At 42.8% G+C, this 271671-nt stretch overlaps 2 protein-coding genes across 7 annotated transcripts; both read right to left on the reverse strand.

Moving 5' to 3' along the window:
* Positions 1 to 41414: 41414 nt before the first annotated feature.
* ELOVL6 (ELOVL fatty acid elongase 6) lies at positions 41415 to 156491 on the reverse strand. 6 transcript variants are annotated; one of them, XM_006119277.4, is made up of 4 exons: positions 155916 to 156491; positions 78534 to 78642; positions 53907 to 54058; positions 41415 to 47699 (listed from the first exon to the last, which is right to left on the reverse strand). In XM_006119277.4, the coding sequence occupies exons 1-4, from the start codon at positions 155944 to 155946 to the stop codon at positions 47275 to 47277; spliced, it is 717 nt and encodes a 238-aa protein (XP_006119339.1). In that variant the 5' UTR covers positions 155947 to 156491; the 3' UTR covers positions 41415 to 47274. The 6 variants fall into 6 exon arrangements, with proteins under 6 accessions (XP_006119339.1, XP_006119338.1, XP_075785838.1 ...); XM_006119276.4 differs by having other exon boundaries at positions 78534 to 78665; positions 155916 to 156479; XM_075929723.1 differs by lacking the exon at positions 155916 to 156491 and adding an exon at positions 154339 to 154434 and having other exon boundaries at positions 78534 to 78665.
* Positions 156492 to 242327: 85836 nt separating this feature from the next.
* On the reverse strand, positions 242328 to 245591 carry LOC142829564 (endogenous retroviral envelope protein HEMO-like). The gene has a single exon (XM_075929727.1). It carries the CDS (start codon positions 245314 to 245316, stop codon positions 243661 to 243663), a length of 1656 nt encoding a protein of 551 aa, XP_075785842.1. The 5' UTR covers positions 245317 to 245591; the 3' UTR covers positions 242328 to 243660.
* Positions 245592 to 271671: the final 26080 nt, after the last annotated feature.

Here is a 271671-nt window from a genome sequence, read left to right on the forward strand (position 1 = left end):
AGAAAATTTGCATTGATGATTAATTTGCTATTGGTTAAAAAAGACAGAACATATGATATTAAGATGATATTTATCATTTGATGAAAGACCTATATTCCCCAGCATTCACTGTGAAATTTTGTACATTTTACAACATAGGATTTACCCTTCCACTTTGATCTGTTATTCTGTCTTAAACAGTACTAACAATGTAATATTGAAAGGGATAAGATCCTGTTGACAGAGCATGTCATTTTTGCCAGTATGTTCAAGTAGCCAGTGGCTAAGGAAATGTGGGAAAGTAGCCCCTATTTCTTCTTGCAGGCTGGTCATTAAACAAGAAGCATTACGAGGGGCCACAACCATAGAGTGCAGAAAAGGAGAGACCTCCACTAAACCAGCAGAAGGTGGTGTATTTTCCCAGCAAATGCCTGTGGCCAAAGACAAATTAGACAGTAGCTTCAGGGCGAGGTGAATAGCCTTAATGCAGTGAGTGATGCTGTGTCCAAATTTATCCTCATTGACAACTTAATTTTGATCTTGACTGTCTCCAATTTAGCTTCCTACACACTATGACCTGACGCGATCCCATTGCCAGTAGATTTGACCTCTGAATCACTCTGCTGACTCCAGCCTTGAGAGGTGAGGCCCCGTGTGAACTCACTGACCTCTCTGTGACCTTCATTGACCCCACACGAGCCCAATATACCCAGCATAGCTCTCTCTGAACATGTGTGACCCACCTGCCTCCAGCCTCAGCTGTGCTGTACCATGTGACTACAATGCCTTGTCTTGTGCCAACACTGAACACTCCATGACCCCATTCACCTCTGAATGTATCATCTTTGATGCCCTATATGACCTCCACACGGCTCTCCATGATGCAGTGTACCTTCACTATTACCAGACATGCTCACATTGACACATGGATGATGCTCTTTGTCTCCAGATTTACTTGTCCTCTCCTCAGTGAGACACACCGCATGCCCTTTTGCTGCACCCTGCATAATGTCCAATGTCTAAAGCCATGTACTTTGTGACATCTGCATGACTGTTTTGACCCTCACTGCTACCACAGTTAGCTTCATTGACCCGCAGTGTGTCCCCCGCCAGCACCCCACACTATTGCTCTGTGACCCTGTGTGACAATGTTGACTGAAGTCCCATCCTCATTGACATGTGCATAAGCCACCTACCTTGATATTTCATTCTGGCCCCCAATTACACAGAACAGTTAAATATTGATTTCTGCATAACCACCAACAATGTACAATCTGTAATTCCCTTATGACCATGATCACATGAAATATTTGCCCCTCTGTGATCTTAATTGGCTCCAATATTTTACCTCCCAAACTGGTATCCTTTGCATAAAGGACCGACAGATGACCTCATAATAGGTGACCTCTGTGACCCCATTGTGTGCGCCACTGATCTCAGTGACCCCCCCCCACCCTTTTTCCCCCCAAATTAAATGTAATTCACCTTACACGACCCCACAGCTTATTATAGGTGACCTCATGTGACCCCCACTACCTAACAAACTTCTACCCTTTGCATAGAGGACAGAGATTTCCTCCAAATTGAGTCTCATTCACCTCAAATGACCCCACGGCTTGTTAATCAAGACCTCACATGACCCCACTTCTTAGCACTCTGCACGCCCTGACCCCTCGCAGACCCTTGTTGCCGCCACATAAAGCTCATTCACCTCAGATGATGCCACAGCTCATTATAGGTGACCTCATGTGACCCCCATTGTGTGCGCCCCGGCTCTCAGTGACCCCTCTCTGACCCTTTTTCCCTCCAAATTGAATGTAATTCACCTTAGAAGACCCCACAGCTCATTATAGGTGACCTCATGTGACCCCACTACCTGCCAAACTTCTACCCTTTGCATAGAGGACAGAGATTTCCTTCAAATTGAGTCTCATTCACCTCAAATGACCCCCCGGCTTGTTAATCATGACCTCACATGACCCTGCTTCTTAGCATGCTGCACTCCCTGACCCCTCGCTGACCCTTGTTGCCTCCAAATTCAAGCTCATTCTCCTCAGATGACAACACAGCTCAGTATAGGTGACCCCCATTGTGTGCACCCCTGCTCTCAGTTACCCCCTCTCTGACCCTTATGCCCTCCAAATTGAATGTAATTCACCTTACATGACCCCACATCTCATTATAGGTGACCCCCACTACCTGCCAAACTACCACCCTTTGCGTAGCGGACAGAGATTTCCTCTAAATTGAGTCTCATTTACCCAAATGACCCCCCGGCTTGTTAATCATGACCTCACGTAATCCCACTTCTTAGCACTCTGCACTCCCTGACCCCTCGCTGACCCTTGTTGCCTCCAAATTCAAGATAATTCACCTCTGGTGACCCCACAGCTCATTATAGGTGACCTCATGTGACCCCCATTGTGTGCACCCCTGCTCTCAGTGACCCCGTCTCTGACCCTTATTCCCTCCAAATTGAATGTAATTCACCTTACATGACCCCACATCTCATTATAGGTGACCTCATGTGACCCCCCCTCTACCACCCTTTGCGTAGAGGACAGAGATTTCCTCTAAATTGAGTCTCATTCACCTCAAATGACCCCCGGCTTGTTAATCATGACCTCACGTGACCCCACTTCTTAGCACTCTGCACTCCCTGACCCCTCGCTGACCCTTGTTGCCTCCAAATAAAGCTCATTCACCTCAGATGATGCCACAGCTCATTATAGGTGACCTCATGTGACCCCCATTGTGTGCGCCCTGGCTCTCAGTGACCCCTCTCTGACCCTTTTTCCCTCCAAATTGAATGTAATTCACCTTAGACGACCCCACAGCTCATTATAGGTGACCTCATGTGACCCCACTACCTGCCAAACTTCTACCCTTTGCATAGAGGACAGAGATTTCCTTCAAATTGAGTCTCATTCACCTCAAATGACCCCACGGCTTGTTAATCATGACCTCACGTGACCCCACTTCTTAGCACTCTACACTCCCTGACCCCTCGCTGACCCTTGTTGCCTCCACTTAAAGCTCATTCACCTCAGATGACCCCACAGCTCATTATAGGTGACCTCATGTGACCCCACTACTTGCTAAACTTCTACCCTTTGCATAGAGGACAGAGGTTTCCTCCAAATTGAGTCTCATTCACCTCAAATGACCCCACGGCTTGTTAATCATGACCTCACGTGACCCCACTTCTTAGCACTCTGCACTCCCTGACCCCTCGCTGACCCTTGTTGACTCCAAATTCAAGATAATTCACCTCTGGTGACCCCACAGCTCATTATAGGTGACCCCCATTGTGTGCACCCCTGCTCTCAGTGACCCCCCCTCTGACCCTTATTTCCTCCAAATTGAATGTAATTCACCTTACACGACCCCACATCTCATTATAGGTGACCTCATGTGACCCCCCCACTACCACCCTTTGCGTAGAGGACAGAGATTTCCTTCAAATTGAGTCTCATTTACCTCAAATGACCCCGCGGCTTGTTAATCATGACCTCACATGACCCCGCTTCTTAGCACACTGCACTCCCTGACACCTCGCTGACCCTTGTTGCCTCCAAATTCAAGATAATTCACCTCTGGTGACCCCACAGCTCATTATAGGTGACCTCATGTGACACCCATTGTTTGCACCCCTGCTCTCAGTGACCCCTCTCTGAACTTTTTTCCCTCCAAATTGAATGTAATTCACCTTACATGACCCCACATCTCATTATAGGTGACCTCATGTGACCCCCACTACCTGCCAAACTACCACCCTTTGCGTAGAGGACAGAGATTTCCGCCAAATTGAGTCTCATTTACCTCAAATGACCCCACGGCTTGTTAATCATGACCTCACATGACCCCACTTCTTGGCACTCTGCACTCCCTGACCCCTCGCTGACCCTTGTTGCCTCCAAATTCAAGATAATTCACCTCTGGTGACCCCACAGCTCATTATAGGTGACCTCATGTGACCCCCATTGTGTGCACCCCTGCTCTCAGTGACCCCCCCGACCCTTATTTCCTCCAAATTGAATGTAATTCACCTTACACGACCCCACATCTCATTATAGGTGACCTCATGTGACCCCCCCCCACTACCACCCTTTGCGTAGAGGACAGAGATTTCCGCCAAATTGAGTCTCATTTACCTCAAATGACCCCACGGCTTGTTAATCATGACCTCACATGACCCCACTTCTTGGCACTCTGCACTCCCTGACCCCTCGCTGACCCTTGTTGCCTCCAAATTGAATGTAATTCACCTTAGACGACCCCACAGCTCATTATAGGTGACCTCATGTGACCCCACTACCTGCCAAACTTCTACCCTTTGCATAGAGGACAGAGATTTCCTTCAAATTGAGTGTCATTCACCTCAAATGACCCCACGGCTTGTTAATCATGACCTCACGTGACCCCACTTCTTAGCACTCTGCACTCCCTGACCCCTCGCTGACCCTTGTTGCCTCCAAATAAAGCTCATTCACCTCAGATGACGCCACAGCTCATTATAGGTGACCTCATGTGACACCCATTGTGTGCGCCCCGGTTCTCAGTGACCCCTCTCTGACCCTTTTTCCCTCCAAATTGAATGTAATTCACCTTAGAAGACCCCACAGCTCATTATAGGTGACCTCATGTGACCCCACTACCTGCCAAACTTCTACCCTTTGCATAGAGGACAGAGATTTCCTTCAAATTGAGTCTCATTCACCTCAAATGACCCCCCGGCTTGTTAATCATGACCTCACGTGACCCCACTTCTTAGCACTCTGCACTCCCTGACCCCTCGCTGACCCTTGTTGCCTCCAAATAAAGCTCATTCACCTCAGATGACACCACAGCTCATTATAGGTGACCTCATCTGACCCCCATTGTGTGCGCCCCGGTTCTCAGTGACCCCTGACCCTTTTTCCCTCCAAATTGAATGTAATTCACCTTAGAAGACCCCACAGCTCATTATAGGTGACCTCATGTGACCCCACTACCTGCCAAACTTCTACCCTTTGCATAGAGGACAGAGATTTCCTTCAAATTGAGTCTCATTCACCTCAAATGACCCCACGGCTTGTTAATCATGACCTCACATGACCCTGCTTCTTAGCATGCTGCACTCCCTGACCCCTCGCTGACCCTTGTTGCCTCCAAATTCAATTTCATTCTCCTCAGATGACAACACAGCTCAGTATAGGTGACCCCCATTGTATGCACCCCTGCTCTCAGTGACCCCCTCTCTGACCCTTATGCCCTCCAAATTGAATGTAAGTCACCTTACATGACCCCACTTCTCATTATAGGTGACCTCATGTGACCCCCCACTACCTGCCAAACTACCACCCTTTGCGTAGCGGACAGAGATTTCCTCTAAATTGAGTCTCATTTACCTCAAATGAACCCCCCGGCTTGTTAATCATGACCTCACATGATCCCACGTCTTAGCACTCTGCACTCCCTGACCCCTTGCTGACCTTTGTTGCCTCCAAATTCAAGATAATTCACCTCTGGTGACCCCACAGCTCATTATAGGTGACCTCATGTGACCCCCATTGTGTGCACCCCTGCTCTCAGTGACCCCGTCTCTGACCCTTATTCCCTCCAAATTGAATGTAATTCACCTTACACGACCCCACATCTCATTATAGGTGACCTCATGTGACCCCCCCCTCTACCACCCTTTGCGTAGAGGACAGAGATTTCCTCTAAATTGAGTCTCATTCACCTCAAATGACCCCACGGCTTGTTAATCATGACCTCACGTGACCCCACGTCTTAGCACTCTGCACTCCCTTCATCCTCGCTGACACTTTTTGCTTGTTATTCGTGACCTCATGTCACCCCACTGTGTGCAACTCTGCTCTCATTGACCCCTCGCTGACTCTTTCTGGATACATATTAAAGCTCATTCACTATAGATAACCCAATATGTTGGTATTTGTGACCTTATATGGCCCCAGTGCCTGCTATGCTGCTCTCGTTGACCTCTTTCTAACCTTTCTTTCTCAAGATTGCATCTCTTTCACCTTGGATGACCCCACAGCTTGCTTTTCATGACATCATGTCACTGCTCTTTTTTTACCCCTCCACCCACATTTCTTGTTATATGAGTCTCTTTCACCACACGTCCCCAGAATTTGATATACAGGAACCCATGTGACCCAACTCTGTAGGACCCTGCTATCATTATTCCTTCCCTTACCTCGGTTGCCTGCAAATTTAATCTGGTTAACCTCAGATGATCCCATGGCTTGTTACACATCACCTTTTGTGACACCATGTTGCCTTGAATCTTGCTTTCATTGACTCCTGCTTGACCTCTTTTTTCTCCATTTTGAATCGTATTCCCCTCAGATAACCCCACAGCTTATTGCATGCAACTCTCACTGCCTCGCAGGAGGCCAGTTTTTCAGGATGGGATTTAAGGTCTAAGTTCAATCTCTAATGGGAACACTTTACATATTAAGTTCTCAGGGCCATAAAATGTACATGTAAACATTCGCGTGCGGTTCTGTCCTCATTTGTACCATCGCATTGTGCATGTCTCTTGCCCAGTCTTAGTGTAATTGTAGTTTGCCGAGTTACATTAAGACTTTTGAGACTTGACTACATAGGGCCAGTACAGGTCTTTGTTGCTTCTTCAACAAAGAAAAGGCTGTCAGTTTCACAACCTTTCAAGGAATGAAAGTGAAATAGTGCTGGGGGAAACTTCAGTGAGAAAACATTATGTAAGGAGAATTCTTCCCAATCCCCTGCGCTAAGGACTTATCTGGCACCAGGTAGTAAGAATAAGAGGAAGGCTTCGTGTCTTATTCAAGGGTTGTATTCCAAGTCAATGACAGCTCATGCCCCAATTGTCATTCGTCTGATATAAGTGCTAGATCATGTTGGCTCCAGTGCTGAATGTCTTTTTTACGAACTAGGACTGGGTTCTTTACTCATTAGCTATGATCACCTTAAACACGGGCACTTCTGGTATCCAGCTTGACTTGCTTTCTAAATCTGAAGGAAATGGTGTAGATGTTTGTATAGTAAGACCAGCTCAATATTACATATTTTCACCAGCACTGCTGTGTTGGTTGGGGGTGTGGTTTGTGACTAACATAATTGTGCCATTAAAAGACCCAAGCATAGAGGTAATTGTACTGAAAAAACTGCTCTCGTCCTGTTAGAATTTATTCTGCTTGGGGTAAGGTGGGATAAGCTATTGCTGGCGTAAGATGCGTCCACACACAGAGGCTACATCTACACTGGCATGATTTTCCGAAAATGCTTTTAACGGAAAAGGTTTCTGTTAAAAGCATTTTCGGAAAAGCGTGTCTAGATTGGCAGGATGCTTTTCCGCAAAAGCACTTTTTGCGGAAAAGTGTCCGTGGCCAATCTAGATGCGGTTTTCCGCAAAAAAGCCCTGATTGCCATTTTTGCGATCAGAGCTTTTTTGCGGAAAACAGTACTGTGCTGTCTACACTGGCCCTTTTGCGCAAAAGTCTTTTGGAATAAGACTTTTGCCTGAACGAGAGCAGCATAGTATTTCCGGAAAAGCACTGACAATCTTAAATGAGATCGTCAGTGCTTTTCCGGAAATTCAAGCGGCCAGTGTAGACAGCTGGCAAGTTTTTCCGCAAAAGCCGATGATTTTCCGGAAAAACTTGCCAGTCTAGACACAGCCAGAGTGTTTTGTCAGTATAATATACCCAATCTACCTACATTGGCAAAGCAATCCTAGTATACTTGTTGCCTAAGTTTCCCTCTTTTCAGTGTCTTTCCCAGTTCCAATCCTACTGAATGGCGACAATTGGCAAGATCACTTCTGCTTAACACAGTCTCTGAAGACAAGCGTCTCACAATTTTGTGGCAGAAGAGAAAGAGTTCTTGTAACTTAAAAGAGAAAAATCCCACCTACATTTCAATGTAGCTCTCTCATTCAGGCTTTACTGTGTTAAAAATCCTAGTCTGTGTTTATTTGAATTCTCATCTATAGGACTTAATGTAACTGCTAAATTGGACAAAATCTATTATTCTCCCTTTGTATGGATGAGATAATTGAATCACAAACAGTTGAATAAGTTGGAATTAAAACTGTGGCTCCTGACTTCTAGGCCAAGTATCAATATGTGGAAATTGAAGTGAGGGCATGATATGGAACAAAGGCTGTATCTTACTACTGTGTCATTATAACTTTCTGTTGGGGTGGGGTGGGGGGACTACAGAACTGTTCATGTTAAATTAGGTCCATGTGGTGACTGTAAAGACAGATTGAGTGAGAATTATGGATAGCAACTGCCTTTATTTATCTAAAGGCTGAGGATTACCTTCCTGAAGAGTGAGAAAGTAGTTCAGTCTCAAATTTCATTCAAATGTGTCCTTTGTTTCAGCAAACCTTGGAACAGACAAATTGTAGCAAATATGTAATTTTGACATGAAAAACAGACCAATAGGACCTGCAATGAAACCACAAATTCAATTCAGCTCAGCTCAGGCCTCAAATGGGATGGAAACAATGTTCTTTTGCTATTTAAAATACCGGGGGGGGAGAGGGGGAAGGGGGGAGGGATAGATTCCCCCCCCTCCCCGAAAACTCCTTAACTCTTTCAGCTCTGAATAGTGTTGAAACTTTGTTTTTTACTAAAATGGATTGATTTAGTGAAATGTGCACTGATGCTACTTTATGAGGGTTACATGGGGGAGAGATAGCTCAGTGGTTTGAGCATCGGCCTGCTAAAGCCAGGGTTATGAGTTCAATCCTTGCGGAGGCCATTTGGGGCAAAAATTCAATCAGGGATGGTACTTGGTCCTGCTGTGAAGGCAGGGGCCTGGACTCAATGACCTTCAAGGTCCCTTCTAGTTCTAGGAGATAGAAACATTTTAATAATAATGAAGATTGCCTAAGTGCCTAGTTTGCACTAGTAGGAATAGGGGTGAGGCCTCAAGGAATGAATAATTAGTGTTGTGTTGAGTAGTTTTTGACTCTCTGGTTAACCCAGGAAATATAGTCCACTGGGTTGCATGCTGACTGAAGATTGGGGTTCCATTCCTAACACTTTCACTGATCTTCTCTGTGACCTGGAACAAATCACTACTGAACCATTGTTTCTCCTCAGTTTGTCTGTCATGCTTATTTAGATTGTAGGCTTGTTTGCACTACCCAGTACAAATGGGCCTGCCAGTTGTTTAGATCATGGGAACAATATTAATAACATCAGGTATATCATCCGGGTTACTGTCCAGTTAGATGACAGCTTTAAAATACATTGGATAAGGCCAGACTTAAGACAAGAAAAAAAGCAAGTAAGCGGTAATTAGCAAATTACATGTTTGTTTTCTTGTTTATCTCTAGGTTATCAACCAAATGAGGTTCCCAGTCTTTACTAGAACAGAGCCCAATCGCAAGCTCTTTGAAGTGATTCCATTCATATCAGTGGGCTTTACACTAGACTCTTAGAGCAGTACTTGTATTAGTAGCAATATTTTATAAAACATGAAATAGTATTTATTATTAACAACATAATAAGCAAAAGGCTAGGGCTTACCTCCCAGAAAGACAAGAGAAGTTCTGTCTCATAACGCCTTCTCAAGTCTCAGCTCACATAATTACTGCTTGTTTTGGCATGGGCTGGATGGGAAAATAGCGTCAGCCTGTATCTTTACAGGTATTTTTCATATACTACAAATTTGATTTATACTACTATAAGATACAACCTTAACATTTATGTATTACCACAGTATGCAGATTTCTCACACAGCTTCTAGCAAGATATGTACACAGATTCTTAAGAGAACAATACAGAATAAAATTGAAAAAAAAATGTGGAAAATTATAAATCCAAATGAGCATATGCATCCATTTATTAGGCAAGCCTGAAGCCTTTTTCACAATGTCATTGATTACAATCATGCTACTATATCTCAGTGAATACAGTCTGACATCATATGCTTGTAGTGGAATCATACAGGATCATCTTATTGCTATCAGCACTGGAAAGTGATAGAAACCAGAAGGCTGATGAAATTTCAGTTTTGTTCCTAAATTTATTTACATTGTCTTACTTGCACCGACAGCAGAGGTTTGCAATGTTCTGGATTTACTGAAGGTCTGACGGTGAGCTCACAGAAGTCAAAGTCAAATCTCACCTTCATTTCAGTGATGTCGGACCAAATCCTTTCACATTATAAAGTGCATTGCCTTTCTCTACCGGCATCCTCCAGCACTGGTTGAAAAAAAAAAAAAAAAACTGTTATAAAGATAAAGAAAACAGAATGTTAAGCAGTCTAATAAAACCGATTGCAATTTTGAAATATTACCGTCACAAGTAATGGATCTCCTTTGTATAGGAGGAAGATGCAAAAGGCTGCTATTTTCTGATTTCTATACAGACATTGAGGATAGGAGTAGGGTGGGGATTTTCCATTTTTATTATCTTGTGAACATCATTAGTCTCTTTGGTCAGACTGCTAGGCGCCTCCTGGAGCTTAACCTCAGATTAGCATCTGCTTCATTTTAGTGTCTGCCTCATAATGATATCAATAAACATAGCCTTCATACAGTAAAAATTGATAATTAAATCTGTGCTAGCTGACTCAACATCTCCTGTGCCCTGGGGAATAATTATGGATAATGAGGATTTAATGGATCAAAATATTTTATGTTTTACTGAATAATGAACACGATGACCTTGAAGGGTGATCGAGAGGTTAATCACTGATGGCTGTGGTTTATCGAGAGCTCATGCAGAGTGCAGACAGGATCAGGAAAAGCTCTCTCACATTATTCCAAACTTCAGGCCAAATTTAATGTGGGTGAAACTCTGTTGACTTCAATGCAGTTAGAGCTGCTTATACCAGGTCTGAATTTCACCCTTCCTCTTTGCATTACTGGCATCTGTAAAAGAATGGTCCAAATGAGAAACATGGGTTAGTAAGGTATCTCCCTGTATATGCATTTGTAATGAATAGGCTTTGTATACTACCCTAAGCAAGTCTGCTATAGGGTTTAGTTGCATGGACCATTTTAGGAGCAGCATAAAAAAGCAACTTTCCTGATGTCCTTGTAGTTTGTCTGTTTCTCTTATCTAATTCCTCAGTAAAGGGTGAAGCATAAGCAACGTTCTGGACAAACCTGTGAGACAAGCCACACAGGGCTTCTGAAGAGACAGGCACTTGCATATATTTACATGTGGGGCCCCTATTAAGAACTGTGAATATTTCAATAATGTTAGTAGCTTACCTTTATATAGCTTGGCTGTGTCTAGACTGGCAAGTTTTTCAGGAAAATCAGCAGCTTTTCCGGAAAAACTTGCCAGCTGTCTACACTGGCCGCTTGAATTTCCGGAAAAGCACTGATGATCTCATGTAAAATCATCAGTGCTTTTCCGGAAAAACTATGCTGCTCCTGTTTGGGCAAAAGTCTTTTTCCGAAAGACTTTTGCACAAAAGGGCCAGTGTAGACGGCACAGTACTGTTTTCTGCAAAAAAGCCCCGATAGCGAAAATGGCAATCGGGGCTTTTTTGTGGAAAAGCGTGTCTAGATTGGCCACGGATGCTTTTCCGCAAAAAGTGCTTTTGCGGAAAAGCGCCTGCCAATCTAGATGTGATATAATACCACAATACCATCTGCCCACTGGAAACAACATAAAATGGGAGCTCTTTTCAACATTACATACCAAACTCAATCCTGAAGAATTCCAAGTAGCCAAAAAGTGACTGCTGGGTATGCCTGCACCAATTGCTATAAAGAACTAACTTTAGATGAGAAAAGAGGTAAGAGGACAAAGTTTCATTTACTATGTGAGTTTCTTTTTGTCTTAGTGCAGCTGATGCCACTGTTGAAAATATGAAAGAATCATTGCTTCCAAAGATGGACTAAGGATAAGAATTTCTTCCTAGATCAGCTTTAGGCTATATGAGGCAACTGGATTTGTAGTTAAACCAGAACTAGGACTTGAGTTCAATTGATTATTCAGTGGCAGTGAAATCTTGTGAGGTGTGTGTGCAAGATAGTGTGAATCTCCCTAAATAAGATGCTCTTTTGATTTTTCAACTGGACTCAAATGACATGAGAAAATTTACCCTGTCTGTTTTGGATCCAATCAGGAATGAAAACCACTGGGGAACTTTCACATCTGAATCCTCTTCCCCTGCCCCCAAAACCTTGAAGTATGGAGGTATTGGATTTAGCTTGCCTTGAATTGCTTCTGAAAGAGTAGCTGAATGCACTTTGCTAATTATTCCTGTTTGGCTGGGTTACAGTCAAATTTACCAAGTTGAATTTAAAAAAAAATCCCTCCTCCTTCCAGGAGTGTCTCAGATCTGGTCCTCATAGTTATTCTCTTTCTGTATAATAAAAGACATTATTTTATCTATCAGTTAAATAGTCACTGATTGAAATCTTGACCTCACTGAAGTTGAGAGTTTTACCATTCACTTTAATCGGGTGTAATCCTAGCCATAGTATTTAGGTCGTTATTTTTAAAAACGTATTTTAAACTATTCTTAAAATTCTTTATAATAATCTGTGCAACATGAATTTGAGATTAATACTTATTTAAGTGTGTATTATTGATCCAGTTGGTCCCACTTGGACTTAGAGAAAAAAATAAATGTGTTCTGTGGGAAAAAAATATCAACATGAAATGGCCAGCTATATAGTTTCTGTTGGTTTAAAAACAGAAGCTAAAGCAAAGCTGTCAGAAGTAATTTATTTTAAAAATATTTGCATATGTATTTCTTTTGTATTGAGGGGAACTTTTTATTTCAAAGTGGGTTTTCTACATTTGGCCAAACAGTATTTTGTATAATTTGTGGCACTGAAATAGGCTAACAGTGTTTTAAAAAGGGGGATACACATTAATCTGAAGGAGAAGCATCGCTGTCACTTGGTGACATTTTACAGCAGAGTTTAACCATAATGCATTTGCAACTAGCTAGCAGCTAGAGCACAAAGTTGGTGTAGCAGAAGTTTAAATAAAGGAACATAGTCTTAACAACATCAATATGCATGTGCCATTCTTAAAGTGAAGGCCTGACTGGCAATTATTTTGAATAAGGTGTGTTGGGAAGAGTGATATGCTGCACTGATCATTAGTTTTATCATTGAAAAAGGGAACAAAGCAGGAGAGAAGACCAGAGCCTTTTGACAACTCTCTACCACTAGAGGGCACATCAACATTTTACAGTATTTAGTTTTAAAAAAAAATGGAGTTTTATTTTGCATCAGAAAATAGAACTTTGATTAGGAGTCAGGAAAACTAGTATAGCTGAATGACTGTATGGTCTGGCAGAACAAGTGCAGGGCTGGGAATATGGAGGGTCTGAGTTCTTAATCTTTGTCCTGCTATTGATTCACTTGGTGAAATCTTGGCCCTGTTCAAGTCATTGATGTGAGTGGGACCAAAACACCACAAACTGTGCTGCTCTGAGCATATCAGTTCACCATTCCGTCTAAGGTGCTTCATTGACTTTACATGGGTTCTAGAGACTACCCCCCTGGAGGTCCTTGTAGGATCAGGACTTCCATTTCCTGATCTGTTAACTGGGAGTAATAATGCTTACCTAGCCACAGCAATGTTGAGAGGGTTAATTGATTAACCTCTGTACCGTGCTTTGAATATATAAAGCATTGTAAAAATGCTAACAGCTCTCTTTAACCTAGCAGTGCTGTTTCCTTTAGCATGTTTGTAAAGATCCTCAGCTGGTCAGTGTTATTATTAATTAATTATTATTAATGAGACTCAAACCCTAAGATTGCATGTCCACTGCTGCCTTGGAAAAATTCCGTTAGATTAAAGTGAGAAATTGCTTTTACTAAAGTGGAAGTGCCAGTTCATATCCTCCAATAACTAATGCCCCTAGAAATTTCTGGAAACATCTAAACTCTTCCCAGACTCCTCCAGCTCACCACATAAGTTACCCTTTTAAAGGAACAGTAATTCTCAAAGGGCTATAATTGGCCTGCACTTCTCGAGTATAGAGATAGCACCTTCCATCTGAGCATGTTAAATGCTTTGTAGGCATTATTGACTGTAACCTTGCAGACCTCACCTGAGGTAAGTGTTTTTTCCGTCTTACAAATGGGTAATCTGAGGTACAGTGACATAGCACTCACCTGTTCGCAAGGAAAATAGCTAACAGGGAGTTTTGAGAGGGAGTTCTCCAGGTGAAGGAGAAGCAGATACAGGACTCTTGAGGGAAGTGTGTTTTGTTATTGGGACTTTCTTACTGTGTGCTGAGATTGTGTTTGTTTGGTGTGTGGTGGCGGTGGTTTTTTTTTCCCCTTTTTCTATCCCTGTTTGAGTGAGGCTTTAGAGAGGGAGTTCTCCAGGTAGAGGAGAAGCAGATACAGGAGTCTTGAGGGAAGTGGGTATTGTGTTTGGGGCTTTCTTGCTGTGTGCTGAGCTTATGCTTGTGAGTGAGGGTTGGTGTGTGTTCTTTTTTGTTTTTTGTTTATTTATTTATTTTTTCCCTGTGTTTGAGAGTGAGGCTTTCCCCCCCCCCCCCCTCCCTTGATGGAGTTTGTGCTGTGATTGGCAGGTGGAAACTGTTGGCTTCTAATTAAAGTTTGAATTCTAGAAGCCTCTGCTGATTGGCTGAGCCTTGGTAGGGGGAGGGGCTTTATAAGGCAGTGGGCAAGTGACCAAGGATCTTGCAAACAGGTGAGTGCTAACAGGGAGTTTTGAGAGGGAGTTGGGAAGGGCGGGAGGTTCTCTTGCCCTTCTTTTTAAATCCCTTTTCCAGGACAGCAGCGATGGTTGGTGATGGGTCTGCTGTTGTTACCTGCACAGCGTGTGCCATGTTTGTTTTCCTCCCAGAAGAAAGAACGGATTTCATCTGCACCAAGTGCAAGATGGTCGACATTTTGGAAGAAAAAATTAGAGGACTGGAGGCCCAAGTGTCAACCCTACGCTTGATCAAAGAGGATGAAGACTTCCTCGATAGAAGGCAGCATTTAATCCCGAAGCACGGCAGGCAGAAGAGCCAAAGAGGGCAGTACGTGACCAAGAAGAGAACTGGCAGCATGTAACTTCTAGAAGGGGAAAAAGTCCAGCACGGGAATCCCCCGATGCTATAGAGGTAAGCAATCACTTTCAAGCTCTCTCCACAGGCTCTGCAGTGCTGAAAGCTCTGGAAGGGACCTCACAAGGAAGAAACCTGAAGGGAACACCATCTACTGGAAGGCATGGGATGCGTAGTTCTACGGATGGGGGTTCCACGGCCACCACCCCCAAAAGGAAACGACGGGTGGTGGTGGTCGGGGACTCCCTCCTAAGAGGGACTGAGCCATCCCTCTGCTGTCCGGACCTGGAATCTCGAGAGGTGTACTGCTTACCGGGAGCTCGCATTCAGGATGTCACTGAGAGGCTTACCAAGCTGATCAAACCTTCGGATCGCTACCCCTTCCTGCTTCTCCACGTGGGAACTAATGATACGGCCAAGAATGATCTTGAGCGTGTTACTGCAGATTATGTAGCGCTAGGAAGAAGGATCCAAGAATTTGGAGCGCAAATGGTGTTCTCGTCCATCCTCCCTGTTGAAGGGAAAGGACTGGGCAGGGATCGTCGAATTGAGGACGTAAATGCGTGGTTGCGCAAATGGTGTCGCAGAGAGGGCTTTGGTTTCTTTGACCATGGGACTCTGTTCCGGGTGCAAGGATTGTTAGGAAGAGATGGGATCCACCTAACGAAGAGAGGAAGAAACATCTTCGCGGGCAGGCTTGCAAACCTAGTGAGGAGGGCTTTAAACTAGGTTCATCGGGGGACGGTGACCAAAACCCTGAGGGGAGTGGGAAAGTCGGATACCAGGAAGAAATGCAGAGAGGAAGGGGCAAGAAAGGAGAACCCATGTTTCGAATGGAGAAGATAGGATGATCAACTGGTTACCTGAAGTGTTTGTACACTAATGCGAGAAGCCTGGGCAACAAACAGGAAGAACTGGAGGCCCTGGCCCAGACCAAGAAATATGATTTAATTGGGATAACAGAGACTTGGTGGGATGACTCGCATGACTGGAGCGCTGTCATGGAAGGGTATAGACTGTTCAGGAACAACAGGTAGGGGAGAAAAGGAGGAGGAGTTGCACTATATGTAAGAGAGCACTACGATTGCTCTGAACTCCAGTATAAAGAGGGAGAAAAACCTGTTGAGAGTCTATGGGTTAAGTTTAAAGGAGCAAACAACAGCATTGATATTGTGGTTGGTGTTTGCTACAGGACACCAAATCAGGTGGGTGAGGTAGATGAGGCTTTCTTCGGACAACTGAGTGAAGCTTCCAGATCACAGGCCCTGGTTCTCGTGGGGGACTTTAATCACCCTGACATCTGCTGGGAAACCTATACGGCAGTACACAGGCAATCCAGGAAGTTTTTGGAGAATGTTGGGGATAACTTCTTGACACAGGTGCTGAAGGATCCGACCAGGGGCCGTGCGCAGCTTGACCTTCTGCTCACAAACAGGGAGGAACTAATAGGGGAAGTAGAGGTGGGTGACAACCTGGGAAGCAGTGATCATGAGATGGTAGATTTCAGGATCCTGACCAAAGGAAGAAAAGAGAATAGTAAAATACACACCTTGGACTTCAAAAAAGCAGATTTTGACTCCCTCCGAGATCTGATGGGCAGAATCCCCTGGGAGGTTAACATGAAGGGGAAAGGAGTCCAGGACAGCTGGCAGTATTTTAAAGAAGCCTTATTGAAGGCACAGAAAGAAACCATCCCGACGCGTATCAAGAGAGGCAAACATGGTAGGAGACCGGACTGGCTTACAGGGGAAATCCTTGGTGAACTTAAGCACAAAAAGGAAGCTTACAAAGAGTGGAAAGACCAGGGAGGAGTTTAAAGGTATAGCTCGAGAATGCCGGGGGGTTATCAGGAAGGCGAAAGCGCAAATGGAATTGCGACTGGCTAAGGATGTGAAGGATAACAAGAAAGGTTTCTACAGGCATGTTAACAAGAAGAAGGTGATCAGAGAGGGTATGCAGCCCCTAATGGATGAAGGAAGTAACCTTGTGACAGATGATGTGGGGAAAGCTGAAGTACTCAATGCTTTCTTTGCCTCTGTATTCACGGACAAGGTCGGCTCCTGAACTTCTGCACTAAGTGACGCAAGATGGGATGAAGATGGACAGCCCGTGGTGGGTAAAGAACAGGTTAGGAACTATTTAGAAAAGCTAAACGTACATAAATCCATGGGTCTGGACTTAGTGCATCCGAGGGTACTGAGGGAGTTGGCAAATGTCATTGTGGAGCCTTTGGCTATTATCTTTGAAAAGTCGTGGAGATCGGGAGAAATCCTGGATGACTGGAAAAAGGCAAATGTAGTGCCCATCTTCAAAAAAGGGAAGAAGGATGATCCAGGGAACTATAGGCCAGTCAGTCTTACCTCGGTTCCTGGAAAAATCATGGAAGGGATCCTTAAGGAATCCATATTGAGGCACTTGGATGAGAGGAAAGTAATTAGGAATAGTCAGCATGGATTCACAAAGGGCAAGTCGTGCCTGACCAATCTGATTAGCTTCTATGATGAGCTAACTGGCTCGGTGGACGTGGGGAAGTCAGTGGATGTTATATACCTTGACTTTAGCAAGGCTTTTGATATGGTCTCCCACAATATTCTTGCCAGCAAGTTAAGGGATTGTGGATTGGATAAATGGACGGTAAGATGGATAGAAAGATGGCTAGAAGGCCAGGCCCAGCGGGTAGTGATCAATGGCTCGATGTCAGAATGGTGGTCGGTTTCTAGAGGAGTGCCCCAAGGATCGGTTCTAGGACCGGTTTTGTTCAATATCTTTATTAATGATCTGGATGAGGGGATAGATTGCACCCTCAGCAAGTCTGCGGATGACACTAAGCTGGGGGCAGAGATAGATACGCTTAAGGGCAGAGATAGGGTACAGAATGACTTAGACAAATTGGAGGATTGGGCCACAAGAAATCTGATGAGGTTCAACAAGGACAAGTGTAGAGTCCTGCACTTGGGACGGAAGAATCCCAAGCATAGTTACAAGCTGGGGACCAACTGGTTAAGTAGTAGTTCTGCAGAAAAGGACCTGGGGGTTACAGTGGATGAGAAGCTAGATATGAGTCAACAGTGTGCCCTTGTAGCCAAGAAGGCTAATGGCATATTAGGTTGCATTAAGAGGAGCATTGCCAGCAGATCCAGAGATGTCATCATTCCCCTTTATTCGGCTTTGGTGAGGCCGCATCTGGAGTATTGTGTCCAGTTCTGGGCCCCCCACTACAAAAAGGATGTGGATGCATTGGAGAGGGTCCAGCGGAGGGCAACCAAAATGATTAGGGGGCTGGAGCATATGACTTATGAGGAGAGGCTGAGGGACTTGGGTCTGTTTAGTCTGCAGAAGCGAAGAGTGAGGGGGGATTTGATAGCAGCCTTCAACTTCCTGAAGGGAGGTTCCAAAGAGGATGGAGAGAGGCTGTTCTCAGTAGTGACAGATGGCAGAACAAGGAGCAATGGTCTCAAGTTGTGGTGGGAGAGGTCCAGGTTGGATATTAGGAAAAACTATTTCACTAGGAGGGTGGTGAAGCACTGGAATGGGTTACCTAGGGAAGTAGTGGAGTCTCTATCCCTAGAAGTGTTTAAGTCTCGGCTTGACAAAGCCCTGGCCGGGTTGATTTAGTTGGGATTGGTCCTGCGTAGAGCAGGGGGCTGGACTTGATGACCTTCTGAGGTCTCTTCCAGTTCTATGATTCTATGTGAACAGTCCGTCAGTTGGGGTGTGTCTAGACTACAGGGTTTTGTTGACAAAAGTGGACTTTTGTTGACAAAACTATACCTGAGTCTACACTTCCACCGAGAACACGGCAGTTTTGTCAACGGTGGTAAACCACATTCTATGAGAAATAATGCCTTTTTTCAACAGTTATGTCGAAAAAAGGTGCTATTGCATCCACACTGTGCTTTTTCAAAAGAAAGCGTCTAGACTCTGTCGAAAAAGCGGCTTGCTTTGTTGACAGAACTGGCTGTAGTCTACACACTCTTTTTCGACAGAGGCTTTGTGGACAAAAGCCTGTAGTCTAGACGTACCTTTGCAGAGCCAGAAAGAGAAGCCAGGGGACAGAGAGGCTACGTCTACACTCCAATGCTATTTCAGGATACCAGAGTATCCCGAAATAGCAATCCCACATCTTCACAGCAAGCCCGTTATTTCAGGCTCACTATTCTGGTGTCTCTGTAAACCTCATTCTATGAGGAGTAAAGGAGGTTTTGGAATAGTGCTTTATTTTGACAGCGCCAAGTGACTAAATAAGTTATTTTGAAATAGTATTGAAATAATATATGTAATTTGCATAGCTCCATGTAGACACACCCAGACTGACCCCAAACCTCCCAGCTTACACGAGTCCCCAGTAGGAATCCAGCTGGTTCTTTTAGCTCTGCAGCACCGGCTTTAGGGAGCAGCCTAAAGTTGTAGGGAGCATGTTGGGGTTTGGGAGTGGGTGGCACTGTACAGTCTAGCTCCACATGTTATTTTCAAATTAGATAGAGACAAGTGCTTTTGGACACTAGTCTGAACTGAACCTCTTCATATTTCACCCATCACTTCATCTAAATCCCTATGAAAACATTAATGGCAAAAAGGGCATATAAAATGGAAGATTTAAATGTAGTGACCATTTCTATGCTGTACGAAGAGGGAAAAGTTAAAGAAATAAAGATATAAACTTTCAGGAAACCCAATATTGTGTTTGAGGCAAATATACCGAGCTGGAAGATGGTCCCTTAGAGATCAGAGCCTGCTAGCACAGGAGCAGGTTAGGGCATCTAGATTCTAACCTGAGACAGGAAGAGAATTCAGGAAGTCATGGCCGTCACACCTCCCGCTGCATCCAGCTGAGACTTATTTCTTCGACAAAAGTCTCATAGCGAGTCAGTAATATTCCACATCTCAATTTCCTTATCTTTCTTCAAACATCCACAACTCCACAGAATCCCCAAGATGTGCATACGCCCAACCCGCACAGTCACGGGATCTTAATGTCATTCACCTTTGTCTATCCTCTCTCATCCTTCACTTGCATTGAATCTCAGATGTAGATGGGGAGTTCTTCTGTCTCTAGGTCTTCTGTGAAGTTCCTAGCATGGTCTGGGTGCTAAGAGAAGGGTAGAGGTTATTGCTGGTTGCGGTAGAAATGGCAGAAAGAGACATGGCAAAAGAAAGGGAAATTGTGCTACCCGAGTCCCTAAATAGAAGCCTGCTGAAACTGAGTTGATTCGGCAAGCTAACATCTTTCTGTCTTTCTTTTTTAGTCTTTCCTCTGCAAGTAGTTTGGAGGAAACTCAATCCTTTGTTACGTGATGCACAGGGAGAGACAAGGGACAATATCAGTGAGTAGTGCTCAGAAAGGAGATAGTAGGTTTTTTTTTTGAGAACTAGCCCGATAGCAGGGTTCAAAGGAAGTTTGCAGAGAGTTTAAAGAATTCTCTTGTGATCAAACTAAAAGAAAAATCATTTTCATACCACTGTTCCCCTCAAGACTTCTGCCTTTTTTGAAATCCCTGGTTCTGGGATTACTGCTTCATTATTTACTTGGGGAGGTACCTCTTCAACCTGGAAGGGATTGTTTTCAAGCACTAAGCAGCAGCCTGCTTCATTTAAGGTGGTGCAAGATCAGGCGCATTTTCAATTAGAGTGGGCTTTGATACTAGAAACCAATTTCCCTCTGTGCTCTCTCTTTCACTGTGACTAGGCAATAAAAACAGGAATGGGATTGACAACCAATTCCTCAAAACTGAAGGATTTTGGCTCCCAAACTAGGGAGTTATTTCTTTCCTGTGAGGCTGTCAGATAATACACCATTAAAAACACCTGCATTTGCCAAGAGTTGCCACATGGTGCTATTGGAGGCATCCCAGTTTCCTTTAACTTAAGATGGGAACTAACTCTACTGTCTCAAAGAGCACTGTTGGTAAATGCTGACTGTTTCAATGGCAGCCATTGTAGCGTTTGCCAGGTCCTGCCACATAAGAATGATGTGAATTGGCTCTAGTAAATTTAAACCAACAACAAAAATGTCTCCCAAAGCTGAAACGGAACCTTTTCCCATGTTTTAGAAGAACTTGAAAATGTAAAAATAAACATGTCCTTCAACAGCTCTGAAGGTGTTTGTGCTAGAACTTGGTACATTAGCTGAAACAATGTCAGGGCTGCTTTGACCTGACAGTCCATCCTTGGAAAGGAGATTTATAAAAAGGCCCTGATTCAATTTCCATTGACTTCAGTGGGTGATGGATGGGTTGGAGCTGGGGTTTCAAGCACAGCTTTACATACTCCACATGTTTATTCAAATTAGATAGAGATAAGTTTTCCAAGCACTAGTCTGAAAGGAATCTCCTCATATTTCACCCATCACTTCATGTAAATCCCTATGAAAACATTAATGGCAAAAAGGGCATATAAAATGGAAGATTTAAACGTAGTGACCATTTCTATGCTGTACGAAGAGGGAAAAGTTAAAAAAATAAAGATATAAACTTTCAGGAAACCCAATATTGTATTTGAGGCAAATATACCGAGGCCTCTCACTTTTGAAACAAAGTTTTTTCTTCTCTTCTGTGTGATTCTTTTTTAAAAGAATAATGTTTTAAAACCTAATTTTAATGTAAAAACGTATTTTAAAAGGGTTGATCATGTCACTGCGGCCAGTAGCAAACTCCCATTGACTAAAATGATGCAAAATCAGGTCCACAGATATGGGTTGGGATATGTAAATTTCATCATATAGATGCATAAATGATCGTGTGAAAAAAAAATTGCTGGTACCCAAGTAGAGCCCAGATTGAGAATCCTTAGTAAATTTGATCCTCAGTATCAGTCATCCTTTGTAGGGTCAGACCTGTGTACAAGTATTACTCTTACTTGTAATGAGCTTTCAGGGGCCAGACCCACTTCCTGAGATCAAATTGATCTGAGGAAGTGGGTCTGGCCCACGAAAGCTCATCACCTAATAAACCATCTTGTTAGTCTTTAAAGTGCTGCATAGTCCTGTCTTTTGTTTCAGCAAGATCAGACTAACATGGCTACATCTCTATTACTATTCTTACTTGTAAGGTGGCTATTGTTACTACTTGTACTATGACCATGTATTAAACCAAGAACTATCTATTCGCAGATCTAAAAGGGCAGGAAAAAAATGAAAAGAAAACTATAGTGTCTTGTAGTCCTCAGTGGCTCTCACAAAAGAGGATTTTAATGGCCCATATTCTATATACCCCTCCCCCTGATTTTCCAAAGGTGAGCAAATTCACTTGTTTAATTTAATCTGACTGTAGCAAGCCCTATGACAAGTCTGTGAACTGAATGAGGTAAGGATCCTGGGGGGGGGAGTGGTATGTGATCACCCAAGTGTCTACGATCACACTGTCCAGGAAGGAGAATGCTTCCTTTGGGAGCAAATACCAACCCTGATTCCTACCATAATAGGAGATGCTGCATTTTGAAGATGCTGTACTTTTGTTCTATTCAAAAAAAGAGTTCTGATCTTTGTAGTCTGAACATCTTCCACTATTGTCAGAAGCAAAGTAAGTAACATTTGTCATATGTTTATTTTACTTCCCCTCTCTGGGGAAAAAAGTACATGCATTGGAGTTTAAGCACCTCATAGGTGAAGCAGAAGGTGCTAATATTTGTAAGGATTTTTGTTCTATGGGGAATTCATTCAAGGGATTTAAATGGCCCTGAGAAAGCTCTGTCTCCAGGCCATATGAGGTTTACTTTTACTTTAAAAAATTCTGTAGTGCTAGAGGAGAAGTCTCCATAAGAAAGCTTAAGTTAAGCTTTGATACCCTGGGATTAGGCCATTGAGCACCTTGAAGAAAAGGATGGAGAGAGAGCCGGCACTTGATTCAGTATTCTATGAAACACCAATGTAGAGAACAGAAGACTGGATTGGTGGGTTGGTGATAACCCATGTTACTGAGTAGATGTGCTTCAGTGTTCTGTACCAGCAGGAGTTTCCCCAAGCACTGCTAGCACATGCCTGGGAGTTGAGAGCATTTCTATAGTCCAGCAGAGAGATGACAAAGGCATGAATAACTCCAGGGTGCATGAAAAATAGCATTCTTTTCCCATGTTACAGCTCTGTCTGGGGAAACAGTACATTCATAAACAAAAGAATGGTCTCCCAAAGCAAGTTGAAAGGTTAGTGTGGGAGATAAATGTCTGTACACAAAATGGAAAGAAAGCAGATCCAGAAATGGTTAGGTGGATGAGGTGGAGGTGAAGGTGAATGAGAAAGGGAGAAGAAGAGTAAACCCCTAGGATGAAGTTTAAAGCTAGTCAAAATGAGATTTTATTTTATATGAAAAAAAAATCTTTTAAATCCAAACTTGAACAATTTCAACCAGCTATAATATAATTATTTTAAAAGAACTTAGTAGTAACTGCTGCAAGTGCTCAGTGCCTATAAGAGGAAGAAAATCTTGCACATAGATTAAAAAACTTGAATTGTAACTCTTTTTGATGTGACAAATGTGTACAATTTATTGATGACGGAATTGAGAGCAAAGTTTGTTTTGTCAAATTCATCTTTCGAGCCAGCACTGTATTTCATTTTATTGCCTAAATGAGCCAGAAGAAGGGATTTTATATTATATTGTTATGGTTTTTGTGTGTCTCCTGTATTGTTGTTAGAGGTCTATAAATAAAAAATGAATGGAATCAGAGCAACCCCTTATATATTCAGGGTGGTTATCATAAATGTTATGGGAAATTTTGTAAGATATCAATCATGTTAGTTTTCTGTGTTCATAATTATGGCAAGTGCTGTAAGCTGATTAACTTCCACATCTGCCTTCAATAAAACAATATCTATATTTGAAATTAAATTCCAGTAGCTGTCAGGGGCCATTTCATAAAAAGGAAAAATAGTGACTGAATTGATTTCCCCCTACATAAATCAAATCATGTACAGCTGGATGTCCATATAGACAGTCTGTTATAGTGACCTGTTCACCAAGGAATTAAGAGCGAATTAACAAACCTTCCTATTGTCGCTGCCGGAGAAGGCGCATAAACCCACTGTCATTTGTTCATAAGGGTACAGTCCTTCCTAAGTCAATAAGTCTGTGGGAACTGATTTAAGTCCTATGTTCTGGATGTTGCGGAGTGGATATTACATAAATACTTCCCATGAATTAATACTAGAGTATTTGAATGAAGTTTTGGCAGGCAGGATCACACTCCTGTGTTCACTCTCCACAAGCATTCCAGAGAATATTTACTGTCACAAATGGCTGTAAAACCCAACTTCAGAAAATCACATGCCTAAGTATTTAACAAAACCAAGCTGTAAGTTTGTAACACACAGCTCTTTGTGCCAGTAGCTACTCACCAATCAAGGAACAGAACCAATCCCCTGTGTGACCAATCATAGCTAAAAAGTTTAAATTTAGAATAGCAAATGCTTATTCAGGACTTGAGTCTACAAACACATATGCACATGCTGGTTGAAGTCACTGGGACTATGCCAGTGTTTATGTTATAGTCACAGGCTACGGGCCTGTTACTATCACTTCATATAATAAAATAATTATTTTTAAAATGATAGAACTATGACTATACTTGAGGAAAGTGTGATCTGCTCACAAATGTACCACAAGCAGAAAAATCAGTTCACTTTTTTGTACATGCTATTGATTGGGAATTATTTGTTCAGCTTTTGATGTGGATGAAAAAATAAGATTTACATTGGTTGCAAATTGTGCAGCGCTGTGATGTTCAGAAGTCATGGCTGAAAGTGGGGGACTGAAAGGGAGCTGTTTCCATGCAGCTGAACTGAGATAATTTAGAATGGGATCCCTTGGACATAATCTTGTTCAGAACAAGTGCCCAGAGGGAATAAAAGCGTAGAATTTGCAGAGCATATAGAAAGACGAAAAAGACAAAAGAATAAAGTTAACGGCACAGCTTCAAACATAAAGATATAGCTATGGGGTTCAGGTCGAGTTTGAGTGAAAGGTTGAGTCACATCCCATTTTACCTGAACCATTTTGCTCATCGCTGATTTAAAGGAATTCCAACAAAGAGCTCGGTAAATGACCCATGGAATTGAATATGTTTCACTGTGATTTTTGTTTTCTGTCAAGGCTGGTCAGCTTTAAAAGCACACTTTGAAGCAGCTTTTAATGGTCTGCTTGTTTTTCAGAAGGGTTCTGAGAGCAGGCAGACAAGGAGAGAAATTGACTGGAACGTGAGAAAAAAGTACACTCATCTTCTTAAACCCATGTAAGGCTGTAATTCATTTGTGGTGCTGAGGGCCAGCTAAGAACTATCAATTTTAGGTACTCACAAGCTGCCATGGTATGAGGGTGCCTTCCAGTCTTCATTGTATTTATCCTCACAGCATTCCTCTGAGGTAAGGAAGTGTTGCTGTTTGCATTCTACAGAGGGGAACTGAGTCACTAAATGATTAAGTGACTTGCCAAAGGTCACACAAGAAGTCTGTAACTGGGTAGAGAATTGAACACAGGTTTAACAAGTCCCATCTGACTCACTAGCTCTTACGGTTATCTGTCATTATGAAGAAAATTCATGACTACTAGATACAAGCCCAGATTTCTTGCATGCAAAGACAGCCATGCTGACTAGAATCCACTTACAGCATTTAGTGCTAAAGTACAGTGAAAAGTTACTGTTCATATGACATGATAAATGGGCTAATGATGCTTCTCAGTGACTGATACCATAGTGTTGTATCTGCTAAGACTAACTCTTCTCTCTTTGTCATGTTTCTGTCCCAATTGTAGAATGTTTCAATGATACTGAAGTGTGTGCAACTTGAACTATTACATTTTTCCCCCCTTTTGGAGTTAAAAATTCACAATGAACCAGCTCCTCAAATTGTATAAATTGGAGATGCTCCCTTGAAGTCGGGGAGAAGTGCTGAATTGCATCAGCTGAAGATCCAGCTTCTTTGTTTCCATTTAGGAGATAATATGTTTGAGTTTAAGAATGGATATTGGCCGTCAAAAAATCATAACTGCATAAAACCTGACGTTCTATACATGTTAGAAACTAGAAATTGGGTTCTGTTTGAATATTAATTCTTCTCCCACACACAGCCACTTGGAAATTCAGCCAAAATGCTAACTGAATTCATGCCAATTTTTTTTGAGGTTCCAAAATGTCCTGTTGACTTTTCTTCATCTATCTTTACAATTTTTGTGTATTTCTGGTTCTGAGGATAGTTGAAAATAGTATAAGAAATGCTGACATGCCATGAGGGTTATTCCAATTGTATATTCATCCTATTAGTCTAATCCAGTGGCTAGTTTTTGTATGATTCGTAAATAATGGTTTCTAAAGTACCTCAGAAATGAAGAGGCCAGAACAAGACAGCATGGCATCGCTTTCATCTGAAATCTTGTTCTATGGGAGTTCCAGATTAGACCTGCAGGCTGGGCAGGTTTGGACAGCTTACATAATGTCTGGCCTGCAATCTGGGTGCTTATCAAAATAAATCTGAACTACATATATAGAAACCTTGCTAGGACACTCCTGTTCAGATAACAATCCCAACTCACTTTCATGGTATTTGCAACCTGGTTATTCATTTCCCCTGATCATTCATGTGAGTGTTTGTTGGTTTGCAAGAATGATGACAGAAAGGCCTGAGGCCAGGTCTACACTAGGGAGTAAAGTTGAACTAAGGTATGCAACTCCAGCTAAGTGAGTAGCATAGCTAGAATCAACATAACATTGGTTTGAATTTCCATGGCTTCCCCACTGTGAGAGGAAGGGGGAGGTTTTGATGTTCTGTCAGCTTCTTTTACTCGACAGGACCTGGTGGAATACTGGAGTTGACAGGAGCATGATCAGCGGTTGATTTAGTGGGTCCTTACTAGACCCACTAAATCAGCCCCTGGGAAATCAATCTCCTGGTAAGCAAAGACAAGGCCTAAGTCTTATGAAAACTCTAGAAAATGGCCTCAAGTTTGGCCCCAGCCTAATGGAAGGAAGAGAAAGAAATGTGTATATACAGAGAGGTTATACCTCCATGAGGTACTCAGACACTATGCTGATGGTATAATGTCAGAATTCACATGGAGTCTGTTCACTCAACTCTTTTGAAATCATCAAGTTTCCTCTACTCCTCTTCCCTTTGTGAAAGCTTCAGTTATCCAGTCAGGGAGCACAATCAAGCTTCCTATGAAGTAGGTGAGCAATCAGAAACAATGCCTCATGAGCAGTCATAGCAAACAATAGTTCATTTCAGCACTATTGAAATAACCACTTTACTCTTCTTGTGGGGACTGCAACTTTCCTGAATTTCAGAGTATTCAATCAATATCAGCTGAGTCTAGCAGCAAAGTTCCGTGTAAATGTGGTAAAGCCCAGCATTCATTGATTTTATTTTAAACATTAAGTGTTTTATTCAGTGTGTTTCAGTAGTGTGCTTCCCCCCACTCCTCTCAACAGTGTACTATAGTCTCAGGTGGAAATTTTTTTTTCAGCTGTAACACAATCTAGATTTCCCAAATTAGTAAATAAAACCAATGTCTCGTGTTCACAGCCAGCCATAACACAGTATTTCATTGTACAGTAACGAAAGTACCCAATCCTATATGCAGGCCAAAATGCATTAAGACTTGCCATTGAAAATCCATATAAAAATTAACCCATGTGAACAGTTTAAAAATATTTGTTGTTTCCTAGAAAGTTGCTGGTACTCTTCCATAATGTGCTATTGATCTTCTACATGCATCCATTTATAACTTAAAGTCTGACAATAATGCCTTTGATACTGAAATCTTATCATGCTATTAATACCCTTCAATGTATCTGCTATTAATACCCTTCAATGTATTAACTTTTTTGTCTTGGTCACTTTCCAAAATGTAACCATAATTTCCCCCCTCCTTTTCCACTTGAAAAACATGCTGGAATTTTAGAAAGTCTTAGTTCATGTGTGAACACAATTCATCTCTTTTCCATATGGTCTTATTTCACCTTCCAAAATGTCACACAAGTCATGTGCTGTCAACACAGGAAACTTTTAGGTTCATTCATACGCTTGGTTTGTGAAATGTAGAGGTAACTACAGCATGCAGCATGCTCTAAAAGGTCTGAAAGAAAACTGAAGCCTTCCTATGAAATTTAGTGAACTCAAAGATCACGCTTCTGGCCACAAATCATCATGCTCAAGACAGTCATAGGGGGCTAGTTTGATGACCACTGATGTCAATGGGGGGAGGGGTCCCATGGTAAAGGAAAGAGCAGGTGGGTTGCTTAATTTTTTGCTCATGATACCATCTATGTGTTTTGTCAGTCTCTAAGATGCTGCAAGACTATTTGTTGTTTAAGTTTTTCCAATTACAGAATAATTTGGCTACCGCTCAGAAGCTTAACTTGTAAGTATTGCACTGAAGGCTAGAACCACTTTCGGGAGACCCATCCGATCCTAACAATAGGTCTATTTGTGCTATATCTTATGAAGCATCTGGCAAGATTAGAATTTGAGAATAGTTATGGAGATAGTATTTCTCTGAAGTCCTCTGGACATCAGCTACTGTGATAGTAAAAATAGTACCTTAGCAATATTATTTAAAAACCAGTAGAGCATTAGTGAATCTTTCAGTTGTAGTGTGAAGCCTCAACTTCCCACCTTTCCTCTTAAACTCATTCCCACTTAGTGAAGTTTTCACTTACGCTAACTACAAGAACCTTCCTTCTTCCAGTTATTGAGCATCCTCTCTCTCTTTTTCTCCTTGCATCAAGAATGCTCACCAATTCTGCTAGTGGCTCCTTTTACTCATTCCTCCCTAGTCCCCCCTACTCAAACATTCGCCCATGTTCCTATCTCAACAGGTTGCTGCAGTCTCTATGGCTCTGACTTTCCTGCCTATCCCTGTTGCCTCCCCCATCCATTCAGTATGCAGCTGCCAAAATCATGTTCCTTGTCATTTGTCCTGTTTGTGTTAACACACACACCTTCAAATCCTTCCCCTGGTTTAATCTCACTCCCCCTCAAGTTTGGGCCACACATACTGGCCTTCCAGGGTCTGCAAACAACTGGAGCTGCTAGTATCCCTGACACAACCTTATTACCATTCCATTTATGCACTACTATGAGACAACTCATCCCACCTCCCTAAATTTTGCATCTTTCACCCTGGCAGCCTTACAGAGCATTAATTATGATTGTTATTATTAATAATACAACAGCTGAGTGGGAAATTCCAATTTGAGGGATGGATTCTGAAAGGTAATTAGTGCCCTCAGAAAGCTTATCATATACTAGCACCTTCCAGATCATGAAATCAATGGGAATTAGGTGATTAACCTGCTTATGCATTCTTGAAAAATCCCACTAGGTGCCTATCTACATCTTTAGACACCTTAATACCAGCTGGCCCTTAGGCAATTTTGAAAATTTTGCCCTATATTATAATGACTCTATTGGTGTTTAATTTATGAGAGCCAGGAAGCAGAGGGAGTTGATCCATAAAGCTCTGCTGCTTCCCAAGCAGACATACCCTGAGAATCTGTGAGTAACTTTAGTTTAATGCAGTAGGAAGACTAATTTAGTCAATCCTGGCTTTGCTGGTACAATAGGGGCAGGCAGCTGCATCTGTGAAAGTTTTCAAATAGGGCTTTAAAAAAGTTTGCCTTTAGCTCTCTTTTTCCACAAGGAAAAATACTCTACTCCATCCTGTGCAATTGCTTGCTTCAGAGGACATGTTCATGAAATGGCTGATGCGGTGTACAATATACAGAGTAGAAAAATTGGATACATGGCAGTCTCTTCCTTGTTTAGAAAGGTCTACCCTGAAATTTTTTTTACAAAACAAATAGAATCATCTTGTGTATCAAAATAGATATTTGAGGAAATTTTTAATCTCAACATTCAGATTTTCAATTACTTGAGAAAATAAGAATGGCCATACTGGGTCAGACCAAAGGTCTATCTAGCCCAGTATCCTGTCTGCTGATAGTGGCCAATGCCAGATGCCTGAGAGGGAGTGAACACTACAGGTAATCATCATGTGATCCCTCTCCTGTTATCCATTTCCAGACAAACAGAGGCTAAGGACACCATTCCTACCCATCCTGGCCAATAGCCATTGATGGAGCTAACTGCCATGAATTAATTTAGCACTTTTTTGAACCCTGTTCAAGTCTTAGTCTTCACAACATCCTCTGGCAAGGAGTTCCACAGGTTGACTGTGAGCTGAGTGAAGAAAAACTTCCTTTTATTTGGTTTAAACCTGCTACCTATTCATTTCATTTGGTGACCCCTAGTTCTTATATATGGGAACAAGTAAATAACTTTTCCTTATTCACTTTTTCTACACCAGTCATGATTTTATAGACTTCTATCATACCCCCGCACCCTTAGTCTCCTCTTTTCTAAGCTGAAAAGTGTCAGTCTTTTTAATCTCTCTTCATATGGGACATGCTCCAAACCCCTAATAATTTTTGTTGCCCTACTCCGAACCTTTTCCAATGCCATTAGGGTTACCATATTTGAACTTTCGAAAAAGCCTCCCTCCCACTCTTGAGAGGGAGGCTACGTCTAGACTGGCATGATTTTCCGCAAATGCTTTTAACGGAAAAGTTTTTCTGTTAAAAGCATTTGCGGAAAAGAGCGTCTACATTGGCACGGACGCTTTTCCGCAAAAGCACTTTTTGCGGAAAAGCATCCATGCCAATCTAGAGGTGGTTTTGCGCAAGAAAGCCCCGATCGCCATTTTTGCCATTGGGGCTTTTTTGTGCAAAACAGTTTTTAGCTGTCTACACTGGCCCTCTTGCGCAAAAGCATTTGCGTAATAGGGCTTTTGCCTGAACGGGAGCAGCATAGCATTTCCACAAAAACACTGACAATCTTACATGAGATCGTCAGTGTTCTTGCAGAAATTCAAGTGGCCAGTGTAGACAGCTGGCAAGTTTTTCCGAAAAACTTGCCAGTCTAGACGCAGCCGGAGTGTATCTGTATCAGTATCTACTAACTCACGTTGCATTATTGTGTTATATACTATATATAACTATATAGTACTCTGTTTTGCAAGTTCAAATATGGTAATCCTACCAATACATCTTTTTTGAAGATGAGGCAACCACATCTGTATGCAGTATTCAAGGTGTGGGTGTACCATGGTTTTATATAGAAGCAATAAAATATTCTCTGTATTTTTCTCTATCCCTTCTTTAATGATTCCTAGCATTTTATTTGCTTTTTTGACTGTCGCTGCACATTGAGTGGATGTTTTCAGAGAACTACCCACAATGACTCCAGGATCTCTCTCGAGTAGTTATATCTAAGTTAATCTCCATCATATTGTATGTATAGTTGGGATTATTTTTTCCCCAATGTGCATTACTTTACATTTATCAACATTAAATTGATTTTTTTCCCCTTAGTGAAATTTTGCAGATTTTTCTGCAAAGCCAGCTACGCCCAAAGTGACAACATTTCCTCACTGCTTATGTTGCCAATTCCTGGTCATCAGCTTGCTAGGTGCTGCTTCTTCCCTATCTACCGCCTCTCTCCCTCAAAGCAGCAACTTCCGGTCTATGGCTTGGCTCACTAAGGTGCTTCACCTTCCTGGAAAATCACAGCCCATCCAGAGCAGCTGCCTGGCTGACATCTCCAACACCAGGAACCAATAGACGAACCCTATAGCATACAGCAAAGGCATGAACCATCTTAACCTTTGCTACTGTTTCTCTGGGCTTCTTCCTGCATAACTGGTTCCCATCCTTGCTTATACACCCAGCTCTTAACTCCCTCCTCTCAGGAAATAACTTTAGCCTGCTTTTCTTGCAGCTCGTTGGTTTTTTACAGGCCCCTCCTGTTCCTGCCCAGCTCTACCTGCCTAATTAGTGGCCTCCTTATAGCCCACTCCCCGTTGGCTGCTTAATTGGTCAATTAGGCTCACGTGGCCTACTTTATACTGAGGTGCCAGTGTGAGAATACACTTCATCACGCCCTTACAATTTGCAAGGCCCTTAGTGAATATTTCATACCATTCTAATGTTAAGGGGTATGATACCAATTTGGCAAGAAATGCTCCTGCAAAAGTTTTTGCACTGACTCCACCCAGCATAACATAAGAACATAAGAATGGCCGTACTGGGTCAGACTAATGCCCATCTAGCCCAGTAGCCTGTCTGCCGACAATGGCCAACACCAAGTGCCCCGGAGGGGTGGACCGAAGACAATGATCAAGCGATTTGTCTCATGCAATCCATCTCCAGCCTCTGACAAACAGAGGCAAGGGACACCATTCCTACCCCCTGGCTAATAGCCTTTTATGGACCTAACCTCCATGAATTTATCTAGCTTCTCTTTAAACTCTGTTATAGTTCTAGCCTTCACAGCCTCCTCTGGCAAAGAGTTCCACAGGTTGACTATGGGCTGTGTGAAGAAGAACTTTCACTTATTAGATTTAAACCTGCTACCCAGTAATTTTATTTGGTGTCCTCTAGTCCTTATATTATGGGAACTAATAAATTACTTTTCTTTATTCACCCTTTCCATACCACTCATGATTTTATATACCTCTATCATATCCCCCCTTAGTCTTCTCTTTTCCAAACTGAAAAGTCCCAGTTGCTTTAGCCTCTCTTCATATCGGACCTGTTCCAAACCCCTAATCACCCCCTGCTAGTAACCCTAATCAGGAGAGGCCTGAGGCTGGCTGTGGCAGCTGACACTCCAGGTGGGTGGCGCAATTGGCACCCCACCCTGCACGGCCATAAATGGCTGTGACATCATCACAGGGTGCCCGGGCCAGCGGCGCTCTAGGCAACTGCCTACTTCGCCTAGCCTCACGGGCTGCCCCGACCCTAATCCACATCCTAAATCACAAGTGACTTGCTGTACCCAGAGTGGACCGGGGACTGTCTCCGCATAGCTGGGGCAGTGCAATACAGCTGTGAGTGCACTGCATGTGGCTCCCGAGACAAGAATGGCATAGCACTGTGAAAACATCTCCAAGGGTCTCACTGAAACACACACACACACACACACACACACACACACACACACACACACACACACACACACAGATATACACTAGGTCCTAAGATGATACAGTCCAGCTTTTTTTTTTCCCCCACGGAAACCTTTTTTGATAAGCTTAAAATGGATTTAAAAAGTAGCAAAAATGTCATCAAATGAGTGGTAAGTGGGGCCCTTTTGAACCCGGAAAAATGAACACACTTGGCTGGAGCAGAGGATGTATCCCACTGAAATTAGACAGAAATAGTTTATAAGGCCCATCTCTTAAAGAAACACCATTCAGAGGGGAGCAGTGTTACCCATCTGTATTTAGAAAGCAAGCTGCTCAGCACTAGCAATCAAACCCAATTTCCGGCACTGATTGTCTTTTATTGACAATCCCAGCTCATGAGAGTGGTGGTTGGCAGAGCCTCTTAGCACAGCCCGGTGATTTGAAAGAGCTTCTGCAATGTCCAGTAGGTCTGATCTGGCAGGGACTCGCCGACACAAGGAGACCTACTAGAGTTGGTGGGACTATTCAAGTGACTAATAAGTTCCATATTGGTGTCTGCATTTCTGCTGCTTTGATTAAATTATTTATATGCAACTCAGTCTTGTATTCATATATTTACTTTGTAGCTCACGTTTCCCCACCCAAAGACTAGAATGATTTATTTCAACAAAATCCTATTGAAATGTACGAGGCATTTGCACATTAAAATTTCATTTGCATATAACCCTAACAGGCACAAGACTCCTCCAGGACATGGTACAAGCTTCCCTTGGAAAAGCTTCTGCCCAGCCACAGCTGGCTACAGCTACCACATCCAGCATCTGCTCAGGTATTTGATAAATGGGATTGATCTTCCAGCACTGGTTCCTAGTAGACCTGTAGTACTGGGCAGCTGGATAAGCACTGTAATAGATGGAGATTGGTCCTGCTTTGGGCAGGGGGCTGGTCTTGATGATCTCCTGAGGTCTCTTCCAGCCCTATGATTCTATGTAACAGGAATGGTCAGCCAGAATGTGAGAGCAGGCACTGGGTGATAGGGATGAAGGGGGAGAAAGACCTGGGACTAGAAAAGAGCTACCAGTGAGAAGAAGGATTACAAACAAAACAAGTTAAAGAGTGTGTGTGAGAGAGAGAGAGAGAGAGAGAGAGAGAGGAATACGCAGAAAAATAAGCTGAAGAGTGTAGCTAGATCAAGACTTAGTGTGGGCATGGGAGCCATTACTCTGAGACATGGGCCTTTCCCTTCCCCTCCTGTGGAAATACCTGTGTAGGTTGGAAAGGGGAGAACTGTGGAGATGGGTGTCTTCTCACAGCAGCATCCTTCCACAACCTAAAGCGATTCCCCTGAGTGCAGTGGTGCTACTTTACATGGTGAGTCCCCTCTGTACAATGAAATCCCTGTGAAGGTGAATATGGACCAACTTCCTCACTGTAGCTGAGCTGCTAAGTGAACAGTTTCCATGGCTTGAGCCACAGATACTTTGAAAACTGATGGAGAAAGCTCAATAACATCTGCAGTTTGAACCATCTACCTGCTGGGCTAAGCATAGCACGGGCCAATTTTTCACATGAGGTTGTGTCAAAACTGACAGTTTGTCCAAAGTGAAATGTTTGGTGAAAATAGAAGATTTTTACAAAGTCAAAATAGTTAAAGATTTTTTTTAGTGAAACCATATTTGAGAAACCTAAAATAGATTTTAAAAGTAGCAGAAGTGTCACCAAAAATGTGAAAAATGGGGCCGTTTTGAACCCTGTAAAGTAAAAAGTTTGAAATCTGAAGTCAGCATAGTTTGTGAAAATTGATTCATTTTCCATGCAACATAAGATGGAGGTGGTATTCTGTCAATGTCTGGTTCCAACAGAACTCTGAGAATTCTCTCTCAATTCTGATTAATTTTTCATTCTTCCACATATTTTGCAGCAAAGGACAAGACAACCTTCTGGAAGAGAGTCAATATATCTAGTCTGTATGCAACAATCTATTTATCATGCTGAGCTATAACACACTGGGCATCTTATCAAAGGATGGATTAAATTCACTTTCAATAAGATGCTGCATTTAGACAGCAGGTGCAGTGCATTAGAAAAAAGAAACACAACTCAGCTGCTATGTAAAAAGCCATTGAGTGAGCTATGCTGAGTCATTCAGGAAATACAAACCAACCACCAATTCTTGTTCATTATATACCATATTGAATAGTTGCTAGGTGCATAGATTAATCTGAGCTAACTTTGCCAAGTCTTACTCTAATGTGTCCTTGGGGTTTGATAGGCTATTCAGGGGGGAGGGAGGAGAAATCCTGCAATGAATACAATAGTTAAAACACACATCTGTATTTCAGCAGGTGGAAAATGTATGTCATTCCTTTGTCAAAGAGGGAGAGAGATCTTTCAAGAGAAACTGTCGCAGGATGCACTACTCACCATTGCTCTGGCACATCTTCCTGGTCACGCTGTGGTTTCATGCCGGAGGCAGATATCCTCATCTGTGGTTCACACACCATCACTAGGACTCTGGTCTGCAGACCTCCTGCTCCAGGGCCTCCAGCATCTGCATCAGGATCACTCAGTGTTCTCCCTTGTAGAGTCCAGTCCAGTCCAGTCCAGTTCTAGGCAGTCTTCCCATTCACTGCCTCAGTTCTATGCCTCAGTACCTCAATGACTGGTAGAGGAACCCAATCTCCCCCTCTTCTCTGGGTTCCAGTCCAGGGACCCATAGCTCAGCACTTCCTCTCCCTGCCCTGACTGCTCCTTCCATTCTGGTTCCCCTTCTCTCACTGAGAGAACCAGCCCCAAGAGCCCTCTACCTTGGGTGAGGCTGCTGCCTGTTTTCCTGCAGCCTTTCCAACAGCCATGTCCTGCCTCACTGCTAGGATTGCTAGACTTTCTGCCCAGCTGAGCTTTCTTTACTCTACTGCCTCCAATCTTCAGCTCCCCTGTTTGCAGCCTAATTTAGCCCACCTGGCTCAGCTCTTCAGTGGGGAAGTTCACCCCATCAGATACATACAGTTCTATAAATGGGAAAGAAACCTTCCAAATCTTATCTAGAAAGCAGAGTGCAAGCTCTTTAGAAGAGGCTGCCCACTTACTACATATACAATGACAAGCGCAAATGAACCACAGCCTTGTGGAATCCTTTAAGAGCTAGTGCAACACATATGCATAATAATGATATACTTAACTGATATGCATTTAGTATATGAAGAGCATCAAGAATCCTGTACAAACCATGTCTAGGGACCCAGTGATTGTATCAAATGATGAGACTTTATATTTCCTCAGTAATACAAGCAGACTTCCAGAGCCCAATGTCTTAAGGTACAGAAACAGATATTTCAACAGCTGGCATTTCTCTGTTACCTACACAAACAGACAGACATATGATGGCACTAAGAAGAAAAGGATCTGCAGATGTTTACAGGTGCCACAATGATGGATGTTTAACATGAGGCTAAGAGTGTGAGAGGCTGCTGGGACTAAGAAAACCACAAAGAGCAATATCCATTAGAAAGAAAAAGAAACTGATTTAGTGTCTCCTTTGCCCTGTTATCTTATTCAGCTAACACAGGAGCATGGACTGGGAGGAGCTTTGGTATCACCCACCAACTCACTACTTAGTGCCGCTGAGTGAGCACGCAGGGGTCCAAAATACTACCTCAGAGCGGGGAAAGAGGAATTTTGCCTTCTGAAGCACAATACTTCCCAGGGTGGTGCAACATAAGAACTTCCCTTTTTCAAGGCATGGCCCAAATTGTTGCCTTGTATTAATGTAAGGGGTTATATTTTAGGACACATGTTTAAAAAACCTTAAATAAGCCTGTTCAAGTCTGTTACTTTAAATTGTAAGAGTAAAGTATTTGCAACGTTTTACATTTTTTTTTTAAAAAAAAGAAGCTCTATGGTACTGTAAATGGTGCTTAATTGCAACATTGCCACCTTCCCCAATTTACTGGCTCTGCAGTGGAAGTGACTGGCTTTGGAGTGACTGCTTACTGCTGCATCGGTATCTGCATCAGTGCACAGAACTGTGAGGGGAATTCTCACGCCCACGTACCAGCATGCTGTCCATCACCATTTAGTTCTTGGTGTTTCATTCACTGTTGTCTAATGATCTGTATGTAATCCTAGGAAAAGAAGAACGTTCCAGACGGAAAGTAGAAAACTGAACTAATTCAGTATTGCGTGCAGAGCTTGCTCCATTAACTCGCTCTTTCTAGTCACACAACAGTAAATGGACAACATGCCTAGAATAAGATTGAGAAAGTAAATCCCTACGGGGTCTTTTAAATTTTCTAATTTAAACCATACTTGAGGTCTAATAACTAGCTATATATAAGTACTTTGAGCTAAAAACCTGTATGGTACACAAGCTATGAACAAGAATGAAGCTTTACTTCACACACACTATATTTTTTGGGCTGCAGCTAGGGTTGCTACCTGTCCAGAGAGTATCCCTTTGTTCCACTAGATGTCTCAGGAAATCTGTAAGGGACTCAGTAAAAACTGACAGATGTTCAATTTTATGTGTTTAAAATAATCCCACTTATGCCTCAAAGATGACAATCCTAGATGGTGTCCAGAGTGGGTTTGAATTTGCCTGCCAACCGCTGGTCAGGTGACATGAAACCCTGATACAGGGGGCCTATGGACTGCTAGAAGGCCCAAGGAGACATGTTCATGAACCTCAGGGGCAAAAATCCTTTCAGGAGATTGAACATTTTATATTTTTGCTGAACTTTATTGCTTCAGAAGGGATGAGACCTAGCCAAGGGGGGAGATTTAAGTCATGAGAAAAGGCAGAGCATTGCAGGACCAGAATGGCCACTGACAGGGGTCACTAGATGTGGAGAACCTGCTATATTCTACAGGTGCCCACCTGCAGTGAATACACCCTTCTAAAATGTTAGTTACTGAAGAAAATGTATTTGATGCACACATTTCAGACTTGATTATTTAGGGTGAGAGGCCCTAAGCATGTATTAATCATATGGCTTAGGTTATTTGTCAAATACTGTAATTTTGAGAGTCGGTTTGGATTTATTGTGCAGAAAAACTGTGATCTTAGTATTTTTCAGCTGTGATTTTGGTAAATTATGACATTTTGATGGTGGTGTAGTAAGGTAAGGGATACTTTTCCACTCAGCATTATGCAGGATTATCACATTATTTTTAGTCCACAAAAATCTTATTGAATTAAGGTAGAGGGGAAAATGGGGGTTATAATTATACAATAAGTGTAATATTGTTTTATATTGTATAAAGACAGCTTGGACTAGATTCTGATCTCAGTTACATTGACATAATCCCATAACTCCATTAAATGTAGTAAAGCTACTTTGGATGTGTTCACTTTTTACTAACAGTCAGCATCCACAGTATGAAATAAGTAATAATATTTGGCCTTGCTGTAGAATAGAGTAGTTTTTACTGAATAAAGTCACTTATTTAATGTAACACTGTGGGTTTTCTTAAGACTTTGCCTAATTATCAGACTACTTAGTAGTTTTGCATAATACTGACATAATATGATATCATTACTATGCGATGTTAAGATGGTTGCTGATGCACCTGAGGGGACAAAAACCACATCCCAGTTGGGAAAATGTCCTGTGCTATTTGTACAATTAGTTAAGATTAATCATTAAACAAACAGACAAAAGCTAAGCTGTAAGGGATACATTTTCCATTTGCTATGCAGGGAATTCATTTCATCAGCAAGGATAGGAGCTGTATTTTGTATTGAATAGTCTGCATACCGCTTTGAAAATTGGCCCATAAATCTGATGAATTTACAAAAGCAAAGGTATGGCTCTATGGTTTGATTGTGGGATGATCTTGCTCCATCTTTAACTGTTGTTGGCCATTTCCAAACAAACAAATGCTTAGCGTGGGATTGGGGGAGGGAATGCAGAGGGTGCGCATGTTTGCATAAATTATGAAATAGCCTTTTCCGCAAAGGATTAAGCATCAAGTAGCTGCCTGAGAATTATATACAGCACTATTCATCTAGCGGCTTCATTTTTGCTTCATGTAGAGCCTTAGATGGCCCACATGCTCTCAGAAAAAGCACCCAAGGAGGGGGGAGGTCAGTATTTGGTTCTGCATTTGGCTTAAGTTTGGGTTTGACTTCAAGGCTCAATGAAGTCATGAGTTCAAAGTTATTGACACTGAAATCTCAGGGGTAATACTGGCCTCAGATGGTAAAAAACACAACAGGTTATCCACTCACCAAGTGGTTTTTCTCCATTTTTGGCAGAAAATCTGTGATCCAGAAATCAGATCTCACTGGTTTTGGGTCTGCCCTGGATCTAAAACGGTTGAGAATAAATATAGAGGTGGATTAAATTGTGAATCCACTCTGACTTCTCAAAGTCCAAGGGGCTTAAATAAGGGATTCTTGTTTTGGCCCATCTCTACTGTTGTTCCATTTCCTAAGGGCCTCCTACATACCAGATAGGCTCCAGTACTTGACCTCAGCAGTGTGTTAAGAACAGAATATAATCAACCCTCATCCCCATCTTTTAAGAGCACTCTGGAATACTTTTTTGTATTTAATCAATATAAAATTTAACACACCGCTGGCTTGCATTTTCATACATAGAACAAGATCTTTAGCAGTGCAAGTGACAAAAGCATTACTAAGAACATCTGTTTTCTTATTCCAGACTCTGTCACTGACCCGCTGGGTGACCTTGGACACATTGCTTCATTGTTTTATGTCTCAGTTTCCAGAGCTGTGGAATTGATGCTTACCTTCCATTGTAAGGTCCTTTGAAAATGCCGGCTGAGAAGCAGTACTTAAAAGCGAAGTATGACTATTCTCCAGCAAAATAATATGTGTATACACTAAAATTGTATTACAATTAGTTAAACTACATATTAATAGAGATGTAGCCGTGTTAGTCTAGTCTAGCTGAAACAAAAGACAGAAGTATGTAGCACTTTAAAGACTAACAAGATGGTTTATTAGGTGATGAGCTTTCATGGGCCAGACCCAATTCCTCAGATCAAATTGTGGAAGAAAATTGACATGACCATATATACCAAAGGGATATATATACCATATGGCTTTGGTTTAATAACAACATTTTAAAAAAAAGTATGTTTTTTTATATAGGGCTATGGAAGAATGTGTTTATGTTTCGGTAGTGGAGTTTGTCAGTGGTTTAACTGTGATTCGCTCTGGAAAGGCATGGGTCAAGCAACATTGTGTTTAATGTTAAAAAGTAGAGTTGCAAAATGGACCATTATATATAGCTTTTATGGAAACTCTTGTGTGCTAGGCCAGCAGTTTTCCTCTGAAGATGTGTGGGCTAAGAAGAATAAAATACAGGGTGAGGTGTGGGGACTAATAAAAATGTGGGAAGACCACTGGAACAGTCCATGTGGCTGAGTACATGGTTTGATGGTTAAAGAAGCCCATGTAAAGGGGCTTAAAGGGCACATAGAGCTTGGGAAGAACTCCTTACGAAAGGGGAGACATGCTCAGAAAACTTTAGTAGAAGTTACTGTGACTCTTTCAGTTTTATGGAAGCAAAGGAGCGTACAGTTTCTCAAAGGATTGTTTCCTTTGTTTGAGCATCCCTCCCTTTCACTCAGAGTACTTTTCATGCAGAGAACTGGCCTAGCCCAAATGGCGCCCCAGGCAAGGAATGTCTTTGATGCCCCCTGCCTCCATTTCTTAAGCTTTTGACTATAAAATACCAGAAACATTTTACTTCAATCACTGTTTTCCCTTTTGTTGCTACAGGTTGAACCTCTCTAGTCCAGCACCATTGGGACCTGACCACTGCTGAAACAAGAGAATTTGCCAAAGAAAGGGAGGTCAGTATTGTGTAGCAGCATTACCAACACTTCCACTGCTTACTGAGATCTTAGAAGACATTTAGGAGTAAATTAGAGTGAAATAACAGCACAGAACACTGAGAGCTAGGACTGGTGGCTGTAAACAAACTTTGTGGGACCGTGGGAAACTTGGCCAGTCACATGATAAGTGGATATCCAGTTAACTAAAATCATACTGGATTAAAATTCTTTAATTTTAATATTGCCGGATTAGAGAGTGCCAGACTAGAGAGTTTCAACCTGTAGCAACAAAAATAGCACCCTGAGGTCAACCCTCCAGAAGCCTGACATCCCACACTGTTGCCTGGGTCTCTTGCCCTTAAATCTGGCCTGGAGTGTAATATAAAAATTATGGATAGCGCTTTTTTGAAGTTAAAACTATGATCCTTTAAAAATCCGTTACCAATAAAAATTCCTTTTATGTGCATCTAAAATGTACACATATTCAGAAAGACTAAAGAGACGTGTGTGTGTACAAACATCATAGCAAGGAGCGGGGTATGAAGTGAAAGATACAATAGGAAGACTATAGTTTGATGGCCAAAGAATTGCCTCAGTGGCCCTATAACCACAAATGATAGAGTTATTACCCCAAGAGGTAATATAAGAAAATAAAACACAGAAAAATAATTTATTTGAACCAAAAGTTAACATTTTATTTTGAATATCAATATCCCCCAAAATAAAAATAAAATTCCTTTTATGTAGTGAAATATCCATTTGAAAATGGCAAAATAAAGATATTTCTCTTATTACGCTTTCCTAGTTATTGTACACATTTAATCTTATCTGAATAGCAATCTAGCTTGAGCTGTAATACTCCAAGAAGCCTGAAAGGTATAATGGATTTTGAGAAAGCAGAAAAGTTAATCCGAGCTGCAGGGCGGGTGGGTATGTTTTTAGGCAGATGGGCCGATTAAAAGCTGCTCAGATTAGGAAGAAGAAGGACTTCTCATTGTGTAAGAGGAATACTGCTGTGTCCAATAGGAACGACTGAAACACATCGACTGGGCTAAATGCAGCATTCCACTCAGATACTGAAGTTTTAGGAAAGGCCCATTACCTCCCAACCTGCAGAACTCACTGTCAAAGCTTATCTAAAGTGTGTTGGCTTAGCTGGTTATTTTGAAACCTCCACGGTGGTTTTGGCTTCCATATTAAAAGAACAACAAACAAACCCTGGACCAAGGCACTGATCCTGCAACTGGTTCCAGGTAGGCATAGGTCCAGTTGCAGGACTGGGATCTTTTTGTCTTTAAATGAACCTAAGATGTGCAGAAATAAAAAAACAGAAAATTATTGAAGATTTCTCCTCATAATTTCTACAGTTCATTTACGAAGGGTAATGTGGCTCAGGATTAATGACTTAAGTGTCTCTAGGGCCTGTGAGGTGTGGAGTAACCTCAACACCCATTGAACTTAGCAGGATTTGGATCTTTAATCACCTTGTTGGACTGGACTTTAAAGCCTGGAACCAAAATCTAGAGAAGTTCATGGATATCTTTCCATCCACTTCAGTGGGCTTCGAATCAGGCCCTGGAGGAGAAAGAGACATCACACCAATGTAGGAGTTCATCATCATCTGTTCAAATTACTTCCTCCATCAAAGCCAGTTTATTACTATACAGAAGGTATACCTGTATATAACTATATTAGACTATTATACGTGGTTCTGAAGTACAGGACAGATATATTAGACTATTATATGTGGTTCTGAAGTACAGGACAGAAAGCAAACAGCAAAACAGAAAGCAAACTTGTTTTGCTACATCACACTGTGCTAATATACTGTATCTGGCACCTGTTCAGAAAGGCTGCTGTTTTCATTGTCACAATCATTTGTGTCTTACATAGTCTGTTACATAAAACTGATCATCAAAAACCAAGAATTTCGCTCACTTGTTTGTCAACTAACACGTTTTCCCAAGAGTTCACTTTATAAGAGAGAAGAAACGTACTGAAATCAAATCATGAGGATTACCAGCTAAAAATAAACCACAGAACAATTCTGAAATTGTCAAAACACTTGAGAGGGACCAGGGAGCCATTGTACTATTAAATACTCCACAAAATGCATAGGGACAAACTATTTCACTGAAGCGTTTTCCACCAGCCGCAGTAGTATAAGCGGTATAGCATACAACGCCTTTACATTAGACTCATTTCTAGAAAAGGTGCTAATCCACATTCTAAACTCTCACATCTGATGTCTTAATTGTAACACTAACCTGCACTCTGATTAGTAAATAGTTTTTATCAGTAACTACAATCTCTTGGAAACAGGACAGGATTGCCTTGTAGTATCTCCCATAACATACACCCTAATCCATGATTTCATCTACTCAGGTTGCTTGTTGAGTGTATTCCATTGACATGACTATATCCTTATTTTGTACGTAAATATGGTTGTTAGTTTACTGTGGCATTCTGCTGGTGGACACCATGTAGTTCTCCTTTGCACCCAGATTAGAATCCTTATGTGCCATCTGAGAGATTGAACACAAAATCATTTGTGACTCTGTTGTACAAATGTTTGTACACATGGGTTATTTTCCCACAGACATAACTGAAAGAGAGTTCAAACTTAAACTACTTTCTGATATTTTATCAGCCAGCTGAAAATATTTTCTTTAAATAGTCACCACATAATATCACTGCTTAGCAAGATCCAAATTCTGCTCTTAGCTGCATGAGTGTAAATTTAGAGTAACTCCACTACCTCCAGTGAAATTATACTGGATTTATACCTATATAAATCAGAACAGAATTTGGCCCCAGAGGGCTGAATTTATAATTGGTTAAACTTCCTTGATTTCAGAAGTCGAAATGAATGCCATAAACTTGTCCTGACAACTGTCATGATTTTATCCTAGGTCTACAATACTTGGTGTTTTTCATACAATCTGAGCTCCCAGAATCATGTGACTGGAGTCATGTGACAATAAAATCTTAAGCTTTCATTGACAAAATATAAGCCTTCATGTTTGTAGAGCAGACGTTGAAACTGTGAGCCTATGAGGCTCAAAATGCTGAAGAGAAAAAAAAAAAAACCTAACACCTTTTAAATCACCATTTTTAGGGCCTGACTCATACATTTCAAACAGATTGGATTGGCAATACTGTATAAACGTCAGTAGAATTACACCAGGACTGAAACTGCGCCTGTATGTTATTGGGTTAAATGACAGGGGCTGGAATGGGATGTGTGTTTTTTTTTAAATAAAAATAGAAAAACAAAGATTTTTGTATTTGGACTAAATCTAATTTAAAGGAATTGAGAATATCACATTTGAATCCATTAAAACTTCATCAGTAAAAATTCTGTTGTACTGTACTGCAATTTAAATAGGGCATAAGTAAATGAGTCCATGGCATGGCATCAGATAAAGTAAATGACAGTTCAATTTTCAGTAAAGCTATCAATTTACTCAGACATGCTGCCAAATATGATTCCGATCCTGCACTCCATTAATAAGTAGGTCTTATGTAAACAGTCCCATTTATTTTCATGAAAACTTTACTCGCTAGCTGAGTTCCCATTGACTGAGGGGACTTCAGTATGTACTTGGATTACTAGCTCATGCTGAAGTCCTTGCTAACACATCCATGGTAGTCCTTTACTACTGTTATCCATGCTAACTTTAATCTACTTAACATAGATATGTCTACCCATGATATACTCGTAATTGTATTTGCTGTATAAATGTACTCCACGGTGGAGTGAAATTCTGATTTTGTCTAAGTCAATGGCAAAATTCCCAAGATTTCAATCTGGCTCTATATGTTTAAATGCAGTATCATTTGTTGACAGATTAAACACAATGCATAAATATTTTTGGAAAATACTGCAAAGAAATAATTGTTTAAAAAAAAAACTATTGCATTATTTTCCCTCTGTTAAACCACTGAGATCAACTCACAATACTTTACATACCTATGATCTAGCTTCTTATTTGTAATGTTTACTGAGCCTTTCCATAAACATAAAAGAAATTAAAATGAATGTATTTTCCTCATTACGCAGACGAAAGAAGTGGCATTATAAGGTAAATATGTTAGCTTCATTCAAGTCAGTGGCAAAACTCCCATTGTTTTCATTGGGGTCAGGATTTCACCCGTAATTTCAAAAGACATGTGGGTTTACTTCCATAACCTCATTTCAGTCTGCATAGAAAGTGATTAGAGACCACAGAAAGAATTGAACATTGGAATGGCACAATCATTGGCTTGTAACTGATGCTTCTGTTCTGACTGAATTTAAGTTTAATTTTGCCTTTTCCATCCTTAATTATTTTCCTTTTGTTCGGTTACTGCTACCTTTAAGCCAGGCTAAAAATTAAGTAGGAGAAAACAGCTCATTGTGGATTATCGTTCTCTACTTCCAAAGCTGTGAAATACCACCATTTGCACATTTAATTGGCTTTGTCTAATAATTCCAGTTATACAGTAGTTCTTTAAGTTAAGCTCACGTCATCTTCATTACTGAATATCACATTTTGCTGTTGGTTGTGTACCATAATATAAGGCCAGAACATCACTAATGCAAATAATACACATGTAAACTTGTTTTTCTGCTTGTTATGGTTATGGTTAGGCCCCCAAGGACTTTCTGATTCTTTTAAGAGCATTCACATAATACGGAATGTAACTTTATTTTTTGTTCTTCTTCACATAGAGACACTTAAAGCCCTTGTCATCTCTCATAGAATATTAAGCAGCTCTGTTTTATGAATGTCAGCACAATTAAAGCCAAAATAATAATAATAATAATAATACTTTGTACTGTACAATCTCAAATTAAAGCAAAAAAGATAATGACAATCTTTTGCATTAGCCAGAAAATGTGATTCTCTTCCACTGGACTTTCTTCTTGTTGACAAGTCACATAATGTGTGTATGGGTCTAGTTGTGTATATTCTATGCAGAACATATTCTGTTCATCTAGTTCTTCTAATTGTTTAGTTCAACTACCAAACTGATTACAATTTAGAATACTACATTAACACATTTAACATCAAGTTTACATACTTGCTTTTTTTAAATACTAGGAACTTGTACATATTTTATTTGGCTTTGTAAGGACTGAAAAATTACAGATAACGCAATCTACTTTTCTTTGAAAGAATATGGCTCTTATCAACTAACTGCCTTTCAGGTGCAGAGTGAAATATCTTTTCTCCTATCTGTAGCTGACTTGAGAACAGGATGTCTTCTTAAGTGGTCAGTAGGATGCTACAAAGCAGATTGTTCTCAATTAAGGATAATTCTCCCTGGACATTATAGTTAAGCTGTTGCAGCAAAATGATTTCATTAGAATAATATTTCTATAGAAGTCTCAAGAAAAACTATTCCAAGTAAGTTTTGTTGTAGTATCTCCACATGACCAGAGGAGGGCACTTTAAACTTCTTTGCACTGCTCATGAAGCAAATGCAGAAACACAGTGTTAGCCAATGTCACATACAGTCCTGCCGAATGCTATTACGGTTGCAGATACCTTTTTCTTAAGTTCACAAAAATATAAAATATGTGCTGTACCACAGGGCCCTATTCTGTAGATAGAGTGTCTGTCTCTAGCTGTCTAAATTTTCTTTTGATTCTTCCCCACTTTCATTTACTTCAGCTGCTGTAATACTGCTGATTAATTTGAGACTCACAGATAATTGTTAAAAAATATTAGGGGGTTCTCATCCTCCACACCCATTACTCTGTTGTTAGCTCCAGGCAATGTAACAGAGATTGATTTAACCCTCTGCCTTATTCTGCTGCAGAAATTCCTTGACTTTGATTGGAAAATGCACTTGGAAAAAGCACTCTCTGAGATATGATATGTATCTCATCAAATTTAAATCTTGAAAAATTACTGCTCCTCTCTGCCTGCTGAAAGCATAGATGTTGCATCCCAAATCTGCATGCACAGCATATCACAGAGTGGAGAAATCAATCTTTTATCAACTCCATTCACTAGTTCAATGACTTTCCATAACAAACATTCAAGATAACCATTCGTTTTTCACATTTGGGCTAAACAGGTCAACCCTTTAGGATAAAGTTTTTAATTTTGTAACTGTACTGGTATCATAGACACAAATAGTTTGTCTGCTCTCTGCTTTGTTTTGTTCAAATTGAATGCAGAAAAAAAGATTAGAAAGGATATAGAAATAATTTTTTTATAAAGGTCTTTCTTCCATCTTTGGGGAAGCACAAGGCTTATTTCTCCCCTGCAAAATGTTATTTTCCTTCCTTTTTCAGAGCTGACAGGTACAAGAAGGAAGATGTCTTTCCTCAGCAGTCGTCAGAGATGGAGTAGAATTCAGTGAGTCCTCACCATGATAGGATCATAAACTTACTGGTTTAAACCAACCTAGCTGTCCCTAAGCTGCCGAGGTTTAGCTGCACCATTCATGTTTCCTTGTGCCATTTTGTTTTGTTTGTTTTTCTTTTGTTTTTCTTGATGACCCTGAGCTATGGCTTCTGTCTTGTTTTATACCACTAATCAGCCTTCCTTGCTTTTCTGGTTTTGCCGATGTAGGCCTCAAAGAAGAAATGGCAGAATAACACGAAATAGCTGAGGTACATGAGAGAAGACCAGATGATGTTCTGAACATGGGAGTGGCACTGCCCCTGTTGCATCCAGGAGAAGACCAGGTAATTAACTACACAACCAATCAACATCTGAGTGATCTGTGATAAGGTGATGAACATGGCAAACTTGCGTGAGACTCGGAAGCCAGCAGCCCGCAAGGCGTAGTAAGAGTACATAACAGCGTGCACTCCATAGTTCATGGTCATAAACCAGCCACCGCCAGCCACCATGTCCTTGTAAGAGTACCAAGAATAAAGCAGCACCGTAATGTGGTGGTACCAGTGCAGGAAGATGAGCTTCTGTTTCCTAAGAATAATGAATATTGTATCTCCTGTAAGAGAGAAGATGGGAGGGAGGTATCAGAAGCGAATCAAACTACTTTGTAATTCTTGTGTTTCTGTCACATCTTTTCCTTTGAAAATGGTGGGACATTATTTAGATTATAGCATTTTGGGGCACTGATGAAAAACTCAGCTCCAACCACCCCTATACTCAAGGCTTTATTGGAGTTTAGAAGCTACTTCTATATTCATGCCCAGAGTCAGGTGTTACCCAGGTCCCTTTATCTTAATGATGTGGAACCAAAAGTTGAGGTCTGAAAAAACACATAGGATCCAATCTTTGTGATATGGGCAACTGCTCTTTCAAAATGCCCATCACTTAATTTAGAAACATTCTCTGCTCAGGAGGTAATATCTGGTGGTATCTCATAAGGACTGTATTTTTGACTCGTGCTTTTATGTTTTGAACACAAGCAATGTCCATTTGTCCAGTGCAACGGCAGGAAACAGTGGTATTTAACAGACACCAGGAAATCATATTTAACAAACCAAAACCTAACTATAGTAAGTGAAGACTGACTATGTGCTGTTCTGGAGATTATAAGCACAAATATTCAAGTCAATATTTTCAAACCCATGTGCCTAAAATTAGGTCCTGATCATATATTTAGGCACACGGATTAAAGTGTCTGATTTCTAACCCCTGCTCACAGTAATGTCAATGAGAATGGTAGCAACTTAGCCTTTTTTGAACTAGGTGCCTAAATATGGATGTAGGTGTCCAAATTTAGACAACCCTCCCCCCAAAATTTGAATATTTCAATCAAAGAGCACAAAGACTTTGTATCACTTTATCCTGGCATATGTGACAAATTGAAGATGATTCCTTATGGGACCTATCCTCCCCTGTGTGTGTTGTCCAGTGGGATTACAGAATCAGGCCATGAGAATTTACACCTGGCAGTGACAATCCTGGGTGACTGAGGGAAGAGTTTGTGCCATTGTGTTCTCACCAATAAATATCTAGACCCCTGTGGTTCTGAGTGTTAATATAAATGTGAACAGGAGCGACTAGTCTAAAAAATTTTTTGTAATCAAGGTCTGATTCTGTAAATATAAAAAAAATGGTTAAATGTACACAACTTCGGAATTTATATAAAGAATATTATGACTTGAACAAATTATTGTCAAATCTCACACAGTTGGTCTGCACAAAGGTCATTTACAAAAGAAAGTAAGTCTACATGCTAAAGGCCTTAGGTTTTTCCATCCATGCAAAGAGGATTTTTTGGACGTAACTGCTATTACTTTATTATTAAAAGGACTGTAGTGGCTGGGGAGTGAGGGTGGGATATAGCATAAAATAATGAGTACAGTCAAGAATTTCAAAATAATTAGTGATTTTGCATGCCTCATTTTTTTTGACTGTCCAACTTGGGACACCTGCTATAGGACTGGACTTCAGGGGCTTGTGCTCAGCAATTTCTGTAAATAAGGTCAATTTAAGATGCCTCAAAAACCTGAGGCAGCCAAATCACTACCTATATTTGAGAATCTTGGTTGCAGCTTTCACTGAAACTTAACTCAGAGCTCCTACCCAAAGAGGTCTGAGGTTTTGGGGAAAATTTCTGGGAATTTTTAGGGTTTTCATTTTCACACATTTCTGTACTGTCTGCTTGTGGCTTGACTAAATGTACTCAGTAGTGAAAATCACAGAAAGTCTGTGGTCTGTTTCTAGCCAATCTGGAGCCAGAAGTACCAAACATTGGAAGGAAGGGCCTGCTGTCATGAGAGGTTCAACTCATTTTTTAAGACTAAGGTCAATAAATTCTGTTCTCAGTCACATATATCTATGTAATGAGCTCCATTAATGGCACTGAAGTTATTTTAGATTGAATGACTAGTATGACAACATTGGGCTCCACCAGTTCAAACAGTTTGAATATGTATCTGAATAGTTGATACTTGTGCAAGTTGTAGCTGAACCAGCTACAATTTGTACCACTGGTGGGAGGTGAGGTGGGGGGATGGGGTGCAAGTGTGGATACTTCCTGGTTTTAGAGAGAAAATGGGGTAATTCTGAAATATCTCAAATCCCTTTTTCCAAATTCTCATGGTACTGCTGCAAAAATATGTTGTAGTCTTTCCACTTAGGCTATGTCTAAACTACAAGGTTTTTGCGCAAAAACTGACGGAGCGTCCACAACTTAAGCGCATTTTTGTGCAAAAAAAAATAAAAAATACAGTAAATTGACAGGACAGAGAGCTTTTGCCGGTAGAGTTATTCCTATCCCCATGAGAAATAACTTCTTTTTGCGCTACAGCTCTTGAGCAAAAAGGCACATGTGGATGCTCCGCAAGGATTTCTTGCGTAAAAAGAGCCTATCAGAAAAATCACAGGTGCTCTGATGGCCATTCTGATAGTGGCAATCAGAGCTTTCTTGTGCAAGAGCATCCATGCAGTGTGGACACTCTCTTGCGCAAAAGCACATCACTTTTGCGATGCACTTTTGAGGTGTAGATATGCTTTTGTGCAAGAAGTTTTTGTGGAAGATCTCTTCTGCAAAAAGCTTTTTGCGCAAAACCCTGCAGTGTAGACAAAGCCTTATTGTTTCTTTCTCTTCCCGCTGTTTGCCACCCCCCACACTCATCTTAATTATTTTATTCATAAATGTACACTTTTATTATAGACTGTGATTAATAGTGGAGAAAGTGTCAGGTTTGAAAACAAAGTGTGTTCTTATGCACGTATGTCTTTGGAAAATCAAAATGATAAACATTAGTGATGGGGGCAACTGAATCTATGCCTTACATATGAAGGCTGCAGTTGGGCACATGGTTTGCTTCATTGACTGTAGGAATGCTGAGTCACATTTGTTAGAACCTAGACTATTAGCAGATAGTTTCCGATTTTAATAAAACCAGATGCAAAGTGGATTCTGATGTAATTCAAACAGTAAGAAACCAAAAAGTTTGAAACAGCAAGAAGGGGGCAGTGTCTCCTTCTCGGGCTGAAAAATTGCTTATCTAAAATCCACTGAACTGAGTTTTGCTGTTAAACTGCCAGAATAGGTTTGTTTTTCATCTGTATTTAGTGAATTGGGCAGCTCTGTGAGGTTTCAGTAACCTGCACCCTCAAAAGTGAACACAGGAGGGCTGCTGAAAGTCTCTTACTTTTCATTAAGATCATTCTCTTTCATACTGAGAGGTCCTGTGAGACACAAACATACAGGCTGCATACTAAACATACTTTACCAAGTATAAAAGGTCTCAGAGGGGTATCTGTGTTAGTCTATAACTGTGAAAACAGTGAACAGCCTTGTGGCACCTTAGAGACTAACGACTACTTGTTGTTTCTACTAAGTATGTACTTTATAGCCACCTTGCAAAAACTGTGGCAGAGAAAAACCATTTACAAAATCTATTCCAAGATGCAGGATGCATCCGAGGGTGGGCAGAAGAACTACAATATTAAGCAAACTGCCAGCTAGGGTTCTGGTGTATTTGGAGAGTGGGGGGAAGACTGTGTACAGACACAAAGGACAAATAAAACAGAACGGAGGCAGAATGAGACCTGAAGCCTCTTGCTTCCAGATGTTCCAGCTGGATGTCATTGTGTGTAGCTTTCAGATTTGCATACAGTAAGGCTGATGCTGAGTGACACTGCAGATCACTCTACTAGGCTACGTCTACACTGGCATGATTTTCCGAAAATGCTTTTAACGGAAAACTTTTCCATTAAAAGCATTTTTGGAAAAGCACGTCTAGATTGGCAGGATGCTTTTCTGCAAAAGCACTTTTTGCGGAAAAGCGTCCGTGGCCAATCTAGACGCGGTTTCCCGCAAAAAAGCCCTGATCGCCATTTTCGCGATCGGGGCTTTTTTGCAGAAAACAGTACTGTGCTGTTTACACTGGCCCTCTTGCGCAAATGATTTGCGCAAGAGGGCTTTTGCCCGAACAGGAGCAGCACAGTATTTCCGCAAGAACACTGACGATCTTACATGAGATCGTCAGTGTTCTTGTGGAAATTCAAGTGGCCAGTGTAGACAGCTGGCAAGTTTTTCCGCAAAATCAAATGATTTTGCGGAAAAACTTGCCAGTCTAGACACAGCCCTAATGTTTATCTGTAATCACTCACAGTTTCTGACATGGGGCATCCTGTTCACTCTGAAAGTGAATTTTTTGTACATGGTTATATATGGGAGATAAGGTTAGGGAGGAATCCAGTGTCTCATACTAGATTGGGTACTGGTCCAGGACTTGTCCTCATGTAATCAGTCAAAGTACAGTGATAAACCTAAGGCTGCAACTTTCCCTTGACACTTGATACAGTCAGTATATTTATTCTTAGCTACTGAACCTGTGAACTCCAGAGCTAAACCGAGAATCTTAGCAGCCTGAGGTTAAGGACCTTAGCTGACAGCTCTAAGAGATTCATCTCTGCTGTAGGCAAGAATGGGAGAGAGGGGGAGGATGCTGAACAATGGGTTACATCAGATTTTCTTGACCTGGAGACCAATATGTAGGGGGTGTTCCTGAGCCACCAGCTGCACAAAGTTCAATAGCCCCAGGTACCTGGACCTAAAATAATTTCTATTTCCAGTGGGTACTTCTTGAGTCCCTTCCCCACTCCCAATTCTTAGTGATTCTAGGTGGCTTTTGGGTACTTCCACATGGCTATATAGAACCTTCTCCTTATACTTCAGCCTGGATAACCTTTTCTGGCTGCACATTCTGATAATTCCTGTTAAACTTTTTTTATTCTGAACAAATTGCATCAGGCCTATGGACTTGATTCTGCTGATATAAGTGAAGTATAATTCCACTGATGTCAATGCTATTTTACTGGTGAAAAGTTCATATCAGAGGATGAATCAGGCCTTAAGTGTATCTGTATGTTGACTGTAGTTCAATTACAATTAAGACATCGTGGTTGTTAGCACAGTGGCAGACATCCAGCCCTGGTCAGTAGCAGTTTAGTGAGTTTAACAAGTGCTAAATTTAGAAATAGGGGACACGGCCAAACTAATTTGCAGAAGGCCTGAGTCTATGATCATGAACGCGAAGAAATGAAGTTTCCAGTGCCCTGGCTGGTACAACCATTAAATAAAGCTTCAGGGGGTAGTCAAGTTAGTCTGTACAGGATAAACTTAAAAAAACTACATATGGTTTGGTAGCACTTTATAGATTAACAAAACATGTAGATGGAATCATGAGCTTTCGTGGGCACAGCCCACTTCTTCAGATGAGTTTGACTCCGGTCATCTGAAGAAGTGGGTTGTGCCCACGAAAGCTCATGATACCATCTACATGTTTTGTTAAGTCTATAAAGTGCTAATACACCATTTGTTGTTCATTAGATAAAGGTTTATTTATCTCTAGATAAGGTGATAGGAGAAACAAGGATCCCTATGAAGAGATACATAAAAAACAATACAATGTGGGCTTATTTGACACTTCCAGTCACCTCCTGAGGGAGAGGAGATTGCCTCAGCATGAATGTTATGCTTAATCAGCAGGAGAAGGGAGCAGATAACACTAGGTAACTCCCGCTTCTACTATGAACTGCTAATAGGTTGTCCCTAACCCTAGCACAGATGTACAAATAAAGTGGGGAAAACAAAGGCACAAAAGGTCTCTCAGCTTCTTTTCATACGCTCCAAAAAGTCAAAGAGAAATAAGGTGCCCTGAGTTTGAGGGAGCACCGAGACTGCTCTGTCCATTGCCCCAAGAGCTCCAGAGAGGGGGCTAGGAGGAACAGGGCCATGAGCCTACTTAACCTCCACAATGACCCATGGAGGAATTGTGCGCCAGGAAGGAACAGGCTGTACCATCCCCAGGGTACCGGAGAGCTACAGGAGGGGAACAATGTGTGGGCTTCATTTGGTTCTAAAATGTCCCCAGCTTGTAGCTATGGCTAAATGGCATGGGTTAGCTCCAGGGCATGAGTGCACTAAGCAAAAGCCATAGTTTACCTAAACTAAATCAAAACTGCTAAAAACTAAGGTGACATGGCCTGAGGGGCTTGTGAATCATCTTGGACAACTTTAAACTGCTCTAATCTTAGCATAATTGGGCTTAAAAGTTAGCAACTGAGAAATATGGGGGGAAGGGTTGGCATTTTTATTTACAAGCCCAAAAAGAAGTTTTCAGCAGCACTGAATGGTCTTGCACGTTTTTTTGCAAAAACTCTTTTGCCCAAAATGTGCACAGTAGGCCAAAAAAAAAAAAAAAAAAAAGGGAGAGCAGGTACTCACCTAATTCAGGTGCTTTGCTTAGTACAAAGGCATAAGCCCAGAATTTGCTGACAGGTCCATTGTAAAAACTCTGGTCACACACTGACTGCTTCAGGCCTTTGGTCATCAGAATGTACAGCATGTAAGCACCAGTTCGGACAGCACCAAATATACTTCAGAATAGAGAGAAAAAATAAAGAACATTCAGTAGTTACTCAATACCTAAATTTAATCACTTCAAATCATTATAGTAAAAACCCAGCAGTGTTCTTAATTATTAGCTGTTTGGGGCCAAATATTCATGTTGATTCATGTGCAGAGCTGGAGTAACTTCACTGCCTTTAAGAAGTGACTCTGAATGTACAGAGTAAGTGGAGAATATCTGCTTTTTTATCGGACTAAAATAAAGCTACCAGTGGCATTCTGCTACAGTCATGTCAGCTCCCTTCTTTCAGTCCTAGGGAAATGCTATTTCAGGTATCAAGAGTATCTGGGAATGTGCAATAGCTCTGAGTGTGTGCAGTATACAGACTTTCGATCTGCTAGCTGGGAATCTTCACTACCCACAAGTGGTGAGTTTAACAGCAGCTGGAATATTTTATTGTTATAAACTCCCTCCTCTGGGTTTTTCAGTGTGTTCTGTTTGTTCTCTAGGCCCCAATCCTGCAAGGAATTTCATGCAGGCAGAATCCTCTACTCCAGCCAGAATGCCACAGACCTCAGAGGAGAACCTGCTTTAAGAGAGGAGCTTAAGCTTATGAACTCTTTTGATAGATGCTCTGGCTGGCTTCATTTTGTGTCTCATACACCACCTGGCTCACTGTTTGCTTTTAAGTCATTGCTAACAGAGGATCCGACACGGAGAAACTAGATGAATTCATTTCATGAGACTCACAAATCACCCTCCTTTCCTTCAATCTGTCTGGACAGCAAGCTACGTTGTGTTCTGTAAATGAGCTACTTTAGAATGTACAGTATGGCATTAATGAGTGTCATTCACTGAGAAGATGGTTTCAGATTACAAGTACAGGTGGCACTGCTGAGACAGTTTCGCTACAGCAACACCCTCTGTACCATCATCTAGTAGCTAGCTGGTGTCCACTTTCCAGTCTCTAGCTGTTGGCTCAGTAACCACAAGGATCAAAGGCCATTCCGTGGGTAAACCATGGGTGCATTACACTCCAGCTTGAAAACCAAATGTGGAGAGACTCAAAGGCTTCTTTCTCACCCTGCAGCAGTAGCACAGCCTGGGCCTGGTAAGGAGACTTGCCTCACTTGCTAAGTTACAAGAACTCTCATGCTTGCTGGTTTACTGAGTGGCTCACTGATGTTTCTCAAGTCAGCCTTTGAGGAACCCTAAATAACACAAGCAGCCTGAAGAAAGTTCAGGCTGTTCACCATCTGAACGCTCAGAAATGCAGAATTAATCACACTGGATCACTGAGCCCCACCACTACCCCGCACCACTGTGGCCAATGCTGCCCCGCACCTCCGCGGCCAATGCTTCCCCACACCACGATGGCCAACGCTGCCCCGCACTACCATGGCCAATGCTGCCCCGCACTACCACAGCCAATGCTGCCCCGCACCACCACAGCCAATGCTGCCCCACACTGCTGTGCTTCATGGATGCCTTGAATGACCTCAGCCAATGCTACCTCACGCTGTTGTGCACCATCGCTGCCTTGCATCATCTCTCTGCATTCCTCAGGTCCTCTGTTGTCCCACAGCACCATGCCCCATCATTTCTCAGCTTAACTGTCCTGCATCACAGCCCCACTTTCTACCTCACATCACCATGCCCTGGATTGCCTCGTCCATCACTGTGCCCATTACCAGAGTCTTACACCACGGTGCCCAATCACTGGTTTGTGATTCTGCTCCCATCGCTGTTGCACATCATCAACTCCATTGGTTCTCTCCAGCTCGGTGCCCCTTCACTGCACGGGAGCATTTTCTCCAATACTTCAACCCCCCACCACTGCCCTCCATTACCTTCTCCATCACAGCCTTATATCACTGTGCCCCCATCACCGCTATGTTACTACGCCCATCACATCCTCCACTGTCCCGCATCACTGTGACCCATCACTGCTCCGCATTCACTGCCTGGCCCATGTCTGCCACTCACCGCCTGGTTCCCTATCATGGACACGCACATGACAGGAAGAGGGGTGGCGTGATGGCTTTGACTGTTGAAATGTATGCATATACGCAATACATAATCATCACACATGCAAAAAAAAGAGGAAATGAGATGCGCATTTTAACAGAGTGGGTAATCATCCATTGGGACAGCCCACTTAGAGTCCTGGTGGATTCTCCATCACTTTCAGGCTTTAAATCATGACTGGAGCTTGCCAGAGATATGCTTGAGCTCAAACAGAAGTTATGGGGTCAAGGGAAAAATTTCTAGTTGAATTTTTATGACCTGTGTTACACAGGTCAGGCTAGATGATTTTAAGGCCAGAAGGGACCATTATAATCTGTGAATTCTATTACTGTAGATCTTTATATCATGTGTGTAAAGCCTCTGGATTGCCAGACCTACACCATTAACAGGCATGCTGTATATTGATCATTGCAGGCCAGCAAAACACCATCCCCACCCTCACCACCCTAGACAACATTTCACAAGAACACTGTGCCACACAGTACAATGGATTTTATCTTCCTGTGGAGTATCAAGTACTGGGCTCTTAAGTTCTACTCTAAATGGAGGGAAATGTTGCTTCCTGGTGCCTGCCGATCATCTTACGTCTTGAAGCATGAGGTTTGGGTATTCTATTTTAGTATCTATAACTACATGTGTTATTAACATACAAGTTAACCTGTTCTTCTGAAACAACGAGTAGTTCTGTGGCAGTTTAGAGACTAACAACAATATATGTAGAGAGAGAATCATGAGCTTTCGGGGTAAAACCCACTTCATTAGATGAACAAGGTTCATTGTGTGATACAAAGGTGATAGCATCATTTGTATTGCAATAGCTCTCATGATCCCCACTCATGGGCCAGGATCACATTGTGTTAGGTGCTATGTAAGCACAGACCAAAAACATCTCCATCCTCAGCATCTACCTGGACCGCATGATCTCTCTTCTGTGTAAGATTGCTTTCTTGTATAAACTTTTTCCCAACATGCTTTTCTCATAGCTTCCTGGGGCCGACCCTTTAACTTTAGCAGAGACAGCCAAGTGCATCCTTAAAACAGCTATATTGAAACTGAGTGCTCCTGGCTGTATCTCCGATTCTTCTAGCTTGTCAGTATTGCTAACTCATATTATGCTTTCCTTTTTTCAGTCCCAAGAAGACAGCATAGTCTCAGCTATTTGAACTGTTGATTTCCTGTAGTAATAAACAACTCCACAGGTTAACCGGGATGGCTGTGTTACTGTTCTTTCATTTAGGAGTTGGGTGAGAAAGCAGTGTTTAGTTGGATCAGATCGAGTATGTCTTGGATGCGCAGTGCCAAGCAGTCTAATGTCGGCATGGAAGCAGTTGATGACATTAAAATAAAATGCATAGAAAAAATATGAGAGAAATATCCTGTATTATAAAGTCAAATAGTTGCAAGCAACATGATGTTCATTGCACTTTTGAAATAATCATGTTTTTAAAACATTTGCAAATCAAATGGATTTCTGAATCATGAATTTAAACGCAGATCAGATTAGTGTCTGTCTAAAATAACAGACCAAATTCTGACTGAGCTAAAATTGGTGTAAATCTGGAAACCCAAGTAGCTACTCTAGATTTATATCTAGGTAACAGAGCAAAATCTGGCTTATAGTACACTGATCAGTTCCCTGTCTTAGTGTGTGTGTATTCCCAATTACACTGGAAGGCTAGATAGGGATAACAGCAATCTCAAGGGAGGACTCAAATCTATCGACACAGTCAGTGTCAAATCTTCATATCGGAAATTGGCTACTTTGAACTCTGGATCACGAAGAAGCAAATTTCAGAATCTGAAGACTACAAATCTGTGATATTACATGCACAATGCATTGAGTTCATAACTAACATGAACGGAATTGGGCCCATATAAATCAATTTGGCCCTACCTCCTTGTGTTCTAAGAGACACTGCCAGTTTCTTTTTTAAATACATAAAACACATTGTTGACAGAAAACCCTTGAAATATAAAAGCTTTTTTTAAAAGTCCTTTAAGATGTTTATAAAGGTTTTCGGCTCTCCTACTGATATTTATAAAGGCAACAGAGAAGCTTCTTTCAAAATGTTTTATATTTGCTATACCCTTTTGAAGTTGGATCCCAAAATACCTGAGACCAGCTTTTGTTTGAAAGTGTACCATTGAGAAGTACAGGGAACAAATTCAACCATGGCATAATTGGAAACAACTTCCATTTGTTTCTGCAGGACTTGTACCAGCTTATGCCAAGGATAAATATAGTCCCTGATCTTCACAGCCTTTAGAATAATGGTCCTTTTCTTGTTTATTACAGAACAAGATTTTCCACAGATCTGAGATAAGGTTAGCACAAAGCTGCTGTTGAGAAACAAGTATTCCCTTGAAATGCATAAGCAATGCATACTGTAGGAGAGTCTGCAACAGAAATTGCAGAGGTCCTACAAACAGCTCCTCTCATTGCATAACCTTAATTCAGCTCAAGAACTTGGACCGTCCTGTGTGTTGTACGATTTCCGGGGTGCGAGGTAGGGCAGAATAGTATGTGAATATGTAATTAAAGACTGAATCCTAATTCATCTACATACAAAGAAGATGAATTAGGATTGCACTGGCAACCTAAAAAATATCTAAATTTTGAGTGCTTGACTCAAATCAGGAGTTTTGCCTTTTATTTTGAGTTTTCAAAAATTTTTATTTTGTGAAAAAACCTGGAGATATGTGGCAGTATGGAGAGCAAGTTAGTTCTAAAAATAGGGCCAATAGAGAGCAAAGAATTCCCTTTTCCTATGCCTCTGAAGCCTCTTTAGTAAGTTTTTCAGTTTATGTGATTTGGCCTCTGAAGCCTCTTTAATAAGTTTTTCAGTTTATGTGATTTGGCTTTCAATTTGAAACAAAGAGCCTATCCAGGGAAAGTTCCGAGTGATTTAGAATTTTGTGCAAATATTTTAGATGACTCTACTAAATATTCATCAGCATGCGCAAAATATATAAATAGGCAAGTGGATGGCTGTTATTGTCCCACCTGAGGGTTTGTTTGCTCTATGTGTATATAAAAAGTGAGATATTGCTGTGGAGTTATTGGATCTAAAGTGAGAACAGAGAACATTGGCACTGAGAGTAAGGATTTGTCTACAGTATTCCAGAATAAGTTATGCAAAATATTAATTTGGGTCACTCTCACCTCTCTTCAAATCTTCTCTCCCTACTTTCATAGCCTCGGTACCTTCCTTCAACTCCCAAATGGAAATATAATATGTCTCGAGTTTACAGAATTTAAATAAGAGAGCTGTATTTCTAGTTGTAATCTAAGTTCAATGTCACATAAAAGGATGTAATAATGAAGTGGTGATAAGTATTTAAAAAACCCTAAACAACCCAACGGAAAGCTTTGTGATTATAATGTATTTCCATTTTGTTTACTATAGACAAAAGTTTTCAAACTTAAATGGTTAAAGTTAGGCACATATATCTCTGTTTAGAGACCTATATACATATGTTCAAATTTTCAGTATGGCATATTTACCGTCCTCGACTTCCATCAGCATGAAGTGTATTCAGACGTTTATAAGGTCAGACTCCAAATCTCCTATCTCTGCCTGCATGCCAACTGCTTTAACCTAATAGTTTTCAGTCTGACTCTTTTATATTCTAAAGACAGAACAGAATCACATCCACAACCTACAAACATATTTATCAATTATAAGATATCAGAGCTAACCCAACCTTCCCAAAACCATGTCATTTGATGTACATTTTGAACAGGCTTGCATTAATTCACTGGCATGGATAACCATCAATAAAACTGGGATAATATTCTTTTCCCGTTTTGTCTGTCTCACCTATTTAAATAATAGACTCTTTGACACAGGGACTGTCTCTTACTATGCGTGAATGTAGAGTGCCTAGCACAATAGGTCCTGTCTCTCAGTTGGTGCCTCAATGGGTGCCTAGTGTAATACAAATAACAAGTAATGATCACGAATCTGAATTTTATATTTTAAATGTAAAACATTAACAAGCAAGGAACTATCTGCCAGGAAAGTTTAAAATCTTTTTAGTGAGGAGAAAAGTTGTCAAATGTGAGGAGAGACAGGCCCGGATTGAAGCTGCAAAGCCCATTGGCATATTCTTTTCCTGCTGGGCAATGTCTCCGAAGATGCTCCAGGGGCACTAGTGGAATCCAAGTTTGAGTAGCCCTTGCTATGCCTTTCCAAAAGGTGTAGTATGAAACAGCTCTGCTGGGTGGTGCAGAGAGGACTTAGGGTATGTCTAGACTACATGCCTCTGCCAACAGAGGCATGTAAATTAGACATACCATTATAGTCAATGAAGCGGGGATTTAAATATCCCCCGCTTCATTAGAATAAAAATGGCCACTGCATTGTGCCAGCTCAGCTGTTTGTCGGCACACACCGGCAGTCAAGACGGGGATCAGTCAGCAAGAAAAGCGTTTGTCGACTGATCCTATAAACCTCATTTCACGAGGCATAAGGAATTGGTCGACAAAGGCTTTCTTTGTTGACCGATCCCCGTCTTGACTGCAGGTGTGTGCTGACAAACAGCTGAGCCGGCACAATGCGGTGGCCATTTTTTATTCTAATGAAGCAGGGGATATTTAAATCCCCGCTTCATTGACTATGTCGGTATGTCTAATTTACATGCCTCTGTCGGCAGAGGCATGTAGTCTAGACATACCCTCTGAGACAGATTTTTAAAGCTATTTAGGTACACAAGGATGCACATAGGGGCCTACTGATATTTTGAAAAGTACCTAGCCACATAACTCCTATTTAAATCATAAGGAATTAGGCTTTTGAAAAATCCCGCCACGTAAAGGGCTGGATTGAGCCTGGTTCCCGTGTCTGGAGAAGCTGAGAGGCACCTCCTCTCACCACAACTTCTTTGAGACTCTGAGCAGAAATGTAATCAGGCCTTAGGTGTACACATTTATCTTCATAAAAAAAAAGAGTGCTGTAGTCGGGATTAAATTTAGGCAACAAATACAAACTGAGAATTAAAGGGGGAAAGGAATAATTACAATACAAAGGCAAACTGGGAAAAAGTGAAAAAAGGCCAAAAGGGAAGTATAGTAGACTAGAAGAATGGGAGGAAGAGGCAAAGCTGGAAGGATTAGGCCTCAACTGGAGTATTGTGTCCAATTCTAGGTATCGCATTTCAAGAAAGATGTGGACAAACTGGAGAAGGTCCAGAGAAGAGCAACAAAAATGATTAAAGGTCTAGAAAACATGACCTATGAAAACTGAAAGAATTGGGTTTGTTTAGTTTGGAAAAGAGAAGAGACTGAGAGAGAACATGACAGCAGCTTTAAAGTACCTAAAAGGGTGATAAAAGGAAGAGGGAGAAAACTTATTTTCCTTAAACTCTGATGGTAGGACAAGAAGCAAAGGGCTTAAATTGCAACAAGGGTGGTTTAGGTTGGACACTAAGAAAAACTTCCTAACTGTGAGGCTGGTTAAGCACTGAAATAAAGCCCCTAGGGAGGGATAGCTCAGTGGTTTGAGAAGTGGTCTGCTAAACTCAGGATTGTGAGTTCAATCCTTGCAGAGGCCATTTAGGGCAAACATTTGTCAGGGATGGTACTTGGTCCTCCTGTGAAGGCAGGGGACTGGACTTGATGACCTTCAAGGTCCCTTCCAGTTCTAGGAGATAGGCAATCTCCCTTAATGTATTTGTTATGGTATTTACATAATTGCAGATATTTAAGAACAGGTTAGGGAGACATCTGTCAGGGATACTATAGATGGTGCATGGTTCTGCTGTGAGGGCAGGGGATTGGACTTGATGATCTCTCAAGGTCCCTTCCAGTTTGAGTGTTCTATGATTCTATAAAGAGGAAAAATCAGAAGGAAGAAAACACCTGCTGAACACTGGCATTCAACTTAGCATTGGCAGAGTGGTTTTCTTTTACACTGTGCTTCAGCCCAGTATGTCCATTATTTTGTTGTACACTTGGTGGATTGTGAATTTCAAGAGTCAAACCAAGTGATTAAGTCCATGAGTCCTGTGGCATTTTTGGCAATGAACTGAACTTCCTCATTCAGCTGAGCACCATTTAGCAAGGTTGACATTTCTGTTAAAACCAGTGTTTTTGGTGTCAGTGTAAGCTCATCAGAGACACACTGAACTCAGAGTAGTACTTCAGGTGAGCTGCATATACAATAGTACAATGTGAAACCAGGAATTCCAACAAGCAACTACTGGCTTTAGGAGAGTGCAATTTTTTGTTCTCTAGTTTCAGTCGTTTCAGTCATACTTGCAATGTGTTGCCTGTATCAAAGCTGTGGCTAGGGCAGTGTTTAAAGATCTGTTTAATATAGCTGATCCGTGAATCGGCTTTACTAAATTTGCAACTCCATAACTGATGGATGAGAAATTATATGTGGGTTACATGTAATATGGACAGTATTTGGCATTAGACCTTAGAGAACTGATTTGAAAGATTTCATCCTGTAAGTTGCATTGCTATTGATGAAAGCAGTTACTTTGGCAAAGTTCACACTGTATTTTGAATTGGTTTAATTATTGCTTGATAATCACACTATAGTTTAACAGCATCCCAATAAATGTGTTTGGTGAATATTGTTGTTAGCTTTCCTGTCTGTACATCTTCGGCATTGTCAGAAATAAAATCAGTGGACTCATCCAAAATAATTGCAACAGATTCACATGAGTTAATCTGAGACTTCATCTCCCCAAAACATGAGCAAAATGCTTTGGAAGGTAGTTCTGTCAGATTATTTGCACTGGGTATATAACCGGCATTTTGTATGTCCTATTGAATTAACGTAGGCAGCTTTGGATGATCAAGTTTTTCTAACCGTATATAATCACTTGCAAATAAAACTGTAAGTTCCATTCTAGCTAAATGATGGGCCTCAATTCTCTCTATCATCTTCTTTAAAAGAGAAGAAATTGTTTTGTTTTTTACTTTTTGTTAAGCAGCAATGTACTATTTGCCCCTCTTTCTGCTTTGATAGGTTTCTGAGTCTAAGTGGCACTGAACTGTTGCTTAGTGTGCGTGATCCAATGAAACACTGCAGCTTGTACAAAATAGTTTGTTACCATTGACATGCAGAATTTGGCTTCCAAATTCTTTCACACAATCCACTGCAGTAATCACTTTTGAGGTTTTTGATTTAATTTGGACTCTCATGTTACAATAATTGCCTGGTAAGCAATCAATTAAGATCACTTTATTACAAAACCATCCCAGTGTCCATACCTATCAATCAGTGAGTCGAGTTGACAGGTTCTTTATTTTATTGAAACAAGCAAATAATTACATCTAGAATGTGTGTGTGTGGTGGGGGGGAGGAGGGGGAGAGAAAATTCCCTGTACAATGAGCTATTTGTAACTAGGGTTGTAAAGGACTAGTTGACTATACGATAAGCAGATGCTTATTGGATAGTCTACAGGATAGTCGACTAGTTGATCCCTACCCTTGCTGCCTCTATCAGATAGAGGCAGCAAGGGCCAGGGGAGAAGAGGGAGGTCCCGCTTTGAAATGCAAGGTGGAGTCCGGGATCAGCTGGGGAGTTATGCCAGCTTCAAAATGTACAAGAGTCCCCAGCGGGGGCTCTCGTGCATTTCAAAGAGGAATTGCAGCATGGAGCCTGGGGCTAGCACAGGACTCTTGAGTCCCCGCTCACCCCAGGCTTCATGCGGTGCTTCCGCTTTGAAATGCCCAAGAACCCCTGCTGGAGCTCTTATACAGTTCAGAGGTGGAATGTGGAAGTGTTTATTGACTAGTCGAGTAGTCAATGGTAATTTTATCAATTACTTGACTAGCAAATTAATCGCTACTTAACATCCCTATTTGTAACGAGAAGAGATATTCAAGAGCAGCCTTGTTGAGAATGAGCAATTTCTGTCCTGCCCCAGCCCTGCCCAGACTAACAGCTAAGAGCAGCACAGGGAAGGTTAGTCCCAACTTCACGTCTCCTCCATCTGCAGAGTGTCTTGTAATAGAGGGAGGCACCTGGATGTGGGTCTACCCCCTCTCAAGAGTGGCTGTGTAGGGCCCTCCCCAGTTCAGCCAGAACTAGAAGCCACTTTGCTGGGGTGCTCCTAGCACCCGTGGGGAGATAAGACTTCACAGGGAAGGGTTTATTTCTGTGATGCATTTTTACATGTGCAAAATTGGTAGGGCCTTATTTATATTCTTTTCACTAGGGCTATGTCTACACAGCAACATTACTTTGAAATAACTAGTGTTATTTTGAAACAACATAATCCGCGTCTACACAGCCAGCAGTTATTTCCACATAATGTCGAAATACCGTCAAGCTGGAGGACTTCTTCCTCTGACTCCTATAACCCTCTTTTTATGGGGAGTAAAGGAAGTCAGAGGAAGAGTGCTCTATTTTGAAAAAAGTGCTGGTAGACAGCACCAAAACTCAAAGTAAGCTATTTCGAAATAAGCTACGCAATTGACGTAGCTCAATTTGCACAGCTTATTTCGAGTTAAGCCTGGCTATGTAGATGTGCTCAACCTGAGGAAATTGGAGGAAACAGAGTGGGAATGCAGCTCCATAGAGAAAGTAAAGATCCCTCAAAAAGACCACTCATTAGTTACTGAAAGTCTGGCAGCTTCAAGCTAGGAGATGAAACAGCAGCATCCATTATACTGGAGATCAGTTTTGAGTCAACCTCATTTGCTTACTGGGACATCATATTTGCCATATTCCAATGAAGAATAACAAACTGCTTGTTCTCCAGGATGGAAGAAGCATTTATTAACCTTACCCACTGTTTGCTTTCTATCTGATAGTCCCCATGAAACTTCCAAATAGTCCCTTAGAAACTAATCAACAGCTTCACACCATTGATTCTTTCTATATGAGTAAGGAAATAATATCGTCATGCATGTGTGCTGTCATTTGAAACCACTCACTGGATTTATTATAGTGGACAGAGGCATCTTGATGGGGCAATATTTATTTAGTGTATCCATCATTTTAAAAATAAAACCTCACTAATCCAAATATGAAAATAATGGAACCTCTGTGTATGCCCCACTGACTCGCCCAGCACTTTTAAAATAATTTCTTGTCAAGTGAACAACATTATCAAGAAAAATGTCTACAATATTCATGTAAACATTAGTTAAATTATCAACAAAATTCAATTTTCAGCTAAAACCTAGTGTTTGGCAAGAAATCTCATAAGACTTAAGGAATTCACTAAAGGATTTCTAAAGTAGCCCCAAAGGAATTCATAAGCATAACAGAACTCTTAAGAAATCTTTAATGAATGCTTCAGGGACATTTTTGCTCATTCCCAGCATTATTACTAAAACTATTTTATGTTCCCAACATTATCTCAAGAAAATTTTAGGATAACTGTAATATTCTGGAGATTTGAACAGTAATCCAAAAAATGGTTATACTTCTTTCTGCAGGATAATTTTAAGATTCTTACAGGATCAACCGTATCAAGTTGTTATAGCAACTGCAATATTTAGCATTGAAATGTATGTATTCAGGAGTTTAAAATTACCCTAGCCAAATAATACAGCAAAAGTAATAAAGTAAAAGATTTACCAGTGAATTACGTCAACCCAAGAGGACTAAGGGATCAGGAAAACTGTATAACAGTCAGCAAACAAATGGAGCAAAATCTAAATTACAAGGAAAGATTAGTATTTGACAGATTAAAGGAGGCTTAAGGAAGCTAAAAGTTATAATATGGTTATAATGATCTGCTCAGATCCATAAAATGAATGGCAATTACAGGGCCAGTGCTACGGAGTCTCACTTAGTTTTCAATCTTTACTTTGGCAGAGCTCTTAATGACTTAAGTAGAAGTCCAACTCTCAGGATTTGGTCTGCATATAGTAAACAATATATACATTTGCAATCTAACAGCAATTTAGAGAACACTCTGAATGAAACACCATAGATAAAGGAACCTGGCTTGCTCTTCTGAACAAACGAGTCGCTTGGAGACAAATATAGACATCTCTAGCTCCATGACCTGCCATTGCTCCTGTATTCTCATTCCACCAGAACTCACTGTTTGAGATTAGTAAATTAACGGGCTCATTCACAAACCAACTGTTGGATTTGCCTGAGGCCTAATAGTTTAAGAGTTGTCAGCATTTGTTCCAGTGAAATTCCACAAGGCTAATCTTTTGAGATTCCATTCAGCAGAAAGTACCCAGAGACTTCTGTATCATAGGTCCCTTCTCTTCCATCTGCATCTGTCAAAGATGTATTTGATAGAATAGCATGGGCCACAGATCCAGGTTGACCAAGATGTCAAAGTGCCTCCCACAGACAAACTGGGGTGGCTGATTTCCTATAAAAAAAGTCCCATTCATATAAGTACAGTTCTCTTCCTGATTCAATTAGCCGGAGAGATGGCGAGAGTGGATGGACTGGAGTGCCTCAGGAGGCCAGATCCAGGCCACCCAGGGGCTACATCTGGCCCCTGGGCCTTAGATTCCCCACCCCTGCTTTATTGGCTTGGATGAGAGCAGAATTGGACCACAATTCTCCAATAAAATTTCAGTTTAATTGAAAAACAGTTTTCTGTTGAAAAATGTTTCAATGGAACATTTTCAGCCATTCTTATCCATAACATCTGTAGTAAACTGACAATTCCCCACCCTTAGCTTGTGGCAAAGTCATGGATTTAACCATTTATAGGGCATGATTCTCCTCCTAGTTACACCAGTTTAAATCTGGAATAACCATTACAATAAATAGTTGCAGAAGGGTAAAACCAGTTTGCATGTGAAGAGAATTGGGCCAGTGACATAAAAGTACAAGTGTATAATTTATTTCTAATTAAAAGACATAAAGTAACAATTTCATCTGATCGCCAAAGAAACAATAACATGCTTGTGCTGAGTAACAAAATTACATAGGATCACAAAGGCCAAGAAGTGATGAGAAATTAACAGCAGGAAATTCCAGCACACAAGATTGATGCTGGGTCTGTATGGCCATAAAAATAGAAATATTTGGATGGGATGGTATTAACCAGAATAAATGGGAGATTGTATTTTTATATTAGAAATATATCTTTATTTCATTATGTTATACTGATTGCTCTTACAGTTTATATAGTATATTAATATAACAATTATATATTCAGTTGCTAGCCTAGTCTAATTTGTTTCTCAGCTTGTCTATTCAGCCTACACCGCAGTACTTGTATTTTCTTATTAGGATTATAATTGAGTTGCCATTATAGTTTTTAGAATCTAAAGCAGCAGTAACTTAATTGGTTTTTTAGGCGGTATTAGGATTAATAAATGGGAGCATAGATTTTTTGTTTGATAAATGACTAATATAAATAAGATGGCTTTTATTTAAAACTATTTGATTACGTTTTATATGTCTGTATCCATATTTATCTATATGTTGTTGCAGTTGGTTTTGAGCATTTTAAATATGTATAGTTACTCAAAAAGTCTGAAATAGTTTCAGAGAATTAACATCCAGACTCCCAAGGGCCCTTCTTCTGTCCAGATGCTGGAGAATTTAGGTATCAAATCGCTGCCTAAGAAAAACTTCCTTGGACTTCTTCATAGCACACTTACTAATTATACTTTTTATACATTTTCTTTGAATAAAAAACATAATACCCCCAATAAGCTAAGAATTTCCTTAGCAACAACCAATAATTCTTTATTCTACTTATTAGAAAAACACTTCTGATCATAACAACAACAAAGCTTGTGTGTCAAAGGCATCTAAAATCAAGGGAATCTGTCCAAATAATCCTGCATTAAACAGCTGTCTTTACCGCTCATTCTGTTAGTGAAACTGCAAGCATATAACTATATGGCTTTACCAATCGAAGCCTAAAGTTATTTCTAGCTAAGGAATGTTTGATTTTAACTGGCAGTGGTGAAACACACAAATGGCTATCTGCAGTACTACCTGTATCAAGTTCAGCGGTTGTGAGGGGGGTGATACGGCCCCGCACTCGCGCCTAGAATGGCACGGACATAGAGCATGGAACCACAACTGGCAGGGCTCGGACATAGGGTGTGTTGGATAGCGCAACGCATGCCGAGGCTGGAAGTAAAGGGAGAGTGTTGGGCATGAGGGAATGGCCTGCCACCGCCGCAGGAGGAGGAACCTGCAAGAGGAACCTCAAGAGGTTGCCCGCGGAACGGCAAGGGGGACCGTAGGAGAAGGGGAGATTGCCCCTGAGACGCGGAACGAAACTCCGAGGGGGGAGGAAAGGAGGAGGCACGGGAGAAAGGACGAGATGGACACTGGACCGGGCAAGGGTGTGTCCAATGTTAGCATCCCAGGAAGAGGCAGCTGGGAGGACTCAATGATAGGACACCAGGAAGGGGGAACAGGAGGAAAGGAAGTTGCAAGGACAGGTGCAGGAGTTGCAAGCCTGTGGGCTGGCTAGTTGAGGCCAACAGCCCCACCAGTCGAGACAGGGACAGAGGGCTGAGACTCGGAGAGGGGGAGGGCCCAAGTCTCCCTTTCTCACCTGAACCCTTCCCATTAGGTCGGGATCCTAATTCCGGCAGATAAGAGTGGTAGATAGCACCAGGAGCAGCGAGAAGCCCATACGGGGGCCCCTTCCCTGCAGGGCTTGGCTTGGGCAGGGGCGATGGATAGGGCGAGAGCAAATAGCTGGTCAGGGAGAAGTCCCAAGTAGGGGCTTGGACCCCACGACCCCCCTAACAGGGGTACATACTGGAACTTCAAACTCAAGGGCTACAAAGTAATTCTTCTTAAATCCCTGTTTTCTTATTCAGTGTCCCAGCAGCTTCTTTTTCCTTCTGTTGCATCTCTTTCCCGTCATTTGCTATAGCACTTCTCTCAACCCACTCCACTAAGGTGTAGAAAAAATGTCACTGTCCAAAGACTGCTTCTGATATTGCTTTATTATTTTTAATCTGTCCAGATTTTATTTGGGAAAATTAGGCTTGAATTCAGTAGGTGCTTAAGCATGTGAAAAACCTTATTGAATGTAATGGGGCTGTTCACATGCTTAAAGTTAGAAATCCAATCGCAGACAGAGACTGTTTCATGAGACGCTACCACAGCCTCTGTCTGTGGGGAGCTTGGGCTCCAGGGCTGTCTCAGTATCAGAGGCAGAGGCAGGCGTGAGCCAGTCTGTGCAGTGAGCCAGTTTTTAAGCTGGTTCCCCTCATGGACCGGCTCCTGCCTACCATCCAGTGCAGATAGAGAGGCAGCAGCGTGGAGGGGCAGGGGGCTCCCTGGGAGTGGGGCTGGGAGCGCACTGTCTGCTGCCCATGCCCCCAAGGACTATTGAATAATTGTGTAATGGCTAAGATTTGATGTGGTTACATGATTATTCAAGTATCAGAAGGGTTAGCTGTGTTAGTCTGAATCTGCAAAAACAACAAGAAGTCCTGTGGCACCTTATAGACTAACAGATGTATTGGAGCATAAGCTTTCATGGGCCCACTTTGTCAGATGTATGACATAAATCTCTTAGTCTATAAGGTGCCACAGGACTTCTCGTTGTTTTTGCATGATTATTCAATTAATCGTTAATCCCTACTGTTACCCTATCAAAGAAAGAGTCTGACATGCTTTGTTCTTGACAAATATATGCTGAGTATAACTTATCTTGTTATCTTCTAGGTGTTTGCAAATTGATTGTTTAATTATTTGCTCCATTATATTTCTGGATACTTAAGCTGACTGGTCTGTATTCCCCAGATTGTCATTATTTCCCTTTTTATAGGTAGGCTAATATAGTACTATTTTCCAGTCCTCTGGAATCTCTCCTCTCTTCTGTGACTTTACAAAGATAATAGCTAATGGCTCAGATATCTCCCCAGTCAGCTTCTTGAGTATTTTAGGATGCATTTGATCCGGCTCTGGTGACTTAAAGATATCTATTTTGTTTAAGCAATTTTAACTTGTTCTTTCCCTATTTTAGCCCCTGATTCTACTTCATTTTCACTGGCATTCCTATGTTAGACATCCAATCACTACTAGCCTTTCTGATGAAAACGGAAACAAAACACCCTTTTGCCAATTCTAAATTTTCTGTCATTGTCGTTCCCCCACCATCATTGAGTAATGGACCTGTCCTGTCCTTGGTCTTCCTCTTGCTGCTAATGTATCTGTAGATTTTTTTCTCATTACCCTTGATATCTCTACTAGTTTAATCTCATTTTGTGCCATGGCCTGTCTGATTTTGCCCCTACATACTTGTGTTATTTGTTAATATTCATGTTTGTAATTTGAAATAATTTCCAGTTTTTGTAGGATTCTCTTTTGAGTTTTTGATCATTGAAGAACTCCTGGTTAATCCAAGAGGATCACTTGCCATACATCTTATTTTTCTTACATAGCAGGATAGTTTGTCACTGTGCCCTTAACAATGTCTCTTTGAAAAAATACCAACTCTCAAACTATTTTGTTTCAACTCTCAAAATGTTTTCCCTCTTAAATTAGCTTCCCATGTGATCTTACCTGCCAATTTTCTGAGTTTGATAATGTCTGTCACCTTGAAACTCATTGTCTTTATGGTGTGTTTTCCTTACTACCGTTCCTTAGAATCATGAAATGTTCCTTTTCACGATCACTTTAATCTTTGAAGCCTTTCAACTGCAAATACTCAACCAGTTGATCCGCATTTGTCAAAATCAAATCTAGAACAGCCTCTCCCCTCATAACCTTCTCCACCTTCTCAAATAATAACATTGTCTCCAGTACATTCCAAGAACTTTTGGATAATCTGTGTCCTGCTGTGCTATTTTCCCTACAGGTGTCTGAGTAGCTGAAGTCTCCCATCACCACCATGTCCAATGCTTGGATGATTTTGTAAGTTTAAAAAAGGTTCATCCATTTCTTCTTCCTGATTTGGGTCCCATGACATCCTTGTCTTTTGACTCTTGTTTTAAAATCTTTTACTCAGATACTTTCAAAAAGTCTGTCTCCTATTTCCATCTCAAACATCCTAGGTGTATACATTTGTAATATATAAGATAACACCCTCCTCCCTGTTCCCTCCTGACTGTTCTTCCTAAGCAAGTAGTACCCTTTTACATCAATATTCCAATCAAGCATATAATTCTATTAAGTCTCTGTGATGCCAACTATGTCAGAATTGTTTTTATTAACTAGCAAGTAATAAAATATTGTAGTGAGAACAAGTTCTTGGTGGCATTAAAGGAAAGTATTTCACTCCTTCCTCCTTTTAGCCAGGATGGGTAGGAATGGTGTCCCTAGCCTCTGTTTGTTAGGGGCTGGAAATAGATGACAGGAGAGGGATCACTTGATTACTTGTTCAGTTCATTCCTTCTGGGGCATCTGGCATTGCTACTGTCAGATGACAGAACACTGGGCTAGCTTGACCTTTGGTCTGACACAGAATGGCCAATCTTATGATTTTATGTTCTCTGCACATAGTATTTTAAGGAGGGAGGTCAAAGGAAAAGAGGCTGTGCTGTGCTGGTCAAATATGCACCTAATCTGTCTGAACTTTAATTGCACAATTCAGGATAGTAGTGCAATATATACAGTAAATATTCTAGAAGACCTATGAAAAATGAATTGCCATAATCCAGATGAGATGCAAAGAAAATATGAATTAACATTTCAAGGACCTTCTGTGAGAGCTGAGTTCACAGCTCAGCCATATCCTAGAAATGGAGGCATGACATTTTTGCTGTATACTGTAGCTAAGAAATAAGTTTCAAAGATGAACCTTTGTTACGGGATATAAAATAACTTTATCTAGAGGGAACTGGAAACTCAAATTAGTTGCATTCTCTAAGAATTTAACTTCAGGAAATGTTCAAGCATCCAGGACTGAATACCAATCTAACATCTAATCAAATCACTTCCCCAGGTAATTTAGATTGAAAAATAAACCTCTCTGTCAGCAACATAACCACAGTGATAGTGGTTAATTGTTAAACATCTTGTAGCTGAAATTATGCAGCTGAATGAGGGGAAACAAGAACAGCAAAGGTTCAAAAATTGAACCATATGGAACTTCATCACAGAACTGAGATGGGTACAGTACATGTTGCTTATGTAATTAAAATGTGAGAGCTGAATAAGACTAAAATAATTGTAGACCGTACCAAAGAATTATTCTGAAGTCTCTCATACTTGAAGTGGATCAATTGGCCTGTGAGAGGAAACAAATGCCTACATTCTTAAGAAAACGTAAGAAAAACTACATTTTTATGTTTCAAAATTTGAAACTTTTTTTGAAGTTTTCCCTATTACTATTATAAAACTATTTTTATTGCAAAATGACATTACAGCTGAGACAAATGTTTGAAAATTGGCAACATTTCCAAAGAAAAAAACAAGTCAATTTTCGCCTTCCAAAATTCTGCTCGCTACGTGCATTGACAGGTTCACCAGTATAGTGGCGGGGGGAAGCAGCAGAGGAGAAATATCTTGAGTTTAGTAAGGCTTGACTTGACATGACATTCTCCTGAGTAAATTAGGGAAATGTGGTCTAAATGAAATCACTATAGCTGGGGTCGGCAACTTATGGCTCCCGAGTTTCGCTCTTTGGTTTGAAAAGGTTACTGACCCCTGCACTACAGCGTTGAGTGCATAACTGGTGGAAAGACCATACTCCAAAGGTAGTTATCAATGATTTGCTGTTAAATTAGGATGGACGTATTTTGTGGGGTGCCCCGGGTTCAGTTCTGCATCCAATACCATTCAATACTTTCATTAATGACTTGAAAAAGGGAGTGGACAGCAAGGGTGTGTCTAGACTACAGGGTTTTGTCGACAAAAGTGGACTTTTGTCGTCAAAACTATACCTGCGTCCACACTGCCTTTGAGTTATGTCGACATAACGTTGACAAAACTCAGCAGTTTTGTCGACGTATGTAAACCTCATTCTACGAGGAATAACGCCTTTTATCGACAGAGTTCTGTCGATAGAAGGCATTATTGCATCTACACTGTCCTTTGCGTCCACACTGTTATTTCGACAAAGCGGCTTGCTTTGTCGACAGAACTGGATGTAGTCTAGACGCTCTTTGTCGACAGAAGCTTTGTCGACAGTATGGGTCGACAAAACTTCTGTCGACAAAACCCTGTAGTGTAGACATACCCCAAATGTATAAAAAATACAGATGGCACCACGCAGGGAGAGAGATTGCTAGCTCTTTGGAAGACAGGATTAGGATTAAAAATCCCAATCCTACTCTTTTTAGGAAGAAAGAAAATCAAATCTACAACTACAAAATGGAGACTAATTAGATGGAAGTGCTACCAAAAAGGCTTAGGGGGTTACTATGGATCACACATTGAATGAGTCAGCAATGTGATTCAGTTGCATATATAATTCTGGGATGAGTTAAAAGTTACCTTCCATGTTGTATCTCCCACATGGAAGGTAATTATCCCTGACTGAAGTACTGTGTCCTAAAGAGCACCACACTTTAGGAAAGAGGTGAACCAACTGAAGAGTCCAAAAGAAAGCAACAAAAATAAGAGAGTTGTTTAAACCTATGAGGAAAGGTTAAAATAGGTTGAGTCCAGCAAAAAGACGGAGGGAGAACCAACAAAGTCTTCAAATATGTTAAGAGCTGTTATGAAGAGGAAGCTGATGAAATATTTTGCAGGTCAACTAAAGGCAGAAGAAAAATAGTAATGAGTTTAATACAAAGTACAGGCAGTCCCCGAGTTACGCGGATCCGACTTATGTCGGATCCGCAGTTACGAACGGGGATTTTCTCGCCCGGAGGACTGGAGCCCCGCCGCCCGCCTCCTCCGGGGTGAGAAAAGCTGCTCCCCATCTCCCTGGTCTGCTGGGGGAGCCAGCAGACCAGGGAGACAGGGAGCAAAGCGGCGGAGGACCCGGGGGCCGGACCCGCGGCCGCTTCCAGATCAGCTGGAAGCGCCGCGGGTCCGGCCGGGTCCTCCGCGGCTTTGCTCAGCTGATCTGGAAGCACCGCAGGTCCAGCCCCGGGTCCTCTGCAGCTTTGCTCAGCGTCTCCCTGGTCTGCAGACCAGGGAGACGCTGAGCAAAGCCGCGGAGGACCCGGGCCGGACCGCGGCGCTGATCTGGAAGCGCCGCGGTCCGGACCGGGTCCTCCGCCGCTTTGCTCCACGACTCCCTGGTCTGCTGGGGGGGGACGCAGCTAGTGCCCCCCCCCCAGCAGACCAGGGAGACGTGGAGCAAAGCCCGGGGCCTGTGGTAGAGCAGGTGGGGCGCTGCCGGTTGGTCCCGCAGCACCGCTCCTTGGCGCTACTGGACCAACCCGTCAGCACCCCAGCTGCTATGCCCCAGGAGTCCTGATTCAGCCGCTGCTGATCAGTTTCAGCAGTGGCTAAATCAGGACGCCTGGGGCAGAGCAGCTGGGGTGCTGCTGGGTTGGTCCAGTAGCACCGAGGAGCGGCCGTGCTACTGGACCAACCCAGCAGCACCCGAGCTGCTCTGCCCCAGGCGTCCTCAAGTTAGCCGCTGCTGAAACTGACCAGCGGCTGACTACAGGAAGCCCGAGGCAGAGCTGCTCTGCCCCGGGCTTCCTGGTATCAGCTGCTGATCAGTTTCAGCAGCAGCTGACTTGGGGATGCCTGGGGTTCTTAAGTTGAATCTGTATGTAAGTCAGAACTGGTGTCCAGATTCAGCCGCTGTTGAAACTGATCAGTTTCAGCAGCGGCTGAATCTGGACGCCAGTTCCGACTTACATACAGATTCAACTTAAGAACAAACCTACAGTCCCTATCTTGTATGTAACCCAGGGACTGCCTGTAGTGAAGTTTCAAGTTATATACTAAAAAAACATTTCTAACTATTAGGGTAATTAAGTCCTATCATAGGTTTCAAGGGAGCTCATGGAGTGTCCATCCTTGAAGGCTTTTTAGAACAGGTTGGACAAACACCTGTAGGAATGGTTTAGCTTTACTTGGGGCCTCACCACAGTGCCTGGACTTGATGAATTCTTGAGGCCCTTTTTAGCTCTGCATTTCTATGATTCTATATCTAAAATTCATCTTTGACTAAATTAATGAACTCTTATTAAGTTCTCAATAATTTGTGTTTTATTGCTGCTAAGAAGCACAGCTACATTCCTATTGTAGATGTCACCATATTTTAATGATCTTGGCAAGAAAAGGCACACCGATACAGACTGAAGAATGGCCAACTCATTGCCTGGCAGACAGAATTTTCTATTCTATTTTTCTATTCTATTCTATTTTCTTTTCTAGCAGATAAGAACATGGATTGTTAAACTCTCTGATATAATAAAAGTAATATAATTTCAACAGAAAGCAAGAAAAGCTAAGGAGAAATACTGTAGATAAAAAAAGGATTTCCCTATTGCAGATGGGAATCTGTATGCATAAGAGAAGGCTCGAATTCTATCCAATATTCCTGAAGTTTTTAGCAGACATTTCCCTTTCATGCCAATGTGTTCCAAAGCTTCAGAGGGGTAGCCGCGTTAATCTGTAACTGGAAAAAACTTAAGCAACGAATAGTCTAGCAGACCTTAAAGACTAATAAAACATGTAGATGGTATCATGAGCTTTCGTGGGCACAACCCACTTCTTCAGATGAATCATCTGAAGATGTGGGTTGTGCCCACAAAAGCTCATGATGCTATGGGTTATTATCTACCACAGAACAATTACCTCTCATGTCTTAGAATCAACACTCCTGTTCTTACACCTCAAAATGATTATTAGCTTTTTCACAATTGCATTGCATTGTTGTTGGCTCATATTTATTTTGTGATCCATATTCCTGTGGGGGCCTAGCAAAAGCATTATACTCACTGGCAAAGATTAGAGCAGAAACCACACTGGATTAAGTGTAGCACACTTGGATGAGAGTGGGAGTGACTGAAGGCCCTAAGGATGGAACTGGAAATTGTGTATCAAAGAAGAGATACTGAAAACTAGTTTAATAAGAACTCTCCATCACAAGTTTATGCATTATTATGGATTCATTCTCTCTCTATCAGGTCATCATTATTATATATTTACTTCAACACATGTCAGCCTGGGGGCAGTCTGCACTGAATGCAATTTAAAAAAAATCATAATGACCTTTTTCAAAGACAGTTATGAAATCGCAGTACACTTTCTCAGTTTGGGAAGGAAACTTCCACTATGTCACAGAAGACATCTAACCACTAACAGCTATATGCTATCAGCAACTGGACTGTAATTACAAGCATTTTGCATTCAAATGGATCCTAAATCACTTTACAAATTCATCTTCAAATTGAATACCATCTAGGAAGCTGTTCACCAATCACTGATAGTCAGCAACTTCTAGGATAAAGTATAGCAAATGCCAACTCATGCCCAGCATCCCATGGGCCCAGGTGGGATAGGAAGTGGAGAATGCAGCACTAGTTGAATTTTTCAAGAAATAATACATAGCTAAAATGAAAAAGCTTAATGTAGAATTTAATCAGGACACTCAAGTCTTCTCTAGTCAAAATATTCTGATGATTTTAAGCATACTGTTTCCCAAACAGTGGGTATTGACCTATCAATGAGTCACAGAAAGTTTCTAAATTGGTTGCCGTGACTAGGTCTGGATTAACCAGTTGATTACTGACCCAGGCTTAGGTAAACACATATCTTTCCCAGACCAGCATAAGAAGAGGCTCCAATTATTGGGGAAGGGGACCAGGCCTGTCTGGAGCAGTGTCTCCTATCCAGTGGATCTGAACTTGGCTCCCCATTCTGGGCACAGTGATCATGGAGTCACAGTGCCACTCAGGTTTGGTCTATGCACCCCTATAACCCTGTGCACTGGGTCGCAAGACCACTCACTCAGATTTGATTTGTGGATGCCCTTCAGTGATGGAAGGATGGTAGAGCCAAACCTGAGTGGAGAGCTGGCCAGACCTGGAGTGGGGAACTGGCTCACCCACATGGGATAGGAGCTGCCCTGTGGGATGAGATTAGGGTGGGATTGCTTTCCATTCTCTCACCCCTGGAGTCTCCCTTCTGCACCCAGCTGGGATTAGAGTGGCAGTGCTGGTGTAGAGAGTGCATATATGTAACTATGGAATGGTGACTCGCTAACAAAAGACAAAATGCATTGGTGGGTCACTTTAGCATTTGGGAAATGCTGTGGAAGGCCATCTTAACTAGCACACTCAAACTTGTTGTAAAGCTATAGTGCACAGAAGGCACAAACAAACACTGGCTAGCTGGTTGAGTCAATCTAAAATACACCTTTCCCTCTCTAAATTAGGTTTTAGACTGTTAAAACTTGCCAACATATTTTTAAAAATCACACCTGCCATTTAATCAAAGAGAAGACAAACACTCAAACTAACAGTCTGCGACAGAATTTGCAAACCCGCATAAGAGCTCTACTGACATCTCTGTTCACTTTGCAATCCCGCATCATGGGTTTATGAACTGCTCTAATGAATAATCCATGGAGTTATTAAAAATATGTCAAAAATATATGCAGCTATCCGTGGCATCAGATACTGGTTTACAAATTGTTTTCATGCTGCACAGTGAATTCTAACACATGTTCCACATAAACACCAATAATCTGTTTTATGCAGAATTCACAATACCTAGTTTCTTTGTACATTCGCTGATTGCGGTTGGTGAACTGATGTTAGAATTGATGCTGGAGATGTTAGCAAATGTTTATTTTTGTAAACGTGTAACCACTGAATTTTTCAGCAGTTACACCTTTGCACACAGGCAGGAGCTGGCCTAGAAACCAGCTCCCTCTATGCACCAGCTCGTCTGCCCTCCCTTGCTGCTGTTTCTATGGGAGGCAGTGGGAAAGTGGGTGGCGGGGTGCATGTAGTCATTAGGATTATTCAATAAATCCAGGCTTATCGGTTAATCGTATAAATGACTACACACTAACATCTCTAGTGGGTACCATATGTACCCAGAAGGGATATTGGCGCAAAGCTATCATTTAGATCAGTCAGACTCACTGCTGGGTCTGAGGAGGTAGCACCCAGCAGAGTAAGATTATTTCCCACCTCCTCTTGTCCTCTCTTACCACTGAATTAACCATGTTTTTATTTTAACTTCTTGGAATAACCCACGGGTCAGATTCTGATCTCAGTATACCAGTGTAACTTCACTGATGTCCTCAAAGTTATTCCAGATGTATGCCAGGGTAACAGTATGGCTTAAAGATTCTACTAACATAACTACGTAAATGTAATATTAAACTACAAATGGAAACAAAGCTAACACTCTAATTAGCTTATTTCATTCTGCCGTGTAGATCACTAAGAAAGCTTGGTTATCACAAAAATACAAAATTATTTTCTGATTTAATCGCTTCTCTTAAAGAGATTGGTGATTAGTTTCCTCCTTTAAAAATGTTTGTGATATGACAGGCAAAACAGGAATATTTTGGAGTGAGGAAGAGGTTGGAGGACTCAAACCCATTAAACGACACAACTAAAAAAATATTTAGTCAGGTACAAATTTTGTCATCTTGATGCTCTTGTTATGGCTGAATCTCCTTTAATCCAGTGAATAAACTAATGCAAACAATTCCTTGCTGTGTAAAAAAGGCCTACCTGAAGACTGCAAGGCTCAGGGACCAGAGCACTAGCGGTTTCCTCAGTTCAAATTTTGCTCGTTTGTTCATTAGGTGCCGACCACCAAATATAAAGGCAGCATACAGAGCTGAAAACAGAAAAGATTTCTTCCTGTAAAAAAAGCGAAGAAAAAAATCCCCATAAAATATTTATTATTCATCAGTTTCACACAGTGTTTTCTCAACTTCAGATGATTGCCAAGAACTTGTCACTTTCCTTGCTTAAAAATAAAAAAAAATCCCATTTGAACACACTTCTGCTATTAATTTGAATAATGGAACAGCCAAATATACATGAATATAAATCTCGAGCCTGAAGTTCCTACTCAGGGCAAAATTCTGATTGACTCAATAGGAACTTTCCTGAATAAATTCTGAAAGCTTTGGCTGGTATTGCAGATATTTTCTCCCCCTTCTCAGGAATATTTTCCATTTGTGAAGAAAAACAGATGGCATGTGGCCAATTTGGTCCTCTGCCCATGCATGCTGTTCTAAAATCAATGTTCAGTTTGTATTTGAACCAACTGATCGAGTTTAATAGGTCATTCAATATGTTCAATTGATATATCCCTGCCTGTATGTTTCTTACTTAACATGCACTTGTCATTTATTGCTTCCCAATAAGAATTCTTAAATGCTGCAGAATAAAATCTGACGAGGCTCCTAAAAAGTGGGAATATTTGGCTAGAGGCCAGTAGTTCTATCATTCAGTGGTCACATTGTTTTGATTTTTATAGTTCATGAGTAGCAATTTGAGTGAATTCCAAGATTATTCTCTCTGGTCTGAGTTTGCTGAAATGGACATATATTACTTAAGTAAGCTGAACTACAAAGGGGGTATCAGATTTGTAAGCGTCACTTGAAAATGCCTGTAATGGTACATCAGGATAGATATTTCCATCAGCCAGCATTTGAACCTCATTCTTATAATTCAGTGAAGCTCAAATGTAGCGGATGAAAAAAGGGTGAAATTTGGGACCCTTTTCTGCGCTTCTAAGAGAGTCGGATGGCTTGCAATAAGTGTCTATATGCCAAATCAATAATGATGCACAACATTACTAATGTCCTAAGTATGTAGATATATATTTAGGAGCAGTTTTTTGGACGACGTGTATAATTGCAAACAAAGGGAAAATGAGTAATCATAAATATCAATAGACTATATAAGTGCAGCTGCAGCAAATTGCTCTTTGCTGTCATAGTACAAAGTCAGCCAGTTTCAGCTAAGCCTTAATGAGTGATAAACAAAACATATACATATCATATAACGATGAAAGCTAAATAGCAACATGAGCCCAAAGACATTAAAACAAATCCAATATGTTTAGGCTTGGACAACATAGGACTTTCGAGTATCCTAAACAAAGTGAGTTACTCTTGATATAGTTCTGGCAATACATAAAAAATCATGAACTGGAATGAAAAAGCAATTAATGGTGTTGCATGAAGAGTTGTTCTGATGTACAGTCAGATTTGCTGCACCTCAAGTTATCCTTCCCAGCTGAAAATATCCTTATCTGGTCTGGCAGTGGAGGAACGTATGTTAACTTCACTGTCCCCAGGGATAAGAACACTTGTACATAGACTTAGGATCTCCATGATTCCAAGCCAAGCAAGGGACTCTCCTCTCATGGAGAACACATCGAGACTGTGAGTCACTGGGCTGGCAATTACAGCAGCATATTTATCATCAGCACTATGCTTTTTCCCAATCAGACTTGGATGGTACCATCTTGTGCTTTCCTGACATGAGGCACGGATGGCCTTCTAAAATGAGGCACTGATAAACATGAGTTGGCTGAATTTCACTCCAGGCTAGATGGCAGACACACAGATCGGCATGGAAAAGCTTCTAAACAAATTGGGTGAGGTGGCGTGCGCTCTCTTTGCACATGGGATACTCACCCTTCATTACTCAGGGGTTGTTTGGGCCCTAATTTGCTCTGAAATGGAATCATGCTGTTTTACATCTATGCTTCTCTATGGATCTTTTCTTGGCTATGGTCTTTACCATCTAATAATCTATACCTTTGTCATCTCTATACTAGACTAGAGTAATACACTCTATGGAAACTTGCTCTGGTGCAAAACTCAGTAACTGATTTAATTAGCAATGAAAGCTGCATTGAGCACATTGTACCTGTTCTCTGTATATCCTACTGGCTTTGTAATTGCTTCTAATCAGGATTTTCAACTCCACCACGGGGGAATCAGACACCTCAGCTGGGCATCCAAATCTCCTAGACCGTTTTGAAAATCTGAATTGCTAAACGTGTAGTTTTGTGTGTTAGTGCTAATCTATAAAACCATGCATGCTGAGCATCCTGACTGCTTTACTCTGTCTCTGTCCCTGATGTATGCATCCTCCTAAGAACTGAGATCAGCCATGGTGTTTTTAATAACAGTGTTTGAATTCCAAGGGGGCTTGAAGGCAAGTCATTTGCTCTGGAGTGTCCATGACTCTGGAATTGACCCCATTCTGCTTTCCCGGTGTTCAAGTTTGTTGAACTTAAGAGCAATGTGTTAGAGCCTCTTTGTTTGCTCAGACTTTTTTCCTGAGATCAACTCAAGATAGAAAGTGTTTGAGTTAAAGGATGTTTCTGGAAAGGTGTAGGAAGAGTTGCTTTCACTTTTTATGGTGCATTATGGAAGAAAGATCTGAGGGACTGTCTTTTGATTTTTCTTAGTTGCTGGCAGCATGTTATTAAAGGTCTTATTAATGATGATACATTAATGTAAATACAGCCAGAGGCTTAGACAATGGACTACTGAAATAAATAAATAAAAATATATTGGAAGTGCTGAAGAATGTGACAGCTAACAGTGTCTATTTGTTCTTCTCTAGCTGCTGTTCCTGTATCTAATGAAGAATCACCACAGTGGAAGGAAATTAAATGAATCTCTATGGAATATCTAATATGTCATGCTAGTCACAGGTGAATTTTTTTTATTCCGGTATCTAAAGATACAGGTAGGTGTGGAGGCACTTTTGAAAATCCCACTAGGAGCTTCACTGCATCTTTAGGTAAATAAATAAATAGATTTGGAAGTCTGAGGCCATGTTCCTTTCTGTATAAAGAAGATATAATGCAATCTCAATTCTTGTTCATAACATTCACAGTCAGGAAAGAAACATAAATATCCCTCTTCATAGGCAAGATAACACTTATGTATCTAAATGGCTTTCACTCGGGTTCTTATTAATGAAATTATTGCTTTGTGTTAAGTCTAACTAAGTAGGTCAGTACAGTAATTATATACCGCTAATTGGTATTGTTACATTTTAGGTCACTTCCCCAGCTTTTAATGAGTTCCGTATTTCCTATTTAAATGTTACAGTATCTGTATAAGACTTCCCACTGGCACTGACAAATGCTAGGCAGTTTGACTGTATTGGTGATATGTATTGTACAGAACACAGTTTTAAATTAATAGGGGCAAAATATTACAGCCTTGAGGTCATGACAGGCACTGTGTATAAAGCTTTCTGATAATGAAAGCAATCCTCTCTTTCTGAGATAGCCATTCACTTTTTCTATCGGTATTTCTTTCTTTTTTTAATTTTTCCCTTATAGAGTAACTATGTTAAGGGAGACACTTTTATTAAAGGACTGATGGCAGTATAGGTGATTGGCTATTGGGCTACAGTCTTTCACATTATTGTTTTGGATCTGGCCAAGATCAGTAATGACCAGAAATTATTTTGTAATGTTTGAATAATGGTTTGTGTGAAATGTTGGTAGTCTCAGTCCAGTTCCTAAGGAACATATATAAAGAAATGGCACTCAAACGGTATTCAGTTTTTACTGAAATTTTTCTGGCCAGCAAGACACTGGTAGCATAGAGATATTTCTATAGATAGAGTTTACAAGCAGTTCTAGGACACCGTAAAACCATTGTAATATAAAAGTGTAATCCCTGATGACAGTCTAAAGACAACAGAACAATGAAGCAACATTAAGACTTAAAGCTCAAAACCCAAAAAATAAGCCAATAGCAAAGTCTCATGTCTAATGGTATCAGTGTTAGCACATTCATATGTTTGCCTTCAGTTCTGTTCCCTGGGGAATAACACAGTAGACATAAAGAAACACACGGCTGCCAAATCCCCCACATTTTACAGGAGTTCCTGCTTCTCACAGTTGTCTTCCACCTTCCTACATTTCCAGTCTTCGGGGACTTAAGGACTATCTGTACTGAGTGCTCTGTGCTCTGTGTTAAGATTCTGAAAATTGCCTGCTTTCTCTCTCACACACAAGCAAAGACTAGAAGAATCTTCCTAAAGATAGTACAGAGCACTACACGCATTGCTAGAGGTAGGAAGATAATATGTGGACTTGCAGGCTGAAAATGTGGGGGATATTTTCTGGAAATCAACAGCAAAGGAAGGGAAACCTCTGCATGGCAGAAAGGAAATCAGAAAGGAAATGGTTGTAGGAGAGGATAAACCAAAAAATGGGCGAGAAGTGGAACTCAAATAGAAGAGAAAAGAGAGGATAACGACTGTGGAGAGAAAAGGAAGTTGACAGAAAAGAGGATAATGTGAAGGTGAGAAAACAGAGGAAGGAGAAATGAAGTGTAATAACAAGGAAAAGTACACTGAAGCTATGTCTACACTACAGCCTTCTTGTGCAAAAAGCTTTTTGTGGAAGAGATCTTCCGCAAAAACGTCTTGCGCAAGAGCGCGTCCACACTGCAAAGTGCATTGAAAGAGCGATGCGCTTTTGCGAAAGAGAGCATCCAGATTGCATGGACGCTCTCTCAAAAGGAACTCTGATTGCTATTTACAGAATGGCCACCAGGGCACCTGGACATTTTCGATTGCCTCTTTTTGCTCAAAACCCCCCTGTTTACTGCCCACACACACTGTTTTCTGCAAGAACTCTTGTGCAAAAAGAGTTATTTCTCATAGAAGGAGGAAAACAGAAAAACCCCTCTGTTCTTTTGTTTTGCTTGTGCTTGAGGTGTGGACGCTCCACGTGTTTTTGCACAAAAACAACTGTTTTTGTGCAAAAACTCTGCAGTGTAGTCCTAGCCTGAGGGAACAGGGGATAAAAAATAGAAAAAGGATTACAACAGAGAAAGGAGAGGCAGAGACTGAAGGAAACAAAGAAAGATGGAGAAAATCCATCCCACCAGAAACAGTGCTTCTTGTCAGTCACAGACAGGAAGTGTTGCCTCCAGGAAAGCTATTTCAGGCATCAAGAAGTGGCAGGGAGAGACTGAGTCACCTGGCCTAAGGTAGGAAAACAAAAGAAAGTAAACAACACAAAGGTAAAGAAAAAAGTACAGTGATAAATGTTCCTCCCCCCTCTATATATATATATATATATATATATATATATATATATATATATATATATATATATATATATATATATATATAAATGAAATGTATTGTAGGACAAATATTCTTGTTGGTGAAATGAAAAATAAGATATTTTAAGTGGTTTTTTTTCCGGTCAGAATCAGTCATTCACAGAAAAAGGCTATAGCCAGTTCAAATTACATTTGATCAGAGAAACTTCAAACTATATAGCACATCCGTATGCTCATTTTGCAAGATGCCTGTGCATGGGAACTCAGGCAATGTTGCTTTCTTCACGATGCTAATTTAAAATTGCAAGTTCTGTTCATATATATAAAAAAGGTGTGAAACCTTTCATAACCACGTTAGCATTTGCACTTCTAGGATGCCAACAAAGCAAAACCTTGTTCTAACTTCACAGATACAGTGAGAAGTCACTGAGGAGGGGTTCACTGTACAGATTTGTCAGCTTTATATAATAAATAGTAACTATAACTCCAGAATGTAGATAAGCAATTCTGCAACTACTTTTTCTATAGCTTACAACACTTAGGATTTTTAAAGGAGGGATACATCAGAAGATCGGTCTTATATGCACGTCAGTGTAATTTGTTTTTTGCCTGCAGCAAAATGTCCTGTGACATTTATATTTAGAACAGTGACAGTGAAAGTCACTCACGTGGGTTAAGTGCACTCATTAATGAGATTCTTCCAAGTAATACACTACCAGAGAACTACAATGTAAACAGGTGTCAGGCTCACATTGTTTCCCCGTTGCTAGATTTCTAAAAGCAAGTGGCTTTCAAAATGCTAGTGTGACAAGGTGACAATCTGGACTGATGAACAACTGTGTCCCCTCACTTCTGCCAGATGGAGTGCTGTTTACACTGCTTTGCTGAGAGCTACCTTTCCTAGTCTGCTCACACACAGCTTCCAGTATATAAATTACTCCCAGTTATATTGTGTGAGTACTATAGCCAGCCACTGTTCAATTTCACTGCAGAATAACATAAGAATATTCCCAATCTCAGCCTTCCCCCCAGAAATACACAGGGCTGTACTGCCCAGCTTTTTCTCTACCATATAAACTCATATAAAATCTATCATATGATTAATAGAAAATTATATGCAAAGATCCTGTTATCCTAAATGGTGTTTCCCAAACACTTCAATCTAAACCCACTGGTTTAGATAAAACTATAAAATTAACTACAGTAAAACAGGTTTTAGGTGACTACAAGTAATAAGGCATAAAAGTCAAGGATTGGTTACAAGGAAATAAAAGGAAAATGCAATTAATGCCTAACTTAAGTTAGAAACTTTTCTTTGATTTCACTCTCACCACACTTTAGCAGACTTATTCTTGGATGAATTCCTTTCAGTCAGGATCCCTCCCCCAGTACAATGCTGCTTCCTTTGTTCTTCATATGTTGTTGATGCCGTGGGTAGAGAAAGATCATTTGGAGCATCTGTTCTCCCCTCTTATATCCCTTAATTCTCTTCTTTCAGAATTATCTCCAGCTAAGATTCAGGAGACAAAGTCTGTGTGGACAGAAACCCCCCAGCTGTTTCTTTGTCAAGCTGTAGAGATTTTCCCGTATGTTCTTTCCTGCCAAAGAGTGGCTACTTAACTTGACTCGTACTTGTTGGCTAGCCTTTTGTCTCTCATGAACTGGTTTGTGACTGCTTTCCAGACTTGTGAAATGTTTTAGTAATATCATATAGTAGATTCTGATAACTTTACATGCAATGTTACCACACATAATGGTGTGGTAGGACCATAATGACCAGCAAATTATGAATTTTCAAAAGATACCTCACTAGCATAATTTGTATAAGATTTATCATCGTTCTATAGAAGGGGTGAATATGGATGTACAGACTGTCACAGGTAGGTTGCTATTTAAAACATAGGACAAATCTGTCTTTCAATTTCAAAATATCAGCCATATTTTGATAAACATTTAATTGGTTAGGAGGTCAACTGTAAGACCTTGATTGCCTTCTCAAATCAGTGTAATTCACTGAAATGTACAGAGCTAGCTCTGATTTACACCAGCGTGAGAATGAAATCAGGACCTTAGTATCTGACACAATATGTACCTTGACAGCAATACCCAATTTTGAACACTGAAGTTTTATTATTTCTTCTGTTGCTTGCATAAGATTCACAGGACTTTAGACTTTATACTCACAGTACTTTAGACTTCACACAGGGCATAGTCAACCTGTGGAATTCCTTGCCTGAGAAGGCTGTGAAGGCCAGGACTATAACAGAGTTTAAAAGAGAACTAGATAAATTCATGGAGGTTAAGTCCATTAATGGCTAATTAGCCAGGACAGCTAAGGAATGGTGTCTCTAGCCTCTGTTTGTAAGAGGATGGAGATGGATGGCAGGAGAGAGGTTGCTTGATCATTACCTGTTCGGTTCACTCCCTCTGGGGCACCTGGCATTGGCCACTGTCAGCAGATAGGATACTGGGCTGGACGGACCTTTGGCCATTCTTATGTTCTTATGTAAATAGATACTGAGGGCAGTAAAATGTGACTCATGTCTTTTATATTCCTGATTGTTATATATGGTTAATGTATCATGATTTGAAAGAGGATTTCCATGATCAAACTTGCAGAAACTATTTTCTGTAGAAAAAATAGCAATACAGGTACAGGCAGTCCCCGGGTTACGTACAAGATAGGGACTGTAGGTTTGTTCTTAAGTTGAATTTGTATGTAAGTCAGAACTGGTACATATTGTAGGGGAAACTCTAGCCAAACATTTCTCCAGAGCTCAGTTTTATTCTCCCACACCTCACTTCCCTCAGTCCTTTATTCTCAAGCTGAGGTGTCTGCTGAGAAAAGCCGCTCCGCGTCTCCCTGGTCTGCTGGGGGGGAGGGGGAGGCGCTAGCTTCGCATCTCCCTGATCTGCTGGGGGGAAGCAGCTAGTGCGGGGTTGCCTCACCCCGTTTGTAAGTAGGGATCCGATGTAAGTCGGATCCATGTAACCCGGGGACTGCCTGTAATTAAAAGTCTGAATTTAGGAAAGAATATAGCAAGAACTTTTTGTACAGTTACTTGGTGTAATTAAGAACAGAATCTGGGCCCATCTGTTCATTCTGGTAACCTACAAACAATGAACATCCCTGCAACACTGGAGTTCAGAATGCAAGGAGCTTTGGTCACACACAATTCCCATTTAAGTTATAAGAATCTGTGTAGCTAACACTGCGCTGAGAATTTACCTTATATTTTACACCAAGACTCCCTCTTATAAAAGAGGCAGTGGTGACACATTATTGCATTCTCAAGTTATTGCTGGAGTTGTCTGCCCTTATCACAGGGCTAGCACCACACAGAATACGAGCAAGGAAGATAATGTAGGTCAAAACCACTCTAGCTTTGATGCACAGCTACTGGACTTTCATTTTTAATATTATCAGCTTCCATTTAAACTTCTGCCCTTTACTAGCTCTAGGTTTGTGTTAGAAACAGATACAATGAGACAGAACTTGGGGAGTACTCACTGACATCTCATCTAAATACAAGGGCACGATGTGTACTTAAGTTTCTGTACCTGTGCTCCTATTCCCATTAGATTTTCTTCCCCTACTACCTCACCTACAAATTCTCTTAGTTTCATGTCTGGCTTTTTGAAGTTCATTGACCTTATTCTCCTGCTCTCACTTCTTCCTTTCCTTAAAATCATGAAACCTCATCATTTCATGATCACTTTCACTCAAATTGCCTTCAACCTTCAGATCCACGACTAATTCCTCCAAGGCAGTCAGAATAAAAACTAAAATGCTGTCTCCCTGGTTACTTCCTCCACCTTCTGAAACAAGAAGTTGTCCCTAATGCACTCCAAGAACGTATTGCACATTTTGTATTTTTTACTACCAGGTCTTGTATTTTTGGTTTTTCTGTTATTTGTTCTAGAAATGCTCCTGAGTTGGCAGTCTGTAATACACCACTCTAAGACATGTCGATAACTAAATATTCATTTGAGCCAATGGACTGGAATCTGGGTTTCTTCTGTCCCAGGTGAGTTATTTAACCACTTCCTCATTTTCCCAAAGTATATTTAATCATTTATGCACAGCAAAACAGGTTCAACAGGAGAGACAGAGAGATCTATTCCAGAACATCTATAGGTAAGTGGTTATGGCATGCCCCAGGGAGGTGGGTTATGAAATTCATGTTCCTTCCTCACAAGGCGGAGTGGGGATCTAAACAAGGATCTCCTATGTTCTGGATGAATGATCAGACTCATTAGGAGGACTGTCTCCTCCTCCTTGGCCATTTTTTGTATGGGTTTAGGTATGCTCTGAACACATCTATCAGGCCAAGCCCTCAAGGCAAGTTAGAAAGGGAAACTCCTAATTTGGAACTCCCACTGGGGCTTATGAATGAGATTCATGCCAAGCTACTGGACTGCCAGGATTTATGTGGTTTTGCATATTCCCTGCTTCTGAAATATAGGTGCCTTGGGGGAATTTTGGGATGGAATGTTTAATTAATTAAAGCAGCACAATATGGCACACTACAAACAACATACCAATAAAGTTTTAATAAAGTTGTTTATGCTACAGAACCTGAGCTAGACCCAATGCATTGTAACAGTCCTCTTCCACTGCACTAGCAACACAGCAACTCTGAAACAGTTTAAATGTTGGTACCTACTGAAACGGCAAGGGAATGAAGGTAAGGAAATGTAATTACCCCAAATGGAACACAAGACATTTAGGCTACGTCTAGACTGCAAGCCTCTTTTGAAAGAAGTTTTTTCAAGATACTTTCAAAAAAGAGCATCTAGACTACAACCAGTACTTTTGAAAAAGCAATCCGCTTTTTTGAAAGAGAGCACCCAGACAGTCTGGATGCTCTCTTTCGAAAGAGCACTTTTGAAAAAAGGCATTCTTCTTCATAAAACAAGGTTTTCCATGGCTGAAAACACTGCCGCATTCTTTCAATTTACTTTCGAAAGAATTCGGCAGCAGTCTAGACGCGGGGAAGTTTTTTCGAAAAAATGTCACTTTTTTTCAAAAAGACCCTGTAGTCTAGACCAGCGTTTCCCAAACTATGGGCCACAGCCCGCTACCGGGCGGCAGGAAAAAACTACTGGGCCTTAGCATGGTTTCTGGGATGTTCTGCGTTCCTGGAGAGCCCGGGTGGCGCCGGGTCCCCAAAGCCTTCAGCCGGCCTGGGCGGAGTCTGCAGCCGGATGTTAAGGCTCCCGGCAGAATCCTAGCTGGGGCGGCGGGGGGCGGAGGGGGAAGAGGAGGAGGGGAGAGCCAGCCACCGGAAGCAGCACTGGACGGGGGAATCGGGCCAGGGTGGGCTGAGGAGATTGGGGGCCAGTGGAAGCAGGGCTGCCGGAGGGCACAAGTTCGGGGGTAGGGAGCTGGCAAGGGAAGATGGGGGGGGAGAAGCGGCCACTGGAAGCAGGGATGGGCGCGGGCAGCGGGGCTGGCCAAGGGAGATTGGGAGAAGAAGCAAGGGAGAACTGGCTGTTCGGGAGGGGGTTGGGGGAAGTGGGGTTGGCCTGAGGCGCAGTGGGGGGGGGAGTGAATCGGCCGGCGGGGAGCGGGACTGACCCGGCCATATGCAGATCTCGGGGTGCTGCTCCCCTCCCCCCCCCTCGCAAAGCACGAGTTAGTCCAGCCTGGGGATTCTATTGTTCTCCCCCGCTCCCCCTCTCGAGTAGTTGCGAACTGTCTGGCTGGCAGACACACTCATGCAGCCTGAGCACATTTACCAGCCAGGCAGTTCGAAACTACAAACTGATACATCTAGTAATAATAAAACTTACCTAATGAGAAAATACCAGACATGTTATATGTCTGGTATTTTCTCAGTTTGTTTTTTATGTGTTTATATTTTTGGGCTGCAAAAAACAGTACTGAAAAAAAAGGGTTCCAACTAAAGTAAACAGTTCGGAAAATCCTGGTCTAACCAGCTTTCTGTCTTACAGTCCATTTATCCAATCCATATTCCTTAACTTGCTGGCAAGAATATTGTGGGTAACCATATGAAAAACTTTGCTAAAGCTGGCACTGGGGGTTTTGGGAGGACCAGAAACAACTTATTTGCATATTCATCATTTGATTAATGAATATGCAAATATGCAAATGACCGTTACCGGTCCTCCAAAAGTTCGTGAATGGATTTACTGATCCCCGTGTCAAAAAGTTTGGGAACCCCTGGTCTAGACACACCCTCAAGGTACAGGTACACTGCAAAGGAAGATTGAAGCTGCCGCTGTCGATCTTCCAGGGTTCGAATTAGTGGTTAAGACAGCTAATTCGAACTGAAAGGGGCACTCCTGTTGTAACCCTGACGAGGAGTACAGGAAGTCTAAGGAAGAGTGTTCTTCCTTCGACTTCCTACAGTGTAGACAGCGCCAAAAGCGGAGTTAAGCTACTTCGCCTTTAGCTACACAATTAATGTAACTGAAGTTGTATATCTTAATTCAACTTTGTCCGGTAGACATACCATTAGTGTAGACATACCATTAGTGATTATAACTCAGAATCATGGTGATTTTATAACTATCCTAACAAACCAACTCTCCCTACAGTCAATGCTCATTTGCGCTATTTAGGGGCCCTTCTTCAGAAATCACATTACCACAGCTATCATTGGATTGTGAAAAATGCCAGAGAGGCCTCTTGTTTTCCAAAGGGCTTAATATGACTTAATCCAAAGCAATAAAAAGGGATATCCAAGACTTTCTCAAAAAAAAAAAAAATATCACATGTGCACATTACCACAGCAGCATCCAAAGACATGTTCAAGTTTATTCGTGCAAAATTATTGGAAGGTATTTGGGAAATGTTGGCAACACTAGCTCATTCAGAGCTGGAATATTATTCTTTGGAAACCAAAATAAAAGCATGCGTGAAAAATATAAATTAGCAGATACATTTACAAATAAAATTGATAAAGGAACTGGCCAGGAAATCAAGGCATCTGCACTGAGTAGATCTAATTAAAAGCCAATGTAGATATGGGTTTCATCGTACTTATAGCACTGCAGCACAAAGCAACTCACTATCATAGTAACCTCACATACACACTGAAATAGAGAACACAACAGAATCTGCAGGTAAGAACCCTCAGTGTGGGTGACCAGTTACCCTAGAATACTTTCTGACATGTCTCAGGAAAGAAAGAATAGAGCTGCCAGAGAACATCTCCTCCATTCTGACAGGTCCTGGAAGTATGCCCACAGCACCTTGTGGTCATCAGTATCAAAGGCTGTTTGACAGATGGAAGAAAATCTGACAGGATACCTAACCTTTCTTCATTGCCAGGAGGAAATCAGTGACCAAGAATACTTTTGAAATGACTGCCAAGTACCCAGACCTAAAACTTGGCTAGTGGGAAATCAGATGTATCCAAATGGAGCTGCAGAAAACTTGTCACGACCTTTTCAATCTCCCATGAAAATTGAAGATTTGAGAAGAAAAGGCCAAACCTTGAGCCCCACTTTAAAACCTTTTCACTTCTTATGCAGCCAGCTGGGAATTCTGCTGGTAAAGGGGTCAGAATAAGACTGAGTCAGGGGTGTGGCTAGTTTGTGCTGTGCTCCAGCAATCTACTAATGGTAGAATACCCTCTAGGACATAGTTTACTGTAGCACTGAAACACCTTCTTTTGCAGCACCTTTCCTGCTCTGCTGCCTCTGATGTGCCCAGTAAAGGCTGATGCAGCAGAGAACTTGGCCAAGAATTGGGTCATTAAGATCAAATGGTGCATTCTTGAGCATGCTTTCTTTAAGGGGGATTGGCACCTTGAATTCCCAGAGGAGGGTTACAGCCCCACCAATGAATAACAAATTCAAAATGTCCTCACAGTTGACTTTAACTAATCCATGATATCCATGTCATAGATTACAGCCTCTAGCTTCACCATTAAATCCAGAGTCCCTACAACTGAAGCAGCAAAACTCCAGCAGTACTTATTACAGCAGTAGTTCTGTAATATTTTGATGAACTTATTTTAGGAAATGAGAAATGAAATTAATTAATTTGACTGAGAATTGGCTATCCAAGCCCCTTATCCTGCTTTGAAAATCTAAGCCAAAAATGCTACAGATAATCCAATATGAAATCCATAGAGACATCCAATCGGCATGGCTTATTATACTTGTTGGTGTAGCCGCCAGCAAACTGATGGGGGATTTCTGTTTTCATAAGCAGCAGGAAATGGAAACACAATGACAAGTAAGTATTCCTAGACTTAATGCAATGGCAAACAACATATTCCTCAAAAACTCTTCCATGTTGAAGAAGGTGATATAGTTTTCACAGGTGAAGTTTTCATAGACTAATGATGGAAAGCAAGGTGTCGTACAGCTTAATAATTATGATCAGGTGTAGAACAAAAGCAAAACCCCCAAGAGTCTCTCAAGCCTTTATTTTTCTGGGCAAACATTGGTGCCTTGTAAATCCTTTGGATGGTGTAGATGTGATTATATTGATTGGCTCCTTGTTTAAAGCTGCAGTTTTGTGGCTATTGCACAAATACCTCTGTGTTGCAGGTTTATTTACTCATATTTGCTATAAATAGATGAAGAAAACATGACTATAAATAGGCAGGCTTGTCTTAATGGGAATTTGCCACCCCACTTACAGTAAATATTAGGAAAAACATGTTCTACTGCACAAATTTCTAATACAATAGGGGAACATGAAAATGTAGGCTCTTGTCAATGGAAATAATGTGTCTTAGGGGACATAACCACTTAATAGGTCTTATGGATAAAAGCAATTCAAGTCAAGAGTATCTGTATTTAAACCGGCATGCAGGAAACTGTGTTCTACCAGTTTCTTCAAACAATTACAGCTTTTATAAGAGCATCGGTGAATCTGTGCCACTGCTTTCATGCCATGACCAGATGTTATTCCTGCAGATGAATTTAGTCACATTAAAGCCTCTTGAATTTATGGAAGACGTTCTCTTTCATCCTTTCACTGTTGTTGCTCTTTTTGGTTTTTTTGTAAAGGCTAGAAATGAACATATTGGCTCCCTACCAGATAGGGGTGAGAGGGAGGGGCCCCTGCTAAGATACCACTCAAATTAATAAATAAATTGCTCTTTGCTGTGTGCCAGCACAGAGGCTGTAGATCACTCACTGAACTGTGTGAGTACTGTCAACCTTGTTCCACTCAGCATGGAATGGGCTGTCACGCTGGTATGCCTTTGGCATACAATGCAAGTCTTTTTGGTGCAGTGCCGTCTTACTATCACTAATAATTTCCTTCTGAAAACACATACCGGTCCACTTACTATGGTTTTCTCTTTCTCTGTCTAGTTTAGGGATAGACAGACTTTGCAACACACAGAGCTGAAGTGGTATTTTGCCAGGATTCTCAGGGCCATTTCATTTTGAAATTCATCGATTTTAAGGCCAGAGGGAACCATCAGCTCATCTAGCGTGCATGTCTGTAAAACACATCTCATTGAATTTCACCTATTTACTCCTGTATTGAGCCCAGTAACTTTGATTTGACTAAAGCATATCTTCTAGAAAAGTGTCCAGCTTGATTTAAAGACATGAAAACATTGGGAATCTACCATTTCCCTTGATGGCTAGTTCCCACGATTACAATTTTATATTTTGTTTCTATCTGTGTTTGTCTTCATTGACTAGCTGTGATCAATTAGAAAAAAACCCATTTAGTATCTTATTTGTTTCCCAAGTGAATGAAGACAAAAATACTTTTCATATAACAAATTTCAGAGGGGTAGCCATGTTAGTTTGTTTCAACAAAAACAACAAGGAGTCCTGTGGCACCTTAAAGACGAACATATTTATCTGGGCATAAGCTTTCATGGGCTGGAATTGAATACTTGTATTAATAAAAAATTGCACACACTTGCAAATGCAACTTTGAATATCACTTTTTAGCACTTCAGAGAGTTTACTCTATCTACTGCAAAATGTCTTTAGCTGTTTCCATGTTTTCTCATCTCTCCAAAGGCTAGAAAATTGTTTTTGATTAAAATGAATCAGTGAGATTTTATGATTTGTGTAATGGTGCAGGGCAGAGAAAGGAAGAGGGAGCTATTTAACAACATATGCATGTCACATATTGTCCAGAATGAATTCACAAAGGTACTTTGTAATTTTCTGTGCAACTCTGTAGTCTCTCTGGGTATGTCTACACTACCACCCTAGTTCGAAGTAGGGTGGTAATGTAGGCAACCGGAGTTGCAAATGAAGCCCGGGATTTGAATTTCCCAAGCTTCATTTGCATAAAGCCGGGCGCCGCCATTTTTATATGTCCGCTAGTGTGGACTCCGTGCCGCGCGGCTATACGTGGCACGGACTAGGTAGTTTGGACTAGGCTTCCTAGTCCGAACTACTGTTACTCCTCATTTCCCCGTAACGGTAGTTCGGACTAGGAAGCCTAGTCCGAACTACCTAGTCCGTGCCGCGTGTAGCCGCGCAGCACGGAGTCCGCACTAGCGGTCATTTAAAAATGGCGGCACCCGGCTTTATGCAAATGAAGCCTGGGAAATTCAAATCCCGGGCTTCATTTGCAACTCCGGTTGCCTACATTACCACCCTAGTTCAAACTAGGGTAGTAGTGTAGACATACCCTCTCAGTCTTGTCTTTCAGTATACCTTGTCTGGCCCTGGGCAGGCAGACACAGCTAAGAGATTTAGACCTCAGCTTTGACTTGCAGTATCCCAGCAATCCAGGCCAAGGCATCTCATGAGCAGACACTGCCAAATGTATTAGGCTGTGACAAGATTAAAAACCAAACAGCCCTGAACACATTCACTACCAAAAATATCAACTAAAAGTACAACAAAGCCCTCTTTTAGGTGTCTATCAATCTTACATGAAGCAGGTGATTCATTTAAAAATAATCAAACTATATATACAGAACCCTGGCCTGTTTGTTTATGCTTAAATTCAAAGATGGACTTTTCCCTCAAGAACTTTAGAAATTCTAGATTCATATTCAGAACTTCCTTCCAAAAACAGTAAAGAGGTTATGGTAAAGACCTGGAAGTTAAGGCAAAACAGATCCTGAGCTCAGTATCAGCATAGATTTTGTGAACTCAGACCAGCCAATTAACCTATACCTTGGTTTACACTTTTATAATGGGGATAATACCGGTCTTAACTCCCTGGAGTGTTATAACACTTTAATGTCTGTAAAGTGCTTTTGGGTGGATGAAAGGTCCTACAGAAAATGCTGAGATCAAAGAACAAGAGTTCACTCACAAAATGTCTCAAGAGATCAAAATCTGGCCATGTGAATTATATTAATCTCCTTGCAACACTGCTGTTAGGTTTGTGTTTTGTTTTATATCTAAGGTGCATAAAACCGTGTGTTTTATAAGAAAAATCCAGTGTATCTGTCCCAAATTTTCAACATACAATCCAAGTAAAGTTGGGCTTGCTATTTTGTGTTCTAATCAAACATAAAAACTATAGACACTAGAAAGTAACAATGCATACACAGTCATTTTGGTGGGCTCACTGGAGTTATGTAAACTTCAAAAACAACAAATAGTCTTTAAAATGCTACCAGACTAACCAAATATGTAGATGGTATCATGAGCTTTTGTGGCAAAGTGGGCAGTGCCCACGAAAGCTCATGATAGTGCATCTGCATGTTTTGTTAGTCTTTAAAGTGCTTCCAGACTATTTGTTGTTTTTTAAGTTTATCCTGTACAGACTAACCCGGCTACCCCCTGAAGCTTTTGGAGTTACGTAATTACTGTTTTAATTAACAAAAAAATGGATTTATTGGTCATATCTAAATGTTATGTGCTGCAGTTAAGTAACAGAGGAAATGATCTCTGTCAACGATTTCTCTAATACAGTATGCAAAAGCATTTTTACATGGTTTAGGAGAGGAATATTAAACTATTTTTTGGCATATACACCAATCATGCTCCTTGCAGCCAAAACTTCCTTTTAAAATGTGTGGTTTAGGAAATGAATGTGGCTGGTCAAATAGCATTCGTGCTGGCTGTGTCAGAGAAAATACAGGTTGGACCTCCCTGGTCCAGCACAGTTGGCACCTGACCCGTCCCGAATGAGGGAATTTGCTGGATTGGGGAGGTCCCCTGCCACTGGACTCCCAGGATACACACACTGGCTGGCTCCGTTCCAGCCCCACTGCAACAGGGCTCTAGCCCTGCTGCTAGAGGGCCTGTGCTCGGCATGCTGCCACTAGCTGGCTGGGGCTCCCTAGGGATGGAGCTCTCCAGCCACCAAAGCCCCACTTTTGCTTTGCCCGGCCATAGCTTCTTGGGGATGGGGCTCCGCAGCTGCCCTGCTTCTGCCCCACCTTGGGCTTCCTGGGGACTAGGCTCTGCGGTTGCTGCACCCGGCTGGGCTACCCAGAGACGGACCTCTGCAGCCATCCCACTTCTTCCGCGGTGGAATGGGGCTCCACGGGGACAGGGCTTGCTGGTCCCACTGCTGTCCCGCCTGGCTGGGGCTCCCCAGGGATAAGGCTCCACAGCTGCCCCGCTGCTGCCACACAGGGACGGGGCTCCACCGGGACGGGGCTCTCTGGTCCCACTGCTGTCCCGCCTGGCCAGGGCTCCCCAGGGATGGGACTCACTGGTCTGATGGTGGGGTCCCCTCTGCTGCACTCCCTGACATTCCCAGGCAACAGGGCTCTCTGGTCCAGCAACATCCATAATCCTGCTGGACCACAAATGTTGCTGGACCAGAGAGTCCCGGATTTAAGAGGTTCAACCTGTACAGTAACTGCTTGTATGCAACTTCAAAGTGTGAAAAAGGATTTGCTGCCTTTGCTTGAAGCAAAACACTTCCTAAGGCTTGGGGTATTCTTACACCGGTACCCACTTTAAATAAAACATCCAGTAATGAAATACTTGTGAGAAATAATCTAAACTGTTGTTTGGAAAGTAAGATGACACAAAGCTGTCACAAAAAACACAACCAAAATGTTACTGAAGGCTGCAGTGGCATGTCGCCACAGGATCAAAGGCCACATGTAATTGGCATATATGCATAACAAACACAGACACTTTAAATAAAAAGGGATGTCATGTTGTCCTACTGTAACCCTAATATTATTTGCTTTTAATCTCTTTCAGATTAGATGTCTGCAGCACAAAAACCACCATCCCTCCCGTATCAGCCTCCTCTGTTTGCTCTCATAATGATAAGGCGGGAAGGTACATAAGCTCTTTTTGCTTCTCTTTTTAAAAACGGGATCGAGAATGCTTGTGGAAGAGAGGGCTACATAGCCACCCGGTTCTGACCTGAATACCTATGTGGGTAATATCACTGCTTTTAAACTGTTCCACTACAGCAACATCACACTGTAAGTTCTTTGGGACAGAGGCGGCATCTACCTATCTATGTATTTGTGTAACAGCAAGCACAACAAAACCCTGATACTGGAATGAGGTGTCTGGGCACGAGTGCAACACAACACAAAATGAATGATTCTCTTTGTAAAGTGTCTTTCATACAAACTGTATTGAAAGGCAATTAAAGTGAATAATATATCAGAGAGGCAGAGAAACTGAAATCTATACACAAAACCAGAAAGGTATGTTCACACATGGAAGGGTAGAATGTGGCTAGCCTTACATGAGTGTGCCAGGGCAAGAGGACACCGGTTGGTAAGTTCTCTTCCCCCTGCAATGGCTATGGACAAGGATTAGTCCCGGTTCACTGGGTTACTTAAGAGCAAGGACTATGGGGAAGCAGGAGCTGGTGCTGGGGGGAGCTGGCTTAAAAGCCGTTTCCCTCTAGCACCTCTGCACAGTGCCGCCTGCTCCCCTTCTGCACTGCTGCCTCTATCAGCTAGCTGCCTGTGTTCACGGCCAGTCCGGGCCACTATGGACCAGGGCTGGTTAGTGGCAGCAGTCTGCTATTCATCCATCTCCATGAAAATCTTTGCCTTTATGTCTTTATCACCATTGAACTCAATCAACAGACAATTTCCGTTTATGTAACAAGGAAACTGAAAGCCACTGCAGTGGCTACTGCTTCAGAACTGGTTGGACACCCCAGTAGTAGTCTCTGTTGTTCGATGGGAGTAGAACAGACACCCAAATGGCTACAAGTTGCTACTTTGCTACCATTACGCACTGATCGTAGCAGTTACAGTTGTTCCTTGGCTTAAGATGAATACATAGATGGGTATGCTCTGCCCAATTTTAGTACCCCATGCCAAGCCATTGTCGGTTTTAACCCTGGGTCTAGGCCAATTGGTGTAGACTCAAGACATAAAGCAGGGTTTTGAAAATCTGCATCAAGCCCTGTGTTGGATTCAATCCCATGCTTATGTTGATCCAAGGAAGCCTATAGTGATTCAGATTGATGAATCTGCTCAGTTCTGCTCCAGGAGGGAAAGCAAGCCAGTGGAAAGCCCCAATGGAAATAAAGCATTCCCAGATTGAGCTAGAACTTTTGGCAAAGCTTTTTGCTACTGTACACTTCAAAGTCCACTTATTGGGAAGACATCTGACTTTAGAAACTGAACATTTGCCTATTTTGGGCCTGTGACATAAAGCCATTTGACCTGCTGAACGTGAGGCTGCAGTAGTGGATTATTCATTTGCAGCAGTATAACTTTAATTGGGTATATATCAAAGGAAGACGTAATTTATTTGCTGATGCTCTTTTGAGAAATTCTGCTGGTCTGGCATCCTTATATGCAGAAACAGCAGAGTACCCAGTATATTTTTTTGCTTAATGATATGGCAGTTGACTAAGGGCTGACTGCTGAACTATGCAAGGTACATGCTGTACAAGCAGATTGGATAGATCCCGTCCTTAAAAGAACTTTTGTCTACATTCTACAAAATTCATTCTGAGCGCACAGGGAAGATGTGCTACTGCACTTATCTTATGCCCAGCAGCATTGTGACAAATTGTCCTAGATGAGGCTCATGACACATATTTGGGAGTTATGAAGATGAAGGAACTTCTGCAGAGTTATGCTTGGTGGCCAGCACTACCCTCAAACATTCAGCATCATGTGAACGTACGCTCCGGCTGCCCAGTGCACAGAACTACTTCTTCTCTGGCCTCTTTGAAACTAGTAGTTGTAGACTGACCATGGTAAAGAACTGCTGCAGATATGAATGGCCCCTCAAATGGACGGCATAGCTACACACTGATGACTGTTAGAGACAATTATTCACTTAACTCTTTTGCATTCATAATTTCACAAGGCACCTCTCTCAAAGGAGCTCCTTTTGGGTATGTCTACAAAGCAGCATTATTTCAGAATAACATCAGTTATTCCAATATAATGTATTGTGTGTCTACACAGCAAGCCTGTTAGTTTGAAATAAATTCAAAATAATGGGCTTCTTACTTCGATTTATGTAAACCTCATTGTATGAGAAGTAAGGGAAGCCAGAGAAAGAGTGCTCTATTTAAAAATAAGTGCTGTGTAGACGTGCCCAAATTCGAAATAAGCTATTTCAACTTAAGCTATGCAATTAGGGTAGCTCAAGTTACATAGCTTATTAAGAGTTTAGCTCTGCTGAGTAGGTGTACCCTTGTATTCTAACCCTTTTATTTGCGATGTTTGGCCTACTAGAGAACTTTGTGTCAGGTAATGGGGCATCTTTTGTATCAAAAGAGTTTGAAGGCTTTCTGATGAATATTGGTACAGTACTTTATCAATCTATTTGTACCACGCCCAAGGAAATGGGAGAGTGACAAAGAAACGGGAGAGATGACATACTGGAGGGATGCCAGGATACAACCTTTCCTATTGGTTGTGTCGTGGTTTACATGGTATCCAGACTGCACCTCATGATAGTACTGGAGTAGCCCATGTCTACTGGTGATTTAGCTGACCTATGAGGACCAAAGTATCTATCCACCCCTTTGCCATCCTCAAAGCTGACTGATGTGAGTAGGAAATATAGGGGTTTCAACATGTATAGTCATGTACATCTTTGTGTGTTTTGTCCTGGACAAGCAATGTATATTAGGTTAGAGACTGGAAGCATGTTTGATACTTGTGGTGCGGTCTTTGAGGCTGCAGGAAACAGTGTAATGGTTAGCACTCTGAATCCAATGATTTGAGTTCTATGAGGCGTTTATCACATGGAGAATGTGGTGTTAACCAGAGAGCTATACTGCCTCCTGAAAAGGGGGAGAGAATGTTCTTTCTGCATATGATGTCAAGTGGCCAACAGGGGAAGTTGTCAGAAGAAGAGGATCCACACCCCCTAGTTGAATCAGAAGTATAACATATGGCCCTAGGATCACCTGGGCTATGTCTAGGCAGTGTGGCTATTTCGGGATACTGGAGGTATCCCGAAATAGCTCCCCCACGTCTTTTAAACATGACAGTTATTTTGAAATATTTTGAAATTTTTTCAAAATAACAGGAGCAATATATCAGTATCTTTGTAACCCTCATTCCATGAGGGTTAAGGGATGTCTTGAAATAGCACTGTGTAGACGTGCCAAATTTCAAAATAAGCTATTTTGAAATACAATTGAAATAAGATACACAATTTACGTAGTGCAAATTGCTTATCTTATTTTGATTTTAGGGTGCTGTGTAGATGCACCCCTAGTACTTCCGGCAAGATACCCACTGAACTTCTGATGAAAAAGAGAAAACAATTGTAATGACTGGTGTACATGCACATACTTCTTGCCCCATGTTGCTGTTTGTTTTCTTGTTCCTGCCCCCTGAACTCAGTATTCCAGTTCCTGTGTGTACATAGCATAGGGTGTGTGCGGTTACCTAGGGCCTGGTGCCACATACCTGCCATTTCACTGTTTTGTTCAGACTGTTCCAGATGTAACTGGTTCATCCTTATTACTTATTTTGATTGACCACCTACCTGTGGGTCTTGCCTCAATTTCCCTGTGTTTTGGGATTGCTGTTGTGGGTGCATTAGAGCGTAACACCTGTCCCATGGAGGAAAAACCTGTAAATCTAATACTTATTTCTCTATTAAGTTTTCCTACTTTGTGTGTGTGTAATAATGTTTGCTACTGTTTCCGATGACATCTTTCCTGAGGACTTTCTTCAAGTACTACATATGACATTCTATGATATTACTTTTTCTCTTCCATACCAGTGTCCCTTAGGTGAATTAGCAGCTACTTTTTAATATATTTTTAAAAGGCACTCATTCCCACCTACCTGGGGTATAGTGCATTTTAATTCTTTATTGTTTGGAAAAGACATGTACATAAAGTTTATCTTGATCCCGATCAACCTCTCCGCATCCAGGTTAATGTATTTCAGTATCTACCCGAGAACCTCTGGTGGAAGGTGCTGAAAAGCCTTTGCCAATCAATAAAGAATTAAAATTCACTAAGCCCATTAGGTGAGGATTAATGCCATTTTACATATAGCGAAAGTGTGGCATAAATGACTTGATAAAGGTCACACACAGTCTGTGGCAGAGGAAAGCCACATTCTCCCAGATTCTCATTGCATGGTATGATTTACATATATTTTGATATATTATATTGTATTATGGAGTGAGAACTCACACCCACTAGCTGTTTTGCAAGAATTTGCAACACCAACACATTTTACCCAGTGGTGGTAAAAAGAGATAATACATTGTTTCAAAAGTATTTAAGTGATTTATGTACCTCAGTCCCTTTTCTGAAGGAGACTTAAGCCAGGTCTTCTTTGGCATGTATAGTGATGTCGCTTGCAGTATTTTTGTTTTTTGTTTTAAAATATTTATAGTGACAGAAGCCCTTTGTAGGGACAGCTATACCAGCATGAAAGTACATTTTCTGGTTTAGCTTATTTTATCTGGGGAACAGTGTAAGCTATACCAGCAAAAGCATTTTTAGCACTGTTAAGTTGCAGCTACACTAGGGCTATGTCTATGCTTTGAGCTGGGCATATTTTTCCCAGCTCAAGGAAACATACTTGCAGTAATGCTGACTGAACTAGAATACTGAAGATAGAGTTAAGGCCCAGCAGCAAGAGGGCCTTGATGCCCTGAATACATTCCTGGTTATAGCAGTATAGCTAGACCAGCAAATCTTTTCTAGTGAAGAGCAGGCCTTAGTGTTCTAAGTCACTTAGATGCTTTCGAGAAAATATTACCCATCATCTAGAAATGTTACATAATAGGGTAACTCACAAATTCTGAATAGGTGTATCATGCATGACCATGTGATTCTGAATCAGCCAATTACAAGAGACCTAGTACAGTAATCTATGAAATATACATTCCCGTTACAGTGCCAAGCTGGCAGTGATAGGGGATATCACTGAAGGATTGCATTACTCTCGGGGGAAAGGTGCTCCTTGGAAATCACACACATGCAGCTCTTATTACCTGATGACCAATTGCTAGGAATATGCTGCTTACATCTTTATTCAAGAAAGGCCTCATCTTCCTCCAAGATCTGCTTCAGAGAACCTGTGAGGAGCCAAACTCACCAGAGAACTTTCTCTGTTACATAAGAACATGTTTTCATGCCCTCAATAAAAAAGAAAGCCCTGTCTACAATAGGCTTTTTTACTCAGAGGCTACGCCTACACTACGAGTTTTCCAGGCAAAAAATATGCTAATGAGGGCCTCATTTGCATGAGTCTTGATCTCATTTGCATTTTTTCTGCCAATCCGTTTTTGCGCAAAAACAAGCAGTGTGGCCATTTTCTTTTTGTGTAAAACCCCCTTTTCCCACAAGATCCTTATGCCCCAAAAAAGGTTTACCAATTTTGTGGAAAAAGGGTTTTTTGTGCAAAAAGAAAACATCCACATTGCTTGTTTTTGTGCAAAAACCCCAGCGCAAAAACGGATTGGCAGAAAATATGCAAATGAGATTGCAACCCATGCAAATGAGTCCCTCATTAGCGTATTTTTTCCCCTAGAAAACTTGTAATGTAGACATAGCCAGAGTGAATTATCTATACCAGTGAAACTTATCAATGTTAGCCCCCATTTGCGCTGATGCCATGTGTCTACATTAGGGATCTACTACAACATGCCTACATCAGTGTAGTTACCCTGGTGGAAGTTACCCTTGTCTACGCAAGCTTTTAGAAGACAACTAATGCATATAAAAAAGAGCAGAACGCATTAAAAGCAAAACAGACAGCTTCATCTTTGTTTTGCAGTAGCTGATAAATCCTTGTCACACTTTCACATTCTCCTCCCATTCATACTTTTCTATAAGTTATTTAATTTCTCAGTTCCTCTTTTGTAAAATGGAGCTAATCAGTCTTCCTTTTCCTGATCTTCATCTGTCTGGTTTATTTACACTGTAAGCTTTTGGGGCATGACTATCCCTGTACTATGCATCTGTACAGTACCTATTCCATTGGGCTGGTAGACATTATTATAATGGTAAATAAAATAAGGCATGTGTAATTGAAGGCAGAATTTTATACCCTTTCTTCAGCTGGTTTATCATACCAGTGAACAACGTTTTATGACCCACCTGACCATGTTTAGAGCCTTCATAGATATAAATGTCTACCTGCGGATGCAGCTATCTTCAGATAGACATCAATATCCGCAGACCTGCAGGGCTCCACTCCCAAAAGATGCTGCAACCAACAGAGAGGAATGTGGTTCTTTCGCTCCCGGGAGCCAGCGCCCCGCACCAGCCGCTCCTCCTGGCTGTGCGGTTCTACCGTCACCAGCCCTGCCCCCATCTGAAGCATCTCTGATCTGGGGTCGTGCAGTCCTGCTAGTGGCAGGGCTGGCAGCAGTATAGCCACATGGCCAGGCGGAGCTGACTGCATGGGGCACTGGCTCCTGAGCTTGATGGCATCACACTTCTCTCTATTGGCAGCAACGTCTCTTGGAAGCAGAGCGGTGCACATCTGTGGATACCAATGTCTATCTGCAGATATCCGCATCGGAAGGGCTCTAACCATGTTCACATTGATGGATTAACTCTCTCAAGATACAGGTTATCTTCACCATGTATGGAATACAACTTTTGCATAACTTAGAGACAGAGAGAGCTTGTTGTAAACACAGCTGGATTCAATGCCCGGCACTGCTTGCAAACTGAATTCTGTGTTTCGGTCTGGCAAAGTGGCATCTGGCAGAGAACCAGTTGTCTATCTAAAGTACTTCCATGGCCCTTGGCATCTCTCCTCGCAATACCCTGCGGGGGTAAGGAAGAACTATTACCCCTCAATGTACAGATTGGCACATGGGCACAGTGAGGGTACATTACTTGCCCAAGGTCACGCTGGCAGTCCGTAATAGAGCAGGGAACTGAACTCTGGTCTCCTGACTCCTAAAGTAGGGCCCTAACCACTAGATCAGTTTCTTCATGTTCAACGGGGATATGAGTTAGCACATGTAAAATTCCAAGGGAACATCCTACTGGTCTATCAGAATGGGCCTCCTCTGCATGCCATGCGCTCAAAGTCCTTGAACCATTCTGTTTGCTGTTGCCATTTCCAGGGGAGCCGTCTTCATCTGCTATCCCCTGGGCTTAGGAATTCCCAGCCTGAGTTTCCTGGGAAATGACTAGAACAAGGCTTTTATCCACAAAGCCTGAGAGAGATGCCAGCATGCTAGGTGGGGAGTCATCTAAGCTAGCCAATGGGAGATGCCAACAAGAGAGCTGTGTCCTAAGTCCCACCTCTGCCTTGGAGATACGCTCCCAAGACTGGACTGTAGAGAGGACCTATCATCTGTGCTTGTGAGCCACAGCAGGGACACCTCTCCTGGAGGAAGATGGTTTCGGCACCTAAGTTGTTTCCTGTGACAATGACTGAGGCAGATACCTCTCTCTGCTCAAAATAAGCCTCGCCCGCTGCTACCACCACCGATGTCATCTTAAAACTTTTAGCCCAGAGGTCAGCGCATTCACCTGAGGTGCAGGAGACCTACGTACCAGTCCCTCCTCAGAGAGAGCAGGGATTTGAACAAGGGATTCCCATGCCACTCGAGAGAGTGCTCCAACCACTCTGGGATATTGTGATATGGGTTTCCCTCAAGCCTCCTGTTGAAACTTTTTCATGTTATATAAATAACTGAAAGATCATTGCGGGGGAGGAGGAGGGAGAGAATATGTTTAGGGCATGCACCTGGGAGGTGGGAGGCTTCTGATCCGGCTGCTGCAATGACTAATTAATTACACACAGTGGAATATCTTCAACAGAGGACCAGAGCATCCCACTGTTCACTGATTACTCTCCTGAGAGGGGGGGTGTCCCCTGTTCAAATCTTTCTTCCCATCCATCAGCCTGGGGAATTAAATCTGAACATCTCTAATGAGTGCTCACACCACTGGGATAATCTGGGCGAGAGGGTGGCACAACCCTCATTATAATCAGGATGTTGAATGGGACCTGAACTAGTAGGCCACCTCTCAGCATGCCTACACGGGGGTGAGAGAGATGCAGGAGCACCTATCTTCTCTGCATCATGGATTGCTCTGAGCATAGGTGAAAGATGGGTATCAGATGCCCTAGGAGGCAGCAGCAGTGTCCATACCCAGAGGTAGAAACACAGGTACGTAGAGGATATTTGTCCGGAAAATATAGACACTGCATTAGTTTAGGTACGCACAGGTTTCAGTGGCAGCTTAAAACAGGGATTTAGGTGCCCAACTACTGTTGTCGATCTGGACCTGGCAGTCTAATCTGCCATCTTCTGTTTACAGGGGATAACAGACAGTACCACTACCCCACACATTCACATCCCAAAGATGTGTAGCGAGACCATGAAATGTCTGGCCTTTTCAGAAGGAAATAGGGGAGAGGAGAAACTTCTCCTGCCCTAGAAGCTCCCCACTAAGTCCTAAGGCAGATATGGGCATATTGTAGTAGCTAAGTAAGCTTTGAGGCACCAAGACAACAAAGCTGTTCTCAACTAGCCATTTGCAACTATAGGGCTCACTTTCCTGTTCATTTATTGCTTAGGAACCACTGAGCACTCCCTAGCTGCTGGCTTTGCATGGGGTTACCTATCTCTGCAGCTCCCAGCAGAGCTACTAATGGAAGAAAAGAGTTTCCTGCCCCACTCTCAGCACAGTGTCATGTCACATCCTGCTACCTCCTACCACTGGACTGTGTTCCACCCCTTAAAATGTGAACATGGGAGATTGGCCAGCTTGCATTCCCCAGAGAACAAGGGGAGGGGCCACTGGGCTCAGAGACAGTAGAGAGGGAAATGAGATCACGTGCTCCTCTAAATCTGGTAGTTGTCAATAAAGGAAACCCCAGGCTTGTGGAGAATGTGAAGGTTGTTTAGGAAGAAAGGGAAGCTAGCCCAGGGCAGATGGGATGCAAATTTCTGTACCAAAAAGCACAAATCTTGAAGCCAGGGTTCACTGGACTTTGTTCAAGTTGCAATGCAGACATTTCACTTAGTACCACTTTGCGAATCTTCTGAAACTCTGAAATCAACAGTAAGAATAAAAATGCTGCACAGGACTCGCTTTCCCTAAATAAACACACTTCTGATTATTCACTCCATTAATTGATTGCATTAAGGAATAATCAGCATCCAGCACTAAGTATTTAGAACATGTCTGGATCTTATTTTAATGGCTCTTAATCATTTGCAATGCGTTCCTCTCATTTGCTATGAGAACATTTTCCTAATGCAGACTAAATTTATTCGGGAGGACAAAAGTCAGTTTCCTCTACTACTAATAGATGCACGTCAATGAAGTTAGTTTCATGACTATTAATGAAATAACATTTGAGCTTTTGCCACTAAAATGTTAATGAGAGGGACTGGATAGTGGGTTGGTAATGGGATATAGATCCTTTTATTTCTAGTTCAATAGTTCAAATCTGGCCTATGTCCATAATTACCAAATGTCACTCAGGTGCCTTCTGGTAGCTGTAGTTTGGATGCCTTACGCTCCCGTTTTCTTCTAGGGTGGGCTGTCTGGACTGCATCTCCTATGTCACATCTCTTCCTCAACTCTTAAAAGAAAGGAGTGGGTGCATCATAGTGTATCACTGAGAACCCTGACTGTTAGGGAGAATGAGAGCACAGGGCACTGGAATTACAACTCCCAATATTTCCATTCTTGGCTGGAAACAAACACTTTTCTGTTTTCACATGGAATAGCAAGGATTTATGCAGGAAGCTGATGCTTTTGATTAAACAATTAGTCTAACCAAGACCCAAGTGTCAATCAAAAAGCCGTTTAGAAAGAAAATTTCTAGTGGTCCTAGCAAATATAAATGTGTTAAAGAAATATCTGAAACCACCAAATCCTATGTATTTGCTTTTTTAAAACTCCCAGAGATCCAGATAGATTTTTCTTTTTTCACTGTAATTTTGAGTTCTACGTTTCACCTTGAAATGAATTAATCTTGATTATCTATCCTGGAAGCCCAGGTTTTCAATAGAAATGCTTACACATTTTAAGAGAAGGCAAAGAAAGCCAGTTCTATTATACACCATGCCACATTATCTAGATTCATTGTCAATTTCAGTGCAATCAAATTTGAGCAATTTGTGCATTATGTACTTTTATAATTTTTTACAGCTGCTAGTGTAGTATATAGCAATTTCCTACAAACAATGCAATAACAAGAGGCAGAGATCCTTTTCAGGTAGTCTTAGTTATAGCACATTGGGATCTATCTTAATGCAGAACTACAGAACCCACAAAAAGTATTTGTTTAATAGTTCAATCTGAAATTCACAGTTTGCTGCGCTGCACTGGAAATTTAATCTTTTATTCAGTATTCATGAATTAATCCAGTTGAAAATGTTATTTCCGTTGGTTTTTGTTGTTTAACTGATAATATATCTTAATGTGTCAGTTTTTTTCAGTGGGATCCTCTGCACTTTCCAATGACAGTCCTGAAATAACTTTAGAGAATAAATAATGAGTCTCCTCTTATTTTATAGGTTCTCTAATACAAGGTAAGCAGCTTTACAGGGCTTAGCTAGTCTCTGCTGACCTAACTGTATACTTTACTCCTACGACATGCTAACATAAGCAGCCCGCTTCCCAAGACAACTTAGTACTTAAAATGCCAGTTTTCCTTTTAAAAAAAAATTTAAAAAATGCACAATTTTTAAATCAGAGCAAATTGTTGTGGATGAGACTGTTAGAAACCTTTCATGTTTAGAGAGACCTTCATATTAATAAGGAAATTAGGATATTGATTTTTCTCAAGGACTGAGAAAGCTTCCCAATTCAGTGGGTGCAGTGTGCAGTCATTGCCCTCCCTGCAATGAGGAGGAGGGGGTCAAAGGCTACCAAGGCCTATGAGGTCACTGCCCTCCCCATAGGGATGCACATCTCTGCCCTGAATGCAGCCAGGGGGGGCACTCTCCGTCCCACCTCTCCCTGAGCTGTTGTTCTGTTGCCAGCAGGAATGGTATCCCTGATCCCTGACCCTACTCCCACCTCAGGCCCAGCACAACACCAGCAATGGTGGGATTTGGGATCAGGTAGGCAGCCGAGTCACTCCCAATGTGACAGTGGCGGGCATCAGGTCACAGTGTCACTCACAGAGATTTGGCCTCACCACCCCTTCATCATGTTGTAGGTGTAGCCAAGCTAACTCTGAGACGAGGGGCTTGTTTGCAAGTGCACCAAGTGCTTTCTCTGGGTGCAATGGCACCCATCGGCCCTAGCTACAGAGGCCCTTGGTTGCTCTGTTCTTTTTCATTATTACAATATATCTGACAATCGTTTTGATGTATCTGCCTTTGATTCATATTATCACAAGCAGACTCTGCCTCTGGATCCCTGAAGGCTAATGAGTTTGACACGTTGCCAATCAGCATGATCGTATTTATATAGGATCAGACTGCTAGTGAGTCACACCATCCCTGCTGAGAGCAGGCGGCCACTTGCTGCCAGGTCAGAACAACATTAGTGCTCCCTGACTGTAGATAAGCTTGAATGTGGAAAGAGCTTAGGTAAGAGGAAGACTTTAGACCCCTAAATACCTTTGAATATTTGGCCTCAAAAGAGGCAGGTAGGTGCCCAATGGGATTTTCCAAAATGTCTAAGCAGGTCAGGCACTTAACTACTCTTGACTTGAATGTGAGTTAGGTGCCTAAAATGCTTGGGTGCTTTATCAAATCCCACTAGGTCACTTGCCTGCATTTTAGGCACTTTCAGTTCCTTTGAAAATCTAGCCTGTAGTGTGGATCTTCCAAAAGTTTCTTAAATTTTGTATACATCAAGGCCATCAATTCACCAGGAAGCTCCAGTGTCATGGCATTTTAGTGGCCGGACAAACTATGTATAGTATATTTCAAAGAAGAAATGAAGAGCTCGGTGCACTTGCAAACTGGGCTTTCCCATGTTATGTTTGGCTCAACCCCCTCTCCAACATGATGGAGTGGTGATGCCATTCACAGCTTTCTTTGTTCTGCAGTAAAGGACTCACATAGATGATGTTTAAATCAACATCAATCTGACATCATGGCATTGAAGCACCAATCTTTTAAGTTTCTAATCGCTTATTACAATAATCAAGCCATTATGCGTGGCTGGCAATTGTCCTGAATTCAAGAACAGGTTAGAGTTTATTTATAATAGGCATCAGCTGGGGAGTCTGATGTTCTTTACTTCATGACCCGAGCTGTAACTTTATGACTGTAACTGCAACAGGGAAACTGTGGTCATGCTCTCCCCTCTTCTGCTTTCACTGACAACACTCTCAGGCTACGTCTACACTGTAGCCTTCTTCCGGAAAAGCGTATGGAAATGAAGTGGAATGGAATATCGCCGTGCTTTATTTGCAGAATTAATTAGCAGCTGTTTTTGCACAAGAGGCTTTTGTGCAAAAAAGGAGCTGTGTAGATGGCTCCTTTTTGCGCAAAAAGCCCCCTCTTGAGCAAGAGACATTCTTCCTCATTTTTTCAGAGGGGGTTTTTGTGCAAAAAGGAGCCATCTACACAGCTCCTTTTTGCGCAAAAGCCTCTTGTGCAAAAAACGGCTGCTAATTAATTATGCAAATGAAGCATGGCGATATTCGACTCCGCGCTTCATTTGCATAAGCTTTTCCGGAAGAAGGCTACACTGTAGATGTAGCCTCAGTGATTTTGAGTGGCGGTCAATAAGCAAGACTTTGTAGTGGCATTGCACTCTTTGGGTATGTCTACACTTGCACCTTAGTGTGATCTAGGGATGCAAATGTAGGCATTCGAAATAGTCAATGAAGCGAGGATTTAAATATCCTGCACGTCATTAGCATGATCTCACCAGTGCGTTACTCCGATCAACAGCCATTTCGAAAGTGAAAGTGCACGCCGGGACGCGTTAGTTTGAACCAAACCCCTTCAAACAAAAAATGAGGAGTAACGGTAGTTCAAACCAACGGGTTTGGTTTGAACTAACGCGTCCTGGCATGTACTTTCACTTTCGAAACAGCTGTTGATCAGAGTAACGCACTGGCGAGATCATGCTAATGAAGTGTGGGATATTTAAATCCCTGCTTCATTGACTATTTCGAATGCCTACTTTTGCATCCCTAGTTCGAACTGGAGTGCAAGTGTAGACATACCCTTTGAGAGAACAGCAGCATGGGGCGTCCCATTGATGGAGCCAGAGAAAGGAAGTTAAAGGGTAGCTTTAGTTTCCAAAACTTTCATAATCATGTCAGGAAATCGCTTGTGCCCATCCATCTCTTCTCCTGAAACTAGGGATGGGATGTAAAATCCTGGTCAAAAAGTTAAACACATTGTTTAACCATTTAACTGTGAGTTGCGGGGAAGGGGTTGCTCCAGCCGGGCCAGGAGGGCTGCTGTGGCTGATTAACTGGTTACCCCAGTAAGCATACCAATAAGGCACATGCTTACTGGATAACCCGTTAATTCTTTACATCCCTACCTGAAACTCAGTGACAGAGATCAGGGCAGAAAGAGGGATGCTTCATTAGAGCCAAAGTACAGTGTCTCGAGGAGTCTTTGCCCCAGAGCTTCAGCTTGGATGGACTCTCTTTGATGTAGCTGCTCTGCTGGAGAGAGTCAGATTAGAAGTGAAGTGTTAGCCTTGAGGATCGCTGTGTAGGCAGGATTCAGTGAGGAAGTATGACTGTTCCAGAAATACACCACTCAAATTTGACCTGCCCCCACCCCTGAAGCCTTCATCCCTGATCTTTGCCAGAATCTCTTACTCGTCTCTAACCTCTTTCCTTATGCCCTGGCAGTCAAGTAAGGCTGCTTGCCCCTTCTCCACACTACCTGGATCTCAGTGAGAGAAACTGAAACAAAGTCCCTAAAAATCTGCCTGAGGCAGACGCCCCACATGGAAAATGAAAACCTAACTGGTTACATTTGACAAAGTTTTAAGCAACTGAAAACAGAGTCTTACAATGGTAAGTATCAGGCAACCTTAATTCTAAATGTCACTAAAGATGCAGCCTAAAATACAGTAATTACTCGTTTTACACGTGCCTGCATAACACGTTTTCGCAATAGCACGATTTTATTTTTAGGGAACGTTTTTTGAATAACACGACCATCCCCGAAATAACACAAAAATAATCAAGTGGCGGACTATTTCACGTGGCGATATAAGGTGGTGAAAACAGTGGTAATACGCATGAACAGATGAGTACACGTGGTCACAGCGCTCCTCCACTCACTCACGCGTTTATCTTTGTGTTTTAACAAACCGCAGTGACTTGTGTTGCTATTATTTTGTGTCGCTAGATATCTAATGCTGACGTTGACACCCAGCACCAACAAAAAATTGACTTTGCCACCACCACCACCTGAAACACAACCCCCACCTTTTCCAAGATGCATTCCCTCATTATCACTTTGGGCTTATCTACACTGCAGAGAAGAACGACCCTTCTGCAATTGATCTTCCAGCATTTGATTTAGCAGGTCTAGTGTAAACCCCCAAATTGAATGCTGAGGGCAGCCCCCGCTGGCATCCTGTACCCCTCATTCTGTAGGAGTAAGTGAAGCAGATGTGATCGTGCGCACCCGTCGACCTCCCACAGAGTAGATGCTACAGCGAGGAGGCTTAAGGTAAGCTGAATCCAGACAAGCATTTTGTGTAGCTAGATGATGCACCGTAAGATGACCTGCCTGGACTAGTGTAGACCATGCCTTAGGGTGTGTCTAGACTACCTAGTTTTGTCGACAAAAGTGGACTTTTGGGGTGTGTCTAGACTACAGAGTTTTGTCGACAAAAGTGGACTTTTGTCGACAAAACTATACCTGCGTCTACACTACCGCTGAGTTCTGTCGACATAACGTCGACAGAACTCAGCAGTTTTGTCGACGCTGGTAAACCTCATTTTATGAGGCATAACACCTTCTGTCGACAGAAACTCTGTCGACAGAAGGTGTTATTGAATGTAAACTGTCCTTTGCGTCTACACTACCATGTCAACAAAGCAGCTTGCTTTGTCAACAGAACTCAATGTAGTCTAGACGCTCTTTGTCGACAGAAGTTTTGTCGACAGTATCTGTCGACAAAACTTCTGTCGACAGAAGCCTGTAGTCTAGACGTACCCTTGTCGACAAAACTATACCAGCGTCTACACTACCGCTGAGTTCTGTCGACATAACATCGACAGAACTCAGCAGTTTTGTCGACGCTGGTATACCTCATTTTACGAGGCATAACACCTTCTGTCGACAGAACTCTGTCGACAGAAGGTGTTATTGCCTGTAACATTGCGTCCAGACTACGGAGTTCTGTCGACAAAGCAGCTTGCTTTGTCGACAGAATTCAATGTGTCTGGACGCTCTTTGTCGACGGAAGTTTTGTCGACAGTATCTGTCGACAAAACTTCCATCGACAAAACGCGGTAGTCTAGATGTACCCTTAGAGTCTTTGGAAATGGAACCTACTGCTCCTGTTCTTTGCAGCCATATAAAGACTGTCTCAAGTCCCTGACTATTCCTTATTGGCAATATGCACACTGCCAGAGAAGTATGAATCCTTTCCCTCTAGAGATGGGGTTGAAGGTAGAGATTAATTAACTCAGATTATGATTCAAACCCATGTCCCAATGAAGTAAATGGGAGCTTTGCCATTGACTTTAATGGGTCGGTATTTGGTCCAGTGTCTTAAGGAAAGGTGTGAGGAAGCTTTGGTGCACCGGCCGCACACAGTTCATCAGGGCTAGCCGTCGGTGGGCTGCAGGATGGTTTGCTTACCCGAGTGTTGGCAGGCATACAACTCTGCAGTTCCCAGTGACCATGCTTCACTGTTCCCAGCCAATGGGAGCTGCAAGAAGCATGGCCCAGCCTATGCTGTTTCCTGCAGCTCCCATTGGCTAGGAACATTGCACTATGGCCAATGGGAGCTTTGGGGCCCTGTGCCTGAGGATGTTCAAGTAAAGAAACTGCCACACAGCCTGTCAGCAGCTAACCCTGATGAACTGCATGAAATCCACAGGCTGGCGGTTCCCTACCCTTGCGTCAGGGTCTCCTATGTTCATCCATCCTAGGAGAGATTCGGGTACCACCAAGCTGATTAGCAGAGTGCTCACAGCACAGCCTGTATTTCTACTGGTGGTGAACATCCACACATACCTAGGTGCACATAGCAAAATTTATTCTGCACACGGATTAAAAAAAAAATTAGAGAAAACATCAGTCAAGGCTGCATCATTGCCTAGGCATATGACTCTAACCAGTAGTTCATCTTTTCCTGTAGGCACAAGAAATGTATCCTGTGTTGTTCCTTCCTCTTTGGCCATTTGACAATGATCTGATGGAGAGAAAATACTGACATGGCTCTGTCCAACATAGAACTAGTGAGGGATTAGACATGATTTCTACACATGCCGTTTTTAGACATGATATAATCACACACATGCACCACTGGTTCTGATTTGAATCCATAAACCGATGCTGGAACTGCTCATTTACTCCATCTATTTTATTAAAGATTAACAACAGTGTGAAGAAAGGTACTGATTTGTTGATCTTTGGTGGCAGCACAAAAAAGAGGGGAAAGCCAGCAGACTAACAGCATGTGAATATAAATACTGGCAAATTCCCAAACTTTGTAGCCTGAGAAACACTTCCCTATTCACTGAAGATGAAGGAAATATCATAGCAGACTACAGTGAGGGGAACAACTAAAAGTATAGAAACCCCCCCGCCCTTCAGGTGGGCCCAATATGTGAAATCAAAGTTAAGTATGTGAGGTATGTCTACACTACAAAGTTAATTCGAACTAACAGACGTTAGTTCGAATTAACTTTGATAGGCGCTACACTAGCGCTCTGCTAGTTCGAACTTAATTTGAACTAGCGGAGCGCTTGGTTCGAACTAGGTAAACCTCATTCTATGAGGACTAAGCCTACTTCGAACTTACTAGTTCGAATTAAGGGGTGTGTAGCCCCTTAATTCGAACTAGTGGGAGGCTAGCCCTCCCTAGGTTTCCCTGGTGGCCACTCTGGCCAACACCAGGGAAACTTGTCTGCCCCCCTCCCGGCCCCCTTCAAGGGGCACGGGCTGGCTACAATGCCCGTGCCAGGTGCAAGCCTGCCAGCACCTAGCCAGCAGACCCTGCACCTGGCACAGCTCGAGCCGGCCACCCGATGCCCCCCAGCCCTCCCCCTCTTCCCGGGACCAGGCTGGCGGCTCCTGGGAGCTTGCCCGGGACCGCAAGAGGCAGGCACCCGCCTGCTCTAGTGCGGACATCGTGGACCTCGTCCACGATCTCCGCACTAGGCACAGGAAAGTGGCCATCTAGGGTAGGAGAGCTGCCAGCCTGGCCACCCAGGAGCAGGTGTGCATGAAAATCAAGGTGGTCCACTGAGACTCCCAACCCTGAGCCCTGAGCTTACAATGGCCGTACTGGGTCAGACCAAAGGTCCATCTAGCCCAGTAGCCTGTCTGCCGACAGCGGCCAGCCCTAGGGACCCTGGAGGGGATGGACCGAAGACAGTGACTAAGCCATTTGTCTCGTGCCATCCCTCTCCAGCCTTCCACAAACTTTGGGCAGGGACACCACTCCTACCCCCTGGCTAATACCACTCCATGGACGCAACCTCCATTAACTGATCTCACTTCTCTTTAAACTCTGTTCTAGTTCTAGCCTTCACAGCCTCCTGCAGCAAGGAGTTCCACAGGTTGACTCTTTGCTTTGTGAAGAACAACTTTCTGTTACTAGTTTGAAGCCTGCTACCCATTCCTTTCCTTTGGTGTCTTCTAGTCCTTCTATAATGGGAACTAATGAAGAACTTTTCTTTATGCACCCTCTCCACCCCACTGATGCTTTTATAGACCTCTATCCTATCCCCCCTCAGTCTCCTCTTTTCTAAAATGAAAAGTCCCAGTCTCTTTAGCCTCTCTTCATATGGGACCTGTTCCAAACCTCTGATCATTTTAGTTGCCCTCCCCTCTCCCACCCTCTCTCTTCCCCTCTCCCACCTCCTTTTCCCAGTCTCCCCCAGTTTTGTTCAATAAAGAGAGATTCTATTTTTGAACACAATTGTCCTTTATTTTGTACATCAGGAAGGGGGCTAGGGAGGGGTAAGTGGAAGGAGGTGAGGGAGGAATGGGGTACAAGCCCCCGATGGGGAGGACTGGGCTGGCTCTGCGGGCTTCTGGGGGTGGAAGCTGTCCTGCAGCCCCCCAATCGTCCCCTCTCCCCAGATGGCAGCCTGCGGCAAGTGCAGCCAGGCTGATGGCCGAGTGCTGTGATGTGGCCAGTGTGGGCACTCAGGGCACTTCAAGCCAGGACTGCTTTGCAAGCGGGGCACCCCTGAGAACTGTCTGTCCGGGGTGGGGGTCAGGTCCCTTTAAGCACGGCCCTCGGCTAGCCTGAGGCAGCAGCTCCACACTCTAAGTCCTCATCTGATGCTCTGCCGGCACTGCTTCCGGCCAACCTTAACCCCGGTTCAGGGTCCACTTAATGTGGACATGCTAGTTCGAATTAGCAACATGCTAACTAGTTTTTTAGTCTGGATCCGTTAGTTCGAATTAGCTTAGTTCGAATTAACTAATTCGAACTAAGTTAGTTCGAATTAGCGTTAGTTCGAATTAGCGCTGTAGTGTAGACATACCCTGAGTGAACAATTCACAGTTTGGAGAGGGAAGGGAGGAATATTGCTATTTTACATGTAGCAATGTTTTACATCTCTACATGAGATCTTCATTTCTTTGTGTCTGCAGGCCCGCTGACGGAGGAGCACAGGGGGCAGCTGACATGGGGCCCAGCAATTCTAAAGGACCCAAACTCCCAGCGATCAGCAGAATCGTTACAGGGAGATCCCTTTAGACTTTAGAGGGCTGCCTGGGGAAGGAGGGCACCACGCAGTCCAGGCATTGCTGAGGGCTAGTTGCCTAAGCCCTGCCCCTTCCCTGGAGGCCCTAACCTTTCCGGGAACCCGGAGAAGCCCCATCACACATTGCTTAGGGGCCTCATAAACCTCGGCCTGCTTTATGGCAAATTGCAGATGAATTAAAGAGCACATTAAATATATCTCCTTGTTGTAAACCCCTATAGGAAAAGGGATGGACATCATGGAAGCAACATTTTAACGCAGTCATGACCAGGGCTCGACAAATAATACAATCTACTCGCCATGGGCGAGTAGATTGTAACCCGGAAGAGCTGGGTTCGGGCAATCTGTGCATGTGCAGATCGCTGGACAGTGCGGCTGGCTAGCGGGGCTCGCTGTGGTTCGGACAGCCCTGGTCATGACTGAGGGAATATCTACACTACAGAGAAGATTGATCTTCCAGAGGTTGATCTTCTAACATTCAATTTAGTGGTTCTAGACCCCCAAATTGAATGCTGAGGGCAGCCCCCACCGGCATCTGGTACTCCTCGATCTGCAAGAATTAATAGGAAGTGTGCTTCCATCGGCCTCCCGCAGCGTAGACGCTGCACCAGCTCAGCTTAAGGTAAGCAAAATGTATAGCTGGATGGAGTACAGCCGGTCCTTGAGTTACGAACGAGTTACAGACCAAACACTTGGCTGTAGCTCGAAGTGTTTGTAAGTCGGACCCCATTGATTTACACACAACCGCGCTGTTCGTAAGCACAAGTCGTGTTCATAACTTGGGGACTGCCTTTACAACTGCTTAATGGGAGGTTTGGTCATAAGTGCGAATGGTCGTAAATCGACCGTTCGTAACTCGGGGACCAGCTGTACCTTAAATGGACCTGCCTGGTCTAGTGTAAACCTAGGTTCAGATATTGAAGCCTTTGCATTTCTTTTTCAGAATAAGATAGCCAGCAGGAAGACTCAAGAGAGATTATATTAAAAAAAAATCATTAATCAGTTTAAATGTTGAGACTTTATTTGCACAAAAAGAGTATTTAGATTTATCATTCCCAAACTAATTTTGTCTTCATGGACTTATACACTGCATTCCTCATATTACTGTGTAGTTTTAGGTAACATATTTTTAGACAAATATTACAATATACAAAGACAGTAGATGCATGAAGGTTAAAATTTGCTTTTCTGTAATTATTCCAGAGCTGCTTCCCCAATATGACTATGGAAAATTGCTTAATTCTGTACTATGCATGTATATTTGTAATGGACCCTTTTCTCAAAGCTTAATTTATAATGAAAGAGATGCTGGGGTTCAAGTAATTTTTTTTTACATTCATAACTTATGCAACAACTGCAGAGGCCAGGGACTATGAACTCTTAAATATCTGGCAGGCCCTGACACAAATTAAAAATGACTTTTTCTATAATTATAGGTGCAGTTTACTTGTTGTATTTGTTATGTGATCATGTACTTCAAGAGCCTATTGTAGTGCATAGGGACAAAATTCTATACATAGAAACCTTAGCGCTGAATTTACTTTGTGTTTGTACCTCATATTACCCCACTGAAGGTGAGGACTTTGTACAAAAGGAATGTTGCTGCTGAATTTGGCTAACTGTATCATTCTACACTGCACAATACCATGCTGCAGGATGCGCTGTACCCATAACTTTATGAAATCTACCAGAGACAGAGACTCTTTTCACTTCATGTGTGGCGTCCCCAAAGACTTATAGAGATAGAGTTTTGAAAACACCCACCCATCTCAATCCAGGGCAATGTGGGTCATGCTCAATATGGTGCTTTGAAAACTATGTAAACCCCTCTTTGCACCTCCCCCATCCCAAATTTGTCCCCTGACACAATATGCCTTTGTATTCTGCTACCCTGATAGTGCTACAACTTGTGTATATTCAAGGCAATGCGGGACTTGCTTAATCATTGTATCTTACACACTATGTAAATTTGGGATCATATATGTTGTAATATGATCCCAGGAAGCCTATAAACCATTCGTGTGCACTGATCTCATGCATTCTATAACCAAACCTGTGCATCACGTACACCGATCTTTGTACCCCCTCCCTCCCCAACCCAAAACTTGTCCCCGGAATCCCTAAACCTTTGTTGCCTTCTAACCTGTACTGTGATATGTCTTTAAACGAGAATGAGATCAGTTCAATAATTGGAATCTTATTCTGTAGTAAATTTGGACCTCCCTGGTCCAGCACCCTTGTGACCGGACCAGTCCCAAATGAGTGAGGCTTACAGGTTCCAGTTAACAGGGAGGGGCAGGAGCAGCTTCCTATCTGCCCTGGGCAGGGAGCTGCTCAAGACTCATGGGGCCCACCACAGACAGGGGTTACTCCAGCAGCCCCTGTCCATGGTAGGCTCCCCCATCTCCCATCCCCCCGGGAATGGGACTGGCAGCCCTTGCTGACTCCGCTCCCAGGGAGGCTTCACTGCAAGTTCTACAGAATAAAACTTATATCTAAGCTTTATACTGCAGAGCTCGCAGTGCGTGTAACTGCGAAGATTTTTAGCAGTTGCATGGTTACATTTTTAAATTACGTTTTACATCCCTGCTCCTGACCAGTGTTCCCTGTAAGCTGTGTGCTTATGCGGTCACTCAGGAGAGTTCACATGCTGCCCAGCTGCTTAGCAGCACATCCACAATTAGGTTATTGGTTTCTACTGGTGGTGCACATTCACAAAAGCCTTGGTGAACATAACATTTATTCCGCATATGGATGGCAAAGATTAGAGGGAACACCACTGCTTACCTGTTGATGACTTTAAAGAGTAGGCTGTAAGGACTTGCATTGGCAGTGGAAGGTCTATGGTTTACCAGCAAATGATAACGAGCTCTGGATTATATCCTCAGAGCAGCCTATCCTCCTAGGGGTAAGCTGCCACAGTCTAGATTTATTGCATCCTCTGTACTGCTTTCACCTTCAGCTCCAGGTGCAGTGAATTACAGAAATCCAGTCTGGCCTTGTCTATACCTACTTTTTCAATTATTTATACTTATCTGATTTTAGCTTACACTCACCAAAATAAGATACTGGCTTTGGGAGAGGAATTTTGTGAATAGAGTAGCTATACTGTACATATCTGTGTGGCTTGCCATAGGCCTTAAACACTGTGGTTTGGAAAGAGGAGAACATTATTAAATAAGAGGTGTGAGACTGTTACTAACCCTAAACCTCCGTTAAAGGAATAATTTAGTAACTAAAATGGTTTATATTTTGAGTTGGCCATTTAGTGTGCGTGCATGTGTGACCGTGTATGTTGCCCTAAGGATAACTGCAGCCTTTCTTTGGAGAGCTTCTTGTGCAAGGTGAGCATCAAAAGTGTAATTGGTTTGTGTCTTCACTTCAAGAAGTCTGTACTTTATGCTTCAGCTCTTACTAATTTCTCTAGAGAACTTAGTATTTGGAATCTATCTCTAGCAAAGAGTTAAAGTGATATGCTGGAAATCCTGCCAGTACCTTAGACTGTCATTTTCAGCACAAGCCCACATCATTACAAGAGCATAGCTTTAGGGCAGATTTTAAATTGACTAAATTAACCTCTTACCAGACCCAATGCAGTTAACCAAGTGATGCTGAAAGCAGGGTGACCTATTGTTTTGCTGTACTGATGTTAAAAGTTATGTAAAATAAAACTGTACTAGAAATGTTGAAAATCTTTTAACAAATAAATGGACATGAAACATTTTAACATTAAACAATGAACTGAACTTAAACTTTAAAATGAACAATATAATGGGATTTTTAAGTTCCAGTTCGCATTCACAGGGTAAGAGATGTGCTGTGCCCAGAAACGGAGAGCCTCAGACAACTAAGATAAAATATTTGAGATTTGGAGTGGACCTGATTTTTTCATCTGGTGTATGCAAGTCTGATTTTGATCATCACCTTGTTGTGAATCAGCATTAAAAAGTCAGTGATATTTATACCAGTTTAAGTGAGATCAGAGTCAATCCCTACATCTATACTAAAATAATTTTATGTAAAACATGGCATTTGTATCAGCATTTTTTCTTGATTATGGTTGCAAAATCAGAAGCTGGGATCAGGCCCCTATAAAATGTTATCCCTTTAACTTCTGAGTAACACCATGAAATTAAAAACTGTTATTCTAACAATTGTTTATGCATATAAGGTACCATTTCCTGTTCAGGAACTAGTAAGATGATGTTTGCAGTGTCAAATATGATGACATCTTTAGGTCTTACTTAATGATAGTCATTGGTCACTAGTCTTTAATCTTTGAAGACCAGAGTTCCAATGTGGTTTAAGTTAGAAATTTGATGGCCACTATTTAGTTTTTTGTGGACATTTGTCTATTTCATAAAAATCACCATATAAAGTTTTGTCCACAATGTACTAGTGATAATCTAAACAGATCCTATGCAGACAAAGGAGAAATTAAAAGAAACAATTAAAGGTAATGAGATTGAGCAGTGAAATTTACTGAGCTTTAGTTTTACAATTTTTGCATGGATTGATTTTTCTTACAGTCTTCTTCATTAAAACAAAGCTAAATATAAATTTGTCAGGAGGCAGATGTTTATAAATGACCTTGTAGAATTCAGTATTATGTATTTTTTTCAATATTATCTTTTTTATAGTTATATAACAGTAAGTTTATACAAAAAGAAACTTCACATAGAAGCACAAACAATGATGGGAACTCCTAGAACTTCCACTTGGTCCACAGCGTGTGTGATTATTTAGGGAAAACTGACTTAAGGAGGGAATTAATGGACCAAATTTGGCAAATAATTGTAGATACAAAACATGACATGTCCACATGTAACTGATTCGATTCACTGCTGTTATTTTAATATACAAGTGCCAATCTGGATCTGCCATTTCTAAATGTTAGAGAGAGAGAGCTAATCTAAATAAGGTTAACAACTGTGTTGTACTATCAACAAATAAGGTTAATCTAAATAAGGTTAACAACCATGTGTCCTGAAGATGTCACAGATCAATAGTCCAAATGTCCTTAACACAGGGATTAGGAAAATTAAGTTGGCGATCGTATGTGGTTTGGAACCACAGAGATACTAGTGTCATTTTGCAATTACAAATTATTGTTCTAGGATATCAGTTTTGCCTGAGTAAAAGACACTAAAAACCTGATTCTGTAGGAAACAGTTGCACAGACAGGTCAGGTCCTAAGACAAGACCTCTGAATTATTTCTTATTTGCAACTGTAGCTAAGATATGAACAATGGATTTCAAGAGGCGTACAATCTTTCTATTTTATCTGTCTTTTTTTCGTCACGAAAATAACAACTATTGGACCGCATCATAAACTGCTTTCAAAATTCAATTTTGAAGAAGACTTTTAAAAATTATATGAACAAAAGTTTACCCAAACCTAACAAATGCACCTGCCATTTCATGTATATAGGCAGACTTACAGCAGATACTTTTCTTTCTACACATTAAAAACAAATTTTGATAAATGTATCATTTAACTAGAACCTTGCTTGCCCAGATGAAATATTCAACTCCACAATTAGGGTTTTGTAGTTATTTACCAGAGGATCACTAATTCCTCAAGTGTACTTTGGTATAAGCTCAGATAGCAATGTATATTTTTGCTCCAATGACAAAATACTAAATAGGAAGTGTCATATCCCAGAAGCAAAAAAGAAATTGCAGAGTGCCTGGAAATTTTCTAATTATGGAGGTCTGGGTCCACAAAAGGGACTTACTCTATTTCAGAGAGTGTATCAAAGTAAATCACTGGGACACTGAGATAAAAGGAAAAAGTCTAGGGCACCTAGCGAGGAGTTAGGAGACACGAGGAGCTCCCCTGCTGCTACGACTACTCATGCAAAGAGGATGAACAGGAGAGGCTGAGGAAAGTCCCCATCACTCAGAATATCCCATAGCCCAGCAATTAGCAGGGAGGGGAGTATCTTGTTCAAACCCTCCCTCTATCAGGCAGAGGCAGCTGACTGAAACCACAGCTTCCACATCTTGTGAGAGTGCTCTAATTACTGATCTAAAAGTTACAAGGGAGGCACCTGCTCCTCCACGATTTCAGATCATGCCCCACCTTCCCCACTCTGTGGATCACACTGGGGCGTAGGCATGAGATAAGCAACTGAATGCTTATAAAGAGGCAGCAGTGCACAATGCACAGACACAGAAACTTGAGCACTCCGGGGATGTTTATAGCAAACATGTAGGCATCTAAGGTATGTCTAGACTACATCCCTCTGTCGGCCGAGGGATGCGGATTAGGCAGGTCGACTTTGCAAATGAGGCAGGGATTTAAACATCCCGCACCTAATTTGCATAAAAATGGCCACCGCATTTTGCCGACTCAGCACTTTGTCAGCAAAAAGTGGCAGTCTAGAGGGGGATCTGTCGAAAAAGAAAGCCTTTTTTGACAGATCCCTTATGCCTCCTGCAAGGAGATTTACAATGTTGACCTGCCTAATCTGCATCCCTTTGCTGACAGACATACCCCTAGTGTTGGTATCTACTGGGCTTGACACTTGACCCATGGGAGCTGGAGGCGGAGGGGAGTCTGTGGGTCACAGTGGTGCCTAAAACTGAAACAAAGGCACGCGTGTCTTTTGAAGATCTAGGCGTGAGTTTTCAGTTTAAAACAAAACTTAGAAGAAAAACTAAGTGTTTTGATACCAGAAATATCCACCAATTCTAGGCTTCTTTTTAATCGCAGCAAATCAGAATGGAAATTGCGAGTCATTGTATGGCAGATTAAAATCTAATGCGCCCAGAAACTCTGGAATTTAAAAATGAGTCACTAGAGAAAAACGCCGGCTAAAAAGATGTCAAAACAAAATACCAAAAGAATGTCTGCTATTTACAACTGAATATATTGTTCTATAACTATAGAACCAACAGGACGCTACTATTTGGAAATACTGAACAGTGCTAGGTTCCACACCTGACATTTTAATGCAAGGAACTCATAGACTTTAAGGTCAGAGAATTCACCATTTACACTAGTTTAAACCTGAAAGTACCCTGTGCCCCATGCTGCAGAGGAAGGCTTCTTTGAACTCAATGGCTGATGTAGTTTTAGATGCATTATCCAAAATAAATAGAATTGGTGTGTCTCTCTTGAGCAGTCACTGAACAATACCATTGCACACTGTGTTTCTCATCCCTAGCCACACACAGGCACATTCCTTAAACTGAAACAATGATACCATTTAAGACCGCAGTATATTACAAATCCAGCTCTATCAGGAACTTCCAAAATTCCCCTTTAGGTCTGAATACAGTGTTGCATCTCCGCTAGCTGAATCACCCATATGCAGTGGGTGTGTGAAGCGTGTGAATACAACTCCCCCGATCATCTTCCAAGTAAGCATGAGGCTGGGGTGGCATGTTGCCCCAACCTCCCTCCCCTGTTCCCCCGCTGGGGGAAGGCTGCGGCTGATTTCCTCCCCTCCCCCCACCCGGCTGAGGTCGGGGGCAGAGCTGGGTGGCAGGGGCAGGGCAGCCCCCAGGCCCTCTCAAGGCTTGCACTCCCCCCGCCAGAAATTCCTGCATATGGGCCTGTGAATAATAGTAACAAGCGTGTCGGTACAGGAAAGCCATCATGTATCCAGGAAATGTCACTCTAATTTTCCTGTCAATGTGATCCAAGAGAGAATCTTAAATACTAACACACAAAAGGCAGAAGACTGTGGAGAGCAATAAACAGGGATACATCAAAGTATGGAAAATATAGACCCATATCTACGGCCACAGGTTCTGGAGTCTTGTGATGAGGTCAGAATCTCAGCTTTCTTTTAAAAGAAAAAAAAGAGTTAAAAGCCCTCATGCGTAAGTGAAAACATGGACTCTAGGACTATGTCTACACTGCAGCACTATTTTGGGATACTGGAGGTACAGCTAGTCCACATCTTTTGAGAGTGCCAATTATTTCTAAATATAACGGGCTCGCTATTCCGATGTCCCTGTAAACCTCATTTCACGAGGAGGAAAGGATGTTTTGGAATAGCAATTTATTTTGAAAGATGTGCTGTGTAGACAGCACCAAATTTCGAAATAAGCTCTTTCAAAATTGACTTGAAATAAACTATGCAACTTGCGTAGCTGAAATTGCATAGCTTACTTTGAGCTATGTAGACGCACCCTAGTAAAACTAATGCAGGGATGTTCTTCTGCAGATAGCCTGAAATAATAGCTCTGAAAGACGAATAAGACAATCCTTGCCTTAGCTCTGAAAGCAAAGCTACTACCCTGAGAGGGGTAAAACAGGGCACAGAAGCATGGTCACAATGTAGGGACAAGGTCATGGGAGGTGATGTGTGGACTGCGTAAGGGGGCCATTTAGGGATCTGGGGCAAATCTGTCAGTGATGGTACTTGGTCCTGCTGCGAGGGAAGGGGACTGGACTCGATGACATCTCAAGGTCCCTTCCAGTTCTATGAGACAGGTATATTTCCATAATTCTTCTAATCCTTTAAAAAAGTTCTAGGATTGCCATAATTCTGCCCTGGAACGAACCCTCTAAATTGTGGGGAAATATTCCCCTAATAGGCACTTACTTCTCCCTACTTTTAAAACAGGAAATTGAAAGCTGGGCTGCAAAGCCCCTTTTCCATGGGCCTGTAATTATGTGTGGGAACAACCATTCAGCTCTGAGAAATGTAGCATGGTATTGCAAATGGAGACATACTTTATTTTTTTTAAACCAGAAGTAGGAGTTGCAGTCTGTGAGAAGACGAGTTCATTTGCTTGAGTAGTTCATGGTTCAGGCTTCACTATGACAGAGTGCAATATAAAAGAAAAAACCTATTTGCAAAAGGCACCAAAAAGTAAAAAATGCATTGCTAAAACAGACCCAATAGTGCATGTGATACTACTTACTGGAAAAATACAGTTTTCTTTTGTAGAGCCCTGCAAACCCGTGGATATCTGCTTTATATCTGCAAGTATCCACATATCCACGGCTCATTTTTGCAGAAACAGATGTAATTTGTATCCACACATGGCTCTACTTCTTTGTTTTTAAACTCTTCCACTAATATATTTGTTTCAAATTCTTCTGCTATTTTGAGGACATAGAAATATCAGTTCAAATCAGAGGTAGCTAATGCTCTTGACGTATAATGCAAATTCAAAAAACTAGAAAAGAAAATTCAAATTTAACAGGGGACATGAAACTCTGCTCCTCCTTTACACATAGTAGCAATAGTCACCCACTCAGGCTTTGCACTGAGTTCTCAATAGAAATAAAACTAGAAAATATAATCTATTTGAAATTGTTGGAAGCAAATATTTGGCCCAGTTCATATTTAGACTAGATGATAAAATATAAATATAAAGCTGAATAAAAGGCTTGATCTTGCGAGCTCTTCACACATGCAGCTGCTGGAGAAGCAAATGGAAGTTCTGTACTAGAAAGACTTTCAGGGGACTTGGTTCAATACATGGAATGACATTTCTCTCTGAAAAATGACTTTCTGCTCAATTAAAATACCACAACATTTGGGCACCTCCAGCTGTTTTGGAAATCCCAACCTAAATTCCTAGTAATGTAAAATCTAGAATGTCTGTTTGCAAATGCTTAGCACTGCTCTGGCTAATAATGCAAAATCTGCACCATTTAGAAACCCTCAGTAAAGCATGAGATAGAGTGACAGACGATATGGTTCAGTGCAGGGCTTTTGATAAAGCATTCCGAAGAAACAAAAGCTAAAACTGCTGAGATGGATTGCTTGAAGGCAAAGCCAGGAGGCCCAAAGCACTGAGAATTGCCACACACTTGGATGCTGCTGCCGAGACCAATATGCAGAAATAGCAACGACACTAAACACGAAAACTGAAGATTTCAAGCTACAGCAAGTTCTGAATTCTGCACAGTGAAGCTGTGAAGTATTGCACATACATTCTCAATATATAAACTGAATAGCAGGATAAAGAGTCCAAGGGAACAGGATCAGTCATTAAAGAGAGGCCTGCTGCACTGTCAAGTGTCAGGATCCTAACAAAGACAGTTAGGATCCAGGATCAGAGCAGTGTCAAATCAGAGGCCAGGAGTTACGGAGAAGTTTGTAGTCAAGTTCCAGGCTACTGTCAATAACAAAATTCAGAGACTAAGTCAAGTTTCCAGGTGCAGGTTAGCAAGTGAGGTCCAAATCAAGTGCAGGCCAAACCCAGGAATTCAAGAGCAGAAATTTTCGTGGCAGCTACAGGAGATCTGTGCTACTGCCAAGACAAATTCCTGCAATGCCCCTCGGGTTAATATTGGATGGATAGTCAAACAGGAGCCAGGAGGCTGATGTCTGTTGGATCCCTTTCTGATGACTGAAGCCCTGTGACTCCAGCCCCTCAAGATCAACCTCCAGGCGGCCCTCGCTCCCTTCCCTACAAATATATTTCCCATGATCTCCAAATACATTCATGTGTCCTTTCTCCCACCATCCACCATTCTTCACTTTCTATCAGCTATGAAAAAAAATAGATGGTGCACAACTGATGGTAAGTAGTTCCAACATGGTAAATATGAAAGTACCCCTTAGATGGTGATCCTCCCCACCCCAACATGACAAATTTACAAAGTTTTATGCTGTGGACAGCCTACCTTAAAAGCCTAATCACATAGGAACTTTAATTTCAAAATCCTCTGTGAACTCACTTCTTCCACGATGACCACAAGGAGCAAGACAATTCCAGGTTTGAGCTCTATAGTCCGGACTTCTATAGTCAGCATCATCTGTGGTCTGAAATCCCCATGAGTACTCCCGGGCTGAAGCACTCACAGGAAAAAGCTAGGCTCCCACTCAGCAACTCCTCCCTGAGCTTCCATCGTACCATGAGCTCAAGGAGAGAGGGAGGGGGAGAAGTGGGGTCTGGGAGATGCTCAGGAGACGAGGCAGGGTGGCTGCCTACCCCTGTGGATGGGGGCCAGGAGTGCAACCTTTCAGCCGGCAGCATGGTCCAAAAGTGCAGCCTGGCTGCCAAAGGTAGGGTGTCCAGTTTTGAACCGGACAGTCCAGTATTTGAGCTTTCTGTTCGGGAAACAAATTTAGAAAATATAAATGAGAAAATATAAATGTCTGGTATTTTCTAAATAAGATGTAATGTAGATTGTGATGTCATGTCAAGTGTGTCCGGTATTTTTGTTGAGACCATCTGGCAACCCTAGCCACAGGGCTTACTGTGCTTCTGTGAAGCTGCACTCCCAGCTATGGGGCTCCACAGCCAGCCTGCCTCTTCCCCTGAGTGCCCCTCCCAGTCCCCCTTTGGTCAATGCTGGCACCTCTGCTGCTGCCCAAGCGGAGTCTGGCAACTAGTGGCAGCCGCGGGGTAGATATTGATCTCCCCTGGTCTGGCAAATTCCCTAGTTTGGGATAATCGGGTCTCAAGGGTACCAGACCAGAGACGTACCAGGTACACTAAGAACATAAAAATGGCCATAACTTCATCAGGCCAAAGGTCCATATAGCCCAGTATCCTGTCTTCCAACAGTGGCCAACATCAGGTGCTTCAGAAAGAATGAACAGAACAAGTATTCATCAAGTGATCCATCATAATAAAGAAATATAATAAATAATATTAAATATATCATTCAATCTGTTCTCTCCATGGGGTATCTCAATGCATGTCCTCTATACTCTGTTGTGTGTACTTTGAAAACTCTTTGAAGTCAAAGCCTGTTTATAATTTTACCTTTTACAAAGTGTAACATGTTGTTGGTACTTAACATTAAATTACTGAAACACTACCAAGGGGGAGAGCCTCTAGAATAATAGGAAAGAATCCAGTAAGGGGTATTGCATCTATTATTGACCTTTTAAAAATTCCTCAGTTTTGGATATTTTATGAGGCCCAGTGTGCAAAACCTATTAAAACCGGGTTTCATGTGGTTGTTATTTTGGACTGGGTAAAGAGTTTGCAGGTGGATAATAATATTATATCCAAATGCTGATACTTCCTATCACAATCTGAGACAAATGTGAATACTCTGTGTACTGCAGTGTCTGTGCAGAACATGAATCGCTGAGATAAAGATGAACACAAATGGGGAGAGGGTGGAGGGAAGCAGTACAACAGTGAGTCAGCACATTCTCATGTTAGTCTGTGGTGGCTTTGAACTCCCTGTGTGACTATTAATATCCCAGACAAAGTCAATATGCACAATCAGAACCTCCTCCAACACTGCTTACTTAAACAATACATCACCTTGTGTTAGGGCCTTCTTCTTTTGCAATATAAACTATTTATTTCAACAGCATTTTGCAGAAGGCATCACTGCAGTTTTCTTACATTACTCCAGTAAAGGGAAGGGAGAAAAAATCTACACAATATTTTGAAAGGCACAGATCTATATGTATTCTATATTATATTAGTAAAAGAGAGGACTATGGTCATGCTGTATTAAACTGTCATGACAAAGAATACGTTTTCAGAATTAGCCTATTCACTTTGCCCATCATATAAGGCATTGTAAATTCTGTTTTACAAATCTGTACCTGTGCTTTGTCTTATTTTTTTGAATTAAGCATGTCTCAGTAAGTGTATGACTACACAGTAGCGCGTAGCTCAAAATAAGCTATATAATTTGAGCTACATAAATTGCATAGCTTATTTCAAGATAGCACCAAATATCAAAATAGGCTGTCTAAACAACGCTGATTTCAAAATACACTACTATTCTGATGAGTCCCTGAGTCTTTGCGCAATGAGGTTTACGGGACTTCGGAACAACAAGCCCATTATTTTGAATGTTTTTCGAAATAACGGGCTTGCTGTTAAGACGCGCGGAATGCTGAAATAGTGTTGTTGTGTAGACATACCCTAAAAGAAACATAACGTGGCTCCTCTATAGTAAAAGGAAACCAAATATGTTAATCATAGCACAGATTTGAAAATATTTTTCAATCAATGGCTCTGACTGCATAAATCAGAAGTAACTTAACTGGATTTAATTTAGTGGATGTACACCAGCATAAAAGTAGCGTAAGGGTGGAATGCAACCTGTGCTTTGGCTGAAATCGCTATACCTTAAGGAAACTAGGATATTCTGCAATCTTGCTGATCTGAATTCTGGATTTTGCAACTCACCTTGGTTTAATGTTACAGTGAGAATTTCTAAAATCTAGGATTCCAGCCAGTTGATACGCTGTGACTTCATCAGAACCCTGCACTCTTCCATGTTTTCCTCTTCCATGGCTGTTTATGAACCAGTGATATTTTCAGGACATTTATATTCAACTCTCTCTCACACACCCACACACACTTTATATCTTACATGTACACAACCTTTAAAATGGTGATGTAAACATGGATTTTTCCTTTACGTTCTGTAGATCTTGTCTACGTAAGAAAATTATACCTACATTTTAAGTGCTATAGCTATAATGGAAAAACTCTCTCTGCCCTGGTTTACACTAGGGTTTTATTTCAAAATAACCCTCCTTAGGTTGAATTTATAAGCAGAGCATCCACACTACCAAGCCTGTTATTTTATAACAACAGGATGCTTATTTCCAAATCTGTACTCCTGCTTTTCTCGGGGAATGACACCAATTTTGAAATAGTTATTTTGATGCTCCAGTGGTGCTATTTCAAAATAACTACTCCCCAGAGTAATTTGAACTAATTACTCCCCAGTGCTTCCTGGGGTTCTAAGTTGAGGTAGCACTTCCACATTAATGGAGCTTGCCTCAGACTAATTTTGAGGCTTCCCTGTAGTAGGGACTCGCTATTTTGATTTTGTAAAATAGGGAGTTATTAAGTCGAAATTAGTTATTTCAAAATAGTTTCCTAATGTAGACATGCCCTCTGTGAATACTCTTATGTACTCTTATTCCAAAATAAGAGAACCCACAGAGAGAGAGAGAGCTATTCCAGTCAATTTCTCCTTATTTTCCATTGCCATAAGTTAGCTCACAAGCTATGTGGCCTTCTAATGATGCTCCATGCATGGAATCTGGGGAAAGAAGGCCATTTTCCATCCCTTCCCCTTTGCTTCAGTTTCTTGGGAAACTCCTACGTAAACGTTGTTTACCATGATGTTAAGCTGCAATCAAGAATTTGCTAAAGCTAACTGGTATATTTATGCACTAAGATTCCATCTCTCATTCATTAAAGTCTTCCCACAGACTTAAATAGGAGTTTTTTTCCAGCACTAATTTTATTAGTGCATGACCATGAAGACACTGGGGTCACAAGTACATTGTGTCTGAAGTGGACAGCTTCTTTCCCCTCTCTCACCCAACTACTGCAATTCTTAACACTGGTGTTTTCCCCATTCACTGACTCAGATAGGTGGACTTGGATATCTTGGTGTTTGTTTCCCAGGTCACTTATCTACCTAAGCAAGCTGCATCCCTGGTTTTACTTGTGGAATGGGTTTGCTTAATTCATAAATGTGAATGTTTGACTGCTGACGGGGCAGAGCCTTTTCTCCTTGTGCACACAGCTAGGTATGACCCTTTCATACTACACGAGTGCATTTGAAGGTGTATCTGAGAATGCAACACAAGCCATATCCATGCCAGCATGTCTGCTAGTGGCACAGCAGACAAGGGCAAGGAACTCTCTTCATTCTGTAGCTAAGCGGACTACTTAGAGTAAGGGACTACTCAGCATGAGTCATGGGGAAAATCTGCTGGTAAGTCAATGGCTCCAGCTAAAGGCAGCAGACGGCAGTAAATACCACCAAATATTAAACTGGTAAGAACAGAGCTTGTCCTGCCCATGCCAAGCATCCACCTGGTACTGCAGTACCTCCAGGAGTGGTACCAGTTGACTCTGGTAGCCTGTCCTGATGCCACTCCATTGTACAAGATGCATGGCCAGGAATCCACCACTACTGCTCAATGTGCTGGGTAACAAGAGAAGGGCAGGATCTAGTTTAATGATAATATAAATAAGAAGTAGAGGCCATAGCATGACTAGTTCAGCCATCAGAAAATAGAGCCGGTATGGGCAGAGCTTTAGTACATATAGGGTGTGTCTAGACTACATGGCTCCGTTGATAGAGCCATGTAAATTAGTTTATTCGGCATAGTCAAAGAAGCGGGGATTTAAATAAAAATTAAAATCATTAAAATAAACATGGCCGCTGCACTGTGCCGATGATCAGCTGATCTGACAGAGCACGGCAGTCTAGACACGGATCTGTCGGCTGGGGAAGCCTTTGCCGACCGATCCTGTAAACTTCGTTTCACGAGGCATAAGGATCAGCTGATCATCGGCACAGTGCGGCGGCCATGTTTATTTTATTTAAATCCCCGCTTCTTTGACTATGCCGAATAAACTAATTTACATGGCTCCGTCGATGGAGACATGTGGTCTAGACACACCCCTACGGGATATTTTCCAAAGTGTCTAAGGGACCAGGGAGCATAAGCACAAATTTTATTGAAAGTCTTCTGGAAGTTATGCTCCCAAATCCCTATAGTGCTGTTGAATATTTTCCCCAGAATACACTTTTTGAGCCTGGCTGTGATGCTTAGCATCACTATGGCATGAAGCTATTCTCAGAATACTATCCAACCTTTAGATTTTAACCTTCAGAATCCCTGGGAAGTAGATTAGCATTACGATTTTCAATACAGCAGCTCTCACTATTGCCATTACAGATGAAACATCAGGAAACACAGAATATTATTACTGTAGCACTTCTAGTCTACTCCAGTTCTCCTTAGTTTGAACATCTCATGAGACTGTTCTTGTGAGACTTCCAACCCAGAATGAATTGAGTAGACTTCAGACAAAGACTGGAACTTTACAAAGCCTAGTGGAATCAAACAAATCCTTTCAAGGGCTTTGTCTCCCATTGACTCTTAGCTATATGTTATTTTACAGCACAAAGCTGTACAAATCTACCTGGCTCACCAAGAAATGTGACTGTGGGGGGATATGTTGTGTATAGCAGAAGAAGTCTGTGGGAAGAAAAAGAAAAAGGGAAGAAAATAAAAGATCTCTACCAAAACAATAAAATGGTCCTATCAAATTTTCCAGAGAAAATACGGTCATGAGCAGACGCAAACAAGTGTCACAGCATGAGCGCTCCTTGAAACTCAACAACTTTGACTAGCCTGAAAATGTAACAGTGCTTCTGGTGTTTCTAACTCATGCCAAATTAACCACTGGCATAAGGGGGTACGTTTCCCTTGATTTTAGTGGACCTGTGCCTGCTCTTTGTCAGCAGCAAACTAGGACCTGTGTGCCCAAGATTTCAAGCCATGTAACTACAGGCAGTCCCCGACTTACGCGGATCCGACTTACGTCGGATCCGCACTTACGAACGGAGCTTTCTCGCCCCGGAAGTCGGGGCGAGAAAGCCCCGTTCGTAAGCTGCTCCGGTGCCCCTGGTCTGCTGGAGACCGTCTCCAGCAGACCAGGGGCACCGGGCGGATTCCCGCGCTTCTGAGGCTTTGCCAGAGCAAAGCCTCGGAAGTGCGGGAACCGCTGCTGCTGCCACTTGGGTGCCGGTGCCTGTGGTCTGCTGGGGACCATCCCCAGCAGACCACAGGCACCGGGACCCAAGCGGCAGCAGCGGGCAGGTTCCAGCGCTTCTGAGGCTTTGCCAGAGCAAAGCCTCAGAAGCGCGGGAACCCCCGCTGCTGCCGCATGAGACCCGGTGCCTGTGGTCTGCTGGGGACCGTCCCCAGCAGACCACAGGCACCGGGTCTCATGCGGCAGCAGCGGGGGTTCCCGCGCTTCTGAGGCTTTGCTCTGGCAAAGCCTCAGAGGCGCGGGGAGCCGCTGCTGCCGCTCCAGTCTGGGTGCCTGTGGTCTGCTGGGGACGGTCCCCAGCAGACCACAGGCACCCTGACTGAAGCCGCAGCCGCGGGGGGGTCCCGCGCCTCTGAGGCTTTGCCAGAGCAAAGCCTCAGAGGCGCGGGGAACTGCCGCTGCTGCCGCTTCAGTCAAAGCGGCAGCAGCGGCGGTTCCCCGCGCCTCTGAGGCTTTGCTCTGGCAAAGCCTCAGAGGCGCGGGACCCCCCCGCGGCTGCGGCTTCAGTCAGGGTGCCTGTGGTCTGCTGGGGACCGTCCCCAGCAGACCACACGCACCCAGACTGGAGCGGCAGCAGCGGCGGTTCCCCACGCCTCTGAGGCTTTGCTCTGGCAAAGCCTCAGAGGCGCGGGACCCCCCCGCGGCTGCGGCTTCAGTCCGGGTGCCTGTGGTCTGCTGGGGGCCGTCCCCAGCAGACCACAGGCACCCAGACTGAAGCCGCAGCCGTGGCGGGGTCCCTCGCCTCTGAGGCTTTGCCAGAGCAAAGCCTCAGAGGCGCGGCACCCCGCTGCTGCTGCGGCTCTGCTCCCCGTGTCCCTGGTCTGCTGGGGGGGGGCGCAGCTAGTGTGCCCCCCCCCTGCAGACCAGGTTTTTGTTTTGGACTCTGGGGCAGAGCAGCTGGGGCGCTGCCGATTGGTCCTGCAGCGCCCGTGGGCACTACTGGACCAACCCGGCAGCACCCCAGCTGCTCTGCCCCAGGTCCTGATTCAGCCGCTGCTGGTCAGTTTCAGCAGCGGCTGAATCAGGACGTCTGGGGCAGAGCAGATGGGGTGCTGCTGGGTTGGTCCAGTAGCACCCCAGCTGCTCTGCCCCAGGCGTCCCCAAGTCAGCTTCTGCTGAAACTGACCAGCGCTGACTACAGGAAGCCCGAGGCAGAGTTGCTCTGCCCCGGGCTTCCTGGAATCAGCTGCTGATCAGTTTCAGCAGCAGCTGACTTGGGGACGCCTGGGGTTCTTAAGTTGATTCTCTATGTAAGTCAGAACTGGCGGTCAGTTTCAGCAGTGTCTGAATCTGGACGCCAGTTCTGACTTACATACAGATTCAACTTAAGAACAAACCTACAGTCCCTATCTTGTACGTAACCCGGGGGCTGCCTGTACAGTAAACTTCCGATAATCCGGCACCTTTAGGACCTGGGGGATGCAGGAGTATCAGATATGCCAGACTATTGGAAGGGGGGGCTATGAGAGGTCTGGGGTGGGGTAGGAGGGATGCCACCCCAGACCCCTCATAGCCCCCCCTTCTGATAGTCCGGCTCTGCCCCAGGCGTCTGCTGGTCAGTTTCAGCAGCGGCTGAATCAGGGACACCTGGGGCAGAGCAGCTGGGGTGCTGTTGGGTTGGTCTAGTAGCGTCACCCTTTGGCACTGCGAGACCAACCCGGCAGCACCCCAGCTGCTCTTGGGGACGCCTAGGACAGAGCAGCTGGGGTGCTGCCGGGTTGGTCCCGCAGCACCGAGGGGCGGCGCTACAGGACCAACCCGGAAGCACCCCAGCTGCTCTTGGGGATGCCTGGGGAAGAGCAGCTGGGGTGCTGCCGGGTTGGTCTCGCAGCCCGAGGGGCAGCGCCATGGAAAACCAAAACCCTGATCCTCTTTGGAGGCATTGTAATAAGTAATTCCAAAATATGAAAATCAAGTTATATGATTCATGCTATACTTCAGTTTACCAAAAAGTATTAGATTAGGTTGTGGTTCTACTCCTCTTGAAGTTGATGGAACTTTTGCCATTGACTTCATTGGAGTTTTCATACTGGGTTGTATGGAGAGAGGGCCCCGGTGGCCCGGTGGTCATGAATGGATGGAGAGGAATCCCAAAATATCTTTGTATTGTAACCTGAGGCCATAGTATGGAAAGTACTGACAACTAGGTAAATTCATTCAGGGATAGTACGGAGGGTAAGGTTAGGGTGTAAATACATCAGAACATATGTAGGAAAAGGCAGCAAATACTATGAGCCACTTTTCCAATTCTCTTACTACCAGGCTCAACTAGCAGCCTAAGGCTTACTTTATATTGTGCTGGCTACTGTTCCTAACTGAGGCTATGTCTAGACTACATTCTATTTTTAAAAGAGGATAAGCAAATTCCACAGGATCTCACTTTAGAAAGAGGCTCTTTCAAAAGTGAAAGTAGTCTGGACGTGTTTTTTTCCAGAAAAAAAACCTTTTTGAAAAAACTGCTCTTGCTTAAAATATGAGGTTTACATGGTTTTTTCAAAAAAGAGTCCCCCCCCCAAAAAAACACCCCATGTCCAGACTACTTTTACTTTCAAAAGATCTCACTTTCAAAGGACGATTGGAAGAAGATATGCAAATTCCCACAGAATTTGCATATCCTCTTTTGAAAAAAAATGTTGTTTAGACATATCCTGAATGAATACATATGCTGCAAAGGTTAAACTGGCTTATTCTGTTAGTCTTTCTTTATATTAATAATAACTTCACCACCAACCCTAGACTAATGGCAATGTATGGACAACACATGAAAGGTGCTTATTCTTTCACTAGGTGTTTCATATTGCTGAATAGAGAAGGACAAGATTTAACACCAAAAACTATTTATTGTCAAGTTGCTAAGACAGGAAGAGTACAAATGTATTTAAAATTGAATGGTTTATACCTCCCTGATTTAGTTTTGCCACAGTCACTTAGAATATGTACACTGCAATAAAATCATGTCAGTTCACCGGTGCAGATGCTCAGGCTGGAGCCCCAAACTCTGAGATCCTATAACCCAGCCAGACTCCAGCCCAAGCCCAAACAACTATGCCCCAGCGCCCAAGTCAGCTGCATGTGTGTTTTATTGCAATGTAGACATACCTTGACAGTCCAAGCTAGAATTCCTTACATTCCTATAATTGCACTGAATACCAAATTTTGGATATGGAATGAATGCACAACAGGATCCTTTAAGTGTGAAGTTGCTCTTTGCGAGTAGAGAGATATCACAATAGTAACTTTGGGAATAAAATAATTAAAATATCTTTAAAATGTTTAACAATAAAAAATTATGGGTGAGATCTGCCAGATGTGTCAGACTCCAAACCTGCAACCACTCACGTGCTCAGTGTCACTGAAGGTTAGGGTCTGTGTGTAAAGTTGAGCATGTAACTGTTTGAAGGATTAAGAACTGAATTAGAAAACTCCATTCAACTTCAGTGGAGTTGTCCCCACTAATACCAGTAGCCAATAAAGATATTTAGGGCAAAATTCAGTGTACCATTACATTATTTTTGCTTGCTATTTTCCCATTTGCTTCATTTATATTTTGCTAACATGATTTTGTTCAATATCCACTGCACGCTTTTATTTATTTATTTTCTTTCTCCTTGGGAAACAACTGTGTCCATTACTTTATTCATCTCATTTGTATATAAGCATTTTTTACTGTGATTTTAATGTCTCTCTCTGTTCTTATAATTTTCAAAGAAAAAAAAACATGATAATCCAATAATACATAAAAAGAAAACAGATACTGAAAGTGACAGACTTTTCTGACCAACTCAAAAATGGTAGGGATGATTTTAAGAGGCAAGCCGCATAAAACTGCATGGTAAATCTGCAGTTATGGGATGCCATTAGAGACAGTAGCCAATAAAATGGCTTGTGGTTAAGGCACTGACCTAGGTTTAATTCCCGGTTCTGCCCCAACTTCCGGTGTGATCAAGTGTGTGACCAAATCACGCAATATCTTTGTAATCCAGCTCTTCACCTTCAAAATAGGAACCATAATCCTTCTTTTGTTCATATTCTAAATTTTTTGGAAGTCTGGCAATACTATAATGCAAATAGTAATAGTGTTGATGGTTCTTTGCATTGGAGACCATCTGAATATGGCAAAATGCAAATAATCCTGTGCTTGTTTTCTCTCTTCCCAAGCCTGTTGGCTTGTAACCTAAATGTTTTCACAAATTCAGGCTCCCTCTGCTTTGATTGTAATAAGGTGCAATGTTAGGTCCTTACTGAGGGGATTTGATTGTCAAATTTCAGCAAATAAGCAACTGATAGATTCTAGCAGTCCACGATGCACCTGAATTAGGTAGCAGGTTACATCCTTACAGCAACTAATATCTACAGCATGCTCACCAATAACAGGTGCAGCAAGATTCTAATTGTGCAGTATCCCTCTGCAGAATGGTTTTTCCACCACCTTCAGCTCAGATTGAAACTTACTCTACAATCAGTAGTGCTGGCAAGCTCTTCTGCACAAAAACTTGTACACCCAGTCACCAGAGCTGCTTACCTGGCTGTTCTTAAATGAAAAAAAAAGATACGGAGAAGATAAAAGAGAGACAGAGATAAGGGGAGGAGGCGGAAAGTGGAAACAAGTTGGAAAAAGGAAAGCTTTTGACATGGTCAAAAGATAATAGGAGACAATCAAAACTACAGAGATGCACAGAATAAGATGACAAACCATAGTCCCAACTCATCTTTAACCACTGCTAGTATCTCACACAAAGGCTGTATCAATAATTATTCACTGCAGACTAGACATGGCTCAGAGTTCTCTCCTAAATAATACAATGTCAGTTTGTCTAATATAGCAGAGTATTTTTTCTGCAGTTCACACTTGTTTTAGTTTAGGTCTCTAGTGATTGGAATGTAATGGCATCTCACAGCTGTTTGGAGGCCTATGGACAATTAAGTTAGTTTGAGTCAGCTCCTAGTAGACAGGAGTCCACATGCACAAACAAATCACCACAAATTAGAACTAACCAGATAAAGTCTGCAAAGTTCTTGAAGGACAAAAAAGCAATATATGACAATTTAAAATAGAATGGGTAACAATTTTCACTCTTATTAGCAGTCAGCAAACGCCAGGGATTGAACAGGCATGTGAATGGTAAGCCTGCCAGGATAAGAGCGAGGCACACTGGTGGAAGTGTGTGTGGGAAGCCTGCATTAATGCTATTCTCAGCATCTACAATCAAGCTTTTCAAACAGAATTTAAATCCCATTTGGATACTAAAAAAAGTGGCTGCGCTTTCAGAATGTAGTACCTTGGGCACTGAGGTCTTTTGAAATATCTGGCCTCAAAAATGTTGCAATGGGAGCTCCTAAGTCCTAAACAATTTTGAAATTTGGCCCTTATTCAATCATGTGTATTGCAGCTGGGCTCTTTTGCAAATTCAGCCTCATCTGTGGGTGCTGAATACTTGAAAATCTGGCCCGTGTACTAGAGAAAGAAAGTTCCGGTCAGAAATTGTTACAAGGAAGTCAAAGAGAGAAAATGTTTTAGATATTTAGCGTGTCTATTGACAGTGAAGTTCTTTGTGAATTCAGAGTTTCAATTGTTTTATTTTGCAATCTTTCCAAGTTTTAATTTTTCTTTTTACCCCAAAGTTGCTTGGAAAACTGTTTGGTAGCATTGCTGTACACTGTCTACTCACTACTGCCTTCCAATGGAATGTGAAATAACTCCCATATTCTATAAGAAAGCATGTAAAGCTTTCTGAATCTTTCAGAAAAAAATATGTTCTAGGTGTAATATATAATTATTGTGTTGGAAATGGATTGACATATTTTGCACATCTGACAACAACCGCTAGTGATCACTGGTAGACAGAGTTAATTTCTTTTAGACTTTTTTCCGTGCAAACATAACATGCTACTGCTGTGGCTGACCTTTTTGTATGTTTGTTTTACTCTCCTGCCACACACGGCCAGCTCTATATCCTGGCACACAGAACCTACTCTCTTTTCATCATGGCTTTGGGTACAAATTTCACAGTGATGGGTGATGACATAGAGCTGATCCCACTCTTGCATTACTGACACCAATTGCCAATATTTATTCTGACCTGGAGGGTAGGGGGGAGGAATCACATGGTATTTTACCTATCTGTTAAGTGTCTTGGGACACTTGGAAAAGGGACTGTCTTTTTACAACATATCAGTATAAGCACCTTGCATAATAGGACCTGGCCTGGTTATGGTCTAAAGGCTCTACTGAAATATATATTATAACTAGAAGATTTACCCAGCATTGCTCTGGTCCTTGATTCAATTCACTTTTTTTTTCTTCTTCATTTAAATCATTGCTTCCTTTAAATCAGGGCTGGGGATGAGAGGTTCCGTATACAGGCTGCCACAGGGAGAGGGGACTATCCTTAGCAATCTGAGGTCAAGTGAGAAGCACTTCTCCATGGCTGCTGCAGCTCCAGCAGACAAAGATGGGGAATGGGTGCATGCAGGAGTGGCCCTATATGAGCTGCCGGCAACTGGCGCCCTAGGGCGAAATGCGCAATCGGCACCCCCGCCTCCAAAGCCCTCAATGGCCGTTTATCTTGGCGCCCTAGGCAACTGCCTAGTTCGCCTGTATTGACGGGCTGCCACTGGGTGCATGTTCCCTATCTGAGACAGGTCCAGGTTCGTCTACTCCCTGCACTTCCCAGATAAAGTGAGAAATGGAGCAAACTGTGCACTTTCCCCTTGCTCCCTGAGGTAGGCTCAGGACTGGGGCAGTTGTGGACGGGAGAAGAGGGGGTGAGCACCCTCAGCCAGCCCGTCACCTGCCTGGTAATTATGTCTCTTTTCTGAATGGTTTTGTATCCCCCTGTACGAATTGAGAAAAGGGGAGCATCAACCTCCACTCCCCGCCTTCTCTCAGCACACAACCACACCCTTTCCTTGCTTTAAGTTGTGATAAGTGGAAGCTGCATACCAAATTTGGTGGTCCTAGCTCTTACCATTTAGGAGTCTCTGAACAAACAAGACGGACTGACAGACTTGCTCACAAACTCTCTCAAATATATAGTAGATAATTTAGAGTTCTCTTCATCCACCAAGCTGTACATAATTGTTTAAAAAAAGCAGAATATAATTCTAAGTTTATTAAGTTCTGAAACAGCCACACACAAAAAAAAGCTACAGAAATTAGTTGTCTACCTATTCTGATCAAATTTGTGATATGCAAACAGAATAAAGTCAATGCCAGTAATACACATACTTGGCACTTTTCAAGGACCAATATCAGAAAGCTGAAAACAATTATGAACCAAATTAGTTGAGAGAATTCAAACAGAAAAATATTAATGGGTAATTTTGAGATACACGTGGGGAAAATGTGTGACCAGCAGAAGTTAAGACTAATAAACTATGTGTGCATGGAGTGGGGAAGGACTAACTTTATTAGGAAGAAAAAGAATCCTAAGATTGGTACAAGTCTATTACTAGATGAAAATGGTACAATATTAATGCACAAATTAAAGAAAGCAATTCAGTATTTCTGTTCTGTATTTAGGAAAAACAGAGGTACTCATACAATAAAGAAACATTTCCCATTTCAGGAGAATGTTAATCAGTAGCTATATTTTTAAACAGCAGTTCCGGATAACCTGCATCCAAGAAAATGCAGGACAATGTAGCACTTTAAAGACTAACAAGATGGTTTATTAGATGATGAGCTTTCGTGGGCCAGACCCACTTCCTCAGATCAAATAGTGGAAGAAAATAGTCACAACCATATTCCTCAGATCTTCCACTATTTGATCTGAGGAAGTGGGTCTGGCCCACGAAAGCTCATCATCTAATAAACCATCTTGTTAGTCTTTAAAGTGCTACATTGTCCTGCATTTTGCTTCAGCTACCCCAGACTAACACGGCTACATTTCTATCACTGCATCCAAGAGTTTCAGAAGAGCTGACTGAGGATCTCACCGGAGCATTCATGTTTATTATCAACAACTCTTGGAAACACGGGAATTTTCAAAAGAATGGAAGAATTCTAATTTAAATTCATATTTAAAAAGGGTAAAAGGGGTGACCTGGGTAATCAAAGGTCTGTCAGCCTCATATTGGGATTGATTGGCAAAGAATTAAGAGAAGATACTATAATTACTGCCCATTAATTTGGGTTTATGGAAAATAGACCCTAACTAACTAACTTGATATCTTTTTTTTATGAAAGTACAAGTTTGCTTGGTAAAGGTAACAGTGTTGATGTAATTTACAGTACTTAGATTTCCCCAAGGCATTTAACTTGGTACTGCATATTAGTTTTACTAAGAAACCAGAAGGATATCAACAACAACACAGCATATATTAAATCAATTAAAAACTAGCTGGCAAGTTGCATAATATATTTGTAATGAGGAAGTTAACATTGAGCAGTTGTATTAGTGTATAATCATTTAAACTACTAACCAATAAGCCTGGGTTTATTGGTTAATCCAAACGACTACATGCACACACACACCCCTTGCTGCCTCTGAACCCAAATAAGATTTCAAATAATTGCTTCTGCTAGCCTGCGGAGCTTAGAAACAAACTCACATATGGTTTGATCTCACATCAGCACACGTGAGAATTAGCACAGCTGACATCTCTTTGTTGTTATTCTTAGTAAAGGAGCACCTGAAGGCCTCATGCAAAGTCAGGGAGTCACTGTGTTAGGTGCTGTACACATAGAATACAGACTGTGACTGTCCCCAAGAATTTAAATGGAAGGCTACAAAACTAGACTCAACGAGTTTGTCAGACAACAGAAAAAGAAGAAGGTGAGGGTAGCAGGAATAAGACAATGTGGTTACATAATGCTAGCTAGTGCCTACAGTGGATGAAATCAGATTCAACTGAAAGTTTGTTTTAAATCTTGAAGAATGCTAATTTCCATGTAAAAATAACAAGCCATAGGTGGAAGTTGAAATACACATTTCCATTTCTGAAAAGTTTACTTCTCCCCAGATCTGTTTTTAAAACATGGATTATAGTCCTGTCATGTGTGCTCCCTACAGAATCTGTACTATAAAAAAACAAGCTACATCATCCATGAATGCTAATGAGATTTATCAATGAGAGCAATACAAACAGAAGTCCCAGCTCTGCTCCCTAGATAGCCTCCTGAATATTTTATATTTCCTATGTAGGTAGGTACCAAACACACCCCAATTGCCACACAACCATAATTTCCTGAATTCCTAGCTTAAAGTTAATCATCCTTTCTCTCATCCAAAGTATAGCAACCATGAAAAAATGGAAACTGTACAGCCAGATGCAAAAATATTAATTATCCTTTCCTCTCCAAACTTATAGTAATATAAGTCAACACTCTAATAAGTTCACTTAAAGAAGGGTTATGATAAAAGCCTTCATTAAGGGCCAGTTTGTCATCTGGGATCATGTGGCAGTGCAAAGCAGAACGGATGTACTCCCTTGTACTCTTATGTCAGCTACCTGCATTGCTGGTAGGAGAACACCTTTCCAAGTGTGGATGCCTTCCTACTTGTATAAGTCATAAAGGTAGGGGTGGGAAAGAGGCAGCTAGCAGGCTGGATCCAACCCACCAAACGGTCAGATCCGGCCCACAGCCACCTCGCCAGTATTACTGCAAAGCAGGCTGCTAATTGCTATGCAGTCTGGGAAGGGAGGAGAACGTTTTGTGCGCTGTTCCCGCTCTTATCAAAATTCCTCAACTCCTATTGGCCAGTTTCCGCCAACAGGACCTGAGAAACTTTGCTAAAGGCAGGGGCAGTGAATGCCTAAGTAAGCACCTACCAGCCACAGCCTGCCTCTGGCACCCTATCCCCCGCCCTGCCCCGCCAACTACCTATCCCAGGCCATGACCAAAACCCTCTGTATCCCCTCTCCCCACATCCTCCAGGTCACAACTCCCTCCCAGAACCTGCTCCCCCTCATATGCCCCTTTCCCAGGCCAGAATCCTTTCCTGAACTTGTACCCCATTCCCCTGCCCCATGTCACCACTCACACCCTCTGCACCCCTTCCTCCTTTCTCCCAGGTCACAACTCCCTCCCAGACCCTGCACCCCCCTCTTACACCTCTCCCCCAGGCCAGAATTCTCTCCTAGACTCTGGATGGCAAGCCCTTGCCCCAGATCATAATCCCCTCCTTCAGCCAAACTCCCTCTCAGACCCCACACTCCCTCCTGCACCCCAGTCCTCTATCCCAAGCTCTCTTCTGCATCCCACCTGTTGCCCTATAACCTGCACCCCCCTCCACTGAAGTGTGGCCCTTGACCACTTAACAAAATCTTGGAGTGGCCCCCCATTAAAAATTATTGCCCACAGGGCCTTGGCTCTGCTGTGTCATATTAAAGCAAGCATAGGCAGGCAGGTGGACTGGGGAATCACATTGGAGTGAGTAGAAATCTGGCTAAAGATACTTCCCCTGAAGAGTAAGGGGAATACAGGAGATAAGATTATGATGGGGAGGTACAATCTGCTTTCCAGTCTGTTCCTGTAGCAGCATAACAATGCACTTCCACTTGCTCAGGGCCCTAAGTAATTGAGCCAAAGTGAACATGGCAACTTTAGTGAACTTAACTTCAGGGGATGCGTGTACGCATGCACACGCACACACATACTCACTCTCTCTCCCTCCCTCCCTCCCTCTCTATGTCTCTCCTCTTAGCACTGGAGAGTAAGACATCTGTGGAAAAGTGGGATGGATTCAAATCTCTCACATGCGTCACACACAAAATGGTCAGCAAAATTCTGATTATGGAATCTTTAGTCCTGGAGACATGTTTTCAGATCTCAGGTCAAGGCAGTACACCAGAAACAGCAATTGTGGTTGGCCTGGCAAACCCCCTTGCAGAAAGATAATCTATGTGGAAATCACAGCTGCACAAACCCCAGGAAGATGCAACTGACTGGCTCAGCTAACAAAAGGGGAATATAATGGTCTGAGAGAGGACAGAACAAGACTTCTGCACCTGTGTTTGTAGAGTTTCTAGCACAACTGGCTTTTTAGGAACTGCAGTACCAATAATGAATCAATAATTCCATCCTGCATGTTGATTTTGCCCTGTGCTTTTGAGAGTCAGTTATGCTGGAGACAAGACTCAGCCATTAAGGGAATGGCTTGAGATAGTGCCAGACCAACATAGAGTTCAGTTTTGGCCACTTCTCAACTGTTGAGGATTCCCAAGTGCATGGTGTCAACTACGCAAATCTAACATGGAAACCAGAGTTTTACAATACCAGTTCTTCAGAGCTTATTTTCAGAACAGAATCTCATGCTACCATTCAGATAAATTAGTCTAAATAGTGTAAGAGTCCATCATCCTAGCAATATCTAAATATACTGGTTCATGTGCACAATTTCTGTCCATTGTTTTCTCTAATAATCATGACATATTTCTAACATTATGGAAAGTTATTGTTATTTATCATTTACACAGATCAGCAGTGTACCTGATGCTTCACAGTTCTACTAACCATTTCATTTTCTCCTCTCTCAAGTAATAAAGCCAAGGAGGAATCTTTAAAGAAGTGAACAAATCTTAACTAAAGAAAAAACCCATCAGGTGAAGAGATGTTACAGTCTGTTGTTCAGTCAATATACTCTTATTCTGTTTGGGTTCATATGCCATATCTGTCACTGTAGTATTGGATTGTCTTCTCCTGAGCATGTTTTATCATTTGTTCTGACATGATTTCTATCAACTCTAACTTTTGATCTGTGCAGTAAGGCTTAAAACCTCATGTCATTACTGCATCTCTTATGGCTTCATTCTCTTTTGGACCATGGATGGCATTGCCTAATGGGGAGCTGGCCTAATGCTAACAGTGGCTCAAGCATGCTCATATGACTTATTTTTCTTAATATGTGGGGCTGACCTTTAAAGGAACTGAAGAGTGACTGTTCCTTGTATTGGGTGCAATTATTTAGGGTGCAGCCAGACCCATTTAAATTATGCATAGGGATTGGCCCTTTCACCACAGTAGACTAAATAGAGGAATCATCCCATAACTAGAAATTATATCAGTCATACAGTGAAAAGTCGAAACACCACACAGGATATGTTACAGTTAGGCTATGTCTAGACTGCAAGCCTCTTTCGAAAGAGGCTCTTTCGAAAGAGCGCGTCTAGACTGCACGCGGAACTTTCGAAAAAGCAAGCCGCTTTTTCGAAAGAAAGCACCCAGTGAGTCTGGATGCTCTCTTTCTAAAAAGCCTGTTTGCTTTCAAGAACGCCTTCTTTTGAAAGAGCACTTTCGAAAGAAGGCGTTCTTTCTCGTGGAATTAGGTTTACCACCGTCGAAAGAAAAGCCGCATTCTTTCGATTTAATATCGAAAGAACGCGGCTGCAGTCTAGACGCAGGTGAAGTTTTTTCGAAAAAAGGCTACTTTTTTCGAAAAAACCCCTGAGTCTGGACACAGCCATGGTGACACACCTAATTTGAAATTCAGGATTTTTCTTTTTAATGTTCTTCTCATCCCTTTGCAAACACAGGTATTTGCTGCATATGCAACCACCCACCCACCCACCATCATACCCAATACACAGACTGTCTCTGAAATGCTGTACATTGACATTCCTCTCTAGCTCCATCCCTTTGCAACTCCATGTAGCCTTAACCCCCAAAGAGCTCCAGCAGACTGGCTTTTTAGTGAGGGTGCCAGGGTGGGGGAAGGGAGGTGGAGACAAACGCAGCTGACTTTGCACTCCCCCTCTTTCTACATCACCAGACTATTCTGTGGGGTGATGGTGTTTGCCACTCAAAATAACAAAAAGTATCAGTCATAGACTTAGTAATAACTCAGGAAAGGAAGAGTACCAAAGCAAGCCGCTGTTTCTCTCTCTCCCTCTCTCTCTCTCTCTCCCTCTCTCACACACACCACACACACACACACACACACACACACACACACACACACACACACACACCCACACACCCACACACCCACCACTGCATGATTAGCTACACGTGTGTGCAGCTATTTATCTGCATGTATACTTTATTTTATCATCATGTTATCATTTCTGTTGGGTTTTTTTAAACAACATTGTCTAGGGCTTACTCCTTATGCAGGCCAAGTTCCCACTGACTTCAGTGGGAATTCTGCCTGGATCAGAATTTCAGGCCTGATAATGACAATGACCGGTCTGTGTGATTTTTAGTTTATTAAGGACCAAAAACATTTTCTTAGTTCTTCTATATCTAAGAATGTGATTTCATAATAATAATGTTTGAAACTCATGTTGCACTTGGAACACAAATCTCTAGGCTATGTGAAAGGATGCTCACACTGCTACCTGATTCTCCTTTCCATCTTCCATGCTACTGGTTTGCTTCATCCACTTGTAATTTATTTGTGGGGAGCTCTGTTTTTACTGCATGACTGCAGATGGTTTAGCATAATGGCATCCCCCATTCCTCCTTAGGGGCTCTAGTTGCTACAGTAATACAAATGAGCAACAGTAATGGGTAATCATGCGAATGCATTTCACAGAGGGTTGGGCAAACTATGATAAATGTTGAATATATATTTACAATCCGGGCATTTGAGTTTATTTAAACACTGTCATATTAAAAATCTTAAACTTGATTCTTGGCTACACTGCAATGGCTTTGGGTGCCCCAAGGGCATAAACAGGGCAGGAGTAAGACATGCTGAGTAGGGATGTAAGAGTTTAACCAGTTAACTAATGCTTATCAGTTTGTGTTACCAGTTACACTCTGCCCTTTCCCAGGGTGTCCGCTGCCCCATGTTGCGAGCTCTGCAGTCAGCAGGGTCCTAGCACATGCTGTCATCCAGCTGCTGGCCCTGCTCCTGGGGAGCTGGTTGCTGCCCCACACTAAAGGCTCTGTCAGCCCCATTCCCAGGGTGCGCTGCAGCTGGCAGGGCGTGGGGCTGACAGCTTGGAGAGGTGTGCCCTGGGACCAGCTACCTGCCAGCTGCATAGCTTAGAGTGTGAGGAAGCTGGCTCCCCGGAAGTGGGGCCAGCAAATCTTTCAAGACAAGGCGGCAGCCGGTGCCCCATGGAGCAGGGCCAACAGCTGGAAGCTGGCATGTGTCAGGAGCCTGCCAGTTGTAGAACCTGCATAGCAGAGCAGCTAGCTCTCCGGGAATGGGGCTGGAAAAGCCCAAAGCATGGGTCAGCAGCCTGCTCCCCAAGAGCAGGGCCAGCAACTGGCACACGGAGGGAGCCTGCCAGCTGAAGAGCCTGTAGCACAGGGCAGCCAGCTCCCCATGAGTGGGACCAGCAAGGGACACTCCGTGAGAGACCATGGGCCCACCCTTCCACTCTCCTTCCCTCCTTACCCATACAGCCTCAGATAAAACAGTTATCATTGTGCCTAATAGGATTTGTAACAGTTACATGTTATTGTTTTTATAGATTTTTTTTTTACAGTTCTAATGCTGAGAACTAAGGTAGGTCAATTTTAAGAGACCTACAAACCATTACAAAAAATGTGTATTATTCTAACAGAAAGGACAATAGAAATAATAAAGTTTTATATTTGCATATGTATTGGTGTAATTAAAAATTACACAAGGGTGCAACTAAAAACTAGTAATTTTTTTGTATTTAGAGGCCCCTCATAATCTGAGGTGCTAAACTATGATTTATGTAGCTTGTGCATAAATCCAGCACTGGGCATAAAGTAGCTATAAAGCTGGCAGATTCACCCTAAAGATTACACTTGCACAAACAGAATCCCGAACTGTGCAGGGCACATTTCCTGAGAATGTTGGATTCAATGTAGCATCCTTATATTTTGGCCTTGTCTGGCAGTGGGAATGACTTTCAGGAACCATGGAGAGTGGGACACAAGTTAGAAGAACCTTCAGTTTGCTCTAAGTTATGTCCTGCATTGAGCTGTCACCCTCGGGTCAGTTCTATGCAATTACTTCATAAGTGATCTGGATAATGGCATTGAGAGTACAGCCTGTCTTCCGACTTATGAACCGGTTATGGACCAAGCAATTGGTCTTAAGTTGGTTTGTTTGTAAGTCGGACCCCATAGAGTTACACACGACCGCACTGTTCGTAAGCGCGGATCGCATTCGTAACTCGGGGTCTGCCATTTACGACATTTTTGGTCATAACTGCGAACGGTCGTAAGTCGACCATTCGCAACTTGGGGACCGGCTGTATACTTATAAAGTTGAAGTCAATAATAGGTTTGGAGGGATTGCAAAAGCTTTGGAGGACAGGATTAAACTTCAAAATGATCTTGAAAAACTGGAAAAGTGTTTTGATATAAACAGCATGAAATTCAGTAAGTAGATATGCAAAGTAGCTCAGGAAAGAATATTTAGTTGCACACATGCAAAATGAGAAATAATTGGCTAGGAATGAGTACTGTGGAAAAGGATCTGAGGTGGGGGAGGGTTATAGTGGATCACATACTAAATATGAGTCAACAATGTAATACTGATGTTGCAAAAAAGGTGAACATTATTTTGGGATGTATGAAGAAGAGTACTGTAAGAAATACATGAGACATTCTTCTTCTCTCTTTTGCACTAATAAGGCCTCCGGTGGAATATAGTGTCCAGTTTGGGTACCACACTTTGGGAAAGATATGGACAAACCAGCGAAAGTCCAAACGAGCACAATTAAAAATTTTTAGGTCTAGAACACATGACTTATGAGGAAAGATTGAAAAAACTGGATTTGTTAAGCCTGGGGAAGACTGGGAGTACAAGAGGGGAGCATAAGATAGCAGTTTTTGAGTATGTAATTGTAAAAGAAGAGGGTGATAAATTGTTCTCCTCAGCCACTGAAGAAAGGAAGAGTAATAATGGGGTTAAACTGTAACCAGGAAAATTTAGATTAAGAAGAAACTTAACTGTAAGGCTATGTCTACACTCGCAGCTTCTTGAGCGAGTACGGCCGTTCTTGCGCAAGAATCTGCGGAGCATCCACACTGCCCGCCCACTCTTGCACAAGAAGATTTGCAGTACGGTGTGTTAAGAGAGGGCTCCTTGCGCAAGAATTACACTCTTATCAGGTGTAAGCCCTCTTGCGCAGGAGCTATTGTGTAAGAGGGCAGTGTGGACGCTCAGCAGGGATTTCTTGTGCAAGAAAGCCCTATGGATAAAACGGCCACCAGAGCTTTCTTGCGCAAGAGTGTCCACACTGCCATGGGAGCTCTTGTGCAAAAGCACAGCTCTCACGTGGCAGATGTTCTTGCGCAAGAAGCTGCCAGTGTAGACAAAGCCTAAGTGTAAAGCACAAACAAATTACCTACTAAGGTTGTAGAATCTCCATCACTAGGGGCTTTTAAAAAGAAGTTAGATAAATGCCTGTCAGGAAAAGCCTAGATCACGGTTTCTCCACCAATGGTACGTCAATATAACTGAAATTTGGAGAAAACTGAATTTTGGTTTTAAGTTTTACAGCATTTTATTATTTTTTTACTTTTTACACCCAAAAATTTCACCACTCACCTACGATTCAGTTGTTTAAATGTGTTGCAATGGTAGAAAAAAATTGTGTCTCTCTGAAAACTGTAGGTACTGTGGGTACTTTTTTTTTTTTTTAAAGGGGGTACTTTATTAAAAAAAAAAAAAGTTGAGAAATACTGGCCTAGATAATACTTAGTCCTGTCTCAGTTCAGGGACCTAGAACATCTGCCTTAACAAGGTCCCTTCCAGGCCTACATTTCTATTATTTTTATTTATGTCAGAGACCAGGCTGACCCCAGGATTGGAGGGAGGGGGAGAAAGGAGGAAAGGGGGACACAGAAGTGGTTTAAACTCATCTCTGCCTCCAACCTTGGATTTGGGTTGAGGATAGCTCAAGCAGATATGAAAATCTGGCCCCATATATAGATCACACATTTTTTTATTTATGGTGTTTATGCAAATTATTTAACACAAATTTTAAAAAAATCCAACAGTTATCAATGTTTATGCTCTTTCTTTTTACTCCTCCCCCAGCTTTCACTCTGAAAAAACTCAAGTTAAGATTTATGTTTGTTTGTAACCACACTTTCAAGTTCTCAGTGCTGTAATGTTATAGTTTCAGACAATAAAGGGTTAAAACAATTGTGGCCATTGGAATTAAATTGCAGAAATGTTTCTAGTTGTCTCAAGTAGATTAGATAAGGTAAATTAGAGTTACCTGTGCCCATTAAATAAATGGCTAGTTTATTTCACCCAATGTTTCATTTGGTACAAAAGCTTTCTTATTAAACAGCCACCTTCTATAATATACACTAAAGACTATTTTGTAGCAAAATAACTTACATAGTTAGGACTAATTCTACTCTTACTTACAACTGGAACTCCACATTTAGTCTGCATAGTGTTAAGTGAGAAAATATTGGCATATATATATATATTTGTTTGTTTGCTTGCTTAAAAGAGAGCAAATCATTTCAGAAATAAGCAAACTTAAAAAAAATTGGAACAAATAAACAGAGTGAGAGGTAGTACCTACTGGTAGTATACATCATTATACAAGCTGTGCAAGGTTCCACAGAACAGAAAGGAGAAAAGTTTGTGTGTGATTTTAGGCAAACCCCCTCATGACGTAGCTTCACATAGATAATCTCTGAGCAGTCAGCACAGACCTCTGGCTTTCCTATTGGTGAATACAGTGTCAGCAGACATCAGAAGATAACTATTATTGGCCGGACAATTACCACAGGAGCAACTGTCACTTAGTGCTGATACCATAAACCTGGCAGTCTGCAGAAATACAAGGAAAGAAAGACTGACAGTGTATTGCTCATTCAGTTAATTTCTATCATTTTTCCAATCACTGACCAAATGTGCTACCTCACTGACTGCAGCTGTAAACTAGAAACCCAGCTCTAGATTCCATTTCACAGTACATCTGATTGCAATGTAGATTTTTAAAACAAATTATTTATGTCTGTGCTACCTCCTGACACACACGCAAAAAAAATGTATTAAGTCCTCATACAGCTGTTTAGCTAGAGAAGCAAGCGTCTGCGGATTTTGCTAATTTCCTTTATCCTCCCCTTTTTGCAAGAATTGGGAGGGTTGATTTTGCATAATTTGAGAAGTCATCTCTATAAGTACTGAGTCTAATTTTGCTCCCACTGCAGTCAACACTCCTGAGGTATGTGCATATCAAGGGTGAGAAACACCATATAGGTTGATATTTTTTAAAAAGCCATCAGCTATATGTAAAAAAACATACCTGCAGTTACATCATGAAGTGAAGTAAGATTTTATGATAGGAAGGGGTCTGTCTTGTCCTAAAAACATTGTTTGATTCTGTAAATTAACTTCTGAGTCAGTAATCTCACTTCCACTGAATGATGAATTGCCAGGTCTTTGTGTGACAGTTAGAAGAATCATTCTTAATTAATTTTTAAGTGGGAAATAATCAGAGATTTTGTGGAGATAGTTGGAGGGATGTGCAGTATTTGCACAATACATACACACACATTAACAGAAACACAAGATATATTAGATCATTCGGATTACAAAAACATGATTCATTTTGCCTGCATTACTCTATTTACAACATTGACAATTTAGACCCAGAATTCAACAGGACTGCATCTGCACAGCACTCTATCCCCAGCCTCATTGCAGGAGGAGGGCCTTCACAAAGTAAAATAAGAACATCTGGAGTTAAACCAAGGAAGGCCTGATTTACCACTGACATACATCAGTGGAATTCCTTTTCTTTTAGTTTCCAAGGGGGGACATTTTCAAACTCCTACAGGTGCCTAGTTCCCAGTCTCTGCCAAAAGTTACAGTGTAGGCAACTTTCTAGGGGCAGAGTTGGAGTGTGATACCAACAGTGCTATGAGGATTCTGGACAGCATCACAGGCATGAGCAGCCCAGATTGGGCCTTTGTAATTAGGAGAGACATTACTAGAGTTGTCCAGAATCCAGAAGGCATAAAAGGGTATAACGCCACTTTTGCCATACTCTCCTGTTGACATCAACTTCTATGCTGAATCTTTGTATGGAAAAAAAACCCTGTATGAACTATTTGGATTCAAAACATGCTCCCAAAATGCAAACACATTAAATTCCCTAGGTCCATTTCACCCTATCCATTCAGAATAGTCATTTAAAAGACAGTAAAATATCAAGATGCATTTTTAACGAGGAACTGAAATAATAAATGTCAAACCTTTTTGGTCTACTTTCTACCTCCATGTTGATTGATGTATTGTAACTTACAGGACTAGTGCAACCCCTAGTATAAAACCTCTTACCAGTGGAATGTCTTTTTTTTTTTTTAAATGATTTTGTTTATTCCACTAATATTTGCATTTGATACACAACCAAACATTTATTCCTGAAACATATTCTTTAATGTATCTATATTAGGCCCCTTATGTTAATAACACTGGTCCAGACAACTTCATATCAAACCTATGTCAATGTCAATCAGTCATTTACTATCCTTTATCTGCATATAGAAATCCCACTGATGACACTGTGATAGGAGATCTTCATGCTCTTTACTTACTGAATTTTGCCACATAAATTCTCTTAAAAATTAAAACACTGAAAACATGATTGTTTTGTTAGGGAGGTGAATTTCCTGAACAAGTTTATCATCTACTTTAACTACTAAGTTTTACTAGCATTTCCAAGGGAACATTCACAAGGCAAAAAGCATCTCAATGGACAGGACTCCATTTCATTTTCAATAATGTTCTCAAACCTGAGCAAATCTCTCCTTTCCTACAGTTTAATATGAACGGAAGGTCTTAATTCATCAGTGCCCTTAAAACAGAGGATATTAGATTGAGTTCACACACAGAGGACCGAATCTCTTCAGCTGTAAAGTAATAGCATGAAAATATTTGTTCTCTCTTGAATCTAGGGAGTCAAAAATTAATATTATTAGAATCGCAGCAGGCAAACCTTTGCAGTAAATAGATGCATGTAAAGGGGTTTTAATAATACTATCTAGCACTTATACAACACTTTACATCGTCAAAGCAATCTACAAACATCAATTAATTAATCTTCAAAGCACCCTAACAGGTAGTTATGCAAATTATATCAATCTCATGTTACAACTGGGGAAACTGAGGCACACAGCAGCGCTGCAACTGCCTCAAAGTGATGGTCACATAATGAAGTGTAGCAGGGCTGAGAAAAAACCACAGGAACCTGACTTCCAATTGAATACTTAATTCAGTAGGCCACAGCTTCTCTGATAGGCTCGTGAAAGTACTGAGGCAACAATCTCCGCCACACAGGGGTAATCAATTATTTTTGTCAAGGTCCAAATTTCTTGGTCAAGGAATAGTCAATGCCTCTAGATTATAGAGAAAATAATAGACAAATATAACAATAATAAGTAAATAAAGATTTTGCACTCTGTTGAAAAGCATCAGGATGGATGGATTTGGCCTGCAATCCATCTATTGACTGTCCCTGCCTCTACTCCTTTACTGAAATATTACATCATGATGAAGGTAAGTTTCTCCACAGATAGAGAACAAAAGACGACCTAATAAGCCTCATAAGATTGTTAAGAGCTATGAAAATAAAACCAAACAAAGGCAAAAAAATCAGTCTGAACAGTATGCCTCAATGGGTACCCGTCAGGAGCTAATATCCGTAACCATCTCTCCTGCAGGTGAACAGAGAAGTCAAAGCATTTAATGGTCATTTAAATTCATTATTGTTCTAGAAACTACATGGGCCACTGCACCATCCCAGAAGCATCCCTGGTACCCCAGCAAAGGCCTCGGATCATCCGGCCTAGCAAACCCAGGATGTGCAGCCTCAGCTTGCAGCTGGCTCCTGTCCCAAATCTATCACCACCAGTGAAAGAGAGAAGGTACTGTGTGGAGCGTTAGGGTAGCAGGATGAGAAGTGAGATGGCAAGGGATGTGAGGTCAGTGTGTGGTAAAGGAGTGAAGGGATAGGACAGAAGGTATGACGGAAAGGATGCAGCACAGATGCAAAGAAATGAGAGGTTTGGGGGCAGAGTGCAGCAAAACAAAGCGTAAGGTGCAAAGGGAGGGGAAAAGAAGGGGAAGCATAGGCTAAAGCAAGAGGAGAATGCAGAGGGTGAAGATCGAAGAGCATGGTGTGCACTGGAGACAGATGCAGAGGATAAGGGATGGGAGACACAGGAAGCTGAGGCATTGCAGTGAAAGGGGGAGAAGGTGTGGTGAGAACTACAGAATCGGAGAGGTCAGAAGCAGGAAGGGCTGAAGGAATAGGAAGCGCAGGATGTGGGTTCAGGTGAGAGCCCAGAAGGGAGATGGCTAAAGGACACAGCGTCTCACTGGGAAGGGGGGGAAAAGAAGAGCACAACATGTGGGGTGAGGCAGGTTCACTGAGGGAGAGGATGTTGGGGACACAGGATGGAATAAGAGGGCAGGAGAAGTAACAGTCACCCTGGCAAGGAACAAAAAGGGAAAGAAGCAAGAGAAGCCAATGGAGTAAAGGGCACAGGGGAGGGAGGTGCAGAACAAGGGAAAGGTAACCAAGAGGAAATGCAGCACCTGGGGAAAGCTAGTGAGGCATTTGCTTTTCACACCCAAGCAAACCACAGCAGCAGAGGAGGTGGTGGGAGGCGCTGAGCCTTGCACTGGGGGCTTCTGCTCTTCACCTGTTGATTTCAGGATGCCTTTTGTGATAGCTGAAGCCCCAGCTTCAAGAAGCATGGGAGGAGGTGAGACTCTTGGCTTTCATTTCCAGCACAAAGGCAGTTTCTAGCTCTCTTGGTGGCAGAGAAAAACTTAAAATGCTCGACCTGCCTGCCTGAAGCCCAAAGGTGGATGAAACCAGAGGGCTCAGGGCAAGACCCCAGACATTTATTATTAAAGTCTCATGATATTTAAGACAATCTCGTTCTTGGGGGAGGGGAGAGGGTGTTTCCTAAAATACGGTTTTTAAGTTTGGAGCTGGCACCTCTGCCATGTCGGGGACTGCGATGGCTTCTCTTCCTCCGGATAACAGGCCTCCCCCTCCGAAGCTGCTGCTACCGCTGCCCCCCATCCCTCCCGCGGCTGCCACGACTGGGAACGCCCCCCGCCCCAGTGCAGGCCCCCCGGGGGGGAGAAAGCGGAGAGCCGGCTGCCGCAGCGAAGGGGGCGATGAGGTGCCCCAGCGGCGGCCGGCCCAGCCGGGGAGGGAGCGGAAGGGGGAGGAGTGGCAGGTTCGAAAGGGCGGCGAGCGAGCGAAGTGGAGAGAGGCGCACGTGCTGTGTGTGCCCGAGTGCCCGGAGGATGGCGGCTCTGCAGTGCCGGGCGGCGGCAGCCGACGAGACCCGCCAGCCCGCCCATCATCTGCCCGGCAGCGGGGGGGAGCCCCCTCCGCTACAATCCCAGCCCCCGGGACCCGGCAGCGCCCCCGCCCAGCCCCCGTCTGAGCAATGAGAGACAAGGGCTTGGTGAAAGAGCGAGCCCGTCTGGCCGGCGAGCTCTCGCGCTGGGAATGCCGCCAGCCGGTGTCTGGGCAGACCTCACTACAGGCGCTTTTTTTTTTTTTTTTTTTTTCTGGAACCGACCCTCCCCCCCGACAGGAGCCATGGTTGATTTGCTCGCACGCATCCCCCCCGCCGAATCCACATGCCCTCTGCACACGCTGCCGGGCGACTCCATGCTCGCTCTGGCTGAAACCCCCCTCCCCCCGGCGCCTGGATTGTCAGGCACCCATCGCAGACATGATGTGCCCAGCATGAGAACTTTTCCTGCGCGCCTTCCCACTTCCCCGCCTGCCCCTACGCACTTTAACTTTCCGCCTTTTCTTGGCACTAGTAAATCCAGGTCACTGAATTGCTCCCCCTGCCACAGACACGCATAACAAAGTTAATAGGCGCATGGCTGCAGTTTTAAGTTTTTATTTCAAGCCGGGGACTCCACAGTGACATGTGTTTTCTTTTTAACTCGTCCTTCTGCATCATTACAGTGGCAGGGAGGTAACGAGCTGGAGTGGAAAGGGAGGGAGGGGGTAAGAGACCCTGAAGAAAGAGGAAATGGGGCACACGTACAAAAAGGAGTTACAAGGAGAAAAGAAGGACAAAAGGGAGATGGAAAAGGCAGAAGTACGAGAGCGAACGAGAATGAGGAAAGAAGAACAAAAGTACAATGGAAGGAGATCGCAGGGAATCGTTTTCTTTCATTATAAAAATGCTTTTATTAGTGAGATGCCAGTGTTATATAAGTTTTTTTTAAATTAGACAAAAAACTGCAGTCTCTCAATCTTAGCATCCTTGACCTTTGCTTGTGTGGTTTGTTATGTCACTGGAATAATGCACACACACTAATGTGCATTTGCACACGCTTATTCATATATGCATATATTGGTATGTATGTTTATATACACATACCTACACACACCACTGCACCTTATCAGAGCCAGTAAAATACAGACACTGGATCAGCGATTACCCTGGAGTCAATTATGACTAATCCATCTATAGATATGAAACACACATGCTCAGAGAGAGACAGCTACTGGTAAATACTACATTAACCATCACCTACCAATTCTCTTGCATCCACTGGATGGCTTCATTCTCGTTGAATTGCTTTTCAAATTCGTATTCTTGCAAAGTCAACACTGACATGTTCATTGGACCAATCTTCTAGGGGATGCCTTCCTATGTCTAAATATAAATAGATTATCTACAGATCTTTCCCCCCGCGTCTTCCCTTCAGTCGCCCCTTTCTCTCTCCCCCTCTCTTTCTCTCTCTCTCAGCTATATCCTTGATTTCGCATTGCTTTTCTCCTCTTCCTATCCTTCTCCACCCGTGTCTGGAGGTCTCCTCCTCTCAGCTTCTGCATCCACCCTGAGAGGAAATGGAGGCGTTGCGGTCTTAGTGCCCGTCTGTGTGCAGCTCAGCCTCTGCTTGGTGGTGGTGACATGCATATACCTCCTCCCGCAAGCGCAAGAGTAGCCCCCGGGCTCGAAAATCCGCCACCGTTTAGAACGCGACTGAAGCAAAAACTGGAGAATGCGATAGCTAGAGGCTGCGAAGGAATCACCCTTGAGCAGTAGCTTTTTTGGCACACCCTTTTAGCTTTGAATGAGACACGCTGCTCAAGCTCCCAGCACCGACGCTGAAGCTCCTAGCATTGAAAACCTTACCCATCACGGCCACGATTTTCACGTTATGGTAGTAAAAACAGTCCAGGATACAGGCAGCGCTGCTTAAATCAGAACAAAACAGACAGCACATTTGCTCCAAGACTGAATTTCTTTGTTATAGGAAATGGGGGAAGCAGCCAAAGGGGACAGAATTAGATCAATTGTCCCAATCAAATTCTCTTCCTTTCCCTTCCCCACTGCTACTAACTTGAATAATTCCCTTCAATTAACTTTGGAAATAATCGTTCCTCAGTCGGATTCTGTTCTGGCAACCCCTGCACTTACATGACTGGCCAGAAAACTCAACACTTTAAATAAATGCTGTCAGATTAAACTGCCAAACTTTCTGAATTATTTTATAAACGCCACTTTATTTTTCTTTATTCACAAAAGTTTAAGCCCTGATACTAGTCACTTTTACGTTTGCCATTCATTACTCATTTTCATGCTCCAAGGTCATGTTCCCACACAAGGATAGTTTTCAACGGTTTTTTTTTCCTAAACAAATTTGAATGGAGGTGCGAAATGCTTTGGAAATTTTAGGCATAGATTGCGAACAGTGCTTGGGAATGTTTGCCTCTAATGCAGTGGTTTTCAAGCTATGGTCAACAGACCCTGGGAGTCTGTGACCCCCCTCCCCCCACCCACCCACACAGACAGACACTCAATCTTTTTTGAAACTTTTTATATCGTGGGAATATTTTGATTGCTTTTAGGATTCTGATAAAGCTTTCATTTCTCAAACCTAAATATCGGGTTGAATATGACCTGACAGCATCCTTAGAAGATGAATTCATATAGTTCTTTGGTTGATAGATGAGTGCAACCTGTGATGCATTTGGTGGTCTTGGGGACCCAGGAGACAGCTCTCCCTCTGCAGTTGATGAAGCAGACAGGTTCTGTAGCTGAATGTCAAAATGGACTGCACCATTAAGATCTGAAAAGGGGGATAGGACTCTCCTGTAGAGAGAGACTATAAGGATGTTCAGTAAATTAACCGGAAACACTGAAATATGAGTCAGCTGAAGTGATCTCTCAATAAACAAGTAGGGACTGAGATTTAAGTCAAGAGTTAGTGTCTGAACAAAATGTTTAATTTCTTGTAAAATATTTTAAAAGGGCTAAAGAAGTGTGTGTGTGGGGGGGGGGGGAGATCTACCCCCTACTTTTCTAGTTCAAATGAACTGCATCTCTAGATTGTTCTGTAACTGAGGTATGAATGAAGTGATGTCAGACCCAGGAGAGTATATATACCTGTATGTGCTCAGGCAGGGAGGAGATAAATTAATAAGGAGGGGATACCAGTGGGATGCTCATATGTTTATGTATGTGGCAGGTTAAATCACTGTAGATAAGGTGATCACTAGTGGGCATATGGTGGTAGCTGAACTTTTCTATGTTCACCTGTCTCCTACAGAGAGGCATTCACAGACAGGCACCAAAATCTGTGTGATATTAGGAGATGTGTGATGTTAGATGACTGTTTATGGCACAATCCACATTGTAGGATAGGTATCAGAAGGGTAGCACCTCCAGATCAGCTACTAGAAGTGGGCCTCATCCTCCCTGATTGGATCCACCTCATCATCTCTAGCCTGATTCTGGCCTGCATGTTTATACCTGCCTCTGGAAATTTCCACTACATGCATCTGACGAAGTGGGTCTTTGCCCACGAAAGCTTATGCTCCAACACTTCAGTTAGTGTATATGGTACCACAGGACTCCTCGCCGCTTTTGCAGATTCAGACTAACACGGCTACCCCTCTCATAAGGGTAGCCCTGTTAGTTTGAATCTGCAAAAGTGGCGGGGAGTCCTGTGGCACCATATAGACTAACTGAAGTGTTGGAGCATAAGCTTTTGTGGGCAAAGACCCACTTCATCAATAGGTTAGGGAATCTAGGATGCTAGCTGCATAGCTATCATTTTCTCATGATTACCAATGCCATTTATAACTCTTACATGTCCATAGCTTTCTTTTCATATTCTTCTGCTTTACTCTGTGCTGATTAGGCCTCAACTGGAGTATTGTGTCCAGTTCAAGAAAAATGTGGAGAAATTGGAGGAGGTCCAGAGAAGAGCAACAAGAATGATTAACGGTCTAGAGAACATGACCTATGAAGGAAGACTGAAAGAATTGGACTTGTTTAGTTTGGAAAGGAGAAGACAGAGGGGACATGATAGCAGTTTTCAGGTATCTAAAAGGATGTCATGAGGAGGGAGAAAAATTGTTCTCCTTAGCCTCTGAGGATAGGAGAAGAAGCAATGGGCTTAAACTGCAGCAAGGGAGGTTTAGGTGAACATTAGGAAAAACTTCCTGTCAGACTGGTTAAACACTGGAATAAGTTGCCAAGGGAGGCTGTGGAATCTCCTTCTCTGGAGATATTTAAGATCAGGTTAGCGAGACATCTATCAGGGATGGTCTAGATCAGTGGTCTCCAACCTTTTTACACACAAGATCACTTTTAAAATGTCAAGACAAGCCAAGATCTACCCCGTCTCTAAGACTCTACGCCTTCCTTGAGGCCTCACCCTCTCTGTTCCCTTCCTCTCCATCACTTGCTATCCCTGGCCATTATACACTCTCAGGCTGTGTCTACATTGGCGCGATCTTGCGCAAATACTCTTTAACGCAGGAGTTCTGATTCCCAATTGCTGAAAAAGCCTTCTGTGCTTTCAATTTACTTGCAAAAGAGCATGCTTGCGGTGTGGATGTAACTCAAGTTTTGTCGGAAAAATAGCCATTTTTCCAACAAAACTCTGTAGTCTAGACATACCCTAAGAGATTCAAGTACCAGCCTATCCTCTCCAGAGATTAGAAACAGCCTTAAACCTATCTTATTTTCTCCTTCAATATAGTTCCAGGACTCTAGTACCCACATGCAACTAACTGTCTTCTTTGAGCCTTCTCATTCTGCAAATAAAGTCACAGACCGCAGAATATTTCATACTCATGGGCAATAAATAAAATAATATATTTCTTCCATTGCAGGTTCTATTTGATAAAATCAAACCACATTATAGAAATGAATTTAATCTCACTAACCCCTGTGAGACCAACACCTTTTATTAATCTCATTGTTTAGATAGGAAATAGAGATTAAGGACACAATGTTCAAAGTTGGAGGTCTGACTATGAATTTAGATATCCAACAGTCATATTTGAACATTAGGGTACACATGAAGTCTGTATTATAGCCAGGAAGAGAAACACCCATACCCTAAATACCTAAACCGGTATTTCAGTCAGGAGACTGATTACTTCTTTTCTCCATATAATCTATGATCTTTACCTATTCTGAAGAGAAAATAGAGAGGAGTTGACAAACTTTCCCATAAATAATAATTAAAATACTAAAAGCTGCACAATTACCCATGTTAAAAGAGTGTTTCGTGTTGTTCTGTGTACAAGGGAAGGTCGTGTTATATGCACAACTTTAACTGAGTGGGTGCCAGTATAATGTTATCTGATAAATTTGGTGGTGAGTGGGTAGGGGTAGAAGGGTACAGGCAAGAGTTATAGCTATTTGTACAACCTTGACTTTACATACATTCAAAACAAATATTTAAAATATAAACTCAACTTTACATTTCTGGTCTCTGTATTTGCGTGTGTTTAAAGAGATGGGACCAGATATTCAAAAGTGCTCAGGTCTCATCTAGTCACCCAAACAAAGCTGCCAGATTTTCCTAAATCTGAGAAAGGGAGCTGCTGAGTGGTGAACATTAAAAATCTGGCTGACAATATTCTTTCACTGATGTAAGGGGAAAAAAACCTTGATACTTATTTGCAACCTTAAATACTTTGTTTGTTGAGGAACTGAAAAAAACCTGTTTTCAATCTATTTTGTACTCTTCTCCTAGTTCTCCTGATTTTGTTTAATGCCACAGTCAGCATGACAAATATTACTGTATCCAATGAACAAAACGGCCCAGTCCCTCTTCTAAAAATTGCTGAGTAAGAACATTGGTGCCAAATGTCTGCTACATTCTTCTCCTGTAACGGCTACTTTTCAGTACATTCATACCTTGATCTTGCTAAGGATCCCCGTGCCCATGCACAGACCTAGGAGGATTTGTACAAATACAGGTTCTGATTGTAGAATCAGTGCCATGGGCACCGATCCAGCTGTCTGCTGTGCCCACTTGCTGTCAATGGAAGGACTGGGGCCATTGTTTGAAAAGCATTTTGGAATCTTCCGGCAGGAGAGCTGTGATACAAGACTTATTTTTCATTATTATTAAATCTAATACAGAAGACCTGTGCAAACCCCACATCAAGTAATTTATAATGACAGTTAGGCACAGTAGGCTAAACTCTATCCACTTTTGGTTTTGATGGGATTATAACTGAATGATCATAAATTTTAAAAAAATAGGAAAAAGGGTTTTTTCAATAACATAAAATGTAGCTTTAAAAAAATTAAATTTTAATCAATTGAATAAGTTACTTCAACAATGACTCAAGTAATCCCTGGAACAATGAAAAGGGAAAGCTGTCTGCTAAACTTCCTTTTTAATCAACTTGGCTACTAACTGTAGCTAGTGATGAATGGGAGACAAAATGCTGCACCTACATTTAAAGTCACCTGGCTTCAAATTCTGAAGCTCTAAGTAGCACAATTATTTGTTCCACACCATCTGGGAGCTGTAAAGAAAATGAGGGAAAGCATATGCAGGTACTGGACTTTGGAATTTAAGTAGAGCTGTGCACTCAAACAAGAAAGAAAGTTTAATAATAGGACAATTAAACTTTGAAGGACTATGTTGTTGAAAGTCATATGTAACCATGTGTGTGTGTGAAATATTTTCCACAAGAAGCGTACACAAGCATATTTATCCTCTTCCTTGTTAGTGATTGGATTTAAAACAAAATAAATAAATGAGGATACTGATGTGTGGTTGAGGGAGACATTGTGAAAAAGGTACATCCAAAAGATGGGTTGTCACTAGTTCTGAGCACTAAGGCATATTGTTCCTAATTCTAAAGTCCCAGGAAGCTCTATTTACTTCTGCCCCGATTCTGCCACCCTTACTCAAACTGAAGGTTAGTCTACACTGGAAGTACTACCTTGGCACAGCTGCACTGCTGTAGCTGCACCACTATAGAGCATCTGGGGAAGATGCTCTATGAATCTGGGAGATAGCTCTTCTAGTAGCATAATGAAACCACCTAAGCAAGAAACTCTCCCACCAACACAGCACTGTTCACAGTGGTGATTATGTTGATATAATTCATGTCACTTGGAGAGGTGGCTTATTCACACCCCTGAGTAACAAATTATATCAAAGTAAATGGTAAAGTAGATCTGGCCTGAGTAGTATCTTGCTTTGCAAAAAATCCTATTTATGTCACCAGAACTACAGATAAAGCACTACTCCACATGTACAAAGGTGGCAGAATTTGGCTCTGTGATTCCTTTAAATTTGTACCTATCAGCAGTTCTCCAGGTGCAGATATCAGAAATAGATGTTCCCCTCCCAAACGGAGCTATAATAATTCACTTGTCCTTATTCCCTTCCCAATCGGGCAGGTCTATACTACAGGTTTAAGTTGACCTAAGTTATGCAGCTCCAGTTACCTGAATAATTTAGCTGGAGTTGACATAGCTTAGGTCTACACCATGATGGGTCAATGGAAAAAAAATCATTACCTTATGCTTTTTGTTCCAATGGTGTGCCATAGTCAACAGGAGAGCAATCTTTTGTTGATCTTCAGTCACTAGACCAGCTAAATTGACCCCTCATGGATTTATTGCCACAGTATCAATCTGCTTGTAGTGGGGATATGTCCTAAGACTCAATTGTTGTCTTCTCCTCCTTATTTCAGGAAAGCTAGGGGAGAAAGATAAGTCTTATAGCACGTCAGGATGGTCACCAAATCCAGGCTATAGTCTTAAAGGGCCAAAATCTGCTACTGTCCAGCTTGAGAACTCAACTGGGGAACACTCTCTTTAAATTATGTCCAGAACTCCAGCAAAGTAATAGCCTGACTTGCAAAGGATGCACTGAACCAATGTCTTCTAGATGCCTTGACTCCCTGTAAGATGCTGCTAGGGATACCCAGAGCTGTGAACCACTATGTTCCCGCTCCGCTTCAGTAAGAGCAAGGTTATACTGTAAAGCTCTCTGCTTTACTGCTCTTTCTTCCTCACCAGCAAACTCCTCAAGGCTTTCCTGGTCCAAACTTTGCATAGCAGATAAAAAGCAGTGAACTACTGCCCCCACACTCCTTTGAAACATTTTAGTGTTATGTACTGCCTCTCCCACTATGTATTCATTGACTAAATTAAGTTTGCTGCTGTGTTAAAAAGTCAATATATCACTGTTTATTAATTTGGAAAGTATTTAATTTGGAGAGTACATCTTTCCCTTCAAAATACAGGACTGAAACTGATTTATAGAGGAAGTAAAACAAGTTTATTTGCAAAAGAACAAGGATTAAGTGATACCAAGTACATAGATTTCCAATAATCCAGAATTTTTGGGACCTAGGTGGTGCCAGATTATTGGATATGCCGGATTATCAAGAGGTAATATAAATTGGCGTTATATATATATATAAATATACATACACACACACACACACAGTATATATGGTATATAATATGTTTTTAACCCTTTTTATTGTAGCAGAAGTACTGTCCAGCATCACACAATGCCAATAGCAGACTGACTCGGTCCCATCCACTTTTGCTCGGTTCAGCTGCTGCTGCTGCTGCTGCCGCCTTGTGATTTGTTTTTTGCAGAAGCTCGCTCACTAGGCCCTTGCCACTTTGATGCTGGACTATTGGGAGTGCTGTACAATTGGATGCCGGACTATTGGAGTTTTACTGTAATAGAGATTGTAGGGGAGCCTGGATGGCCCTGCCTTGGCAAAAATAATGTCTGCCTTAACCATAGTGTGGATCTCTAACAAAGCAAAACCTAGGCCTGTCTCAAGTTCAGTGCACATAAGCACTCAGGCAAAGCTGTGGGGGGAGCTTTGAGAGGCAGGAATGGTTTTTTTTTTGCACAGTCATGCAGATACAGCATGGCACAGTGAGACCACGCCAAGGACATCAGGAGAAACCTTGTATTAGTATATTCTATCAAGATAAACAAACATTCAAGATACAGCCATAAAGCTATTAACCAAGCACATAGTTTTGCAACATCCTGAGAAGCAGGATGTACCCCACATAGGTGCATTAGGCATTTTAGGTATTTTACACAACACATAATCAATTAGTAGGTAATATTAGAATGACCAAGTCTCGATTTGCTATAAAATGGGCTTAGAGATGGCTACAAGCAAATAAAAGTGAAAATATCTCAATATCTAAAACTTAATCCAGCAGGATCTAGTCTTTGTTCAAGAAGGTTTCTTTCATCCCCAGACTCTTTTCCAGCTTTTTACTAGCCAGTCTTGCCAAGACCCATGACAGTGACCAAATTGCTTCATTTCTTTCACTCCTGTGGGAAGGCTAAAGATGGAGTTGCACTATTCCTTGTATTTCCAAAGGGCTAGCCTTTGTCTTACAAGTCAGGAAGGCATTCTGGGAATGAATTCAGTCTCCTGTATCTCTTTAGGGTGCAGGGGCCATGCTAATTCTGACTCTTCAATTCGGGATATCCCTCCCTCCACGCACACACACACACAAGGTTAGTTCAACAGCTTTTGTTTACTGCTACTATGTAAACTGAGGTAAACTCACAGACCTGTTTATCACCTTCACTTAGGTTAGACAGTCTGGATTATTTACTCTGGATTTATCTCAGAGGGTTAGTCATGTTAGTCTGTATCTGCAAAAACAATTAAGAAACCTGTTGTACCTTAAAGGCTAACAGATTTCTTTCTGCAAAAGCTTTCATGGGTAAAAATCACTTTGTCAGATGCATGGAGAGGAAATCTCAGGGAAAGGTGTATGTGGTATTACCAAGTGAATTTTATGAATATGACCTGTGTTACAACATTTTCATGATTTCCATCTTATCAGAGAAAGACAACCAAAGCAGAGTGAAAATAATAATGCACACAGAGGGTGTGTCTAGACTACATGCCTCCTTCGACGGAGGCATGTAGATTAGCCAGATCGGAAGAGGGAAATGAAGCCGCGATTAAAATAATCGCGGCTTCATTTAAATTTAAATGGCTGCCCCGATCTGCCGATCAGCTGTTTGTCGGCAGATCGGGGGAGTCTGGACGCGATGCCCCGACAAAGAAGCCTTTCTTCATCGACACAGGTAAGCCTGGTTTCACGAGGCTTACCTGTGTCGATGAAGAAAGGCTTCTTTGTCGGGGCATCGCGTCCAGACTCCCCCGATCTGCCGACAAACAGCTGATCGGCAGATCGGGGCAGCCATTTAAATTTAAATGAAGCCGCGATTATTTTAATCGCGGCTTCATTTCCCTCTTCCGATCTGGCTAATCTACATGCCTCCGTCGAAGGAGGCATGTAGTCTAGACACACCCAGAGTGTGGTCATGTAAGTTTATGGGCTGCGTCTAGACTAGCATGATTTTCAGCAAATGCTTTTAACGGGAAAAGTTTTTCGGTTAAAAGCGTTTGCGGAAAAGGGCGTCTAGATTGGCACAGATGCTTTTGCGCAAAAGCACTTTTTGCGGAAAAGCGTCCGTGCCAATCTAGACGCGATTTTGGGCAAGAAAGCCCCGATCACCATTTTCGCCATCAGGGCTTTTGCAGAAAAATTTGCCAGTCTAGACGCAGCCATGGTGTATATGATTTCACTTCATAGGCCTAAGGTAAGAGAAACTAACTTGTATTGACTGAAGGAAATCTTTAAAAGGAGGATTGGCCTGGGTTAGAAGAGAGGTGCTGATGGTTAAATGCACTATATGTGGCTAGATTTGCTTCTAAGATTTATGTAAGGATATATTCTTAGCTAGTTGGAACCCTCCTGGTAGATGCATGCCACTTTACACCAATTGAGAATCTAGCCTGTTTGTTACAGGCTTTGCAAAACAACAACAACAAAAAAGATTTTGCAAACAGCAACCCAAGAAAGCACTACCTTTCCCCTTTTGTCTAATACACACATATTGAGTCATAAGGACTTGAATATGTCGATGTTATGGTATGTATTTATGCCATCCCCTCTGATGTTAAAAAGGGGTGATTTACAATATAATACATGAAATTTATCCTTAGCCAAGTTTCTTCTACGTGCCTTCATGTGTGCACATGTGATGCACTTTGAGGAGTGATTATGTTTTGATCTATATTGGATTACTCCCAAAATAACTGAGTGCTTCTGAAGGCAGACTTTTTCAGGTGACACTGTTCCATTTGGGTTTTAAAAAATAAATTAAGGCCCATGTGGAGTGAATTCAATCATCTCAGTCCAGTTTCCAGTTGACCAGTATTGATATTACATAACCCATCCATACAAATATAGCACTACTTGGTATCTTCAAATGAGAGGCCAAAGACTGGATGACCCTGAAGGTGGACCTATACTCTCATCTCTAGGGCTACGTCTACACTGGCCCCTTTTCCGAAAGGGGCATGGTAATTTCAGAGATCGTAATAGGGAAATCCGCGGGGGATTTAAATATCCCTCGCGGCATTTAAATAAAAATGTCCGCCGCTTTTTTCCGGCTTTTAGAAAAGCCGGAAAAGAGCGTCTACACTGGCCCCGATCCTCCGGAAAAAGTAGGAATAAGATCCTCTGGAAAAGGGCGCTTTTTCCGGAGGATCGGGGCCAGTGTAGACGCTCTTTTCCGGCTTTCCTAAAAGCCGGAAAAAAGCGGCAGACATTTTTATTTAAATGCCGCGGGGGATATTTAAATCCCCCGCGGATTTCCCTATTACGATCTCTGAAATTACCATGCCCCTTTCGGAAAAGGGGCCAGTGTAGACGAGCCCTAGCAGTCTTTCTTGGGCATTTTTGTGGGCAGAGCATTGAAGCTTGTACTACTGTTCTTCATGCAGTACCTTGTTGTAGATAAACGGAGAACATCAGGTTCTACCATTCTAGCAGCTTTTACAGACACAGGAGAACAGGTTTATTAGAATGAATCAGAAAAAAAAGCATCATGTTCAGTCCTTAATCAGTCATCTGACACTAACATTTAGTTATTAGACTTCCAAGTTACAGTGAAATCTTTGTTATCCAGCACTCTGTTAACCAGAAACTTTGTTAACCAACATTGCCCCAAGCCACAATACTGTCACATCTTCAGGTGCACAGGCCTGGTTTGGTTTACCATGATCAGCTTAACAATTTTTTATTTTAGAAGTACTAATGATCTTTAATTCAAAATAGAAATGTGAGATCAACTGCCTAACACTACAAAATTACCAATATTAAAAACTTGAGTTTTACTATTATTGTCCCTTGGTTTTTCCTAGGTTGATGGGACCCTCAGATAACTGGAATTTTTAGATAACCAGAACGCCCTAATCCCTGTGCATGCTGGATAACACAGGTTTTACAGTATTTTATTCTGCAAGCTCTCAATGTTTCAATTTTTCATACTCCAATCCAGTATCAGTTAATCTCATATCTTTCCCAAGCCCTAAATTCACATACAAACACATGAGATTCAGTTCAACTCAGTACAGAAAATAAAAATGATTTGCCAAATTACAGTTTGTGCAGAACACAAACACTGCTGCAACAATTTCAGAAAAAAAAATTCTAACTAGAGCAGAAATGAATCACATCTTTCCATCAGCTTGCACATGCATGCCCCAGAAAATTCTGAACTGTGGTTGACATTCTTCACTTCCAGAACACAGTAGAATTTTTGTAAGCACATTGAGCTAAATATACCCTTGGGCTGTGTCTACACTGGCACCCTTTTCCATAAAAAGGATGCTAATGAGACACTTCGGAATTGCAAATTCTGCGGGGGATTTAAATATCCCCCACGGCATTTGCATGAACATGGCTGCCGCTTTTTTCCGGCTCGGGGTTTTGCCGGAGAAAAGCGCCAGTCTTGACGGGATCTTGCGGAAAATAAGCCCTTTTCCGGAAGATCCCTTATTCCTACTTGATCCCTTATTCCTACTGATCCCTTATCAGTCTTCCTCAAATAGAATTCCCATTGACTTCAGTAGCATGCGTAAAAGTCAGTTTTTCTGTGGGACTACTTGAAACTTGCCCATGAGAATTTTGCCGGAGTGAGAGCTGAGAAATTGCCCATAAAGCACTTGAAAGTAGGAATAAGGGATCTTCTGGAAAACGGCTTATTTTCCGCAAGATCACATCTAGACCGGCGCTTTCCTCCGGCAAAACCCCGAGCCGGAAAAAAGCGGCAGCCATGTTCATTCAAATGCCGTGGCGGATATTTAAATCCCCTGCGGAATTTGCAATTCTGAAGTGTCTCATTAGCATCCTTTTTACGGAAAAGGGTGCCAGTGTAGACACAGCCCAATTGGTGTAACTCTGACTTTAGTATGGGTTTTCACTAGGGCTAGATTTGGCCTTCATGGACTGATCTGTCTGTGTTAATCAGTCTTCCTCAAATAGAATTCCCATTGACTTCAGTGGCATGCGTAAAAGTCAGTTTTTCTGTGGGACTACTTGAAACTTGCCCATGAGAATTTTGCCGGAGTGAGAGCTGAGAAATTGCCCATAAAGCACCATGCACATCTGTGTTACATAAAACAACCAGAAAAAATAAATTTGCACAAGGGTTATACATTTTGAATTGCAATCTTTACTTTAATACTGTATAGACAAGCAAGGTAAAAATCCTGCCTGTATTACAGTCAGTGACAAAACTCCTACTGGCTTAATCAACAGGGCAAGGGTTTCACCCAGGCTTTCTAACCCAAGGAATTTACAATCTACAGACAGATCACCCATAACAGAGGATTCAGAGGAAAGAAAGGAGATAAAGGAGCAATGGTCTCAAGTTACAGTGGGAGAGGTCTAGGTTGGATATTAGGAAAAAATGTTTTCACTAGGAGGGTGGTGAAGCACTGGAATGGGTTACCTCGGGGAATAGAGGAATCACCATTCCTAGAGGTTTTTAAGTCTTGGCTTGACAAAGCCCTGGCTGGGTTGATTTAGTTGGGATTGGTTCTGTCTTAGGCAGGGGGCTGGACGTGATGACCTCCTGAGGTCTCTTCCAGCCCTATGATTCTATGAAAACAAAGGGAAAAGGAAAATTGCTCTTGGGAGAGTACAAACAGTTATGATCATACAGCTTGTAATTTTTCTTTCTCTCTCCTTAGTACATGTGTGTTTGGTTAAAAATATTTAAATATAAAATAATATAAATGATCTTAAACGTCCCTTGTAAAATAGAAAAATAGATATTATAATATAAAATACAGTAGATTTTACTTTATAGATTTTAATCTGATCAGCTTCACTGCATCTCTTCTCTTCAGAAGGGATGTTAGGTTGAGACTAAGGGTATGTCTACACTACAACGTTAATTCGAACTAACTTAGTTTGAATTAGTTAATTCGAACTAAGCTAATTCGAACTAACGCATCCAGACTAAAAAACTAGTTCGAATTAGCGTTTTGCTAATTCGAACTAGCATGTCCACATTAAGTGGACCCTGAACCGGATTTAAGGATGGCCGGAAGCAGTGCCGGCAGGGCATCAGAGGATAACTTAGAGTGTGGAGATGCTGTCTCAGGCTAGCCGAGGGCTGTGCTTAAAGGGCCCAGACCCCCACCCCGGACAGACAGTTCTCAGGGGTGCCCCGCTTGCAAAGCAGTCCTGGCTTAGATTGCCCGGACTACCCACATAATAGAAGGACTAGAGGACACCAAAGGAAAGGAATGGGTAGCAGGCTTCAAACTAGTAACAGAAAGTTGTTCTTCACAAAGCAAAGAGTCAACCTGTGGAACTCCTTGCTGCAGGGGGCTGTGAAGGCTAGAACTAGAACAGAGTTTAAAGGGAAGTGAGATCAAGTCATGGAGGCTGGGTCCATGGAGTGGTATTAGCCAGGGGGTAGGAGTGGTGTCCCTGCCCAAGGTTTGTGGCAGGCTGGAGAGGGATGGCACGAGACAAATGGCTTGGTCACTGTCTTCGGTCCATCCCCTCCAGGGTCCCTAGGGTTGGCTGCTGTCGGCAGACAGGCTACTGGGCTAGATGGACCTTTGGTCTGACCCAGGATGGCCATTGTAAGCTCAGGGCTCAGGGTCGGGGTCTCAGTGGACCCCCTTGATTCTCTTGCACACCTGCTCCTGGGTGGCCAGGCTGGCAGCTCTCCTGCCCTAGACGGCCACTTTCCTGTGCCTAGGACGAGGTCCACGATGTCTGCACTAGCCCAGGCTGGTGCCCCCCTCTTGCAGTCCCGGGCAAGCTTCTGGGAGCCGCCAGCCTGGTCCCGGGAAGAGGGGGAGGGCTGGGGGGCATCGGGTGGGTGGCTCGATCCGTGCCAGGTGCAGGGTCTGCTGGCTGGGTGCTGGCAGGGTTGCACCTGGCACGGGCACTGTAGCCAGCCCGTGCCCCTTTAAGGGGTCCGGGACCGGAAGGGGGGCATACGAGTTTCCCTGGTGTTGGCCAGAGTGGCCACCAGGGAAAGCTGGGGAGGGCTAGCCTCCCACTAGTTCGAATTAAGGGGCTACACACCCCTTAATTCAAACTAGCTAGTTCGAACTAGGCTTAATCCTTGTAAAATGAGGTTTTCCTAGTTCAAACTAAGCGGTCCACTAGTTCGATTTAAATTCGAACTAGCAGAGCGCTAGTGTAGCGCCTATGAAAGTTAGTTCGAACTAACGTCTGTTAGTTCGAATTAACTTTGTAGTGTAGACATACCCATAGTAAGGAAGTTCAGACTTTTGCAACTTATCCTGCCTACGCTGACTTACAGGCTATCATTCATCACTACTTTGTTGTTTCCTTGCTTCAGTATCTATGTGGCTGAACTGATGAAAAATAGTAAAAGTATCCAAAAGTCTAAGGTCTGGAACCAGCCTCTTGCTGATGGCTTCTTTAAGCATAGAGATAATTCAGTAGTGGGTGCAGTATAAGAACCAATTGATAAAAGAGACTTCAATATTCAAGGAAAATTGTTAAATTTGTAGATTTCATGACCAAAAAATGAGCATTAGTTCATCTATTGTAGATCAGCCTCCTGTATATTACAGATAATGATATTTCATCCAGTTATATAGTTAGCCAACATATTTCACTAGAGACATGATTCATATTCACAAGTTTTATCTCCCAGCTATTTCCTTAAGCAGAAACAGTTCACTGAAGGTAAGGTACAAAAGACGTCAAATTAGTCCTAATTTTGATTTGTTTAACTTTTTTATTTAAACAGCTAACACTTTTATAACATGGCTGTCTTTATGGAAGTAACATCTTTAAACAGCTGACTTGTACTTTTAAAATGCATTTTTTAAAAACTTCTGAAGTTGTTTTGGATCAGAAATCACTTCTGTTTACTTTAAAAAGCAGTAAACAACAAGAAATTAGCTGATTGGTCATAGCTAGCTTGAAGAGACATGGGGAAAGCTGGCTGCTACCTTGACTATCACTAAGCTAACTTGTACCGTTAACTCTGAGTTTACACTGGTATTGACTTCAGTGGAGTTCTGATTTGACTTTGCTAGGAGATCACAATGAGTCTCTATGTGTCATGTAACAGGTCCTGGCAAGGCAAACTTTCAAAGGCACTATAGGCCTGATTTCCCTCACACTTGTAAAATACCAGTTTTACAGCTGTATAACTCCACCATGCAACAAATGAGAACATAATAAGGCTCTGTATCCCCAGCATGCCTTTTTATATCAATAGTATTGTTTATTTTGCTTTGTGCTTTATTAGCTTATATTTATATTACACAGACACACATATTTCTGTGCTAAAGAAACATTAAGGTTGTAAAGTCAAACACTCAGAAGAAAGGGCATGTTAGAATTAAAGTTGCCTGTGCCAGTGGGAATAGTTCATGCTCATTGCAAATGGAGCCTTCAGAGAATTTAGCTGCCAAACTAACAAGTCTCTGATAGGCATGTGAGAAGAGAGATTTTTCAATGGTTTATAATTTGCCACATTTGGGATTTTTTCCCTGACAAATTGCAACCTTCCACCCACAACAATTTCAAGTGTCTGGCTCCAAAGCATGAGGGCACTAAAGCTTTTTTGAATGAAACTGTTGAAAGAATGTTTTTAACATGAGCAAAATATATGTTTCTCTAATCTTGTTCTCAGTAACAGCTGAACCATTTTAACTGAAACTTTACCAGAAAATTCAGCCCGAGGCAGAAGTTCATGGAGAAGTTCTACATTAATGGTTATAGCTTTGTCAAACTTTAAGCAACTGAAAACTGTGCATTATAAAAGAAGTTTAAAATATAGGTAAACAGAAGGTGATGTTTCTAGTAGCCTAATTAAAAATTAGTACTGTTTAGTGAGAATTTGTGCTGGAGTGATTTGGCCTTGTTGCACATGAATGTGCCTAATTGAAATTGTATGCAGATACAACTATACAGGCAGTCCCCGAGTTACGCGGATCCCGTTACGAACGGGGCCCGTCTCTCTGGTCTCCAGCAGACCAGGGAGAGGAAGCAAAGCGGATCCGAGTTACGAACGGGGCCCGTCTCTCTGGTCTCCAGCAGACCAGGGAGAGGAAGCAAAGCGGCGGAGCACGCGGGCAGCGGACAGCCCAGGAAAGCTGCGGAACACGCGGGCAGCGGACGTCTGGGCTGTCCGCTGCCCGCATGCTCCGTGGCTTTGCTATGCTTTGCTCCCCGTCTCCCTGGTCTGCAGACCAGGGGGACGGGGAGCAAAGCGGCGGAGCACGCGGGCAGCGGACAGCCCAGACGTCCGCTGCCCGCGTGTTCCGCGGCTTTCCTTCCCCTCCCCCTGGTCTGCAGATCAGGGAGACGGGGAGCAAAGCAGAGCAAAGCTGCGGAGCACGTGGGCAGCAGACATCCCAGATGCGTCTGGGCTGTCCGCTGCCCGCGTGCTCCGCCGCTTTGCTCCGACGCTTTGCTCCCCGTCCCCCTGGTCTGCAGACCAGGGGGATGGGGAGCAAAGCAGAGCAAAGCCATGGAGCCCGAGGGCAGCAGGACAGCCACGGCGCGTCTGGGCTGTCCCGCTGCCCCCGTGCTCCGCGGCTTTGCTCCGGACGCCTGTGGTACAGCAGCTGGGGCGCTGCCGGTTGGTCCAGCAGCACCCCAGCTGCTCTGCCCCAGACATCCCCAAGTCAGCTGCTGCTGAAACTGACCAGTGGCTGACTACAGGAAGTCCCTGCCCCGGGCTTCCTGGAATCAGCCGCTGATCAGTTTCAGCAGCAGCTGACTTGGGGATGCCTGGGGTTCTTAAGTTGAATCTGTATGTAAGTCAGAACCGGCGTCCAGATTCAGCCGCTGTTGAAACTGATCAGTTTCAGCAGCGGCTGAATCTGGACGTCAGTTCCGATTTACATACAGATTCAACTTAAGAACAAACCTACAGCCCCTATCTTGTACGTAACCCGGGGACTGCCTGTAATGTATTGTGATAAGAGCACTGAAGCATAATGTTCATGATTCCAGGCATCTTATTTTAACAAGCAGAAAAATAGTGTCCACCAGCATAGCTCAGTGTAAGAGAATTTCCTTAGCTATGCGTGATTGAACAGAGATTTTAAAAACAGCAATTTGTTGTTATAGGTGCAATTGTAATGTCTCTGTTATAACATAAGACTATAAGAATGTCTGTACTGGGTCAGACCAAAGGTCCATCTAGCCCAGTATCCTGTCTGCCGACAGTGGCCAGCGCTAGGTGCCCCAGAGGGGGTGGACCGAAGACAATGATCAAGCGATTTGTCTTGTGCCATCCATCTCCAGCCTCTAACAAACAGAGGCCAGGGACATCATTCCTACCTCCTGGCTAATAGCCTTTTATGGACCTAACCTCCATGAATTTATCTAGCTTCTCTTTAAACTCTGTTATAGTTCTAGCCTTCACAGCCTCCTCTGGCAAAGAGTTCCACAGGTTGACTATGCACTGTGTGAAGAACTTTTGCTTATTCATTTTAAACCTGCTACCCAGTAATTTCATTTGGTGTCCTCTAGTCCTTATATTATGGGAACTAATGAATAACTTTTCTTTATTCACCCTCTCCACAACAATCATGATTTTATAGACCTCTATCATATCCCCCCTCAGTCTCCTCTTTTCCAAACTGAAAAGTCCCAGTCACTTTAGCCTCTCTTCATATGGGACCCGTTCCAAACCCCTAATCATTTTAGTTGCCCTTTTCTGAACCCTTTATCTTTTTTGAGGTGAGGAGACCACATCTGTACACAGTACTCAAGATGTGGGCCTACCATAGTTTTATACAGGGGCAGTAAGATATTCTGTGCCTTATTTTCTATCCCTTTCTTAATAATTCCTAACATTCTATTTGCCTTTTTGACCGCCGCTGCACACTGTGTGGATGTTTTCAGAGAACTATCCACGATAACTCCAAGATCTCTTTCCTGATTTGTTGCAGTCAAATTAGCCCCCATCGTACTATATGTATAGTTGGGGTTATTTTTTCCAACATGCATTACTTTACGCTTATCCACATTAAACTTCATTTGCCATTTTGTTGCCCAATCACTTAGTTTTGTGAGATCTTTTTGAAGTTCTTCACAGTCTGCTTCTGTCTTTACTATCTTGAACAGTTTAGTGTCATCCAAAAACTTTACTACCTCACTGCTTGCCCCTTTCTCTAGATCATTTATGAATAAGTTGAATAGGATTGGTCCTAGGACTGACCCTTGGGGGACACCACTAGTTACCCCTCTCCATTCTGAAAATTTACCATTTATTCCTACCCTTTGTTTCCTGTCTTTTAACTAGTTCTCAATCCATGAAAGGACCTTCCCTCTTATCGCATGACAATGTAATTTACACAAGAACCTTTGGTGAGGGGCTTTGTCAAAGGCTTTCTGAAAATCTAAGTATACTATATCTACTGGATCCCCCTTGTCCACAGTTTGTTAGCTGACTAGGTTCAGATAATTTTATAAAATTATTGGATAGTATGCTTAGATTATCATGTTTACATTGAATCACTGGTCAGTGGGAAACCGAACAAACTTGAATAAAGCAGTTTCAATGACCAGTTAGGACTAAGTTAAATACTGCAATGAAAGGCAAATTTCCAGTTGAAGTCAATAAAAAATGGTTCTAGTTAGAGCTGATCAAAATTTTATGAATTTCAATTTTTTAGAATATTCATTGACATTTTGATTTTGGATTAAAATCCTTAAAAATTATTAACTACATGTTCAGTTTTCCCTCGGGCATTTGGCCTGCTGGTTTTCATCCATAGTGTAGAGTTATGCAAGCAGTCAGATTTATTTTGCACATTCAGATTTCTTGTGTGAATGTTTTTAAATTGTAAACTGAAGTCCTTTCTTTGGCTCCTAATTCAGCATGGCGTCCTTATTCACTAAAGCACTTAAATATGTAGTTAAGTCCCACTGACCTCAAAGTTAAAAACAGTCTTAAACCACTGGTCAATTAGGACTTCAATCTACAAGCTAGGTACCCTAAAGAGCAGTAGAACATAATTCACCATGCCAGTCTATCAATGAGCCTCAACCCTGACCTGAAAGAAAACTTCAATTTTCATGTACATCCCATCTTCGGTTTATCATGTAAAGTTGCCAAAAAGTACCAATTAATGTCATGGTCTGGACACTTACTTACTAGAAGAGGGACTGCCGTTTCATTTCACATCTACCACTGAACTGCTGTCATATACTAGTGACTTTTGATTACTATTGACTTGGATTGTATTTGATCTAATGACATAGAAGTGAAAGGCTTTAAATTCATTATCTGTCTCCTGAAATAGCCAGCATATCATCATGCCTGATGTTTACAAAACTACCAATGTGCCATCAGCTTTATGCTACTTAGCTGGAATTCATTACTATTATAACACTTCCTCTCAGTAATATTTTACAGTGCATATTATAGAGTTACTTTGTTATGCATATTAGACAATCCACATGTTATTCTGAGCAGTTTTAAAGTCATTTTCAGTTTCTCTATCTTATATGTATTCCAAGGTAATATAGTCTTAGAAGGGTAGATGGGTTAGCCTATAATTTTAAAAACAACAAGTAGTCTTGTTGCATCTTAGAGATTAACTCACATATCTATCTAACATCATGAGCTTTCATGACCACCTGTCATGAATTAAAATTACCTGTCAGTTGTAGTCCTGGTGCTAGTGGGCTGCAAGTGTCCCGTACTTAGCTTTTGATGTCAATAGGATGTTGAATGTAAGGAAAGCTGGTGTTATAATATGTTAACGAGTGCAAGTCTTTGATCAAATCAAGTGAGATGGTGTCAAATTTGCATATGAAGGTCAATTCTGCACTCTCTCTCTGTAGTTGGCTTGTGAAATTCCTTTGTAGAAGAATGGCTACTTTTAAGTCCATTAATGGGTGTCTGGGCAGGTTAAAATGTTCCCCTACAGGTTTCTTGTATGTTACCATTTTGAATATCTGATTTGTGTCCATTAATCCTTTGTCCTAGAGACTGTCCATTTTGGCCAGTATACATGGCAGAGGGGACAGAGAAACTAAAGCTGAAATCTAGGTGCCATGGTCATTCTAAAACTGATTTCAATGGGGGCTATTTGTGTAGGGAGCTGTAATAGCAGGCTACCCATTTTTTTTTTACTCAACTTTCCAATTTGTAATATGGGAATAATTTAGCTTATCTAACTTTTGAATGCAGTAGATACAAAGTACCATATAAGCAGCAGTTATTTAATTTAGAGGCTAACTGTGTTTAGCAATTTAAAAAACATTCCTTTTGTACCACTAAGGATTCCTGATCTGCACTGGTGGGTAAAATGACCAACTGTGGTATAAATTGTATTTAGATTTGATCCCTTGATGAATGGCCCAGAATGAAGATGTCTATTGCTAGAATATTATTCCTTTGGGGAGGGTAATCTTATTTTCTGATAAGTTAGTGCTCAACATTTTTAGGGTGCAGCTACACAGCAGGGCTTATCTCGAAATTAGCTACGCAAATTGAGTTATGTCAATTGCATAGTTTATTTCAAAATAGCTTATTTCGAAATTGGGAGCATCTACACAGCACTTATTTCGAAATAGAGCACCCTTCCTCCCATTTCCCATACTCCTTGTACAATGAGGGTTACAGGAGTCAGAGTAAGAAGTCCTCCAGCATGACAGTATTTCAACATTTCGAAATAACTGCCTGCTGCACAGACGTACCCTTAGTGACAATCATATCTAGGGGTATATCTACACTACCCCCATAGTTTGAACTAGGGGGGTAATGTAGTCATTTGGAGTTGCAAATGAATCCCGGGATTTGAATTTCCCGGGCTTCATTTGCATGATGCCAGCCGGCGCCATTTTTAAATGCCGGCTAGTTCGGACCCCGTGCCGCGCGGCTACACACGGCACGGACTAGCTAGTTCGGATTAGGCTTCCTATTCCAAACTAGCCGTACGCCTCGTTCCATGTTCCACGTTCCATGAGGCGTACAGCTAGTTCGGAATAGGATGCCTAATCCGAACTAGCTAGTCCGTGCTGCGTGTAGCCGCGCGGCACGGGGTCTGAACTAGCCAGCATTTAAAAATGGTGCCGGCCGGCATCATGCAAATGAAGCCCAGGAAATTCAAATCCCGGGCTTCATTTGCAACTCCGAATGACTACATTACTCCCCTAGTTCGAACTAGGGGGGTAGTGTAGATATACCCTAGCTGAATATATAATCAGGAAATTGTATGTGGCTTCTTCGTTGAGAACAGAATTTTGCTTTCTACTGAATTCATTCTGTCCCAGGCAAAAATGCATAGGAAAGGAGGGTACAATTTAGATTGTAAAATTCATTTCACTGTTACCAATACTCTGGATTTTACACAACAGTCATGTATGTTTATATAATTACACACATGAGCCTGATAAATTGCAACTTGGAAACACTTGTAATAAACTAGCAAAATCCTCTGTTTCGCTAAAGGAAAAAAATAGCGGTTAACCCCTTACTGTGATAGATGTACTTCTGAATCTGCAACAATAGTTCAATGACTTAGCGATAGGAGCCTGGATCCCTTAAAGTGGAGTCTAAAGAATTTAATATTTCTTTTTTACTTTATACAGCCATCTCACTTGATTTAATTGACTAATTGTAAATGGATTTTGAAATCTGGCAGCCAATCTCTGATATTTCAAAACTGCACAATATCTCATACTCTTCTTTGTGTCTAACTATAAAGTTATCCAAGGCACAGAGAGACTTAAAATGTGGCTACAAAATGTTTTCAAGACTTGCACACGAATAGGAAAAATATCGCTTAAAACAAATAATAAAGACAAAACTCAGGGCCCTATGATTTTTTCTTCTGTTATAAAAGGTAAAATTAAAATATTTTGAAAGCATCATTTCAATAGTGTTTTCTATATGCAGATGTGAATGTCCCATTAGTATATTCCAGTAGATAGGCATTGAAATGAACATAACATATTATAGCCATACTGGGTCAGACCAAAGGTCCATTTACCCCACTATCCTGTCAGAGGCCAATTCTAGGTACCCCATAGGGAGTGAACAGAACAGATAACCTTCAATGATCCCTCCCCTGTCACCTATTCCCAGCATCCGACAAACAGAGGGTAGGGACACCATTCCTACCAGCCTGGCTAATAAGCATTGATGGATCTATCCTCCATGAATTTATAGAGTTCTTTTTTTAACCCTGTTAAAGTTCAGGTCTTCACAACATTCTGTCGCAATAAGTTCCACAGGTTGACTGTGTGTTGCATGAAGAAATACTTTTTTGTTTGTTTTAAACCTGTAGGACTTAAGAAAATTGAATTATGTTCCTGGCTCTGCCATTCACCTGCTGCATGAATCTGGGCAAGTGCCTCTATTTTCCTTTCTACTCTTTGTCTTTTGCAGTGTTGTAGGCATGTTGATCAAAGGGTACCAGAAAGAAAAAGTGGGTGAGATAATATTTTTTACTGGACCAAAATACTGTTGAAAGAGACAAGCTTCTGAACCACACAGAGTCCTGAAAAGAGCTTTGTGATCATGAGCTTTCAAAAACCCAAATTCAATCATAGAGGAAACAGGTGCATCTTCAATGGGATTGGAGTTTGCTTTCTCCAGGGAAGAAGTTGGCATTGTTGGCAGTTTCTGAAAGGAGACAACAGCCTAATTGTCAGAGGCTATGATTTAATTCAGTGGAAATTGTGGCAATGGGGGATGTAAATGCATAGTACCTCAGGAAAATTAGGTCATACATTTATATTTTTTGATATTTTCTAATGAAATATTTAATCAGCACTTTTACAAACTCAGTTTGACTTGGTTGAAAAAAATAAATATTTTGTTAAAATTTGTTGATGTGTCAGAATTGAAATGCTCTGCAATTTTCACAAAATGCTGACAGAACCCAGGCAGAGTTCCTGCCAGCTCATTTGTCTGCCTGCCTGGTGGGCGGACAGGGAACTAAGGGCTAGTAAACCCTGAAGGCCCCAGCTTCCATAGTTTCTCAGCAGCCGGGGTTCATAGGGTTTTCTGTTCCCAGAGATGCAGGCAGTCCACCATGAGGACTGCATCAGAATCAAGGACCATAGGACTTGCAGAGTTTGCATCTCTGCTGCAGCCTACCAGGTACATGGACCAGAGCCGGAGCTCCATTTCTTTCCATGGAGAATTTTTAAATTTGTGGATTTTTTCCACACAGCTCTAAAGTGTATGATTCATGAATTATTCATTACACTGACAGGTAGATGATGTTCCATTTTGTATAAAATTCTTTATAATTCACTGGGATAGAGAGAGTGTTAGAATGACACTATAGCTTAGTGGCTCAGACACTCACCTGGAAGACCCAAACTCCAGGCCCTGCACTAAGGAATACATATGTATACAAAGTGGAACAGCTTCAACAGGAGAGACTGAGAAATACCCAGCCAGAGCACTACCAAACCCAACATTTAGGGCATACACCTCTGAGGTAGGAGATCTGGTGCAAAATCATTACTCTGAATCAGGTGACATGATAACTTAATGCTAGATCTCACACATTGGGTAAATTCCCTAAACACTGGGCTATTAGATGTCAGGGAACCACTTCTCCCCCACCCACCCTGAGGTTTTTTTGCAGTTGGAGAAAATAAGTCAATGAGAAATCCTTGAAAACAGTTGGAACGAGACACAACAACTGCCTCTGTCTCATCTCTGATTGACCAGAGTTAGGTGCCTAACTTCAGGAGAGGGGTTCATAGCTGTGAATCCCAAGCAGAAGAAATTGCCTCCCTCCAGTCCAGAATTAGATGTCTAACTCTCTTTGTGGACATGGCTTAGGCCACACTTTTCTCCTCGGAATTTCTATGGATTAATTTAGGTAGTTCCCTGTCCGCATCCAGTTTTATGGATCCCATACATTGTGTAGGAAAACAGGGCAACTAACTCAAGATGTAGATTCCAGTAGGCAGCAGGGTTAGTTGCTGCAACCATAAGTCTGAGTCTCCTGTAATGGTCTTGACTTGAATACCTGATGTTGCTTCTGGACAACTGTCAAATGCAAATTCTGGTTACATACATACTTTCCTAGATAGTCCGAAAGCTATGAAATATAATCAGAGAGCAGTGTAACATTAACTGAATTTAAAGGTAACCCACTCAATTTAATATTCTGAGACACTTGCATCTTTTGAATTCCCTGTCAAAAGCCTGGTGTTCTGCTTGGTATTCCCTCCTGCAATTCTAATTTGGTTGCTTCTGTCTGCAATGATGAGCATTTGCAAAAAATTCAGCAGCAGTTCAGTGGCCTGTGCAGTTATGAAGACTATTAGATGATTTCTAAGTCTGCAGGTAACAGAAATCAGAATTGTTTGTAGCAGATTTGAAAACCAAAGAAACAGAGATTGATGATGTGATTGGAGTTATCACCCCGGAGAATGGAGGATTTGATTATTGCAGTCCTATGACAAGTGCGTGGGCTGGCTGGTATATGGAGTTTAGAATCAGCCTTATTCATAAGAGACTGCATGGGGCCCTGTGCTTCTCTGAGCAGACTTGCAAGTTGCAGAGTGGCCCAATCTTCTCCTCCAGCAGAAAGGTTGCAGTTCACAACTCAGCCCACATCTTAGCAACATAGGGGGCTGTAAGTCATGCATTCCCACAACTCACAAGGAAAAGCCATGAAGTGCTATTGTATACCAGATCCAACAGTATGTGATATGTAGGTGATTTAGCAGAATTCCAAAAGGAGGAAGAGGCTGAATTTTCAGCGGTGCTGGTGGTTGGTACATGAATTCAAAAGCCAGATATAATGGTTGCTTAGACATCTTCTATGCCTGGCAAAGATACTGACTTCTAGTGCAAATGACAAGCATCCTTATTTTTTGGTTTTCTTATTCTCCTTTCTCTGGAATAAAACAGTTCAGCTAACAATTGTAGAAGTCTGATCATTGTTGAAGTCATGAAATGTTCTGAAAATGTCTGGTTTTATTATCAGGTGATTTTCTGACTTTGACATTAGACAGGCATTTACAATGTGGAATGGAGGGCTCAGAACGGAAATGAGATGGACTGTTTCAAGGATTGTTCCCTGCCTTACTTTCCCCATCTGCAAAATGGGGATAACACTACTTAGCCAAGTATCAGAGGGGTGCCCATGTTAGTCTGAATCTGCATAAACAACGAGAAGTCCTGTGGCACCTGATAGACTAACAGATTTATTGGAGCATAAGTTTTCATTGGCAAAGACCCATTTCGTCAGATGCATCTGATGAAGTGGGTCTTTGCCCATGAAAGCTTATGCTCCAATAAATTTGTTAGTCTATAAGGTGCTACAGGACTTCTCGTTGTTACTACTTAGCCACTCACTTCCTGAAGTTAATGGGAGGATGAACTAGTTAATTTCTAAAGAGTAACATAATAATTATAGATGACTTATGGATAGTTAAGAGTTACTAATAATTCCAAGCCAAGCAGATTTTTTTCTTTTACAACACTTTAACATGCTCTTGTTTCATGCAGTTTTTCTGTTTTCATTCTTGCTCATAACTCAGACCATACATTTTGAACTAATTCTATGTTTAGATTTGAGTGAACCAGACAGGAATTTATAGCTAAAATCGAACTCCCCAAACTACAACCTTTTAGGACTGAGCAGAGGGAAGCACACAATAGTTATCAAGGTGCTGAAAAAATGCTTTCATAATGTTTTCACAGATGATAGAGCTGGAAGAGGCCAACAAGGTCATCTCCATCTCCCTGCCATTGAAGGATTATTCTCTATCGTATAAACTTAAAAAACAACAAATAGTCTAGCAGCACCTTAAAGACTAACAAAACATGTAGATGGTATCATGAGCTTTTATGGGTACAACCCACTTCTTCAGATGAATGGAGTATATTTACCAGTGTTTTTTTCCAGTCTGGTATAAATGTTTAAGGCCATGTGCCTTCACAGCTTCCCTCAGGAAATCGTTCCACTGTTCAATAGTTCTCATATTTGGCTGTTTTCCTGATCTCTATTCTAATTTTTTCTCATTCACCTTCTACCTATTATTGACAGGCATGAACCAACATCTCTGACTTGAACATCTCAAAAATGTTGGAGTGAAAATGAGGGTGTATATGCATATTTGGAACCTAATCAACCAAATTCTGAGATTCAAATAGTCTTAATTTTAGGAGTGTTCAAAATCAATATCCAAATGTTTTGATCCAGACCACTGTCTACTATTTATATCCACATATAGCACCATCAAAATTCCCCTTCTTTGTGGTATAGACCTGTCCCCACTATTGGTCCTCCCCCCCTTCATATTCTGTCCCACCCTATTCCCAAATTTACACCCTTGATCATCACTTAGTCTATCTAAACTGACAATTTAGGATGAAATAAATCTTCCTCTCCATAACCAGATTTGACATAGGTTACATTTTTTACAGAGAAATACTATCTCTCCCATTCAGTCCTCTCCCCATGAAAACAGATTCTCAGGTTGCTCTCTATTGCAGGTTGAACCTCTCTGGTCCTGCAGAGAGCTCTGGTCTTGGGGGCTGACTGGTCCCGAACCAGGGAATCTGTCACAGGGGAGGTCAAGGCACACAGGGCTCCATTTTTTCTCCTGGCCACACCACTGCCACACAGAGCCCTGATGTTTCCACAGTAGCGGGGGACTCTAACTTTTCCTCCATGGCTCTGCTGCCAGATGGGGGGCAGTGGGTGGGACTCCGCTCCCCCCCACGGTTCCTCTGCTACCCAGGGTTCTGCACTCTTCCCACAGCAGTTCTGCTGCAGCTTGGGAGCTCCAACTGCTACCTGAGGTTCTGCTGCTGCCTGGGACACCACACTGCCCTCAAAAGTCCCCCTGCCATCCGGGGTTCTGCACTTCATCCTGAGGCTCTGCTGCCATCTGGAGTTTCACTTTCTCGGACCCCTGCTCTGGCAATGCTCTTGGCCTTAGCCTGATAGCTTATCCCCATAAGTGCTCCCACAGGGTCACCTCTATGATGCTGGACCTCGAATGTTGCCAGAGTAGGGAAATCTGGATTACGGAGTTTCAACCTGTAGCCCTGAAACTATAGTAGACTGTCTTGGAAGCAAGGCAGAGAATCTCAATTGTGCCTTCATAAATGAAGCCAAGAATAGATTTTGCTTTTCCCCTGCCATATCACATTTCAAACTTACATCATTTGCTTTACACAATCATCCCTATGTCTTTTCATCTCTCCCTTGGTTATTTTCTCCCCCAGATGAAATTAGTTTATATTTTCTCATCTTAAATCACACATTGCTACTTTGCATGGCCCATCCTTCCTAGACTGCTTTGTATCTTTTCCCCGGCCTTGTTGGTGGGTTCTCCATAGTGCATTATCATCAGAAATTTCATTAACATTCCATTTATTCTCTCATTAAGAAAGATATCAAATTAAATTAGCCTAACTCCATGAGGCCCCTCCCATTGGTAGACATTCATATTTTCTGTCACCCTTTGTTCAAGTTATTTTGGCCTGTTTTCAAACCGTGTGACAATGTCTCCATTCCCCTATGAACTCATGCTGAGTGGAAGAATGTCAAATGACACTTGACAATTAAACTATACTACATACTGCTTTCCATTCCTTCATCCACTCATGTTGTAATTCTTTTAAAAAGCTACCAAAGTTCTTGGCAATTTTTCCCTTATGAGCTCATGCATCTGATCTCTCATGGTTCTATTATCCTCAAAGAGCCTGATAATGCTATCACATCCACCATTTGTAGTCCAATGTAATTCTATTGACTTTAATGGAGTTACTCCTCATTTAGACTAGTGAAAGTAAGGGGACACTCAGACCCTAGATGTCTGGTAATGTTTCCCCTCAATATTTGTTGTCTGATTTATTAAAGTTAAATGTAAGATTTAGGAAACCGTAACTGCCAGAAATGGTCACATTTCTTTCCATTTGCTATATCTACTTGTCTCCAATCTTCTATAACTCCCCACGATATGTCAAAAGGAATGGTCAATGGCACAGTAATCAACCCTACACTGATGATCTGAAAACATTTATAAAAACCCCTTGACTGAAGGACACCAAACATACATCCACTGAGTATCCAAAGACGCATATAATACAAAGTGAGTCATCTGTATGTGTTCACATTTTATGTTTTTTTTTCCTCAGCCGCTATCAGTAGATCTTTAGCCATTCTGACTGGGTCTACCTTACTATCTGATTGTCTCAGGTTTGTTTCCCCCGCCCCTTTCTCACACACACACACAATTCTAAACAAAAATTTCAGTATCTCAGCTATTTTCTAGTTGTCATTAATTTTACTTGTGTCATTGGTTTTCCTCTGACCCGTTTTTCCTTCACTTATTTGTAAAACTCCTTACAGGCAGTCCCCGGGTTACGTACAAGATAGGGACTGTAGGTTTGTTCTTAAGTTGAATCTGTATGTAAGTCGGAACTGGCGTCCAGATTCAGCCGCTGCTGAAACTGACCGCCAGTTCTGACTTACATACAGAATCAACTTAAGAACCCCAGGCGTCTCCAAGTCAGCTGCTGCTGAAACTGATCAGCAGCTGATTCCAGGAAGCCTGGGGCAGAGCAACTGCCTCGCTGCCCGAGCCCCCCCTCCCCCCCGCGGCATTGCTCCGCATCTTCCTGGTCTGCAGACCAGGGAGACGCGGAGAAAGCCCCGGAGTACACGGGCGGCAGGACCTCGAGGTCCCGCAGTCCGTGTCCTCTGGGGGAGCCCCGTTCGTAACTGCGGATCCGACATAAGTCGGATCCGTGTAAGTCGGGGACTGCCTGTATTTCTTTTAAGCCTCTTTGGGTAGCATTGACTTATTCTGATCCCCTCCACCTGCTTTTATCTTGTCTCCCCATGTCTTAAGCTATTCTGTGTATTGTCTTTTTCTTTGCCACTTTCAGCTTCCAATGCAGGGTTTATTATGTTTTTAACCGTAGACATTGGAGCCTTTTTAGTGATATTCAGTGCATTAGAAAAATGTATGATTTCCATACTTGTTTTAAATAGTACAATTTCTACAGGTTGGGCCTCCCTGGTTCTGGATAAGGGATTTTCCCAGACCAGGGAAGGTCATTTCTGGCCTCTACCCTGCCCTACCAGGCCATCAGGCATCTTGACTCCCTCAGCAGCCCAGATGGGTCACATGCCTGGCTTTCTGCCCCACCTCTGATCTTTGCCCCCTGCATAGCTGATCCACATGCCGGCCTTCCCAGCTCTCCCCCCAGCCCCAGCCCAACTGAACTGCGCTCCAGGCTTCCATTCCCCATCATCCCACAGTATGCCAAGATCCTGGAACATCCATGGTCCTTGCCGAACCAGAGTCCTGATTTATAGAGGTGGAATCTGTATTATTGTGCTAAGCAGCATAAATGATGGGTTTTTCGTAATTTCCAAAATCTAGAACCTGCATTGCTTGAATGATTATGCAGTTTCAGCTTGGTCCTCTTTTTCAACATCAGCAGTAGTTTTCATTACCAGTATAAAACACAGCAAGTACAGGAATGAAATGAACGAAAGAGGAGAACAAAGGAGAGGGGATAATGCTGAAATAAAGTAGGAAGAGGAAGGTGCATAGAAGTTAATTTATCTCAGTATTTTCCAAATGATCTACTGAACAGGCTGGTAGGGACAGTTAATTACTTTAAAACCAAATTACACCCTAACACTTCGCAGTATTTTATCCGAATATTGTCTTTTCTGCAGAAAAGCCCAAATAGCATCCTACATAAGGAATGAACATAGAAATAACCGAGCTCTACCTCTATACTAAGCAAATTCAGGAGTTCAGCATTTCTGAAAGACAGGCTCGTGATGTCACAACTTAGACATCTAAAATGCAACACACCCACAATTACTGACCACTTTTGAAAATGTTGGCCTGTGAGTCTTCTTCAAAGCCCAAAGAAGTCAATGTACTAGGATCTGGGTCTCCCATTGGGCTATAATATTAGTCCCACTCTCTGCCCAATAAATATTTTAGTTTTTAGTATAAAGTGAAACAAATTCAACAAGAGAGCTTGAGAGACCTAACTCCATTCCAGGGCTAACTCTGGATCCCAAGCAAAGAGGGAGGCACCACCTCTTCAAGTGTTGGTGCCTCAATTCTGAGTCTAACTCTCCTTTGAGGATCTAGCCCTAAGTGATTTTTGTTTGAATGGCCATGTTCTGATTAGGGAACATGGGGGCAGCATGGGAAGAAATATGTTCCTTTAAGGAAATGGAACCAGGAAGTAATAAATACATAAATAAATACATACAATTGAAGATAGTTGTGTCTTTGATCTGGCTCCTGACTCTTTCAGGCCAGCTTAGCAGAGCTATGCTAAAGAGAAATGTGGAATGGAGGTTGATAGCCATGACAGTGCCATGAAAAAGGTGGGATAGAAATAAAATTTCTATAAAAATAATCCACATCAGATAAGAAGAAAATACAGGCAGTCCCCGGGTTACATGGATCCGACTTACATCGGATCCCTACTTACAAACGGGGTGAGGCAACCCCGCACTAGCTGCTTCCCCCCAGCAGACCAGGGAGACGCGAAGCTAGCGCCCCCCCACCCCCAGCAGACCAGGGAGACACGGAGTGGCTTTTCTCAGCAGACACCTCAGCTTGAGAATAAAGGACTGAGGGAAGTGAGGTGTGGGAGAATAAAACAGAGCTCTGGAGAAATGTTTGGCTAGAGTTTCCCCTACAATATGTACCAGTTCCAACTTACATACAAATTCAACTTAAGAACAAACCTACAGTCCCTATCTTGTACGTAACTCTGGGACTGCCTGTAATGCACTAATCCTATTCAGAAGTGTTAATTTCTACTGTATGCTTTATAGTACTGTAATCCTCAAACTGTGAGTAGCTCTACTATTTCTTTTCTCCTGTAAAAGATAAAAGGTCAGAAAGAGATGTAAAAAGAGACTGTCAAAATATGCACTAAAGAGAGCAATTAATCATGTAATTAGAAGAGTGCTCTTTTCATGGAATTTAAAGATTTTGTAAAAACAATCTTACAGAATGGAGATATTATATAGGATTTTTTCACAATATATACAATGAACTCAAGAGAAAAAAAGGTCCCAACTATTTATGGGTAAATTGTTCTCGGTTGTGCAAATAACATTTGTTAACTGTGAAACTAGATAATTTAAACCTTAGTTTCATAAAGGAGAATAACTTAAGCAATTACAATGACAGCTGAAAACAGGCTTCTGTGTATCAATGCAAAAGTGAAGCACATAAACTGTTGATTTTCTCTCTTTTTCTTTCTCTCCCAGAAACCCTCATTCAGAACCTCATCTATCAGGAGATAGCTTTATTCCACTTCTGAACTTGGGAAATGGAATAAAGCACTGGGTTGGATCCAAAAAATCAGGATCTGGCATTCCAGAGCTAAACAATTCCCAAACTCAGGGAGATTCCGATAAATAGTTGTAGTTCAAACAAATCTCAGGGGTGGATACCCTCCTCTTTCAATCAGAGCCATCTCAGTCACTGAGAATGATGCTCATTATTTGTGAACCAATTATTTGTGAATAATAAAAAGACTGACTATCAGTAGTTTAAATTCAGAAAATAACATTTATATTGCCTGGGCACATACAAAGAATAGAAAGTGTACTATAGATACAGCACCCTGGAAAAAAGAAGTAGGTGGATGTGTATATGCATATGTGCATAGATGCTCAATACGGGGCCAGATACTCAGCTGGGGTAAAGTACAATAGCTTCACTGAAGTTAAAAGAGCTGTGTCAATTTACAGTAACTAGGAATCAGGCCCATAGTTGTTACAGATTGTTCTGAAAGATGTTTGTAGATGGAAAGTAAAAGCCACGGAGCCTTTGAACTCACTCTTCCTTTCCATTCTTCCTTGTATACACACCTTTTCAACTTCCATTACTGGCAGTGGGAGTTGACAACTGAGCATGATTTCTATATATAACTTCTAACTCCAAGTGGGAAATTTAGCTGAAATGCTTCATTTTGTTTTTTTCTTTTCTGGCCCACACTTAACTAAGGACCTTTGAAAGCTTGGGGCAAAGAACAAAATATCAGCATTAAACTCAGTAGGCTGAACATCTTTCCTGACTTAAATATACCAGTCATGTGAGAAATGCTTACTTCATGTATCTTTTCAGGAAAATACAGGGGCCTATGTATGCAAACAGAATGGCAAAAAAATCTTTACTCAGACTCAGATGGGGAAGGTAGAAATAGTTCTGGAACATATAGAATATGTGAGTATTGATGTTGCTTTTAGCATTAAAATAAATGAATACAGGAATAAAACCTTTGTAATTGTTGAGCTTTTAAAAATTTTTCATCCATCTTATAAACATTTTCCCCATATACACCAAAGAGAGGTTAACATTTAGGACCTAATTTCATTACTACCTATACTGGAGGTTGTGTGGCCCACTGGCTAGATTTCAGACTACAAATTAAATGACTTAGTGGCAAAACAGAATAAAACCTAATTTGGGTGTGATCTTGGGCAAGTCATTTAATTTCTCTCTTCCTTATCTGTGAAGCCTGCATGATGATGATGATGATACCTATCCACTTGTTTAATGCTTTTAAAAGAACAAGGCTTATAATTGGTCACAGCCCCCATGCTTTATGAAAATTGGGTAATAAATATGAATATGCTAATTTGAAGATGCTTTAGGCAAAATGCATCATGTGACTTTCGTCAAAGTTACAATGTGCTAAATGTATCTGTGCATGTATCATTCTTATAGATGAAGTTACAAATATGAAGTGTGAATCTTCTAAGTGTGCTAAAGAGGGCCATTATTGATACTCTGGAAACATAATGACTTGGTACTCAAGGTAACAATCTATGAATGGTTTTTTTTTCCCTAACAATGAGAAGTCCTGTGGGCACCTGAGCCCTGATATGCACTAAGAAGTTATGTCAAAATAACTTCTATTATTTTGAAATAACAAACAGAGAATCCACATGACCAAGCCCGTTATTTTGAAATAACGAAACCATACGGCACCTGTTGAGCCTGGCATTGACGTTCTCTTTGGTGGGGTCCAGTTTGCCCATATAGGTCTCCATCAGCTAGGGAAGGCAAGGGTAGGCTGCATCACCCACAATGCATTGCCCATGATGCACACCATGCCCCAACCGTGATGATACAGTCAGGGAAAAAAAGTGCCACTGTGCATCCTCTGGAATAGGGATGAGTTCTGGAATATGCGGCCATCATGCACCTTTCCCAACCATCCAATGTTGGTGTCTGTGAACCATGACCATAAGATTTTTCAACCATGAGTGGAGTGAGTTTTGGCTTGTGCACCAATATTGAAGTCATGTGTGCTGGTTTGGATGTGTGCCACTCAATTTATTAACATACATGTTAACGAACCATGCAGCAGGTCTCATTCCCAGCCACCAGAGCAGACCCCACCTCACCCGTGACATGCGGCATGTCCTGTTTCTGGTCGCCAGAGCAGACACCCCCTCTCTCCCGCCATGCAATAGGTTCCACTCCCAGCCCCAGCCACTAGAACAGGCTCCACCCCCCAGCAACCCTGGCCACCAGAGCAGGCCTCCTCACCCCCACCATGCAGCAGGTCCTGGCTCCCTGCCCCAGCAGCTCCCTCACCATGCTGTCTCAGCTGGCCCCACCCACCGGAGCAGCCGCCTGCTGCATGAGTGCTGCTGCGCAGCTCCCCAGAGGAGGTCGGCAGGGGAAGAATTTTTTGTGCACGGCTGCGCAGGCATGCACCTTAGCAGGAGCACTGGTGGCCAAACTACCTGATGCTAGAACCCCTCTGGGTTTTATATTTTTCCACTGAAGGAGAGAAAAGTTTGAACTGAACACAAAGGATTTCTGCCTTGGGCAAAAAGGATATAAAGGTGGGAAACCAAACAGTAGCAGTGGCCAGATGCCAGGAGTCCCCCTCTTATCACCCAAGATGCCTGCTGGAAACATCGAAGATTGAACGGGGGGGAAAGAGACAAGCCCAAGCTAGGAGGCTGTCTGTCTTGTGAAAAAGATAATTAGAACTACTATTAGGCTAAGAATTTGCATGTAACACGTTTCTTAGAGTATTAGACTTAATTGGTGTGTTTTGTTTATTTTGGATGAATAACTCACTTTGATCTGTCTGTTTTCACTTGCAATCACTGAAATCCTACTTTTTATACTTAATAAAGCATTTTTGTTTATTAATAAGCCCTCTGTAAATAATTGTTACCTGGCAGAAGGAAAGGTAAGCCACATCTGTGCATATCTTTCTTTCATTGAAAAAGAGAGTGAACATCTTATGAGCTTTCTCTGTGAAAAACTTGTATAGTGTAAGACAGATTTATTTAGGGTTTTGGTCCCTTTCAAGGATTATGTTATGGATGCTGTCAAGACCCTATAGCTGAGCCCTTCCAGAGCTGTCCTAGGTCTATAAATTGGGATCTTTACTTTATTACCAGCAGTTACAAGGTTGTAAACTTGCTGAATTAGTCTAAAATAGAGCATTTGCTCAAAAGAAACTTTGCTGAGAAGGTGGACAGCTTAGGCAAGTAGCAACCAGCAGCAGAATCTTGGGTTTTGGTCAATGATTCATCTCCATCCCAAATTGTTTACTGGATCTTCAGTGGCATGGTAATGAAAGTCTTTATCATGGGGACAAGTGACCGTATCCTCATAAATAAGTATTAGTTTACAATCTCAACTGAGAGGCCAAAAATGTAACAGCCAGGGAATCCCTTGAATAATGGTCTTTCCATGGCACAAAGGATACTTTGCAGTGACATAGCTTGTACTCGACAAAATCATTGTGCATTATACACCTGCAACCTCTATGGGGCCACTATTTCCCATCTCATGTAGGTGGCAGGCAGTAGGGTGACAAGAATGGGGAATGAGCAGAGCTTTGACTCTACCCCCACCAGCTAGTACAGCTGAACTGGCACACAGAGGGAGAAGTAATCTTCATCAGGTAAAGGGCTGACACGGGTTATTTCCTTGGTGCAACAAGGGAGTACTAGGGGCCATATTGTGACTCAGTCACAGGTTAGTCCTGCTCTCTGGGGTGTTGTACAAGTACAGGCAGTCCCCGAGTTACGCGGATCCAACTTATGTCGGATCTGCAGTTACGAACAGGGCCCTCTCCCTGGTCTCCAGCAGACCAGGGAGAGGAAGCAAAGCGGCGGAGCATGCGGGCAGCAGACAGCACAGACGCGCGTCTTGGCTGTCTGCTGCCCGCGTGTTCCACCGCTTTGCTCCCCGTCCTTCTGGTCTGCAGACCAGGGGGACGGGGAACAAAGCAGAGAAAAGCAGCTGAACACGCGGGCAGCGGACAGCCCAGATGCGCGTCTGGGCTGTCTGCTGCCCGCGTGTTCCGCCGCTTTGCTCCCCGTCCCCCTGGTCTGCAGACCAGGGGGACGGGGAGCAAAGCAGAGCAAAGCCGCGGAGCCCGAGGGCAGCAGGACAGCCACGGTGCATCTGAGCTGTCCCGCTGCCCCCGTGCTCCACGGCTTTGCTCCAGACGCCTGTGGTACAGCAGCTGGGGCGCTGCCGGTTGGTCCTGTAGCGCCGCTCTGGACGCTACTGGACCAACCCGGCAGCACCCCAGCTGCTCTGCCCCAGGCGTCCTGATTCAGCCACTGCTGGTCAGTTTCAGCAGCGGCTGAATCAGGACGCCTGGGGCAGAGCAGCTTGGGTGCTGCTGGGTTGGTCCAGTAGCGCTGAGGAGCGGCGGCGCTACTGGACCAACCCAGCAGCACCCCAGCTGCTCTGCCTCAGGCATCCCCAAGTCAGCCGCTGCTGAAACTGGAATCAGCCGCTGATCAGTTTCAGCAGCAGCTGACTTGGGGATGCCTGGGGTTCTTAAGCTGAATCTGTATGTAAGTCAGAATTGGCATCCAGATTCAGCCGCTGTTGAAACTGATCAGTTTCAGCAGCAGCTGAATCTGGACGCCAGTTCCGACTTACATACAGATTCAACTTAAGAACAAACCTACAGTCCCTATCTTGTACGTAACCCGGGGACTGCCTGTACATGCTTTTATACACCCAATACAACTAACATTTCATACACATATTTGAAAGAAATCTGTTATTTGGAAATGAGGCTGTTTCACATCTAGATCACATGGTTGAATTTAATGAAGCCACAATCAAGGCCGGCACTGAATTAACTATTCTTAGAGGGTAATGCTGCACATTCCTCCAAACAGTACTAGTGGTAATTACATTCTGGTAGCTCCAAAATAAATGATGTTTGGCACTTAAAATTAGCAATTAAACATTTAGTGTTTGGAGGCCAGACCAAATGTTTTCTCATCTTAGAAGAAAGATGTGTAAAGATCATTAGAAAGTTGGGGGAAATACACTGCTTTTTACTAATGGCTAACACTCTCTGTCTCAAAATCACTCTCAGTAAAGTGATGGCTAAATGCTATGCTGAATCAGCTATGGCAGGCTGTACTGCATATATATGGCACAGCTCAATTTGATTTTACATTTATCATAGTAGATGGTTAGTTGTGAACAGGCTCAGAAACATGAGGGCAAACCTGTACTGATTCTTGCATACAGAAAGACTATAGTCCACATATGATGCTAATAGCAGGAGGTGTAGGGTGTTTCACTGCCTTAGACTAACTGGAAATTATACCCCTGCTCTAGGATCACAGTTACTCAACTCAGTGAAGAGCTACAAAATATTTTGCTGCTTTAATTGATCTCATGTTCTGTTTGCATGACTAAGCTCATCCTGTCTGCTGTCATTTCATACCCATGGGAAAGTCAGACTTTGCTTGCATGTGTAGCCCTTCTGCCGGGTAGGCCTGGCAGGAACCAGGGCTGGGTTCAATATCTTGGGGTCAATCTCACAAAGAACCGGCTCGAGCCCCCACCCAGTGATCTGGGAAATTCACACACCCCTGGGCGCCTCTGAGAGGCAATGCTTCCCCACTCGCCAGCACTGAGTCTGAGTGTAGGAAAAGAACATTTAATGAAACAGAGGAAGAATTCATACGGCATTAGCTTGGGGAAAACACCACAAACAGAGTTCATAACCCAAACATGAGCCCCCACCCCGGCCAAGATTCGCCCAAAGTCCACCGACTCCCCAAAAGTCTCTGTCCCCACAAAGTCTCTGTGCCACCCAGAGTCCCAAAGTTCACCTGCAGGGTTTCACCTCCCAACCTGGGTAGAGATGGGGGTGGGGAGATAGATAGGGGGCACCTTATACGAAACTCCGCTACGCTTCACCAGCTGTCTCGTCCCACACCTCTGGACGCTTCGCTGGGCACCTGTCGCCGCTTCTCGCCTGCTGCTGCTCCACGCCACGCCACTGGTTGCCGCTCCTCGCCTGCTGCCGCTCCACACCACGCCGCTAATGGCCGCTCCTCGCCTGCCGCCGCTCCACGCCATGCCGCTAATGGCCGCTCCTCGCCTGCCGCCGCTCCACGCCACGCCGCTGATGGCTGCTCTTCGCCTGCTGCCACACCACGCCACGCCGCTAGTCGCCGCTCCTCGCCTGCTGCCACTCTACTGGCTGCAGTAGGTCTGGCTCTCAGCCAAACCAGTGATTTCAGCTTAGTGATTTCAACTCTCAGCCAAACCAGTGATTTCAGCTCTCAAATGAATCCAGCTTTCACTGGACTAGCAAACAAAAAGACTCCTCAGGGAGTCTGCTTTAGGTCTGCCCTTAAAACAAAGGGGGAAAGGTGCAGGCTGGGGCAGTCTTATAGCTCACACCTGGTAGGTGTGAAGCAGGCTGACTCAAGTCCTTTAACCCTTTCCCCCAGCTCAGTTCACTCAACTCTGGAAGGGGGGAGGCTTGTTCTTCCGAGACCTCTTACCATGATGGTGGTGTCTCTCCTGCAAGCACTGGTGGCATGTTTAACAGTTCCCACATTTAGGGGTAGCATGATTAGTGACCCCCACAACAGTCCCAAATTATATACAATTCTCCACATTCCATTCCAACACTGACCCTCCATCAGCCCTGGCTGAATGGGATTTACATAGCCACACCTTGGATTCTCTCCTGAGCAGTATTTACATGTCAACAGTTAACAGTTAATTACCTTGTAGAGCTAAACAACTGTAGTGGGCACACCCACCCCTCCTTTCAGCTGGCTGACAGCAAGCAGCAGTTCAGCCCCTGCTTACACATGTATACGGCACTGTCAAATATGAAATAGTAATATCACACTCAATATCGCTCATTTCCATTATAGATTTTGGCATCAAGGTTGGTCTGACTCAGCAGTCCATTTCCATTTAAAAATAGAACTATCAATCTTCTTCCCCATATCAATGACTGTAAGTAGTGTTTTATAGAATTAGTGAGATGGAGCAGTTCTAATTTCCAAGGTTCTTTCCCACTGTAAAAAGTGTCTGACTAAGAAACTTTCTGTTTTTACTATAAGCACCTTTTACCTAATATGGTAGAAATAAAAAGGGTCCATGGGTGTACTGAAGTCAGTGGAGATACCCTGATGTATGATGTGCAACCACTCTACTAGTGGAGAATGAGGCCAGTCACATGGCTTTGGGGATGACCGTGTTCTTGGGGGGAAGGGAGTGGCCCAGCACAGCCCTAGCATACTTGCCCCCACCCTCTTCCTCCCCAGCTGGAGCCTCTAATATCACCTGGGAGTCTGTTTTGCTCCCTTGACCTTCAAGCCGCACAGCTCGACCTACGCCTCACCCCTATTGACAGGACGGCCTCGCCCAATAGTTCCCCAAAGATTAAAGTCCAAAGCTCTCTCCCTTTTGTCCAGCTCAACAGCCCCCCTCCCAACCACCAGGGTCAAAGTCTATAGCTTGCCCTCCGTGGTCAGGGCAGCACAGTTCAATAGTCCCACCATAACGCTAAAGTAGTAGTCTGTTGAAGAGTCAGTAAATAAGAGGAAGTATCCCCCAACAGGAGGTTCAGGCCTTCCCACTCAACTGGACCCCCACCCAGGGCCCTGTTAGTGCCACTGAGTCAGTGGGGAAATCCTGACTGCAACACGCTGACTCCTCAACAGCAGCTCACTCACCCCAGTAGCCATTGTTGCTCCTGGGCTGCTTCCTGCCATTCCAAGTCTCAGCTTACCAGTGAGTCTCCATTTCATTATGCCCCTCTGAGTTCCAGGTACTGCTCCTTTCCCCCGGGCCCAAAGAGGTCTCAAGAGGTGTCCCATCTCCAGACTGGGTGCTAGCATCCTGGCTTCTAGGTAGGCACTGGGGCTTGCAGGGAGCTAACTTGGCACATCCTCTCCCTCCAGCTGCTCCAACTGAGCTGAGCTAGAATCATAGAATCATAGAATAATAGGACTGGAAGGGACCTCAAGAGGTCATCGAGTCCAGCCCCCCGCCCTCAAGGCAGGACCAAGCTCCACCTACACCATCCCTGACAGATGTCTATCTAACCTGTTCTTAAATATCTCCAGAGAGGGAGATTCCACCACCTCCCTTGGCAATTTATTCCAATATTTGACCACCCTGACAGTTAGGAATTTTTTCCTAATGTCCAATCTAAACCTCCCCTGCTGCACTTTAAGCCCATTACTCCTTGTCCTGTCCTCTGAAACCAAGAGGAACAAATTTTCTCCTTCCTCCTTGTGACACCCTTTTAGATATTTGAAAACCGCTATCATGTCCCCCCTTAATCTTCTTTTTTCCAAACTAAACAAGCCCAGTTCATGAAGCCTGGCTTCATAGGTCATGTTCTCTAAACCTTTAATCATTCTTGTCGCTCTTCTCTGTACCCTTTCCAATTTCTCCACATCTTTCTTGAAATGTGGCGCCCAGAACTGGACACAGTACTCCAGCTGAGGCCTAACTAGTGCAGAGTAGAGCGGCAGAATGACTTCACGAGTTTTGCTTACAACACACCTGTTGATACAACCTAGAATCATATTTGCTTTTTTGGCAACAGCATCACACTGTTGACTCATATTCAACTTGTGGTCCACTATGACCCCTAGATCCCTTTCTGCCATGCTCCTTCCTAGACAGTCGCTTCCCATCTTGTATGTATGGAACTGATTGTTCCTTCCTAAGTGGAGCACTTTGCATTTCTCTTTATTAAACCTCATCCTGTTTACCTCTGACCATTTCTCTAACTTGCTAAGGTCATTTTGAATTATGTCCCTATCCTCCAAAGAAGTCGCAACCCCACCCAGTTTGGTATCATCCGCAAACTTAATAAGCGTACTCTCTATCCCAATATCTACATCATTGATGAAGATATTGAACAGTACGGGTCCCAAAACAGACCCTTGAGGAACTCCACTTGTTATCCCTTTCCAGCAGGATTTAGAACCGTTAACAACAACTCTCTGACTACGGTTATCCAGCCAATTATGCACCCACCTTATCGTGGCCCTATCTAAGTTATATTTGCCTAGTTTATCAATAAGAATATCATGCGAGACCGTATCAAATGCCTTACTAAAGTCTAGGTATATGACATCCACCGCTTCTCCCTTATCCACAAGGCTCGTTATCTTATCAAAGAAAGCTATCAGATTAGTTTGGCATGACTTGTTCTTCACAAACCCATGCTGGCTATTCCCTATCACTTTATTACCTTCCAAGTGTTTGCATAGGATTTCCTTAATTACCTGCTCCATTATCTTCCCTGGGACAGACGTTAAACTGACCGGTCTGTAGTTTCCTGGGTTGTTCTTATTCCCCTTTTTATAGATGGGCACAATATTTGCCCTTTTCCAGTCTTCTGGAATCTCCCCTGTCTGCCATGATTTTTCAAAGATCATAGCTAAAGGCTCAGATACCTCCTCTATCAGCTCCTTGAGTATCCTGGGATGCATTTCATCAGGACCTGGTGACTTGCTGACATCTAACTTTCCTAAGTGACTTTTAACTTGTTCTTTGTGAATCCTATCTTCTAAACCTACCCTCTCTCTGCTTGTATTCACTACGTTAGGCACACCTCCAGACTTCTCGGTGAAGACCGAAACAAAGAAGTCATTGAGCATCTCCGCCATTTCCAAGTTTCCTGTTACTGCTTCTCCCTCCTCACTAAGCAGTGGGCCTACCCTGTCCTTGGTCTTCCTCTTGCTTTTAATGTATTTATAAAAAGTCTTCTTGTTTCCCTTTATGCCTGTAGCTAGTTTGATCTCATTTTGTGCCTTTGCCTTTCTAATCTTGCCCCTGCATTCCCGTGTTGCTTGCCTATATTCATCCTTTGTTAGTTGTCCTAGTTTCCATTTTTTATATGACTCCTTTTTTATTTTGAGATCGTGCAAGATCTCCTTGTTAAGCCAAGCTGGTCTTTTGCCATATTTTCTATCTTTCCTACACAGCGGAATTGTTTGCTTTTGGGCCCTTAACAACGTCCCTTTGAAATACTTCCAACTCTCCTCAGTTGTTTTTCCCTTCAGTCTTGCTTCCCATGGAACCTTACCTACAAGTTCTCTGAGCTTATCAAAATCTGCCTTGCTGAAATCCATTACCTCAATTGTGCTGGTCTCCCTTCTACCTTTCATTAAGATCATGAACTCTATTATTTCGTGATCACTGTCCCCTATACTGTCTTCCACTTTCAAGTTCTCAACTAGTTCCTCCCTATTTGTTAAAACCAAATCCAGAACAGCTTCTCCTCTGGTAGCTTTTTCAACTTTCTGAAACAGAAAGTTGTCTCCAATGCAGTCCAGAAACTTATTGGATAGCCTGTGCCTCGCTGTGTTAGTTTCCCAACAAATGTCTGGATAGTTGAAGTCCCCCATCACCACCAAATCTTGGGCTTTGGATAGTTTTGTTAATTGTTTAAAAAAGGCCTCATCCACCTCTTCCACCTGGCTAGGTGGCCTGTAGTAGACTCCTAGCATGATATCACCCTCGTTTTTTACCCCTTTTAGCTTAACCCAGAGACTCTCTACACAGCTATCTCCTACATTCACCTCCACTTCAGTCCAAGTGTGTACATTTTTAATATACAAGGCAACCCCTCCTCCCTTTTTTCCCTGTCTGTCCTTCCTGAGCAAGCCGTACCCTTCCATACCAACATTCCAATCATGCGTCCCATCCCACCAGGTTTCTGTAATACCAATGATATCATAGTTGTATTTATTGGTTAGCAATTCCAGTTCTTCCTGCTTATTACCCATACTTCTCGCATTTGTATATAGGCATCTAAGATACTGATTTGATCTTGCCTCCCTGTTGTGCCCTGACCCTCCTTTCTCCTTGCCATTATAGGCCGTAGTCCCCCCCATTTCCAACCCATCTCCCAGTCCCGCACATGCAGCACTTACCTGTGGGCTTTGCTCACCTGCCCCCAAAAGCTGTTCTCTTTTATAGCAGTGCAGCCTGAGCATGCACAGTAAGCTAAAGGGGTGGTGGTCTTCTCCACTGCCTTCAGGGCTGAGTTAATCCGCTCTTGACCAGTGTGGAGTAGGTATGCCCCATCACAAGGCCCCATATACCTTTTGCATGGGAACTATTGAGGTGAAAATGTGTTTTTAAAAAATTGTTAAATTTTAAAAAAAGGACCAGCACTTTTCTAGTTGTGAAATGAGTGAGATTGTAAAAAATAAAGTGAATTTGGTGCACTCTTCCTGACTGACAGAGTTGGAAAGTTGTTGTAGCTATACTGGGCCCAGGTTACAGATTTCCTGAAAGAAATCTTTCCTGAATTACTTCAAACTACTTTCAACATCTCAAAGATCATTCTCAGAACCAACCTCTCCTGACACCAGGACACACCAACTTAACACACCAGATCCTGCCAGGACAACAGATGCAAAGCCTGCAGACATATCTCCACTGCTACAATGATGAACGCCCCTTACAACACTCCTTGAAAGATCCATTAATTACAACGACTTCCAGATATATGGTTGGATTTGCCAGCCACTGTGCATCCTGGGGGATGCAGACCACTCTCTAATGCTGTGGCTTATGAAGCCCTACACCAGCCCCAAGCAGGGACCTGTTCAGTGGCTGCTTGGGAAGGGCCTCCAGACTAAAGGCGCACTTTAGGTGCCTCCTTACGTGCCACAATGTGGGGGAGCACAACATACTCCAGGTGACCTTCTCGTGTTGTGTCCTCCACAACATTGTGGAGAGGAAGGGAGAGGCCTTCCTTCTGGGCTGCGGGGCAGAGGCTGGCCAGAAAGGACAGGCCTTCGAGCAGCCGTGCACAACTGCCATCCGCCAGGCCCATCAGGTGGGGGTGTGCATCCGGGAGGCCCTGAGAGAGAGTTTCTCTGAAGGAGCACAGTAACTCTTCCCAGGGCCTCCCCACTAGGGGCCGGTGCCTTGCCCCCTAGGCCTTCCCATCACCACCGTTCCCTTCCCTCCCCTCCTATGCCCCCCTTCCCTGAAGACCCAATATATACATAAGTTTTGTTTTGAGAAAAATAACTGGTTGGTTTTTATTTGGGATAGATGTAACTGGGGCTGAGAACCTGGATATGGGAAGGGGAAAGGGGGCTGAGAACCTAGGAGGGGGGAGGAGAGGCTCAGAGCTGGGGCTGAGACTGGTGCGTGGCTCAGGTGCTTGTTCTGCCTCATGTCCAGGGACCTCAGCAACCTCAAGGGTGAGGGGGTGGGGGTCTTGGGAGAACAGGAAGGGAGGGCTGGAGTGGGGATCAGGCATGGGAGAGGGAGCCGGGGCTGGCATGGGAGGGGGGGCGGGTACTGGAGCAGGGACTGAGACTGGTTCCTGGTGGCTCATCATCTCCCAGATGGTCGCACACATGTTGCAGCCCTGCTGCGGCAGTTTAGTCCACCTCTGGGACCAATGCTGCACATCATCCTAGACCTTCTGGGCCAGTGTCTGCTGCATGTCCTGGAGGACAGAAATGTGCTCCCTCATGAAGTCCTCCTGCACCCTCCAGCACCTGCGTGCCCCGGTCAGAAGCGTGTCTGGCATCCCCAGAGCCTGTGAGCACGAGCCCGGGGATGCTCCGGTGCTGCCCCCTGGGGCTGCATGGTGGAGACCACCACTGCACATGTATCCACATGCACAGACTACAGCGCGGTGGCCAGGCCGAAAAGGCTGAGCAACGATCGCACCACAGCTTCTCAGCGCCTGCCACCCCCACCCTGTGTGTGAGGAAAAACTAAGATCACTCACCTGATGATCCCTCCCCGACCTCAGAGGATGCCTGGGAGACATCCAGGCCCTGGGATACTGGCTCCAAAGTCAGTGTAGTGACTGTGCTGACCATTTCCTCCTCCTGGGCTGGTACCCCCGGGCAGGCAACGACGGGAGTTTCCAGCCCTGAGTCCACCACCAGAGGTAGGGAAAGAGCTGCACTGACCTCTAGGATGTGGTGCAGTTCACAGTAGGGGCAGGAGTGGGGTCCTGCCTCGGAGTGTGAGCTGCACTCCCTTTCCCTGGCATAGGCCTGCTGGAGCTCTTTGACCTTGCTGCGGACCTGCTCCAGGCTCCTGTTGTGGCCCTTTGTGGCCTGGCTGTAGGCCATCCGGCCATATATTTCAGCATTATGCCATCTGAAGGTTCTCCTCATCATCCCATACCTCCAGGAGGGCCAGGATCTCCACCTTACACCAGGATGGTGCATGCCTTTTGCGGACCCGAGAGGCTTCTGAGAGCCCTGTGCATGCTCCCTGGGAGGGGAAGTGGGCTCTTGGGAGGCTTCTGGCTGGGACATAGTACCCACAGGTCAGGCACTGGTAGCTGCACAGTGTCTGGAAGCTACCAAGGCTTGCTTCCTGCCACAAGCCCTGTCCTCTGTGTCTACAGCTTTAACAGCTGCCGGGAGACAGGAACTATAGAGTTGTGATGAGTGTGGATGGAGTGGCTAGCAGGGCACCTGTGTTATTTCTTAGAGGCCTCTTTCTTCAAAATAACTCCCTCTTCTGCGTCCACACCCACATTTTTCCAAAAAGATTTATTCCATGTAGAATACCTCCATCAGAAAAAGCTGTCCATTATTTCTACTTTTTGTATAAAAAAAAAAATTCGCAGTGTGGATGCTAGTATTATTATTCTGGAAAAATGATGTAGTGTAGACACACCCTATGATACATTTTGGACAACATATGTTGTATGAGGTATCATTTGAAAACTCTTAATCTGCTGAATATTGGTATCCTGGTAAAATATGCATGGTAACACTGTATGTAAAGTTATACATTTCTACTGTGTGGCATTACTAAGTTTATAAATGCAGGCATAGACCAGTTCTTCAGAAACAAAATATAAATGAATGTCTTAGTCAGGTGTCAACATAATCAAGTGGCTATACACTGGATAATAGGCCAATCTTGGGCAGGAAGAAGGGCATGAGAAATTTACATACTGACAAAGACATAGCTGGGGATTCCTGTCTCTCAGATCTCCTGTTGCCTGAACTCCCAAGGGAAATATCCCTCAAAGGAGAAAGATATCAGAATAAGAACAAATCCTACAAATTACCTCTCTCCTCCATTCCTGTCTGCTCATAGCAGCAACAATGCTATGAGAACCTCAGATGTACCTATCATTTGATGAAATGACAGCGGGATGAATTTTCTATGAGCTTGTATTGTCCAGAAGGAGAGAGCTGGGCATTACAAAATGCACATTTCTGGGGGAAGGTTTGGGACTGCAAATTTACTGGTGTCACCCTGAAATATAATTCATGAATAAGCTAGACTGGCTAGAGCATTCATGTAATTCAGCTGAGAGTGATTTACATGCTACAGAGTGCGTGAGAAGACCACCAGAAGTGGTTGTACTCACAGGGAAACAGTGTAAAAGACTGCAGATTTGAGGGGACACAGCTATCCATCTGTTCAGATTGTTCCCTAGGTAATGTTACAGTGCTGAACAGCACAGATCAGTCCAGTAAAGGCCCTTGGGGCACTGTGCTATTTACCTCTCTCCATTGTGCAAACTGACCATTTATTCCAACCTCTTGTTTCTCATCTTTTAGGGGTGGGCAATACAAAAACGGCAGACCACAAGGTTAGTCCCTAGTGAGCCACTACCACTATGTTTACCCGTGCCTCCCTGCAGGTGTTGGAGGATCGCAGCTCTGGTTGGCTGCAAATCGCCATTTGATTGCCTGTAGAGGAGCTGGTAAATATGGAGTTGAGGGCCTGCAGTCCGGATGCAGCCTGCAGTCTGGAATTTGCCCACCCCTGCTTTAACCAGTTTGTGAACCATGAAAGAACCTTCCCTCTATCCCATGACAACTTACTTTGTGTAAAAGCCTTTGATTGTAGGACCTTGTCAAAGGCTTTTCAGAATTCCAAGTATCTACTGGATCACCCTTATTCACATGCCTGCAGGCTCCCTCAGATAATTCTAGTACATTTTTGAGGTATGATTTCTCTCTACAAAAACCGTATTGATTCGTCCCCCAACATACTGTGTCCATCTATAGGTTTGATAATTCTGTTCATTAATACAGTTTCATCCATTTGCCTGGTACTGAAGTTAGGCTTAATGGCCTATAATGCCCAGTTCACCTCTGGGGCTTTTTAAAACAAGTCAGTATCACATTACCTGTCTTCCAGTGCTTTGGTACAGAGGCTTAATTCAGTATCAAGTTTCATACTACACTTAGTAGCTCTACAATTTCATCTTTGAGATCCTTCAGAACTTTTGGGTGAATTCCATCTGGCCCCAGTGACTTTTTTACTGATTATCAATTTATTCCAAAATTTCTTCTCTTGATACCTCAATCTCGGAGAGTTCCTCAGATTGGTTACCTAGAAAATGAAAGGCCCAGGTGTGGTAATCTCCCTTACATGCCTTGCAGAGAAGGCTGATGCAAAGAATTGATTTAGTTGCTCTGCAATGGCCATGTCCTCTCTGAGTGCTTCTTCAGTAGCTTTATTCATCCAGTGATCCCACTGATTGTGTAACAGGTGTCCTGCTTCTGAGGCACTTAAAAATGTTGGTGTTAGTTTTTGTGTAATTTGTTAGTTGCTCTTCAAAATCTTTTTTGACCCGCCTAATTATATTTTCACACTAGACTTGCCAGAGTTTATTCTCCTTACGATGATTCTAAGTAGGTTTGGCCTTCCTGTTTTTAAAGCATGCTTTTTTGTCTTTAATGGCTACTTTTACTCTATTGTTTAGCAATAGAGGCATTTTTTGGTCGTTTAACCCCAAACCAATTTTTTAAAAGCTATGCATTTACTTTGAATCTATTATAATGTTTTAAATAATTTCTATACTTGCAGGTCTGTCACACTTGTAACTGTTCCCTTTAATAACTGTTTACCTAAGTTTAAGCATTTTTTGATTAGTTCCCCCATTTGAAAATTAAGTCTCATTGTAGTGGGTTCCTTTGATATTTTCACCCCACCATGATATTTGATTTAGTTACATTTGTGTTGCTACATGGTGAGTGGTTCAGCAATATTCACTTCATTGACCAGAACCTGTCTGTGCTTCAGTTAAGAGCAAGTGAAGAATTGACAGTCCCCTTGCAGGTTCCAGGATGTGATGGTCAAGGAAGCAATTATTAACAGCGTCTAGAAATTGTATCTGTGCATTCTGTTCTGTGGTGACAGTCAGTATGGGGATAGTTGAAATCCCCAGTTATTACTGGGTTTTCCATTAAATTTCAGAGATGCCTTATATATAAATATTCTCAATTAATACCAAGTACTTAGGTTCACTCATCTAGGTAGTTGGCTTCTAGCACTTATATACAGCACTTATAATATTTGTAAATATTTGGTTGTCTGCCTTCATGTGATGTAATTGAATGAATTTTTTTCATTTGACTGTTTCTCTTCTGTTCCCACCTCAACTTTACCAACTTCTAGCTTCTTCTCTTTACTAGGTACTAGAGTATCCCCTTCAATATATCCTCCCTAGGGATGTCTCTGCTTGAATCATGTGATACCCTGCTTCCATTGGCTTTTCCCCAGCCCTTAGTTTAAAAACTCCGATATCACTTTTTAAAGTTTATATTCCAGCAATATGGTTCCATTGTAGCCATGTTGGTCCTACAATATGAGAGAGACAAGGTGGGTAAGCAGATAACTTCTGTTGGTGAAAGAGACAAGCTTTTGGGCTTACAGAATTAATCTTCAGGTCTAGGAAAAAGTATCACAGCTAAATACAATGCATAATTATGTTTGGCATAAAAAGTTAACACATATTTTAAGAAACCAGTCAAGGTGAAGTGGCCAATTAAACCTTTGGGGTCATAGAACAAAGCAGGTGGGATTAGTGGGTTAATAAGCCATAAATGCAGTGTATTTATTAAGAAAATGATTCTCACCATCTAGTAAAGATAGGAATTTAAGCTCACAGGCAAGTAAGGTTTCCTTTGAGAATGAGGACTGAGAGTTCAGATTTTGAGTGATCATTTTACTCATTGGTACTGTGCAATTCTTGCCCTATATATTTTTCCTGTGTGAACGGACTCATTGATGGCCAGTAAGAACAGTCCGTAATCCACTAACACTCCATTTCCCCACCTGTGACTGCAGAGGTTTTAACTGGTCACTTTGATTGCTTTCTTAAGATAGGTGTTAACCATTTATTCTAAACAAACTGTTCCCCTTGTATTTTAGCTGTGCCTTTCTTTCACAGACCTGAAGAAAAGTTCCATGTAGCTCAAAAGTTTGTCTCACCAACAAAACTTTGTCCAATAAAAAGATATTATCTCACCCACCTTTATCTCTCTAAAAGTAAATCACATTTAGTGTCCTTGACTCATTTAATCTGAATTCTGGGCACCAGTGCCAAATCTGAGAAGAGTCAGCAATACCAAAAGTAGTGGGTTTGTTATGTAGGGACTGAAGTGAAGCCCTCGCCAGGTTTCATGGAAGTATATCAGCTGTTTCCTGATAAGTGTCTATCACCTACATAGGGAACAATATTTGCAAGGATTCACACGAGAATTATTCTGTTCCCTTAATAGTGTTTAAATAAGCAGCCAAGTTCATTGATAATTCAGACATCTACAAGGAGGGGTCAAATTGAGGAAGAGCTATTAAATATTCACCACTGAAACCATTGTTTCATGTCTATTCACAATTCCAGAACTGTTTGCATATCCATCAATATGAAAGCACTGTGCTCTCTGGTGGCCAAGTTATGGCATTGACTCCATGGAAGCAAAATATATACTGAGCGAGTGTGATCCATGGGGGGTTGATTTTTTTTTGCTGTATCATGTCATAATATCACATGGCATCACCCATCTTTGCTGTAGGTCACCGAGTCTGTTCCCAGACTAGAAACAAATTCTAAACAGGCTACTAGCCATTTAAAGTTAAAGACACAACTAGAAAGGGCATAAGACTTTCTACCTTAAACCAGTGAACTGAAAATACATGAGAACAAAACAATATATAAAAATGTTTGTGCAGTTCAAGAAAATAGAGCTGAGGATCCTTACGCTATGTCTACACTGCACAATTACTTCAGAATAAGCTATTCCAGAAGAAATACTTCGAAATAGCTTATTTCAAAATAGCGCATCTACACTAAGGGAAACTTTACAACTAGTCAGAGGCAGGCTCCCCTAATGTGGATGTGCAACTTTGATTTAGAGCTCCAGGAAGCACTGGGGAGTAATTACTTTGAATGGCCTGGGGGAGGAACTATTTCAAAATAGCATCAGTGGAGCATTCACACTACTGCTATTCCAAAATAGCTGTTTCAGAAGAGGGTTATTCCTTGAGAATGAGGTTTACAAACACTGAAATAAGCCGCCCGTTATTTTGAAATTATTTCAAAGTAACGGGCTAGCTGTGTAGATGCTCACATAGGGTATGTCTACTCTACCCTCCTATTTCATGGAATGAGGAGTAATGGTAGCTCGAACTAGGAAGCCTAGTTCGAACTACCTAGTTCGTGCCGCGTGTAGCCGCGCGGCACGGGGTTCGAACCAGCCGGGATTTAAAAATGGCGGCGCCCGGCTTATGCAAATGAAGCCCGGGAAATTCAAATCCCGGGCTTCATTTGCAATTGTGGTATGCCTACATTACCCCGCTAGTTCAAAATAGCGGGGTAGTGTAGACATACCCATAGATATTTCGGAATAATAGACATTATTCCGAAATAATGCTGCTGTGTAGACGTACCCTCAGACTTATTTGTATTTTGGATTCTGCAACCTTCTTTTTGATACTGAGTTTATGGTATTTCCCTGGCAGACATTCTAAATCTTTGCTAGTTCAGTGGAAAGGGGGTGAGATAGTTGTTAGGAAAACTTAAACAGGTTGAACCTCTCTGATTGGGGTTTCTCTGGTCTGGCAATATCCATGGTCTCTCAGAACCATGGATGTTACTGGTCCAGAAGGCCCCAGAGGTTGCCAGCAGCTGGGAACAGAGCCAGTCTGGTGGCAGACAGTCTGCAGGGCCAGTGGTTTGGGGTCAGGGAGCCCAGGCAGCTGAACCAGTGGCCAGGAGTACAGCCCAGCTGGTGGGCAGGCTGCTGGCCCAGTAGACTGTCAGAGTGGGGCTAGTGGCCAGGGGCAGGAAACTGTCAGCTGGAGCAGAGCCAGCAGCAGGGAACCCTGCCAGCTCGAGCAGGGCTGGCATCCAGCAGCAGGGAGCCCAATCAGTCAGAGCGGGGCTGGCGGCCATAACTGAGCCAACAGCAGTTAGCCTCCCCAGCCAGAGTGGGGCCAGCAGCTAAAGTGGGGCTGGTGGACAGGAACCCCGCCAACCGGAATGGGGCCGGTGGCCAGAGACAGCTGAGCCCAGCAGGCAGGCTGGGGGCAGCCTGCTGGTCAGGGCCAGCAGCCAGGAGGGGAGCCCTGACTCCCCCGGTCTGGCACACTCCCTTATTTAAAACTTCTCAGGAGGGTGCCGGACCAGGGGGGTCTGTCCTGAATTGCTGGCTGTATTCTATAATCCAAGAAACAGATGAAAAATTATAACAACAAAAAATGTACTACATGTTCCCATAAAGCATCTCTTTTAAAGAATTTGCTTAAAGACTTAACCCTTGGCATCTATGTACAAGATCCAGCAAAATCAACTATTCTCCACTTCTGCAGCAGTGGCCCAAATATTAGTTCTTCAAATATATATTATTGTACGTATGTAAATGAGACTTAAGTTTGTAGGACGGTCTCCAAAATGCTGAATATATTCTAGTTCACTATTATTTGCAGTACCATTGTACCTGTAGAGATGCCATTGCGCAAGGCAGTCTCAGGGGCTCTAGAACAACTTTGATATAGGTTGAAACTCTCTTAACTGGGATTCTTTGGTCTGGCAACATCCATGGTCCAGCATGGATGTTGCAGGGCCAGAGAGCTCTGGTAAAGGGCCGGCCACAAGGATCCCTGCGGAGCAGGCAGTGCAGTGGGCTGCTCGCAGCGAGCTGATGGTGGGACCGGCTGGTGCATGGCAGCGGGACTGCCCAGCAAGGCTGGGAGCCATGGTAACTTGATGGGGTAGGGAGTCGCGATGCACAGCTGCCCAGTGGGTCCTGCAGCCCCTCGCGTAGCTGCCTGGTGGGTCCCAGAGCCCTAGCATGGTGCACACGGCTGCCTGGCAGGTCCCAAAGCCCCACGTGTGACTGCCCACCAGGTCCCAGAACCCCAGCACAGGGCTGCCTGGAAGGTCCCAGAGCCAAGTGATTCCCATTATATACAGGATTTGCAGTTTGATTCCATGGATCATACTAGAGGTTGGACCCCCCCTGGTCTGGCAAAATCTCTCCTCTGGGACCGGTCAGGTTCTGAGGGTGCTGGACCAGGCAGGTCTAACCAGTAGTATGATCCATTGAATAAAACTGTAAATCCCGTACATAAAGGGAATCACTTCAAGCCAGGGGGTGCTGCAGCACCCTCCGGACTTCTAGTTCCAGCACCTACTGACAGTATAGTTAGTGGCAGTCTGTGACGGGGCATGGCTGCCCCGCACCCAGGAGCCACCGGCAGCGGCCCTATATGGGGCACGGGGCAGCAGGGAAGAGGCCGGCGCAGCATGGCTCCAGCCTACGTGGGGCGGAACTCAGCACCTGTGCACCTTCTACCTCCCAGTGCGGGCCGGGGGCGGGGCGCGGGGAGGCCAAGAGACAGCATGTGCGGCATGCTCCTAGGCAATAAGAGAGGGGAGGGGGCACGGAAGAGAGGGAGAGGACAGTGACAGCTCTGCAAGGGGGGAGAAAACGACGCGGGGAATCAGCCGCCCGGCAGTCTTATGTGGGGGCGCAGCAAGCGGCCAGGATGCAGGGGGAAAGCAGGTTTAGGTAAGGGGAGAGGAAGCAGCCAGGGGCAGGGCTCCATAATAGTCCACGAGCTGGAGTGTTACAGTGGAAAGACCCGCCAGCCGGACCGGACCACAGTGGGTCTGTGTCCTTAGGGCCCTGGGCTGGGATCCATGAGAGAGGGTGGGCCCAGATCCCGCTCTCCCCTACACCTAGGGCCAGTTCAGAGCAACCAACGAGGCGGCTGCAGCATAAAGACGGGACTTTTAGGCAGGCCAGACTCTGGAATCCGTTGGAGGATGATGGTGGAGGGATACGAATGAAGGCACAGATTGACTATCCCTGTGCGTATGTCATTACAGTCCCTGCCCCAAAGAACTTCCAATCCAGAAAAGACAGACACGGGGGCTATGTCTACACTACAAGGTTTTTGCACAAAAACTGAGCGTGTCCATACCTCAAGTGCGTTTTTGCACCAGAAAATCAACAGAACAGAGAGCTTTTCTCTCAAAATAACCACATCTTAATAACATCTGTTATTTCAAAATAGCGCTATTTCGAAATAGCGCCATAACACGAATATGCAAATGAAACACAAGCTATTTAAATCCTGGCTTCATTTGCATCCCTCTCTCAAAAGAGGGTGCAAGTGTAGACATACCCTCTCTTTAATTTTTCTTTGAGGCAAGGATACTCAGACTGAGGATTGTGAGCCACAAATGGCTCTTTAAAATGTCTCCTGCTGCTCTTTGCAGCTCATGATCTGAAAACACAGCATGATTTAATTAACCAATCAGGATGCTTTTACTGTATTCACCAATTGTAGTTGCTACTATAGTAAATGAAACAATTAATTCACATTTCTGTGGCTCTTGTAGGTAAGGTTGATTGCTAATTTGGCTCAAATAACTAAGGTATGGGCATCACTGTTTTGAGTTAATATATTTTCTGGCAAAGAAATAATGTTTGAATTTAATTGGGAGCCATGTCAGCTAATGATTTAGTTCCATGTCCCTAAGCATCTTTGCCATCACCATTGTTATGCTACCACAAACATCTAAATGTAAATATATAGAAATTAGATTTACCTGGTGTTGCTCGGGTCCTTAACTTAAGTATTTTTTGTTTTTCTTTAATTAAATCATTGCTCTGGGGTGGGGCTGAAGATGAGGGTTTCCGTATGCAGCCTGGCCCAGGAAGAGAGGACTACCCCAGACCTCTCTCACCACAGCAGCTTGGGGTCAGGTGAGACATGCCTGTCCTGGCCACTACAGCTGCTACAAGCACAGCTGGGAGAGGGCTGCTTGTACCTGGCTGGGGAACAGACATACACATAGACAAACTCTCAAATATGGAGTAAATTGCTGTCCCTTTCTCCACCTCTGCCCCCTGCTGTCTTTGAGGAGCTATTGCCATCCCAATCCCCATCTCTTGCCTCTTGATACCCTCCTTACCATGGTCATTATGTAGCAGTGATCCCCAACCTTTTTAAGCATGAGATCACTTTTTTGAATTTAAGTGCAATCCAGGATCTACCTCAAACCTAAATCCCCATGCCCAACCTCCTTCATGCCCCTTTCTCGAGGCCTCGCCCCTGCTCACTCCATCCTCTTTCTCTCCCCCGTCCTTCTTCCCTTTCATGAGGCTGGGGCAGAGGGTTGGTGTGCAAGCTCTGTTCTTAGGTTAAGGGATTTGGAGTGTCAGGGGTCTGAGCTGAGCCTGGGGCAGGGAGTTGGGGGGCAGGAGGGCATTCAGGGTACAGGCTTTGTAAGGGAGTTTGGATCTGGGGGGGACTCAGGGCTAGGGCAGGAGCTTGAGGTGAAGGAGGGGGTTCATGACTGGAGCAGGGGTTCAGAATGCCGGCTCCAGCTGGGCACTGCTTACCTTAGGTGGTGCAGTGGGGCTAAGGCAGGCTCAACACTGCCCTGGCCCTGCACTACTCTCAAAAGCAGGCAACAAACTCCCTCCCAAGTCCTGTTGTGCCCCTCTCCATTCTGTGGAGATAGACCACAGAGAGAGGGAGCACCCTGACATTAGTGCCCCCTTCTCTTCCTTCCCTGCCCAGCAAGCAGGGGACAGGAGGGGAGGGAGGAGGACAGTAAAGGGTAGGAGGTACACAGCAGTGGGGGGAGGGGCAGCTAAAGTGTCGGCATTTAATAGCCTCTTGGCCAAACCAGTCAAGATCATGTGTCAGAGGCTCCAAGATCTACCAGTAGATCCTGATCTACTGGTTGGTGACCACTGCTATATAATATAAGGATTCGTCTACACTACAGAGGAAGATCAAAACTGCCACTGTCGATCTTCCAGGGTTCGAATTAGTGGCCTAGTTAAGACAGCTAATTCAAAGTGAGGGGTCACTCCGGTTGATGCTGGCAACTCTGCTTTCACGAGGAGTAAGGGAAGTAGAAGGAAGAGTGTTCTTCCTTCAACTTCCTGCAGTGTAGACAGCGCCAAGAGCTGAGTTAAGCTACTTCGACTTTAGCTATGCAATTCATATAGCTGAAGTTGCATATCTTAATTCAATTTTGTCCCGTAGTGTAGACGTACCCTAACTATCCCGGTTAGCAAAAGTCTTCCTTTCTGTGTTATGAGAAACAATCATATTCCAGGCACATCCATTGTACTGGCACAATCAAAGCCTGACCGTCCTTTAAGTTATGATAATAGGAAGCTGCATACCAAAATTGGTGGTCCTAGTTCTTACCATTTAGGAGAAGTTCTTGAACAGACACACAGACTCACTCACAGGAAGCCAAACTCTCTCAAATATATAGTAAATTGTTGCCAGGGATGATAATATTAATTTTGCCTGATTTGTTCTGTTGATATTCTATAAAGAAATGTCTGTTAAGTTAAAAAATGTGTATCAAATGGCTTACGGATACTCTCTGTCCTAGTTATATTGTTTTAATACTTTAAAATTGTTCTTAGTATAATATTGTGTATTACAGCTTTTAATTCTTTTTTGGGTTATATAATTACATTGTAATGAGTTTTCATTGTAAGATTTTTTTTCAGATTTAGGTTTTAAGCCGAGATTAAAATATACTTTGTTTACATTAGGTCATTTTTAAAATTCATTTAGAGAAGTCTGAAGACTTTTTTTGTTGATCCAAAAGAATGTACAGTATTTAGAATCCAATTTAAAACTGATTTGCAATACAATAGTATAGGGTTTTTTGGAGAGGGAGGTGAGAAGGAGACAGGAAATAAACATTTTTCACAGAAAACAGAGGCATGTGTTTTTGGTGAAAATTTGGTTTCAGATGAGTCGGTACAGATTTGAAATGAAATTAATAGGCAGCAGGTTTAAAACAAACAAAAGGAAGGTTTTTTTACTCAGCGCACAGTCAACCTGTGGAACTCCTTGCCAGAGGATGTGGTGAATGCTAGAACTTTAACGGGGTTCAAAAAAGAGCTAGATAGATTCATGGAGGTTAGGTCCATCAATGGCTATTAGCCAGGATGGATAGGAATGGTACCCCTAGCCTCTTTTCTCTGGAGGTGGGTAACAGGGAAGGGATCACGTGAGGATTACCTGTTGTGATCCCTCCCTCTGGGGATCTGGTATTGGCCACTGTCGGCAGACAGGATACTGGGCTAGATGGACCTTTGGTCTGACCCATTCTTATGTTCTTATTTAAGATATTTAATGGATTTGTTTTCTCTGAAATACAACTGATGTTTTAAGACAGGAATTAAACTTATTTATTTATTTACAATCAAAGCTAAAAATTCATGATTTCTCTTCCTAGACTTACAATAGACTGACAATAAAGTCAAAAATAGGTACAGGTTGTACCCCTGAAAACTGGTATTCTCTGGTCTGGCAACATCCGTGGTCCAGCTCCCGCACCAGAGAGCCCTGGAGCCTAATGGCAGGAGGGCCAGCAGCCAGGGAAAGGCCCGGAACAGCAGGGCTGGAGAAGAGCCACAGCGCTGCTGAGGCCAGGGACTGGAGAACCTTGGCAGCCAGTGGCAGAGTGGAACTGGGGGCTGGGGAACCTGAGACACCCGCAGCAGCTGCACAGGGCCAGCAGCCATAGAAACCAGGCTGCTCACAGCAGTGCAGGGTTGGGGGCTGGAGAAGCCCGGTCACCCACGACAGCACAGAGCTGGTGGAATCTGGCTGCATGCTGCAGTGCAGGCCAGGGCCGACGAACCCCAGCTGCCAAAGGCAGCCTAGTGCTGGGACCAGTGGCAGCAGAGCGGTGGAGAGGGTAGAGGGGGACAGAGGCAGGGGGGTCATCTGGCCGGGGCCTGTGGTAGAGGACACCTCCCCTGGTCCGGCAAATTCTGTTGTTCAGGGCCAGTCAGGTCCCAAACAGGAAGGTCCAGCCTGTATTCAGGCACTATAATAAAGAATATAATACAACTCTGCTCTATTCGTCCGTATAATTTAACCCATAAAAAGATGCTTGCAGTCCAGTTCTTTATAAGCAGCACCCAAATCTGTGAGATATTCAGCAGTGCCCCTCCTCCTGAGGAGCAAACAACCATCACATACCGTATTGCAGAAACACAGACACTTTGGGTGTGTCTAGACAATAGGGTTTTGTCGACAAAAGTCCACTTTTGTCGACAAAGCTATACCTATGTCTACACTACCACCGAGTTCTGTGGACAGTAAGTCGACAGAATGCGGAAGTTTTGTCGATGGCGGTAAACCTCATTCATGAGGAATAACGCCTTTTTTCGACAGAGTTATGTTGAAAAAAGGCACTATTGCATCCACACTGTGCTTTTTCAAAAGAGAACATCTAGACTCTCTGTTGAAAAAGCAGCTTGCTTTGTCGACAGAACTGGCTGTAGTCTAGATGCTCTTTTTCAGCAGAGGCTTTGTCGACAGTATCTGTTGACAAAGCCTCTGTCGACAAAAGCCTGTAGTCTAGATGTATTCTTACATAGAGATTTTATCTACAAAATGCTTTACAAACATTGATTCTAATCTGGCAATGAGCTTAATTCAGACAGACCCCTGAGCTTATAAAGATCTTAAAGCAGATTCTAGGCCATTGACAATAATCAATCACAGGGCCGGCCCACAACATTTTGGCACCTGAGGCAGGTGCCAAATGACACCCTCATGCTACCTTTTCTCAACAAAGGAACTAGCTTTAAATACTATCCTAGCACTGTAAAAAGGTTCATGAAAGTGATAGGATAAGATTGAGTCTACTCTGCAGCTAGAAGGGATTTTTGGGGGGAGATGGTGGGAGACCACATAGTACCACTCAAAAACGAAGAACTACACCCAAGTATATAATTAAAATAATAAAAGTGGAAGTAATTGTTCCAAGTACAAGCCTATTGCCTTCTTTATTGTAAACATAATTATATAATCCTATTGTTCAGAGGTATTTTTCACAGCTTGCTTCTGTATCTGCCATCCTAGTATACAGATATCTTGTCTAGGATAAATCATCTGCAGGTGTTTTTCCCAGTTAGATTTGATTGCCTGGGGTTACTCATATGCCAGAGATTCAGTGTTCTGGAAGCTTTTGATAAATGGAATATAAGGAAAGGAAAGGCTACCTGGGGTCTAGGGAGAGTAATGTGTCTCCCATCTTCTGCCTTACACTAAGCCAAGTGGCTGTCTTCACCAGTGCCTTCCCTCAATCTTTCATTCTTTACTTGGGTCATGTAGGGCACGTTTACACAGCAGGGCTAAAGCCGAAATAAGTGATGCAATTTCAGCTACGTCAATTGCGTAGCTTAAGTCAAAATAGCTTATTTCGGCTTTTAGCTCTGTCTACGCAGCAGGAAGTCCAAGGAAGAGCACTTTTCTTCTGACTTTCCTTACTCCTCATAAAATGAGTGTTACAGGAGTCGGAATGAGAAATCCTCCAGCTCAATGTTATTTCGCCATTATGTTGAAATAACTGCTTGTAGTGTAGATGTGGACTATGTTATTTTCGAATAACATCAGCTATTCCAAAATAACACTGCTGTGTAGACGTAACCTTAAAGGCATGAATTCCAACATTTGGACATTGAACCATGGGCAATTATGATGGATGGGATAAATCTTTCCCAAGAATCAGTCAGGGCAGGAGAGTTGAGTGACATAGAAGGATTTTGAAGGGTCCTCCTGTTACCATTAGTCAAGCAGCAAGGCTCTTCCCAGCAATGAATACTGGCCCCAAGATTCCAAGGAATCCCTGATATGTCTGTCTCTGTGCTATATTTATGCCTGATAGAACTTCACTGAAATTAGGACAATATATAAATAGAACAATTGTGGCTATTATCTTTACAAGAGCCCTTATTAAGGCTAGCTGTTGTAAATGTAAATAGATCAGTATCCTAATCCAGACCTAATGCTCCCAAACACATATGCATTGAGTAGAATTAAATATGCGTGTTAAGTGTTTCCAGAATTGAGTCCTGTTCAGCGTGTGTGAACAGCCCGCCATTCGGTGACTAAAGGGTTAAACTAATTTAGTTAGGGAATGTTGGCAGGGGGCTGGGAGAGGCAATGGGAGAAGGTACTGAGTTTTGAATTGGAAGATATACTTGCCTGCTGTTTTCCTTTGTGTGTGTTTTAAGCCAGGAGTTTGGGGAACAAGATGAATTGAACCAGGTAGAACTACCATGCCTACAAAGAATACTGGATATGGAAATGGACTGGACCTTGAAGCATGGATCGTAAGTAGATAGGGAAATGTCTATTTACATGTGATCAGATTATTTTCTTTGTTTTAATTGTTTGGTTAAACCTCTCTGTAGTAAGTCCATGTGCCCCCATACACTGTACTTTAAGCTGTATCCCAGGGACGGAATTTTCTCTGTGTTTTTAAATTATTCTTCTCTCAGTTAATTTAAAACACATAGCAACCAAGTATGCTTTATCAAGTATTTTGATTTGTTTAAGAAAATCACGCTTTTAAAGGTGATGATTTGATTCTGGAAGGTAATAGGAGGTTTGTGAATGCATGCCTAAGTCTGAGAGGTCAGCTGTCAGAGATTGCAGTTTATTTTCTCTTTTTTCCCTAAGCACTCTTGTGTAAAAGTGCTTGGGGGTACCCCTCTGGAAGAAGTTCTAAGTGCTTCTTCCTGGATTTATGAAGAAAGGGTTTTTTCACTCAGTGTTGGCAGCCTATCTCCCAAGGCCAGGAAATCTGTGACCTTGGGAAGCTTTTAAGCAGAAGCCTATAGAGGCAACGTATATTTTAGGTCTCTCGTGGGCCCCCACCTTCTGTACTTGGAGTGCCAGAGTGGGGAACAGCCTTAATAGCATGTGTTACAGTGTCATTTCAGGGCACCAAATAAAAGAGGAGCACAAAATTCAAATAAAGGATAAAAGATGTTAGACTTACAGAGGAGCAATGCAGACAGTTCAAAACTTTTACTTGGAGTACTGGACACCAGTTAATATTTTATGAGAACAAAACATATTTACCCACAACTCTCTTGGCAGTTTTCATGAGACTCCTCATCCCTTTGTCAAAGCTGTAACATTAGAGAAGGATCATTGCACTGCTCCGTGTTTACTCAGCTTGCCCTCAGCTGATGTATATTGTAGGAAAATATTTGCAAAAACCTCTGTGAAATAAAACAAATGAAAAGTTCACTGTTAAATGGGTCTTTCCCATGTTTTTGATGTGCTGGTGTTGCCCTATGTATACTCACGGCACAGATTCAATCAATAAAATAAGATAATTATGAATTCAAAGGTACATTACAACTCATTAGCAAAAGCCACATAAGTCTGAAGTGGAAATCCAAATCAACAACCATAAAAGCCTGACAGCATACACTAACTCCTCTTCACACACATGTAAATCAAACTCTTACCTTGCTTGTAAGTTATAATAAGAGAAAGCTATGCCAAATGTAGTGGTCCTAGCTCTTACCATTTAGGAAGAGTTCTTGAACACAAACACAGAAACAGACAGACAAGCTGTCTCAAATATATAGAAGATAGTGATACCTCAATCGTGTATATTCTGTGAGTTATTGAAATGCATTCTTTCTGAAAATTGCACTTGGCCCTTTGTACAGAGTTATAATTGTGGATGTACTTTAAAGAATGTTATAACTAGCAATCACTCTATCACTGAGGACAGGCTTAGTGTAGTGAACTAAAAGATAAGAATGAAACTATATAGCGTTCTTTAAGTTTCTGATTGGATAACTAAATTAATGCAATTTCAGAGTAGTAGCCAAGTTAGTCTATAACAGGAAAAACTTAAAAAACAACAAATAGTCTGAAAGCACTTTAAAGACTAACAAAACATGCAGATGATATCATGAGCTTTTGTGGGCATAGCCCACTTCTTCCATCCCCCTTCCTTTTTGCGGAAAAGCGTCCATGCCAATCCAGATGCGCTTTTGTGCAAAAAAGCCCCGATCACCATTTTCGCGATCGGGGCTTTTTTGCGCAAAACAAATCTGAGCTGTCTACACTGGCCCTTTTGAGCAAAAGCTTTTGCCCAAACGGGAGCAGCGTAGTATTTCCGCAAGAAGCACTGATTTCTTACATGAGATAGTCAGTGTTCTTGCGGAAATTCAAGCGGCCAGTGTAGACAGCTGGCAAGTTTTTCCGCAAAACCAGCTGCTTTTGTGGAAAAACTTGCCAGTCTGGACACAGCCAAGGTGTTTTGTTAGTCTTTAAAGTGCTACCGGACTATTTGTTGTTTGTTAAATTAATGCAATTTCTTTTAAAGAGAGAAGTGGTCAGAAAAAAAATCTCATTAAACAATCCTTGCAAATGGAAACTGAAGAAAGTAGTGTTACACAACACCAAACAAATGGGGCTTTACAACAATGGCAGGAATCCAGTAAACTTTCTGAGAGTGTTACTGAGACAATTTGATCAGCCTATACTGTAAGAGAAAAAACGTTACAACCAAGAGATAAATTCAGATAAAGTGTAAAAGGACAAGGAAAAACCAACAAATTATCACAGGCATGCAAATTAAAGACAATACAGAAGGCATTTTTAGCAGTAGCCTTTGTAATGCACATTCAACTTGCAACAGGGAAATTCACAGCTTACTGCTATGACTGATCAAAGTCCCATGCTTGCTGAGTAAGTTGTCAAGAATGTGAAGCAAACCTGATGGTGTCAAAGCTGAAAGAGTTTGCTGAACAAGCATTACAGTAGAGTTCCCTAACCCAAGCAGAGTTTAGACTTAAAAAAAAAAGAGAAAAGTGCTCGACTCCACGAAGTCCAAAATACAAAGGACTTCACTATTTCTATTGATATTGCCTGGTAATAGTGATAATTTGTCCTGATTTTATAGGGACATTCCTGAGATTATAGGCTGTGTCTTATAGAGGCACCTATTATCCCCCATCCCCATTTTCACACTTGCTTTCTGACCCCTCTTCATGAAAGGCACCCAGATATTATAGTGGCAGGGGGCAGAATAAAGTCCTAAAATAGATAGATATGCTCTTATTTGCAGTGAGGTTAACTTTAGTTCTCAGTTATTTTCAAAGTTTAGCATTAGGAAGATGAATGATAAATACAGAGAATTAATCTGCCTAATGCTAAACTTTGAAAATAACAGAACTAATCTTTAAAACCCACTACTATTTTATTTTAAATGTCATAGGTAATAAACCCTCGCTCCTCCACCTGTACTTTCGAAGAAGGAAAAAATGCTGGATAACATTTTCAAAAGAGTCAAAGTGATTCAGGATCATGTTCCAGTTTTAAACATCACTAAGAAGCTCCCTGGGGTCTTAAGCTTGTAAGCACTTTAAAGAGAAAGGACGTTTGACAGTGGGACATGGGTGCTTTCAGAAAGTTTGCCTAGTATCTTAAGATGTTAAGCTACTAGTTTTTGGAGTACAGTAGTTGGAAATGATAGATCAAATTCTCTGCTAGCAAAATGACTCTGAAATCTGCAGCATTATGCTTGAAAAGAATGTGACTCAATGTTGGAAGGGGGTGGGGTGAAAAGGAATAAAAGAACGACAAGAAAGATGAGGACAGAATAGCTGAGCCATCACAATGGATCAGATCCAACTCCCACTGACTTCAATGGATATTGGATTGGGATCAAAATTTATTGGGAGAAGAGCACTAAGAGACAGTGTGAGGGAGGGAAATAGGACATTGAATGTTTCATGAGGAGACAACTAGTTATTAAATAGTGATAGAAATGTAGCCGTGTTAGTCTGGGGTAGTTGAAGCAAAATGCAGGACAATGTAGCACTTTAAAGACTAACAAGATGGTTTATTAGATGATGAGCGTTCGTGGGCCAGACCCACTTCCTCAGATCAAATAGTGGAAGAAAGTAGTCACAACCATATATACCAAAGGATACAATTTAAAAAAAATGAACAAATATGAAAAGGACAAATCACATTGCAGAACAGAAGGGGGATGCGGGGGGGTGGGAAGGGGGAGGAAGGAAGGTAAGTGTCTGTGAATTGCTGATATTAAAGGTAGGGAGAGTGGGATGTTTGTGAGTTAATGGTATTACAGGTGATAATTGGGGAAACTGTCTTGGTAATGGGTGAGAAAGTTCAAAGACTTGTTAAGTCCTTGTTGGTAAGTGTCGAATTTTAACATGAACTGTCATTCATGTTAAAATTCGACACTTACCAACAAGGACTTAACAAGTCTTTGAACTTTCTCACCCATTACCAAGACAGTTTCCCCAATTATCACCTGTAATACCATTAACTCACAAACATCCCACTCTCCCTACCTTTAATATCAGCAATTCACAGACACTTACCTTCCTTCCTCCCCCTTCCCACCCCCCCCCCCCGCATCCCCCTTCTGTTCTGCAATGTGATTTGTCCTTTTCATATTTGTTCATTTTTTTTAAATTGTATCCTTTGGTATATATGGTTGTGACTACTTTCTTCCACTATTTGATCTGAGGAAGTGGGTCTGGCCCACGAAAGCTCATCATCTAATAAACCATCTTGTTAGTCTTTAAAGTGCTACATTGTCCTGCATTTTAGTTATTAAATATAATTCTTACACTTTCTAGGGAATGTGGCAAGGTCCCGACTCAGCCCCCTTGCCCTGGGACACCTTCTGGTCCACAAATCAACCGGAGACCCTCTCTGGTGCAGTCACTGGTGCCTTTTATTGTCAGCCTCCCACCATCTTTTATATTCAAAACTTTTGGGATTACAGCAACCTCAGCCAGCCTCTCCTGCTGCCTGAGAAAGCACACTCAGCCATACCCTTACTCCTGGCTCCCCACTCTTAGCTCCTTTCATTTACCCTCTGGCTGCCTTATACAGCCCACTCACTAATGAGGCCCACAGCTGCTTCTAATAGCCCTTCAGGCCTGGGCTTGCTCAGCTGTTTGCCATCAGCCTTTTCACAGAGCTCTGGCTTAACTAGCAGTCTGTCTCAGGAACTATTCAGAAGAAAACATAGGAAGCCTTTATTTATTGTAACTGTAGACTAACTAGCTATCAATCTTCCTTCTCTTTGATACAAAGTTTATTTCTGTGTATGAAAAAAACATTCAGCTGAATTTTGAGTTATGAGACAACAAGAAAGAGAAAGCATTTTAACGTTTGACAACATACACCCTGGTTGCTTTCAGTGCAACATATAGACATACACTGACACATCCTTCCATAACATTGAATCATGTTGTATTTTATGAACATCACTTTAAATCTAAATGAATTCTTTGCTTCTCCAAGAATCTAATATGCAGTCTTCCAAAACAGCAACTGCCTCATAAACCATATGCTCTCCAAATTCAAACATATCCGTGGTTCTTTTTTTCCACCCCGAAAGATGACCTGTGCAGATCCTTACCTTATAATATTTTTAACAGCTGGGAAATCAACGTAATTATCCATTTGGGAAAATTGACACAACTGTCAATAATTCTATTCCATTGTCAATTTCTAAAGAATGTATGTCTATGCAAATGTAGACAAAAATTATTTATGTCAATCCTTTTTAGTGTTGGGCAAACCAAAATGACTCCACAATTATACTAAAATGTAGTCCTACTGCACTTGCAAGAACAAGACGGTACAGACTATAATACAGAAGCTCACCTTGATCAATTAGTCCTTCAGCCCTCGCATAGATTGCGCCTGTCCATGTCTTCCATTCTTCTCTATCTTGACTTTTCTTCTCCATGTGCAGCCACATCTTTTCACGATAAAATCTTCCCATCTCTTTGGAGGATGGCCAAGTGCATGCATGCCATTTGGCAACAGCCACAGTATATCGATTTGTCAGTGAGCCTCACTATATGCCTGCCCCATTGCATTTTACTATACCTGCTCTCAACAACAACATCCTGCACTCCACTCTGTTGTCTGATCACTGCACAGGGGAATCGGTCGCAGATTGAGATTCCCAGAATTCTTCTTTCCATTGCTCTCTCTGTGATAGACAGTTACTCGCCTAAGTCTTCATCAGCGCCCATACTTTGCTGCCATACAACACTGCTGGCAGCACAGTTGAGATGAAGAAGCTGGCAGGATAGGGTTGTCAGTCAGGATCCTCTGCCCCTACTAGAGTGCAAAAACCTTGCCAACTGGGGGACTGGAGAGGCTCCCCTACATGGGCCGCCAGTGTGACAGGGACAGTGGTCTTATGGCTGACTTCATTGCTGGGTTGTCCACAGAATGTACTGTGCCTGAAATACCCTCTGTCAGTCTTTTTCTACTTATAAGGCACCAGAGAGTGACTAATAGGTGTCTGGGACCTGTGGGCAGAGCCATAGTAGTGCCGAAGTTCCCTGATGGAGTCCTTTGTTGGCACTGGTTTGCACATCGACAGCGCCAGGGCACTGTGCACTGAGGATACAGTGCCTGAGGCTGGATCCACCATGCTGGGCTCTGACTGAGGCCAACGTGCTGCCTCCATAAGTAATACTTGGTGGTGTGGCTCTCTGTCTTTAAGGGTCTTAGGGCAAAAACCTCTACGATTCTGTAACAATCTCTAAGATACCCCTCGCTGAGATGCTTGAAGCACAAAATGTGTGGGTCACTTCTCAGCATAAAGCTGCCACAGTCTGAGCAGGTTTAAAGCCTGGAGACTGAGGCATACCTTGGTGCTGGGGAAAATGTTGGGTGGTGGTGGAGGGAAGAACCTAGGAAAAACCACTATACTGCCTAACACTAACTACATATTTCGAACCTGTGCTTGCAAAGGCAAGAGCAATGGGGAATTCCAGCCAGAGGTCCAAGGCAGTTAGAAGGAACTGAGAGTGTGTCAAGTTGGTTTGGCAGGACACGCTGAGCACCATGAAGGTACGATTCTAGGAGGTGCCCATGCCAACCCTACTGCTGGGGGGAAATCTGGCTGTAGAACATACAGCATGCACACACTTGATTAGAATCAACATGAACAAACACTGTGGTCAGCAAATGCAAACAAAGTCCTACAGATCTAATATTCCTAAATGATATTGGATCAGATCCTGAGTGGAAATTGTCATAGCAACACCGAAGTAAATTTTAAACTAAAAGTGAATCAGAAACATTTCAAAAAATCCCATCTCAATTTGAAGTCAATGGAGCTACGGCACTTGATACCAGATGAGGATCTACCTCCGCATTTAACAGTGGTAAGGAAATATAAGTAGATCACTGACTTTGGAACTCACTGTCCCTTCTCGGTCTGCCAGAGCCCAAAATATATTAACATTCTAAGCATTATAGAGAACACATCTTTTTTTTCTTTTTGCTCTTTGTTCATAGCTGCTGAAGTTGGGTTGAAATAGATATACAGGTTGAACCTTCCTAGTTCAGTTCCTTCAGGACCTGATTGCTGCTGAACTAGAAAGTTTGCCAAACCACGGGAGGTCATTATTGTTTAGTAGCATTCATAACACTTTCACTATTTACTAGGCTCTCAGAAGACATTTAGGGTACGTCTACACATAGGGGCGGTCCGTAAGCCTAGGCAAGCTAGGCAGCTGCCTAGGGCGCCGCTGGCCCAGGTGCCCAATAATGACATCCCAGGGTGCCCAATGATGATGTCACAGCCATTGACAGCCATTCAGGCAGGGGCGCAGGTTGCACTGCCCCGCCTAGGATGTCAGCTGCTGTAGCCGGCCTTGGGCCACTCCTGTCTACACAGCAGCATTATTTCTGAATAACCAACATTATTTAAAAATAACAAAGAGTGTGTCTATACTACAAGCCTTTCTTTCAAAATAATGTCGAGCTGAAGAACTTCTTACTCTGACTCATGGTAAGCCTCATTTCATGAGGAGTAAAGAAAGTTGAAGGAAGAGTGTTCTTTCTTCGACTTCCTGGTGTGTAGACAGCTCAAAACCAGAATTAAGCTACGGTATTGACATAGCCGAAGTTGCGTAACTTAATTCGACATTAGCCTTGCTGTGTAGATGTACCCTTAGAGAAAAAGTAAAGCTAAATAATGGCACAGAAGACTTACAGACAGGATTGGTGGCTATAAACAAACTTTACGGGACCATGGGAAACTTGGTCACACCTATGATAAGAGGACATCTAGCTAACTAAAATCATGGCAGACCACAGATGTTGCCAGACCAGAGGTGGCAGACTACAGAGATTCACTCTGTATTTATGAGCAATACTTTTTCTATATTTAACTTGTAATTTTTAATACGTTGGATAGATGCCCAGAGCACAGCCAAGAATCTGTAGATATATTTTTAAAATTAGAGGGGAAAAATAAATGAAAAGTTAATATACATAGAATCAATACTCATCACATAAGTGCTGTACACTGAGATTAGATTTCTTGGTATTCTTATTTAGTTACAAATTTATTTTTGTTACCATTACCAGGTCTCTTCAACTTGCAGGTTTAAAAGGAGCTCCACTGCATCACCTACTAATTTTGTTTGTTTCAATTCTCCTGCCTTACATAAGCTAAATAAATTCCGAAATGTGCGGCACAACAATGGGAAATTCCCAGCTCATCTGCTGAGTAACTGCCATGGATGCTCAGAAGAGATGATAGTCCATTCCATGCATCCTTCTATTCTGTTAGTGCTGCTGCCCTGTGTCCTCTGGCTTGAATTTGTTTCCATTACATACAGCAGGGGTTCTCAAACGTCTTTGCTTCATGACCCCACTCATGAGCAATGGCTTCAGCCCCAGGCAGGCGATGTGTAACCTGAATCGTGCCAGCCAGGGCTGAAGCTCTTGGGCTTCTACTTCAGATTATGTCTACACTTACAGCCCTGTACTTCAGCCCTGGGTACCAGCAAGTTGAAACCTGCCCAGACAACCTCATTAAGATGGGTCCTGACACACTTTGGGGTCCCAATCCAGTTAGAGAACTGCCGATATACCGTGTTCACAGTTTCATTCAATGGCTGTCAGCACCCCCACTGTACAAATCGCTCCAGGCGCCCTGCTGTTCTGGTGAGCTGGCAGAAAACTGAAATTGGCAAGGATCCTACACTCTGGGCACTCCAAAGAGCAACATGTTCTTAGATTCAATGTCTGTTAACAAGAAAAGGAGCTGGCAGGCGTATCACTACACACTCACAAGGGCCTGTGATCACAGTAAACCCTGTGTATTGGGTTTGCCCTTTGCCCAGTTCAGCAGTTGAGATTTAGTAACAATAATTGGTATTCAGGGTGCATGGTACTTTGTATCTTGGAAGTTCTGTGCAGGCATTAACAAATGCTAATGTCACAGTGGCAATATCAGGATGGCCAATATTTTTATTATCAGAGGCTTTTCACACAGTTATTTTTATTAGGTGGGTAAAATTTGAGAGCTGTCAGTTTTGATATCACAGGCCAGATTCTGCTCTCATGAGTGCTTGGGGGTAAACTGAGAGCAGGGGTTGAGCCTATTCCTTTACAGCAGTTATTTCTGTTGCAGGACTTCTCCTCCTGGAGCACTGCTCTGTGGCAGGCCATGGCATGACAGGTTATGTCTACACTTATAGCACTGTAGAGTATATAGTCTGCAGGCCCCCAAGCAAGGGTATAAATAGCCGTGCAGATGGTTAGACCCTGTTTAGATTATTACAGAAAAAGACACAACAGAACTCTTAAGTTATATACCCTACAAAGCTTTCAACTTGCCCTACCCCGGCTTCTCACTCCATCCCCACTTCGGGGCATTTCCCTGCCACAGGAAAGGACTCCAGTAGTGTGGGAAAACTCTGGCAGAGGGGAGACAATGGAGAAAGGTTCTGGCAGCTCCCCACTACCAGAGCCTTTCCCTGTTTCAGGGAGCTGTCAGAGCCTTTCTCCACTACCTCCCCCTACCAGAGCCTTTCACTGCCCCCAAGGAGCTACACACTGCAGTTTGTGGCTACACTTAGCCCACACTGCTGCCATCTGTATAGACTAGCCCTCAGTTTCCCCTTCATCTCATCACAAAGGCCATGTTTACACGAGGAAACTATTTCAAATTAACTAAATTCGACTTAATGATTTCCAATTTTACAAAATTGAAATGGCATGTCCCCACTTGGGGAAAGCCTTGACATTAGTCTGAGGCAAGCTCCGTTAATGTGGACATGCTACCTCGACTTAGAGCCCCAGGAAGCACTGGGGAGTAATTAGTTTGACTTATTCTGGGGAGTAGTTATTTCAAAATAGCAGTACTGGAGCATCCACACTAATGCCATTTCGAAATAACTATTTCAAAATTAGAGTTATTCCCTGAGAAAAGCAGGAGTTCAGATTTCAAAATAAGTGGCTCCTTATTTAGAAATAGCGGGCTTGGTAGTGTGGACACGCTGCTTCTAAATTCAGCTTCAGAGGGGTTATTTCAAAATAAAGCCCTAGTGTAGATCAGGGGGAAAGGAACACAATCACTCTTAATGGCCAATTCAAAAGCCTGCTTTTAGGTATAATTTATTACTGTATATACACAATAGTCCACAGCAACCTCACAATATATCCATTCTCCCTAAAATCTTAAAATGCATAAGGGTGAAGTTGACACCCTGTGGCAATTTCCTTAATTTCAAATTTTCTCTGTGTGGCTTCCAAATCAAAGTGCTGTACCAAAAATTCTAAAGCACTGTGTTTTTGGAAGGAAAGAGCTCTAGCAACATTTAATGATTGCTAACAACAAAATAGAACTTCCCAGTAAACTGGTTTGAAGGCTAATCCTGGCCATACAATTGGCAGGAATAGGAAACAAATAGCCTTAATTTATTCACCTTCTAGAGAGTTGGGGAAAGAGTGCTTAGAACAAATGGGTCTTAGAGTTTCAGAAAATCCAAGAAGTCCTTATGGTAGATGTGCATGGCCTGCTTACCTTTGCACGTAAGACATCCTCGGGCATTTCACCACTAACCCATAAACTTGCAAGCATAACACACTAAAAAATAATGCAGATATGGACTGTCTATACTGGGACTATATACAAAAAGCCAGAGCAGAATTTAAATGCAATAAAGAAAACTACCAAAGAAATATAGACATGACTTCATAATGAATCTCATTTGGCCTTCACATTTTCTCCTCTTTTAATTTTAATTCACTGATTAATTCACTTCTAATTTTCTTCACTGATTCCCTTTCCTTCTGCCTGCTTGTCTTTCCCCTCTCCCCCACTCTGCCTCTCTGAAATTTACTCTCCTCAGCACCTGAAAAGGAGTTCCCAACAGAGAGAGAGGAAGCTGATACTTTGTTGCCCCTGAAACCTCCCCCTGGATGCAGGGAAGTTCTCTTCTTCTATCCTCTTCCCCACATGTACCTGATAGCAACAGGTCTCCTTCTTCTCCCCTAGCAACAAAGGAGGAGCTGGTGCAATAGATTGGAGACATACTACTCTTCCCAGCAGGTCTGCTGCTTCTCCTACCACTAGTAGGAACTATGAAGGCTGGAAACTTCCCAGCCACCAAATCCTCCTGCTGCTTCCACCATGGTCTCCCCTGGCTCATGAATCCTCACTTAATTACAGCAGTGAGCAGCAAATTCTTCATAAGGCTAAAAAAAGTAGGATTAGAACTTTTGCTTCTTACACAGATCTGAAGCATCAGTATTGCAAGGAACAACACACAGAACCTCATAGCTATTGTTTTCCACTTTCACTTTCTACCTAGATGCTTAGAACATCTGCAATTTCTAAGAGCAGGGTTCTAAGTGGTTAAATTTCAAAGGCGAAGAAATCCTTTAATATACACCTTCTGCTTCCTACATTGCAGAATAAAGACACATAACAAAACTGGATACACGGAGAAGCTAAACAGCCACCAAAGAGCTTTACCCTATTTAATCCATTGCTATGGAGGTACAATATCACAAGTGCCTTCTGGCATTCCAATCTTTCTCTCTCTCCTTTTGTTACTACAAAATATATTAAGGCCGACAGCACTTTTATCACTCACATGAAATGTTTGTCAGCAGATAATGTTGGACTACATGTTATGAAACACAATGCCACATCCATGCTGGAGAGAAGAAATCAGAGCAAGCGACATTCAGCAATGTCAGTTTGTTTTGATTAAAGCAGTGGAGTTACACAATAGGACAGATCCTTTAGGGTAGCCACAGTATTTGCTTATGGACTTACTGTTTAGACAAGCCATTAAAAGGGAGCATCTACAGCAAGTACAGCAGAAGACAGGTTTCTATCAAGCCAGATGTTACAGAGGACACGGTCAGTCTGGTGTAGTAGATTAGGCGCTAGATCAATTCTAAAAAAAAAGCCTGGGTTCTCTTCTTGGCTTTGCCAGAGATATGCTCTGTGGTCTCAAGCAAATCAATGGACACCTCTGGGCTTCTATTTCACTTTTAACTCTTTGTCTACTTACACTATAAGCTCCTTGGGGCAGGGACTGTCTCTTACTATGTTGATATAGTGCCAACACAAAGGGTCTTGATCTCATTTAGGACCTTTTGATACTATTGTAATAAAATTATTAAATAATCATAAACAAACATTGGTAAATATAAAAACACTATGCACCAGGTGTGGCTTGTCTTTGTTTCAGTTTAAGGATGTAATCATGTAGCGGATTAACTGATTAACCTATAAGCAAAAGTTTATAGGTTAATGCTATAAACTACACTCATTTCCCCCTCATCCACCAGTAAATTTTTTAGTAGGCTGGCCAGCAGCCCGGCTCAGTTCTGCCTGTTCGGGGACCTACTCCTGCTGTGGCTCTGCATTTGAAGTGTATTAGGAGCTGGGTGGGCAGGCAGCCCAGCTCAGTTCTAGTTTGCGCCGGTTCCAGGAGCTCAGACCCACTCTTTCCCACCCCATCCCAGACAGGGGCTGCTGCCACCCTGCACTGCTGCCTCTTTATCAAAGGCAGCAGTACAGGGTGACAAGCAGCTGCTCTAAAGAAGAGCTGTTTTTTAGACTGGCTCCCCTCACGAACTAGCTCCCACCTGGCACCCCACGCTACTACTGACCCCCTACCCCAGGGACTATAGAATAGTTGACTGACTGATAAGAATTCATGAGGTTACACGACTATTCAATTAACCGATATTTAACAGCCCTGTTTCAGTTTAGCTCACCAAGATTCAGTTGGATCTATAACGCACGAATGGAATAGTCAGCATACTGACTGAAAAATGGCTTTTATATTGACTCTGAAGCACAGGATAATAAAATTGACAGAAAATAGACATTTAGGCTGTTAAAAATAGGCTATATGTGGATAGTTTGGAGTCCAAAGGTAATGACTAATAACATAACAAAGCTTAAAAAATAAGTATGAGTATTACTCTGAATCTGTACTTTATATAGACTTCATGTCATTTATTTTTAAAATATTTGTGCCTCATGAACATAACTGAATCCAAATGTCACAGGTATGCTCACATATATTGAATGAACCATCATCTCAGTGCTCTTGAGTTTTCCAATGAATTCCTGGTGGAGTATTTGGTATTTGCTGTGGAAGCTCATTCAAAATACCTATTTTTATTTTACTGAAAGTGGAGCTGTTGTTCATGTGGATTCTTTTCATGATAGATGCTAGGCATTATCTTGGAGAAGAGCATGGTTTTGTGAGCCAGAGTGGCAAAGGTCTCCGGAGATCAGGATTCTATTCCTGGCTCCACTAAAGGTGTCCTTGGGCAAATCACTTGATCTCCCTCTGACCTTTTTCTGGTCTTTAAAACAGGAAATAATAGTTTCCTACTTCACTGAGGAGCAGTGAAGAAACACAAATTCATATTTATGAGGCACTTTGGTGATTGTGCTGAATGCTGTAAAAAAAGCTGACCTACTTAAAAATCATGCTGTATTCTGGTTGTCAAGTACAGATATTTATCTTTTTCGTAAAGCAAGGACTTTTTCATGGGAGTAATATGTTGCATGTGACATTTGTTGCTCTTACCTCTGGACAATATGTACATGTCCATTGTAATTGCAGTGATTACCTTTGTGAACTATATGCTTTATAAAATCTTCAGTGCCTTTATGGCAGTGTTTCTCAAAGTGGTCCGCGAGTGGGGCTCGGTCTGCTGCCTGGCCATAGCACACCCAGGCTCTAGCTCCCAGGGATCCAGGGACCGAGCAGCATGGGCTATGGGAATCCTGTGGCTGGGCAGTCCCAAGCTCTTCCCATACCCCACAACCTCCTGTCCTGAGCCCCATCACACCTCTCAACCTCCTGCCCTGACTCCTGCACCCCCCCCCACAGTCCAGCCCCCTACCCTGAATCCTGCACATCCCCAACTCCCTTCCTGAGCCCCCGACATCCTCCAGTTCTCTGCCTTGACCCCCTCACCTCCGAAGCCCCTACCCTGAGGTCCCCCACTCCATCCTATACTTACATTTGTTACAGGTACTGTCCTCTCGCAACCCTGACTACCCCCTGTCCTGACCCAGCCCTCCCCCCAAGGGATGGTTGCAATAGGACAGTACCTGTAAGAAATTTAAGTTACCCTTCCAATATGCAAAAGAATTCTTTCCCCTCTGGAGTTTCTGCCAACAGAACTTATAATTATAACCATCTCTGCTAAGGTTTGCTAACAAGATCATGAAAGATACAACGTTGTTATTGTTAGATACACCAGCAAGATCAAAATAAGAGAGGGATAACAATGAGTGTTGGGGTGTGAATAATCACATCGTGGGATAAATAATATGGGAATTGCTGCTGATTTGGTCTTTGTGAAGGTAAACGCATGATATGAACAATGTTTTGGGGTTTCTACTAACTAAGTTTCCCAATGGTAGTGTGAAATATCATCTAAGTATTTATATTATCCTCATCACCATAGTATCTGAGTACTTAACAAGATAATCACCAACACAGAGGGAGTTGCTGCTGTTGCTGTAATAGAAAGTACATTCCATTTTGAAAATACCAGAATTTTTTTCCCCACCAACTTTGCAACATCAGAATTACATGCCTAAGATCAGTTTCTTCTACTGAGGAGTGAATCATTCTTTTCCTAAATATATAGGGGGGAAGGGGTTAGATAATGTCTAAGAGTAACATAGAAATTAGACAAGCAATTTCAGACTTCCAGTCAATAAAGGAAAGACTCAAAAATATGCTGAAAATATGTTATTTTAGCATCTTAAAAACAACTTGACAAAGGTCATCTAAAGACAGAGCTTCTTAAATCTTTGGCAATATTTTCTTATATGTGAAGGGTATGGAATAGCAGGAAGATATGACAGACTGTGCAGATAAATAAGAGATTATCTAAGCAGTGGAATTCAGTAACCACTGTGATTATTCTTTCCTGCTAATGTGATGTAGTTGGTTGAGTAACAATTACTGGAGACACATTTTGAAGCCATATACTGCCACTTGCAGGTCAAAGTAAAATTGCATTTGCTGCACTAGGATTCATGAAAACAAATATATTTGTGCAGATGCTAGGTATGTCTTCGATGAGAGACACAGATACATCAGATCTGAGATTGTTACTCACAAAAAAAGCCTAGTTAGGGAAACAATATTAATGTCCAAGATTTTACTGATGATACTCTTTGAGCTCTTCCTTGACAATATGGTAGTATGGCCATGTTCATCAGACTAGGCTCTTCCTTTAAAATTTGAATTATTCATTGTAAATCAATCATAAGTGTGTGAAGAACTAGGAAATTACACTGCACACACAATCATAATTGATGATACAACTTAGGTTCAGCTGCAACTGTGCCAACCTCACAATTGGTGTAATTAAACTGTAGGGAGACATAACTGGAGCTAGACTACCTCCTTATATCCTCAATCCTCAAGATGGCTTGGGGCCTAATTGGCTCCTAGTGCATATTAGAGCATCCACTGAGCTGCTCCAAATTGTGCTGGCTGGAATAATTCGCTAGTGGACTGTTCTGCTGCCCCAGAATCATTTCTATCCATTCCCTACCTTTTTTGAGGCTGAATGGGAACACAGGTCTGGCTAAGCCAGGTTTTCATTAATGGTGGATTCATCGAAATCACGGCAACCGTTCAGTCAGCTTTAAGTCTCCTTTGTACTAGGGTACCCTTGCCTGAAGACCTAGCTCTTTAGCTGCAAAGTAAGGAAATATTCCAGTCTATTATAGTAACTGTAATAGAATATTATGCATGGAGAGCAACTGAGGATAGTAAGGAAGAGAGAAAAAGAGGAGAGCAAGTAGAAAAAAAAAGATGAAGGCAGAAATATGGGGTTTTAGTAACATATGTGATTTTGAATAGTTGACCTACCTGATTAATCCTATATTTTTACATAGAGGAACAGAGACCTGAAGAAGTTGTCATCTGCCCTAAAAACTTTGAATGAGAATTTGTGTGGTCCAATCTAGTGGATTAGATATGAGGCTGCATCAGAAAACCCGCTATCTAACCCTGAACAGATTCTTCATTTGTTGTATTGCATAGACAAGTCACTGGGGCTTGAGACTCAAACATGCAGATTCTCTTGGAAGGTGTTGAGCTCTTTTAATCTAGCTGGCTGCAATGGACCTTCAATATACTTTTAATGCTCTGCATCTTTTTCTGGGCCTCCTTTTTCCCATCAGGGAAAATAGGTACCTTTGAACCGCACAGGGGCACAATTACTATTTGAAAAGTACTTTGGACCTTTGAACAAAGCAAATTTCCAAGCTGAAAGACAGACAGAAACAATTCTTCTCTTTCGCTTCAGCAAATATCTGCAGTACCGCCACAGCAAATGAAGGAACTGCTCAGTTTTTGCATCCAGAATGCAGAATTTGGCCTAGTAACTTCATTGGGTGGAACTAAACCTGGGTGATTTGTAAGCTTAACCGTAATGCTCTACCGTTAAATAGTATGGGAGCTATAGTTGCTGCTTGTGTTCTTTAGGCAGCTTCAAACATTTCAGGCTCAATGTCTGTGCTTGTTGTAACTGTAAAGCATTATATAAACATTATTAGCTGCCCTCCACAGAGGGCAACGTTTCAACAGAACATACAAATCTCCCTCTTTCTATCCCAGCTCCTCTCCAGGACGACACCAAGCAAAGCAGTATGGCTTAATAAAGGGGGGGAAAGACTAGGTCAGTGAAGAGGCAGAGTTCAGTTCGTTATATGACTGTCTGAATGGCAGCGTGCCCAAGATAAAGAAGAGTGAAGCTTTCTAAGCCTGTTCCAAGATGGGCTGCTGCAGTGCAATGCCACTCAGTCAAAACGCCTGGATCCAGCCAGTGCAGCTTCCGAAGTGGATGGAGCTGACCAGGTAATGGCAGAGTCAGGGTGACGTGCTGATTCAGTGTGTCCCACTTAGCACTGGAATCCTCCCGTGGGAGTTCTCCTTAAAGCCTTTCACTGAATACCCAGGGAGGGTGACTATCCCCACCTGAGACATTTTGTAAATGCGCCCCATTTGGGCAGCTGTGGCAAATCAAACCTGGAGTCTCGCCCTTAAAATTCTCCCCTCTAGGACCATGGCTACGTCAGTGAACTTGCATATGCTAAGAGAATTCAGAGAAACTGAGTTTTTTCTGTGAGAGGGAACACCGTATGACCACAGAACGTAAGAGAGTAAGATAGCCATCATCTAAGAACAGGGAAGCACTCATGGTGATACTTTAAATTAATGATCTGTTAATGAATGTTGAAATGCAGTGGAAGTGTCCTATTACTGCCTGGTTTTATCACAATAAACTCCGATTTTTTTTTTGCTGCAATAAATACTAGATTAATACTTGTGAGTGTGGCATTTTAAAAACATGTTACTTGCTCTCTGCTCAGCAGAGTGGCTGTGTATGCTTCTTGCAATGGACAGGAAAGCATGGGCTCTGTTCTCTCTTCAACAGGTATTCATGTTCCATCCCCACGTGAAAGGGAGCTGATAACCATATTGAATGGCAAGAACAAACCTCAGAGCCCTGGGTTTTAAGTTTTAAGGTAAATTTAACAGCCCTATAGTAAGAAAACGCATCTCTACTATTTCCTAGTAAGTAATTTTGCATAGCTAAGATACTAGGAAGCATAAATAAGGGCAGTCACTGAATTAACCAGGGATGAAAAAATTGCAATGGAATTAAACAGTAATTGTAACTAACTGCATCTGTTCCTTGATGTAGAACTTAATTGCTCCATTTTTATTAGTAGAAACTATATGCATTTCATCCATGGATGGTATAATTAAGTTAATGATCAGTGAGTGTAATGAATCTGTGGTTAAGCCCAATTTTCTGAACCTTCCATTCTTGCAGTTTCTATAATTAGAGGGTCTTAAGTACCTTAAATGAGTTTTAAAAATGTTTACCTTTAACAAAAAAAGTCCTGGCACAGAAAAAAAGAAAACACAGTAGAAACATGCTGATTTGTACTAATGACTGAGAGCCCCATTGAGAATTACTTAACTTGGTGAGTAATCAAATGAACAAAAACAATTACAAAAATAAGGATCACACATCACCAGCTGTACTTTGTTCATTTATGTTGAGAAGCATAGTTTAGTTTCAATTATCTATTAAACTACTTTACAGAAAATATATTACAGGTCGGAGATCCCTGATCGGGCACTCTCAGGACCTGAGCAGTCCTGAAGGAGGGAGTTTGCTAAACCATTGGAGCTCTCTGAGGGCTCCTCTTCTGGCCACTGTCCTGGCCAGTGCCATGCCCCTTGCTTGCTTGCAGGGCTCCACTCTAGGTCTCCACTCCCTGCCCACAGCTGCCAGGTCTCTCTGACTATGGCTAGTGGTGGCTCTGTGTCCCCAGCCACAGGGGCTCTACTTCTGACCACCTCATAGACACTGGGGCTCCTTGCCCTGTCCAGTGGTGACCCCAGGCCCATGGCCACAGGGTCTCCCTCGATGTCCCTATTCAGTAGCGGCTCTGGGCTCCTGGCCATAAGGTTTCCCTGCCCCTGGCCATCCGAGCTCTTCCACCAGCCTGTGGGACTTCCTGTCTGGCCCTTCTCCAGCTGACAGCCTGCTGACTGGGCTCCTCCAGCCCTTGCCTGCTGCCAGACTGGCTGAGCTCCCCAGCTCCCTCTGTGGCTGGGGCTCTTTAGTCCAACAACATCCGTAATCCTGTCAGTCTATAGATGTTGCTGGATTAGACAGTCCCAGACCACAGAGGTTCAACATGTAGTGAAAATAGTGAATTCTTAGTTATCTGAAAACCTCACTGTGTTCCGCTGTTAACTCTTATGTAAAAGTGTATACTGGGGCCTTGTCTATACTTATCACTGGGGGGCTATCTTTTGGGGGTGGTCAATTTAGTGGGTCTAGTAAAGACTGCTAAATCATCCACTGATCATGCTTCCGTTGGCCGCCCGCAATAAATCGAACTAAGGTACAGTCACGGTTCAATCCCCCAACCTAACACTATGCATGCAGAGTTGGAGGGCTGGCTAGAAGAATAACCTCTGCCTAACCTGTGTCTGTGATTCCCAGAGACAAACTTATTCAATCTCAGTCCCTTTGAGATTAAAAACAAATAAAAAAAAAACACAACAAGACTGGCTCTTTGCTGCCACCACCCAAGTCATTCCAAGAAAATCAGGGAAGAGATCACTTGGGAATCACCTCCATAAGGAAAAGCTCTCCCGCCTGCCCCAACATCCATTTTGCTTGGAGTTGGGAAAACAGAGGGAATCCACAGACAACAATAGACTCTGCCCTTGCAACTAGGCACTTAGTCCTAAGGACACAATAATCAACCAATACTCTTTTCTTATCCAAATAAAACTACTGTTGCAAGCATAGTAAATTGGCTCAATGGTAAATAGTCACAATTTGATATATATACTCATGGGCTACATCTACACTGGCCCCTTCTTCAGAAGGGGCATGCTAATTTTGAACTTGGGAATAGGGAAATCCGCGGGGGATTTAAATATCCCCCGCGGGATTTAAATAAACATGGCCGCCGCTTTTTTTCCGGCTTGGGGAAAAGCCGGAAAAAAGCGTCTAGACTGGCGCGATCCTCCGGAATAAAGCCCTTTTCCGGAGGATCTCTTATTCCTACTTCAAAGGAATAAGAGATCCTCCGGAAAAGGGCTTTATTCCGGAGGATCGCGCCAGTCTAGACGCTTTTTTCCGGCTTTTCCCCAAGCCGGAAAAAAAGCGGCGGCCATGTTTATTTAAATCCCGCGGGGGATATTTAAATCCCCCGTGGATTTCCCTATTCCCAAGTTCAAAATTAGCATGCCCCTTCCGAAGAAGGGGCCAGTGTAGACGTAGCCATGGAGAGTCCCGGGGCTATAATTCTTAGTTATAAAAGAGAAAAACAATTAGCCAGCTCTAACGTGATTTCAAAACCCCCAAACAAGGAAACCAATAAACCTTGATGGACTATCTAAACTTTCCCATACTTACACCTTTCAAGGAGTCCATTCTTGGAGAGAGAAAGCTTCTTCCATCTCTCTCAATACCTAGGAGAAACTTTTCTGATCTCAAAACAAAGAAGAGAGAGAGAGAAACTCCTCTTTTCCAGTTTGAAATTCCTACCTGCATTGTTATTGGCTGATTGTCCAAACCCCTCCTAGTCGACTCCTTTGCTAGGTATCATGACAAGTATGTTGACTTCAGCTATACACTATTCATGTAGTTGGGTCTGTGTACCTTAGTTCAACATTGCCCCCAAGTGTAGACCTGGCCTCAGTCCTCAACTACCTCCTCCATTCATCTGAAGAAGTGGGTTGTACCCATGAAAGCTCATGATACCATCTACATGTTTTGTTAGTCCTTAAGGTGCTGCAAAACTATTAGTTGTTTTTTAAGTTTTTCCAGTAACAGATGAACTCGGCTTTTACCTCCAGTTTATTAGTTCACCTTGTCGCTCAAATATCCTGGGACACACATGACTACAATGCCATTGAATAGTTCACATGGTGTCACAATAAACTTATCATCAGATTCAGAAAAGGTATTCAAAAAATTAAAAACTGAACAGAATACTACATATTCAATTCAGAAAGCTTATGTGATTGCAAAAACAATGCCACAGCTATTTCTATGACCACCGCATAGTAGTGGTTTGAGTGATTCTGTACACATTTTCAAATTTGCGTAATGAGTAAAGATTTAAAAGTGATTTACAATTCTTTTGGGTGAGGGAATGAGTTAACCATACTGCTACCTGCATAATTTAACAAATAGCAAAGCTAAGACGCGCACAAATTATTCTCAAAACTCACCATCTCTTTCTTTTTGGGCATGACAGAGTTGCACTAACCAGCTCCAGTTCTCTTGATACTCTACCCAAAATGCATCTGACTTGCTGGCTCTGGCACCAAAGATACTGGAAAGCTGTAACTGAGTTATAGACAAAGCATATTTAAGAATGAGCCATTCGATTTATAACTCTATTGTAATCTTATAACTTTCTCTTCTGTGTGTGGGAGAGCAATTTCAGTTGCATGGAGCCTAGAATCATCAACATGGGCCAGTCAAACCCTTAATTTTCTCTTTCACCCAGCCAACTTGGCCATCAACTTCCTTATTTTTGTGTATTCATGGCTAAACTTAATACAAAACCATTAATTCCAAATTCTGCAGCTAAAATCAATAAGAGGTTTTCGTGAGGAAAAACATCAAGGTTTGATCCTAAGTAAAACAGTCTTTAGGTGAATTTGTATAGTGTTTAAAAAAATGGACCATGACAATTCTGTTTTCAGGTCCTTCAACTGGTACCAGACTTCAAACAAGACTAGTTCCTAAACTCAGAAACTACCACCCTATAGTTTGAAAAAATATTCTACATGCATCCAAACTCTGGCTCAGTCATATTTCAACTGTACTCAGATCATAACATTAGCTTCCTGTTCTAACAAGAATTACATTGTTAATGTTCAAGGCATTTTATGGTTCACCTCACAAAGCTCATCATATTTTATTTTCCTGTCATACAATTCATTCTGCCACTCTGTGTTCACAAGCTGCTGGTAGAAATTGTTCTGAAGTGATGGATGCTGGGAGATTGTGGCAGAGTAGCCACCTATGAGCCAGGAAAACTGAAAAAATCACTGGATGCCCTTGAACAAGGGTTCTTGCTGGGCCTAATTGGAGTAAGGTAATAAAGGGGTTTAGTTCACCTATTGGCTTTTTTTGGGTTCTGCCTGCGATTATACAGACCTCATTTTGGGACCTCAACGGAAAACTATTTTTTAGAGGATTCTACCAAGCAGGGATATTTTTTTCTAGCAAAGATTTTACCCAAAAGGCTGAAGGTTTATTCTTGGGACTGATTAGAGTTAGAAATCCCTGAGGTAGGAGATGTGACAATAAATTATGTCAGTTATATTTCCCAGAGAGTTTTCTGTGTGTTTGGTGATCCTGCCTTTAATTTGAGAATCTGGATGAAAATGTGCTTCACCTAAAGGATTTAAGTGCATCATTTGGAGAATTTTTAGAAGCACTCTGCTATTGCATTATTTGTGATGCATTAGAATAGTCTTCTGTCTTGGGATTGCTTAGTTTACCTCCAAATCACAGACATGTTTAACAACATATGCCTTTTGTGAGGGTTTCTTTTACAGATTACACTGGGTGAATTCACTACTGTATTCAAAACTGATTTTTTTTAACATGCAAGCCACTAGCCACATGTGGCTATTTAGCCAGTTGAGTGTGGCTAGTTCACTATAGCAGAATCTACAACAGTGGCTACGGCTTCAGAACTGAATGGACACCACAGTTTTAAAACTTGTGTAAAATCAGCCCAATTAGTCCAACATAATGTATATTACTTATACAAATGACTATGGAATGTTTATATGAAAGACACTAAGTACATATGTTTTGCATCATACAAACTAGCATGATATACTAGTACCAGTATACCTAGATAGGTACTTGATACAATGTTGCATGAGCCTCTCATAAATAAACTAGGGAAATGCAACCTAGATGGATCAACCTAGATGGATCTACTATAAAATGGGTGCATAACTGGTTGGATAACCATTCCCAGAAAGTAGTTATCAATTATTCTTAGTGATGCTGGAAGGGCATAACGAGTGGGGTTCTGCAGGGATCAGTTTTGGGACTGATTCTGTTCAGTATCTTCATCAGTGATTTAGATAATGGCATAGAGAGTACACTTACAAATTTTGCAGATAATACCAAGCTAGGAGGGGTTGCAAGTGCTTTGGGGGATGGGATTATAATTCAGAATGATCTGTACAAGTTGAAGAAATAGTCTGAGGTAAATAGGTTGAAATTGAATAAGGACAAATGCAAAGTACTCCACTTAGGAAGGAACAATCAGTTGCATGCATACAAAACTGGAAATGATTAACTAGAAAGGAGTACTATGGAAAGGGATCTAGGAGTCATAATGTGCCAAAAGCTAAATATGAACCAACACTGTGGCACTGTTACAAAAAAAGCAAAAATCATTCTGGGAGGTATTCATAGGAATAATGTAAGCAAGACATGAGTGCTACTCCACACTGATAAGGCTTCAACTGGAGTACTGTGTTAAGTTCTTAGTACATTTCAAGACAGATGTGGACAAATTGGAGAAAGTCCAAAGAAGAGTAAAAAAAGAACGAGGTGTACCGGTAGTTCGAATTAGAAAGCCTAATTCGAACTACCTACTCCGTGCTGCGTGTAGCCGCGGGCACGGACTCCTCACTAACGGGGATTTAAAAATGGTGGCGCCCGGCAAGATGCAAATGAAGCCCGGGATATTTAAATCCCAGGCTTCATTTGCAACTTCGAATGCCTACATTAATCACCCTAGTTCGAACTAGGGTGGTAGTGTAGACATACCCTGAGGGAGTTTCTCTCCAAGAGAGTGGGAAGCTGGTGTATATTTCACTTTCAATATTTCTACCTTCCAATGGCTGCATTTTCTGTTTGGCCTTGGTGATCCTCTTCTCCTGAAACCTTGGGTTCCACTAATGGAGGCCTGGTTAGACTGGTCCACTATCAAGAATGCAATACAGTATATCCAGCACTATGAAAATAATGGCATTTTATTACACATGATTTTTAAAGGTGCAAAATGAAATGCGAGTGATGCACTTAAACCAATATGAAGCAAAATGCAGGACAATGTAGCACTTTAAAGACTAACAAGATGGTTTATTAGATGATGAGCTTTCGTGGGCCAGACCCACTTCCTCAGATCAAATAGTGGAAGAAAATAGTCACAACCATATATACCAAAGGATACAATTTAAAAAAATGAACACATATGAAAATGACAAATCACATTTCAGAACAGGAGGGGGGTGCGGGGGTAAGATACCCATTTCCCACAAACATCCCACTCTCCCCACCTCTAATATCATCAATTAACAGATACTCACCTTCCTTCCTTCCCCCCCCCCGCATCCCCCTCCTGTTCTGAAATGTGATTTGTCCTTTTCATATGTGTTCATTTTTTTTAATTGTATCCTTCGGTATATATGGTTGTGACTATTTTCTTCCACTATTTGATCTGAGGAAGTGGGTCTGGCCCAGGAAAGCTCATCATCTAATAAACCATCCTGTTCGTCTTTAAAGTGCTACATTGTCCTGCATTTTGCTTCAGCTACCCCAGACTAACACGGCTACATTTCTATCATTAAACCAATATGTTTCAGTTTCTAATAAAGATGAGCACAGATCAGAATACCAAGTACCTGTGAAGTTCTTGAACCTAGGGTGTTGAAAATTGGATAGATTTTGAGCCTTGAATCAATCTCTAATCTATACACAGAAATCTGATTCAAATGGACCTAAGGCCTCCAGACCCAGAACATCTCAAAAGAAAGCCAGGACATAACATATCAAAGGCAGATTAGACCTACATCATAAACAATAGTTTTTAAAAATCAGTGCAATAGGCTATTAGGACCAATTCATGCTTCCGAGCAAAATGTCTTAACATGCAAGAGGAGTCTCTGTTGCATTTTGTATAATCCATAAATGACTTTATTGGAATCCTTTTAAAAGACGATAGAAATCATGGACTAATGTCTTCATATAAGCCCAAGAAAGAAAAGAACGTATTCTGGCAATGTTCTGCAGATGATAGAAAGAACATCCAAAAACACATTTAATAAGTTCCTGTGTAGAGAACTCACAAATAAAGATGAAACTATTAATAGCTGAATGAAGTAATGCTGCAGCTATTAAGGGGAAGAATCACAGAAAGAAAAGAACTCAGTAAGTGTTTGTGGTCAAATGCAATTTAAGGCTTATTTGAATTTAACCTTTCAAAATGGTTCTTGTTCATTCGGTTATTTGCTCAGACTGTTTGGATTACTTTGTAGAGAATTGGAGCTGTGCCATTAGGAATGGGAGAAAAATAGCTAGGAATAGTCAGCATGGCAATAATAAAGTAAAATGAAATGAAGGGAAGAACCTACACAGACAGACAGAGAAGGCACATAGATGTTTAAAGTAACTTTATACCAAAAAAGAGAGCTAGTGAGAATGCCCTATTGAACCCCCACTATTAGTAGGGCAGTTATTTAGTTTGAGATAGCGGTGACAAAATCTGTGACCTACTCATGTAAAACTCCTATAGGTTGATTGATGAGAGTTTTGCCAGACCAAGGACTTCAAGATGGGGATCTCTGTGTTAGAACAGGATATCCAAGAGGCCTTCAGAAGGCTGACAGGTTCTGTCCTGTGATCATTTCCTTGTTACCACTCATGATTTTATTTCAAGTCTCATGACATTTGACATTTCACTTAGCGCCTCACCTCCCCAAGACAAGAACTGCACCCTTTGTTTGAAAAAAAAGAAGTCGTTTCTAACCTGCACGGTTGCACAGCAATGCTTGAAAATATGACCAAGTGCACCCTAAATGCTCTGAAGTCAGAAGCAAATAAAAAGAACCCAATGTTTATTGTTTTGAAAATGTGCATGATTCTTAAGCCAATCATGAGTGTGAGGGACCTGACTCAGAATCGTTTAGCATTTGAGGTTGGCAATACTGCTCCTTGTTACAAGTCAGAAACTGGGAGCGAATGTGCCTTTTTAATTCCATAGTCTGTTAATGAAAGGTGACTCTGTTATTTTAGTAGTAGTCCTTGCAAGGTGCACAGTTCCTTCATCTCTCATAGATTTCACTGGGAAGCTGAGAATACTCACACTTCCTGGAAAACTCAAGATTCAATCCCTTAAAAAATGGAGGAGGGGTGTTTCATTTGTTTTGTTGCTTTCATCTTAAGCCCTAGGCCACTGCCATGTTTGTTTCTTTGCCAACCAAATGACTCTGTAACTATGGTAAGTGGATGGCTTGGCAGCCTGAGGTTTACTGTAATAATGCATATAAATTCTGGCATTTCTCAACAATTTACTAGACAACAAGATCTTACACTTGACTGAAATTCCTAGGGGAAAACAAGTGTGCTCCTATACTAATGGATGTGAGAAGGCCAACTCTGACATTTTCTTAACCAGACGTATAATTTTTATCATCAGTGAACTGAAGCAGCATACATTTTCTTGTTACTGATGCAAATGTAACATTTGTATGGATCAGTAAATACTTTTCTGCTGCAGTGTAAACAGACTTGACAGTTTAAATCTGTCAAGAACTGCAGTGATAATTATGCAAATCTCATACAATACCAAATTAAGCTGCTTTCTTAAATATTCCCACATAAATATTTGTGCTGTAATTATAATAGCAAGGTATGTAAGGTTAGAGATGTGCTGACCATAAAATATCCTTTATTCTGCCTGAGTAGCAAGGAAAATTTTTTACCAGATTTGCCTGGTATTTTGGAATATGCTTGTGACAGGGTGTAGTGATGGAAGACCCCTTAGTGTCCCAGTGTGCTGACAAAACTACTGACACTCGCCATCTTGCTGTCTGGGGCTAGTTACCACCCTGTCCTGCTGGGCCAGATCTCCTGGCCTCCCCCAGCCAAGGCACCAAGCAGAGATCACTGCACCACCCCCAAAGAGCAATACAGACACTGAACCTCTTCAGGTCTGAGGATAATGAAGTCTCAGGCACAGCTTCCAGGAAACCCACTCCCCAAATGGGATCAGAAGCCCAAATAAAGGTAAGCCTCCTTGTAGGGGTCAACAGCGGAAGAACTTTGTACGTGCTAGTTTAGGGGTGGTGAGGCCTGCATTCTCCCCCCCCCCCTTTTCCCTTTTTCCCTTTTTCTGATGAGCCAGAAGCAAGTCTTTGGGAACATATGCAATTTAAGATAAGCATTGGTGCCAGTATAACAAGAAGAAGTATAAGATAAGAATAAAGGACAAGAACGTATAAACAATTCTGTTTACCCTAATGTACTGATCACGTAAACAGGGCCAAAGAACAAGTAGATCCAGAACAGATCCAGATCGATAACTAACAGCTAAGCCCTATATCAGCACATAATGAGTAATCTCTGGAAATTTCCAAGCTGCCAAACAAGGCAGGAAAACTGTATTTAAGGCTGCCTCAAAGCCTAGCAAATTGAACCTCACCGATGGGCTTTGGGTACCAGCGCCTCGGAAGCTGAGACAACCTCCCACTACATCCACAGCCTACCCAGGGTTCCAGGCTTGCAGGAAGGGACGTAAGATATGCCACTTCTTTGTTATATTGTTCTTCCAGTTATGGGGCACAGCTGTTGGCTGTCAGGAAATAAGGGTATGTCTACACTACAATGTTAGTTCGAACTAACGGACGTTAGTTTGAACTAACATTCATAGCCGCTACACTAGCGCTCCGCTAGTTCGAATTTGAATCGAACTAGCGGAGCACTTAGTTCGAACTAGGAAAACCTCATTTTACGAGGATTAAGCCTAGTTCGAACTTACTAGTTCGAATTAAGGGGTGTGTAGCCCCTTAATTCGAACTAGTGGGAGGCTAGCCCTCCTCAGGTTTCCCTGGTGGCCACTCTGGTGCCCCCCTCCCGGCCCCGGACCGCTTAAAGGGGCACGGGCTGGCTACGGTGCCCGTGCCAGGTGCAAGCCTGCCAGCACGCAGCCAGCAGACCCTGCACCTGGCATGGCACAGAGCCACCCACCCGATGTCCCCCAGCCCACCCCCTCTTTCCGGGACCAGGCTGGCGGCTCCCGGGAGCTTGCCCTGGACCGCAAGAGTGTCAGCCGACGGTCAGGGCAGTGTGTGCGTGTGTGTTATACCCAAGTCTTCAACTGCTGAGACAGAGTCTCGTTGCAGCGGGCAGCCTAGGAGGCTGGAGGGCACCCTGAAAAGTAGTTTAACGTCCGTGACTTTACTGCTAGGACCGAGGTCCCGTCGCAGAGGGTAGCCAAACAGGCTAACAGACGCCCCAGTGTGTACAGGAAGAGCTTATTACGCTTCAGATTTCAGCTGCTAGAATTTCATAATTCCTTCGCAGCGGGCAGCCTCGGGGAGACTGAGAAGCGCCCCAACTGAATTTTGCCACCTGGGTGTGACACAAATTCAAACGCCCAAGCTCTCCCTATATCTGTCCCTTTATGACCGGCTGAAGTTCTTTTGTTTGTGTTCGGTTCGGGTACAGCAGCACGGGTTCAAGTCAGAAGCTTGACACGCACTGGCTTATTTATAGGAGAAAGAAAGAGAAAAGAAATAAAGAAACTTGGTTCAGTGTATATAGATATATATATTTTATAAGTGAATGAGGGCACCCCACTTGTTCCCAAAGTTTATAGCAAAATCACCTTACCAAAGGTGATTTACAATAGAAATGAAGCAGTTTGACTTTAAGAAAACTATAATAAAGTAACTAACTTACAACAGAGAGACAATTAGAGTGTACACATAAAGAAAAACACATTGCAGGTACAATTCTCACCCCTGCGTTCCAGACTTGGCGTGGCCAGCGTCTTTCTCTCAATCCCTCGGGAAGAAGTAGGGCGAGGTTGGGCGTCCCACGGACCTCGGGAGACAATCAATACCTGCCAGCAGGTGTAGGTGATTGGAGCTCAAATTGGGTGGGCAACTCAACCCTCTTTATACCCCTTGGGTCACATGGGCTTCTTCCTGGTCTTAAGTGGCCAATCAGGAAAAATGGCTTTGAATGCCAAGTTTCCCACGAAGGGTGCAAAGCATAATTCACACCTGGGAAGATGCAGACAATGGGCACCTCTGGTATGTGATGGGCGAAGATTCCTCTCCCGAGACAGTGCAGGCGTGTCAATTACTGATACTAGCCATCACGGCGACGGGAGGCCTCCCAGTCGTCAGCTAGCCCATTTACTGTCTGGTTTCTGTTTATGGTAGAATAAGGGACAGGCACCACACCTGCGTTCCCAGGGCATCAAAGGCTGACTGCCTTTCTCTTGCTCTCTGGGGGGGGGAAAACAAGATGGGGCTCGTGGAAAAACAAGATGGGGTTTTGTGTCTGGCTACATTCCACCCCCTTGACACGCCTCACTATGTCTCAGAACGCAAGATGGCGGTGATGCCAGCACCTTTTGCCCTTCTTGGAGGAAGCTAAAATCGCCCTATCGGCAGGGTCTGATCAGATAATTTTGGATCAAGGGATTGATTAGGATCGCTTCCCAACGCCATATATCGGACCTGTACAGAGGAGGTAGCAGTGTACACCAAACGCTTAACAATACATAGAAGCATGCAGCAAGCAATTACAACAAGTAAAACGGTTAATATAGTATTTACAATAGAGTGAAGGAATGGAGTTAACGAAAATCCTAGGTGTTGGGCTAGCCAATCTAGCCATGAGGCTTTTCCATCCTCAGTTACAGCATGTAGTACCTTAACAGCGCCCTTTATAGCGAGTACATCTTGTTCAATTTGTCCTGATTTATTTACATAGAAGCAGCAAGATTGGTTGATTACCGCACATACTCCCCCCTGTTGGGCCAAAACTGCATCCAAGGCTATTCTGTTCTGCAGGGCAAAACGGGCTACTGATTGAATTTGCTCGTTAAGCAAGCCCAGAGCATCTGCAGTGTGGTTGAGTGCCTGTTCTATTTGCCCAGATACATTTACTATTGCCTTCTCTAGCTCAGCTACTCCAAGCCAGGGCAGGAGCGCACGGACGAACTGGTGGAAGCCTGTGGGACGTATTATAAGGGGATTAGTGGAAAACCTTCGTGGTGACCGGTGTAAGAAACTCCCAAGATTAGTAATACCAGGAGCCATAATGTGAGGGTGTACAGTGAGTCCCCCAGGGGCAGCGTGCCCCATTGAGCAGCGCCCCATCCAATTCAGTGGCAGATACTTGTAGGCTTTCTGCCCGCAAATGAAAAAGAGTCCTGGCTCCTCCTTCAGAATGGGGGAGTAGGGTCCCTTATACCACCCTGTTCCAGTGGGTCCTTTCTTTGGGGTATGGTGGGTAGCACAGTAACTATCATTAGCAGCTGTGCAATGTAAGGCAAGCAGCAAATCCTGTAGGACCTGGTCCGCTGCAAAAAGCTCTGTCCTAGCGCACTGGTTTGGGAGTAGGGTATTACTGGTTACCAGTGTGGGGTTGTATATTTGACCGGTATTAGGAATTATGAATAATGACTGATTGTACCAGGCTTTTCCCTCCAGGTATTGGCTGAAGTTTAGGGGAATAATGGTGACATTGCTAGATAGTGGTGTGCCACTGTGGGAGATATTATATCCCCCGCACCTTAAGGGTTTTTGGTGGGTTGCACTGGGATAGACATCCCAGACCTTTAATTTCTTATTAAAACTTACTATGTGGGTGCACTGCTGATCCCCTAACCACCCGAGGTGAGGTCCTGTACCATTTTTGTTCTCAAAGCAGATGGGGTATACTTCCCTAGAGGTTCCTGTTATATACTCCAGAGGTTGACCCCATAGTGTAGGTTGCCATTGTCCATGCCACCCCCAAGTTCCCTTCCCAGAGTCATTTAAAAGTTTGTAGTCGCTGGAGCTGCTGTCATCAAACCAGGCTGGTCCCCACTTGAAAACGTTGCTCTTGTTCCACCAGTCATTTAAGTTTAAAGGGACAAATTCAACTCCCAGTCCTGTGGGGGAACCTAGCAGGGTGCATATCCAGCAGTTTGTAGCATCGGCTGCAGAGGCAATAGTCTGGATAGCATTCCTGAGAGGGTGCTCTGGTACAGCGGAGATCGCAGTGATTAGGAGAAACAGCAAAGCTCGATCCGGAGTCATGCTGCGTCTTGAGTTGGGTAATGAGGTATTGTTCTCTTGTTAACTCCTTCCCTGCAACAAAACAAAAAGTCAGCCGGTCTTGGATACAATCCAAGCCTCAGAAATGGTTAGTGGCAGTTTGTTGGGGTTTGCAATAATCCAAACGCCCTTGTTTTTATAAGACTGAAGTACACAGGTATGTGTGCCCAGGCTGGGGTGTTTGACCACAACAGTATCCCCAGGGGCATATTTGGAGTCCGTTAGTGGTGTCCCTGGAGTCAGAGAGGCTTTCCTTGTAGGGAAAAATCCTTTGCTAATTGGGCTACCCGTAGGGGTTTGCCGATTGTTTAGCCGTTGAACCACGGCATCCAGTCTGCCTCCCCAGGTTCCCTCCATAGGCTTAAGGTGGTATTTTAGCAGTCCATTCCATCTCTCAATTATACCATTGGACTGAGGTCGGTATGGGAGGTGAAAGGTCCATTGGACTCCATTCTGGAGAGCCCACTCCTGGACAGGCTTGTTTTTAAAATGTGAGCCATTGTCAGATTGAATTTCCTGAGGTGTTGGGACAAGTGCAATTAGGCGATTCAGTCCCATAATTGTGGATAGTCCTGTTGCTAAACGAGTAGGGTAAGCGAACCCTATACCTGAGATGACTTCCACTCCTGTGAGAATGTATTTCCACCCTTGCCTGGTGGTGGACAATGGACCCACATAATCGATCTGCCAGGTCCCCCATAGCGTTTTCCCATCCCTTAGTTTGGCAAACCGTTGTCCTTCCGTGATATGCCTCCTGGTCTCAGCACATGTAGTGCAGGCTTGCACTAAATCCCTAGCCTGTTGGTGGGTGATGGGCCACCCCCTGATATGTGCCTGCCTCACCAGCTCCTCACTCCCCGTGTGTCCCAGATTTTCATGCAGCCAGATGTATAGGCGTTCCCAGTCCACCTGGGTAACATAGATCTGTGCTGCTTCATCAGCTAGGTTATTCAATTGTGCAGTTGGGGTGTTATTCTTTTGGTGTGCTGACACATGTCCAATACTTAGGGGTTGCTGGGTGGCATGGTGGTATATCCACTTCCAGTACTCTAATCCCCATACGGATTTCCCTCCTATTTCCCAGTGGTTATTTTTCCAGTTAGTTATCCACTGGGTGGCTCCTGCCCATACAGCATAGGAGTCCGTATAGATAGTACTAGCACCTGCTTCACAAGCCAGCTTGATTGCTGCTAGTTCTGCAAGCTGAGCTGATCCGTCCACATCGGTGGTTAAGGGTGTGGTGGAATTGTCTGCTGGAACAGCTGCAGCCTTTCCTTTCCATCTCCCTTTAATCAATTTAGCACTACCGTCTGTGAACCACACTCCCTCAGGGTGAGATGGGTCAAATGCAGCGGCGTTTTGAATGGGAGAGGGCTGTGGGGGCAGGTGATATTCACTGGGCATTCCTACCCTCCACAGAGACTCCTTAATCATAGTGGGGTTCTGTGCGGAGTCTGCACCACCCACTCTGTAGTGTATGTACAGTGCCCATTTCTGGGTGGTCATTTTCTGTGCTACTCCTGGCGGCAGCTCCTTTCCTTCCAATATGGGCTTAATAATTGGAAGGGGAGTGTGTATGGTTATAGCGCGATTTTGTGTTAGCTCCTCAGTCTCCCTTAGAGCAGTATAGGCTGCCAGGAGCACTTTCTCATAGGGAGTGTAATTGGCTTGCGATCCCTGCCATGACTTTGAGCCGAATTGTATGGGGCGGCGGGGTGCAGTTTCACTCTCTTGCCATAGGGCATAAGACATTCCCGTAGCTCCTATGGTGAGATACACGTGGAATGGAGCATCGGGATGGATTGGACCCAGAGCTTGGTATGTGTGTATTTCGTTTATTAGCTGCCGCAGCGCTTCCTCATGTACAGGGGTCCATTCCCAAACAGCACTTTTCTTTAGCAGATTATACAGTGGTCGGGCAATTACAGCAAAACCGGGCACATGTTTTCGCCAAAACCCTAAAACTCCCAGAGTTTGCCTTAGTTGGGACTTGTCCCCAGGTGAAGGTGCCTGGCTCAGTTCCTGTACAGTGTCATCAGGCACTGACCTCCGCCCTCCCATCCAGACAGCACCCAGGAACTTCACCTCATGAGAGGGACCCTGGCACTTATCTGGGGGTAAAGCTAACCCAAGATTTTCTAAGGCAGTCTTTACTAAGTCCACAGCTTGCTGCACTTCTTCAGTAGTGTCCCCTCCTATTAGGATATCATCTATATATTGCAGCATTTGGATACTAGGTGGCATGGTTAAACCATCTAGGACCTTTGACAGTGCCCCATGGCAAATAGTGGGGGAATGTTTGAACCCTTGGGGCATACGTGTGAAAGTGTATTGGACACCCTTCCATGTAAAAGCAAATCTGTTCTGGTCTGCAGGCTGTAAAGGGACCATGAAAAACATGTCCTTTATATCTAGCACAGCTAGCCATTGCTTGTTCCAAGTCTGTATGGTATTTACAATGCTTGCTATGTTGGGGACTGCTGCTGTTAGGGGTCCTGTGTTACTGTTTAATTTTCTGTAATCAATTGTGAGCCTCCATTTACCATTAGGTTTCTTTACTGGCCATACTGGGGAGTTGTAAGGGGAGTGAGTGCGAATTAAGACTCCCCTTGTTTCCAGATCTTTAATTAGCTCAGTGACAGGCACTACAGCTTCAGCTGGGACATTGTATTGTTTTACATGAGTCACAGCTGATGGTGGGAGAGCAGGAGCTTGGGCTAGTAACCTGACACTATAAAGAGGAACTTTCCCCTCCTCCAGGATTGTTGTGCTGGGTTTGCAGCCAGCTCCGAATGCCCACCTTTCCCCACCAATGATTCCTTCCTTGCCCTTTAGGATGTCCATGCCCAGTATATTGGCATTCCCAAGTATTAACTCATGTTTCCTGGGCTGCTGGTAGGGGTTTAAAGGGATATCCAGTTTTACTTTGACCAGCGGGTAAGACACAATAGTGCCGTTTACTCCTGTAACCAAAACCTGCTTTCGGCCAGAAGGTGGAGGTCCAAGAAAGTTTTCTCTTTTAATCATGGATAATTGGGCTCCAGTGTCTACCAGGAAAGAGACAGCAGTCTTATCATTAACTGTTACTAAAATCCGGGGGTCGTTGTTAGGATTTTCTCTCTCTGCCTGCTCAAGTTTACTTATACAGAGAGAGATTGGACCCCCGCTTGTTAGTTTCCCTGGTCAATTTCAACAAGCGGCAGCAGCTCATGTAGTTGCTGCCTTAGCTGTGCATGAGGAGGGTCAGAGCTGATGTGGGGAGCACTAGGAGTTACTGCTGCTTTCTCCTGCTCAACTCCCTTTGAGGCAGCCAGAAGCTTTAGCTTATCGGTTGCCAGCCCATGTAATAGATCTCGGGTGAACCCTAGATCCAAGCACCGTTTCCACAATTTAGTCCTAAATTCCCTCTCCTGTGGTGTTACTTCGCGTCTAGGCCTAAAGCCTTCCTGCTTGCTTCTATAATCTCCTTTTAAATTCCGCACCTTAACTTTAACCTGCGGTGCCTCAGTTTCCCCAAATTCTCGGAGATCCCGCAGCATAAAATCAAATAAGTCTTGATAGGTCATGCGGTGGTCCTGAGCATGATTTCTTGTGGCTAGTGCTATAGCCTTATAGGATCCGGGAGCCCCTTTTAGCACTGGTCTTAAATCTCCTGTCACTACCTGTTGTTCCCATGGGCTCTCTTCCTGCCTCCCATTTTGGGGACCCCCTTGACGGAGCATAGCTATTATAGCAACAGTTTGTAGGGCTCCTCTAAGTTCATCCCCATTAATCCATGGGATGCTAGTGGGTTCACCTCTGTCAGCGTGGTGAATTCCCCGAGCCCATCTACAGGCAAAGGTCCAGATAGACTTTGGACCCTCCTGATTCCTGGGGCTAAGGAATACTCCTGCACCCAGATTTACCCTGCCACACTCCCGGGAGGACAGTTGGGTATGGCCAGCTCCTGTGTCCCATATCCTAGCTAGCCACTCTATCACCCCTTCCCCAGGTCTCTTGGCAAATTCGTCCTGGATCTTTCTCAACTCTGCAGGCTCATAACTGCGAGTAGTAATTCGGGTGGGTCGGGATTCTGTCCTTTTGCTAGTGGAGGGGTTATCTTCATCAACCTCACTCTCATCTTTCTCAGTTAGGTCCTTTTGGTATGTGATGATGGGTCTCATGTGGACAGGGGGATTCCCTAACTCAGGGGAGGTGGGACACTCATCATCGGAGGAGTCCCAGATGTCTCCATCCCAATCCTCCGGATCTACCCAGAGAGCAGCCTCTACTTTGGCTTGATTAATTTTTCGGGGCTTGCTCTCTAATCTCGCTCTCCTTTCTGCTCCCTCCCTTTTTATTATTGGAGCAAGACGTTGTTCTAATTGGTGCACATCATTGCTCAGCAAGCGCGCCCGGGTGTCTAGGTTCTGGCAGCGCCGCTCTAGCTCATCCCTCTCCTTTTGTACCCTTTCAAGCTCTATTTCCAATTTTAAATGGCTTTTACATGCTGTTTGCAGGGCACTTTTAAATAGCCAAATGCATGCTCCTTTCCCCTTTCCCCTTTTCATTTTACAAGCAGTTCTCCAGTTACAGAACTGCAACCACAGTTCCTCAGGGTTTCCCCACTCCTCTTCTAACATTTCTTTATCCCATTTAGGGTCAGCCCAACCTTCCTGGGCGAAACTCTTTTCTACCTTGCTAAAATCAGTGACAGGCTTCATGCTGCTGTATTTTGAACCGATATCACAAATCCTGCCGACTACGCCAATTCTGCCAGCCGACGGTCAGGGCAGTGTGTGCGTGTGTGTTATACCCAAGTCTTCAACTGCTGAGACAGAGTCTCGTTGCAGCGGGCAGCCTAGGAGGCTGGAGGGCACCCTGAAAAGTAGTTTAACGTCCGTGACTTTACTGCTAGGACCGAGGTCCCGTCGCAGAGGGTAGCCAAACAGGCTAACAGACGCCCCAGTGTGTACAGGAAGAGCTTATTACGCTTCAGATTTCAGCTGCTAGAATTTCATAATTCCTTCGCAGCGGGCAGCCTCGGGGAGACTGAGAAGCGCCCCAACTGAATTTTGCCACCTGGGTGTGACACAAATTCAAACGCCCAAGCTCTCCCTATATCTGTCCCTTTATGACCGGCTGAAGTTCTTTTGTTTGTGTTCGGTTCGGGTACAGCAGCACGGGTTCAAGTCAGAAGCTTGACACGCACTGGCTTATTTATAGGAGAAAGAAAGAGAAAAGAAATAAAGAAACTTGGTTCAGTGTATATAGATATATATATTTTATAAGTGAATGAGGGCACCCCACTTGTTCCCAAAGTTTATAGCAAAATCACCTTACCAAAGGTGATTTACAATAGAAATGAAGCAGTTTGACTTTAAGAAAACTATAATAAAGTAACTAACTTACAACAGAGAGACAATTAGAGTGTACACATAAAGAAAAACACATTGCAGGTACAATTCTCACCCCTGCGTTCCAGACTTGGCGTGGCCAGCGTCTTTCTCTCAATCCCTCGGGAAGAAGTAGGGCGAGGTTGGGCGTCCCACGGACCTCGGGAGACAATCAATACCTGCCAGCAGGTGTAGGTGATTGGAGCTCAAATTGGGTGGGCAACTCAACCCTCTTTATACCCCTTGGGTCACATGGGCTTCTTCCTGGTCTTAAGTGGCCAATCAGGAAAAATGGCTTTGAATGCCAAGTTTCCCACGAAGGGTGCAAAGCATAATTCACACCTGGGAAGATGCAGACAATGGGCACCTCTGGTATGTGATGGGCGAAGATTCCTCTCCCGAGACAGTGCAGGCGTGTCAATTACTGATACTAGCCATCACGGCGACGGGAGGCCTCCCAGTCGTCAGCTAGCCCATTTACTGTCTGGTTTCTGTTTATGGTAGAATAAGGGACAGGCACCACACCTGCGTTCCCAGGGCATCAAAGGCTGACTGCCTTTCTCTTGCTCTCTGGGGGGGGGAAAACAAGATGGGGCTCGTGGAAAAACAAGATGGGGTTTTGTGTCTGGCTACAAAGAGGCGGGCACCTTCCTGGGCTAGTGTGGACATCGTGGACCTCATCCACGATCTCCGCACTAGGCACAGGAAAGTGGCTGGCTAGGGCAGGAGAGCTGCCAGCCTGGCCACCCAGGAGCAGGTGTGCATGAAAATCAAGGGGGTCCACTGAGACCCCCGACCCTGAGCCCTGAGCTTACAATGGCCGTCCTGAGTCAGACCAAAGGTCCATCTAGCCCAGTAGCCTGTCTGCCGACAGCGGCCAGCCCTAGGGACCCTGGAGGGGATGGACCGAAGACAGTGACCAAGCCATTTGTCTCGTGCCATCCCTCTCCAGCCTTCCACAAACTTTGGGCAGGGACACCACTCCTACCCCCTGGCTAAGACTACTCCATGGACCCAACCTCCATGACTTGATCTCACTTCCCTTTAAACTCTGTTCTAGTTGTAGCCTTCACAGCCTCCTGCAGCAAGGAGTTCCACAGGTTGACTCTTTGCTTTGGGAAGAACAACTTTCTCTTACTAGTTTGAAGCCTGCTACCCATTCCTTTCCTTTGGTGTCCTCTAGTCCTTCTTCTGGGAACTCATGAAGAACTTTTCTGAATGCACCCTCTCCACCCAACCCCTGCTTTTAGAGACCTCTATCCTGTCCCCGCTCCATCTCCTCTTTTCTAAGCTGAACAGTCCCAGTCTCTGTAGCCTCTCTTCATCTGGGACCTGTTCCCAACCCCTGATCATGTTAGTTGCCCTCCCCTCTCCCAGCCTTTCTCTTCCCCTCTCCCACCTCCTTTTCCCAGTCTCCCCCAGTTTTGTTCAATAAAGACAGAGTCGATGTTGGAAGAAACGTTATCTTTATTTTGTACATCAATAAGAAGGGGGGCTAGGGAAGGGTAAGTGGAAGGAGGTGAGGGAGGAATGGGGTACGAGCCCCCGATGGGGAGGACTGGGCTGGCTCTGCGGGCTTCTGGGGGTGGAAGCTCTCCTGCAGCCCCCCAATTGCCCCCTCTCCCCAGATGGCAGCCTGCGGCAAGTGCAGCCGGGCTGATGGCCAAGTGGTGTGATGTGCCCAGTGTGGGTACTCCGGGCAATCCAAGCCAGGACTGCTTTGCAAGCAGGGCACCCCTTAGAACTGTCTGTCCGGGGTGGGGGTCGGGACCCTTTAAGCGCAGCCCTCGGCTAGCCTGAGACAGCATCTCCACGTTCTAAGTCCTCCTCTGATGTCCTGCCGGCACTGCTTCCGGCCATCCTTAAGCCCTATTCAGGGTCCACTCAATGTGGACTTGCTAGTTCGAATTAGCAAAACGCTAATTCGAACTAGTTTTTAGTTCTAGACGCGTTAGTTCGAATTAGCTTAGTTCGAATTAACTAATTCGAACTAAGTTAGTTCGAACTAGCGCTGTAGTGTAGACGTACCCTCTACTACTTGTGTTTGACAGATACTGCGTGGCGTCCTTTGTGCTTTGAGGACCCAGTGTCGGACCTTAGACTTACTGTGATGGACCCAGCGGAGTCTGCACTTACCCCGGGGGGGGGATCACCCCCCCCCCGAGACCAGGCGGGCGGGCAGGCAGCCCCGGAGATGCGGGGAACCCTGGGCGGGCAAAAGCCAGTCGCGGGGAGAAGCTCCCTGCCACTCGCCGGGGAAGGCGGGGCCAGGAACGCCCGCGGCGGACAGGCAGCGAGCCTGAACGGCGCACTGGCCGAGCGGGGCCGCGCCAGGACGGGGCGGGGCAGCGAGCCCCTACCCGTATGCCAGTGTCAAACAATAGTTAATTTATAAATTTAAGTTAATTTATAATAAATGTGTAAAAATGTAAAAGAGGGGGTTACAATAATAAAAAGTGGGTTCCCCGGGAGGCTCTGATAATTGTGACGCCATCCGAAGGAGAAACCCTCAGTCCCTGGGGAGGGGACGAGGAGCTAGAAGGGACGGCCAACATAAGCGCGGAATTAATGGCCCAGCAACAGGAGCAGCTACGAGACATCCTACGGCGACATCACCGGACTCTCACCACCCAACCCGGGCGCACGACCCTGGGAGTACACCGGATAGTGACAGAAGTCGGTAAGGTCATACGGGAGCCGCTCAGACCGTTACCCCGGAAGGTGTGGGACACCGTGGCCAAGGAAATTCGGCGGATGCGGCAATGGGGTGTGATAGAGGAGTCGGACAGCGAATGGCGAAGCCCAATTGTCCTGGTCCCGAAACCAGATGGGTCGACACGGTTCTGTATTGACTTTAGAAAGGTCAACTCTATATCCCGCTTCGACGCCTATCCCATGCCCCGGGTGGACGAGCTCTTGGAGCGGCTAGGACAAGCCGCCTACATATCCACCTTGGACCTCTCGAAGGGGTACTGGCAGATCTCGCTAGACCCCGAAGCCAGAAAGAAGACAGCCTTTTCGACCCCCGTGGGGCTATTCCACTTCATCACTATGCTTTTTGGCCTACATGGGGCAGCCGCCACCTTCCAGAGGGTGATGGACCGTATACTGACCCCCCACCATGGGTACTCCGCAGCCTACATAGACGACATTGTCGTCTACAGCCAGACCTGGGAGGAACACCTGGGACACTTGGAGGAAATACTCGCTACCCTCGGCAAGGCCGGCCTCACGGCCAACCCGAAAAAGTGCCACTTCGCACAACGCGAAGCATCTTACCTGGGGTACACAGTTGGGAGGGGGAAACTGAAACTGATGTACAGCAAGGTCCAGGCAGCCCCAGGAGGAGCCGTCGCCGCAGACCCGGCAGACAAGCAGAGACACCCCCCTCCCCCAATGGAGGGTGGACGGACGGAGGCCGGAACCGCCAGGATGGCAGCCGGACGGGGCCGACGCGCCGGGCGAGGTAAGCACCGCTGACAGTTACGCCGGCGGGGCGGACGGGAACGGGGTGTGGAAGGAGCCCGGGGCAGGGTCCTTCTGGAGCTCGTGGACAGGTGCGTTACGGGGATAGTCCCCACCTGTTGTGGGAGGAACGTTCCCGTTGTTCCCCCACTTAGGGCCCCGGGCTGGGACCCGGTGGAGAGGGTGGGCCCTGGTCCCCCACACCCCACCTCTCTGTGCCCAGCCTCAACCCGACTGCACGCCCCGTCAGGAGCATCCGCAGCGCGGCGTACGACGGGCAACTGAAACTGCGCAATAAGACGCTAAAATCCCTTCTTCCCCGCTCCCGGCGAGGACCTTGTCCCCGGATAGGCCGCCGGGCACCCCCTTTCCCCCGACCCTTATTCCATGTTTAGACTAGGACCCAGGGACCTCCCAACAGGGGCCCAGGCAACGAGTTCGCTGATCCCCGGCCCGGCCGCCGGGTGATCGCACTCTGACCTCGGGATATAAACCGGGAATCCTAGACGGCGGGTCTGCTGAACCCTCCTACCCCGCTGGGAGGGGGCGCTCACACCCATGAGAAGCCGTCACACTTACTCTTGCCGACTGCACCCCTTTAACAATGAAAGGAGGATGTACACACTGATTGCTCTGCCTGGTAACAATTATTTACTCTGGGCTTGATAGTAAATAAAAGAAATTTTATTAAGTACAAAGATCAGGACTTAAGTGGTTGCAAGTGAAAACAGGCACAGTAAAGTAAATTACAAATTTACAATAACAGAAAATGCGTAGCTAGTTCTAACACCCTAAACTTATAGCAAAACTGTTACCCTAAAACTGTTCTTATTTCAGCTAAACCTCCAACTCACAGAAGCTTTTTTTTCCCTACGGTGTTTGGTTATCCTCCTGAATGTGTGTCCTGCCAGCCTAAAACAAAGAGCCTGAAAACTATGCATCTTAAATAGATTTCCTTTTGGGAGGGAATTCTGTTTCTACCTTCCCCCTTTCCATGGAAAATTACCTGGTCAGACCCTATAAAGCATTCCATACTCCATATTTCTAACTTTACATACAAGAGTGATAAATTCACCAAAATAAGATATTTTGTATCATTAAAATTGATAGGTTACACGAGGTATTTTGTCCAAAGCATCTTGGCGCTATCATAGTGCTCATTTATTAAGGTTACTCTTCTGGGGTGGAGGAATTTTGTAATTCTCTCAGTGAGCTGTTTGTGTCACTTGTGTTCTCATGCAGAGCTCTACCTCTCCCTTCTACAAGTTCCCTGCCAATGGAGTTATCCAACAGCACCTAGATTCCCCAGGGCTGCGTACTTCCTTGCCCTAGACTCATAACACACACCCCTATTCATTTACAGAACACATCTGAGAAGACCAGCTTAATCAAAACTCCCAAGCTGAACCCTTATACATCCCAGGATTCAGTAGGCTGGGTCAAGCATCACTTTCAACCTTTCACCCTTACTTGCCCTTGGGCTCATTAGGTTGGGTCAAATGGCACTTTCAAGTGGCCACCCTCATATGCCATGGGCATTGAACCAGACTAGAATATGCCTGAGCAGTCTGGGTTGAGCAGTGCTTTCAAGCTGCCACCCTCCTTTGCCACGGGGTAAGCATAGACCTATTCCCATTTTCACACTACAACTGCTCTGTTTATAACCCACTTGTTGAGCAAACCCCACAGGATTTTTGGGCACTACAGGGATGTTTATCATAGGTACGAAGAGCATTGTTGTAGACCAAATGGGGAAGCCAAAAAAAAAAAAATCATACCAAGGAGGAACAGAGAAAGTAGCTAATTAACTGTGACTATTATTTATTGTCAGGAATTAACTATACAAGAAGAGCCAAAATAGTTATAATATTAAATTATAATATAATATTAAATCTGGCTTCAATTGGATTACAAAAGTCAGATTTAGAGAACTATGGGTGACCCCAGCTGCCGTGGCTTCCCAAAAGGGGCTCTTGTACATTTCAAAGGAGGAATGCGAAAGTGCCTATCGACTAGTTGACTAGTCGATGGAAATTTAGTCAACTAGTCGACTAGTCAATTAACTGCATTTTAACATCCTTAGTCTGGAGAGCTGGAGAGAGGCAGAGCCCCCAACATGCTCACTCAGGAGAATATGAATTCTCAATAGACATGATGCATGGATCTAGGCATCAGAGAAAATAAACCTTACTTGAGCGTGGGTACATTTTTTTTGTAGGGAAACCACAGTGGTTGCAGGAAGAACACTAGATTTATTTATGGGGAAACTGATGGTTTAAGGGACTATCCCAAAGTTGTTTTGTTCACACTAGAGACATGAAATGATCATTCCTGGCTATGTTCCAGGCAGAGTTCCTTCAAGAGAGCTCATGATGCAATTAGGCAGCTTCCGTACTTTGAATACCAATAAAGAATTTATTACTAGAATGATCTGATAATTATAGTGGGGTGTGGGCAAGCTTGGGTTCATTAACATCCGCAACAGAGATTTCCCATCTATGATGCAAATGAGGTTATGGAAATTGCCTTAATCTTTTTACCCTCTCCTAGACGGATTTAGGTGTCTCATTGGCTCCTCATTGCCTGGAAACATGGATGGGTGTAGACACTACCTGTCATAGCCATGGCAATTCTGTGGGTTTTCGAAGAGTTGAACAGTTATATAAGTACTGTCATCTTCAGCATTTTGGGGTATGCTAAGATAATTTTTGGACCTTTTCCACAATTATAACCAATTTCTGGCTATGGTTATCACTTAAAATATACAGGCAGCCTAAAGTTTTAGGGAGCAGTCCAGAAGATGGTTTTGAGAGACACTGCAGGATTGACAAGAGCTGATGAGAAATATTTCATCAATACATTTTTGTCTGAAAATACTGATTCAATTTAACCAAAACTGTTCTGGGAAATGATTGGTTTTGATTCATTTCCTACTTTGAAAAATGCTGTCCAAAATTGTTAAGCCATACTATCTTGAAATTTGTAAAAGACAAAAAGACATTTTCTGATTGTGTCAAACAATAGTTAATTTATAAATTTAAGTTAATTTATAATAAATGTGTAAAAATGTAAAAGAGGGGGTTACAATAATAATTATTGAAACAAAACGTTTAGACAGATGCTCTGAATTTGTGGTATTTTTTTCCTTACAAACTTTTTAGAGATCGTCTTTTTGTCTATTTTGAACTCTTGAAAATTGATGTGGGGATAGGAAAAGCGGGTACCTATCCATTTCTACTAATGACACATAAAGAATGCTGAGGAATGTGTATGGGTGGGACCAAATTTTGGTTCCCCCACATTCTGCCTGCTATAGAAGTGGAGCCCAAAGGAATATGACTTTCAATCTTAGCAATAGATATGTATCAATTTGCATATTTAAGGCAACTATCATGAGAGCAATGGCTAATGACATTCTTTCAAAATGAAACCTGAAATTCTCCCCATTTCAGGGTTGCTGGCCTCTGTAAGGGGCGACTAGGCCCAGGCGACCTGTGGTGAGCTAATTTAGGGGGAACAAGTCTGTCTAGGCAGTTAATTGGATAACACAAGCACCTGGGCTTGATAAAAAGGTTCCTAAGTTAGTGTCACTTCAGAAAACACAGGCTTCAAGGAGAAGGAGGGCTGTACAATATTTGAGCCCAAGGGAGAGATTACAGTCCAGAGAGGCCAGAACTGAGAACTTCAGGCCTCAAAAAGGAGGACATGCAACCCCTGCGAGTGAAGGGGAGAAACTTTAGTTCAAGATTACTTTCCGATTTAATGAAGTAGATACCTGGCATGGGAATTTTGTCTTCCATCTTTCGAGCTGCGTGGCATTCTTAAGAGGCCCAGAGAGAAGAGAAACCGAGGCAGGAAGTGACTGCAGCAGTGGAGGCCATGCAGTCCTTCACAGTGCCCAAAACCCAGGCAGGGAAACAACGGACTCATGCGAGCCTCCTCCAGCTAAAATACCTTCACAATTTTTCAGTTTGGACCTCTTTGAACACGAGACCTTTCTCTCATTTGGGACCAGCATGGTTGTGACACCATCCCTTTCCCCATGACTGCCTGGTTGCCCATCTCTCAGGGTATGTCTACACTACCCTCCTAGTTCGAACTAGCGGGGTAATGTATGCATACCGCACTTGCTAATGAAGCCCGGGAAATTCAAATCCCGGGCTTCATTAGCAAGTGCGGTATGCATACATTACCCTGCTAGTTCGAACTAGGAGGGTAGTGTAGACATACCCTCAGAGATCATGGGCCATTAGTCTCTAGTCCCTCAACACTTCAGAAGGCTTACTTGTTTCCTTGCAGTGATCTCACTTTCAAGTACCTACCACACTCCATTGTGAAGTCCATCAGATGTTTCACTGGGACACAATCCACAAAGCATTGGAACTAGATGATTGACAACAAAAGCCCTAAACAGAGAGGCTATTAGAGTTAGCAACCTCAGTGCTGAGGTCACTGAAGGTGAAGAAGAGGAGGAGGAATGGAAATGGATTAAACAATAAAGGGGGAGAATTACAGAGGCAAGGTTCTATTCAACTGTGAATTAACCTTCACCATGGAAAATTGGTTAAAGGTCATTTTATTAGAGGGGAGAAAAGATACATCAAGAAGATAGTGTAATCTTTACAGCAATGATCCTGTTAATTATTATCTCCATGCCAGTTGATCACCCTTGTAATTTGCTGCTAATATTTCAAATCTCTGTCTCCTTTTGCTCCACCATTCTCTATATAGCGTCACTGGTGCAACTAGGGCTGCAATGAGGCCAATTCCTTTTTTTAATTGTCTAGTATACTAAACATCCAATAAAAATAGCTGCCAAATTTAAAATGCTTATATAAGAAAATAGCTTGCCCTATAAGCAATTCTGTTGTTCTTTAGTATATATGTAGCAATTGAAAATGGTCAGATGCTAACTACCAAACCAATTAATTAGAAGGGACACACAATTTGAACAGAACAATGAAATTCTTTTTTCTGAAGCACTGATATGAAAGCTATCATTTCACAAGGGAACAGTGAGAAATACAGCATGTATTACAATATTCCAAAGTGAACTGCACTGTAAAATACTACTTTGTTTTGTGGGTGGAACAATAACAATAACAATAAATAATATTAAGATATAAGCAATGTCTTTCTATGCGGGTACTACTTGTATTGCAATACCACTCAAATAACTTAATCAAAATCAGGGGCCTACTGCAATAGGTGCTGTACAAACATGTAACAAAAGACAGTCCCCGCCCTAAAGACCTTACTATTGGAATTAAGAGACATGCGGGTTTAAAAAAAATAGATACAATGAAGGAAGGAGGTCAATGTTTAACGGGGACATATAATTAAACTAACTAGCGACTAGTGGAGCCACATTCCCTTCACTTGTAGCATGTTCTAAGGCTCCTTGCTTTGGGGTGGCAACTCTCCCTAAAGCCTTTTAGGGAGGCAAAGATTCCCCAGAAATCACTGCAAGACCATTATAAATTCAGTAACAATCAGTTTTATCAGAAGTAGTCACCTTCATTAGCAAAAACACAGCCCAGATGCCTCCCCCCTTTGAATATCAGTCACTAATCATAGTATCTTTTTTCTTTTGGGCTCTGGCTCATTCTTGCATGCAGTTTGATGTAAGCCTTCTACTGGTTTTGCTAAAAAGGTCCAGGCCTGCGCCCAGCCCTGAGCTCCAATTCAGCCTGCTCTGCCCTTGCAGCCTAAGTAGTTACTTTTTCAATTAAGTCCTCCTCCAAGCAGAAGTCAGATGGCAGCAGGGGTGGGATTTCCTGTCAGCTCTCTAGGCAACTAGGCTTCTGGGGACAGAGCAGAAAGCTGGCCCTTTGATAGTGGATAGGGTGATCCACATTAGCTATATGCACAATTAAATGATTTTAAATGATAAAAATATAACATTTAAGTAAAACAGAGCTTAAAATCACCTGTCTATGGAGCACTCCTGTATCTCTGAGGCCAACTGAAGTCCAGGGTTTACATAGATATAGGGTAAATACACTCAGAGTGTGACACAGTAAAACCATTCTTGTGCTAAAATTCACATTAATTTGGATGCATTTGGACCATCCCCTTTAGAATCTTCTTTCTTCAGCATAATGAATGTGAATAACTGGGTTTTGGTGGCTCTTTTATAACCTTTTACACTAAGCACAACATAGAGAACATAGAAAAAGAGCTAGTAAGTTAAGTAGCCCAGCAGCTTAAAAGAAAAAAGTCTTATGAACACAAAGGCCAATAAGTGCATAAGCGAAACAAAAAGGATTTTTACTGTCCATTAGAGCTTATATATATCATGTGTTTGCCTGCATGCATTTGTTACAAAAGTGGCATGAGCCTGTGATCATATGAATGTAGCAAACAATCTTGCACATGTTCAAGTCCCAGTCTAACTCACAATAAAATCAACAGACTCTCATAGGAATAGCAGGAAGGCACAATACTTTCCCTCAGAGATTCTTCAAAGTACTGAACAGAATTATGAGAATGAGGCAAAGAGAAGTTGAATGGCTTATCCAAGATCATGTAAGAGAGTTGAGAACAGAATTCAAACTTCCTAAGTTTTAGACAGTTGCTTAAGCCACAAGATCGGCCAGTACTTTGCAACCGCAGAGTTTTCCCAAAGGTACTTACTGTGGTTTTCATTAAATTGCACTGTAAATAATGTCTGTAAAGGATCAAGTGCAAATGGCTTTGTAGTCTTACCCTTGAGGTCATTCAGACAGAACTTTGCCAACAATTAGTATGAGATAGCACAGCTCTTTCCCTATACTTACAATGGAGAGTTATCTGTGGTGCCTCAGACATAGTACTGAGCAGCATTTGTGATAAATACAGACTATTTAAAATGGTCTCCAGTGAATCTGGAGACTTTTATTTTTATGTAAACTTTTATTTTTATATGAACTTGTATATAGAAATCAGGGTGGCTATCATTACGAACAGGTTTTCAGACACAAAGGACCAGACCCCGTCAGGTGTACCTAAGATGCTCTTTCTAAGCCAAAGATGGGGAGGTTGCATTGGGGTTTCTTGATGATTTCCATCAACTCCCATCCTGAAAGCAGCAAGAAGACACTTTATGGTTACCATCATTTGGTCCCTGGCACACAGTATTGTACCATGCAAGCAAAGTACTAACAAACTTCAACAGGACTTTATTTACCAAAAGTGAAACCTCTTTACAAAGCTGCTGCACCCCTTTGTAGCTCTCACTCAGACCTAGCTAATCTTCTCCCCTCTCCTTCCTGTTTCCTGTGCTTCCAGACTCCCAACAGGCAGTGCTCCCAGTCCTAATAATTACAAGCAGCACCTAAAACACCACACACAGTTATCTCTGGGCATATCCCCTGATTGGCCCTTGCATTAGCCAGGCTGGAAGCAGGTGGAAACAGAGCCGGCCCGAGCAATTCTTGCACCCTAGGCCCCGGGCGCACAGCGCATGCGCGGCCCTGCCCCCGGGTGCGTGGCTCATTCTTGCGCCTCGGGCCCTGGGCGCACGGTGCATACGCGGCCCCGTCCAGCCTGGCAGCACCACGTGGCGCCCCTTACAATCAGGCGCCCCTGGCTTTTGCCTGGTCAGCCCATAGCTTGGGCCAGCTCTGGGTGGAAAGTGCTTGTTATGTTGGCTTTACATATACCCAGTGATTCCCTTCTGCGTGCAGAATCTCATATTGGCCATTTCAGTCTCCCTGTTGTTCCTTTTGTGCCACTGAAGTGAAATAAATCAAATGAGGGAGAGAGCAGGATCTGCCCTATTGCATTTACTTCAAACTATGCCCCTGTTTCCATATGAGCATTTTCACATGTCAGCGCTGGAGTCAAACTTTTGTTTTTTTAACCATAATCAAATTGGTGCAATGTAGATGCCTATTTGATAAAATCTTGATTCTGTTGGATTTTATGGCAAGTATGACTTTTATAGACTGGCCATGCAAAAATAGCTTACACTACTTTGAAGGATGGCAATTAATTCTGGGAAAGAGATTTAATACCCTCATAAATAAAAAGCTGAGTGAGTAGGGAAAATTCCATTTAAAAATTACAATGAACACTATGTAAAGAGTTGGTGTCCTCTGTTTCCCAACCGAAAAGCATCACAAGCCAGCATCACAATTGGTACCAACTGGCCATCTGGTAAGTAGCGTCAGCACAGATCCCATGTAGTAAGGGTTCATTTCACCCTGTTCAGAAGAATATCAATACATGACTCACAGCACAATAGAAGCCCATGGCAATGGGACCAATTTCACACTTTGGGCCAGATTGGGCCAACAAGCCATACACTTCAGAGGAATCAGGCTTATCCAGTAGGTATTGTAGGCAATGTCTTCTGGGATTTCTCATGAGTACTGCTCCTGGGCTCCCCTTTGTAGCTACCCTGCTCCACTGATGGTCCTCCAACCCCTTCTTTCTTGAGAAGCTAATAGATGTGAGAAAACTAGCTCTGGATAGTTCTTGTGCTCAAAAACAAAGAAGTACTGCAGTTTTGGCTAATCCCCACTGAGAGAATACAAAAGGGGTAAGACCCATTTTTGCACTTTCCATTCTTGTGTCCTGATCTCAGCCATAATCTCAGTCTTAAGTGAACAGGGAAACTGACCCACTCTTGCTCCCCTAGACATGCCCAACAGCTCAAGGATGAGACACACTGGCATAAAAGCAGGGAGAAGCTTGCAATGTCATTGCCAAGACTGTACCTCATAGATGGAAACAGACTTCAGTAGGCCTTGGATCAGGCCCAAGGAAACAGCTTCAGCATTTGGCACAGATTTAGTTACATCAGATATTTACATAATAAGAATGACTTAATGAAACCTTTAAATGGAAAGTTTTTTGTAAACATTGGCTGCACAGAGTCAAGGCAGAACCCAAAAACAAAGGACGTGGAAATGCTGAAACAGGGAGAAGGGAGATTTTACTACAGAGTTGGATTGCTGATTCGGGAAGCAGGAGACTCTGGAGAATTTGGAATGTAAATCCTGTAGCAGTGCCTACTAGGAAAAGGGAAGAGCAGATTTGTGCTACCCCCAGGACTTGTTAGGGACAGTCTAGCCCCCAGAAGATTCCCTTTCCCTGTTTTACATATTTAAGATCACTGAGGTGAATAAAGGCTGTTGGTTCATAAAGGACTGTGTGCCCTATTGGAGCTTGCATATTGGACTTAATTAAAGTGACCCCTGCCCAGGCACAAGGGTGCAGTTGTAAAAATATGGTAAGGGTATAGCAGAGGCACAGTGCCTACATAGAAACACTCCGGAGCATTGTGCCTGAAAAAGGCCAATGCCTCTAGGAATGCAGCCACTGCTGGACCCTTTAATAGCAGGCTGCTTGTGTTCCCAGACAATTCATCTCAGTTCCACTGTGAGATGTCCTTCCTCAGTCCTTGTACTCAGGAAACTCCCCACACTTTTCTACTTTATTCTCTATAAGAGATGTCGGTAGGCCCTTTAAACATATCCCTTGGGTTTTCGAACAACATAAAGACAGCACACACGGGATGATGAGACAGGAACTCCTGAATTCTTATCCCAGCTCTGATACAGTGTGGCCTGGGGCATTTCACAGTGTCAATTTCTCCATCTTTAAAATGGGGATTGCATGTCCATATTTCACAGTGGTGTTATGGGGGTTAATTATGTTATGCATCCCAGTGCTTTGAGAGTACAGTGCGCTGTAAATCCTGACTATCATTATACAGATTTGGGTTCATTGTCTATATTATACATCACGCAGGCCCTGTTTTTTCAGTAGCCCCATTCCTTTATTCTAGATCCCAGCTGCTTTTTCTTACCATTGGTGCTTTTCTCATCTCTTATTTAGCACCTGTCAAGTAAGGATTTCTCTAGGATAGTGTTCACTTTCCTTCTAAGAATTTCCTAAAGAATTTACCTCTTAACTTACTTTGTGCTCATTGCTAACTAAGCAAACCTTTTGATTCTTAGTTATATTGTTTTTAACTATCAAACCATCACCTTCATTCACCTTCTCAGCACTTTCCAGATTATCATCTATTTTCCCCCTCATTTAAGAACTGAAGACTCAAAAACTGTTTTGACACTATTATAATCAGCAGACTATGCATTTCCAAACCCTCTTTCAAGGCTCTCCATAACTGTGGAGAAAAGAAAAAAAATGTCATTTCTGCAACTCATTTAGAACATTTACTTTCAAGAAAATAATTTTGATTAGTTGGTTTGGTGCTATTGTGGATACATAGCTCCCTTAACTTTAAAAGAAAATTAGCTGCTTTTCCTGACATCAAAATTAACCTATTTCTTATTCCAAATGGAAACATGCCAAATATTTGTTCTATTGTCATATAAAAATGTTAGTTGCTTTTTCTGGAGAGTGGGAGGTAGAACGGGAGCATCAAATTTTGAGTCCAGGAGAGCTTCCAACATTAAAGAAAGAAGCAGTATTCTAAGGCTAACCTTAGTAATTTCTTAAAATTTGGTAAAAGCAAGTTCGTGCTTGGACATGGATTCAAACTTTTAGTAAGAATATAATAATAGCCATACTGAGTCAGATCAATGGTCCATCTAGTCTACTATCCTTCTTCTGACATACATCTACACTGCAACACAATTTCAAAATAACTTAGTCCAACTGTACACAGCAGCCAGTTATTTTGGAATAGTGTCAAAATACTGTCAAACTGGAGGACTTCTTACTCCAACTCCTGTAAGGGTACATCTACACTGCAAAGTTAATTCAAAATAACAGCCGTTATTTCAAATTAACTTTAATAGCATCTATACATGCAAACAGCTATTTCGAAATTAATTTGAAATAGTGGAGCGCTTAATTTGAATTTGGTAAACCTCAAATGCCAAATTCAAAATAGCTATTTCAAATTAAGTGTAGACTTAATTCGAAATAGGGGGCCTCCAGTCCTTCCCAGGGAGCCCTGGTGGCCACTCTGGGCACAACCAGGAAAACTTACTCTCCTCTACCCCAGCCCTGGAGCCATTAAAGGGGTAGACCCTGGCCACAGTGTCTGTGCCAGCTCCAAGCCTGCCAGCCCAGAGCCAGTAGTGGTGACCAGGGCCCCAACCTAGTGGCCCCAGAACATGAGCCAGCAAACCACTGGCAGCCAGCCCTCCACTGCTCCTCAGGAGCAGTCTGCCAGCTCCCAGGATCCTGACAGGGGCTGGAGAAGGCAGGTACCGTCCTGGTCCAGGGTGGAGATCATGGACCTTATTCAGGTTTGGGGGGGATGCCCCCAATGTCCATCATCTCTGCACTAGATGGAGGAATGCGGTCCATCTATTGCAGGATAGCTACCAGCCTGGCCACCAGGAGCAGGTTTGCATGAAACTCAAGTTGGTCTGGTGAGACCCCCCCAAACCGGAGCCCTGAGCTTCCCCTCCCCTTTCTTCTCCTTGCTTCCCCCTTCCAGCTCTTTCCTCCTAGGTTTTGCCCTCCCCTTTCCCACCTCCTTTTCCCAGTCTCCCCACAGGTTCATCCCCCTCCCCCAGTTTTGTTCAATAAACCCAGTTTCTATTTTTGAACATACGTGTCTTTTATTTGACATCAGGAAGGAGGGTTACGGAGGGGTAAGTGGAAGGACGTGAGGGAGGAATGGGGCATGAGCCCCCAGTGGGGAGGACTGGGGAGGCTCTGAGGGCTCCTCACAGGCTGACCCTGGGGCGTTGGCCCAAAACTTTTATGGCTGAGAGACTGGAGCTGGAATCCTGCAAAGGGCAAATAGTGCAGCACTGAAGCTGCTTGAAGTAGACCTGAGCAGGGTATTGGGACCCAGGAGTGGGGCCACCCTTCCACAGTGGTTAAACACTGGGATAAATTGCCTAGTGAAGTTATGGAATCTCCATCTCTGGAGATATATAAGAACAGGTGGGACAGACATCTATCAGGAATGATCTGATGGTGCACAGTGCTCCTGTAAGGGCAGGGGATTGTACTCAATGACATCTCAAGGTCCCTTCCAGTTCTAGTATTCTATGATTCTATGATCATCCATTCCCAGTTTTTGGCAGCCAGAGGGTAGAGACACTCAGCACTTGAGATTGAATCTCTGACCATGTTGGCAAATATTCATTGACTAACCTAACCTCCATACACTCATCTAATAATTTTTGAAGGTTTTGGTCTTCACAGCATCTCCTGGCAATGAGTTCCACAGGCTAACTGTGCAATGTGTAAAGTAGCACTTCCTTTTCTTTTAAAAAAAATCTGCTTATTAATTCAATTGATTGACCCTTGGTTCTTGTGTTACGAGAAGGCATACATTCACTTACTCAGTTTCTCAATGCCATTCATGATTGTACCTTTAGGTTCCTGACAGTAGCACAAATGTCTCTATCATATTCCACCCCTCTGCTATCAAATCCCCTATTTTCCAAAGGTCAGTAGTGTAGTTTAGTTTGGGTATTTGGGGTTTTTTAGTCTGGGTCCATCTCTTATTCATTAAAAGGTTAATGAAAAATAAAAGGATTAATACGTCAGAGATATAGCCCATCTCCATTATAGTTCTACAATTTGTGCAATGGTAATAAAATGTATTTCTCCTTCCTTATCGAATTTATATACTTATTCTAGTTGCAGTATGTGTGAAAGTCCAAAGAACATTGATGATATTTTTCTCTAATCTTTTGGCCAACAATTAAAATAACAAGTGATGAAAGAGTAAAGTCCATTAAAACCTATCAGCCCAGATAGTGAAGAAAGCAATACCAGTAATTGGTTTTAAAATGTCTCTGGTGAAGAATGTGTAAACAGTAAACTTTTTAAGGACACCAGAGACTCTTCCATTTTAGTATTTGACCAAAAATAAAACTTACTGAAAGTTAATACACAATATCAAACTAAGTATAAACTTGTTGCAAAATAAATTGAATATGGTTTTATTACAAATACACAACAAGATGGTGGCTAGCCATTACATAGGTGCACAGAGTAAGAGGAAGTAGTATGGATTCCTGACCTTCCCCCTTCCCTTTATGCCGCCGAGAAAGGACACTCAGATTACAATGTGGGGAGCTCAAGAGAACAAACAGGCTACACACCAGATATTTTATCTGGGTGAGAATTGGGTAGGGAAGTAGACGGAGCTGTAGCTCCTCCCTGCACCTACCAAACTCTAGTCAGCATTGCATATGCAATACCCCCTAAAGGGAAATAATTTCACTTTGTACACCTGTACTTCTTATGCAGATAAGGAGAACTGTGATGGAAATTTCTGTCACCACAGAATATGACGACTGGTGCATAGTCTCATAAGAATATTCTGACAGTTGATTTCCCCAACCCTAACTGGTTAGCAGCTGACCAGTAGCTGTCAGGTGTTGTTATCTTCCCATGGGCAACAATCACCCATTTCTGTATAGGGATGGGTTTCTGAAAATGAGTAGTCTGGCACAAAATGTTGTTGGAAGATGATCACACATCTCCATTAATGTCTCTTTCCTCATTTGGAAGTTCTGAAGCCACTAATTGTCATTCAAAGTTTCCAAGACAATGTGATCCCACCCCGTCAGCCCAGTTCTCTCAGACCAGAAGTGACAGTGAACTCATGGGAATTCTGTTGTAATCCCATCATCCAACACATGTATGACATGGGACTTTGTGATGGGTTGCATAGAGATCATACTAAAGAGGAAGGTGCTACAGAGGCCCTGGGTCAAGCACATATGTATGATAGGCAGGAGGCCTTTAAAAAGGAGAAAACTGAAGTCCTCAGGAGAGAGGTAGGGAAGAGGGGAGGATGGAGCAGAATTATCTCATAAACTGAAGCTATCTGCTCCAAACAACTCAATTCCTTTGAGAAACATCTTCAGAGTAGCACATCACATTATGAAAAACTTCTTTGTGTGGGAGGTATGAATGCTGAGGACTCTTTTGGAGGTGGATCTGACTCAGGATTCAGTAATCTTTATTCTTCACTGAGACAAGCAATTTAATAAAGATCATCAACTTAAAAATACACTTTCAGGTAACTGCTGTGTCACTTATGAAAAGCAAGTTAACACAATGGAAAAACAAATGCTTAGTGGGGCCATCAAGGTATGTTGTGTCTATGCCTAAGTAACCTCCCCCACTTTGTTTGTTATCACCTTTGCTTATTTTGCCACGTCAGAGAGTAGATTATAAATTCTTTGGGGGTGAGGGACCAAGTCTTTCTTGTGTACAGTGGTTAGGATACTCTTTGTAGATAAATAAATAAATAACAACAAACAACAACAACAATAATAGTAATAGTTTATTTAAGAACTGGTTGGATAGACATCTATCAGGAATTAGCTAGACAGTGCTTGGTCCTGCCGTGAGGGCAGGGGACTGCACTTGATCTCTTGAAGTCTACGATTCTATGAATCTCTACAAGAAGGGGGTGAGAATCAAAACTGTGTCTCTCAACTTCCCCAAGCTTTGCAAGAAATATGGGTCTGAACTTTGCAGTGTAGCAACATCTCAGCTTCTTCAGTTGCCCAAATATTTAGGACCTAAATCTTGCTCTTCAAGTCATCACAAATTTTACCTGACTCAAAAAAGGGACCAGAATTTAGCTATTATTCTCATAAAATAGAAGCTGCACTGTTCTGGTGTAGTGATCCACGTGACTTCTTGAAAGACATTGACTAGTTTTTTGAACTTGAGTTTGGTTGTTTTAGGACATGTTAGCTAAACTTATCCATTAACTACTGGCATTCAAGCCCCTCTGGAGAAAAGAAAGGCAGTGATCCTGCAAAATTAAGAGAGTGAATTGGTGTATAAAATCCTCTCTCTCATTTGGGAACTAACATCCACAGAGAAGTGACTGATAAGCAGACTTACTTCCACAAAAGATTCCGACTTCAAACTAGATTTAGATCAAGACACTATTTGATATTTTTTTTAAGTCTAAGGATCTTCAGTAACATTTGATGTTGGACATTATGGATGTAACTTTCCTCTAAAGCCAATTACCCACGGGCTTTTTCAAAAGATAAAAGTTTACTCTCATTGCCCTTAAGATTTGAATCTTTCAACTTTTGCTTTGTGTTTATTTTTCCATAGTCTTGTCTTTAGCAAATACTTAGTTTTATTTCAGTTTGTTAAATTATATTCAGGAAATGGCAATTTGAAGTGTTGCAGATGAGCTAAATTTTGAAGCTGTATTTGTGTTTCGCACAGCATCTTTTATTAGGCACTTTTAATACTCCAATTATCCAGGAGAAATCTATGTGAAATATCCCCATTGACTCTTATCCTGTTTTTGTTGCCAGTTTAAGATTTTGGTCTCTGCATTCAATGGCTCTGATCCATGGTCAACTGGAGACTACACCAAGACAGTTGCACTTCTCAGGGACAGTGGAGACCATAAAGCCTGAATGAAGCATTAGAGTCCAGGGATAAAACATTTTCAATCAAGGAAATCTACCCATGGAAAGGCTTTCAGAGATTACAGTGATGTGCAGCAGTTCAAAATCCTAAAATACATCAATAGGATGTATTAGCAACCAAGGCTGTTGAAGGGCAGGTACTCTTGCAATTGCTTTGCTACAACTTCCTCAGCAATGTAATACAGTTTGGAGTACTTTGCAGGGTAGTTCATGCTGAATGATGACTTTCTGAGCACTTTGCAGACTACTGAGAGTTTGAGAATGACCAACAGTTTCCCTTTTTTTTTGGAGGCGTCACTGCTGTTATTCAACGCTGGCTTCATGTGCTCCTCAACTTTCCACTAATGGCATGCTATCACGCAAATTGCCCTCAAGGTAATAAGACATTCTGCGAACACTAGTGGGCCAGGTATTATCAACAATAATGTTGGAGTAGCATAAACTTTCCATTTATGCTGCTAGCAATATCACCACAAGTTTAACACAAGTTTCCTTTACTCTCTTTCACATGTAATGTTACGGTTTTTTAACTTGTATGTCTCCTTGTTCTTGTATCTTGGGAAAGGTAAATTGAATTTACTAAGCCATCCAATATTTTATATCTTATCTTTTAGTTTCTTCTTTCGAAATTAAGAGTACTTTTATAAAGTCACGCCATGGGTGCATCTACACTGCACCCTTTAGCTTGACATAAGCTACGCAATTTGAGCTATGCAAATTGCATAGCTTATTTCGAGTCAATTTCAAAATAGCTTATTTCAAAATTTGGTGCTGTCTACACAGTGCTTATTTCTAAACAAATCGCTATTCTAAAACATCCCCTACTCCTTGTGGAATGAGATTTACAGGGACATTGGAATAGTGAGCCCATTATATTTCAAAATAACAGGTGCGCTCAAAAGACATGGAATAATTATTTTGGGATCCTGGATGGATCACGAAATAGCACTGCAGTGTAGACAGAGCCCTTGTGCACACCAATGTAGGACAGCAGAATTTGGCTCAGTGTTTTTAATCTCTTCATAAGGATTACTTCTCCTCTTCTACACCCCTGGCTCCAATTAGTCCTGAATATTCCTTAACTTCTGTGTTGTCCTTTTTTAAAAGGAGATTATGAGCTCACAGCTGAATACCAAATTCAAGGATTCAAGAACATACCATCAAGTGATTAGAATGGTCTTCATATTAATCTTTATTCTCTGCTCAGTAAAGCCTTGGCTTTACTTGGCTTTGCACTGCTGCTGCACGTTGAACAGATGTCACTACTGGGTTGCCTGGCAATTTCTTTTTATGGTAGCCAGATGGTAGCTCTAGTAATTGTCAGCCTAAATCCATATCTCATGTCACAGAAGTGTACAAGAATAGAGGAGGTTTCTCAGATACTGAGGCCCAAACTAAAATAATTAAAAGCCATGCCTTTAGTTGCATTGAAAGTAAACAGGAGGTCTGCATAATCTCTGGAGGGCAAAGACTGTATATCTCCTATGGCTAACTCCAACTCCAAGTAAGCGTGAAGCTATATTCTACACTAGCTGAAAGATCTTACATAGCACATTGCAGTTACCTAATCTACATTGGCATGGATAACTGGAGCAAGAGAGAAAGCATTGAGTGAAGGGTTAAGGAGAAGAGACCAGAAAACCAAGGAAATCATTCTTATATTTGTAACTGACAGCAGCTGTGAATATGATTTATGCATCTGGACGGGGTTGAGGAACAGTGTTCTGTTGTTGCAGTGAGTGAGGGGAGGAGTTTCCCCCTTTCCCTAAGGCAGTGGTCACCAACCAGTAGATCAGGATCTGCTGGTAGATCTTGGAGCCTCTGACAGGTGATCCTGACTGGTTTGGCGAACAGGCTATCAAGTGTGGATACTTCAGCTGCACCTCCCCCCACTGCTGCACAGTTCCTGCCCTTTGCCTGGGAGCTTCCCCCTGCCCCCACCAGGAACCTCCTGCTTGTGATACAGAGCAGGGAAGGGAGAGGAGGAGTGCTGATGTCAGGGTGCCCCTTCTTCCTCCCTGTATTCTATCCCCACAGAAAGGGGAGAAGGGGACAACAGGGCCTGGGATGGAAGGAATTTGCTGGCTGCTTTTGAGAGTAGTGCAGGGCCAGGGCAGGGGTGAGCCTGCCTTAGCCCCCTACACCACCACCCG

The sequence above is a fragment of the Pelodiscus sinensis genome, chromosome 5 (assembly GCF_049634645.1).
Source record: "Pelodiscus sinensis isolate JC-2024 chromosome 5, ASM4963464v1, whole genome shotgun sequence".
NCBI lineage: Eukaryota > Metazoa > Chordata > Testudines > Trionychidae > Pelodiscus > Pelodiscus sinensis.

Bases quoted from the DNA above. Each gene is read 5' to 3' on its own strand.
- ELOVL6 (XM_006119276.4), bottom strand. From the start codon at position 156,004: ATGAACATGTCAGTGTTGACTTTGCAAGAATACGAATTTGAAAAGCAA. The intron at 78,666-155,915 runs GTAGGTGATGGT...CTTTTTTTACAG, and splicing joins CAGTGGATGCAAGAGAATTG to GAAGAAATCTTTTCTGTTTT. The intron at 54,059-78,533 runs GTAGGCCTTTTT...TCTATTCTGAAG, and splicing joins CTGAGCCTTGCAGTCTTCAG to TATATTTGGTGCTGTCCGAA.
- LOC142829564 (XM_075929727.1), bottom strand. From the start codon at position 245,316: ATGACTCCGGATCGAGCTTTGCTGTTTCTCCTAATCACTGCGATCTCC.